Below are 278,809 nucleotides of genomic sequence, written 5' to 3' on the forward strand. Positions count from 1 at the left end.
CCTTGGTCTTTCCTATTTAATATGTTATAAAGTGTGGTTGATGTCTTAGCTATCTGAAATATTTGTAATTGTTCTGTTAACCTGCAGGTTGGGATCTCACCTGAGTCCCTCAAGAACTGAGTGCTACATCACCTCAGATATGTTCTATGTAGAGGTGCATTTGGATAAAGCAGGACAGCTTGTGGATGTCAAAGTAGCCCATCATGGAGAAAATCCTGCGGTGAGGGGAACATTCTTGGTTGTTTTGAGTAGTGTAGAAGAGCTGTCTGTTTTTTCATCTGTGAAATTTTATCTTATTTTTTTTGGAGTAGAGTTGTCCTGAGCTGATACAACATTTAAGGTAAGCAATCAATTTTAGAAAAAAAATACTAAACATGTTGCTTGATCTCCAACTATAGATATGACTTGTAGATCCTATTGATTGAAGGATTTGAATCCAATTAATTTTCACTAGAACTCAACTGGTGACACAATTCTACTCTAGGTCTTCAACCCTGCTCCTGGAGGCCCATTGTTTGCAGATTGGACCTAAACTTTATAGGACAAGGGGCCTACAGGGGCAGGGTTGAATACCTAGCCATTAGTAAGTTAACACATCTGATCAAGATGAATGGGAAGAACAGCATGAAAGAGATGAAGCGATAAAATAAGATGAATGTATTGTATAATCTGAACGCGTTTCAATGCTCAGTCATACTTGGTCCGACTAGAAACCGATTCAACGTATTTGCATGCAAAGAAACTGAGGTAATAATAGTGAATTTACACTGATGGAAGCTAGTACATCAGCAATAATCTTTAAAAGTAATCAGAAACAAACATTTATTTAGCAAACGCTTTTACCCAAAGCGATCTTCAAATGAGAGAACATTTAATATTTTGTCTAAGTACAAACACTTGAACAAAGACATAATGTTTATGAAAACACAAAACAGCAAACTGTTTTTGATGATATTGATTAATACATCTAAATATTATTAGTCAAAAACACCATACGGTAGGCAATCCATGGTAACCGCCAATTAACCGTGGTTTTGCTATCGACAATTGTAGGTTGTAGTTAAACTGTCTTTTTCAAAACCTGATAGCTTCTGCACTGCTCTGGGTCTGATTGAATGCAGTGTTACCGATGGCTGATTCTTTTTCTTGAATGTTCATATATGTTAAAAAAATGAAATTCACATTAAAATTTGCCAGCCCTACAGCACCTACACCAGGGATCTCCAACCCTGTTCCTGGCGTGCTACCATCCTGCAAACTGCAGCTCAAACCCTACTTCAGCACACCTGTCTGTCATTATCTAGCAACCCTATACATCTTGGTAAAATGATCCGGGTCTGTTTGATTTGGGTTGGAGCTGAAATCTTCTGGACAGTAGCTCACCAGGAGCAGGGTTGGAGATCCCTGACCTACACTTTAAGCATAATATAAGCATATCATGTGTTTATGGAGTTTTATTCAATTTGAGTCTTTACTACAACCTTTGGAAAGTTGAACATTACCAGTTTTTATATGTAATTGGTATATGTTAGCAGCTTATTTGATTTTGGGTAGCTGGTGACCAATCACAGCTGACTAGGTCTGCATGACCAATCAAAGCATTTTAGTAAGAGAATTTCATAGAATCAGAGAATCAACAGCCTATTTTCCTAAGAATACGGTCGTGTAGAATACAGGTGCAATAAGTGAATTAAAAAGCGTTTTTCCCCCCCTAAACCTGAGCACCTTTTGTTGAGCATCCAAAAAACATAATCAAGACCTAGAAAATAGGCAAAATAGCACAACTTCAAATCTTTTTAATAATCCAAACTTTTATTCTTACAGAGACAAAAACTTTGATGAGTTCTCCAAACATCTGAAGGGGCTGGTCAATCTTTACAAGTTACCTGGAGACAAGTGTGTATTGCTTATTTGTTTTATGTATTTATAATATCATGTAATACATCAACACATGCAGTCCACATATGATTAAGATGAATTTCTAATTTTTAGCAAATTGAAGACTAAGATGTACCTGGCTCTCCAGTCTCTGGAGTTAGACCTCACCAAGATGATGCATATGTTCAGGTACATTGATTTGTTTCTACAATGGGTACCATGGGATTACCTTTGTTTTAGGCATGGTACTATTCTAATAACATGATTTTTGGCTATGCATTGTAATAGTAACAAAATATTATTTGAATGGAGTCATTTACCCAAAATTAATTTATTGCTCTGCTTTTTCTGTGCTCTTTATTGTTTTGTTTGGTGAAAATATAAATTTAAACCATTATTTTATGTAAACCTTGACACATGCTTTTTTCTTATTTGTCTCCTGATACATAAAATTCAAAAGCACAGGTTTTGCGTTCAAATGTTTATATTTTTGTTAGCCTGAAAGTGTGACCTGGTTTCCACTGGCTGACTAGGCAACAAACGAATAGATCCTTGACAGCCTAGGCTACCCCGAGATTCATTCCCTGTCTGTAACTGCTGCATATTGTTAAATACAAATTCGAAACTTTAGCTGAATAAAAGTCTGTAATCTGCAGAAAACTGTTCCTGTCAGTGTTTTTATATTATACACTGTAATGTCCAGAAGCTTGTGTGTGTGTTTGTAAATCGTTCTTCTTCTGTCCCATATTAAGAGTTTCTGCACGAGAGCGCCCTGTGTCTTTCGGATGTTGAGGAAACACAGCATATTGCACGATATATCGTCCCACCCCTAGAGGGTACCATGAGCAACGATAACGCTTTTCAAGTCATAGCTCAGTCTCCTTCGTTACTAAGTTAGTGGAAGATAGGTTTTTGTTTACATTCTTAAAAAGATCTCTTATAAGTCCTGGGAAAACCATTTACGTACTGGCTGGCTTGAATCGGCATGGAGTGGAATGATGAAGCAACAATGGTTCGGTGAGATGATGTAAACCGCTCATTGTCAGGGCTCTGATCAGGGAGTCGGCCATTTTAAGGGCGGTCACATTCGCGAAATCCTTCCAAATGCACTGAAACATTTGTTCCCTTTTTTTTCGCAAAATTTCCGCAATACAAAAACCAGTGAGCATCGATGCTCCCTATGTTCCCTTAATGGAAATCACGTGACTTTATTTTTTTATCTGTTTAACCGAAATCGCACGGACTGACTCAATAAACATTTTTTTTGCTCAAATGTGAAAACGTTGCTAGTCAGGTGATTAAATATAATTTTTTTATGTAACATTTAAATGTAATATTCCTCCAAATTAATGCATGGTTATGTAACAGATTTATGAAGGTGTTTTTCATAATTTACTTTGATCAGTATTAAAAAATTAAGTCTGAGAGATCTCAGTTTTACCTGTTATTGATAAATACCAGCTGTGAATTATCCAACGCAGTCACATCACAGGAAAATAAGTGAACATGGTCCCAATGTTATCTGAGGTGTTCACCTCATAAACACAAAGGAAGATATTTGGCAAGCCGAATATTACTTCATGTGATGATAATTTCTTCATGCCTTAAATGTGCTTCGGGTGACCCGGGTTTAATTCCCCTCTCGTCGTCTTTCCTGATCCAACCCCCTTCTGTTTCCGAATTTGTTTCATGTTATTCCTCTGTTCTGTACAAATAAAGGCCAGAACGGCAAAAATAAATAAATAAAAAACACTACAATGACACTTAAACATCATTAAAACTTGATTTTCAACACTGGGACTCAGAAGTGTTCAAACCATTTTCCGCTGGTTATTGTTGGTCGTATTACAGATGCTTTTATACCATGGTATAGCCACATTGTTTTAAAGTAGCTTAACACCAAGACATTTTCTGCTACAGGATAGCCACGAATGCCAACACTGTGGAGACAATTCTTCATGGAGGTGTGGGTCTGTTGACAGCGAGGAGTGGTGGTCATCTAGTGTCTCTGCAGTGTTATGTTTCTCCATACGACATCTTTGAGGAAGGATCCGGAATGCCGCTTAACTTCACAGATGCCAATAGTGAGATCATTTTTCAATCCGATAGAATGCAAAAGCTCATTCACATAGTTAACCACTCTTGTTTTCCTCTGTCTTTTGTGTTCTGCAGTTCCTCGTACTTTAGGTGTGAGTGTATTGGTGACTGTCGAGGGCACCTCATCGGTTTATAAGCTACCCATTGCTCCACTTATTACAGGATCCCATCCAGTTGATATCAAAGGGTCAGACATACAGGCAATGAAATAGTTCAAAAATGAAATTTCTGTCATAATTTCATAGTTTCAAGCCCGAATAAACTTTCTATGAATAAAAAAACGATATGTCCAGCAGAACATCCAAACTTGTACACTGTTCCCATTCATGAAAACACAAGGTTATTTAGAACTACACAAAAGTTAAATGAAATCCACAAAGAAACAGACATGCAGACATCTGACATGTGACATAACAAACTTTTTAAATTCTTTCTTTTTCTGAGAAACAATTTTGACAGAAGTTTCATTTTTGAATTGTTGTTTTGTTACATTTATGTTCATTGGAATGTTTTTATTTTGTAATTTATTCTGGCAGTTTGTCATTGTTGGAGTAACAAGTCGGGTATTTGTTTACTTCTTATTGTGTTTCTAGGACTCCATCATTTTCTTCAGTAACAAACTCAAACTGTGTAGATTTACCTGCGTGCTTCTTCTTGAAGATGAACCATCCAATGCCTTTTTCTGTATCATTTGTTCAAAAGATGGGAAATATCACGGGTGAGAAAATATGCTAAATTGCTCAAATATTTTCAATTCAGATGTTTTCAGTTCTACCATGCATGCAAATAATCATAATGTGATGTGTCGTTTCCCCTGTGGACTCTAATTGTCTTCCTCTAACAATTTTTAGGAATCCCAGTATTTGAATCTGCGCCCACCTTGTCCTCACTCTATGAACTCATTATTAAAAGTCAACTGCGTGAAGAGGGTTGTGTCTCTCCTGGTCTGGACAAATTAATGCGCTTCTATGCTGTGAGTGTTTTTTGCCATTAAATGTTTTGCATTTACTAAGTCATTTCGCAGACGCTTTTATCCAAAGCTAAACCTAAAAATGAGGCCGGACAATCTTTTGATTACAGCATGGATATATTCTAGATGGTACATGTATCTGCTGTGAATTCTGAAGGTCTTGACATATTTAATAAGAGTTTTATTTATTTAATTTTTATCCCTACAGTTATCCTTTAGTTTAACATATTTTTAAACCATGGATTAGAGAGATTTCAAGTGTGATTTTTAACCCCTGGATCATTAAGACTTCAAAATGTATGTTTTCTGATTTAATACAATTAAAATGTCCCACTCTCTAAATGCCTCTATATTTATTAAGTGTTTACCAGGACAGCAGCACTGCTATTATCTAAATGGTGATGCTCCAGTCCAGGATGGAAGATCTCTGCAAGGAGCTTTGGTTCACAAGATTCCCTTTAGACATCCTGCTCAAGTGCCCACTCTCCTTGACATTATTCGACACCAGGCTGCTTACAACACACTGATTGGTAGCTGTGTCAAAAAGACCTATATTAAGGAAGGTGGGTATATCATCTTTTAAGGGGCAGTAGTTGTGGCAATTAAATATGTTTGGTTTAACTGTATAATATATATATATTAGGGCTGTCAACGTTAACGTGTTAACATAAACTATTTTTCAAATTAACATGTTAAAATATTGAACGCAATTAACGGAGCATCGGTTTATGTTGCCATTCTTTATCTAGCATTATGGTATACAATCATGCTATCATTCGTGTAAATGCCTTTTAACCATTGAAGCAGCTGCTTTGTCGCATTCGGTATAGATAGACAGCGCGGAACCCGGTCTTTGCCATCTCACAGTTTTCAACGTGCTTAATAAAATCCTAAATGACAGCAATGTTTTCTTAAAGGAGCTGTATGTAATAAGTTTACTGTATTTAATCAAAACAATACCTTAATATGTTCATAGACATTTATAAAACATGCTAAGTACATATATCAGTTCATCCAAAAAACAATGCTAGTTATTCCACTCTGAAATAAGCTTTCTGTGCCGGAATGTGTTTTTTTTGTTTTGGTCTGTGTGAACCCGCCCACTTATGATTTACCCACTAGTGTATTTGGACAGCTCGGTTGCCAGTTGTGAACAATTGCAACATATTGCAGCAAACAAACGATCTGGGTCAGAGCAGATTCCACCCTTTTCTGTACTATTACATTGCAAATTTGAAAATAATTACTATTATTTTTCAAATTACGAGGAGTAATATACAATTTTACTACGGTTATTTAAACAAGACAGCAATATGTCCCGTAAATGCGACCTCCAGAGGACCACTGAAACGAGCTACTGATTGAGTTATGTTTGCAAACAGCAAAACCACTGCAAACGTAAAAATTATCAGATAAATTTACAGTATAAGAGTTGATGCTTTTCGTTACACATGGAGTCTGAGAAGGAGGAGGGGCGGGGAAAAGAGATACCAAGCTCAACCGCTAGGTGTTACATACAGCTCCTTATTGCCATAATATATATTTATACTGTATGGATGTATATGTGTCTATATATATATCATATTTGAGCTTCCCTAATCTAGGTTCCGTAATCTTCAACTCCTTTTTAATTAACATTCTCGCTTGGACATTTTTTAAACACAACTAATTTCAAACATGCAAGTGTAAGCTATTAGGCCAAAAGGCTTTCAAATTCATGAACTTTTGTCTGGTAGTGACAACTCTGTTGTATACCGTCTATCTATGTTGCTTCTGTTTTGGTGTGTGGAGAAAAGTTATAAAAGTATTTACTGTTTGTAGCAGATACCCCAGGACTTCTGCAGTTTGAGGTGTGCCCGCTAACAGACTCAAGCTTTAGTGTGTCCTTCCAACACCCAGTCAATGAATCACTTGTCTGTGGTAAGACACAAATTATTCTCACTTTAAAAATGTCTCAAGAATTTTGCTTTCTTCAAACTCTTTGACTCTGTCTTTATTACTTGTATTACAGTGGTGATGGAGGTGATTGACTCAAGGCAGGTAGCCTGTAAACTGTATAAGGGATTATCTGATGCTTTGATCTGCACTGATGACTTTATTACCAAAGTTGTCCAGCGGTATGAAGAACTTTTTTATTCTGTAGCTCAAGTGGTAGCATCACCTTGGTTTGTAATTCTGTTCCCAGGGAATTAACATTCTCATAAAGTATATAGATGGTTTCAAAGCAACAATATAAACGAACGTTACTGCGCATGCACACTTTTCATAAATAATTAACGAGCAAATTACAAAAATTTACGAGCAAATTAAAAAAAAATAGCAAATTAAACGTTTGTCTGCTCTCCACCTATTGCTGGTGTGTTATGAGCGCAATGGCGTCATTGTACTGTGGCTGCCGTCGCATCATCCAGGTAGATGCTGCACACTGGTGGTGGTTGAAGAGAGACCCCTCATACTATGGTGAATGCTTTGAGTGACAGTAATACACATTAAAACGCCTATATAAAATGCCTCATTCATTCATTATTTTGGGTTACTAGTAGAAAAAACTTGTCTAAAGGCTAAACTTAAATGCAACAAAGTTACATAACCCATTCATCAAATGGTTTATTAAGAAAATATATCATATAATACAATATTAATTTAAATTTAAATAAAATATAAATCATTTTTATAAACCACTAGCCAGGCCGATCAACAAACATAGACTGAAAGTAAGGTTTTGGCCAGGCGTGTCCATCAGAAGAAACCGTAGATAGCTCTAATGCACTATACATTGCTTTGGATCATATACGAAATCGACTACAAAATTTATAAATGTAAATGATCTGGCATCTGTGCCATTTTGACATGCTTGCAATATAAATGCAATAATTTATACTGCCTATAAAATATACAAACGTATATACAATGTGATCACTGATATAAAAAAAAACTACGATAAACTACTGAATAGCAATTTAAGCCCACATAACTTGGTGATTACTATTTATTTGAGTATTTGGAATAAATGTATTCCTGTCTAAAGTTGAGGTGGTAGGACCCTTATTAAAATGTTTGGTAACTGACAGAGGTTGTAGTGTTGCATCCTACAAAGGGGTCATCAGTAAGCTGTCATAAGTTGGATAAAAACTACAGCTAAATGACTACATACTAGAAACCATGAATATGATTATTGACATAATACGGTGGTTTTTAAAGTTTATGAACTGGAATTCCAATTATGTATTTTTTTCTAGATGTATGTCTATTCCTGTGACTATGCGTGCCATCCGATGCAAGGCGGAAACTATTCAGGCAGATACCCCAGCATTATCCCTTATTGCTGAGACTGTGGAGATAATGGTGAAGAGGAACCTGCCCCCAACAAGTAGCCCAGGTTACTTGGGAATTGGTACAGGGGCTGATGGAAGCAACCCAATAGGCCTTCCTGGTGTAAGTGGTGGGACCACAGGAAACAACAGTGTTGTGGGTGTAGGGGGGAGTGGGTCTTTCCAAGGACCAATCACCTCATTTAACATCAGTCGAACAGGTCAGGGAGGCTCAAGTATGGATAGTGTTGGACATGTAGGAGGCCAGCAGCAATCAATGCAACAACAACCTCAGTTGCAGAGCCACAGTTCAGATGACTTTAACAAAGTCACTCAGAATCCAATCTTAACAAGCCTTCTGAAAATCACAGGCAGTGTTGGGTCCAGTCCTCCTCCTCAGCCTCACCAGACTTCACCATCGACCACTTCACCAGCAAGCAACACCAAAAACCACCCCATGCTAATGAACCTACTAAAAGATAACCCTGCACAAGAATTTGGGTTGTATGGAGGTAGCCCTTTAGACAGACAGAACTCATCTGGGTCTCCACGGACTGATAGCCAAGTGCAGTCCTGCTCTGGCTCCAAAGGTAAGAAAAAACGTCCAAGAGGCTCTGAAAAGGGACTAATGGGATCAGGTGGAGGAATTGGCATGAAGCAGCAATCTCAACAGCAGGTGGGAGTCATGACGCAACAGCATCATCACACACACAACTCTGAAGATGATTTCCACCGTGAGCTTTTCTCCATGGATGTTGATACCTCCCAGAACCCAATCTTTGATGTCAGTCTTGCAGGGGATGGACTTGACACCCCTCACAGCATCACTCCAGCCCCAAGTCAGTGTGGTACTCCCCCTTCAGGTCCTGCAATGGCATATCACTCACAATCTCATGTACAAAATCAGCCACAAGTTCAACCACAAGGATCCATACCCCGTATGGTCCGTCTCTCTAGCTCTGAAAGTATTGGGCCTGATATTAATGACATTCTATCTGATGTTCCTGATCAGGCCAACAAAGGAAGCAGCCATCATCTCATGTCTGGGGAAGAAGGAGGTTCCTTGGGAACTCCACTTCGGGATTCCTCCAGTTCAGGCCAAGGTAGCACTGTGTTTGAGGCAGACCTTTTTAATGCAAACAGCAATGAAAATCCCTTTACTGATGCAGCAGACCTGATTGCAGAGGCTGCTTCTGCAGCAACACCCAACAGCGATTCTTCCTCAACAAATTTCTTTCCAGATACAGACTTCAACCCAGAACTTCTCTCTGGACAGGGAGGTTTTCCTCAGAATTACTTTGTAGACAGTTCCCCCAGCCCTGACCAAGATAATGACCTTGTCAAAGGTTTTAGTGGAGGTAGTCAGCAGAACACCCCTACAGGCACACCTCAGAATCCCACTCCACATGGGCAAAATACTCCAGAGGGCTTGTTAAAAGACCATTATGACATTGGACTCTTTAGTGGGAACAGTAGTGGAGGAAAGCCAATGCTGGGCCCATCGTCAGATATGGGGGACTCACACCCTTCTCATGTTAGTGGAGGTCAAAGCCCACTCATGATGGGCATTGGGGCAGCAAGTAGTGATTTTAAAAGCAGTGATACAAAAAATAAGCAGCAGCAAATAAGAGCAAAGGAGGATAGTGGAGGAAGTTCTGGAATTGGAATAAGTGGTGCATGCTCTTCTGAGATGAAACAGGTGAAGCGCAGTCGAACTCCTTCAAGTGAGAGCAAATCAAAAGACAAACCTCCTAAGCGCAAGAAGCTGGATCCAGATGGCAAGTCCCCTTCACACAGCTCAGGGGGTCGACCTTATACTCCTCCATGTGGGAGTGGCAGTTCTGGAGGAACAGGTAGTGCAGGTGGATCTAAGTCACCTGGCAGTTCAGGTAGATCTCAGACCCCACCAGGAGGTGCTACTCCACCAATCCCTAAGATCACTATACAAATTCCTAGGACTGGAGGAAAAACAACTTCTCATGGAGGCTACACATCAAGTAGCTCAACAAGTGGAGGTACTGGTAGTGCAGGTAGCACAAGCAGTAGCAAAAGTCATCATTCCCACTCCTCTTCTTCCTCGGGGAAGTTAAAGAGTAGCAAACTTGAACTCACTGGGCAAGGCAACAACTCCAAACCATCAAATACTGGAGGTGTTGGGAGTGGTATGGCTCCTCAATCCAAAGGGTCATCCTTAGGGATGAGCACTGGCAAGCTTTCCTCTTCTCCCATTACAAAGCATGGGATATCAGGCTCAGGCAGTGGTGGCAGTAGTGGAACAGGAAGTGGAAGCAAAATTAAGCCACAAGGTGGTAAACCCTCTGGCTCACTCATGAACCCTAACATCAAGCCCAACATTTCTCCTTCACACTCTCGTTCTGGCACATCAGACAAACTCTCCTCTCCAATGAAACTTCAGCAAGGGCAGGTTCCTGGGACTCCACCCTCTTCAAAAGCAAAATCTCCTATTGGTTCAGGTAGTGTGGGATCGGGAGGGTCCAAGCCCTCCTCAGGTGGTGGAATGGGGACCCAAAAACAGTTAGGCAATAGCTCATCCTCAAGCTCATCTGCATCATCTTCGTCTGGATACATGTCATTTTCTTCAGGGGGCCAGTCACAGTACGGGAGCAGTGGGGGTGGAGGTAGTGGGGGTGGGAACAACCCTAATGCAAAGGGTAAATCGCCAAGCCGAAACAAAAAGCCATCTCTTACAGCAGTTATAGACAAACTTAAGAGCGTGGGTAGTGGTGGTACTGGTGGGGAAGAGGGTGAATGTACTGGTGGGAGTGCAGGTGGAGGAGTGCCTTCAAATGTTGGTACCTCATCCTCCAAGCATGGAATGTCCTCCCAGGGAGGAGACTTTGTAAACAAACGAGACAAGATAGACAAAGATAGCAAGTCCAGAGTTTCAGGATTAGGGGGTAACTCTGGCGATAAGAAATTAATTGATTCCAAAAGTGGTGCGGCGAGTGGCACAGGTGTGGCAAAGATTATTATCAGCAAACCAGATGGGGGCTCTCCAAGCATTAAGTCAAAAGTAAGTCTACAGAAACCTGGAGAAGGTTCTGGAGATGGCTCCATGCGATCCCAGCACACAGGTCTCAAAGCATCACCTCTTTTCAGTGGCTCAACACCAAAACATGATCGGAGCTCGCCAAGCCATAGCCGTTCCCCTGGTTACACTCCTCTCAACCCAGACAGTGAGAGTGAGTCTGGAAGCAGTTCAGTCGCTGAAAAGTCTCATCAGAACAGCCCTAGCTCAGATGATGACCAAGCTATTAGACCGCACCAACCCCCCCAAGAATACATGAGTTCCATATCAATTAGCCAAGGTGAAAAACACAAGAAGCATAAAAAAGAAAAGAAAAAGCAGAAAGATCGAGAAAGGGATAGGGACAGGGACAGAGACAGAGAAAAAGAAAAAAAGAAATCGTCTTGTGGGCCATCATCTCATTCAATAAAGACAGATAGTTGGTCCAGATCACCTATATCTTCAGAATCTTCAATGTCAATGCTTAGTTCTGACCGCAACTCACGACCAAGTCCTGTGTATATGCATACAGAAGATGACGACCTCATGGACTCAGCCTTAACAGGCAATTTAGAACCATTCAAATAATTCAATCGTATGACTGTACTTTGTAGTGGGACATGATTGCAGCATATCGCGGTTTTCCTTCTGAAACCTTGTACTTCCATATTTTATGATTTTAAATTTTTGCCATAAATTATTATTTTTAGTCACCCTTCATGTTTGTTAATGGGGTTAGCCAAAATCTAACCAGTAAAAACTAGTAGAAATTGCTTGTCAACTTTGACAAGGCAGTATTAAATAATTTAAAAAGTACAGTGTTTTTTTCCATTTCCTAAAAAACAAAATGTTTTATTGTAATTAGATTCCTTTACATTAGAAAAACTATTTTATAATGATTGTTTATATTTTTTAAATGTCACACCTTTTCTAACTTTGCCCTCATTTATGCAAATCATGTTTTCCAAGTATCTGGTAATTTTTTTAACGGTATACAAAAGATTCTGGTGTAAGATTTTAAATATTCATAGTATGCTATTTGTATTATTATTGGATTCCTTGCTCCGTTTTGCATATGCCTTAATACAATATACAATGTGACATTTTAAAGTATTGTTGTCATGCGTGTCATTTAACCCACACGTTACTTGAGCGATCCATATTTTACTTTTTACGTTTTTTACCTGAAAATAGATAGTCTAATGTTGATTCTAATTTGAGTGTTTAAACAAATATGAAGCATAAAATGGCCTAATGGTTGTTCAAAGTATTTCAGGTCTATTTATTTAGTTAATATGCTGCAATGGGGATTAAGCATGTATTTTTCAACAATAGGTGTAGTAAAATAAATATTTTAGTAGTACCAAGCTTTTATGATCTGGAATGGTTTGCCCATGAACTCACAATAACTGGAAGAGCGTCACAAAACATAGGTAACACCACATATTGAACACAGTAACTATAAGAGCCAAGGTAACTACAGATCTTTAATGTTTATAACTTGAACTCATTGGTTATCACAATTTGCTTGTTATAGGTACATAATAAAAAAGAATTAGGACATATGATTGAATAAGCTGTGCTACTTTGTACTTAAGTTAGTTTATTAAGAAGTAATCTAGAAAAGTACTTTAATGACATGTGTGTTATAGAAATATACATTGGTGCCGTATCAACTTGCTCATATCGCTGTGGTGAGTGGAAGTCTTGGGTGTGTACTGGATACAAAGTAGAATGTAGTTGGACAGACAACTGTATGACTATACAAACTTAAACTAAAGTATGCAGTGCAGACAAACAGTGCAAAGTATAAATAGACAGACTGTACAAAAAAGACAATATACATTATACACATACGGACAGTATATACACATTATAAGTTGTATATGCAAATTAAACACGCAGGTGTACACATGAACATGAATGGATAATGGATCAACCCTACAGTGCACATAGTACAGATATGGGAATGCTAATTTGGTGATGAATGTTCATTTGGATCGAACCCATGACTTTTGAGTTGGTAGCGAAGTGCTCTACAGGAACATGAGAATATGACTGATTCCCTCCCCAACCCTCTTTTAACTGTTTTTCATAAAAATGTGTCAACTTACATTACAAGAAACATCACTTATTATAACACTGCTCAACCTACAGTAGATTTGAGCAAGATTCTAAGTCATTAGAGATGACCTGAAGCTTGTATAGTTTGGTTAGTTTGCACATTTGAGAAGGTTGTAGCCAGTAACGGTGTGAAATAAATGCTGTAAAATGCAGTCCTCAACTATATATGGACCATCCGCATATGAGATTAAGGCAGATATTGCGTGATTTACATGTTTATGCTTTGTTGGTAATACGTAATAAATTCTGTTGCTTGTTCATAAAGTAATTTGTAAGGTTAAGTCAATGACCGTTTTAAATAATTTGTTAAATGTGAAATTAGTAATTGTTTATTATATTTTATAAAAAGAGGAATATATAAGCTGTGTGTTTGTTTTTACGCGTGTATTGACATTTTTTGTGCCCCCTTAACGTAATAGGTCAACCCTATGAATAAATTTCTGCAGGGGTATAGGCTATAAACATCTTTTACAAAACCATATTTTTTAAATGTGTTTAGCTGTGCTGATAATTCTGCTTTAAAAATCAAATAAAAACTTATTTTGCATGGCGTGCACAGCTACTGGTCAGAAAATAAATTTATGGCAAAATCGGGGAAACAGGAAGTACCTCATATCTACTGCCTAAATCGAGTGATTTTGATCAAACTTTCAACCTTTCTGTATGTTTTGTCATGATGTCTGATCACATTGATGTGACTATGGTGTCTCCTGGTCATAATGCCATCAACTGGCAACAGGAACTGTGTCACTCACTGAAGTAGATTGTTTTGCTGACAAAAAGTTTTTAAAAGCTTTTTATTGATCAAACAATTCTCGTTTACAGAGTCAACTAATTTTAACTCGAGCACGTCAAAGGGTCATATGGCTGTATCTTTGTGGACACTTGTGTGTATTGACACAAAACATGGTATGTATCTTGTCTGCCTCTCACCACCTTGTGGTCAAAAGTTATAAGCAATTTTATTGTATTCCATGTGCATCTCCCCTGTGTTTTTAAACTTGGTTTTCAATATCTGATCATCTGACATGTCCAATATATTTCCGTTTGGGCAATTGTTGGGCTTGAACCCATAATTGCAGCTTGCAGCTATATTTCTTCTTCCTTTTGTTATTATTCTTCAATCATTCAGGGCTTTAGGGGGCGTTTATCATGCTCAAACCTCTTAAAATTGAGACACACACAGGACGCTGCAGAGGCTGGGACCCTGGCGTTGCACAGGGGCTCTACAGCACCCCCTGGAATCTGGTGGTCCATATCTTATGCATACTTGCACATAGAAATACGAAACTCAGTACACATTCAGATCCCATTGAGCCAAACCCAACTGCCTCCAAACTTGGTCCATCTCGCAACAAACAAGGAGAAGAAGAACTTAGTTTTGCGGGCAGCCTGGGATTTAACAACAGTGGAAAAAAAACTGACAGAACACGTTTTCAAACACTTGTCCTAGCACCTTCGCTAACACAAAAAGAGAACAAACACTTACCTTCACATTCCCAAAAATGTTGTGCATCATTTAGCTGAATTTGTGGCAGCTGTGCAAGGGACTTGGTAAACTTCACGGGCTGAGAATGGACTCCTGATATCTTAAATACTTTTGCTATGGCAACGTGTCAAATTTGAATATACTTTCAGGTGTTTTTTAAGCACTTAACAGGTTTATAATTGCATGAAAATTCGACACAAACATTAGTATTAATGTTAGTTAGACACTGGCAAAAAAGGCGTAGAGCAGGGGCTCTATGACTCCACCTTTGACAAAAGTTTGGGGTTCGTGATACAGTGACTAAACTTGGTCCATATATTGTTCTCATGAAGCCAGACAACTTTTTCATTTACAGTCATTAGCTACGATCAAGTCAGCAATTTTGGTTTGAATGTGTATTTTTGTATTTAATGCTCACTTCTCCTAGGAGACTTGTGCTGGTTACACCAAACTCCGTCAACCTGAAGCAAAGATCCTGAAGATGCTTAGTTGCAAATGGATTTTAGATATCTTATAGTGTTGCCATGTTGATTTTGTGATGTAACATTAAAAAGGCTGTAATACTATAGCACAAACACGGCATGTTGCCCTATTGGTAGGCTAAAATGTGTCCTTGTGCAACAACTTGCAGAAATAAAATAGAAAGAGTGACAACGATTAATCCATCCAGAGATGAGGATTCAACGCTCAAAATATGGCCATTCAATTTTTTTTATCATAATCCGCTGCTTTTTTTTTTCATTTTCGACAAGTTGCAGTGTTTGATTTCCCTTATCTGAAAAATGTTAATATTGATCATTACATGATAGTCCTAAAGACTATATAAATAGCCCTTTTTTATTATTATTACACACCTTAAAAAGCGTAATCTCTTATTTTGGGGGTGTTAATTCTATTTCCCCACACACAACTCTTTGCTTGGTGATTGACACATGACTGCCCCTCTTCCTGTCAAAGTTGCCTTGGTTTGATTATTTGTTGAATTTATTCCATAGCTACATCTCTTGACACCAGCCTTTTGTGTTTTAAAACGCTTCAATAATTTTTTTGTTCTGTTCTTTAGCATTTGAGTCTGTCCAACAGAACACAAAAAGGGTCTTGAAACAGACGTAATACAATGAATCAATACAAAGACAATATTTATTTGTAAGTAGGGCACACAGTTAAGGTTAAGCAATGGCATGCATAAGCTAATTCGGCTTAATGACAATACACTGTATATGGATGAAATGATTGCATCTAATTTGAGGGTTATATGAGTACATTTCAATTTATACATTTTGGAAGATATGACATTATTATTCGATCATAAATGAGCTAAATAATAAATGGCCACAACGTCCTGCGATTCCATTTAAGGACTTTGTTGCGTGGTGTTTGGTGACCTCTTGTGGACGTTAGGTACAAATGCAACTACAACTTGTCCCAAAATATGTAAAAAATAAATTGCAATCCGTTACACTTCCACGTGAAAAAATACTGTAGCATGTAATAGCATTTAAGTAAAATGTAGTACACTTATTGGACATAATACTTGTAAAGTGAAAATAATCTTTAGTATTTCATAAAACAATCCAAAAAGCCACACGGGTGTAAAATAAGCTAATCGTTACGTTTATGACGAATGTCTGCGACAGTCCGAAACAGTCTATATACGTCATTCCCTTCTTCCCCAAAAAGTGGACTCAAATGTCATTCACTATATAGGGAATAGTGGACGAGGCAGCGGATTCAGACGCATCATGCGTGTCGACGTCACGTCGTAGACCACAATGCCCCTTTTTCTTGGAAAATACCATTTTGATTTTTCGGGCTCTCATGTTTCCAGCTAACGTCACCCTTAACAAACAGTCACACTGGCTTACACAAGAATAGTTTTAAGTAATATAATATTTAAATAGTACATTATAAGACGTTTTCATAATTGCTTGTTAAAACAAATATGAAAGCTAATGATCTGTCAAATGTACCCATCCCTTATAATGGTATAACCCAGCGCTCAAAGCGCACGCTCCTTTTTCTCAGCGAGTCGGCGCGATGAGGTGAGAGTAGGATGTTGCTCCTTCAAAAATGATTAAAGTTGTGGTAAATATTGTGTAAATCTTTATTGTTTTGACAAAGTGTTTAACGCAATTACGTTGTTTTATAGAACTTATCCTTGACGATGTTATCTGGCTTTGTTAATGAGTTTTACAACTCGGAAGCGGTCACATCACCCTCCACGTTGTTTCGTAGTCGGCCCCAAAACAGCAAAACTTAAATGACATTTGTGTGCCCTGTGATTATTTTGTATAACACAGTTGTCTTTGACACAGCCGGTTTGACGCGTAAAACTGTAATATTTTAAGTAAGCTTAACTTTCCAAGAGACTACAATGTGATGAAGGCCGTAACGTTACCATTTTGTTTTGACACGTCCGACTGTGTAATGTTTTAAGTCTGTGAAGTACATTGTGATTACGTTTAGATGCCATAGTCCGCTTTGAGTTTAAGTGCTGATTTTAACTGATGGCGTTATTTTTTATTTTGTTAAGAATTGTTATGCATTTTATTTTCCAGCATGCTCCGGCTGCAGAAGCGCTTGGCGTCCAGCGTCTTGCACTGTGGCAAGAAGAAGGTCTGGCTGGACCCCAATGAAACCAATGAGATTGCCAATGCAAATTCTCGTAAGCAATTTACTAAACATTTTCAGTCTTTGTGTTCAGAATCAAAAGTTAGATGACATTCATTTGGCATTTTAAGACTCTTAAAAGAATGCTCCAACCAGAATTTACAATGAGAATGGTTAATTATTATTAGGGTTGGGTATCGTTTGGGTATTTCCCGATACCGATGCCAAAGCGATACTTTTAAGAACGTACCGGTGCCTGAAACGATACTTAAAAAAAGAAAACGGCCACAAAACACTGGTGGATGACATTAAAGAACAAAATGTTCAATTAAAAATATTTATCAAGTAATTAAAAATACACAATTAAAGTTTTAAGGGAATGTGAAATGAGCATGGACGATACAGTTGCTTGAAAGATGTTGTAGTATAGATGTCATTTAGCTACAAATAAATGCTCACCATAGTTGTATTAAATATGGGCTACTGTGTACATTCGAACGCTATTGGCTCAGCACCTGTGCACATACAATAATGTCTCTCTCGAGGAGTGGGATTCTTTCAAAAAGACATCTCATAAACTGTAGTACATTTCTTTAATCATGAAAGCATCTTGCATACAAGGTTCATTCTTTTATTGTGCAAACAAACTCGCTTTATTACATCTCTAATCTGTACAGGGCAGAGCTTGTTTGTCTCATATCCACCAGCTCATGTTAGCAGATATATTAACGTAGGGTATTAAAACGTTTGTGCTTGAGTTTCGAAGTAACTCGCTTGCGATTGTGCCTCAGGCTAGTTTTGTTTAACCAGCGATTGCGAAGGAAAATAAGACGCTTGATAAACCACGTGATGACAACTTGAGGGTAGTTTCACTTTGGTTTCCGCTTCCAGTCATGTTTTCCTCCTCATGTCGAGTTATCTTTGCCAAAAGCTGCGCGATGACTGACTGTTGTTATGTTTATTTCTGCAGTCTGTTAGACTTTAAGATTAATCCATATCGAGTCAAAATGGCAATAGCTTATCATCGTTATCGAAATAAATTCTATAGCGATTCGATATGATATTGTTTATCGTCCCAGCCCTAGTATATATATATATATATATATACACATGTATGGATGAATGCATTTAAGTTAAATTACTGGAAGTTCATTTAAAAGAAGACTGGGGGATGCCATGCTTTCAAAATGTTGGGGAATCGCTGATTCAACTTGACATACTGCTCATTTTTAATACTGTTCCAAATATTTTGTTGCTTAAAACTCAAATCTATTTTATTAATGCGACATTTTAAATAACAGATTTCAACGTTGCAACCGCCATACCGAAAAACCGTGATCGCCTGGTTTAAGGTTACCATACCGTCAAAATATTATACCGGCCCATGCCTACGACTGACTGCCTGGTGCAGTGCCAAAAAGTTGCAGTGTGGTGTTCTGCATCTCTAAGTTAACAGACGAACAAACTAAGTATGGAGAGCCCTGCATCTGTAGCGTGACCTTAATCATGATTGTCCCTGCTGGCCTGCTCTTACAGTGTACATTACCATCCGCACCTGAGCACTCTTTCATCATACATTGTGACATATACAAAGCGATCAATCTCCGCACAATAGAATCCATCGTAGTGTTCGGTTTGATGTTGATTAGGTGTGTAAAACTTCATGTGTGCGGTGCGCAGACCAATCCGCTTATGATATCATAGTCATACGAAAGTGATAGGAGATTAACCGGGTCGTATGCTTTTAAATCAGCCCTGTGTACTTCATTATGGTAAAACCATATCATAATATATATTTTATATACATGTATATAAAATGTTGATCATATCCATAGTGTAAATGTGCATCAGTCTCCTGCTTCGCTGTTCACTGTTTCAAACTGCACATTGATGGCCTCTCTCACCTCTTTCAATCGACTACTGTAATGCATTTGTCACTAATAACTGAGTTTCGGGACTTCATGAGATGATTTTATTCATTTGTGGACAGAAAACACAAAGCGCCTTAACAAAGTTTTATCTTCGCTTTGGGTGAGGTAAAAATCTCTCGCTCTAACGTCCCTGCTCTCACACCGCGTTTTGGCTCTCACACCACTGATGCGTTTTGGCACATATTGATTTAAAAATGCAGACTCATTGTAGGTCATGCACAGTGCAATTTTAGGCTACGCGCAAAAGCTTGATATTTACAAAGTAGGCAAATGTCCACTTTGGAAGCATTAGAAATTACGTCTAAATCATCTTAAGAAACAGATAGATCATATAAGTATGTTTGTCTTTCAGACTGTAATTTCAGAGTAAGCACAAGTCTCTCCCGATGAGTTTGTGTGCGTGAAGGGAGTGACGTGTATACAAAAAAGTGCCTTTTCATATATTTCTGAACTTGTACGGCTTGGTCTCCATAAAATCAAACAGGAAAGTGTTTTATACAGTGTTGCAGTGATTGTAACAAATGATTAATCCATGCACACATTTTTATTTATTCATTTGTACTTAAAACATTAAGCTCCTGTCCCCCTCTTAACAAAAACTCTTCACCACATGTCAGCAACATATTTTAAACTATTTAAACACAGCACAGGATTTGTACAGTTGATAAGTGTCTGCAGAATAATGTTCATCTGGTAACATGCTTTATACATTTTTGTCTTGATGTAAAAACATGACTCTTTTATTTGTAGGCCAGCAAATTCGCAAACTGGTGAAGGATGGACTGATCATTAAGAAACCTGTCGCTGTTCACTCTCGTGCCCGATGCCGCAAGAACACATTGGCACGTCGCAAGGGGCGCCACACGGGTGTCGGTATGTTGAGCCAATATGCATTTTGTTTTTTTCCTAGAAATAACAAAATCATGTCAATCGTTTGAGTTGTAAGTTTCCCAAAACATGTGATATGACTCTTTCCTCTTTGGAACAAAAGATATTTTGATCTCAATGTCTCAATGGGTTTGTTTCCATACAGTTAATGGGGCCCCAATGTTGTTTGATTACCAACGTTCTTCAAAATATCTTTTGTGTCCTGCAGAAGAAAGTTATACAGTTTTGAATTGACATGACTGTGAAATGATGAATAAAATGTCATAGTTCGTCAACAAATGAAAATTCTGTAAAGCCAATGCAAGTCAGTTGGTACAGCTGTGCTCCAGTTACCAACATCCATCAAATTATCTTTTGTTTTCTGCTGAATAAAAGGGAAGGCATACAGGTTAAAGTGACAACGGTGAGTAAATGATTTCAGAATTTTCATTTTTAGGCGAACTATCCCTTTAATGGTGTTTTTTTTAACTGTCCATTCTGGTTGTATCTAGTTGACGGTTATAAGTCAAGTAGCGGTCGACCTGTCGCTGATTATGTCATTATTAAAAACAAAAGTAATGGTAATGCTTTGCTACAATTGGGTGGTAAGACTTGTTTGTGCAGGTTGCGAGAGAATAAAATGATTAGTTTGACTAATCAAAATAGTTTGACCCCTGCAAAGTAGACGAAGCCTAAATAAATATAAAAATATAAGAAAAGATACATCTATTGCACAAAATGAAAATAAAACTTAAGTGTAAGGTCTGAGTAGTGTGTACAGTTTTTGAAGACCTAAGTTCCCCTTATATTTGACGAGTCAGATAAAATGTTAAGTGAAACGACTGAAAAGGGCATTTACCACATCTACCAACCTTAGAACATTGGCTCTTGTTTTGTTTTTTTTACTTAAATGCTGCACCTTGTTTACACAGCAGCCAAAATGGAAAATAGTTTGATCTATTCAGTTTTATAGTCATATTTTATTCAATGGTGAAAAAGTAGAAAAAAAATCATCAGTTCAAGATGACCGTGCAGAAGCAGAGAGTACTGAAAACTGTGTCCGCTGTATATTTACCTGCAGGCGTTTGCAGCGGGAGCAGGACAAAATGTTACAGATGACAACACAGGGTTTCTACGGAGCATTGAAAACCATTAAAAGTCATTAAGTTGATTTTGGGAAAATGAAGGCCTTCTTTTGTCCGCCACAATTATTTAATGTTCCCCCTCATCTGTGGCAACCTTGTGACTTTGGCCACTGTGCTGTATTAGGAAACAAGATTGTAGTCATAGAAAAGATGCCAGAAGGTACCTAGATTTCTAAATCAGTACCAGCTTCTCTAAATCATGTATGTGTTCAAGATGAGTACAACATAGTGAACAATGATTAAAAACATTATGAAATTCCTTCATAGTGTTCACATATAAGATAATGTGTTCAAATTTTAAAGACCCAGTGCAGCACAACTGGAGTGCAGCCTTCTTCCTAATGTTGGAATACAATATCTTCCTTTCCATAACCGCCGGAATCAAGTCATTCGCCAAGAATCCCGGATAGGTCAAAACGTAGATAAAAAAAACTTTATCCGAAGAAAACTTCTAAAAGGTTTCTCTTGTCAGAACCCACTATCTGTTAAATGCCAGGGTTTATTTCTGTTTGATGTAGTGATACACAATACTTGCCGAAATGCTGATATTTTTCAAGTCATTTTAGTTAATATCGATATACTGTAGGCTTCAAACTTTTCTGAGGATGAAAGCACAAGGTGTGTCCCCTATCCAAAAATGGCCACTAGGCCATTTCACATTCGCATAGACACAAATGTTACTACTAATAGCTTTCCATTCTCTCATGAATTTTCCCAGTCTGAAATATTTTCCTGACTATTCTTGCACTACATGAATAACTAGGGATCATTTGAAATGCCAAAATTTGTGTTCTGATTTTGTCCGGTTCATACCAGTCTTGGTCTTTGTAGCTAACCCTTAATGATCGGTGAATAGTCAACGTCAAGCCTGCAGCGTCATGGCAGACCAATAAAGTCGACTGGTTTGTGCAAGCTCTCTTGTGTATATATTTTACTCATTTTTTTTCCTTCATTTGTTAATCTCTGTCAGGTAAGAGGAAGGGTACAGCTAATGCCCGAATGCCAGAGAAGGTTATCTGGATGAGTCGCATGAGAATCCTGCGCCGTCTCCTGCGTCGTTACAGGGAGGCCAAGAAGATTGACAGGCACATGTAGGCTACGTTTTTTTGTCTTCATAATTTGATCGTTCTTTTGTTTGTGTTTTTTTGTTTGTGTTCAATCATTTTTTATGGTTTCCTTTTTAGGTACCACAGCCTGTACCTCAGAGCTAAGGGAAATGTTTTCAAAAACAAGCGGATCCTCATGGAACACATCCACAAACTGAAGGCTGACAAGGCTCGCAAGAAGCTCCTGTCGTAAGTCAAAATGGCAGGATTTGAAAATGCTTACACTGGTATCCGGTTTTGTTGGAATACAATTGCAAATTAGGGATTGCAATGTCTGCAGTGTGGGATGGGTTTGCTCCAGTCCAGAGCTGAGAATTGCTGCTTTAGTTTAATATTTATGAAATATTCAGTAAAGCAGTTCAGCAATCAATAGGGGTGTGATGAGACGCGTATCCCAGGAGACGAGACAAGTTACATGACTCGCAAGACCAATCAGATCTCGTGAGATCTCGTCACACCCCTTGTTATCAAAGAGGGACGGCTGTTAGAAAATGTAAAGTAGCCAGTTTGAAAATGTGCAAGTGATGACTGACTATTTTCTATCTCCTTTTGTCATAGTGACCAGGCTGAGGCTCGTCGTTCTAAGACCAGGGAGGCCCGTAAGCGCCGCGAAGAGCGTCTGCTGGCCAAAAAAGAGGAGGTCATCAAGACCCTGTCAGAGGAGGAGAGCAAAAAATAAATGTTCATCTAATGAAAACCTAGGTTCGGTTGTAATAAAAATCAACAAAACATCAGTTTGTTTCATTGTATTTATTTGTAATTGGATTATTTTATCAAACTGACTTCAAATGTGGCATAAATTGAGAAACCAGTTTAGACTGTGCTTGTAAAACTTTGTAGATTTCCGATCCTTAAAATAATGCCTCTAAAATTATTTTAGTGGTAGAACAACTCCTAACCGGACAAATTATACTGCATTGTTGGGTCTGGTGTCTGTCATCTTTCCTCTTGAAAATACCCGATAGACTCTCCATGGGGTTCAAGTCAGGCGTGTTTGCTGGCCAATTAAGCACAGTACCAACATGGTCATTGAACCAGCTTTTGGTACCTTTGGCAGTGTGGGAAGGTGCCAAGTCCTGCTGAAAAATGAAACGGCATCTCCATGAAGCTGGTCAGCAGAAGGAATGGGTATGACTGTCAAGAAAACCGCTGGCAATAAGTGCGTGTGATTATTAACACAGTGTGATCAAGTCTTTAGGCCCCCAAAACATAAAAAAACTTTATTTCTATATGCTGCTTCACCATGGCAACATAATTCAAGATATAATATATCCTCTTCCCCTCCTGTGTACGCTGTTGTCTATGCCTATTGAATTATTGTAAGTAGAGAGTAAATACATTATTGAAAGAGGTACATGGTTAAATACAAGTGCACAATTTTAAAGCATGTTGTGAGTGATGTACAGTACTTCCTCTCTAAATCACCCAATGTCTGCAGCAGAGCAGATATGAGTACTTCCTTTTTCTATGAGTTCGCCATAAATGTATTACAGATATAAAAATACATTTGCAATTTAGCCTCTCCATGAGTATTATTTAAAAGTTCACGACATGCACTTTTTGCTAAACTCAAGATTGCCAACTTAATGGTTCAGGTCAGACAAGTTGGCTGGCCAATCGAGCACAGTAATATCATGGTCAACAAACGTGGGCAGCTGCTAAGTTCGGCTGCAAAATAAAATTGTAGCTTGTTAGCAGACGGAGGTGGAAAGTCCTCTAAAATCTCCCGGTAGATGGCTCCATTCACTTCTGACTTGATAAAACACAGTGGCCCAACTCCAGCAGATGACATGGTACCCCAAATCATCACAGACTGTGGACAGTTTACACTGGACACTGGAGCAACGGGGATTCTCTCCACTTATCCTCCAGACGCTGGCACCTTGATTCGCGAATGAAATGCAAAATTTATTTTAATCTAAATTTGAGAACTTTAGACCCCTGAGCAAGTCCAGTCCAGTTATTTTTCTTCTTAGACCAGGTGAGACGCTTCCAATGTTCTTTCTGGTTTAGGAGTGGCTTGTTTCTGTGAATGTGACAGCTGTAGCCCTTTTCCTTAAAATGGATAGTTCACCCAAAAACGAAAATTCTGTCATCTTTACTAACCTTCAGATTGTTCCAAACCCTCATAAATGTCTTTGTTCTGCTAAACAAGAAAAAATGCATTTGGATTTTTTTTTTCTTGTTTGAGAATGCATGGGTCTATGGTTTATTTTGGAACGTGCTTGTGATGTGTGGTTGTTGTTCCGTTTACTATGTTAAAGAATAAAAAAACAAGTTCATTGAGAAATACCAGGGGCTCACATATAAAATGTTGCCTAGAACCTTCTTTAATTTGTTTTTATGATAATTTCTCTCAAAAAATGTAAGACTCTCTATCAGATGTGAAATCTATAAATCGCAAATGCTTGTGAAATGGTCCGATTAGTAAAGCAAGAAGTTGTAATTTCATTAACTCTTCTGGTATTGTTTAGTGTAGAGACTGACTGAATATTTCTATCTTAGAATCACTTAGAAATAATTTTTGTTAGGATCTTTTTTGATCCTTTGATATTTTGCATACTACTGAATACAACCAAACTTAAAGGAAAGCCTAAAATTTTTTATTAAACGATATTTGTTAAAATAAACAAAAATAAGTTAAACAAATCAAATGAAACAAGAATGAAAAACCTCATGCATTTAAATGTCCTCTTAAAATAAAGTTGTCCCTGATTTATGGTTAAAATTGTATAAGCAGCAATATATACAATTAGAAGTCCCTACTGAAAAAAAGCCTTTCAAAAAACGTTAAGATAAATGTGTTTATTTGATATTAACTTATAATTACAAGTTTGTTCATTTTGTGGAGTATTTGACAGTAATTTTGCCTCTGCTCAATGCATTGTACAGTGGATGCAAATAAGATTACAAACATGTTACTAAATCATTGAAGTATAAAAAAAAATACTGTTTGCTGAATTTGAAATTCCTATTTGTATTGGACAACGCTCCCCCATAATCCCCAAAATATAACATCAAAAAAGTCTAAAGCACTGTAAACACCTTTAAATGACTCAAAATAAAGCAAAAGCACATTTATAGCACAAAAACATCTAAAAAAACACTCAAACAAGGCAGCTAATTCTGAAATGACACCATCTGTCCGTATGAGAGATACACTGAGAAATCATGGCTCACTATCTAGGCCGACCTCATCAAAAAAAGTGAGCAAGTTTTTTGGCTCAAAGTTGCTTTTATTGGACAGTTCAGGGTTGATCCAGCTTCTGTTTCTGCTGTTTGGCGAGTCTGATAGATGGTGATGAATAGGGCTCAGACTGCTCCTCGAGTGGATACTGGAGGGAGTGTGTGTTTGCAGGCAGTGTGTTGGTGTGTGTGTAGTACTTGTGTCAGTTTTTGGCAGTGGTGTAGAGGTGCTTCCTGCGGACAACCTCGCCTGGACTCTGTACAAGTAGAAAAAACAACAGCTAATAACAGAGATCAAAATCATACGGAGCATGTTGACTTGAAAATCCAAACATGGGTGGTGTTTGCCGCAAGGTTAGAGAGCTGTACAGTAATATCAACTCATTTAATATCAAAGTTATTTATCTTTCCATGTTGAACAAAAATGGGGAGAGCTGACAAAAAATATAACAAAAATATTTGAAGGTCATGAATTATATATGAATCTTCGATCACAGACTTTTTGTGCTTTAAAGCCTCAGTCTCCTCTATCACTGCATGGAAAAGTATGACCGGAGCATTCGTAAAGAGATAATCATTTAATCCCCCTCCTGTCGTTCAAAACTGTTCACTATTGCATATGAGTACCCTAGTGAAAAATAAATATACTAAAATGTATTTGAAATACATTTATTTCATGCTATGTATACTGCAAATCTATTTACATATGTATGAAAATCACTGCGATTGTATTTGTGGGATACTAAATTGGTATACTAAGTCTGATAAATTGGAATAGCAAATTTATACTTAATATACTTTAGAAGTCCAACTAAATATAAATTTAAGTGTATTTGATTGTGTTAAAGTGGAATTATTGCAAGTATGCTTCATTAAAAAAAAAATCATAAAATCCTTATCAAAGGATACATAAAAAAAAGAAACACAGGCTTAATATGAAGAAAAGTGCATTGTGTTTAAATAGTTCTCCAAATGACGTTAAATTTAAGGGTCTCCCGATATGTGTTTTTTCAGGGACGATGTCGATATCGATTATCACAGATCAAATAGAACGATGACTGGTATTTTGAACCGATATATATGTCTGGTGAAAAAAGGAAAAATAGGAATTCAAAATTACGAATAACAAGATTATTAATATGAACGATGTAATTAATCATAAAATTGCCTAATATCGACATTGATAATCGGCCAGGGTGATAATCGGTCGACCCCTAGTTTAATTATAATTTTATATCAGTAAGTCATGTCAGTAAACATGTTAATACATTTAAACTATATTTAGCATGAAATAAATGCATTTTAAATGAACAGTTTTTTTACTAGGGTATTCCTTCATCAACAACTGTAATAAATCTTCAATAGCACATTTTGCACAGTGAGTTGTACCTGTGTGAGAAGATAGGAGAGTCAAAGGGTTCATCTGGTGGAAACACACAGTCATGAATGAGAGGGCTGTCTGAATCTGAGTAAACGTTGCTCAGATCTGTTTCTCTCTCCCAACTGTTTTTGGGAGGAGTACTGGGTGGTGAGGATGCAAAAGGAAGACTGAAGGAAAATGGACGACTGAGGGATGAAATAAAACGCCAACTTGCTGCAAGAAGGGACTGTAGAGGAAAAAAAGAACAAGCATTAATGTTAACGCTCACAGTCACAGATTTGTCTCATGGATAGTGAAAAACAAATCATTCCTGGTAAGCAAGAAACATTTAGTGTGAATGCAGTCACATTTGCAGTTTTTGCACTTGACCACGTGTTCTCAAATGTTCTAGTGGGCATGAAGATCCCAAGTGAACATGTAATTAATGTGCATTAAAGTTAAAATATTTATTGATCTGTTTGGCTGTCGCGGCGGGAAAAATACTTGCAAAATGTGACCATTTGGTCACAGTCTAGAGCCCAGCTTAGATTTTACAAACTGAGGGCCGATTAAATTCTCTTGCTGTTATCGCCAGGGGATATCTGTAAGCTTACTTAATAATATTCCATGAAAGCACATAAATGAAATAAATCTTTTTCTGGATTGAATAGAATTAAAAACTCAATACACACAGAACTGACGCCACACTTACTTGACAGCTATGGAGTAGGAATAGGAAGCTTTCGATGATGTAGAGGGACAGCTGTCGTCGCCATTTGTATCTGCACACAGAGGGTAGAGATAGCAGCTGCGATGCTGTAGCTCGGTCACAGGGCTCTGGTGTCAACATGAGCCATAGTACATACTGAAGCTCTGCTGACAGCGCTGAAAAAGACACACTTTTTTAATCTAAAATATTTTCTACAGCAACTACATAAATATCGACTGCGTTCCTGGTGATCATGCGTACTTTAAATACCTGTGCCATTAAAACACTATTTTTTTTTCAATATCAATCTATAAACATATTGATCACATGGATGGGTATGAACATCTGAGTACTCAAAAAGTAACACGTGAGACGTGAGATCTAATTCTGTTTGACAATTTTTTTTGACAATTCAACACAGTAGTTCTTCCTGCCAAAGGAGATCTTCCTGTCAAACTATCAAATAAATGTGCCATGATCCACCACAGATGGTGCAAGCACATCAGAGCGAAAAACAGTTGGGTAAATCATTTACATTATCCACATATGTCTAATATACCTTGAAACGGACAAACATTTTGACATTTTGAAATTCTCTTGTAATGCCCTTTTACGTTTCCAAATAAAAACAAAATACCTGCTAACTAATGCCATGAACCCACTTGACGTATTTTTTGACAAGAAAAAGTGGACAAAAGCGCATTTTTAGTTTACAAGTGCTGGCAGTGTTTGGTTACAAACAGCAGCCGAACGCCATGACTTTGTCATCAACGTCTGTGCACGAACGCAGCCCATAGAAACAGATAGGCAGCGTAACGGAAGTCTTTTTGAATTACAAACAGAGAGCGTCTTTGCAAAAACTAATCACATATTTAAAAACTATAATACTAATTTCTCAATAGAACTGCAGTCAAAAGTTATTGAAAGTGAAAGTTCAACTTATATTTAAACAAAATAATGCTCCAACCTGAGTTTCGGCAGCCATTAAATTTTTTCAAGCTTGATCCTGCTCGACCAATCACCTCCCTCGCATGTTGTTATGGAAACGACACACTACTCGCATGGCATTGGCTAGCTGTGAAAAGGAGCTTGACGTAGGGCGTTTTTTCAGAAAAGTTGAACATTTTCAACTTAAAAAAAGTATTTTGAAAACACGGTTTACTCCATAGGATTACAATGTAAAACAGACGCTAGCAGCTTCAAAAAAGAAGTCAAGTCTGAACACGGCCTAAGGCACTTCCAAGGCACTTCAGTGGGCCTTTATGGATTTAGGCTGCCTTTGTTTTAATTTCTACATTATATTGTACAAATTACATTGCTGCTACTAAAGATATTCAGCAAAGTGAAGTCAAGTAAGTGTTTGTCTTAAATATTCAATTTTTGTTTATGTGATTAATATTAATTACGCAATGGAAAATGAAAAAGAAGATGCTTGATAGTAATGTACCATTAGTGAATTCAGCAGGCAAGTGACCCTGTCTGAGCTGTTGCCAGTCATCTCCACCTTTAGGAACCTCAATGTTACAGGCCAATTCCAGAATAGACACTCCTAAACTAACAGAAAAGACAAGACATTTTTATTCATATAACACAACTTGTTTAGAGCCACATCTATAAATACAATTTGCAATAGAAACACAAAACGGGCAGACACAACAGAATAATAGAAATATTAGAATTATCAAGACGTAACAGAACTCTCAGATTAGGGTGTTTTACAGCAGACGGACATGGACCATTATGCCATGATGTGGCACTGTTTTTCAATAAAAGTGTTAAGGTAGGCATGGTAACTGTGTTTTCCCACAAAACGCGAGTGAATCGCAAGTGATTAACACGTTAAGTCAATGCAAGACACAATAGGTCATCCTGTGGCGTGATTCGCACCAATTGAGCATTTCGGGCGTTTGACGCACGTAATGTGTGATTTTTTTCGCAAGTTGAAAAATCTGAACTTTGGCGAAAATTTTCGCCTTGTTAACAAATCAGGTAGTAGTGACATGATTATGACGTAGCAAACGGAGGCAACAATGGAGGACAAAATCATCGTTGCTGTATGGTGATAACTGGGGGCTCATTTATCAACAGTGTGTAGAAAAGGTTTATATTTTGTCCTATGAATGAAATTAAGAATGTGTCTAAGAACAAAAAAATCTGTATTTATCAATCGTGGGTAAATGATTCTTACACACACCAGTGAGCAATCATTGTTGATAAATCCCACATTTTCTTAAGCACCATGCTCGTTCACGTTCATTTCCATTCGGAAACGCCCCCAATGAACCAAATATGGTGATGAAACCTTCCTTTATAAATCATGTGAATGTACTCTGTGCTCTGAACACAGCGATGTTTGAAAACGCATTCTTTGCGCAATGGATGATTTTCTCACTATGGATTTATAAATATTTATAGGAGATTTATTTAGCATAAATTAAAATGTTTAGAACAACAATTCCACAGAAAATTTGTAGTTATCAAGCATGTCACTATAGGAGTTTGTGTGTCACACTCAAAATGAGGTGGAAGTGGTGCCATCCTTATCTTGTAAACACACGCATATGTAGGCCTACTGTACCTTTAAGTGGTCTAAACCAATCCCTTTACACAAAAAAAGGATCCACAGCTGGAAGCCCACTGTGGCATGAGTTAAACACTAAACAGCGAAATAAGAAATAATCCGCAAAGCAATCAAGAATAACATATACTAACCTAAATATGTCTGCAGCAGTCCCATACCTCCCTCTTAGCAGCTCAGGGGCCATGTATCTGGGGTCCCCTTCCTGTAAATCATCCTGGTCTCTTCCTTGTTTTTGAGCATCACTATACAGCTTTATCAACAAGCCGAAGTCTCCAAGTTTGAGGCGTCCAGACTTTGTGATAAAAACATTTGCTGGTTTGATGTCCAGGTGGGCAAACCCTTGAGCATGAAGATGCTCGAGTGCTAAGAGAATGTCACACAGGTATGTCCAGGCCCATGCCTCACCTGACACAAAACACACACAAACACTTAAATACTGCAAAGAAAACACTTTCTTTAGAAATGATAAAAACGATACAAGCCTGTAATCATCAACAGGATTTTTTCATAGTGTGCAATATACCAGTATGGGATGGCATTTCTTCAGTTTGAACCAGCAGGTTGTTGCAACAGAGCTCAGTCTGTATGTAGAGACGACCACCCTCCTCCCAGGCTGCGATGAATTCAAGCACATGAGGGTGTGGATACAGTCCCTCATGACTACCAGCCTCCTTTATGCTTCTCGTTCGCTCCCCCTCACTGCGGAAGCGCTGTGCTGAGCGCTTGACGGCATACTGACAGCCATCCAAAAGACTCACAACCTAATAAAGAACAAAGAACAGTATTATTTATTATTATTTACAAACACTGCTGTAGAGAAAATCTCTCATTTAATATTCTATTTAAAACTTGATATGTGTTGTGCATTTTACATAATGGATTGCAGTTTGGTTGTTCCATTTTAGACGCAACGATTTTTGCAAAAGATGGAAGCAACTTAGACAATAATGCATACTGCAGAAATAGCACGAGTGGAAATACTTTTCCGAACTCATCCTAGGATTACGGCCACCGAGTGTTTCTCACCTTAAACACTTCACCGAAAGAGCCTTGTCCAATCAAGCCCAGATTGACGAAGCACTGGTCGAAGAACGACTGTGGTCCAGACGGATCATAAAGTGAGCGAGGAGGTGGTGACTCTGTAAGGGAGCGTGACAAGGGCGTCCACGGGATGGGGCGGTGGGGGAATACTCGACTGAGTGGGAGGCAACCTTTAGACGGGGGTCGTGGTGGTAAAGAATGAGAAAGCGGACGAGGGGACAGGGAGGAAGATGATATTGATGAAGATAAGGGAAGTCTGCGTTTCCTCAGGGAGAAAGACTGCTCGGCATGAGAGAAATGAGTAGGCTGTGGAATGGGAGTGCTGATCGCTGTTGTGTGATGGGAAACCGACATGAGAAATACAGACAATCGGCTTCACTAATGAAATCAAAACAAATCAGATGCTCCTCAATATCCAATAACCTGTAATAGAACACAAGATGCCTCGATGAACATTTAATTTCAAACATAAGAATACAACAAAGCTGGTCGACCAAATGATTTGTAAGAATATTATGGTATTACACGGGTAGTGTCCAAAACTACCTGGCACTGCACAGTCTTACTTTCTGTCTTAGAACCTGGTGCTCATGAACGGCACCTGGTAATACCCTCATAAAAGGGCACTAAATACCTTTCTGGCTCTTTCTCCGACATTACTTCCTTGCTGGTGGAACGATCTTCCAAATGTAACGTTATTCCGGTCAACCACATCTCTCTCAACATTCAAAAACAAATTAAACCAGATGTGACCCTGGAAAACGAAGCCAGTCTTAAGGGTCAATTTTTCGAAATTGAGATTTTACTAGTGGTGGGCCGTTAACGGCGTTAACGCCATTAACGCAGTGAGACTCTTATCGCGCGATAAAAAAAATGTCGCCGTTAATCTATTCTCAAAGTTGGGTTGGGAGCTGGGTCTATACTACGCAAGCTATGATGACTTTCACCTTGATATTTTAGCGCGGATGTATACCAGCTTAACTGCACTGTACGGGGCGAGAACGAGATTTTTCAACTCGCGTGATTCGTGTCATTCGCGGAAGCAGAAGCCGCCTAATCATCTCATAACCAGGGCTTCATTCGCGCGATTCGCGCAGCAAGTAGGTCTATTGGCTCTTTGCATTAACATATAAATCACTCGCGCTTGACACGCCATTCGCGTTTGGTCTGAACACAACATAACGTTACTGTGAAATTACCGCATCAAACGTGACGTGCTAACATGGATGCAGCTATGAAGCCGCCGGGTTTGCTTCAGGGAATATTAATTTTTAAGAAGCTTCCCAATAGAAACATCGACAAGACTAAGGTTGTTTGCACCTTGAGCAATCCGGAATTGGTTTAAAAAAAAAACTTTCTCTCAACAGGTTCTGGTCTAGCTTTAGTTGAAACCAGTAACTTTGTATTGAGATCTAATGTATTATGGCTCCTGTATGACATATCGCTTGTTGCTCCCTCACTCTTTGTAAGTCGCTTTGGATAAAAGCGTCTGCTAAATGACTAAATGTAAATGTACTGTAGGAGCTCTTCCAGTCTCAAGTACCACCTAAACGCAAATCATCCCTTAGCTAATGCGGAAGTAAACACAAGTTCATCTTATTGAACATAATTTAATTTTCATCACCAATTATCATAGTAGAACAGCTTTCTCAAGCAGTTTGTGATGCATTTTGGAAACAGGAGATGAGCCCCTGGTCTAATGCGCCACCTGGCTTGAGAAACCCGTTCTCAAAGACTTACTTTTAGTCATTATTTGGGTAGCACACATATTCTGAATGCCTTCGGCAGAATTCAAATGAGCCATTTTAATCTAGATTAAAAAAATTAATCTATGCCCACCACTAGATTTTACATAATCTGAAAGCAGAATAAATAAGCTTTCTATTGATGTATGAGTTTGTAGAATAGGACAATATCCTGCTGAGATAGAACTCAGGAATCTGAGAGTGCAAAAATATCTAAATATTGAGAAATTCGCCTTTGAAGTTGTTAATCAGGGACACTGTAGCAGGCCATCCACTCACAAAAATAAAGTTTATATATTTAAGGAATTAAAATTTCTAAATATCTTCATGGAACGATTTTTACTTAATATCTTAATGATTTTGGGCATAAAAGAAAAATATAATATATTATAATTCTGACTCATACAATGTATTTTTGTCTTTTACTAAAAATGCTCCCGTGCTACTTACTTTAGACTGGTTTTGTGATCCAGGGTCAATGCTTGACTGGTAAATGTTGACTTATTTCCTCCTATTGACACATCGCTTTATATAAAGTAAATTGTCAATGTCCAAACACAGCAACGTCGTCAAACGTCTTTGTAAACACGTAATACCATAGTACCTTCTGTTAGTGTAGTGCTGTAGAAAACAGCTCACAAAAGTGTAAATGAAACCATTTATCGCTCATCTGTCGCTTTACTCACTTATAATACTTCGCTTCTGGCTGTTGTTAAATTTCGTCGTGTAATTCATCACTTACGTGGAGCATGTTTACTTCTCAAAATCATGATGTCTCGCGCCACGGTCAGATTACGCGCCAGAAGCACATAATGACGTATGCGCAAGGACAGAGTGCATTGTGGTCTAGGGGCGTGCTGTGTAGAGCTGAATGGTGACTGCAACCCCAAAATGGTGAGTAAAACTTTTTTAACGGGGTGAAATGCGCGTCGTTTATTATTTAATGTTCCTGTTTCGGTCACTTTGTTATGCTGTTATAAGTCACTGGTCTGAGAACAGCTGATAGAGGCGTCGCTTTTCCACTAGTTTCTTTTGTTTATTGCATTGAGCCTTGTGTCCGTGGCTGCGTCCCAATTCGCCTACGTTACTTATATCATGGACTAAAAGTATGTACTCTATGTGTAATGGAAGAGTATATGCATTTTAGAGTGTATCAAAACAATGTGCACGCACTGGGACTACTAGGCTGCTAACAGGAAGCGGAAGTGGCCGTTGTTGCCTGGACAACATTGTGGCCATTAAAGGGACAGTTCACCAAAAAATTTAAATGATGTCATCATTTACTCACCCTCAGGTTGTTATAAGCCTCAATAAATTTATTTGTTCTGTTATTTTTAATGTAATTTTAACATTAATGTAATGTTTACTGTAAACTTGCATTTAGTTTATTGCATCTATTGTTTACTTAATGTAATTTAGTGATGTATCAGTTATATAATTTATGAATGCAGTGGAGCGTCACTAAAATCTGCCTACTTGGTGAGTTGTGGGTAATATTAGCCATTAGAGTGTGCATCGTTCTACACTTCGAATTTCTACCATCCTGGAATCTTTGGAATACTCTTTTTCAACATACTACGATATGGGACATACTTATACTACTTTCGAATATGCGGATTGGGACGCAGCAAATATTTATTTTTGAAGTAGTTCCATAAATTATTTCTGGGTTGAAGTGGGAATAGAGGGTATGCATTGATGTCACTTTCCCACGTGAACATGCAATTATTCGCCGAAATTACAAGCAGCTGGACTCGACGGTGATCCCTACGACTAATAAAGGAATCAGGGGCATGTTCAAGCTCAAACCGGTGCTTAAAGTTTCGCTACGTTTTCCGGGTTGAACGAGATGTTTGCTGGAAACGGTTTGCAACGCTGTGCAGAGGGGTTTGAGATACGTTTTCTCTTTTTTGTTGGGTGTGTAAAGAATGTCAGCCCAATCGGCAGCATCATGTATATAACCCACGCTGTATTAAAGAGATCACTCGCACAATGGGTCCAAGGAGAGTCATTCAAATGTGTCTGCTGCAGCTATTGAACTATTGAGATATTAGAAAAGAGGTTATTTTGCAGTATGCAACACGTTTTTGTACCAATTTCATCAGCCTTCGAAAATTCTTCAAAAAGAACACAAAGAATGACCATTTCAGCTGCCATAGTTCAACTCTTGCGTCATCACAACAGGGTGTTCAACCGCACCACCTTTTAAAAAACGTCTTGCAACGTTTTGTCGGGGCTGAATGCAGCCCAGGTGTTCCTGGACACAGAAATATTTTTTTACCACATACGGGGCCACGTACCGGCGTGCTCACGTGGTGTTCATGTGGTAGTGACGACACGTCCATACCCTCAATTGTCGAATTTGTACGACAATTCTCACCTCAACCCGTAAATATTTATGGAATGGAGCTCTATTAATGTTAGCAGATACTTTAAATTTTTCACCCTTGTAATGTTTCACCCTAGAATTCAAATTTGCTTATTTACTCACCCCCCCGCCATCCTTGGTGTAGGTAATTCAAAATGCACATATTGTCCTCTTATAATTATAAGGTGCAATCTGACATTTTGGTCAAAATTGAGGTAATCACATATTCTTTTTCTTTTTTTAGGGATGCACCGATATGTAAATTTTGGCCGATAACTTTATTTAGTATTGGAAGCTGATATCTGATATACAGTCTCTAAATATATTATAAAATTCCCCAAGACTGAAACATACGTCAAAAAGTGGACAACTGCTTTTATTTGAAAAACTTCACTGCAGAAAACAAGATAGCCATTAGTTCTCTTTATTTCCCTGAAAATTATGTACCAAGCCTACTGTACACTAGTTAATGATTCTTTAACTTTCAAACTTTTCTGCTATATTTAATAAACAACTTATAGATGTTTTTTCCAGAAAAAATTCGCAATATCCACATGTCTGAGGCGCGACCTTACATTTCGCATAATCGTTAAAATATAGACACGCATGCCCAAATAAGGAGCGACACAGTTGCGATGTGCATGCACTTTTTTTTCAGGTGCTTCGGCGCCGCATCAAGATGAAAATGTATCAACTTTTTAGAAATCTTCAAGCGCATCGCAGGTCATGTGACAAGAAACAACGAATGGCTTCAGCCTTTTCGCATATAAACATTGTATCAGCAATATTTTGAGAATAGCAGTAAGTGATCACGACAGAAAGACAGTACTGTTCTGCATTTTAACTGTGAGCAGGGTGCAGATGAAGTAGTTCAACCAGAGGAAATGATTTAAGATTCATCGGCTATAATATATCGGCCTAAGTTTTATTATTATTTATTTATTAAATGAACATGAAATTATGTTTCGTAACAAATTTTCTTATGGAGAATTCTCCCAGAAAAGCATGCCCACGCGGCAATCAGCATGAGCGAGATGAAAGAGCACGCCAAAGCGTCAACCATGGAGAGTCTGAGAAAGTCAAAGTCAAAGTCTGCTTTATTGTTAAGTACATACATAGAGGATTGAAATTGCGTTAATCTCAAACCCATGGTGCATACAAATAACACTAACTAATAAATTAAAAATATATAAAAAAATACAGATTAAACATATATGATAAATACAACTATTACAAGTAGGGATATTTAAAAAAAGAAGATAGGTAATGGCAGATAGAGTGCAAACCAGTGAAATATACAATAATGCAGACGTAAGGAGGTGCAAAGAGCTTATTAGTCTGTTTAAAGTTAAAAAAGAGAGCAGGCTTTGTGTAACCTGTCAGAAGAGGTAGTTGAAGAGGGGCAGACAGATGCTGAATGAGGTAGTGAGCAGTCCAAGACTGCATAAGTAACTTGTGCGGGTCAGTGTATGTTGTGGGTGGAGGGGTATGTGGGGAGTCGCAGGGCTTTGCGGTTGAGAGGGGTTCCATAAATGTCCTGGAGAGGGGGGACACACATGATCTTCTCACCTGCTCTCACTATGCGTTGGAGGGTCTTGCGGCAGGACGCATTACAGGCTGCATACCACACAGTGATAAAGCCAGTCATAAGGCTCCCGATGGTGCCTCTGTAGAAGGTGCATATGATGGGGGCTCGAGCTCTGGCTCTTCTCAGTTTGCGGAGGAAGTAGAGACGAGGCTGTGTTTTCTAGGCCAGCGCCGCGGTGTCCAGGAGAGATCCTCAGTGATGTGCACCTCCGGGAACTTGATGCTGCTCACTCTCTCCACAGTCCACCATTGACAGTCAGAAGTCAACAACAATCTCCTTCATCTTCTCCACATTCAGAGAGAGATTGTTGTCACTGCACCACCTGGCCATGTGGCTCACCTTGCTCCTGTAGTTTGTCTCATCTCTGTTGCTAATGTCCGCAAACTTGATGAAGAGGTTTGAGTCGTGTGTTGGTGTGCAGTCGTGAGTCAGCAGGGTGTAGTGGAGAGGGCTGAGCACACATCCTTGAGGGGCCCCCGTGTTCATCGTACAGGATGTGTTGGCATCCTGTGGGTCGGCATCATCGGTCGAGCGCTTGGACTGATATGCAAATTGGAAGGGATCCAGGGAGGGGGGAGGACAACCTTGATATTGTGCCTGACTAGTCGTTCAAAGAACTTCATGAGAATAGGAGTAAGTGCAACTGGACGGTAGTCATTGAAGCAGGATGGAGATTACTTTTTTGGAACTGGAATGAGGGTGCTAGCTTTGAAGCATGTGGGGACAACAGCCTGACTCAGCGAGATGAAAGAGCATGCCTATCAATGCCAGTAGTGATCGCTGTACCCGGAGAACTGCAGGTGGGAGGAGTTAACACCACAAACTGCAAGTGGGAGGAGCTTAGGAAGAAAGTAGGCTGGATTTTCACACGGTAATTAAGGATGGCAGGAGGTAGAGAAAGTAATGAAGGCACTATTAAAATTAAACGTTCACCGTAGTTTCACCGAAGTTACGGCCAGCATGGAATGATTGAAAGTTTCAACAATTAAACACTCAGCAATGTAAATGTCTTAACATTTTATATAAAATGAATAATTATGCCTATTCTTGTATTTTAATTTCAGAAACCACAATTTCTCTAAACCAGTGCGAGGACTGCAGTTTCTATTTATGTTACCAATTATTAAACTGATCATTCACTGCTGTTCTGACATTTTGTGCTACCATGAGATTGTGCTGCCCTTTCATGCGAGTTCGTTTTAGGGCTTGAGTTGGGAGAGGAGCTAGTCTTGTATTTTTTTTCAGGCAGACCATCCATGCCCCATCACGGTCGCGTACCCTGTCTCCGATGGGTGGTAGTAGACCGCCCCATAGTGAATCTACGCATCAGCGTACAGAGTATGAGGTGTCAGTCTAGGCATCGGATGGCGACTTCCTGGTATCAGACGCTAAGGATTCACTGTAGCTCCCAGGACGAGTCTCACGTGCAGATGACAGGCATGCTTACCCGAGCCACCGCGAGCCTCAGGTTGCAGTGCACCGCACTGCCTTAGCCACAGTGCTCGTGGCTGGATTCATGGTACCTGGATACGGAGCGCGGTGGCAAGCCGCATGAAGGTGCATGAAGAGCTAACGAAGACCAGCGCAGAGAACCTCTTATTTCGGTATGGAACTGGACTCTGTTACTATTACAGCGCACCTCACTACCCAGTGCGCCCAGTTAAAGCTGCACTGGCTGATCCACGTCCGGCAGCACTCGCCGGTCCCACTGAAACTTTTCAGAGGATCCTGAGGCATTTGGTGTCCTCGACGACAGTCGTGCTGCTCAGGTTGATGCATACGAGACCGCTTCACCATTGGAGTCGTGTTCCTAGGAGAGTGTGGCACAACAGCACAAGGGCATATTTACATCACCTCCCACTGCCGTCGCACCCCAGCCCCTTAGACAGACATGTCATTCCACCGGGCTGGAGTCCCTAATGGGCAGGTCTCGAGGTGCGTCGTGGTGACGACATATGCCTCCCTCCTCCTAGGTTGCTGTGTGCAACGGGCATGCAGTGTCGGGAAACCCCATTCTGTCAGAAAGGGAACAGAAAGGGAACGTCCTGGTTACGTATGTAACCTGAGTTTCCTGATGGAGGGAATGAGATGATGTGTCCTTAATGCCACAACGCTTCGCTGTCTGCTGCAGCAACCTGGAATGCCTCTCAGGTTCCTCAGCCCAAAGGTGAATGAATGGGCACGCCATCTTCCTTTTTACACCTGTATGTACGGGGCGGAGGCTGGCATGCTAAGTTCATTGGCCTTTTAAAAGAACAATCAGAGATGATAGGTTCTCAAGATCAAACCCCATTCTGTTGGTTCGACACAACGTCTCGTTTCCTCCTCATCAGGGAACTGAGGTAACATTCATACTTGAATTTTGAGCCATGTTAGAGGGGTTAAAAAATGTAGAGAAATATGCCAGCATCATAATTTTATTTTGACATAGAGATTGGTATATCTGTTTGTAAATGCGGTTGTCCTTAGCAATCTTTGATGGGTACACCCAAATATTGTCTTGCTTGTCAATATAATACTACTGCACTTAAAACAAAAAATGAAGCAAACCAAGTTAATAAAAATACCCTTATTCATATATATCCCTAATTCAATGGACTTGGTGTCAGCAGAAATAATGTAATGTAATCCTGTAACAAAGTAGTACATTAAAAAGTGTTATTCCACATATGCCAACATCCATACAAGCTGAGCCTGACTGAAAACCTTTTCAGTTAACGTCTCTCTAAACTCCGCCCACAAAAGCTGACTGTTCTCTCAGAAGGTATACTAGGAATGCACAGACATAGCTTGACATTACAAGTTGTTTAGGATAGCGAACTGTGTGCACCCCTCCACTGTGCAATGTCAAAGGATGTCGGGAGTGGCTGGGATTTCGACCGCCTGCTCCCGTCTAAAGTAAAGACGCTTGCGTCCAGAAATTGACTCCCACGCCGCAGATCAGATGTTCTGTCTTTCTCTGACACTTTAAAATGCTTCAAAACACTGCAAACATGTTTGCTGCATTAATAAAGCGTTTGTGTCTCTCTCTCCTTGTGTATGTATTGTAAATGTACTCGGCCATATTTTACTTTTCATTTCGGTTGCCGAACATTCAGTGGATCTCTGTTCATGTTTGACAGACACCGATAGCAAAGATATATCATTTAATGAGTGATGAATTGGTTATTCTAAAAATGTATTCAACATTAAATCAATGTTATCTGGGATACTTATAGAGAGTGGAAATAAGGCCAGAAACTCATGTGCTTCTTTTTTAATTAAACCTCATTCTAAAACTTATAATCAAACTCCACACCGTTTTTACAGGATGTGTTCTTAATGATCCGACATCACAAGACCACAATCTTGACAGATGCCAAAGAATCCACGACTGTCTATGAGCTGAAGCGCATTGTCGAGGGCATCCTGAAGAGATCACCTGAAGAACAAAAACTCTACAAGGTATAAGCTTATCAATGTCTTTCCAGTGTTGATATTTCAGATTTGTCCTGTGTATTTTATCACTGCAAATGTTTTTTTTTTTCAACTTTAATAGCCTATTAGAGCAACATTTATAATTACATTATAAATGTTTTGGGAGACCGTTGTGTGAAATTTGGCATGATTTTTATGTTATATGTGTTTTAGGATGAGCAGCCGTTAGAAGACAGTAAGAAGCTAGGAGACTGTGGCTTCACGAATCAGACAGCTAGACCAGAAGCCCCTGCAACTGTAGGACTGGCCTTTCGTGTCAGCGGTATGTGTCTTACAGAAACATCGAAAATGCTCATAATGAGGCCCACATGAAAGAAGCAAGAAGTAGAAGGTTACAGTGCATTTTATAACAGCTAAAGGGGTTTTAATCATTCTGCTTTGTGTTGTGCCTTACAACACCCCTTAGCTCAGCTTGGGGGGGAGCTAGGTGGGGCATTTAGGTACTGCGGAGGGGATGCAGGTGATCAGCAGAACAAGCGAAAGTGTAATACACTGGCAAACTAAGAGAAGCAATAACAAGCCTGGAACACGATATCCAATGGATTGAACAGCATTTCTGCTATATTCATTTAGCTGTGGCATGCTGCCAATCGCTACTTTAGCCTTTCTGACTGACGCACTGTTTCCCATTCATTCCTAATATATCCTGCCAGTGTTGCTAAGTTAGCAACTCCTTTGCATGAGGTCTTGCTCTTCTGGCAGAGGGATCACCTCTCTCTGCGTCCATTCTGTGAGATGAGCGTCAGGGAGAAACAGCACATTCAGTTCACCGTACTCCGGCCAGCTCGTGAATAAAAGAGTACAAAACAACATTTCCAAATTTAACATTTCCTGTTACTGACTGCTTAAATATAGACACACCTGTTAATAAGCATACTACTTCCACCTGGAATGCCTTCACGGACGAACAGTCAACGAACACATTAGACCTTTAAATATATAAAAGAAATATGAAAGCAAATGTAGTCCAAATATTCTGAACATATTGAGTGACAAAATACCAGATCTGGAAACATCACAGACAACACATCAGTGAAGTTGTGCAGAGGACCTTGAGCTTTACTCCCACACTCCATGATTTCAATGTCTTGCCGTGAACAAACTGCTGAGTTTTTTCAACGACCCAAGGTTTCTACTGATCAAAAATCCTCAAAAGCCTGTGTAGATGCAAGATATTTTCTCTTTTTCCAACTGAAGGAAAATGCACTTACACAGGGGTCGCCAATGCAAGAATTTTACTCGCATTTGTGACTAAAAATAAATGCTTGCGAATTGAAATATGTATTTAGAAGCACATCTGTCATCTTGTCAGAGAGACTACAGAAAAGATGATGCACCATTCATCTTTTTTCTGCCATTAAAATCATCTTACATGTTGTGGATTTATTTGTTTTTTTAGACTGATATAGTTACCATCTGTCATTGTATGGGAAGGTGCTTTGCTAAAATAATACGTTTTCCCTTCTCAGATGAATCATTTGAGCCCCTGCAGGTGGAGCCATTCTCTTGCCCTCCTGAACTTCCTGATGTTATGAAGCCACAGGACTTGAGCACCAACGTGATGAGTAGAGTTGGGGGGACTGACACCACCACGCATCATGACTAAGCAAATACAAATTTGAGGGATTAAAGAAAAAAATTATACCAGTCCTTGACTGCTGTTGAAATAAGTCCATTACAAAAGGTAACATTATTATTGTTTATGTATGCTCTCTCTATTATCTTGACATACATTTCTGTCTCAAGCGACCGACCTCGTTTTGTGTACCAAAGTTTCAAATTTTCTGCTAAATAATATTTTAGGGACACTTTTTATTTAGGAGACTGATTTCATCATTTAAACAAAGAATTGAGATTTAAGGACACAATGAAGCAAGTGTAATGCATATGGTAATATATATTAAAATGCAGTTTATCAGTTTCAGTGTATAAACCTACCTTAGCCTAACATCTTTTGATGAAGAAAGGTTTTTATTCATTCATCTTGTCTGAATACCCTGATCTTTTGTGCATAATTTGTCTTACATTTTTATGAAGATTTTGGTAACCCCTTATTTAAACAGTCCAACAGATTATTAAATGACAGTTTTGCATCAACTGTGTCTGTTCCCTTTTTGTCCTCCTGATTTGTTTATGTATTTCTTCTTGCGCTCTAGTATTTTCCCCCTCAAGTTTTGAAATTATTACGTTTTTGCTTTTCCCCTCTCATTTCGTATACTTACAAATATCCGTGTTTTGTAAATGTATTAAATTTATGTCGTTGCACTCGCAGCTTCGACTCGTTTCTTCTGCCTTGTAGTGGTGATGCAGTGAGAATGTAACGGTACCGAGCCATGAAAACAGGGTGTTGTCATGATACGATTGGATTCGTTTAAATTCAAAACATTTATTCGTTCGGTGAAACTATCCCGTTTTTTGACATCTCGAAGTGACTCGCAGCTTTATAAACACTGGCGTTAGCCACGAATTCACAATCCCAAATATGGGCTGGGAATGTCACCCGACCCGCCTCCGCAGGGCCGTCACATCCTCTGAAAAGAAAACGGTGCCGTTCAAGGAAAACTCGGAGCCTGAAAACTTATTCCGGATGAGCGGGAATAATTTATTCCATCTCTTCAAAAAAGGAAAATCATCACATTTGTATTTCGCGAATACATCCTTCTTTTTTATTTGACCCGAAGTCACTCATTTGATTGTTTACTGATGGACGATTTGGGTAGGTGGTTTTACATTGTTTATGTTTTATAGATTTTCCTTTCGCTATTATCACTAAATCGATGCAACAGAAAGAAGAAATAGAGAAAGGGTGGGGACAAATGTTGACGTCGTTTTATTTTAATTTATTTATCAGTTTTTTTCTTTTGCGGCGATTAATTTATTTTAAAACATTCTATGACACGTGAAATCGTTTCGATGAATTTAAGGCGAAGTAAATGTTAGATACAAATACCATAAATATATTTACAATGTCGTACATGTGGTTGTGTCTCCACATGTGTGTGTGCCACACATCTGCCCACATCTGGTAACGTTTGAGGGGTAGGAAGAGAGAATGGATGGATCGTATAGAGAAACGTACGCCCTTTTACTAAAAATGGCTGTTGTTTTCTGGTTTGTGTTAGTCATTTATTGTATATGTTTTAATCATGCATTTGAGCAAAAGTTGCTGTTCATCTCTTGTGTGTTTGGCGGTGTTTGCAGAGGTATTTGTTGCATCAACCCTCATGAATTTAGAGTGGGCTGGTCTGTGGCAGAATTAAGCCAAGCCAAACAGACAGGCAACTCTAAATATGGTTTGAATTCCCAAAGAGACACATTTCAGCTCCTTATATGAACACAGTGCTTTGTCTGCATGCTTGTAACTATTTTTTAAAGACTTTTATGCCATGTGTGTTTGAATTATGTTTTGCACTTTATAACTGCATGACGGAATAACTAACGATATACTTTATTCTTTGTTCTGGTATAGAAACTTTTTTGTTAGTTTGTTTATTAAACTGTATTGTCCTTGCACAGGATCCAAATACTATAAAACAGTTAAGTACATGAATTGGCACAAGCTGGTGAAACACTTAGCTCTCATTGCCAGCTTATCTACAAATATGACTATGATCTGATTTTGTATGAAAGCATTGGTGACAGACGGAATGTACATCCAACATTTTCCACATATCTCAAAAGTCAATTGTTCATACAAACTAAGCATGTTATTAAACATGTTGGTAAATTTCTTCAAATGGTCTGCCATTGATTGATCAAACACTATTGTCACCCTGTCTCTCAACATTCCTGTTGCACAAAGTGAGATGAACAAACTCTGAGTTTCATAGAAAGTTTAAAAGGGATAGTTACGGAAGCCGCTAGGTGTCACCGCGCTGCAACGGTAGAAAACACATGGAAATTGAAAAACACAAGCACATTCAGATAGCATCTTCATTAGTTTGGCGACACATGCCCTACAAATACAAGCAACACAAACAAACACAGAAACGCGCTGCAAATTCTTGCAATACAAATACAGAAATGCGATACAAGTGTCACTGACGACAAAGGAAGGGTTCTAGTGTACTCCAAAACTGATGCATCAGGGCTGGGACGCGCTTCATTTCAGTAAGATTCCAATCCAAAGTGTGAAGACATGTTCAGTATGAAGGGCACTGTGAACGGCGGAACTGTTAGAGAAGAAACATTTACATCTCATCTCTAGTCTTCTCTGACGTCGCCTTTAGGCTGAGGAACAGACTTTCCAGAGTAAAATAGGCTTTTACACTTGTTTTCTTATCAACAAATTGTAAACAAAATACATAAGATAACCATATACCACAGACTGTAAATAAACATTCTGTTTTGACCACTTTTGTACGTTTTATTTTATGCGTTTGCTCCACGTGGATTTAAACTATTTTTAACCAATTTTTTTCTTTTTTGTCTATTCTAGCTGGCAGATTTAAACCATTTAACAAAAGAATCTATGAAACGTAGTGTTAGCTGCCCGACATTCTTTCACAAGTGTCAATAGCGTGGAAGAAAGGAAAAGTTTAATATTATTTAATCAATCGAAACAAAATCCAACTCATTGTCATGTTCAAGAAACCAATTTGAAATGATTCGAGCTTTGTGACATGTTGCATTATCCTGCTGGAACTAGCCATCAGAGGATGGCTACATGGTGGTCATAAAGGGATGGACATGGTCAGAAACAATGCTCAGGTAGGCCGTGTCATTTAAACGATGCCTAATTGGCACAAAGGGGCCTAAAGTGTGCCAAGAAAACATCCCCCACACCATTACACCACCACCATAAATGCATTAATGAGAAATTGAACAGGTGTTCCTAATAATCCTTTAGGTGAGTGTTTATGGCAGCAACAGGGTGCAAAAACAGGAAAAGTTCACAATACTGTAAATAACAGACTGCTTGTTGCACTTCATAGTCAATGAAAGTTTTTAATCTTTACGTTTTAATTGATGAGGCAATACTGACAAAACTAAGGGAGTTGCCGTAATGGAGTGAAATATCAGGGGTGTGACGTGGGCTCTTTTAGGCTTATTGAAGACTTGCTGCTGTCTTTGTAGGGCATGATGCAAAGCCATCTAAGTTGTTATAAAAATGCACTTGTAACCCAATGCTTCTCCGGACAAATTGCCTTTATAAAACGGTTGATACGTGTTTATTAAGCCCAATCAAAACGCTGCTCAACCAATTAGAATCAAGGACCAGACCTGACCGTTTTATAATGACATTGCTATATCAAACAAATGGGTTTGGAAAAGCATTCTGTGGAAAGTGAACTGTCCCTTGAAAATACACTTGTGCTCTGTTCTTTAATACATAAATAAGAGGTTGAATAAACACACAAGCTATCAACAGAACAACACACTTCCTCTCTGCATAGCTGTTAATGTTACAGCCTGCTGTTTCCCCTCTGTGGTTTAGACTTTGTTGGAATTTTGTTGTGGCTTAAGCAAAATTTTGCATGCCATCTTTGGAGCGTTGCAGAAGCTCAACCCTGCCTTACTACACAAGTGTTCACTCTCGCTGAACAAATGCATTTTCTGTTTGCCTAATGTAAAAACGTTGGAATGGTTGCCATTTTTGCTGTGCTCGCTAATACCGTCCGTCTCTCTGTCTGTGGTTTCTTAGCATGTCTGTCTTTCCTCAGGTGTTCCTGATGCATTTAACTACCCTCTCAGTCCTCGTATTGTTATGTTTGGTATGTAATTTTCAGTGTCTATGTTTTCTTTCTTGTTAATGTTTTATAATTGACAGCCTATGAGCACAAAACCTCGTTTAACTGAGCAAACTGGAAGTAGGATGTATAAAAGGAAAAACAGAAACGACAAAACTACAATCTAAAACTGGAGGAAAAGAGAGTAAACGTGACACAGCTGTTGCATTAAGAGGAAACAACCAATGGTTATTCTGAATATATACATAATATATGAAAGTATAGATAAGAAATAAGGCACATAACTAACACCAACAAGCACCAACATTGAAAAAGATCAAGAAACGCCAACGCGGTTTTCACACTGACTGATCCAACCAATGGCAAGTCTCACAGAAAGACATTTTTGTAACTTAAGTTAAATTTAAGATAAATGTTGTAATGTATTTTATATTCAATTTGACTCTGCAGCACTACAATGAGAATGAACTGACTAAAGATACTGTTAGAAAAATAGATGACTATGATAAACAATAAACGGACATTGATTTATATACAGGATGACCCTAGAAGTTATATTTCTTGATAACTTTGTTTGATTTTGTAGATGCTCTGCTTGCTGATCTTGAGAACTCAGCATTCCCTCTTGCTCGCTCTCCCGTCCTGCTGACGTCTGACCCTCCACTGACCTCTGACCCCCCATCCAATCCTCAGGATTCGGTTCAAATCCGACCACCCCCTCCGTCATACACACCGCAACAAGTATGTTGTTAGACTTCACTGTAAACAGTCATATATCTTGGAGTTTTCTATTTGAAATATATTTATTTCTATGTGTTTTCTCTTTGAAAGACCGTTTCTGCTGCAATGAAATCAGGATCTCAGAACTCTGACCCAAACAAACTTTACAGGTACAATAGCTACTAACAACATGATTTTCATTTAGTCAAGACATTTTTTTCAGCATGTTTCCTCGGTGCCACATGCCGTGTCAATTTTATAGATTTTCAACTTTTGAGAAACAGCCTAGCTTAAATGCACAGGGACACGCAGGGTTAATGATCCAAATAAAGTATATTTATTAAGGCAATCCAAACATGTAATCCAAACAGCAGGAAAGAGGTCAGACACAAACAAGCTGTCCAAAACACTAGTGATGTGACATTTGAACCTCGATTCGAAGCTCGTGTTGTAAACGTCGAGATCACGTGACCAATGACAAACGAAGCTTCACTTTCTCTGAGTTAATGTTTAATGAATAGCCTCGGGTTCGGGTCAGTTTTGTAAAAAAAAAAGGATATATACATAGTCTGTGTTCTGTGGCCTGTGTTTGCGTCTTTGTTGTGTTGCAACAGCCAAGTCAGTACCATCTGTGCTATTTCTTACATTTTCTTGTGTGACTGCTGAGAGCCTTGTTAAAAGAAACAGCATATGCTGGTTAGGTATTTTTTGATGCTGGTCTGCTGGTCCTTACCTGGTCATGTGCTTGTTCAACCAGCATCTAAACATACCTAACCCAGCAAATTGTTTTTTTCAACAGGGGGGGGCGCCATGGCTTGATGAAACTGTGTTTGCTTAACATGTAGCTAACGGTATTTGTTTAATTATCATCGCAAGCAACCATAAAATGCAGCATATTTCAATTTCAGAGCACTTCGGGGGGGGTCTAAAATGTATCTACGCGTATCTACCCGCTAAACAATCCCGGGTAGTGACCGGGTTTGGGCATTCGTTTAAAGCCTGTGCAAATGAATATGATCTCATACTGGAATTTACTGCCACACTTGAATTGGTAAATTCATTTATTATATCGACCATTCACACACACGTGTACCTCTAATCTTTATTTGTACACATAACATTAAAAACTCTGAACAACTGCTGGTTGCTCTGATTGGTGGGGCACTTTTTCAAAAGCGACTGCTATATGTTTCATTGACCAACAGATGCCGGTGTTTTCGACACTCTCTGAGCTTTTAATCGTTTTTCGAAACAGTCAGGGGAAAATCTCATCTATAACGCATAAGGTACAAGACTTAGCAATGAATGATTGGATGGACAGAGTTAATCAGACACAGGTGAGGGTGATGAACACCAAGTCTGGGCAAAGAGTTATGGGAAATGTTGTCCAGGTAGTCTGTAGTCCAAGAGGGAGTGCCCACGAGGGCACTGCCTGAAGGGTGTAAAAAAAGTTGTCAAGTTGCCAAGAGTTGTCTTGTGCTTTGAAATACAAGAATGCGTTCTGTGTGAATGGCTCTAATATGGTGATGTCTATAACTCTAATAATTAAATTAATTTTGAAGAAGGATGTGCTACTCATTTCCATTTAAATCCCAATAATTATCTTGACATTATTACGACAGTAGTCCATGTGATTTATGAGCTTTAGGCCAAGTCTTTAAAAAACAATAGTTACATCTTTTAAAGGGGTGATATGGCACAAAGAGTGTTTTTCGGTGTCTTTGTTGCATCATAAGTTGCCCATGCATGAATTAGAGTTATACAATTGCAAAAATTAAAGTGTCGGAACAATAGATGCATTCAATCTAAAAGCGAATGCTCACCCAGACCTGCCTGAAAGATCTTGTGTAATCACACCCCCACAAATCTACGTCAGTTCGTGGTATGAGATGACTAAATCCGCCAAAATGTACACGCAAGTAAGGTGGGCGTACCTGTTAGTACAATTGCTTTGGAACCTGATTTTCCAAATATGGTAAGAGACGATACTTTTCCGTCACACGCTTGCAGTATTCAACCAATCACTATGCACTGGTTAACTGGCCAATCATAGCACACCTCGCTTTTCAGAGCCATGAGCTTCGTAAAAAACCTCTGCGTTTCAGAGAGGCGGGGCAAAGAAGAGATACAAACATGCACAGTACATGGAAAATACAGCGTTTTTAGACCTTAAATCATGTATACTCATTGCATTACATCTAAAACAAACGAAAATATACGTTTTCGCCATGTCATATGACCCCTTTACCATGAGTTGATGCACAATAAACAAGAATGAAAAATTGTATTACTGCTTACTAATACTAAGTACCTTTGTCAACCTTTTTCTTTTCATCAGTACGGTATGTAAGCCACACTCTCCCCGCACAGCCGGCTCTTCTCCAGCTTTCTCCTCCTCATCAGTATTGGGTGGAGGTCTGAGTGAGCTCGATCATTTACTACAGGAGCTCAATGCTACACAATTCAACATAACAGGTGTGTGCTGTTATAAGTCAGGGGTTCCCAAATTTTTCAGCTTGCGACAACTAAAATAACAGTCCCAGTGACTCGAGACCCCCACTACACTCGGAGGTGGTTAAAGTATTCGAACATTGTGCGCAATTGCGCACATGCACTTATTAGGTCTATCCAAACACGCGCATAACGACAATACAAAAGAACAAGGTCTAACATAATATTATTTTATAGTTATTTAAAGAAAATTCCAAAGGCTGATGCCTTTTTATTTGCATGGTTTTATTTTAAACTTAAACTAATGTTTTTTATATTTTGTTGCACTAATTGATTAAATACGCTATTTCGAATAATAAAAAAAAGATTTCTGAAAATCATCTTGCGACCTTGCCCTCGTGGCCCTGCGACCCCTCTAATTTGGGACCCTCTGTTATAAGCAAACCAACTAATATATTGTCCTGAAATCCCTAATCCTTGTTGTTAAAAAAAGTTTAATAACATCTGTTCCTCACTGACAAATAGTATTTGGTGATTAATAGTTCAAAAGTATAGAAGCTATTGGTGAAGTATACACTATATTATGAATGTATGTGTATGATTTATGTACATCGGGCCTCATTCATGAAACATGTCTAAATATATAAGTAAATTCTCGTAAAACAGACCTTACCGAAAATTTTCCTCCGGATTCACAAATACTTCGGAAATGTCAGATAGTAAAATCTGTGTATAATGAATCATTCGTATAACAATTAGCATAATCCCGCCTATGATTTACGCGTTGTTCTGGAGATGCATTGGTTGCTGTGAAAATAGAAAATCCGCAAAAGCTAGCCTACTTGTTACTAGTTTCTTATTTTGAAGGATATTACTTAATATGAAAATGCAGTAACCATTAATATTAACTTCTCCATTATTGTGTTTGATGGTTGGTCAATGTAGTGTTTGTCCGGCCTATTTTCTCCACTGTGATTGGACGGCTGTGTAAAAAAGGACAGTGACGAGCTCTGCTTTTAGTTAAAAGTTAAAAAATTATAAAAGACAGGGCAAAAAGTTTGTCTAAACGAATACAGAAAGTTACGTGTGGTGTTTCGCACTTTACAGCAGGAGCAGGTGTACATTTCTTTCGTACCAACTAACATTTTGAAAATACGAACATTTTCATGTATCCTAAAATTCATGTTAGAATTACTAGAACTATTTACACACAAAAATACCGCTCGTGTTTTTTGAATGAGACCCATTATGTGTACCTGTAAATATGCAATCAAATATTTACATGTAGTATATAATACATAGATACTCAACGTTTTAATTTAATGTGATATTTTGGTAAACTAAAACTAATATCATTTTGATGTGAGTTTAGATGAGATTTTGGCCCAATTCCCCACCACGAAAAAAGATGACAAATCTCCAAAGTGTGATTCATCTTCTACTGGGTTAGTACACCAGAGTATTTTCCATGAATGTCTTTTTTCCATTTACCCATTTACCATTCTCTCACAGTAAATATCAGATATCTATTTACAGACCATTTGTTGTTAATTAAATTTTATGAAAGACCCCTAATGACTATATACATGTTTTCAAAAAAAAACTCCATAATAAAAATATTTTAATTTGTAGAAAAGTCTACTTAATAGAAAAAAGTCTAATTCATAAAAATAATATAATTCATATAGTTTTATAGAATATGTTATGTGTACATTTTGTCAATGATTCTAGAGCGGCGAAACCCTCGGCTACATCTGCAACTCTAGAGCTGGACAAACTAATGGCATCTCTGTCAGACTTTAGAGTGCAAAGCACGGTACGTCTCACAGCATTTTTTATATAAATGCAGTATGTTGGGATTATCCTCTGTTGTTTATTTTGTGATAATATTGTATGGCTGTGTAAACTCACACACACACGTTTCCAAGATTGTTTACTCAAACTTTAAAGCATCTGAATTATAACATACTTCTGAAATTATAACTGCATTCTATGCTTTAGCTGTTAATGATTGTTTTTGAGTTTTGAAAAAAAGAAATCAAAACATAAATTCTTTAAATATAAAATGTTATTTAGGTTGATTTTGGTTCATTTTAATATGAAAAGCGACAGCACAAACGCCTCTTTTGGCGTAAAAAAAATATTGGTATTTACTCTTCAGACACAAATCTTTTCATTTAAAATGGCTGCGATTGTTTCTGCTAGAAGGAGGCACCACAGATCAGAGACCGCACGGTGGAAGGGAGAGGATTTTTTTCCACACTTATGTGACCCCAGGCAAACAAACCAGTCTAGGTCAATTTATCGAAATTGAGATTTTTACATCCGCTTAAAGCAGAATAATTTACCTTTTTATTGGTGTATGGGTTGTTAGGATAGGACAAAACCTGGTGGAGATACAACCTTTAAAATCTCTGGAATCTGAGGGTCCAAAAAAAATATATATAGAGAAAATTGCCTTTAATTAAGTAATTAATCAGAGGCACTGTAGCAGGCCACCCACTCAAAAAAAATAAAGTTTTTATATATTTATGGTATCAAATTTAAAAAATATATATCTTTACTTAATTTCCAAATGATTTTCAGCATAAAAGAAAATCGATAATTTTGACCCATCCATGTATTTTGGCTTTTACTTTAAATGTTCCCATGCTACTAAAGACTGGTTTTGTGATCCAGGGTCACATATGAATTCTATTTGAAATGCCAGAGCACAACATTATCCCTACATAAATCTGTCCCTTTACCTTTAATGAAACATTCTATTTATTATTTAATATTAATATTCCTTATTCCTCAAGTTTGGGTGTAATTTTGACCCACATTTTCTATACCAGCCTACAGCCTCTACAACTCCCGTGAGTCCGTTGACCCCTTCAATACAGCAGACTGGATCTGCGCTAGCTGCCACCACTGGAGGCTCCTTGGACAGTATGCTTGGTCTCCTTCAATCAGATCTGAGCAGACAGGGAGTGTCCACCTCCTCTAAAGGAAACTGTTCTGCCTGTCAAAAACCAGTTGTAGGACAGGTGAAATCCTCTTCTTTGACAAGTGGGATGGGGCTTTGAAAACTTATTAGGGAAGGCATGATGATTGATAAATACATCAAATAACGATAAGCAAGCATGTTAATAAGCTCATGAATCATTTTCTCAAATGTATGGTTATATCTCTCTCACTGTAGGTTGTGACAGCTCTTGGACGGGTTTGGCATCCAGAGCATTTTGTTTGCTCTGAGTGTGAATGTGAGCTTGGCAATCGTAATTTCTTTGAGAAAGACGGTCGACCATACTGTGAGACAGATTACTTTACCCTGTACTCGCCTCACTGCGCACAATGCAACAAGCCCATACTCAACGTAAGCATATGTTTGTGTGTTCTTACTTCTTGTTATTTTGAAATGGGACTGTGTGTTTAGTAGATTTTTAATAGACAATGGGATTTTTTTGTGAAACCCGTTTGGAGAAAACTCATTATTGTCATTAATTTTGGCCAGTTTGTTTAACAATGTTTATGTAGAGATTATGCAGATAGTGATTAAACCGGACAACATGGATGCAGGAACTCATCTACAGTAGGAAATAAGGACATTATAAACGCTGGTCTCATTATTTGCTCTTATCGCCTGTGCGATTTTCCTCTTCAGAAAATGGTGACTGCGCTGGATAAAACCTGGCATCCTGAATGCTTCAACTGTGTGAAATGCAGCCGATCATTTGGAGATGAAGGTATGTGCGAATGGGGTTTCAGGGAAATATTCTTTTATGTAATAAAATAGCACATACAGTATGTCGGTCTCAGTCTGTAGGTCAAGAATATCAAACAGCAAGCTTATCTTAAAACACTATTGTTGTGCAATAGATTTGTGTCAAGAATATTTAGAAACCTTAAAATGAAGTCAATGATAATCTTCTCCTCCAGCAAAGTTGCCAAACCTCATGTAGGCTTGCATTCAATTTTTCAATTCAATGTAATTTATATAGCACTTTTCACAAATTATATTGTTGCAAATCAGCTCTACATGCAGTATAAAGAGTATTATTAGTAATAATAGATGGATGTATGAATAAATAAATAAAGCAATGACAAAACAATGTATTAAAATACATAGTATTATGGCAAGTTTTTCTCTATGACATGTAGATTTATGAAACTTAACTGAAATAAATACTATATTTCATTGTCAGAAATGGTCAATTGTTTAACTGTACTGCAGTAGTTAATCACAGTTAACGCCACAGATAGTGGCCACAGATAGATATAATATTGTAATGTGGAGATTGTTGATGCCTTATCATCTTTATCCACATTATCTGTGTTTTTTTATATTTTTGTTGACTGCTTTATTGATTTGACCATTGTCTGGCGCAACCAAAGTATTCTGTTGTACCACCAGCACATTTCATTAATGTAAAATTTCAGCATTCTGTAACCTTACATATAGTTTGAAGATCTTCAGGTTAACAAGTATTTATGCTGCTTCACAGGTTTTCATGACCGTGAGGGGCTGCAATACTGCCAGCAGTGTTTTCTGGCCCTCTTTGCCTCCCGCTGTCAAGCTTGTTCCCAACCCATCATTGAGAATTACATCTCGGCTCTAAATGCTCTGTGGCATCCACAATGCTTTGTTTGTAGGGTGAGTGAGACCGAGGAAGTTTGTGCGGAATTCTAAAGTACAAGGTTCCTTGAATCCAATGAGTTAAAACTTGTTTACTGTCGGAGCCCTTTTTGAGCCTACAAATGAAAAAGCATGATGGAACTAAAATGGCGGTAACTCATGAATTCTTTGGAATACAGAATACAGGGTTGGTTTCATTTGAAAAAAGAAAAGTAGCAGATTATTGCTAAAAAAAATCACACACGCACAAAAAAGTTAAAGGTATGTTGTTAGGTTTTTCTTTGATTAAAAAATACATTTAATAAATACGGGTTGCAAAAGGATAACAAAAATCAAAGCACACTCTTTATAAAAAAGAATCAATTACTCTCCCTACATAAATTATTAAAAAAAACACAGAAATCTATATTCTAGTGTCTTAGACCTTTCCATCGATAAAGAGTTTGTCATGATTCGATTAGAAAATTAGAAATAACATGCACAATATTGACGAGTGTCCTGTATACGGAACGGTTGACAGTTAACAGTCTACATTGTATTTATATAGCACTTCTGAATGAATGAAATGAACATTATGCAACATCATGGGCTATTTCAGGCTACGTTTAAAAGTAGTGTTAATTCCATAGAAACATTTTTTTTTCTAATTTTATGTCATTACGATTAAGATACCCTTTCCACATACTGTAGGTGTATATAAAAAAAAACAGAAAAGAAACTTTGAAGTTGAACACCCCAAACTCATTACATACATTGATGTATCTTATACAGTAGATCTTCAGCCATTTCATTGGGTGCTTGAGTCTCCAAGCGCACCTGGGATTGAAGCCTATAGTTTTGAGATGAATGTTATAGCTGTGCTTAGATTTATAGAGGATATGCATTGACGTCACTTTCCCACGTGAACATGGCAGAACACGCCCCCTTGAGTGGCAAAACACTCAGCAAAATAGCTTTCAACAGAAGTGAAGAAACTGGGACTAGAACACGCAATTATTTGCTGAAATTAAAACAGTTGGACTCAACGGTGATCCTTATGACTTACATAGGAACCAGGTGTCTTTGGACACCGAAATGTTGTGCAGAATTGCATTTCCTGATATTTATATTGTACACAGTACAGATAACAGTAAACACTACAACATTCAATCTTTCTGCCACTCAGTGTGTATGACTCACCTGATTTTCATATGTGGTGATGTCACGTGCATACCCTCTATACTTAGTGCAACTGTGCTGGAAGTCTATTAAGAATGGAAAGTCGGCAACACCAAAGCTCCTAAAAAGATCAAAAGATTTTTATTTTTAAAAAACTATCACATAGCCTGTGACGTTTCGAGCATGCAGGCTCTTCATCAGACAAATGAACAACATTGATATGCCACTTTTTATACACCCATGCAGGTGATCAAAGGTCACATGAGCTGACAATCCTATCATAATAATAATAATAATACCCAAACAAATAAACCATAACAATAACAGAAAATACAAAAGAAACAGAACATAAAGCTATGCAAAATACAAAACTCAATATATAATTTAACAGCATTGAATAATAATACCTACGTACATAAATTCAACCAGTACCATCAAAACCTTAATTAAAGCTGTATAAATAAATAGATATTTTATTAATTAAAGAAATGGACTGATATCAAAGACTTCATTCAATCCTCTAGGGGACAACGTGTCTAATGTGAAAATCCAAAAGGCCTCACGTAATTTAATTCACCGCTTTTACAACGTAAGGCCTTTTGGATTTTCACATTACATTTCTTTTGTATTTTCTGTTATTGTTATGGTTTATTTGTTGGGTATTATTATTATTATGATAGGATTGTCAGGCCATGTGACCTTTGATCACCTGCATGGGGGTATAAAAAGTGGCATATCAGTGTTGTTCATTTGTCTGATGAAGAGCCTGCGTGCTCGACAGTTTTTTAACAATAAAAATCTTTTGATATTTTTTGGAGCTTTGGTGTTGCCGACTTTGCATTCCTAATAGACTTCTACTTGTTTTTTAGTCGAGCAACCATTTGAGATCGATGTGTGTGCTTTTGCTTGCTAATTGTGCTTGAAGTGAAAATATTTGGGGTTTGAAATATATATATATATATATATAATATTTATGTTGTTAATTCTTCATATATTTCTTTGCAGGAATGCTATTGCCCATTTGTGAATGGAAGTTTCTTTGAGTTTGAAGGGCAGCCCTTGTGTGAAGCCCACTACCACCAGTCCCGAGGCAGCATGTGCCAAGCATGCCAGCAGCCCATCCTGGGGCGTTGTGTCAGTGCGATGGGTGCCAAGTTTCATCCCCACCATCTGGTGTGCCACTTCTGCCTAAAACCACTTAGCAAGGGCTGTTTCAAAGAGCAGGAAAGCAAACCTTACTGCCATCCCTGCTTTATCAAACTCTTTGGCTAAGGATAATGAGAGGAAAATAAGAAATTCTCAACTACCATACAATAAAAATGTATAAAAATGCAAATGTTGATAGGACAAAGAGATGCCAAATGCTTATGGTGAATACAATAAATTAACGCATGAATGAAGGGGATGGAAATCCAAAGCTTTAGTAAGCAAAACATTTTATTTAGTAAGCAATACAAATACATGACTTGAGGTTACCGTCAGCGTGAACATACTTTAACATGCTCGGTGTAGTAAGAGCAGTTTCGTATGGGGATTGGTTGGACATGTTTCAGTTACTCATTGAGTTCTTAAGGGGGGGGTGTTGTACTTGGAAGTTTTAAGGGGAGTCTTCAAGGTAAGAAATTGATTCCAAAATGATATCTCAATCTACTTTCTCTTATGCCTTCCCACAAGTATATGACATTTTTTGTTAAAAACAAATGAATAATGTTCACACCTAGAGATCACTACAATGGACCGCTATTCAGAAAGCCATCTTTTTCTTATGCATGGGTCTTGATGGCATAGTTGCAATGAAAACATAAAGGAAAACATCCTGACTGTGCTTGTCGTAATTCATGCACAAAAGGGTTAAAATTGTATTATTTTATCTTACCTTAGTATGGCTTCTTAATGGTAAAGCTGCAAATAGAACGTCAATTTATCATTAAAGTAATTCAAATGACTCCAGCAGGTTAATTTCTTTGGAAATGAAATGTTTGCTAGAGAAAGCAATATTTTGAGCTAATTTACTAAATATGCCAAATAAACAATTTAGCACTCGACTGTGCTTGTTTTCATTTTAATATCACTAAATAAGCTCAAAATTGTATTTAGTTAAATCCATATAGGGCTTAGCTTGTAGAAAGTCCTACACATTTGGGATGGCACAAGGGTGAGTAAATTCTGAGATAATGTTCATATTTGACTGAAATATTTTTTTACAAATCAAATATTTCGTTTTACACTTTAGCTTTGTGCTGCAACTTATGTTCATTGCTAAAGCATTTCTTTTATATTCTCAATTTCCATTATTAATGTATTTGTTTTTGTAATGCAAACTATATGCAAAAATCTGTGTTTGCATCATTTATGATCAGTGCTTTATCCTTAATCAGCATCCAATAAATAAATTTGTTTTTTTTAGACTACATTATATTTGTACAACGTTACACAAAACAAAATAAAAGTCAATTGTAAATTGTTCTGATTGTATAGTAAATATCTCAAAATAATGTAGCTCTGTAAAAAGGTTATTATTGAATGATGAATCAGCACAGACTGTATAAAAGATGGAAAACGTGACGCCGCTTCAGTCAATTGTAACGAATTGATAGTAAAACGTCCGAAGATGTGTGCTGACGTTTTACGCAAAAACGTCAGTACGGAGCCTGGGCATGCGCAGAAGGAATCGTCAGTGAAGACAACGCAGTAGTGAGCACGAAGTGCAGCGCGGTATCAATGTCCTGTCATATTCCCTGATGACATCTTATAACTAACTAAAACCAAACGTATTCAAAAATCAACATTTGAACATACATCAACCTGATAAAACCGACTAAATATCAGTAAACATCTTTGGAAAAAAAAGTATTTGAAGTGTAATTGGATTTTACAGCGTGGCAGCTGTCCCCTTTGTGTCCCTCAACCAGTAGATGGCGCAATGGGGTACAAGCTGAAGTTGAAACCAGGCATTCAACTAGAGAAACGTTTTATTTTCTATAATACTTTTTAGTTCTACTTTGTCTTTTCGAAGATTAGCCCATTCCCCGTTCAATTTTAAGTATTATTACGTTCTTGAAAATAACAAGTTGCCTACGGACACCAAGTAAGAAAACTTCCACCGGCTTTTGCAGAACATCCTCATACAGCAGATGACATTGAACAGACTGAGGTCCAGCCGTCTACTGCATATTCCTTTCGTTCACAGAGGGGCACCGGTGCACAAGTCCTGACTGACGAGGGGCTCGCCAGTCAAGATGCCCTCATCATTGCCATCAAGGACTTGGCATCTGACACCTTGAATAAATTGTTAGCATTGATAAGCAATCAAATAAATGCATAAATGTCAATAATTGTATTGAAGCAAATAATTTAGATTGCTTTGAAGTATTTAAATATCCTCTAAAATTTACACAAATTTCACCCTTCTTAATCACTGTAGCAAAACTATAATGGATATATTTTATACCATTATAAACGTAAACAGATGAATGCCTGCCTGAAGCGCTGCTTGGATGGGAACGTTTATCTACATTTGTCTAAAAGGGATAGATAGCCTACATCCTGTGCCGTCGCGATGATATGCAATACACAGCAGGCTAAAATAATCTGACAGATTTACTATGGTCTGTATAAGAACATTCCACCAGCTATATCCAAGCACATCCAACGAGATTTGAGTAAACCAAATGTCCTTTATCGTTGAGCACACACGGGCATTTTTCAGGCTGTAGCGCACTTCCTTGGGGGTCGTTGGGTTGGCAAGGGGTGTCATGAACCATGTTTTTAGACCATAACACCTATCACCTACAATAAGCATATCATGGTGAACCTGTATTTAAATGAATCAATGAATTCTGTCTGCTTCTACTCACCCAGAAGCAACCCTTTTCCAACCGCTCCAGCATCAAAGTGTTATAAAATTTGTTTTGTAAAATATAGTAATCGTGTGTTCCTCCAGGTCAGCGAGAAACAACATTTATTATGTTGCAGCTATCACCGCAGACTGAACGTTGATGGAGTGGTCATTTTTTTATGTTCAAATAGTTTATTGCGTTTGCGGATGGTGCTTTGATGTGCACATGAGTACACTCAAAAAAAGTTGTTGAACGAATTTATTAAATTAAGGAAAACTTTTCCAAGAATTGCAATTACACTTCTCCAACAAAATATAATTTCAATTCAATTCAAGTTTATTTATATAGCGCTTTTCACAATGTGCATTGCTCATAAGCAGCTTTACAGGAGCAAACAGGAAATCCTGAAAATCACAAAGGTAAAGACACAGCACAGTGCATGGTGTTTATAGAACAATCAAGATCATTCTGATAAATAATATCTAATTATTAAATATATAAATGCAATCTCCCGGTGAGCAAGCCAACACTGCGGCGAGGAACCCAAACTCCAACGATTGATTAATGGAGAAAAAAAACATCTGGAGAAACCAGGCTCAGGCGGGAGGGCCAGATCCCCTCTGACTTTTTATAGCTGCACCCAGCGACCAAAAGCAACCGAGCAAATATCCACGAGGAAGAGGGAGAGACCACTATCCGCGACCCAGAAAGTCCCACTCGGCGAAAACCGTGCAGGTCCAATCCGGTCCCAGTCCACTGTCGACATCAGAAAACAGAGGAACAACCAGGGGAAATAGTAATGGCATGTTGTAACTTTATTCCTCTGTTGTCCGACATCGACCAAAAAACAAGACCAAAGCAGACCCAGACAGCCGAAACAAATAAAATTCCCCAACCACAACCAACGAGCCCCCCCACTCCCCACAAACACCCACCCAGCGACCTCCAATCAGGACCACTGAATGCAGCTATATCTTCAAACTGCTGACATTAAAGACCACGTGTTGTAACTTCAGCATTAATGTGACAAGTAGTCCGTCTTTGCTCCTGGTTGGGGATGTAGTGGTCTGAGCTGGGATGGTCAGATGGTCGTATTTCTCTTGGGTGGTGGTGGAATTGCCTTAGATGGAGCTGGGAAGGACAGTCAGTCCACAGCTGTAGCTGGCATAATCTCTAGTTGGGGATGGGCATATGTCGATCATCTGGACCTGGTGGAATTTCTCCCTCTCTTCTGCGGAGGCAGAAAGAGAATAATCAGCGTACCTGCTGTTCATTAACTATGCATTAAGTGAAAGCTTGGCTGAAAAGATGTGTCTTTAATCTAGATTTAAATTGGGAGAGTGTATCTGACCCTCGAATAGTATCAGGAAGGCTTTTCCAGAGTTTAGGTGCTACGTATGAGAAAGCTCAATCCCCTTTGGTGGATTTAGTTATTCTAGGTGTCATCAAAAGTCCTGAGTTTTGAGATCTAAGAGAGCGTGATGGGTTGTAATGTGATAGAAGCTATGTTAAGTAGGTACGGGCTAAACCATTTAAGGCTTTATAAGTAATTAAAAGAATTTTAAAATCAAAACGATACTTAATTTGTAGCCAGTGAAGCGATGATAAAACTGGGGTTGTGTGATCGTATTTTCTTGACCTGGTTAGAGCTCTGGCAGCTGCATTCTGAACTAAGTATAGTTTTTTTATTGATGATACAGGACAACCACTAAGTAGAGCATTACAATAGTCAAGCCGTGAGGTCACAAATGCATGAATCAGGCTTTTCTGCGTCAGGAACACATAAAATATAACTCTTAAACTACAGTTATACGCAAAGCTCCTTTATGTTGTCCCAACATGAATGGATTCTGTTATATGACTAAACATAAAAAATCATGTTCTGACCACATTTTTCAAAAGTTGTGTTGATTTAACTTAAGCAATTTAAGTAAATTGAACAAGCAGCAAAAATATTTTTGGAAGTGTACAATCTATTGCACCAATGTGTTATGTATGACACTCATCTCATAGAACCCCCTCTTAACTACCATCTGGTGTTCCGCGTATAAGGACATTTTACATACGTAGGCATACGCCTTACACTAGCTTCTCCCACTTTGTGAATGGCACGGCTCAGGTTGTAGATGAGGAGCTATTGGGTGAGAGCGGTTTGTGGTATGGCTTATGTGCCGTTCAAAAGAGTTGCATAAATCAATAAGGACTTCTCTCTGCAATCTAAAGTGACTGAACAGCCATTCAACACCCTCAGTAAACATATCTTTGCAGGATGCGCACTCTCCTGAGAGCACTCGCTGCATATCCTCGAGGAGTGCCAAGTACGCCATGCCTTCTAAATAATACAGCTATTACCTATATATCAGCTTTATTTAGGTCTACATCAGGTGATTGTTGTTTGGACCTCTTATTAGTAATTACATGTAATATGTATTATAATATTATATGTGTTATATACCTACATGCATGTAGGCCCAACATACATAAACTATTGAATATATATATATATATATATATATATTCATTTTTTCAGTTTTCAATGTTCAAACCTCTTGTGATTAGTGCGTACGTGTGGTTTCTGCAGTTCTTAAATTTTTACGTACATTTAGAATTCATTTCAATATGAACTTTTTGGTGAATCATGATTTTTTGTAAAATCGTTCCTACGCACATTTCACGTGCTTAGTGAATGAGACCCAATCTCTTTTGATTATTATGATTATTTTATTGAAAATAATCTCACATGCTCCATGTGACTTGCATTAAGACAACTCAAATGCCATCCGTCCTTCAGTTGAGAAAAAACATTCCTTTCAGAGGAAAACTGGACCATAGAAAGAGTTTGCAAGCTTGTAATGACATTAGTGGATGCAGCAATGAGACAGTTATTCTTTATTCTTCCTCTTTATCCTCTCCATGAGTAATGACGTAACAGATGTTCTTGTAGTCTACATTGCCAGCTACATCTGGAGGGAAAGCTGCCCAGAGGTTCTTGATCTAAGAGAAAGAACACCGTCAGAAGTCTTTAAAACATCGGTCAACAAAAAATAATACAAACAAAACCTAATAAAGAACCACTTACCTCTTCTGCAGTGAACCGGTCACACTGTGTGGTTAGGAGTTCCTGAAGGCTATAAAAATAAATACAAATTTATTTTATGTTCCTCAAAATTTTTAAGACTTTGATTGCAGACACGTGGACTAATAATAACATTATTAATATTAACATAATAATTTTATTTTGCTTTCAAATCTTAGCAAACTGAGGAAACGAGTAAGCAGGATCTATATACAGATATTGGGGAATAAGGTAACATCCCCATTATTGACAATACAGAGATCGGAAGAGTCATGATATCATTTAATCTAACTCTCCATTTAGGGTTGCACCCAAATATGTTTAACAGATTTATACCAACACATTTTTTATATAAAAACCTTTAAAAGGTTGTTTTTGTACCCAGAAAGCTTTCCAAGGGAAGATCTATAGTGTAGTTTAAAAAAACAGCAATTGGTCAAAACGCTTACAATTCTGTCTTGATGATGCCAGTAGCCTCAGGGTCCAGAACTTTAAAAGCGCTCACGATAACATCCTCAGGGTCAGCACCTGGGAGAAGAGTTTTAAAAAAAAATTAAATGTGGAATCAAAGATATCTATTTTTACAGCAAGAAATGTCAAAAAAGACAACTTACCCTTTAGCTTCTCACCAAACATGGTAAGGAAAACAGTGAAGTTGATTGGGCCACTGGCCTCCTTGATCATGGCGTCCAACTCTTCGTTCTTCACGTTCAGCTGTCCCATAGAGGCCAGCACATCTCTCAAATCATCCTTGCTGATGATACCGTCCCTATTCTGGTCAATGATTGTGAAGGCCTGTTTGTTTTGGAGACAGTTTATAGACATTAAATGCCCATTCATATTGCATTCTTCTCATAAGCAGACAAGACGCACAAAAAATCACATTTCCGATAAGCATTAATTTAATGGGTTATTCTACATTAAAGATAATGTAAGTTGTATAGAAAAGCTTTGTTGTAAATGACTGTCCCCAGAGATGTGTCTGCTCAAATAAAGCAAAGCCTTAAGAGTTTTACCGTGACTTTCGTTCTATGAGATCTTTGTGCTTCCACCCTTGAAATTCGAGACGACATCTGAGACCAAGAAGTCTCTTGGCAGGTGCTGACCACTTGTCTTTCTAAGTTGTTAAAATGGTCACAGAATGTACGAAGAATTCTCAGGGGATATTTATGGAGAGGGGATAAGTTACTTTTGCAACCCTCATGAGTTAATCTTTCTCTCCCTGCTTCTTACAAGCCTTTCGTTCTTCTTGCAATAGCTATGTTACATCATTTTGACATGACATATGTGTGATCATTTTGGAGTGAATATGTTTTAATGAACTTAGTGTTTTCATTTTGAATCCCTTCATTTCGCATTTTGCACGTAGACTCTTTTGTTAATATGCGATTTTAACCCATTCTCTTTTGGGTTCTACAAAGCCTGAAGTTGTTAAACAACATGTTAAGGTATGCCTTAAACAACATGTTAAGGTATGCCTTAACAAGTGGGCAACAACTCACTGCTCTAATCAATATTGTAACCATACATTTTCAGGTATAACACATACGTGAATTCTGTAACCTATTATTAAAATATATATCTGCAAGCTGGGCATTTTTTGGAGTTTTGGGTAAAAGTTATCTTGTTACTAGGTTACTCGGTACTCGTTGTAATTTAACGTTTATGAACACTTTAGCATGGGATAATGCTGAACAGGCTCCAGTCTTTTGATGTTATACGTACTGTATATATTAAGAGATTATCAAAAAGAAATACACGTGTGTAGCTTGTGCATATATGGGTGTAAAGTAGGAATTTCGTAAAAACGCGTTAAAAGATTTGTATAGCACTTCTCATATTATTACGTCCTTAAAATGAATCGTTTTATTGCTATTCTCACTATTCTTAGCTGCTTTTTTGTGTAAAAGTAAAAGCAAACTGTAAAAATGTGAAAGCACTGCACCTCCTTGTATTCCTGGATCTGGCTCTGTTCAAACATAGAGAAGACGTTAGAGCTGCCTCCTTCTGCCTGCTGCCTTCTCTTGGCCTTCTTGGGTGCCTAGAAAGAAAACCATGGAATAAACACGTCAGTCGTTTAGCAACATTTTTCGAAAAATTAAGCGGACTCTGTCAAATAGAGTGTCTGAAAGAAAAACAATAATATTTTGCTTCTTAATAGTTTATTATTTTAAAAGAAAATGGGTTGTTATTGCTGCAGACATTCATATATATTTTCAGTTATCACGGAAATACAAGCAAAAACATCAGTGGTTTCTGAAATTGTGGTTAGGACAGAGGTTGAGGAAGTGATACCCTGTATAGTCAGCATTCGAGGATGTCTAGTAAACCTGTTAAGTTCTTTGGCACCTCAACGTCACTTCTCTGCCAAATATATGTCTAAGAACACAGACTACCACTGAACTTACAAAATATCTGGTTTTGTTTATGATTCTTTAGTAAAAAATGCAATGCATTACCAGAAATATTAGTATCTTATTTGCAACAGAACATCATCCTTAAATTCTCCTGTAAAAAATTGTAAAAGTTTGCTAGGAAACACTCACCATCTTTAAAAGTTTTGTGTTCGGTCAAAAAAGAACTCTACACAACAGCGATGCCACTGACATGACATGTTGTGCTTTTCACATGTGGTCTTATATACAACCCCCTGTGTGCTAACTTTAGCCCAGCCATCAGGTTTGGCATGGAGAGATGGTGCTGGTGAATGTAAAAGACGGGAGTATAGAGTGCTTTGGGTGTCATCTTTCGTTTCTGGTCCAAAATAGGATTTGCAAGCATTGGAATGAGGTGAATTCAGTCCAGTAATTTTGGCAACAGTTTGGTTCACCTCGTAGACAAATATGGAAAGTCAAAGTTGCTGGCTTTACTGTAGGACTCTGTTTAATCCCATGTCGGATTAATTAACAATATCACCATATTTACTCTCTGTTCACACAAATAATTTGTAGATCTATAAATCACACAACTTTCTGATATTTTCAGAACTTTTACGGCAGTCACAAAAATGAGTTTTCCTGTCATGTACAGTATAACTTGAGGTCAACCTGTACTTCTTTTTATGATCAGTCGTTTCTCTGTTCTGCAGTGTTTCCTTAACATCACTTCTATTTTGATTTCTTCTATTTTCTAAGTTTTTGAAAAGCTGCCTTGCATGTAACTTATGACAAGCGCAGTATCAATACACATTAATTAAATTCTCTAGAAACAGCCACAAACGCATTTATGAAGTTATCCTGAGTCTCTCGAATAATAGCCTCCTGAATTAACACAAATATAAACTCATAATCTATCATTATCTAATATAAATATGTAGCCTGCTTTATGTTTCTATTAACAACAAAGTTTACATTAGATCGTAGTATAAGCATTTGCTTAATTCCATTGGTATATTAGTTTTTATATTGTATTATCATTTACTTATTTCTAGTTTTATATTAGTTTTTAAATAAATGGTGTTTATTTCCTCAAGATTGAATAGATTTTATGTACTTTATGCAAAGCATCTTTATACAATCCACAACTGGTCATTTATCACAAGCAAATCCCAATGTCTCCAATTAAAAGTCCTTAAATTGAATATTAACTCCAGATCATGACGTCTGCTATCAACATGTATTTAATAGTTGTATTCCCTTACCGAACATTACGTGCTTGGTTGCATGAAAACCCTTAAGTTAAGACAACCCTGAGATGTAGGGTTAAGGGAACCTTTAATGACAAAAAGTGTTGTAAGAAAAATCCTATTAAAGTCAGAGTAAAGTGACATTGTGTGTTTGAGTTTGTCACATAACAGAAAAGTATGTTATTAACCACCCAGCCAAATTTGAATCGAGAAAAAACATCGAAGTAAAAAGAATAACTTATCAAAATCTTCGAATAATAAGGAGGACACTCTGCTCTCAAACGCTGGGGGCGTTTCCACTGTTGGCCCTGAAGCCAACCCCACTCGAATCGCTCAACCTGAGTCCCCAGCCCAGGCAATATGTGAATTATGTGAATAAGTTTTATGGGAGCATTTGAATTCAATCATGGACGAGTCAATGCATGCGATATTCATCAATAGACAATTCAAGAGCAGGTTAAAGGTATGCATATTTAGCGTACTTTCCGGGAAGCCTGGTAGTTTCTTCCTCTCCCCATGTCAGGGGTGAAGGTTCCGGACCCCGTATTTGCCCTAACCCAGAGCACGTTGTGGTTACAAATAGCAGCCGGCAATGTTCAAAGATAGCATTTGTGCAGGGAGGCAGCTTAGACAGACAGGCTTTATACATATGTAGCGTAACAGAATTCTATTTGAATTATAAACAGAGATGTCTTATATAATCAATCACATATTTAAACACTACAATATCTTGAAAGAAATAAAATCAAAAGTTATTAAAAGTGAAAATTAAACTTACATTTATACAAAACTATGTTTGGCCGCCATTATTTTTTTTGAGCATGAGCCTTCTCGACCAATCAAGTTCCTCGCATGTTTTATGGAAACGACAGGTCTCCATCAATGTGCTTGACAGGACGTTTTTTCAGAAAACTTTTTTCGACCTCAAAAGACACACTGAGCTGCAGAAAAAGACGCTGGGGTTTTAAAAGCGCTCAGGACTCCAGGCTAGCATCTTTAAAACAGATGCCAGCAGCTTCAAAAAAGAAGTCAAGTGTGAACACAGACAGCTTTATCTATTTGTAGTGGTTCTCTCTTGAGCTGATATGGTAGATGCTGAGATTGCTGATAGTGAACCAGCTGGGTGGATCATCTGCTCGTGCTCGTCTGAAAATTTGTTAATTAAAAATCATTCACTGAAGCATGTCACAATAATGCGCAGTGATTTGCCTTCTATTTGCATTATTCTCCTCTGTTAATTCGCGTCTGTGTTACCATTTGCTTGATGTTTGGCGTGAGATTTGTTTAGTTGGGCAGAGTGAGAGTCTGAAAGCATGTGCGAAAAGCTTACAACCATGAGTTTTGGATTGAGCAGATGAGCAGATAACTGATGCCCAAAAAAATCTAAACCGAGAATTGGTGAAAAAACTGTTTAACAGTTTAACTCCACAATTTTGTACTATATACTTCTGAGTCTTTGTTATGCGTTTCAGCAATACATTTCTAACATCTATAATGTGTTTTGAAACAATTCTCAGAATTCTCTTTACCTGGACTTTAAGGCTGTCAATAAATATTAACCTTTAACTGCTAAAGTGTTCTCTTAAAAAATTTAGGGACCAATATAGCTCCCTTAAGTCGTATTCGCGATGAATGTAATCTTGTTCATTAGAGTGGAGGAAAAAATGAAGCTCATTTTTATTAATAAAATAAGATTTACAATACGTAATTATTGATAAAATATAAGTATAAAGCATTATTGCGGATTTAGAGGGTAAATTGTTTTTCCTTCTTGCGTTTTTATCTAAAACACTGTCCTCTTTAATGTCTACTTTTTCCCCCTGCATTATTACTTGTAATGATAAATTTGTGGTCTATTAAAGTCAATGGTAAGTATGTTTGGTAGCGTGGGTTTTCATGCAACAGGGCACTGATATATTTTAGTTTTTTCACAGGACTGTTTCTATAACTGAAAATGTGAAATCACAGAAGGGAAAAGAAAAACAAAATTGGAGGGCCACAACAAGAACAAGGCAGCTGTGGCCAGAAATAACCCAGCATCCCCTATTTTCACATCCCCTGATTTGAACAAATAAATAGTGGTCTCAAGTAAAATGCTCCTGTTTCTCCATGGTACAATGTTTTTGACTTATACAGCACACTCTCTATTCTGGCTTTACAGAATCAACTTTTTATAATAAAATAGAATATAATATCTTATCATTGCACAGAAGAACAGTATACACAATTTGAGCTTCCTCTTCAGTAGTACAAATGCATTAATGCACTACAGCAGGGGTCTTCAATTTTTTTGGGGGCATGAACCGCTCAGATGAGAGACGCATGGACCCCTTATACTAAATGTGTGAACAAAGCTATTTAAATGTGGTTGTTAAACATTTGCTTAAGAAACGGGGCTTGGATGAAGTTTGCCTCGTTGCCTCGTGAACTGGCCTTGTTTATTGTTTTATACTGTTGTGACGTTCACGTGATTTTTACATTAAAAACTTCAAAATCAAGAAGTAATAGGCTATTTTCTACAATGGTTTTGAGGCCACCGCTACAAACAAAGGGTTTTAATGGGCGTGCCGTATTGAAGACTTTATAAGTAAACGCTCACTGCTTTGATTGGATTGCAGTTTCGTAGTTGGAGCCTTCTATGAATTTGGTTCGAGACGTAACGCTATGTTACACATTAGCAACATTCACAGTTTTCGCACGGTACTAGTATTATCTTGAGACCTCCTGTGATTTATATATTACCTCCCTAAATCAGTATTTCATGTGACGCATTCACAAGATTTACTCAAATTTACTGACTTATTTCCTGGATGTGATGGCAAGGCTTTGCGTATAGTTTGTATAGACTAGTTGTATGGTGTTTAATGATATATGGCCGTTCCTGTCAGCATTTGAGACCAGTGATTGTGAAACAGACAAAAGATTACCGCGATCGTGGGTCTCAAATGTTACGAGAGTTTCCATGATAAATTAACAAACAGGATACCTCCCAGTCCCCGAAATAATACCAAAACATTTCCAAACAGCCTCCATTATTCGCAAACGGTGGATAAAACCTTAAAAATGATATATGAGCCCGCCAAATCACAGAAATGCCGATTCGCACGGACTTAAGATCACAGACAACCTCTGCAAGTATTACAAATGACTAGAGGTCCCTAGGTATACTAATATTGTGCGATTAAAAGGTAGCCTCCAGGTGGCTTTTACCGTCTCCTCACTAATCACTGGAACGAAAAACAGGTGTTCATAATGTGCACTTGACCTACTTACCTCTGTCTCCTGCTGCAGACCTCGCTGAACCACGCCCCCCTCGTCTCATTCCCATTGGCGTCTCGAACCTCCCACCGGTCGGCGACCAGGCTGTTCTCCCCCTGTGGGTCAAAATCTCCCCTGTGGGCCAATATCTTACTTTGTGGGTCAACTGCTCTCCCCATGTGGGTTGAGATCTTCCATGTGGGTCAATTGCTCTCCCCTGTGGATCAAGATTTCCCTTTATGGGTCAACTGCTCTCCTTGCGAGTCTATGACAGGTCGAGTCCTCTGCCTGCAGATCTCAGCTGCCTGTGGAGCCTAAAGGATTGAGCATTTGAGTTTCCGCCTCCTTGTGTGTCATGAAAATAATGCTGTATAAAAAAACTTTTCATGCCGTAGTTTACACAGGACTGCCGGGAAATGTGCGATACACCTTCGACATGGAAAACAAACACACAATATGTTTTTATTTTTGTCACAACTTCAACAACAAAATATTAATAACATGTCCCTCTGCCGCACTCAGCATACAGGGCTTTTGTATGATGCCAGAAGCCACCATGACCAATATTGTACAGGATGAATCTACAGGACCGAGTGGTGCTGGCAACCTGATCTCTGAAGTTTAGCTGATCAGCGATCTCCACTCACAAACTTGTGCAGTAATAATTTCTTCTTTGAGACTATTGTGAACTATCTTCTAATAGTTTAGAGGAACCATGTGTTTACAGGTTTTCAGGCTGTTACAAAACTTATATATTACACATATATTACACATCATATTTTCCAACAACTGCAGAGGGCAATACTTAAAAGAAACTGAATGCATGAGAAATGTAATTGATTAGCTCTTCACTTTATCGTTTGATAATGAACACACTTTGTGCTTATTATTAATAAAGTGCTGGTAATGTATGTGTACAATAAACATTTTGTCTGCAGCTAGAACGCTAGATAATACATACGCCCTAATAAAAACTTGACTTGATATTGCCACTTCCACAGCACCCAAATATGTAATAAAATGTGTTTCAACAAAGACATACAGCATTTTTGTTACTTTTGATTTTTACATTTGCATTTTCCCTAGAGTGTGCTGAATGCATTGCACAATTACAGTAGATGAGCACATCGGATCAAAATAATAAGCCTAAACATTTAGAAAAAAAGCACGTCCTACAAAAACAAGCCACTGTAATAGGTGACATTTCAGAACATGAAAAATGGATAGCGACTCGTTAGTAGCACTTGAAGCACTGTTACGTACAGTTGCGTTAAATGCATTTTTGGGAAACGTACATGAAATGATGTTGAACGATCGCAAAGTTATAAGGAAACGCAGCCCTGGTGTGACGCTGAGTAATCCAGGCAGAGAAGCGGATCAAAGTGCAGTGTAGATTTATTGAAAATAATATAAGATAAAACAAACCAAGGTTATCCACAGAGCCTATGAGGCACAAAAACAAAGCATGAAACAAAGACCAACCCCAAACAAAGGGAACACTAGGGCTTAAATACACTGGGATAACAAGGAAAGGTTATGTCTTGGTTACGGATGTAACCTCAGTTCCCCAATGGAGGGAAAGAGACGTTGTGTCGAACCGACAGATGGGGTTTGTCTCGAGAACCTATCAACTTCGACTAGACTTAGAAAAGGCCAATAAAATTTGCATGCCGGACTCCGTCCCCGGATATCCGGGTATAAAAGGGAGACAGCCTGCTGCATTCATTCACCTTTGGGCTGAGAACCCTGCAGTGGGCGGCACGTGTTGCGGCATGAGGGACACAATGTCTCGTTCCCTCCATTGGGGAACTGAGGTTACATCCGTAACCAAGACATTACCTTTCTGTCGGTTTCTCGACCTTGTGTCGGGCCGACAGACGGGGTTCCTATGGAAAACGTTATGACGCTGAGCCGCATCACAATATCTGGCGAAGCGACGCTGACTGGCCTGTGCGCGTCAGACGTGGGCGCTGAAGCGAAATTGTAACCTTCCAGTGGATAGGTAGGGGGTCCCAGAGCTTTTGGAAACGTGGGAAGCCCCCGCCTTTGGCCTTCAAGGTACTGTAAGTCCTCAATGGGGGAAAGCACAACACAGATCATTTCCTACCATTGGGAGGTTTATTTAGTGAAGAAACCAACATGGTTTTGCCGTTTAGGGGGAACTCATGGAAGGAATGTGCGGACTGAAGGAGTTTACCGCAAGGTGGATGTCCACCTAGGGAAGGTCATTGGTTGTCATGGTGGGAACCAATCATGAGGATACATCAGACGGAACCACCCTGCTGTGGGGTTACTACGTCTGGAGCACTATGACTCGTTAGAGCTATGCGTAGATAACTCAGCTGGTACCTGGCCTAAGAGGCCAGGGCTGCTCTGCTCAGCCCGCCACCAGGAGGTGCTTGGTGATGGATGTAATGCCTATTCTTCAACCAGTGGGGGAAGAAGGGTGGCGAAAATAGCACACTGACCCACCTAGGAGGGGCGAAGGTGCTTTTGCAGCCATACGCCCTACCGGCGGCCGGTCTTACCCGATGACCTGCAAAACTCGAGCTGACACCGGTTTGACGCGTGGCTGTTGAAACACGCAAAGGTGTTGGGCGTAGCCAAACCCGCAGCTCTGCAGATGTCTGCCAGAGATGCGCCCTGAGCCAGTGCCCACGAGGATGCTATACTCCGGGTGGAGTGAGCTCTCACTGCCAGCGGGCGATCTTGGGACCGGTACGTCCTCTTGAAGCTCTGTGTGCCATCCAAGTAGAGGCGCAATGTGCATACTTGACACAACACGGATAGGGTTGGGTCTTCCATCCCGGTGGGGAGCACCTGTAAGTTCAACACCTGGAACTTAGGGCACGTAGCCGGGCCGGGGACTCAGGATAACTTGAGAATTGCTGGGCCCGAGTTCTAGGCAATCTGTGTACTCTGAGAATCCTTGTAGGTATCCTACCCTCTTTATGGAGGTGAGCACCATCAGGAGAACCATCATCATCGTGAGGTGAGAAAGAGCAGCATCTCCGAGGGGCTCGAAAAGTGGCCTCTTGAAGTCCGCCAGGACCACATCAAGGTTGCAAGATAGTTCGGAGTGTGGACGAGGCGGTAGCCTTCTTGCACCCCTAAGGAACCTAATGATCAGGTTGTGCTGTCCTAGAGACTTACCAGCAACCGGGTCGTGATGAGCAGCAATGGCGGCTAAATACACCTTCAGTGTGGAAGGGGAGAGATTACTCTCGAGTCTCTGGAAGAACTCTGTAGCCAGTTTTGGAGCAGTTTCATGTGCAACCTGAGGGGTATCACCCCCGCCGAGGACGCCATGTGTCCTAGGACTCTCTGAATTGTTTCAGGGGGTCCTCTGGCTGCTTGAAAAGGTTAAAGGGTAGTGACTGGGTAGTCAGTCGCGCTTTAATCGAGCTCCATACTGAGAAAAAAGATGCTCTGCCCAAGGGGGAGCTTTCTCTTTTCACTGTTGACCTGTAGTCCCAAGCGATCTGGGTGCTGGAGCACCAGGTCCCTGTGTGTACTCAACAGATACTGATCTGCCTGCCCCTCGAAAGCAAACCGTAGGATTGGGCGATGATGAGGGAGAAACCAGACATGAAAGTACGTATCCTTCAGGACGCTTGCCATGAACCAATCCTGACATCTGATAGACGTCAGGATGCGGTTCTAAATGAGCATCCTGAATGGCAGCTTGTGTAGGTGCCTGTTCAGAATACGCAGATGTCGAATGGGGCGCAATCCTCCGTTTTTCGGGACGATGAAGTACGGGCTGTAAGGCCCGTTGAACATCTCGGCTAGAGGGACGAGCACGATCACTTCCTTCACCAGAAGGGTGGGGAACCTCGGCCCGAAGCTCTGGAGCATCCTTGGCTCTGACTGAGGTTGAGAGGATGTCCCGAAACTTGGGCGGGCGTCTGGTGAGTTGGATCGTGTAGACGGATCGTATCCCTTAGCCACCGTGACGGTTTGGGAAGCTCCTGTCAGGCTCCCGGGGACCGAAACAGGGGGTACTGCTCCCGCCCAAAAATTGTTTAGAGAGATCGTTCACCTCCTCGCCAACGGTGAGTGCATGGACACTCGACACGCCAATGCATAGTCCATGAATTTCTCGAGGACCATAACTGGTGAGGTGATCTTTTAGTGGTTGATTGAGTCCGTAACAGAAAAAATGTCCAGTATATGATTATGTCACAGGTCGGGATGGGTCAAGCCGGACTACGCCCACCCCTGAACCAGGACCACCTCGAGGAGCGTATCAGAGGGAGAAATCGGAGACAGAATAAAATTTCAACAAGTTTTATTTAGAAGTAAAAGCAATTTGAAAATCCTAGTCTAAAATCTTCTTCCTTCTTGCCCTCAGGAATCGAAGGTGAACAGTACAACAACCAGGGTCTCTCCCGCTCTCTTCCTCAGTGCGGGCCCTGTAGTGAATGGGGCGGTGGACAGGTAAATTGTCAGGTAGGTCTTTCCCAGGTGGAGATGCAGTAAACAGGCGAACGGCCCGGTAAGTCTCTCTGGTAAGTAAATATTTCCAACCTCCCTTCCTTCACAGGTACGAGATCCGGAGCAGATGGCCGTCAGTCAGGTACGTATACAGCAGATTCACACTCTGATGATGGGGTGGCGAGGGAATCTTTACAGGGTAAGCGAATAATTTCAACCTCCCTCTCTCCACAGGCACAGAAACTGGAACAGAGGAATACTCCAGACAAAGTGTACCAACCCCGTTCGTAACAGAAGGACAGCCACTTCTCTCAGCACAGGTGACTATAAGGATACAGTAGACTCGAAGTCAACCGGTTGCACAGGGCTCCTACTGAAACAGACAGAAGGGATACTTCAAGTAAGCATACGGTTCACATGAGTTGGAAGGGGACGAACACTTCTCACGATACAGATGAATTGCGGGAATTCCCTAGACTCAAGTCGACAGGCTGAGCAAGACCTCTTCTGGCCTAGATGAAGTGGATATTCCAGACAGAACGGACCGGCTTTACGTTCACAGCAGAGGGACAGTCACTTCTCCCCACACAGGTGGGCTCCCAGGTTGCAGCAGGCTCAAAGTCGATGGGCTGAACGGGACCTCTACCGGAGCAGACAGAAAGGGTGCTTCACACAAGGTATACAGTTCATGTGCATAGAAGGGAGTGAGCACTTCTCACAATACGGCTGCGTTGCAGGAATACAGCAGACTCAACGTCAGCGGGATGAATGGGACTTCTACGGAGACAGACCACGAACAATTCAACAAGGCATCTCGTCTCTTATTCACTCAAACAGAGGGGTTAATTCAGAGTCCAGATGATAATTCCTCAACATCCACTCAGTTAGAACAGAGCAATGACACAGAACTCTCACTATTGACAGTAGACCAGCGTAGCACAGGGAGAGTGCACGGCAAAGGGAATGTATCTTCCACACACACAGCAATTCCACTTCTAGCATATAAGGTGGGGGAAACGTCAATCTTAGGCACTGAAATCTCACTTCACGACGTGCAATTTAAAGCCCGCACTCACCCTTGGGTCTCTGTCCGAGGGGGCCGCGTTCATCAATGCTGCAAAGGGTATTTCGGGATGTTTTTCTTCACAAACACAGGCAGAGTTCACATCACCATTTATGATGGAGAAAGAGACAGGAGGTCGGCAATGAATCAGTACAATCCACTCGGTGACATTTATGATCGTGATCCACACACTCCAAACCACATCCAATTCAGTGTCGAATACATGCAATTACGAGACTCAGTTCTCGACTACCTAGCTCCTCTCCAATGCAAACAGGATATTTCACTTTCCCTCTGTTGCCCTCGAGTCCCTCATCAAGTCCACACTCTCCTCTTCATTCACCCGCACTCCAATAACTGCAACCACTCGATAAAACGACTTCTCACGGGAGAGAACCACCCCGACAGTCTCTTTCTCTTGCTTTTTATACTCTCTCAAGTGCTGACAGGACCTCACTCAAACCCCTAAGGTAAATTCCCCACACCTGTTTCCAATCGGTCATTTGGGGTTGTCATGGCAACAGACGCACACACAGGCCTGGGACCGGTGTTACACTCAAAGTGTCCCAGCGGAAACACGGCTTCAACGGGAATAAGTTCCATATACCATTTGTCACACCGTGACAATTATATAAAAAATAAAGCAACAAGGAACTAAAGCAATCCATGAAAACATCAAATAACTGGGACACTGAAACAACAACTGACAAACGAAACACAAGGGCTATATTTACACTTGGAATAACAAGCGGGCAATCAAGGAACACCTGACAATAATAAACACTAAACCAATTTCCGATTTACTTCAGAGAGTGATTTTTTTTGTTTGTTGGAGTTCCTTTAAAAACTATAGTTCTCGTAGTTTCATCTTTATTGAAAGACATTAGACATAATACATTTTTAGCTGGGGTAGAAGAGTGAAGCACCCGAGTAAGCAAATCAAACATTTTGACCACCACACAAAGTATAGAACATGCACAAATCATGTTTGTCTCATAAGAAGGTTACAACAAGAATAATAGGCAACAACAAAGCAGTTAAGCCAGAAAAAAACAGGAGCACTTTATTTTAATGTGTCCTTTGTTACATGTTACAAGTATTTAATATAGTAATAACGGAAAATTGTGCTTCGTTGCAAACCAACCCTAAACCAAACAATGAGTAGAACAATAAGTTGTTACAACCATGGTTGTTTTGTGTGGTGTTTCTCAAATTCACAAATTACTGCATTGAACACAAATATATTACATTACACTATAGTTTCAGATAATACAAATGAACAACTACACAACATTTCTTAAATAACTCCATATAAAGCATGAGTCTAAAATAAATAAACAGCTCAGGCCCTTTAGGTAAATGTTTCTTACAAATGTTGATAGAGAAGTTGTTATGTTGACTTAATTAACACAATCCAATGGTAAAATGTAAACGAATGAAGGTGACAGATAAAGTCTTACTTAAGATAAACCTTGGTTCTGTTAAATTGTTGATCCTGGCAGATCATTGGTCAGTGTGTGCCAACGCTCAACCTTCTGGCCTTTATTTTTGAGACAGTCTATCCAGTGCTGAAGAGCGTCACCCTGTGAGTTACATCCTAGCAACACGCCACCTGTCAGATCAAAACATAATAAAGCTGATTAACATCATGTATTGTAGTCCTCAAGAATTGATTTGATGATGATTTGTAATTTGCTATCAGCTAAGGCAGGTTGTATTAAGTCAAGGACACTGTCATCAAAAGAGCATTTCATTGGAGATTACAGGGGCGGCGCTAGGGGTGGGCTAAGGGGGCTGAAGCCCCGAAAGTTTTCAGTACAGCCCCGAATGTTTTATTACCATGCCATGTACAACTGAGGGCCATTTACATTTTGCGTCTTTTGCGCATCTACCCAAGGGTAAATGTGTGTGGGTCCTTCTTCGTAAATGTAAAAACAACGCAGATTCTGTGGCGTAGTAAGTAAAAGGCATGATGAGTAGATCTGACACTACATAAGACTGCAAGATTGATTTCACCTTTTGTTTAATTAAATTCACATCACATATCAGATCATACAGGCATTTGTTTTCAAAAATATTTAAAAATGGCTAACAACACACGCTAGTCTTGTGGACCTCCTCAGAATGGTGACTTAAGGAAGTGCAGACATAAAGGGCACTAGACACGAGTCTGCAAGGGTACATAGGAGTGCATTTTTGGGACAGACTTGAGATCATCACGACGGAAAGAGGAAGCAGTGCTTTCTAATGGCTCTCGCGGTACTTTGATGTCATAGGCTAAGGTTCCACGCAGAGCCGCATGTAGGCGACCACACTGCTGTCTCATTGTTGTCATGTATGAATGGAGCTGCCGGTTTTTAAAGTTCTAAAAAAATGTATCAAATCATTCATTTAAAAAAAATCTGTAATGTTTATGTATATTTGACATCCACGACACTTCTCCCATCTGTTCTGTGATTGGTCGTTCACAAGGATTCCTGGGTAGGTGACTTTAGCGCAGTCTCCGAAGATGAAGGGTTCACTAAAGACCGCATCGAGGGCACATAGACGGTGCTCGTGAGCATACTTCTGAGCCATAAAAAGACGAAGGGGCACCCTACGGACTCGTAGGCTTGGTGAGCACGCGCAATTGAAGTCCACGAGAACACAAGTCCACATGTAGAGTGCCACTAAGAGCTAAGCTAACGCTAACACCACACCGGCTCTCTTTACCCAGCATTTTCCTTGCTAATGTACGATCATTAGTGAACAAAATGGATGAGATTCGACTCCGCATCATCAACAACAAAAGACTTTTGAACTGCAATGTCATAATCTTCACGGAAACATGGCTACACAGCGGCATACCGGACAACGCTATTGAGTTAGCGGGCTACAACACACACCGCGCGGATAGAACGGCAGAGGAATCCGGTAAGACAAGAGGAGGTGGACTGTGCATTTATGTCAATAAAGCTTGGTGCACGAACTCTGTTATTGTCGGGAGACACTGCTCGGCTAACCTTGAGTTTCTCATGGTTAAATGTAGACCGTTTTATCTGCCACGGGAATTCACTTCCACCATTATAACGGCAGCTTATATTCCACCGGATGCTGATGCCAAGCTTGCTATGAAAGAACTTCATGCAGCCATCAGTAAACAACAGACTGCTCACCCGGAGGCTGCATTTATTGTTGCGGGAGATTTTAATCACTCAAACTTAAAGACAGTGCTCCCTAAATTTCATCAGCATGTTTCCTGCCACACAAGAGGAAACAAAACTTTAGACCATGTCTATACAAACATGGCTGAAGCTTACACCGCAACCCCCCTCCCCCACCTGGGTCAATCTGATCACCTTTCTTTGTTCCTCACCCCCAAGTATTCACCTCTCATTAATCGTGTGAAGCCATCAATGAAGACCATCAAGGTGTGGCCTGCGGGGGCAGACTTCACACTCCAGGAAAGGTTTCTACACACAGACTGGAGTATGTTTGCTTCTCAGGCCACCAGTGGCTCTCACACGGACATTGACAGCTACACCTCCTCTGTATTGGACTACATCAATACCACCATTGATAGTGTCACAACTCAAAAGCAGATCACCATATACCCTAATCAGAAGCCATGGATGAACAAGGAAGTGCGCCTCCTGTTGAAAGCACGCAACACCGCCTTCAGATCAGGTGATGCACAGGCCTATAGTACTTCCAGGGCAAATCTGAAGAGGGGCATCAAAAAGGCCAAGCACTGCTACAAGTTGAAGCTAGAGGAGCATTTTACCAATTCTGACCCTCGACGCATGTGGCAGGGCATCCAGGCCATTAGTGACTATAAACCCAACCACTCCATCCCCATAACCACAGATGCTGCCTTTCTGAACGAGCTTAATGACTTTTATGCACGCTTTGAGAGAGACAATAAGGAACCCGCCACCAGGCTCACACCTTCCACCGACCACCCAATCATCACAGTAAATTCCACAGATGTTTTCACTGCACTAAGCCGGATAAATGCGCGCAAGGCTGCTGGCCCTGACGGCATCCCTGGTCGCGTACTCCGGGCATGTGCGGAGCAGCTCGCTGGGGTCTTCACGGACATCTTCAACCTGTCCCTCGCCCAACCAGTGGTTCCAGCATGTTTCAAATCCACCTCCATTGTGCCCATTCCAAAACATTCCAGCCCGACATGCCTGAACGACTACCGCCCTGTAGCACTCACACCCATTGTTATGAAGTGCTTTGAGCGGCTGGTCCTGTCACACCTAAAAGACTCTTTACCATCCACACTGGACCCATACCAATTTGCCTACCGTAGCAATAGGAGCACAGATGATGCAGTGTCCATGGCGCTGCACTCCGTGCTCACACACCTGGACAATAAGGACACTTATGCACGCATGCTGTTTGTAGACTTCAGCTCTGCATTCAATACCGTAATCCCTTCCAAGCTAATCATCAAACTTGGAAACCTAGGCATTAACAATACAACCTGCAACTGGATTATGGATTTCCTGACGAACAGGCCTCAGCTTGTTAGGCTAGGCAACATCTGCTCCACCACAACCACCCTCAACACTGGTGTACCACAGGGCTGCGTACTGAGCCCCTTTCTCTACTCCCTTTTCACACTCGACTGCAGGCCTGTGAATGGATCTAACTCCCTCATCAAGTTTGCAGACGATACAACAGTGATTGGTCTCATCAGCAACAACGATGAGACTGCTTACAGGGAGGAGGTACGGCACCTGGCCACATGGTGCTCAAACAACAACCTGCTCCTTAACACTTCAAAGACAAAGGAGATCATCGTGGACTTAAGGAAGGCGAAAGGAGGCACACACGACCCCATCCACATTAACGGGACGGCTGTTGAACGTGTTTCCAGTTTTAAGTTCCTGGGGACCCACATTTCGGAGGACCTGTCCTGGACCACCAACACCTCATGCCTGGTCAAGAAGGCTCACCAGCGTCTCTTCTTTCTGAGGACACTGAAGAAGAACCAACTGTCTTCAACTATCCTGGTGAACTTCTATCGCTGCACGATAGAGAGCATCCTGACCAACTGTGTCACAGTCTGGTACGGGAACTGTTCTGTTGCTGAGCGCAAGGCACTGCAGCGGGTGGTGAAAACAGCCCAGCGCATCACAGGAACTACACTCCCTTCCATTGAGGACATCCAGAAGAAACGCTGTCTGCGTCGAGCTCGCAGCATTCTCAAGGACTCCTCTCACCCCGCTCATAGACTGTTTACTCTCCTGCCTTCCGGTAGGCGCTTCAGGTGCCTCCGGGCAAGAACCAGCAGACTAGGAAACAGCTTTTTTCCGGGAGCTGTTTCATTATTGAACTCTGCTCCCCACTGATTTCACTACCTCTCATAACTTTAACTTAATGCTGCTATTACAATGTTTACATTGCACTACAGGGCTGCCATGCATGACGGAACTGTACACACCAGTACTTCATGTATCTGCTCTACCGGACTGTTTACACGCATCATTTGCACTCTATACTGCTCACTTGCACACCAGGAACATTACACTGAATGCTCATTTGCACTAATGGACTACTCTCATAACTGCATTAACTCATCTACTGCACTGTAACTTTCATAACTGCATTAACTCATCTACTTCACTGTAACCTTAATAACTGCATTAACTCATCTACTGCACTGTAACTTTAATTACTGCACTAACTCACCTACTGCACTGTAACTCATCTATTGCATTATTGCATCTATCGCATAACTAACTGCATCTACTCATCTATTGCACTATAACTTCAATAACTGCATTAACTCATCTACTGCACTGTGACTGTATATCTGCATCTACTCATGTATTGCACCGTACCTTTAATAACCACATTAACTCATCTACTGCACTGTAACTTTAATAACTGCATTAACTCATCTACTGCACTGTAACTGTATATCTGCATCTACTCATGTATTGCACCGTACCTTTAATAACCACATTAACTCATCTACTGCACTGTAACTTTAATAGCTAATGTCTGTAACTAATGCACACTCAAATCACTTGCACTATTGTATAGTCTATATTGTTATCTGTTCATAACCTCCTGTACATTAATGTTCACAGTATATAGCCTTCTGTATATATTGTTCATAGTACATACCGATTGTCATATTTTCATAGTACATGCCCAACGTAAATTATTTTCCTAATATTGTATTCTGTATTTATTCACACTGTATATCTGCACTTGCTAATTGCACTTCTGGTTAGACCTAAACTACATTTCGTTACACTGTACCTGTATATGTGTAATGACAATAAAGTTGAATCTAATCTAATCTAAAATTAAGGACAGGGCCTATGTCGGTACACTAACCACAGGGCATTCAGTACCTGGTATAAGAGATTACGTATTTTTGTAAGCTTACCCGGAAGTAACAACAACGCTGGTTTCCTCGACAGGAAGCCTATGCATTTTTTCCATACGCTTTTGGAACATCGCAAAAGACAAGCCTTGTGATTAACAACGGTTTATGATGTTTACATGTTTTGTCAATCAAAATAATCTTTACAAATGAACACCACATTTGCTACTTTTGAAGCCGAAGTCCAATCGGCTGAAGTAAAAAGCTAACACAAGATGCTAAAACAGACTGAACTTAAGATCGCTCGATATCAACTTTGTTAAAAATGTGTTCCCTGGAAATTTTACTCCGTGAATGAATCCACATCTATGTTTAATAGATTGGTGCCCATGTTGAATTATTTTTGAGCTTGATATGCGCGATGAGGTAGTCACTTTTAGCAACTTGTTAGCAACCAACGTTTTTAAACCAAAATAAGGCTTTACAAATTCACAAGCGGGTTATAATTGGTTTGTTTTATGTCACAGAATAAAACGCAAATATATTTAAAGGTTTGTTTACAACAGATCTTATTTCAGACGATTTACCAAAAACCCATTCAAAAAAACATATGCTGCGTCCCAATTCGCCAACTTTCACTATGCACTAAAAGTATGTACTGTTTTGTAATGGAAAGTATATACATTTTAGTGTGTAGCAAAACAATATGCACACACTGGGACATACTAACAGAGGTCGCGTTAACCAAAAATACTTATTAATTTTATGTTTGACAAGAGAAATATCATATATGTAAACAACTTCAACTTTAATGAGTCTTCAGTTGTATTAAAACACAATTAATTTAGTTCAGAGAGCAAACGCATGTACATAGGCTAGCGATGATGTCACATTTGGAGCGATAGAACCGAAAATCCTAAAATGCTTACTCGCTTCCGGGTTTTGCACATAAAAATATGTCATCTCTGAGCCTCCCTACTGGCTCCGACACTATTCCCCTCTATCTTGCGCTTGGGAGTTTAAGCTCCCTTGGGGTCTACCGTTACTATTTTGAATGTGATTGGCGCCTGTTAACACTTAAATAACAAACCTGAGTAAACAACCAATGTCCAGTAATGTGCAATGCGGTCACGAACAGACGAAGGTGGCCCGTTAATTTTTTTTCATATGGGCACGGACCTGACTTGCAACACCACTGTATTCGAACACATTTGTGGAGGTCTCTGGGCTAAGCCCCGGATATCCACTCAGCCTAGAACCGCCCCTGTTCGAGAACATATAATGCTTTGGTTCTTGGAAAAGAAAATACTAATACAAGTATTTATTTTGAACATCACACAAAACAGTTGTTGCTTGATCTCAATTTAAGGTCGGTTTGGACATTAAAAACCAATTTAGTTGTTTATAAGGAATTGACAACCATAATAATAATAAATTAAACATGCATCTCAATACTGCATGCAATCAACAAAACCTATGTGATGCTTTATTTGGAGATATAATAGTGAATAGTATGCATCTCAGATTTAAAACAGTGACGAATTACTGCTTACCAATGAAATCATTGGACCTCCCCAAATCATAGTCCCAGACCGAAACTTCTAATGTCTTGGCGGATAACTCATTAAATGTGATCTCATAAAAAAACTCCTGAAACAAGATGAATAGACAACAGCAGAATAGACAAATTAGTTTATTTAATATAGCGATTATCACAAGTAATTTTACAATACAATATATTCTTGATTTTGTTTTAGAAAAAAAAAATGTTTATTCAGTAAAAGTCCAGCTTCAGACCATGAACAGGAGTGCGTTTCCCAGATGATGACTTGCTGGTTAACCACCAACTAGATCAGTGTTTCCCAACCAAGTCCTACGTGGCACCCCTGCTGATGAGTTAAATCAGGTGTTTCATATTGGGAGAGATCAAAAACATTCTGTCAGGGGTCATGGACTGGGTTGGGAAACACTCAGGGCTTGACATTCATTTTTTTGCTAACCGCCCACAATGGCTAGTGGTTTTCTAAAGTTACTACCCACTCAGCATTTTCACAGGCCACAATTCTATTGTTGGGAATATACATTATGATTTTATGAAGTTATGAAGTTGAAATTGAATGAATTGATGAGAGTACAATTACTTGATTTAACTACATTGAAAAGCCTTACAAATATCGATTGACCACCCAAATATATCAGCTGGTATTCAACACAATACTCACTTGCATTCACACGTAGTCTGTGAAGCATCTACATTTCTTCCAAATAGCGTGTAGGTTCTGAAACGGTAGTTCAATTCGAAGGTCTTTCGGAGGTCTCATTTGCCGACCGCGTAAGTCATCAAGGTTGTCTCATTGCAGTTAACAAAAGATGATAAAATCCCATTTATTTCTCTTAAGACGTAATCGTTGTAGTTCTTTCTTACCTTGAAATGTAACGGTTGCCTTTAAAAAAAAAACCTGAATAATAAACCTTGATGCACCTGACAAATGCGACCTCCAGAGGGAGGAGCCTTCGAACCGAGACGCATCTAGTATCTTCGTCTTTTTGAGCTCAATGGACTAGGGGTAAAGGACTTCACCATCACACTATCTTGTAGCGATGCTGTCTTAACCTGCTTAAATGACATGCTGGTGGTATGTCCAACAGACTTTTCCATTCACAAGCTGGGCGCAGGGAGTGCATATTGTTCGTTATTTCACATGACTTCAAAAATACTAAAAAAGAAAACAACAATCAAAAAATTATATTCAACCAGCCAAAATGGCTGTGGCTGTCTTGCTGGCGACAGCTGAAATCTACCCGCATTTGGCGGCTGTTAATGTCAAGCCCTGCTCAACACTGTTTTCCAAAAGTGACTATTCGCACATTCGACTATTCGTTCAAGTCATGTTTGTTCAACAGTATATATAATAATTAACATTATTTAATCCATTCCGATCAAATCAATGTTAAAATGATTGTTGTAAATAACAAACATGACATCTTAATTCTCTTATTTTTGTTCTCTGTTGTTTTATCATAACATTTATTGAGCATTACGGGTGTAGGCTAGAGTGCACTGTGTATGCAAACAATTTGCTTAAAAACATGATCTATGTAATAGACATAAAATATACATTCTAATATACCTCATTAAACTCAGGGTTCAGAGTCTTTTTGATGACTGCAGTCTTATGCTTGGATTTCTTCTTAAGGTCAGGTTTGAGATATCTGTTGAAAACATTGAAAGCAAACAACTGTTTTTTTAAGTTAATATAAAGCCTCTTCAGAATACACTTAGTCTTCAGTGGGCATTTTCCTACCAGAAATGAGCATCCCTATGCCCTGTTTCCTTAGATGGGCTAAGCACTTTAGGTGAGCTTTTTGGAGGGTGTAGGGCGCACAGAATTCAGCACACAGTTGTTCCATTTAAATGCTCATTTGGTCTAATAATGTCTACAATAATTGTGTCTTATTTTATTTTTTATTTATTATTCTTTATAAATACAGGAGAAACCTGTAAATATTTGAGCTTTATAAATCATATTTTACACAAACAAAACATGTACCAATGCGATCAATGAACACTTAAAGTTTGTTTCTAGAACCTAACGTTACCATATGATAACAGCAAAAGTGACAGAGATAACTTTACAACTAACCCCATGGGTGTTGTTCATAGTCAGAAGGTTAATTAAAATCTAATCAATTTATTAATTAGTCAAGAATTCTGTTTGAACATAGATAACTCAATAAAATTCTGTCTAAAAACGTATTTTGTTTTAAGTTTGTACATCTGTCTATAATAGAAAGATATCTAGACATCTATCATGCAGCCATCCCTCATTTAACCATCCTTCTATTATAGATCAATACATAAGGATATATTAATTAGAAAATGCTGCACAATTAAAACAAAACCATAATTGCCAATTACTCTCCCTGATCTTTTCATTTCATTCATGATTTTGATTGATGTCATTTACATTATTTCATCTCATTGTCACTGTGTGAAATGTGTCCATATTTTTCAAAGCCTTTGTTCAACAGTTGCTGAGATGTCTCAATATGTTTTAGGCGACTGGATTTGGTGACTCTCACAACCAACTGAGAAATAAGAAAAAAAAACATTTGAACAAAAATGTACTTTCATGCCGCCAAAACACTCTTTGTCCTATATCTCCATGAATACACATAAAAACATTTCAAAAGGTCACAGAAGACTACCTTTGACAACGAGAGAAAAATTCCAAACGCACAAATTGCTCGACCCCACATGATCAGACACTGGAATATGGAATAAGTTTATTCTTGGCGGATATTGTAAAAGCACTGCTGTAAACATGCTTTTGCTTGTTTTCTTCTCAGCTGTAATTATTTTCAGGGGTAATCATGTCATAGATGCCTTTCATATAGCTTAACTTGTATCAAACCTGCATTAAATAGATATAAGAGGCACTGAGGCAAATAGAAAAATAGAAACATCTTCCATTAACCTCTATCTAATATCTGTCAGGATAAATTATATTCACAAACGCTTGATCAACAGCATCATTGCATCTGAAGAAAAGGTCTTTAAACAGCACATAAAACCAAAATTTGTAAGAATCAATACAATTATTTTTAAGAACAATAAACTAATAGTTGAATTAGAGAAAACACTTATTGCCTCCCAAATATCAGCCCTAATAAACCAACGATGATTCATAAAATCACCGACAGTGGAATTATAATTAATATGGTTAAAATGGACACAGTTAATGTGATTTTGCAAAGACAAATTTTGAATGAGTTGATTCTTAGCTGTCATCACAATAATGTGGAAAAATGTTGTTACCAGCAGTGCAAATATTTATAGGTTTACATATGCATCAAGCTGTAGTTTTATACTCACATTTTCACATATGGGTCAGAGAAGCCATTAACGTCCATAGCTGCTAAGTGGGCACAGCGGCGAACCCCCACACATAGCCCACCTTTGGCATGCTCTTTAGCTTCTGTCTGTCCTAACCTTTCCGCATACTGGGATGCCGACAGAAATTGCAGACATAGTAGCAGACGACCTCGCTCTTCCAAATTGCGCTGCTGCTCACTATCCCACTGTACACAAGCACAAAATTGGTTTCACACATCTAAAATGGATTGTTATGTTACCGTAGGTACTGTTGTTTAATCATAATCATATTCATGTGACTTGAAATTTTAAATGTTCATACTATTAAAACTTCACTCTCATTTCCACAACTTGGGGATAGGCCTTAAGACATGGTTATTATGGTAATGGAAATGTACATATTGCATGAGCTTTGGCTTAAAGAGAAGTTGCCAGGTGACACATATGCCGCTTAATGAAAAACAGAAATACCCCGGTACACAAGGTGGAGCTTTTTGCAACTTTATGCTTCTTAAACTTGCTTGCCACACAGAAAAATAATTTATCCTGCTCCCTATTTGTCAATGTGTGCTCTCCAAAACCGTTTCAGCAGCTCCAGGTCCTTGAATAACGACAAGTTTCTAACACGACACGTCAAACCAATAAAATGAGCCTGAGGCGCAAAAAAATGACGCATTTACGCCTGCCGTTTTGCGCGTCGGTGTGCACTCGAGGCGTTAAACGTGGATGATAAACACGTGCGATTATCCTCCCGGTGTGGACAGGCCATTAGAATGTTACTGCTTGTTGCTTAGCAACAGACAAAGAGAAACTGAACTCATGTGCCTCATATCACAAGCTTTATACAGTCACCAAAACCTTGTTGTTTCATCATTATAATTAAGTCAAAAAGTGACAAAAGCATGAGTATAATGATTTAAACAACAACATCAGTAAGGTCAGCAACGTTTGTATTTGTCTTGGACTGCTTTTGTCCCCTAGATCTGACATCAGTAGCCTACATTTAATCCATTTACAAGTGAGCAAAGAAAATAAAAAAATAATGTGTCAAGTAAAATAAAAGTGTTTTTTTTGCTTTGCTCTTTCACATAAGACTAATGTTACATAGTACCGATATAGCACAACTGCTGGTGCATTTATCAGATAACACAATACTTAATACAAATGTGGGAAAATGGATGTCAATAGTGTTTGGCATCAGAAATATTTGCCTTGAATAGGTCATCAGAGGAAACGACAAAGCAATTTATTGTTATCACAATCTATTCAATGTTAAGAAGCTCCTCTGAATATGAGGCAGCAGGGAGTCAATTGTGAAAAGGAAAAGCAAAAAGCATTAAGGAAGTCAAGTGAGAAAACTATTAGGGAAGCAGAAAACATGGAGCCGGAGGCTCCATGAGGAGCAGAAAGGACATAAACATTGAGTGTGTCATTTGTGTCCCTAGGCACTGCTATATATTGTTAGTGATTTATGTTATTTTCAGCTGTATGTGAGTCACAATTTATCCCTGTGTCAAGGCTAAGACACAGACGAATAGATTCTGATCATGTGCTCAATTTAAAGTTTTTTAAATTCTGAAAATGTGGTTGATTTTATTTCATCATTAGGGTGTGATTGTATCTATTTAAATCTAATTATAACCGCCTCTAAACTAATTATTAGTCTGCAGTCCACTAAACAAGCATCTCTGTGCGTCAGTACATCTGGTAATTAGATGTTACACTGCAAGATATAAAAAGCATTCCTATAAGATAATTTTACAGATGACCGAATGATATAGCTGAATGTTTCGAGAACAAAGCTTGAATTGCCAATGTGGGATTGATGAACCTACATTTAGCCTTGGAGAACATGTCAGAAAAATAAACAACTGTTATCTTTACCTCTCTCAGATAGCAGGAGATTCCTCTCATAGCTGAACTCATTGCTGTTGGAGATGACAACTGATAGACAGAGAGAAATATACACATATATTACATCCACAGTGACTATTGAAGAACCAACAAAACACTAACCTTAAATTGATAGTTTACCCAAACAAATTATTTGATCATTTAGTCATTCTCATGTCATTCCAAACATTTATGACAGCATTTTTCTTTTGTGTTTCACAGGGTCATACATGTCATTAGTGTTAATAAACAATTAAGATTTTTGGGGGGTGGACAACTATTCTTTTGACTACAACTGGCATAAAGGTTTAGGGATAGTTCACCCTAAATCACAAATTTGTTATTATTTACTCAGCCTTATATCATATAAGCACCCAATGAATTTTTATATATTTTGAATCATAACATAGGGAGTGGATTACTGATGGTTTTGGTGAAAGAAAGTATAATATAATATCATAGAATCCCTTATTTGATGACGTTTCCATTTCTTATCACCAAATATGCCTTCATGACACTTGAATCCGTTTCTCATATCTGCAGGTGGGCCAGTGCCCCACCAAAATATTCATCCACTTGTTTACACGTGAATGTGTCAAGCATTATTTAACAAATATTTTTTGTAATATAACTTTAGTATTTTAATTCATAAAATAGAATGAATATATATAGGAATTTAGCACTTGGGTACATGACAGTTTACTAACCCACTGCATTTAGGTCTGTCTTGAGATAGAAAATAGAAGTTGACAATAGTAGCATAACTGCCACTATAAAAATATGCAGCCCCAAAACGCAGAGAAATGTCAACATATATCAATAATGCAAAGTCATCCCATAAGGTTTTTTCATGGTAATATTTTCTCAGGCAATACAGTTGCAGTAAGCTGCATAACCAAGATAACTGCAAACAATCATACAATCGTGACCTTTGCACTTGAGTATAAAGGTGGTTTACACTTTTTTGATTGGCTGGTCCGAACGCTAGTTAGATTGCCTCCCCTGCCCCCACTGGACTGCATTCATATTATTTTATTTGGATCCGACCGCCCAGCAGCTGAATCAAATCTTGCCTTAACATCTGACTCAAATCCTCAGCTCATTAAGGGAGAGATCCATGAACTGAAGTAAGCATGCCAGTAAAAGGAAGACATAGAAAATATGCAGAGCAGTGGCTTTCCAGGAACGGGTTTGGGAACCAGAGATTTAGAAAGAAAGACATAGAATGCACTGCATGTCGCTTGCTTATTTTGCTCAAAAGCATGATGTATCCAAGTCTACATGTCATAATGAATTAGGTACAATGCTTATAACCACATCTCCAGACCTGTAGTTCCAACCATGCAACTTTGTGATGCTGTTTATGAAAGTTAGTTGTCACAATGGTTTCTGGAAATACGTTAAAATGAATCGTTAAACTATGTAGATACAACGGAACTTGCAACCATAGTTAGCTAATGGTGCTGTGGTGAATATACAGCCCCCGTGGACACCAGTCTTAAAGACCAACACCTACACCTACATTCATCAGAATGTATTGAGTTCCATTTATTGAGTTCTGCCAGAAAGAAATGAATAAAACACCTTAATACAATTTGGATTGACAGCCATACTGTTTAGTTTGGAAAGCACAAGGTAAGATTTGAGAACCGTGCTCTAGATGGTTCAGCACAGTAACCACACAGTCATCAGTGCCGCTGTGATTTTGATTGGAAAACTGATGAGGATTATGATGGTTCTTAACCTTTTTCTCAAGCTTCCACACCACAAGCCTGCAGGTTAAGGCAACTGGATGATAGCCTTTATACTCTTGAGGACTAGGTCTTGATAATTAATCTACAAAGGTTTTCAAAACAATAGCAGAAAGACCATCCAGCCCAATGCCTCTTTGGTGTCAAGACATAAGCTACAACAATATCATCCCCTTTTATTTGTGGTTAAGGTACAGAGTCATCAATATTGATATCCTTCTGTACATTACTGTACATTACTGCAATCAGAAGATTTAACATCAAACCTCCAAATAAATCTCTCTGAAAAGTGAGGTGTACTATGATTGTCCAGTTAACCAGTGCGTAGTGATTGGTTGAATACCGCAAGCCTCTGATGGATATGTAACGCCTCTTACCACATTTGGAACACCAGGTTCCAAGGCAATTGTACTGACAGGTACGCCTACCTTTCTTGTGAATACATTAGGGTGGTCTTAGTCAAATCATATCTCAAACTGACGTAGATTTGTGGTGGTGTGCTTACACGAGGCGATTCAGGCAGGGCTGGGTGAGCATTCACTTTTAGATAGAATGCATCTTTTCTTCCAACATTGCAATATTTGCAATTTTACGTGTTTAATACATGCATGGGCAACTTATAACACACCAAAGACACAGAGAAACACATATTCGCGCCGTATGAACCCTTTGAAATATATACACTCGCCTAAAGGATTATTAGGAACACCATACTAATACTGTGTTTGACCCCCTTTCGCCTTCAGAACTGCCTTAATTCTACCTGGCATTGATTCAACAAGGTGCTGAAAGCATTCTTTAGAAATGTTGGCCCATATTAATAGGATAGCATCTTGCAGTTGATGGAGATTTGTGGGATGCATGAAGCTCCCGTTCCACCACATCTCAAAGATGCTCTATTGGGTTGAGATCTGGAGACTGTGGGGTCCATTTTAGTACAGTGAACTCATTGTCATGTTCAAGAAACCAATTTAAAATGATTCGAGCTTTGTGACATGGTGCATTATACTGCTGGAAGCAGCCATCAGAGGATGGCTACATGGTGGTCATAGAGGGATGGACATGGTCAGAAACAATGCTCAGGTAGGCCGTGGCATTTAATCGATGCCCAATTGGCACTAAGGGGCCTAAAGTGTGCCAAGAAAACATCCCCCACACCATTACACCACCACCATAATTGCATTGAGAAATTTAACAGGTGTTCCTAATAATCCTTTAGGTGAGTGTAAGTGGCTTTGTTTTGTCTCAAGATGCACACCTGTAATGTATTCTTCTAAGGCATTTTTATAAAAGCGACATAAATGTCTTAATTCAACTAAGGCAAAGTCCTGGCTTAAGATAAGACACGTCTGTGAAACCAGACCTATAAATCTTATTTTAAGTTTAAGCGTATTAAACTGGTCCAATTTTACAAGTATCGGGTCCCTATTTTTAAAAACCAAGTGTTTCTGATTTATACGTGCTTTGACATCCTTGGTGATGTAAGGCTAGTAATTAGAGGACAACAAAGGTTCCCTTCCAAAGCTTGTAAACTCTCCTTGGCACTCGTGTCTAAGGCTAACAATGCTGCAGGTCAGGTTGCATCTGCCCTGTATGCCATGCATCTCGAGAAGTGGACTAGTCAGTGACATCATCTAAGCTTTTTGTGAGGCAGTTTTTTGTGGTGAAAAAGGAGAGAGAGGCTTTCAACAAGATTTTGCCTTGATGATATATATATACCATTGAGATCCTGTTCTGCATTTGGTGGCAGCCCAGGCACTCAGACTTGCACATCTCTCTCTCTCTTTCTTTCTGCCTCGTTCAGATGAGTGTGTGCGTGCAGGGGAGCCTCTATTCAAGCAGGACTGATTTCTGAACCAGAAGTGGCAGCCCTCCTCATGTGAAGACCGATGAGATAAAGACCTGTTACTCTATCTCCATCGAGCAAAGGACACCGGCAAGACACTGCAACCCACACTAAGTTTTTCTACTGCTATTCTTCTTTCCCCTACTTTCTATTGTGTTTTCAGTACATTCAGACTATCCACCATAGATGCACATACACACTTACACAGCGGAGACCTCATCAAAATCTTTGTTCCTTCTGCACAGGTCATCCACAGTCAGCTTGTCTCGTTGTAGGGCTCTGGAACTGTCAGTCATCTGTCAACAAGGCAGACTTCACCACTCAGTCTAACCTCAATAGTATGGCACTGACTGGAACATGGATCTGCAAATAGAACACTGCTACTCCATCAGCCCTCTCCACCAACTTCACCCACACCTGTCCCCTCAACCTGAACCCTTCTCATCTCCTGAAGGCTATCTTTCCGCAACTACTGACTCAACTCACACACATTATAAACACATCCACCACCACTGGTATTTTCCACAACTCATTTAAAAAGAAACCAACACTTGAACCCTCAGTGTTCATCAACTACAGACCAATCTCACTCCTGTCCTTCCTCTTCAGGGCCCTCTAAAGGGTAGCATATAACTACTTATCTGCTAATATCTCACAGAATGACATCCTGGACAGTCAACAATCCGGCTTCAAGAAAGGACATTCTACAGAGACTGCTCTCCTGTCTGTCATTGAAAGCCTACAGGCAAGAGCTAAGTCCTTGTCAGGTGTTCTTATTCTGCTTGACCTCTCTGACCCATTTTACGCAGTGAACCACAGATCCTGCTGTACACTCTCTCCAAAATGGGCATCTCTGGAATTGCACTTACTTGGTTTGACTCGTTTCTCACAGGCAGATCCTTTAAGGTTTCTTGGAGAGACAAGACATCCAGATCTCACCAGGTGACAACTGGAGTTCATCAGGGATCAGTTCTTGCCCCTCTCCTCTTTTTTTATACATACCACCTCCCTTGGTCCAATTATTAAGGGATATAGGTTATCATAATATTTTTATGCAGACAATATGCAGCTTTCCCTCTATTTTCTGCCAGATGACCCCAGCATCTCTGCCCGTTTTGACAGCCATGTTTGATGGCCAGCTGAAATTCACCTCTCACATCGCAGCAACATGAACATGCACATGAACAATATCAGAATATCAGGAAAATCAGACACTTCCTGTCTGCAATTCTTTATTGGCTGTCCTTCCATCCAATGCAGTCAAGCCCTTTCAAATGATCCAGAATGCATCAGCACGTCTGGTGTTCAATCAGCCTATATGTAACAGCAAAATCTCCCTATTACCTTAACACACTGCTGTAGTTCTAAATCCCCTCCTGCCATCTTCAGTCTGAAAGTGAGCAATGCCTGGTTGTTCCATCACCACAAGGCACCAAATCGTTTGCAAAAACCTTAACTAATTTGGTTCCTCTGTGGTGGAATGAACTGCCAGCCTCTACCAAGCTGCAGCATCCATAACAACTTTCAAAAAAAAAATAACTGCATTTATCTGACTAACCAATAACTGTTTCTTTTTTATGTCTAATCAGGAAAATGTATTTATATTGTTCATTCACACCCTTGCTTACTTCAGCTTTAATATTCCTCAACTCAACTCAACTTTATTTATATAGCGCTTTTTACAATTTTCATTGATTATTATTCCTAGTAGTATGGCCTCTTAAACTATTGTTTAAGACACATTCTAAAAGTATATTATATATTAACCCATGAAATTATGCAGGCCCTACCCTCTCTGGAGTTATTTTTTAATGCTTTGTACTTTAAGTCTTAAAAAGAGGGTCACATCCACTCCCATAGCAACCAGAAACACCATATTTTAACATTTCTTTTGAAGATCAAAGAAAACCACTAGGGGACTGATTGACACAATGGTGTATAAATAATGGAAAAATTATGATTTTATTTAAAGGAATAATTCACCTTCGAAATGAAAATTCTGTCATTATTTACACACCCTCTTGTCATTTCAAACCTGTATGAATTTCTTTCTTCTGCAGAACACAAAAAAAATTTGAAAATTGAAAACGTCTTGGTTACGTATGTAACCTCAGTTCCCTGATGGAGGGAACGAGACGTTGTGTCGAGAACGACAGATGGGGTTCGCCCTTGAGAACCAATCAACTCTGACTACTATAGAAAAGGCCAATGAAATTTGGCGAATGCAATTTGCATGCCGGGCTCCGCCCCCGGAAATCCGGTATAAAAGGAGGCCGGCGTGCAGCATTCACTTACCTTTGTTCTGAAGAGCCTGAGACCTCTCAAACTGCAGCAGAATACGATACGTGTTCGTGGCATAAGGGACACAACGTCTCGTTCCCTCCATCAGGGAACTGAGGTTACATACGTAACCAAGACGTTCCCTTTCTGTCGGTCTCTCGACGTTGTGTCGAGAACGACAGATGGGGTTGCCTATGGAAAACGCCACAACGCTGTATCGCGTCACAATCTCTAGCGAAGCGACGGTAACAAGCCTGGGCGTGTCATCTCGAAGCTTTCGTGAGACTGTAACCTTCCAGTGTGGTGGTCGGGGGGTTCCAGAGCTTTCTTGGAGAAAGATGGGTACAGCCCTGACCGGTAACTTTCACGGACGGGGCCTTAGCTCTCTATAGGCGAGAGGCCATCCAGATCAGTTTACACCGGGTAAGCGCGACTCTTAATCAGAGAAGCGCTACAGAGGCCACCTCCTACCCGTGGGGAGGAATATGGTGGATATAGGTATGGTCTCGTCCTTGGAGGAGAACGCATGGAACGTGCGGACTGAGTAGTTAACCGCGAGGTGGAGGCCCACCTGGGGAAGCTCATGGGTTACCAGGAGTGGGAACCATTCTCATGAGGATACATCAGACGGAACAGCCCACGGAGGGGGTGTTACAGACGTCCGGTAGCACTAGGTCCGGTTAGAGCTATCTGTGATAGCTCACATGGTATCCCGGCCTAAGGGGGAAGGCTGCTCTGCCCAGCCAGCCCCCAGGGGGTGCTTGTTTGGTGATGGATGGAATGCCTATTCTTAACCAGTGTCTGGGTAAGAAGGGAGGCTGGTGAGGTACCAGTTTCTTAGCGATGTGTTCGGGTAAGAAGAAAAGGTAAATAGCACACTGACCCAACCTGTTAGAGGGTGGAAAGGTGCTTTCGCAGGCATACGCCCCCCCGGATGCCAGTCCTACATGTCGCCACGCAGGACGTGGGCTGACACCGGGTTTACGCAAAGGTTGTTAACCCTTGCGAAGGTGTTTGGGCATAGCCCAACCCGCAGCTCTACAGATGTCTGCTAGAGAGGCGCTTCTGCCAGTGTCCAGGAGGTGGCTAAACTCCGTGTGGAGTGAGCCCTCACTGCCAATGGGCATGGGAGATTCTGAGATCGGAATGCCGTCGTAACGGCGTCCACGACCCAGTGCGCCAGCCTCTGTTTGGAGACAGCCTTCCCCTTCTGCTGTCCTCCAACAGACACGGAGCTGGTCAGAGCTTCAGAGCTCTGCGTGCGGTCCAGTACGTACTGGACACAACACTAATCGGGTTGGGTCTTCCTCCCCTATGGGGAGCGCCTGCAAGTTCACCACTTGGCCCCGGAGGGAGTAGTGGGAACTTCTTGGGCACGCATCCGGGCCTGGGTCTCAAGATAACGTGAGAGTTTCCAGGGCCGAGTTTAAGGCAATCCAGGGACACGGAGGATGCTCGGTGGTCCCCTACCCTCTTGAAAGAAGTGAGCGCCGTCAGGAGGGCCGTCTTACTCTATGAGGAAGATCGGAACCTCCGAGGGGCTCTTTGGGGGGCCCTGAGGCTCCCCAGGACCACTTAGGGTCCCAAGAGGGTATGGAGCGGAGATGAGGCGGATTCCGCCCTCTCGCTGCTTAGGAACCTGGTGACCAGGTCGTGTTGCCCTAGAAACTTTCCACCGACTGAGTCGTGATGAGTGGCAATAGCGACTACATACACTTTCAGTGTGGAAGGGAGATGTTAGTCTCCAGTCTCGTGAGGAGGGGAACACAATCCTGATCAAGCACCTCAGTGGGTCTTTCTCGTTGAGAAAGACACCAGGACGAGAAGAGGCACCGTCTAGAGGCGTGTAACCGCCTAGTAGATGGGGCCCTAGCCTGGGTGATGGTCTCAGCAGTATAGGGGGAGTAGCCATCTTAGGATCTTCTCGTCCCGTCTAGAGACCAGACATGGGTGTTCCAGAGGTCTGATCTGGGATGCCAGAACGTGTCCTTCCCCTGAGAGAGCAGGTCCTCTGTCAGGGGAATGGTTCAGGGGGAGTCGCTGTCCAGAGCATCGGCTCTGAGGCCAAGTGCGGTTAGACCGGTGTGGTGTAACCAATAACACTTGGTGCTCCTGCTCCCTGACCTTGCACAGAGTCTGTACAAGAAGGCTCCTGGGGGGGGGAAGGTGTGCTTCCGCCCATCCCGCGGCCAGCTGTGCGCAAGGATATCCGTGCCGAGGGCAGGGACTATCAAGCGGGCAAATGGTGGTGTTACGGGAGGTGAACAGGTTTTACCTGGGCCTACCCGAACAGCCTCCAAATGAGCTGGACTGCACGGGGGTGGAGTCGCCACTCTCCACGAGGCATAAACTGGCGAGAAAGCACGTCGGCTGTCTAGTTCAGTTTGCCCGGGGTGTGTGGCCTGCAGGGAACGAGTCACCTGTTGACTCCACCGGAGGAGGCGTCGAGCAAGTTGTGTTTAGCTGCTGTGTGCGAACGCCACCCTGACGATCTGTATTCGCTACAGCTATAGTGCTGTCCTCGGAACAGCACGTGCATGTCTCGCACGAGAGGCCGTAGCCTGCTCAGTGCAAGTAGCATAGCCCACAACTCTTGGCAATTGATATGCCAGCGCAGGCGGGGGTTCGTCCAACACCCCACCTGCGTGCCCGTTGCACACTACACCGCACCCCTGCAGGGAGACTTCAGTCGTCACCACGACCTGCCTCATAACCTGCTCAGAGGGACCTGAGTCCGTCGAAAAAGTCATAAAGACTAGGGGTTATGGTGCGTCGGCAGCAGGGCAGCATCACCATGCGCCTGCTGCCGGTGTGCCACGCTCTCCTCGGAACTCGACTCTGAAACCAGTGTTGGAGCGGTGTCATGTGCATCAACTCGAGGGGTATTAGCCCGCGAGGACGCCATGTGTCCCAGGAGCCTCTGAATTGTTTCAGGGGGACCGCTGTCTGCCTAAAATGTTCATTTCAGAAAGTTCAACACTGGTTGGGCACAACTGCGGACAGGTGTGCCGACATGGTGACAGAGCTGAGTTCCATACCGAGAAAGAGGATGCTCTGCACTGGGGAGAGCTTGCCCCTCTCTTGGTTGACCTGGAGTCCCAATCGACCTAGGTGCCGGAGCACCAGGTCCCTTTGTGTACATAACAGATCTCGCGAGTGTGCCAAGATAGGCCAGTCGCTGAGATAGTTTAGTACCCGCTCGCCTTCCTCCTCTCAGGGAGAAAGGGCGGTCAGGGACAGACCGAAAGGGAGGACTCTGTACTGATATGCCCGCCTCTCGCACGCGAACCGTGGGAACGGTCGGTGTCGAGGAGGATCGAGACATGAAAGTAAGCGTCCTTCAGGTCGATTGCCACGAACCAATCCTGACACCTCATAGATGTCAGGACGCGCCTCTGTGTGAGCACCCTGAATGGCAGCTTGTAAAGGTGCTCTGTTCAGGGTACGCAGCCTTTGGGGGCAACCCGCCGTCTTTCTTGGGAACGATGAAGTGCGGGTGGTGACCCACTGAACATCTTGGTTTTGAGGGACGAACTCGATGCCTGTTTTGCCAGAAGGGTGGTGACCTCTACCCGAAGTACGGAGGCGTCCCTGCCTCTGACAGAGGGAGAGATGATGCCCCGAAACTTGGGTGAGTCTCTGGCGAACTGGATCGAGTAACCAAGACGGACCGCCCTCATTAGCCAGCGAGACAGTGTGGGCAGCTCTCGAGCTCCCAGGGACTGTGACAGGGTGACCAAGGGGACGGTCTGCTTCATCATTCCCACGGGGGGTGGTTCGTCGGCTGGCGGAGCTAACCATGTCGCGGGGAGTCCCCGGAGGGAAGGTTTTTGCTCCGCCTGCTTACCTGCCTGGCGGGACAACGGCACGCACTGTCGGTTTGAGAGTGGTGACGGCTGTCGTATATGTGTACGACCTCACGCCTCGCCAGGGTGTGAGGTCGGTTCGCCGAGCACAGTCCAGTGGAGTGTGCGATCGGCTGCAAGTAAACCCGGGGAGAACAGAAAACTCAGTGAGTAAGTGGGCGCCAAGCCCTAACAAGGGCCCGGCTTTGGTGACGAGGCAGGAGTCGTCCCGTACCGACCGATCAGAGCCGTGGCTGTGAAGGTTCGGGCCCGATGTTGTTCTCCCTGGGGTCTTCCCGTCAGTGTCCCTTCTCGCGAGGAGGTTGCTGACGGGGTGGAGGTTTTCCCCTCGACCTCTGCTTCCGGGGTGCCGCCTGTGGGGGCACAGGAACCGGAGCCGATGTCGAAAGGGTCCTGGGTTGCAGGGAAGCAGACGTCACGTGAGATCTCGGAGGCCTGTAGGCGGCCGAGTCGCGGCGTGAAAAAAATGTGGTTAATTGCCACTGTCTGCTTCGCCGTCAAAAAACTGCTGAGCGCAGTCCTCGACGGTGTTACCAACAACCCACCCTGCGAGATGAGTGCATCAAGAAAGCGGACTTCCTTGCTGTCACTCTTCTGCACAAGGTATAGCCGGGGGTGTCTCTCCTGGACCACTACCGTGGACATCGTCCGACCCAGGGCCCGTGCCGCCGCCTTAGTCGCCCGTAGAGCGCTGTCAGCGGCGGCACGGAGATCCTGCATTATACCCGGGTCGGCCTTACCCTCGTGGAGCCCTCTCAACGCCCTGGCCTGGCGGACCTGCAGGATGGCCAAGGCATAGAGAGAGGAGGCAGCCTGGCCCGCAACATCGCAAGCCTTCGACACCAGTGATGCCAAAGTCTTACGTGCTTTGGACGGTAGGAGTGGTCGATCCCCCCCCAGGTGGTAGCCGTCCGCGGCACAGGTGCACCGCAGGCGGACGTTCCACCCGGGGGATCTCGACGCAGTCCTTGGCTGCCTCACCATCGAGGGAAGTAAGGGAGCCGGAGCTGGTTTCACTGGAACGGTCCGTGAGAGGAGCGTTCCAAGTTTTACACAGCTCCTCATGCACCTCCGGGAAAAACATGGCACCCGGGGTGGGCGCGGTTTGCACCGCGCACCGACCTCGGGAACCACGCATCCCCGGGTTAGCACGGATGACATCACTTCTGCTTCCTCCTGAACTCGACCGCTGGGGGTGGAGTTTGGATTCGGCAGAGTCGGATGCCAGTCTCCCTCCGATGCTGCGAGCGACATCTCATCTACGTCACACATCGTTTCCGAGTGTGTGCGTGAGGATCCGGACGGTATGCCACCGCCGGTTGGGGAACGTTCAGAAGAGCGAATCGGGGTGCGATCGGCCCGTGAGCACTTGGCTGGCGGGTTTACGTTCGCAGAGTTCCCCGTATCACTAACGCTGCTAACGTGGGTGGTCATCGGGGCCGTAGCCACAGATGTCACAGCCCGGGTAGCAGACGAAATGGTGGCTGGTTCCCGTAGGAAGACAGCCACCCGTGACCGCAACTTCTGAATGACAATCTGCCCGCAGTGCAGGCAGATGTGTCAACGAACGCTGCTTCAGTGTGCTGGACGCCCAGACACCTAATGCAGCGATCGTGTCCATCCCCCTCCTCGATGAGGGTGCCGCACCCAAGAGAACAGCGGGACATGCCGCGCTGGAGAATGCTCAGTCAGTCCTGAAAAGGACTTTTAGAAAAAATCTCTAACACCTCCGGAACCGCCGAGACGCCCAGGGGAAGGTCGCTGCAGAAAGGGACGATCCGCTGTAACACGTCGTAGCACCAGCGTGTAGTTGTAGAGGATTGAATCCTGAGTTGTACTCATGAGCGATGGCTCTGAAGAACAAAAGGTAAGTGAATGCTGCACGCCGGCCTCCTTTTATACCGGATTTCCGGGGGCGGAGCCCGGCATGCAAATTGCATTCGCCAAATTTCATTGGCCTTTTCTATAGTAGTCAGAGTTGATTGGTTCTCAAGGGCGAACCCCATCTGTCGTTCTCGACACAACGTCGAGAGACCGACAGAAAGGGAACCATTGGTCCTCCATTGGAGTAAATGATAACAGAATTTCATTTTGAAGGTAAACCATTCCTTTAATTTTTATTTAATGATTTATGGCATTTTACTAGCCACATTTATGGGTTTTATACGGAAGCTTTTAAATATCTGCCCTTGTCTGAAGAAGGTCACATTAATTTGGAACAGCATGAGAGGGGGTAAATGATAAAAAAATCATATATTTATTTACATACAGCTATTACTACTTTGCTATCACAGGCACTCACGGGAGGTGGATGCTCTAAGCAGATGTTATAGTGTTTGGGTTGGTCAGGCTTCACTTTGCGTAATGCCACCCGTGACTCTCCAATGAACTCATTATGAGTCAGCTTGTCCTCATCACACACAGACACCCTAAGAGAGACAGACAATATCTTTACTCACACCATTAGGGAAGTGCGACGTGAAATAAAATGGACACTTCAGACACTAGCAGTCTCCTTGCATTTGCCAAAAATGCTTCCGATCAATCTGCGTGTTGAACTGATAAGGAGAAATTGATGCCATTGTTACTTTTACACCTTAGGAAAAACACATAAAACACTGAATAAAACATATTTAATTGTGATACATATGAGTGCCATACTAGGGTTTGACAAATCACCAAATGGGTGTAGTTCGTTTTTAGGGTAATTACTGTATTAAAATTGAATAAGCAGTTGTAGATACTGCATAGATATTCTGTTCAACTTTTTCTTTATCTTTAAAAAAAACTTGGAAAAGTATCCTTAAAGAATGTGCTAGGATATAAAACATGCAGATTGCATGAAAGCTATTACTTACATACACATTAAATACATACAGTATAGTGTAAGCTTCTGTAAAGAACTTCTATAAACCTTCATGTGTCCTTGTTGTTATAAGTAGTTACATTTGCTTGACCTGTCTGATTCAATCTAGTTTAACCCCCAGACTTACAGTTTCCAGCCTATGGGTGTCATAAAACACAAACAATCTCTCATATGCAGAAACTTTAGCCTCATGCAGACGATTCCCAGATTTTTCAGGGGTCAGTGAAATCAAACGCCCCAGATACAACAATGACCTCAATCTGTCACTACAGCTGAGAAAGACACGCCAAGAGTGAGGACGGACAAAGAGTGAGAATGGGAGTGAGATGAGAGGTGGAAGCAAAAGTAACTGCGAAATTAAATGAATATTCTGGGAAACCAAATTATTGCATGTGGAAAGCATGTTTGATGCTCTTCCAAAAAAGTCTCTTTCAAAACAAATATGGTTCAAACGCTTCTTGACCGTTTTATGAAAAGTGAAGAAACCATTCTTTATTCCAGCGTCTTTCAGTTTATCAGTTTTAGAAACCATTTTTTCATGAGATATTTCATTATATACATTGTGGGAATTTTGCTTTATTATTTGTATTAATAATGTGTGATAAATATGAATATGTATATGTTTATAATTCCATTCCATTTTCTACCGCTTATCCGAACTACCTCGGGTCACGGGGAGCCTGCGCCTATCTCAGGAGTCATCGGGCATCAAGGCAGGATACACCCTGGATGGAGTGCCAACCCATCGCAGGGCACACACACTCACTCATTCACTCACGCACTCACTACGGACAATTTTTTCCAGAGATGCCAATCAACCTACCATGCATGTCTTTGGACCAGGGGAGGAAACCGGAGTACCCGGAGGAAACCCCCGAGGCACGGGGAGAACATGCAAACTCCACACACACAAATCGGAAGCGGGAATCGAACCCCCAACCCTGGAGGTGTGAGGCGAACGTGCTAACCACTAAGCCACCGTGCCCCCCCCATGTTTATAATGTATTTAAATATTTTCATATATAATTCTCATTGTTACATTCAGCTCAACTGTATTTAAACGTTTATGTTATTTTTAAATGCTTGATTGGCATCTGTACGCCATAATAAGCCTGTTTTGTCTCCATGTCTCATACTGGGAACCTGCAAATGTGCTCCCACTGATCTTGCAAGCACTTGCTTCTAGCTGGCCATAAGCTAAACCTCACACATACAAAAAAAACTGTATGCAGTATCCGCTACTTTACCCTGCAAAAACTTCCACAAATAGTATAGGCAAAATAGAAATCTCTTTACCTTTATTTCTTAAATACTGGTTAAAGTAGATTATTTAAACCAACATTTGGGGCATTGGCGGAGGTATTCTCCTCACCGAGTTCCCACTCTATGAGGTTGACGAAAATGTGTGAGTGCAAGATGGGCTCCGGATAAACAGGGGATTTGTCAGGAGCCTGGCGTCTGGACGGGCTATAGGATATGGACAACCGGAATCTCATAAAAAATATAGCCCATCTTGTCTAACGAGGGGTGAGACGTTTGATCGATTGAGATAATTAAGGTTTTATGGTCGATGAGTACTTTAAATGGGTATTGAGCTCCCTACAGCCAATGGCTCCACCCCTGCAGGGCCAGCTTGATGGCCAAGAGCTCCCGGGCTCTGATGTTGTACTTTGATTGAAAGCACCGCTCTTATCCTGGACAAAGAAGTATCAACCTCCACAAGGAAGAGCTATGAGGAATCAGGATGGCTGAGGAGTGGTGCGGTGATGAATCTCAGCTTCAGGAGTTCGAATGCCTGTGTGGCCAAGGAAGACCAGGACAGAGACTTGGGCTTGCCTTTGAGCAGACTGGTTAGGGGATGTATGAAAGAGCTAAAGTCCTGGATGAAATGGAGTCTTTGAAGTTCGTTTATAGTAGTGGGAATGGGCCAGTTGCGGATGGTATTCACTTTCCCCTTTTCCATCTTAATACAGTGTTGGTTGATGTTGTAACTCATACACTGAAATGAGGTCGGGTCAAAGCTGCATTTTTCAACTTTGAGGAAGAGCTTGTTTTTCCGGAGGTGGAGCAGGACCTCTACATCTTGATGGGGATGTTCAACCATGCTTCGGGAGTAGACGAGGATGTCGTCGATGTGCCTCAGGATAAACTTGTGCAGAAACTCACGGATCACCTCGTGTATGAAATCTTGGAACATGGTCAGATGCCGGTAAACTGGGAGATGCTTAGTTACATGGGCTCATCGACTGGTTCTGGAGCAAAAATCACCCAACTCTGGTTGGTGGAACGGGGAGAACTGAGCATTCAGGGTTCATAGCTGTATATGGTGTGCAACTTGAATGGACATTAGATCCCGCTTGAGCTTGGTGGCATTCAGCCCATTGCAGTGCTGATCCTGTTAACAGATTTAGCAATTTAGCTCTTTCAGAGGAAGCTTATGCGGCTGCATCTCGAGGACGAGAGAACACTGGAGAATAAACTGTTGCAATCCTCCGCCAAACCAGAGTAGGGAGCAGGATTTGCCATGTGACTGCAGATGACCACAAGAGAGATAGAGTTGTTGACAGAAGAAGGGGTGCTCTGCGTGGTGGTGGCTGTTAGAGTCCGCTAGAATGTTCATGATCTCTTCAAAGTTATCCATCTTCTCATCTTAACATTGTTGGTCTGGTCTTCTATAACAGAACGACTCAGAGACTGATGGTAAGGACAAGGCATCTGTTTATTTAACAGATCCAGAGCAGCAAAATGGCAGGTAAGTCAATGTTCAGCAGTATATTTTCGTACAGTATAATGAATATGGTAGTGACACAGTTCTTATGTTTAGAGATGGTCATGATGGAGATCGTGGACACAGGGCTAGCCGGATGACAGCACATGCCTTGTGAGGATGAATAAAGTGAGATGACATTGGAGCTGACTTAGGGAACTGAAGAATGAAGGAGCAAAATAGGAGATGACTTGGGAAGATCAGATAACGTGGAGATAGATAAGTAGGTAAACACTCTAGACGTGTGAGTCTGTATGCATACAATGACCAGACAATGAATGCAAGTGAGGTGTGTTGATGAGGAGGTGATGATGTGCAGGTAATCGGGTGATCAGCAATTTGGAGAGAGGGAGCTTGAGGGTTGCGTTGTGAGAGAGCCTGGCAGATCCGCTACAACATGAAACCTTCAATGCAAAGCATGTCCAATTTCAAATAATATTCACTACAAACTCAAGTGCTTAAAGTGTTCAGCACTAAAAAGGCCATCTCGACAGGTAGAGGAGACCTACTATTTTGAACTATTTTAATGCATAAGTGTGCAATATTTAACTAGTTTGGCTTAACCTTCTGAAAAAAGTGGAATTTGAACTGATACCCAATTGGAACAAGGAATATAGTGCGTACAGTGCATATGTTTTCATTAGAAACAAGTGTGATAATTTTATATTTTAAACATCCACAGTACCATACATTTGTTATGTATACTTTAAGCATTACTCCACATTCTTTTTTAGAGTATTAAACTAGCTGAAATGATTTTCTCTGGTAACTGACAGCATCTGTGGCATAAGGTTTAGTTGTATTCATTGTTGGTGAGATGACTGGTCATACCTGAGGGTTCTTCTGTACATATCCTCCATTGTGATGCCACAATATGTAAGCGTTTCATTCCACACTGGGTTTAGGGTGTTTTTCACAATCTTCGTCTTTAGCTTATTGGCCTTGGACACGTTATTAAAACAATAAAAACATAAATTTCCATTACAACAATGTTAAAGTGCAAAATTCACAAAGCATAGCTTTACCAAATGACGTAAAAAATAATTAACTTTTGAAAACATTTTCATGAATCATACAGTAATAAAAATACAATATTAACACAAAAAAATGGTGGTAATTGTATTGATAAAATGACAAAATATTTGGACAGTTACTACTAGTTTGACATTACCAGCATTGTATTTATGTAAACCCAAATCTATGCCAGTAAATCTGCAGAAGGGAATTTATGAAGATATGATATATGAAATAATACTTAATGTATTTTTTAAACTAAATTTAAAAATTTGTTGAATGTTGTGATGAAGTTGGTATTTTTAAGCAAACTGAATTTTTTATTAAAAAAGTAGTTGAAAAATAGGTTAAATTAAATTGAACAGCCTAAAAATGCAACATGCTGTGAGAAAATACGAACAGAGATAGACCAGACCTTGCAGGCACCAGGAAGCAGATGTAGTTTCACATATGGGTCAGCCAAACCATTAAAGTCCATGGGCTTCAAACCCTGTATGCATGTAGGAAGAAATTAAGGATTTGTGTAGAATGTAGGCAATTACAGAAAGGAATAAATACAATCATTTTAAATGATTAAACAGCCAATTAACTCTGCTTTAATAGTTAATACCCCACCACACACACACATTTGCTCGCACACACAAACTTTTAGAATTGACTACATTTGTTAAGCTCATCTTTAAATTGCTATATTTAAGGAACTGCAAGAGTCATATATCCATACGAGTTTGTAAACATCAAACAGGAGTTCAGATTATACAGTTACCTTTGCTCTAATGACAGTGCAGTGCAGAGCACTTGTCGCAGTTTCATAGAGCAGTTTGAACTCCAGGGTTCCTAAGGATGCTGCCACATATGAAACATCAAAATATGTTTATTAAAAACCGCATTCAATTAAAGATATAAGTCCATGACTATAAGGTGTGGTAAACATGTATCATTATGCTTGTCTATATTAATTAACTTAGCATAAATACGTATTTAAGTACATCAAGTCCTGGAGACCCAGAGAACAAGACATTATATATGACTCTTTTATCTAACACATCTGACATACCTTAACCATGCAGCTTATTATTAATGAGACAAAGAACATGAAATAAAAGAAGTGTGGAAAGACACCTAACAGAGAACCATAAGAAGATACCGAATAGCTGGCGAATTCACATGCAGTTAAAGTTTAATAAATAATCCACAGGGCTAAACAACACCAAAAGCAACACGTTCGGCTGTACGCCTACCTGTAAAAAAAGCATACCACAGGCTTTAAACAACAGATACATTCAGGTAGTGACACAATCAATGACTGATAAAGAACAAAAACACTAATGTACATGGGATAACAACAGACACCTGAGACAAATTAAACACTATGGAGACTAAAATGGACAAGTTAAATAGGACTTCACAAGAGGGGGAGATAAAGACAGGGGCTGTGACAGTGGCTGCATCCGAAAGCTCAAAAATGCTGCTTCCGTGGCAGCATTGCAAGGTAGGAATGCATCTAGGCACTTCTGAATCCAGTGTTTGCTATATTACCTGTCTCCTGAGATACCTCCATCAGGTCAATTTTTGAAGGCAGCATAGATATCCTTAGTATCCTTCCCGGCCTTCAGTCTCCGACAATTCTATGTGTGTGCTCACGGCGGAGGATGTGATTGATCGAGCAAGGTCAAGTTAAAAAAACTAACTTTTCTTTTTACAATTTTTGATTACATTAATGATCGAGAAATTAGTATTAATTTAGTTTTAAAGTATTGGGTTAGTTATCACAAAGGCGCCCTCTGCTTATATTTCAAACAGAATTCCGTTACGTTGCCTCTGAAGGCTGTCCGAATGTATTTCTCGGAGCTGCCTTTGTACCTAAATGCTGCCTCCGAACGCATTGCCTCGTGAGACAACGAGGCATCAAGTCAGCTGCCTTAGCTTTCGGATGCAGCTACCGTGTCATGAAAGTATGCAGTGTTATGGCTCTTCAGGACCAAAGTTAAAGAGGAAGTTGACCCTAAATGAAAATCCAATGGTTATTTACACACATTCTTGTCTTTTCATACCTGTGGGGCTTTCTTTTTTCTGCAGACACACAAATGTCATATAGACATTTAGAAGATGTCTGTAAGATGTTCATGATTAAGCATGTATTTAAAACTTCCTTTTCTAAGACGTTCATCATATGTTTTTTACACATGAGATTTTTTCCAGATGTTTTTTAGCAGATATCTCACAGAAGTAACTGTGCTATCTGGGAACCTAATCTTGAGGCCTACCTATCAAAGCTGGTTTAAGGTGTAAAACAGATTTACTCCAGTGTTATTCTTAAAATCACAATGGATCTGGTCAAAATAGTGAGGTTTGTAAAACAACAGGAAAGGATGTTTTTGTCAAATATGCAGCTCTGAATTTTTCTTTGAACTTACTTTGGGACATAGGCCTACAGATGAATTAAAGAGTCATTTAAGATGCATTAAAACACATACACTTCTTTGTTTGTTGTTATAAATATGGTCACACGGCTGATCTTTGGACTCACTGTTGTCATCACTGTCACAACTGTCAATCTCTATGGACGTGTCCATGCTACTCATTGCTGAAAGTGTGCCTCCACCTCCAGTGGCTCCTGCTGAGTGAGGAGACAACAGAACTCCAACTGCTTTGGCTCCAACTGCATCTGAGGAACAGCTGGTCAGGTTTGGCGACAAGGGATCAGAGAAGGAGGATGTCGGGGAGTGTCTGGGAAAGTATGCTGATATTTGACGGATGGGTTGAATTGGGCCAGGACAGACGTTTATCGCCATGTTTTCCTGAATTGAGATCCCCATCCGCTTTCCTTTTCGTACTGTCATTTAGCTGAAGAGCACAAACAAAAAAGAAGTATTTTCTTTGTGTATTGGCTGATTCCAATCCTGCTGTAGTGTGGTTGGTTATGTTCAAATAAGACTGAGGTATATTAAATAAAACAATTAAAAAAATATTTATTTATAGAACATATTAAAAAATATATTGTCACCAAATACAACTTATATTTTAAATAAACTGAAAATGTCTACAAAAACAAAACAGGATTTCCAGTTCATTCTGCATGATTCCAAAACTCACTCCAGTCGACAGGTTGGCGGGAAGTGTAACTATTAATCTATACCACTGGATTAAATTAAAGTAAGTACCACTAAACATTTAAGAGGTAAGAGATGGCAGATCGGGTGCTACATGGCCAATCAAAACTATTAAATTAGCTAAATGAAACATATCGGCACAAACTACAAATCATCTGTCCTAGTTTTGCTAGACTTATCTGCAGACTTTGATACCGTTAATCATTAGATCCTGCAAGCTACGGTATCATTGCTAGGGATTACATGTACCCCTCTTCGCTGGTTTAAATCCTACCTCTCGAATAGATCTTTCAGGGTGTCATTGAGGGGCGCATTGTCCACAGCTCACCACATGCTCACCGGGGTCTCTTAAGGATCAGTGTATGGACCACTAATTTTTCCATCTACCCAACATAGGACCCATCATAAAGGCACAAGGGTTATCCTTCCACTGCTATGCATGCATTGCAGCCTATCTGGAATAGCCTCCAGCTGAACCTTGCCAAAATGGAGCTTGTATTCCTGGTGCCCCATGATACGATATGATCCCACCATACAAATGAGCAATACAACAATTTCTTGTTCCAAAATAGCCAGGAACTTCGGAGTTATCTTCAATGACCAGCTGTCCTTCAGTGATCACACTGCAAAAACAACATGGTCATGCCGATTTGCATTATACAACATTAGGAAGAGTAGTCCCCACCATACTGACTATGCCGCAAAACTCCTTGTCCAGGCCCTGAATTGTGCTCGTGCACGTTGCTTAGTATGAGTACACCCTTACACCCTGTCCAGAGCCTTTCGCTCAGTGAATGGACAGCGTCTGGTAACACCCTCACAAAAGGGCACTAAACACTTTCTTGCTCATTCTCCTGCACTTTCTTGGTGGAACAATCTTCCAAATGCAGTCCAGTCAACCACATCTCTCTCAAAATTCAAAGAACAACTTAAAAAAGATATCTTCTGTTAAGAGTTGGCTGGTAATTGTTGACTAACACACCCTCTCTCTCTCTTTCAATGGGTGTTGTTCCGGCTTTGTGAAAACAAGTATCTTGGTATTAGCACTTTTGCCTCCTATCGACAAATTGCTTTATTGTTTCCTTTATCTTCCCTGTCAGTTGCTTGGATAGAAGCATTTGCTTAGTGCCAACATGTTAATGTCAAAAAACCCTCCTATGCCTAAAATACACCTAATTATGTCACTGTTTTGAATTAGGCCCAGGTTTGACTTGAAAATTACTGCATAGTATTAGTAATAATAAAGATAGTCTGTCTTAAAGAATTATTACTGTTCTTAACCTAGAAATAAATGGATACTCCATCAATAAATGAAAATTCTGTCATGAATTAATCAACCTCAAATAAGATCTTTAGAATGTTTTAGAATGCTGGCTGTCATGATTCTGCATTTCCTAGTCATGGTTTTCTCAGTCTGGTGGCAGAATCATGTTTTGTGGGAGAAAGACATGGCATTGTTTGTATTGGCATGTCATGCGCATCCTCTCGTTCCCTCATTATTGATAATTGATTAGTTCATGTCCTACACCTGTTCCCTCTTGATTTAGCTCCCTGTGCCCTTGTGTCTGCTGTTCTGTGCTCGTTAATTTTGAGTGCTTTCATGTTCGCACTGCATATTGTTTGTTTGTTTGTTGTTTGTTTGTTTGTTTGCCTTGCCCTTTTTGTAAAATGTTGTGTTGTTATTTGTATTTAGTTTATCTTTTTTTTTGTTTCCGTGTTCCTAGTTCGTGTTGTGTTGGTATTATCCCCATTATGGGTCTTTTATTTGTTATAGTTAAAGTCTCGTTTTCGTTAGCCCCTTCACTGCTGCTTGGGTTCTGTCTGCACCTTGACAGTTGGCAACTGAGATTTCTGGGGTAGTCAAAAATGGTAGTCAAATGTGCCCTAGAACAGTTTGTTTTTCTAAATTCTTCAAAATAGAACAATAAAAAAATTCTACTTTGGTAGTCAATGGTGACCCAGAAATATCAGTTGCATTTAACAATAAAGCTTACCAATAAACTTCTCCTTACTGACCAACATAATTGCAAATATATAATGTAAAGTACAATGTAAAATTGTACCATACCTGTATATTAAACAAAGTAGCTGAATGTAAGTGTAATATACATCAGTTTCAACAATATTAACTCATCACCAGTGTTAAATTAACACTTTCATTTACTGCTAAGCCCAACTGTGGATGACTCATTGCATTAAAGTGGAAAGAGCACTGCAACCGTAACATGTAAGATGCATCATAATCGCAACATTGGCCAATCCTTTAATTCAGACATCAATGTCAAATTCATTTATTTAAAAAAGCATATATTTTATTAACTATATATTTTTTTCTCATTTAACATTTCTCCCCCAAAATTCGCATTACTTTAATATAAACTGTAGAACACCTACACTCTCAAAAAGGTGCCTCAAAAGGTTCTTCACAGTGATGGCAAAGAAGAACCATTTTTGGTTCTAGAAGAATCATGTACCAAAAGGTTCTTATGACTTCTTCTTCCACTAGAAAGTACATTTTGTGAAGCATCTTGTTATTTTTGTAATTTCTATGAATATTACTATAGGACAGGATTTTTTTCAATGTAAATTTAAAAGATGTATAAATAATGTTTAATTGTAAATTATACAAATAATATTTATTACTTACTAAGTACTGATATAAATTTTCTATATAGAAAAAAGGATGAAAGAAAAAGATCCAGACAGACTTTAAGAGCCTAAAAGAACAGTTTTATATAATACTTCTTCCAGAAAAAGCAGGCAAAAACATGTTGATCACAAAACAGCAACATATGACAAATAACCCTCCCCCTACATAAACCCCTGCTTTCCTTTCTAATTACACCCATCACTCATAGACACTCTTATAACCCCTCTATCATTTCCAGTCATCCTGTGATGTTATTATTTATCTATGATTTTTCTTCCATGACAGGGACCATAGATTCGAAATTTAGGGATTTTAAAAAGATTTAATTTATACTCAGGAAATATCAATTGAAAAAACAACAGTAACCTGATAATGTGTGTATTTGTTTTGGATGATTCCCCTTCTTTTGAAGTCAGTGTGATGGTCATTAAAAACAGGTTGACCAAGAAGAGAATAAAAAAGAATAAAAAACTGGCTAATATACCATGAACATTAGCACGCTAGCATGAAAATATGTACACATGTGAAAATAAAGAACTAAAACTAAAAACAAACAGTAAAAAATAACAAGCAACATAATAAGTCACGTGTAAAAATACAAGCCTTAAGAATAAATAATATTACATAAAATGTATAAAGCATTATAGATAAAAAATTATGAAAAAGATGAAGAAAAGGCAATATGAGTGATCCTGTATAATATAAAACATCTTACCTCAATGATATGCGTTGACAAAAGAAAAACAGAAATTCACAGGAGAGACGTCACACAACGCTGTGGAGAAAAGACCACCAGAGAGAGAGAGAGAAATAGATAAAGAATGAGAAACAGTGAAGGGAATAAAGAGAGAGAGAGTGTGTGTCTGTGTGTGAGGAAGAGCAGATAGGGAGAGGGAGACCTCTAGTCTTTATCCATTTCTAAACAGAGAGATATAGAAGTCATGAGCATGTTCAAGTGGACGGAGACAAAAGCCATTTATATTCTTTATAAAATGTGAGCCTTTATAGGATGGAGCTGAAGATAGTTTAGAACATTTGTTCATGATTTTAAAATTGACACCACGTGCATGCAAAAAAGCTCTCTCTCACTCTCTCTCTCTCACTCTCTCTCTCTCTCAGCCTCTCTAATTATAGGTGACTTGTCAGTCCCTAACAGACAACAGTGTGCTATTCCTAGCATTTGTTCGACAGCTCAATTCAGCTGTTTGCCCCTTTATTGTTTTCTGTTGTATAGGCATATTCAGCGTGTCAGTAGGTGTGTCTTTAACAATTGCTTTTGTGTCTTCTGTCATTCTGTCATACATTCTACTAAAATATTCAGAAACACATTTTGAATAAGAAGTTAGGGCTGTAATTTTTTTCAGTTTCTTGATGGCAATTTTTGGGACATCTAGAAAAGCTTTTGCCAACAATAGCTCAAGTCAATTTGATTTTATAATAAGTTTTACAATTTGCAGTGCGTCAAAGCAGCTGTACAAGAAAATCCAAAACCAAAAAGAGAATACATTTGAACACACACAGAATACCTTTAAAAGCAGTATGAAATTGAGAAGGCACATACACATAAGTATCTATATACATACCATCAGGGGAAGTGATGGGAATTTGCACAATTAGCATTCAGAGAAAAATGGTTGTTGTTACGATTGTACTCTGACTAATACATTAAAATCAAAATTTAAGTGTAGGGCCCTAAGCCTGATATCAGCAAAAAAATAAGTTATATTTACAAACTTGAATTATAGTTTGGTTCTATAAGGTTCAATCTGCAAGTCAAACAGTACTTTGAATGCACACAAGAGGACCAATCAGGATCAGCTTTTTTTCTCCATCAAGCCCATTGTTCCCAGTTCCAAGACTATAGCTCCCATTAAGTGAGGGTGAGGATTAAATCTGAGGGATACTGTTAGGCTAGCTTAAGCCCAAGAACCCAATCTAGGAGGAGGGTTTATCAACCATCTGTTTGTCCCCAAAGCTGTCCGCTCCCAGGTACTGCAGTGGGGACACTCTTCACGACTCACCTGTCACCCTGGTGCGGTTTTAGTGGCCGACCATTAAGGAGGATGTCCCGACATTCATTAATACCTGCCCCACATTTAATCAAAGCAAGGTCCCTCAGCACTTATACCTCAAGGAATATTGCACCCCCTTTCTATACACCATGGGCCCTGATCCCACCTCTCCATTGATTTTATCACTTGTATACTCATATCCCACTGTAGCTCATAGTCATTGTGGATAGATTGAGACTGCCAAATTAATTATGGACCATGTCTTCCAGTCTTTGGCATCCCTTGATAATTTCAGATAATGGCACCCGGTTTCTTTTGTATTATATTATATTGTTGCACATTATATGAGTTGTATTTCTTATATTGACGTTACTTATTACGGATATATCCAGCCCTTACTGGCGCACAATGAATCACGGGATAGCCAAGCCTGTGAAGGGTCCAATTATTCTATCCTCCTCAACCTGGGAAAAAAGAAGCCTTCGAATTTGGACAGCCTTCAGCCTTTTATCCAAAGCGACTTACTCACCCTGCGTTCCATTTCAAAGGGCTCATCCCTATTCCTTAAGCCCTTCAAATGGTTTACCCTCCGGAGTGAAAGCTTTGAAGGGATAAAGGGTGTAGGGGACCAAACAACTGTTTGTTGAAGTGCCGTTCTGCATCATCATCCTGCGCCCATAAGAAGGCGGCGTCCCCACGCAAAAAATCATGGGAACCACAAAGTGACGATCAGTTGTACCCTTCATTCTGAAGGGTCCTTGGAAGTTGCCAGTTATGAGCACTTCGGTTTGGAACGACCCTTCAGTATGGCGGCCAAGATTGTTTTCAATCCGAAGGGCCCTTTAGAGGGCGATATATCCCCGTTGGAACACAGTGAGAGAATGCAGGGAGCGATAAGCGATATGTCATACAGGAGCAATAATAAAATAGGTGCTAATAAAAAGTTGCCATTGGGAGGTGACGGTCCGAGCGGCCAGTCCGGCTGCAGATTCCTTCCAGCAAACGGCACCAAGCCCGGTCCAGCAACCGGAAAACAAAGCCCGGTCCAGCAACCGGCACCAAGCCCAGTCCAGCAACCGGCACCAAGCCCGGTCCAGCAACCGGCACCACGCCCGGTCCAGCAACCGGCACCACACCCGGTCCAGCAACCAGCACCAAGCCCGGTCCAGCAACCGGCACCTAGCGCTGCTCGGCAGCCATCAGAGAGCGCTGCCAGGCCGCCCCTCCAGCTCTTGTTTAGCCCGGCATTCCAGCCGGCCGTCCATCCTGCGCTGAGCCCAGAAGGTCCCTATGTAGGTTGGTTGGAACGTAGACCTTACCCTCTGGGCCTCCTGGCAGAGCGGGTTCGGCAACTGTGGCGGCCTGTATTTGGTCATCCAGGTCCCATTGGATAGGGCTGACAAGTATGGCTGGAGGGAGGATGGGTTCTGGTGTGGCGGATTCCTCGGGAGCGTGGATTCTGGGGAGGGAATCTGCTTTTATGTTCTTGTCTCCGGGCCTATAGGTGATGGTGAAGTGGAAACGGGTGAAGAAGACCAGCGGGCTTGGCGAGGGTTCAGTCTTTTGGCGGTACGGTATTCCAGGTTCTTATGGTCGGTGATGACAGAGAACGGGTGATTAGCTCCCTCCAGCCAATTCCTCCACTCTTCCAGTGCCAACTTTATCGCCAGTAGCTCCCGGTTGCCGATGTCATAATTCCGCTCTGCCGGGGACAGCTTCTTGGAGAAGAAGGCACAAGGATGGAGTTGAGGAGGATCTCCGTGGCGTTGGGATAGCACCGCTCCTGCGCCGGTAGTGGAGGTATCCACTTCCACCAGGAAGGGGAGATCTGGGTTTGGATGGGTGAGCACGGGAGCAGTGCCGAAGGATCTCTTTAACTCTTCGAACACAGCTCGAGCTTCGGGGTTCCAAGACAGTGACTTGGGTTTACGACGGAGCAGGGAGGTGAGAGGAGAGGACATGAAACTGAAGCCCTTAATGAATCTGCGATAGAAGTTTGAAAACCCTAGGAAACATTGAAGTTCCTTTACTGTTTGAGGAAGTAGCCAGTTCTGGATGGCTTGGATCTTCCCCTGGTCCATATGAATGCCCTCTGCGCTGACGATGTACCCGAGGAACTGGGGTAGCGGGAAGCGGGTGAGGTAGAAGATTGAATGAAGTTCTGGCATAGAGCCTCTTCGATGTAATCCTCCATTGCCTTGCGCTCCGGGATGGACAGATGATGCACACGTCCTTTAGGCGGCGTAGGCCCAGGCAGCAGGTCAATGGCACAGTCCCATGACCGATGTGGGTGTAAGAGGGTGGCTGCCTGTTTGCTGAAAACATCCTGGAACTCCACATAGTCAGATGGGATGTCGAGATCTGACGGTGGATCAGGACTCTCCACAGGGGTGGAATGTACCTGGACTAGGGAGTGACTAACCAGAGGTTTGGGAACCGAGGAAATACACTGTCGAAGGCAGGCTGGACTCCACCGCAGAATCTCGCTGGACTCCCATCTGACTTCCGGAGAGTGTTGAGCGAGCCATGGGCATTACAGGATGACGTCTACAGTGGGTTACTCCAGTACCAGGAAGGAGATCTGTTCTCTGTGCAAACAACCGACACGTAGGGTGATGGGTGGTGATTGATATTTCACTCTACCTCGTCCAAGCGGTTTTCCCTGGATGGTTTCTACCTTTAATTCCGCATGAGGTAGAAACGGTAACTCTAGTCATTTTAATAACGACGGGGAGATGAAGTTGCCTGAGGAGCCCGAGTCGAGGAGGGCCGTCCTGCAACAACCGAATGGGGAATGGTTATTGAATTTCTAGAAGGGTTAATTTAGAAATGGCAGGAGAACGGGGAATGGTACTCACTACAGGATGTGGAGGACGGATTGGGCATGCCCTGATCTGGTGCCCCGCAATACAGGCACCGGCCCTGGGTCAGACGGAGTGCTCGTTCCTGGGGAGAGAGCCTGTGGGTATTAACCTGCATGGGCTCTGGTACTGATGGACAGGCTTCGGGTGAGAGCGGTGAACGAGCGGTTTCTTCCGGTTGGCATGCAGTGAGTAACTGAGCGATTTTCACAGTTTTCTGCATGAAGTTCTCAAGACCAAAGCTGTTAAAGTAGATGACTAATTTTTTACGGAGTTGGGAATTCAAACCTTGGTGATAAGCTGTCATCAGTGCAGCCTCATTCCATCCGCTAGTAGCCGCTAGCGTGCGGAACTGTAGAGTGTAGTCACTCGCCGAAGAATTTCCTTGACATAGGCGGAAGAACTGGTCGGAGACAGCCAGGTCCCCGGTAGTGAGACCGAACACTTCCTGGAAGTGGGACGAGAAGTTGGAAAAAGAGTTAATCAGGGGGGATTGTTCGATCCAAAGGGTTTGAGCCCAGAGAAACTCTTCCGGAGAGGAGGGAAATGAGAAATGCCACTTTAGCTCGTTCGGTGGTGAATTTTTGAGAGTGCATCTCGATGTATAGGGAAACTTGAAGCAGAAAACCGCTACATCCTACCGCCTCACCCGAATAGCTGGGGGGAAGGGCCATGGGACTGGCAGAGGCAGATTGTTGGTGAGGATCCGGAGACAAAGCTGCACGAAGGGCGCTGACCAACCCCTCGTATGGATTATCCGTCGGGGAAGCGGAGCGCTCCATCTCCAAATGGTTTTAAAGTGTCTGGTCTTCTGTCAGCAGGCAGACACGGGATATGAATATGGGTAAAGCAAATACAGTGGAGACGAGGGCTTGAGCTAGGAAAGTCTATGAGTCTTATCTGATTATGAGTAGTTTGTTCAGTCCACTGGAGTAGACGGGAAACAGGAGAGCCAGGAGTCGAAGACACACACAAAGGTTAAGTGGAGTCCAAAGTTCTTGGTGAATCTTCAGGAGATACTGCGGTAGGGTTGAATCTCATTGTAAGTTTGAGACCAGACAGTGAGTGAACCGGGGGAGTGTGATTTTATAGTGTGGGGTAGGTGATTCGTGGCAGGTGTGTGATCAGTACTCAGGTGAGCGAGATCTGTTGATTGCTGTGGGTGAAGCTGGTGGTGTCTGTGTTGGCTCTCTGACAGAGATAGAGGGTGCACTTCCCAATAAAGTTTAGTAATGAGATGGCTGAAGAGGTTATTTAGTTTTTTGAGGGATGGTGGGTATCATTAATAATGTAACTAGTAATGAAACCAATTACTTTAGAAATAAAGTAATCAGACCAAAAATTTGATTACTTTTAAAAGGAGTAATCAGTAATCAGTAATTTAATTACATTTCCAGAGTAACTTGCCCAACACTGGTTGTCCGTTATTAAAACAACCGTATCTTAAGCAGTAAATGCATTATAACATTATAAATGCAGTAAAAGAAAACAATAAAAATCTCTTTAAGACAGTGATATTAAAATACCAATATTCCTACATACCTTGTAAAACATACTAAAGTAAGCACAGGTAAAGAGATGAGGCCAGAATATAAACGCAACAAATAAAGTTTTGTATTCTGTGTGCGTTTGCTTATTATAACCAATAAAAAAGAAAGTGCGGTACATGAGACTTTACACATCAAAACACAAAAATTAAAAGACAAAATCCAGTGCAAACTGTAATAAAGCACACTCCATACAGGCGAGCAAATAAGACCAGAATATAAACGCAACAATTAATGTTTAACCATATTTTCCCACAGTAAAGCAGTATAGGTGAAGTGCATCAGTCTATAAATGTAATGGGTAGGACGCTCTTCTCTGCTGCACAAATACACAAAACTCCTCAAATACAATAGACTGAATAGGGTGAATTCGGGTTATCTGAGACATTTTCTGCAATTTTGACTTCTGCCATTTATTTCGATATCTATCCATCACATTAGATCAGCACATTAGATTTTTCTGAAATCCCTAAGATTTTTTCTAACCACACCAGAAAATGAATGTAGATATTATACCCAGAGGAGACATGCCACACCTAATATGTTTTTTTGTCAAAAATAAATCTTCCTGACACTGATCTTCTGAGACAATTCACTTTGTAATCTGGGACACAAGTATGTATTACGCCTAAAAAGCCTGTTTAACATTTTGAAAAAAAAAACAAGTACAGAAATCTCAATAAGGCAATGTATATTCCAATATCAGGAAAAAAATATAGATATTTACACAGGATTGTGATAAAATTTATAAAGTCTTCCTATGTGTTCATCAGAACAAAGAAATGTATACAGATTTGGAACAACTTGAAGATGACTAAATGATGACAGAAATTGTATTTCTTGGAGAGCCATCCCTTTATATAAATTATCAATTGTTTATTAGGTTGAATTTCCAGTGCTTTTGCCTTTATAACAGTATATTTTCATGATTTATAATATAGTTATAACCTGCTTGCATTATTACATTGCATTACTTTCTCGCAGTCACGGCTGCACAAATACTGATTTAATTATTAACTTCATGCTCCGTAGATTTTTATCAAACAGACTAGCTAAGGGAAGCAAAGCTTAGTAAGCCTTTTTCCGTTTGGGAGAAAATGTTTTTTGCTCACCTCACTGACCCCTGTTCAATATTTAACAGTAAATTAATAATAATTTTTTTTGTGATTTAAACAGCAATTCATGTCAGCAAATCTGTGCAAAAACAGCTTGTGTAGTCTATGATGAACTCAAGCAACAATATTTACTGTGTTTTGGAAAATGAATGCAGCTAAACAGTCATCTTCAGTGACAAAAATATGCTCTGACAGCACAGCTGGAGGCAGTTTTACACCATCTTACTTTAATGCACTTGACACACATTGAATAAACACATAAAATGTTACCAACCACAATATTGCTCAAGGGTTCACACACATGTCACACACACACAAACACACAAACTCTCACCTATGTTGGGTTTCAATGTTTTATGGGGACATTCCATAGATGCAATGGTTTTTATACTGTACAGACTGTATATCGTATTGCCTACCCTTAACCCTACGCCTAAACCTAACAATCACACAAAACTTTCTGCTATTGTAGATTTTCGTCAAAAGTTATTTTGTATGTTTAGAAGCTTGTATCCTCTTGGGGACCAAAAAATGTCCCCACAAGGACTTTGGATCTTGCCATCTTTATGGGGATATTTTGTCCCCATACAGTAGGGTTTACCCTACCCACACACACAACATGACAGTCTTCTGCAAAGTGACATACAAATAATATACAATTTCTCAAGAGGACACAGTTTTTTACTTTCAATTCATTAGAGCTGTAAATGTAACATTGTAATATTTTTATGCAATTAATTGTATAAAACATTGTAAAGTGTTCATTTTGAGAAACTATGAAAATGAACTAAGTAATAATTAACTTTGAAAATTGTAAAATAATTTTAAAATAATTCAAAGTCTTGGATTAGATCGTCTCCCTAATTTAAGTAATGCATAAAGTAAATGTTTTAATGCTCGCAGTGAGCAAGCTGAATGCAACTTAAGCAGGAAATCCATAAGATGTCAGCAGTGAATTTAAATTTCAGTCATATCACAATTAAAATATTTAGAAATAATTTTACCATTACAATTAATTTTGCATTATATCTCAAAAGTGCTGTCAGTGCTGTAAGACATCCTGAGTGTGAGAAACTGCGCCATCTACAGGTCTACATTGCAATTACTAAGGGTTTCTGTTAGTCAATATCAGTATTTGTCAAGTTTCTAAACATTTTTGTCTTGATTACTTTGAATTTATAGATTTTGAATATAAAATATCTAACCATTTAAGACAAAGGACATTGTTTGTGTGTAATATTTCTTTACAGGCCCATGTCTCTTTCTCTTAGTCACATTTTACTTTTGCTTCAGCTTATATAAGATATTATAATGTTAATCTTTAGTGCTTGTTTACTTATTGACGTTATTATGTATAGAGCCGTAGTCTCGTTGTATCATTAAAGCATAAACATCAAGAGAGAAATAAACCTTTTTGACCCGTGTGCAATGACAAAAATACTGATTATGACCTCAAACATTTTTTTATATAGGCCTATTGCATTACATAATGAGTTTTGTAATTTAAAATAAAGCAAAGATAGAAATAAGGATAGATAGATAGATAGATAGATAGATAGATAGATAGATAGATAGATAGATAGATAGATAGATAGATAGATAGATAGAAATTAAGAAAGAATGAAAGTTCTGATGTAGAAAGAAAGAGAATACCGTTTTCTGTCCAATGACAATTCACACTCAGTGTTCCGCCCCATTGGTGTCATGGTTCTCTCATGGTGATTTACTATAACAGCCTACCCCCAACCCTATTAGGAAAGGAATACATAAACTCCTTTCCAGCTCTTTAAGTTAAGTTACGTTAATTCAATTCAAGAACTATCTTAGACTCGTAAATTAAGCGTCAGAGGTTTAAATGTTTTTATCCGCGGCGTTTGACAGCATTGTCCGCCAATAACGAGTCACTGAACTCGGTGTGAGATCCGCTTATGGACCGGTGAGTTATTACTGTCACATGCGCTGCCGACTGCTGTTATTCCTCAACTTTCAACATAATATCAAGTATTGAGAACTAAACGTTGGGTGCAGTATGCAAATGCATGCACTAAGTACTTTAAAAAGTGAATATTTTGTGATGTTTAGCGCACGACAAGTCCATAGACATTGTGCACTTAGCAGCCAATAGAAGCAAACTCATATAACCACTAACAAAATGTTCATTTACGGGAATATTGCCAGCAGGTCACAACTACAACATTGCCTAATCAAAGATGTTTCCTTGCTACATAATTAAAAAATTGCTACAATCACCACTGAGAAATTTGGGTATAAAACAACATCTGTACTTTAGCCTATATACTCAACTGCTGAAATATTTAGAATGTGCCCATATGAATGTTGTTAATACGCATACATATTTTTTTCTTGCAGTCTTGCATCTGTTGAGCATTACAAAGCAGGCATGCTGCTCAGTGGGGTAGGAGATGCGATTGGTTACAGAAATCAGTTGTGGGAATACAACCAATCTGGTCCTGCCATTCATCAGGTATAACAGATATCTATTACAGCATCAAACATATTTCTCTTTAACCAAGGTTTTTTTGACACTTGTTATGAATGTACTGTCGTGCTTGGGCTAAATGTTTAAAGTCCCAATGCAGTCAATAATTGTATCCCTTAAAACTATTCTTTGATCATCAAAATTACATATTTACATTTTTTTCCAAGTGAAAATATTTTGTTGCTTCCTTAAAAAGTTTGAATGTAACTCTACATCTAAGCTTCAGGAGCCTGTTAACTGTCTAACTAAGTTTTCGTCAATATTGTGGATCTAATTTCTAATCGAATCGTGACAAACTATATATCATGGGAAAGGTCTAAGAATACCGATTTCTTTGGTGTTTTTTAATATAATTTATGTAGGGAGAGTAATTGATTCTTTTTTATAAAGAGTGTGCTGAGTTTTTTGTTATCCTTTTGCGACCTGTATTTTTTTAATGTATTTTTTAATCAAAGAAAAACAAAAACTTTTATTTTTTACAATAAACCTAACAACATACCTTTAAAAATAAACAATGATCAGCTACTTTTTTCAAACGAGACCAACCGTAAGTCTGTATTCCAAAGAATTCATGAGTTACCGCCATTTTAGTTCCAATATGCGTTTTCATGTATAGGCTCAAAACGGGGCTCCGATAGTTAAAAGGTTTTAAAGTTACAATTACAATTTTTTCATGAAATATTGCAGCGTTTATTGTAAAATGTTTACTAGGGAATGTGAGTGTGTTATAACTTGTTCAAGTTAACCGTTTTTTTTTGTTTGACTACAGCAAATGGTGTTTGTTTATTTGTTTGTGTCCTCTGAGCTGAAAGCTCCACAAGCGTCACGCGTCCAGTACACGCAATTACTCTTTCACACACAGTCATCAAAAGAAAGCAGAATACATATTCAAACAGGATCTGAATATTTCGTTTGCCCTTACGTTTAAAGTTAGCTGTTAGCTCTTAAGCGCTAATTTCTTGTTAGGAAATAATACATCAGTAAGATTCCGTGCCATTCCTTGTCATACAGCGCATTCTGTTTTTATGTCTGGTTTGCTTGATTCCATCTGCGTTTCCCGCAATCATAGGGCTGTATGAGATATCGGTCTTTGGTATCGGTGTGACTCACTACGAGTACGAAAACATGAGCTTCACATCGGGCCTGATACCGATACTGGTATCGGTGCATCCCTAAGCTTACCAATGCGATAATATTGTGATATAATAAACAAGTTTTTCACAACATCAAAGGCAGGATTTAAAGGAGGGGGCTGCGCGGACCGATCAGCACATCAAAGCACAGCAAGAGCGTCAACGGGCTTGTGCTCTCTGTGTGTCTGCCATTGCTAAAAAGACCAGATTTTCAGCACTGACAATCCCTTGCAGTAACTCTGCTACTATATAACTTTACTTTGCGAAAACCCGCCCCTGACTGAAGCAGTCTGCAGAGAAAGCATCAACTTGGCATGCTACACTACTACGGCACGAGGCTGGTGAGCACCACTGCTGGTTTTTTAAGAAAACATTTTTAGACTTTTAGAACTTTTAGAAATACAGAGGTTCCCAACAAAATCAGTGAGTGCCTTATATTAGATGTAAATATGTGAGTCTATGTAAGATATCACGAAGCCTTTTTAACTCATCATTTTTAACTTTTTTCATCAATTTTGTTTGCATTGTATGCATTTTAATACGTAATATTGGTCAGAATAATGTATTCTCATTTCACAAACCTAATGGTGCTGGTAATGATGATTACCAATCAGTGCAGTGTTTTTACGTGTCACATTTTTGTATCGTTATGGCTGGCTTGATACCTTAGCCGAGGTGGACCTAAAATAAAATATCAGGCACTAGCAGGGATTTAATTGGGATTTGTTATGTGGCAGAGCTCTCTGGGGGGTTTTGAGGTGTGCTGTATACAAAGTTTATTAATTTGACAAACTGTCAAATATAAATTGAGATTGCCCTCTACATGTGATAAGAATATAATCTTAAAACTGCTCATTATGTTGTGAAACTTGCAGACAACAGTGCACACCGGATGATCAGCAGTGCCGCGCGTCATCACAAATAGGCAGTGCACGGCTGGGCGCTGCAAAAGGAAACACAAGCATGTAGGGGTGTAACTATATTCGAACCGAACCGAATGATCATAAACCTCCCTCGATACGAACGCAAAACACCCATGGTGTAGCGTGAAACCCTGCCTCTATGCGTCAGCTTTTCCATGCGCAGATTAGAGCATATCACTGACAAGTTTAAGTGAACATTAGTGTCATTTATTTCATTTTTTTTACTGAGGCTTGCTGGTCTCAAAAATATATAAAACTATAGTCAGTTCAAGGAAATAAGTTAAATTGTTGTTGTTGTTGCTGTTATTATTAAGTAAAAACAATTCTAGTGTTCTGTAGCATTGCTTGTGCCATGGCATGAACCCTGCCCTCACATCTAACCGAACCGAACAATAAATACCTTACCATGTGAACATGTAATATGTAAATATGTCTTGTTTGTTTTAAAACTCTAACATGTTACTTCAGGAATTGACAGAGGATGAATTAATTACAGCTGACTTCATATTAAACCTTAATGCTGGTTAACCTCAGCAGTCATCCATTCATCCAGGAACTGCAAGAGCTCGGAGGGCTAGAAAACATCTATGCTCAACTTCCTGAATGGCCTGTGAGTGATGACACAGTACTTCACTTAGCAACTGCTGAGGCTCTAGCAACAGGTTGGTCCATCAACATGGAGGGGTCTAAGGGCCTCAGAATAATTATGATTTTAAATATTTTGAAATTACTTATTTCAGGAAAAGAAGGTGAGGAGCTACTGCACGAGGTTGCCTTTGGTTATGTAGAGGGAATGAAGGACATGGAAGGAAGAAAGCCTGGACCATCTAGCATTCTGGGTAAAAGACCTCACATTGTGGTTATTTATTGATCATAATTATTTTAAGTTCACACCTTTTTAAGGTTAAAGTATTTTTACCTTGAGTCAGTATTTTTTTGTAAAGCATAAATACCATAGTTATCTTTTGATCTGAACCTTGACGTGTCATTAACTCTTTCTCTGCCAACATTTTTTTTTAAACTTGCCAACCATGCCAGCATTTTTGATCATTCTTACAAACTTTGAGGCTAATAGAAAATTGGTTCTATTAATAAATGATCAAAACGATAACAATAATTATTGCTATATAATTATTGTCGCTATAAAACTTTAACAAAAGTTTAATAAATGTTCAAAATGATGTATGCTCATGTACAAGTAATGCTGTGCATGAATGCACACTGGGCTTCTGGAAGGCTTAGCGTCCAGGCTAATTAAAGTCAGTGGCTGACAGGCGTAGAGTGGAGTAGAGAAAATGAGCATAACAGTTATAAGGATTCTTCCAAATATGTTAATCAGAACAAAGAAATTTATAAAGATTTGTGTTTGTCATGTTCTGAAAATAAACGGTTGTTTTATAACAGTTAACTGTCTGGTTTTCAGAACTTTTGCTCACAAGCAAAAATCTGCATTGAAATTAAGAAAAGATGTAAATTGTATTGTGATATCAGATGAAAGAATTGAGATTTTGCTTTTAAAGTGACGGTAATGCAAAAAACCTCCTATCGATATTGTAAAAGAAACAACAAAAACTAGGTGAAAATCAATCACTTGATCGAAGTTTAAGGTTTGCCCCTACAGTATATTTTCTGCTTGCCCCCCCCAATATTTTTAGTGAGGTACAGCTAAAGTACAAAAGTTAGTCTGGAGCCTGGTCTTGAGTCCTAGAACACTATCCCATATCATCCTGAAATCACCTTTATCATATCATGACATCATAAAAAATACATAAATTGCATAAAATACAGATTTTCCGGATTTTTTATAGCGTCACAGATAATTATTAAAATATAAAAGGGCATTGGTCTCTAAAAAATGCATTCTGTTTCATCTGCTTTTTCTCCTTGAAGGTATTTCTCAGTTGCGGCCAGGCATTGAAGGAGGTTACAGGATTCTCTACAATCCAGAAGGCACTGGTTGTGGGGCAGCGATGAGGTCCATGTGCATCGGCCTTAGGTGAAGGTCACACTTGTGATTTTTGTATTATTAAAGATATTGGTGGTAGTATTGCAGCTAAGTGTATTTACTGCACAGATATCCTCGTCCTGAGCAACTGTCCTCACTGGTTGCAGTTGCTGTGGAGACTGGAAGAATGACGCATCCTCATCCAACCGGATTTCTCGGCGCTGTGGCTTCAGCCTTGTTTGTCGCCTACGCGGTCCAGCGGAGACCAGTCGTGACATGGGGTTTGGGTTTGCTGGAAGAGGCTTGTCCTATAGCAAAGACATTTGTGCAGTCTACAGGTTATGCTGTTACTGAGACTCAGAGAGACTGGGACTACTTTATTGAGAAATGGAAATGGTGAGAAACCAAACTAAGGCAGTGTTTGACTATTACTAATGTAATAGAACCATTTAGGGGGCTAGATGCCTTTCTTTCTAGATTTGAACTAAATTGGATGTTTAATCCGAAATGGTCATGACCAGTTTTGGCTCAAATGATCTTACTTATTACTCATCAGTAACCTGCCTATTTATGTGATGTCCTTCCCTTGTGTCTTTTTTTATATTTTAAACCTGTCCTACAGCTTTTAAGACATTAAACGTTTGTAGCACCAGTGCTATGTGCATAAAAATTCACATGTAGCCCTGACTCCTTTAGCTTCAGCTTGTAGGTCAATACACTGAAAGTGAAAGTTGGACAAAATTGTTGATCATCAATATTTTAAGCATAAAATGAATACAAAACACATATTACAGCAGTACAGTACATAAAATAAAACACTTGTATCTTCTCTAACTATATAAAAAAATGATATGCCTATGAAAAACTAATGTAAAAATAATTATTTTTTCTTATCCATTAAGGTACTTAGATCTCAGGGGACTGTCTTCTGGAATTGGGCCAGTTAACTTGCCGGACCAGTATGGGCCAGCTGAACGAGATGATGCTTACAAAAGCTTTAGCCTATCAGGGTGGGCCGGTCGGAGCGGCCATGACGCTCCAATGATAGCTCTGGATGCCCTTTTGGGGGCTGGGTCAAACTGGGAGGAACTCATGAGTCGAGCAGGATTACATGGAGGTCAGTTGGCAATCAGTTCATTTTTCTTGAATCTTTACCTGCAGTTAAAAGGTTTCCAGATAGAAGACTGTATTTGTGACCAAGGTCTCACAAACGTTTTGTTGCAATTGTATGTTAACTATGTGACCCTGGATAACAAAACCAGTCTTACGGACTTTAGATGTTTTCTGAAAGCTGAATAAAGAAGCGTTCCATTGATGTATGCGTTGTTAGGACTGGATAATATCTGGAGGAGATACACCCGTTTAAAACATTGGAATCTGAGGGTAAAAAAATAATCAAAATACAGAGAAGATTGCGTTCGAAGTTGTTCATCAGAGGCGCTGTAGCAGCCATCCACTCACAAAAATTAAGTTTTGATTTGTTTACGGTAGAAAATTATTATTGAAAATATCTTTACTTAATATCTTAATGATCTTTGCCATTAAATAAAAATCTATAATTTTGACCCAAACATTGTAATTTTGGCTATTACTAAAAAATTTAAGACTTTTTTATCCAGGGACACATACTGTACATAATAATACACTTTAAAAATCTTTTGAGACCTCACTACTGTATGTTAGATTTTGCTACAGGCAAATTATTTTTAATCCGTATATTCTGAAACCTTTTTTATGCCTTTTGACACAAGAAATAGCTTCTAACGAATAAATCAAGTTGCATATCCTCTTTTGGATTAGTTATCTCATACAGACAATTTTGCTATCAATTTCAAATGCTTACATTGCTAATTTTTGTATAATGTTGGAAAGAATATATTTCCATACAATGAAAGGTGAATGGGGGACAGGCATTGTCAAGTTCCAAAATAAAAAAAAGGACAATATCATAAATATTTCAATAGTTCTCCCGAAAGCACATAAAAGCTAATATGAAGAACAAAAATGTATTACGTAAATTATGTATGTGCGTGAACCAGAGGTGGAAAGTAACAAATTACATTTACTTGCGTTACTGTGTTGAGTAGTTTTTTGTGTACTTGTACTTCTTTAAGTAGCTTTTAAAATGTGTGATTTGACTTGTTCTTAAGCATGATTTGTGTGATGTATTGTACTTCGTTATATTTAAAATCACATCCGTTATTGAGTAAAAAATGAAAACATTGCAAGGGAAAAAACGTGACCGTGAAGTACTCCAGTGAATGATATGCAAGAGAGTTTTTATGTCGAAGTTAGACTTCGGTGGAGCACTTGTCCTAAAGTTGAAACCCCATCGAACTCTGTGACTGCTAAAGACTATGAAGTAAAACCCTATTGAAGCAACCATTTCAGCTTCAAGACAGGATTATGGACACTGTGCAAACTAGCATTTTATAGAAATCCTTATTTTTAAGGCCCTCCTGGACTGACTTTGTACACCCCTGCTATAAGAGAACCAAGCAGCTGTTTAGGTCAACGCCGTCACTAGGGGGCCCCCAAGAGCACATGAAATTACAGCTTTTTTTAATATATTCACCACACGCATCCATTTTCTCATGTAGGACTGTACCCACAATATTTTCTGTGTTGTTTGTCAAAATAATCTAAATTAAAAAAGATGAAATCACCCTCAAGGGCTGTATGCGCAAAAATGTAGAGGTAAAGATAAATAACATTTGTGTAAATAATGCTCGTACACTTGTTTAATTGGTAACTCATAAGAAGTTTGGTCAGTTTAGTAAAAGTCAAAATAACATTGGTGCATAATGCTTTATTTTAAGTGTTAAATCTCCTTTTTTTAGACTCACGGTTCACTAATGTGTCTGCACCACATATACGCAAGTGTGTATAGAACCGAACAGAACAACTTCTGCTCAAATTACATATTTAAACATGCATCATATGTCTCTCATCTGTAAGCCCGTGGCAACAAAGTCAAATGAATATACTTGCTATTTCATGCGTTTTGAAAACCCTCACCAGCCCTGCCGTAAAAAGAACCGTTCTGCCAGATCATATTGTTGAAAAGAACAGCAAACAATGACAAGCCTAAAATAAACCTACACATCGACACATTTAATAAGGCAAAAAAACTATGCACAACTGTTCACTTTATTAACTATATAATGTTTATGCTTCATAAGCAATGCTATCGAGGCTCTTAAAAGTAAGTAAACATGGCCACACACCGCAAGAGCGCTCTGTGAAGCTCTGAACATAAACAAAACACAGCGTCTCTGTCTGTGTTTTAGTTCAAATTGCTGCAATTAACCAGTCTTTAACCAAAAATCCCTTATAAGTGTTCCCCTATTTTTAGCCCCAGTTTTCACTGTGCCGTGCAGGTTCTTTTTGTGACTTTGAGTGTGTCAGTCCCTGTGAGTATTTCCCAGAGTCTAGTTTCCATATTCATGTCTTGCCTGCTGTGTTTTTTGACTATTTATTCTATTTAGTCTATCTATTTAGTCATTTTGGACTTTCTTTGTTTTGCCCCTCGTGGGAAGTGTTTTTGTTTTGAGATTTGATTTAGTTAGTTTTTTGCACCAACGTGGGTTTTTGTTTTGTGTTTTATATAATATAAATGTTTTTGTTAATCCTTTAACTGCTGTCTGTGTCTGGGTTCAGTCTGCAAATTCCTGACATGCAAGGCCATGTAGAGAAGGGGGCCGAAATTCTTTGTCATGTTGTTTGTAAGGTTATAAACAGACCCTACACATTTTGTTCCATACAGTTTCTATGCCTTATTTGGTGAGAACAGGTGTCTTATTGTGCACTATATAAAGATGTGTCTTCCGTATAGTTTCTATACCTTATTTGGTTATAACAGGTGTCTTATTGTGCACTATAAAGACGTTTCTTCCCTAGAATAAATGAGCACAAAGCTCTGTGTCTTGTCTTTGTGCACCCAGATCTGCAGAAGAATTCTTTCACAACAACCAACCTATTATGATTCGATTTAAATGGTGATCCAAAACACAGAAAGAAACTTAGTGTTCGAAAGCAACCTGAAGTTTAACAGAAACCAAGGCTTAAAATCTTTTTTAAGGCTCTATTTTGCTTCTGAAGAAAATGTATATTGATTAAATAATCGTTTAGTTAATATTTCTGCTATATGATTTTCTGACATTCTGCAAAACAAGATAAACAATTCTTTATTTGTTGCAGTGCACTTGTAAATGGTTTTAACATATAAAATTAGGCACTTTGATGACCTTTATTGGTGTTGCAAAAAAAGGAGAGGTCCCCACTCGCTTTTAAAAAGTAACTAAGTAACTTAAACTTTGAGTAAATTTCACTTTTTACTTTTACTTGAGTAGATTTTTCGTTGTACTCAAGTACAATTTCATCAAAGTAGTACTATTTGTATTTGAGTATATTTTTTTTACTTTTTCCACCTCTGGTACAAACACTGCATTGTTCTGAAATCAATATTTTGCCTGTTGATTTTTGCTTATAGGAGACAGTGACAGTACTGCAGTGATCGCCTGCTGCTGTTGGGGTCTGCTGTATGGGACAGAGGGAGTGCCCGAGTGTAACTATAAAAACCTGGAGTACAGAGGCCGCCTGGAAAGCACAGCTGAAAAACTTTATGCTCTTTCTCACTGATACAGAGGCAAACTCACAAAGGAAAACACATGAGAATATGAGAGAAACAAGCCAAAAAGTACAATAATCACTTTCACCAACTGATTCCCAGATATTGTTATCTTTTGAAAGAATACGCTTTGCTTAAAAGACTCATAATGAAGAACATTTACATTAGACTCGTATGCAGATATACAGTATGTATGACTCAACTAATGACAAATTAATATTAGTATGTATGACATTATTTTATGGCCTTACTTTGGATAGCCCTGAAATGAAATATGCTGGCATACCTTCAAATAATGATTTCTTTTTAGCTTTAATGTGTTTGTTTTGGTTTCGATTCTGCTAATTCAGTAGAAAATATAGGTGTCGCCGTATACTAGTATTCTGCATAAACCCTTCTTTACATCTAATTTGTCAAAGTTTACTGTAAAACTTTATCTTAAAATACATGTTAGATGGATTTCAATGATTGCCCAGTTATAATTCAAATTAACAAATCTTAAACATGCTACAATTGTTGGAAGTTCTTTTTCTCTTTGTGTGTTTACTGCATTATTATAAAGTTAATGGTAGGCATGTAGTTTGGGAATGGCAGATTGCCACAGGAATAAATATTCATCATGCTTGTTCCTGAGCCTAATGTTTAGCTAAAATGTTTAAAATGTCATATATTATATATGAAGCAGATTATATATAATGTAAAAGGGCTAGTCACAGTGCCAGCAAACTTGAGGCCAGTAAAAAAGTGTCATTGTTACCAGTAAAATGTTTCTGTATAAGATGAATATTTTAATTTAGTACGTACACATAAATGGCTGACATGAATGTATTATTCCTACCTCTATATTACTACATTTTATGTTCCCTACCTTTGCATTTGATATTTTTTTAATTTTGACTCACCTTTTCTTTAAAAGTTTTTGAGTAATGTTTTGTGTTTGCACATGTGGCAAAATTAATACATAAACAAATTTTGCAGAGATGTGCAAACGGTCCTATCTAAACCTGCTCTGAGCGGGAATAGAAATAGTGATAAATCCAGTATGGGAAGCAGGCACTCTAAAAAGAAGGCCACTACATCACTAGAGAACCTCTTGAAGTCAGAGAATGAGGTTTACCTGCACAGCTTACACTAGCTGGTCTCCATAACACATGCATAATTGCTGTGTTTGATGATGAATTACACTGCCCGTCCAAAAAAAGTCACCACCTGGGCAGTGCTATGATCTGAGGTTGCTGCAGTAACTCAGACGGTCTAGGTTCAGCAGCTTTATGTGCCAAAAGAATGAGGTCTGCTGACTACCTGAATATACTGAATGACCAGGTTATTCCATTAATGGATTTTGTCTTCCCTGGCACGGCAGACTAAAGGAAGTCCAACAAAATATTAGATTGTGTGACTTTTTTGGACGGGCATATATAATCATGATGCAAGAAGCTGCTCATTAGTCAACTTCAGATGGATCGCCAAATCTGGATATAATAGAGTATTTGACGTTGTAACACTATTATCAGGTGACCATCGGCCAGCCCAACACTGTTAAAAAATGCTGTGTTGCAGTTTGCTCCATTATCATCCCAGTTCCATAAGCACTACACTAAAACTATGAACAATTCCCGACACGTATTATGTTGTAATATGCATTATTATACTCCCTCCCCCATATACACTGAACTCAACACAGTCTCACTTTCCCTTTTGAAACTGTCACCATCCAAACAATAGAATAATTCATTAACTGTGTGTGTGTGAGAGAGAGAGAGAGCGAGAGAGAGACTTTAAAAGTAAAGTCACTCAGAGAAAGACATATTTTATTTGACACACAGGATATGGACAAATGTCTGATGAGGTCATAAGCTAAAAAAAATGTTTGTCTGCTGTTTCTTGCATGACAGCTAGGTGTCACTAGCGAGCAATGCTGAATGAACCTTTTGGTGAAGCTATACCCTGCAGTCTCGTTTTGCCATCACTTTCACTATAAATTACAAAAATATATATTTACTATCACATCAGAAAGGTTTAAGAAAGGAAAGAATATTAATAAACCGATCAAGTAATATGTCAGTCAATATTTCAAACGGTGGTCTCGGCTCCAACCCCAAGAGCACATGAAATTACAGCTTCTTTGTGATATATTCACAACATGCATCCATTTTCTCACGTAGGGCTGTACCCACGATTTTTTCTGTGTTGTTTGTCAAAATAATCTAAATTAACACCTGAAATCACCCTCAAGGGCTGTGTGGCTTTGCAAGGGTGTTTATATGGTGTGGTTAAAATAAAAAAAAAATATTTTAAAATGTTATCTTTGAATGAAATCATCATATGTCTTGACGATCACAATAGACGTAATGCAAGGTTTTTGCGTTCTTGTTCTTATGACATTCCTACACCCCAAACACATCTACAACTAAAAGAATTTGGTGTGTTAGGTTTAAAGTGTGCGTGCAAATAATCAAACATTGATAATAGTCGACGGTATTGGGACACAGGGGACCCCCAAAATAAATTCTGCTTAGGGCCCCGTAAAGTCTTGGGCCGGCCCTGTGTCTCCATACAGTGCTTAAAGTCTGCACACCCCTTGCAGAATCTGGAAAAAGCTGAAAATTTGAGAAAAAGAAGAGGAGTTTTGAATATTAATGTTTCTTTTTTATTTATTCCTTCCATCGTCAAGTTATTTCAAGAAAAAAATGTTAACATAAAGTTCACACCAAAGAGTAATAATAGAATTTCTAAATATAGCCGAGGGAAGTGTACAGCCCCTGGTTCTTAATGATGATACCTGAAGAATCAATGACAGTCTTTATGTTTTGTCATTTATTTAAGGGTGTCTTGTTTGTCCTGTGTCATTAAACTGTCAACTGATCTTCAGAAAAATGATCCAAGTCCTTCGGAATCTTTGCTTTTTCACCATTTCTGTATATTTGATTCATGTCCAGCAGTAACTGCATGTTGTTAAGATTCACCTTTTACATTGAGGACAATCAAGAGACTTATACACAAATATTACAATGGATATTCAGTGATTCAGGTTGTGTGTGAACGAATTTTCTATAAATTAATTGCAAAGAGCTCATGAAACGAATATTTAAATATTCCTATATATAATTTTTTCGTCTGTGCAAATGCTGTAGGGACACATTGTCGGACAAATACAGTTATCATGCTGTGATCTCCCCATAACTCATAAAAGAGATAAATATAACAGTGTTAGTTTTTATGAAATGTTTAAATGTACGGTACACTATTTGCCTGAGAAAAATAAAAATGATTACGACAGCCTGGCTGTTACTATCTTACGGTACAAAAGTGACGACTATTAGAGTTCTTACGGTAATATTTTGCTGAAAAATGGCAGCGCTGTGTTCGGAAGAGTGCTTAGTGTGACCTCAATGAAATAACTTATTTAAACAGGATAGATCGTAACTGTGAGTATGAGTTCTTTAAAATGTCTTAAAATTACAGTATAAAGTGCCTCATGAGGTGTCATGATAACAAATGACCACTATAGCGTACATATTGACTTCCTTGTTATGCAATATTTACCTGCATTTTGAATCACTTCGTTGGTACAAACTACAAACTATTGTATTTATGTTATCTATAATTAGTTCCGAGAAGAAGTATATTCAGCATTAAGCAATTAATTTCAAAGATATTCAATGCATCTAGCCTACTATATGTATGATGTCTACCTTTATACAAGTTTCCTAGAAAAGTAACCACAGGCGACGTTTCTTTTGGGTTAAATTGATAGAAAGTCTCGATTAAGATCGTTTTAAATCAGCATGGTGAAACACATACTTACTATTTTTAACCTCCATCCCTCTGTTTATCAGTCAACACGCATGTTGGTCAGGAGACTGCGCGTTCTCCACAAGGCTTTAGGCACCTGCTCCATTCAGGTTGCTGACGTCCACACTCAACATTATGACGTCATTGTGGTGGGTGGAGGTCATGCCGGGACCGAAGCGGCTGCTGCAGCCAGCAGGACTGGGGCAAACACATTGCTTATCACGCAGAAAATCCAAACTATAGGTTAGTCCAAACAAAGTAACCAAACCATATTGAGATATTCGTCATGCTACCTCTAAATGCAATTGTCTTGTGACATGCAGGGGCGCTTTCATGTAACCCATCTCTGGGAGGTGTGGGAAAAGGTCATCTGGTCAAGGAGATTGATGCTCTGGATGGTTTGATGGGACGGGCGGGTGACTGGGCTGGGATTCATTTCTCTATTCTAAACCGCAGTAAGGGGCCCGCTGTGTGGGGCCCCAGAGCCCAGCTGGACCGTGGACACTATAGAGACTTCATACAGGTGCATTCTATCTGTATTCCTAATTTAAAGCCGGACTAAGCCACTCAAGGGTGTCCATTACCACTTTTTATTAAAACGCTCGCAGTACAACTGTGATTGCTTTTCACATTCAGCTCTTAAAATGTGTTTTAGAGCCACAGAGTGTAACATCAAACCTTTTGTCTTACAGTCCGAGCTTTTATCTACAGAGAGACTGACCATCTTAGAGGGGTCAGTGGAGGATCTCCTAGTGTCTGCAGCGGACCCAGATAAACCAGGAAGACATAAAGTATATGGAATACGCTTGGGTGAGAAACAAGTTGAAGTATTACGCAGCTATTAAATAATCTGCCGTTGATGACCGACTCATGTGATTGTAAGTTTACTCTTACAGCTCATGGAGGAGGTGAAATCCATTCCCGCTCAATGGTTTTGACCACTGGTACCTTCCTGTCTGGTTCACTCTTCATGGGTCCCCATTCATCTCCAGGGGGCCGAATGGGTGACCCGCCTTCCTGTGTGGGCCTGTCTTATAGTCTGAAAGAGATTTTAGGGTTGAAGGTTGGTCGGCTAAGGACTGGTACTCCTCCCAGAATCATCAAGGATACAATTGACTTCTCCTGTACTGAAATTCGCTTACCTGATGAAAAGCCCATTCCGTTCAGCTTCATTAACGCACACATCCACTGTAAGGTAAGGATTGAAATCATTTACAATACTAAATGATTAATGACATACTATATTCAGGATTTCTGCCGTTATTCACTCCGTCTTTGAATTATGTGTGATTCACATTGATCAGTCATTCTTAAATATTAAAACCATCGATATGTCATATAACAAGAAGAAACTGCATACAGTAGGGTTTTACACGTCTAGTGACACTGCAGAATGCAGAATGACATTCGAGAGCTGTGATGAGAAAGACCCCTTATGATTCAGTTTTGTCAAATTACAAAATAGAATGTCAACAATATAGACTAGTTAACTCAATGCCAAGATTTACCAGCAGGGGATACCGTTAGATAACAAAAAAACATTTTTCTTGTAGCCTGAGGAACAACTTCCATGTTTTCTAACGCACACGACCCCTGGAGTAGAGAGAGTGGTGAATGAAAGCCTACATGTCAACTCCCACATCCATCAAGACACTAAAGGACCCAGGTAATGTTAGATCAATGCTAGCATACAAACATCATCTTAAAGGGATAGTTCACCCAAAATTGATAATTCTGTCATAAATTACTCGCCCTCAAGTCGTTCCAAACCTGTATAAATGTCTTTGTTTGGTTGAATATGAAGCTTAGGAACTGTTTCGTTGAACAGAACAAATATTTTGTAGAATTTAGGAAAACAAACAGTTCTGGGTCACCTTTGACTACCATTTTAATGGTAGTCAATAGTGTCCCAGAAATCTCAGTTGCTATCATTCTTCCAAATATCTTTCTTCGTGTATAACAAAGAAAAACATTTAAACAGGTTTGGAACAACTTGAGGTTGAGTAATTAATTACAGAATTATCATTTTTGGAGTATCTATCCGTTTAACTGTTAAGTGGCCCTTCACACAAGATGTGTTATTACAATCAGATGCAGTTGTTAAGATAACTGTGATGAATTTAAAGGGATTCTTCACCCAAAAATAAAACTTCTGTCATCCAAGATATTTGGAAGAATACTTAAAACCAGACAGATTTTGCCCCCCCATTGACTCCCATTTTCTGTTGAACACAAAAGAAGACATTTTGAAGAATGTTGGACAGCAAACAGTTCTGGCGCACTTTTGACACAAAGATTTGCGGCCGTGTTATGTTTGTTCTAGAATGTACAGTAAATGGCTCATTAAGTTGTTATCTTGTAATCTATGCAGACTCTAGTACGAAATGTTCAGTTGGTATCAAACATTGGATGTGTCCTGTAGGTACTGCCCATCCATTGAGTCAAAAGTGTTACGGTTTCCCGGAAGACGGCACCAGGTATGGCTTGAACCAGAAGGCTGGACTTCTGACCTCATGTACCCTCAGGGTTTGTCCATGACGATGCCCCCTGATACGCAGCTCTGCCTCATCAGAGAGATCCCCGGTCTACATAAAGCCCAGATACACACTCCAGGTACTGTATATTTTAATATTGCATAGCCTATCTTTTTATTGTGCACGAAACTATATAGACATCATTTAGCATTTATGTGCTATAATATGAGCCAGCACTGTTTCTGGATTAATCTAGTGGAACTTCACATTCCAAATTGGGTGAAGCCGTCAAGTCGGACTTGAGCTTGCTGCTTTGGGAAAGCATATTTTTGTGTTCACACACATCATGCGTTTTCCATCTAATGCGAAATGATATCAGCCACTTGCAGAAGAATGTGTATTTGTGAACGTTCTGGTAAAACTGTTGTTTGGCTTTAGGTTATGGGGTGCAGTATGATTTTGTATGTCCGACACAACTCTATCCGTGGCTGCAGGTAAAGAGCACTCAAGGTCTCTTCCTGGCTGGACAGATTAATGGCACGACAGGCTATGAGGAGGCAGCAGCACAGGTAAAGCACACTGCACCCATCCACAAGGCAAGATGTGCAACCATGTACAGTCATGTGAAAAAGAAAGGACGTCTTATTTAATTTCATGGTTTTCGGTATCCGGAAAATAATCTGATCAAATTCAGTAGGGTGTCCTTTCTTTTTCTGTTGAGAAGTTATTCTCAAAAGCATGGTCCTTAAATAATGATTCATTTGGAATTGTATGTGTCTAATACATGCTTGGGCAACTTATAACACACCAAACATGTATTTGCGCACATATGACCCCTTTAAATTGAGTTAACATGACGCCATTACTGTTTCTGTTCTGCTTTCTGCTATAGGGTCTATGGGCTGGGGTAAACGCAGGCAGGACTTCTCTTTCCAAAGTTCCACTGTCTCTGTCACGCACTCAGAGCTATATCGGGGTACTGATCGATGATCTGGTTGGTCGTGGAGTTAATGAACCATACCGTATGTTCACGAGCAGGTCAGAGTTCAGAACATCACTTAGACCAGACAACGCTGACATGCGACTTACACCCAGAGGTACTAAAACGTGCATGGAATGTAAATCATTTACATACATAATTGTGTCACATACCCTCATTTCAGTACATACATAAGTGCATATCATGTTGAATTTAACAAACACTTATTTTTTGACAGGCTTTGAGGAGATAGGGTGCGTTTCTCAGCAACGCTACAATGAAGCTCTTCGGGTTAAGAAAAGTCTGAACGAGGCCTTGTCTGCACTGCGGTCTGTCTCACTGTCTGCTACTCGCTGGAAAAATATACTGCAACATGTCAACATTAGCGAGACTAAGAGCACCATTCTCAGGTATGGTTTCATCAAAATTATAAATGCCACTGTATATATTACATCTATTTTAGAGAAACTTTTTTAAAGAACATAGTACTAAAGCTAATAAAAATACTGCGATTTCTTTTTTTGTTCAGTGGAGAGGAGTTGTTGCAATATAAAGACGTTTCCTTCCAGATGTTAGCCTCTGCCTTTCCAGAGCTTCTTGCACCATATCTAGAGTTTTCAGAGAGAATTAAAGTTGAAGGTAATGTATTCCAAAACATTACTCCATTGAAGCTCTTAACATTATTTTACGTCATTTGGATAAGTGCTAAGATACAAAGTTAGAGCCAAAACATTGTGTTTTTGTTTCTTTTTATATGAATACAGTACTATTCATCAAACATTTTCATCCTTATGGCAAAATGTGTGATGATCATGTGGTTGTGTGCAGCTTTGTACCATCCTCACTGTGAGAAACAGAGGAGAGACATTGAGAGAATGCAGGAAGAGGAGAGTTTATATTTGCCTCAGGACATTGATTATCTGAATCTCCCTGTGTCTCTGTCCAAGGAGGTCCGAGAGATTCTGGATAGTGCTCGACCACATACAGTAAGACATTCAATCCTTTATATGTTCGAAGTGTTATATTTATTTTTTTCATTCAGACAAATTAAACTACGAAATTGGGGTGTCTACAGTAAGCACACCCAAGCTGGCCGACTGTAATTACACAGACAACTGACCCAATGCAAAATATTTCTGAATGTACAGTATCTCACAGAAGTGAGTACACCCCTCAGATTTTAGTAAATATTTTATTACATCTTTTCATGTGACAACACTGAAGAAATGTCATTTTTCTTCAATGTAAAGTAGCGAGTGTACAGCTTGTATAACAGTGTAAATTTGATGTCCCCTCAAAATAACTCGACACAGAGCCATTAATCTCTAAACCGCTGACAACAAAAGTTAAAATGTCCATCATTTCTTTATCAACTGTGTGTTTTAGCCAGTGTAATCAGCTTTTTTGAAGGGTTTATCTAAGGAATGGTATAGTTCATTTTCAATAAAAATAAGTAGCAAGAGGTGAAATAGTAAAATAGAGTGATTACAATTCAGTTTATTTTTTTTGCTTTACCCAGGTTTTTGTGAAAAAATATACCGTTACAATAATACAAAAACAAAAAATTACAAATAACGACAACACATTTTGCAAGTCATTACTACTAAAATCTTTTCTCAGTTACATGAGCGATCATATTTAAATTTACTTAAAAATGGTCTGCCACCTAGAGTAGTTTTAGGATTAATAGTTAAACCATTCAACAGTTTGTTTGGCCGTTTTTTTTTGCAACTTTTTCTTCAAAACTGGCAATTGTTTAACAAACACTCAAGACACCAGAAACATTCAAAATAATGCATCAACGCTTGTAACTTGGCCCTCCAGCAATCCAATGGGTAGTCGTATAATTTTGGATATTGTTGTTAATCATTTCTCTATTCTTGTTTTCTAGTCCAGCTGTTTTATTTAGGCTTGTCGCTCTTAACACTACATTGGAGGCTAAAATAATTGTAACTTGTGTCACTTATTTACTGTGGTATATATACATTAAGATCTTTGCCTACCTTTCCTCTAAACCTTTAAGACAGATACACGCCTATCAATAAGAGTCTTATTTTTTATATTATTGCTCTCTGAAAATTAGAGGTAAACCTTATGCCATCCTGTTAGTTTGTGTGGAGTTGCCGTTCTCTTTGAACATAAAAGAGAAAAGAGGCGCGTAAACTACCACCAGGTCCATGGCAATAACCAAATAATGTTTGCATAAACATTAACATGGCAGTGTTACCTTAAGTACATATCACATAAAAAAAAATGTTCTTTAGACCCAGTAGTGAATTATTATGTGAATTGCTATGCTTTGGTTATTTTTTTAGCTGGGAGCGGCTTCCCGTCTTCCAGGCATCACCCCAGCAGCCATTGTTCATCTACTAAACTATGTGCAAAGAGAAAAAAAAAGGAATCATGGGACCGGAAAAGATGTCAGCTGTTTCGGATAAAACTTTGATGAAAAGAACAGGTTTCCTCAGCATGAGCCAAAGTCTGCTGATATGCTGTTAAAGTGTCATTTCTGAGATTTGAGCCGCACAAAGCGGAATTGTGAAATAATGACACTTTTAAATAGTGTCTGACATGATTTCATCATTGTCTGATTGTAAGTTTTATTCTTGATCAAATTCTCCAGCTCCTCTGGAGAAAAAAGAAAATGGAAACTTCCATTCAGGCTTGGGTTGCCCTCGCGGGGCTTCTGGGTAAATGGTGGTATCTGTGAATACGACCTCAGCAGTCACAGTTATAGAAGAAAGAAGAGGACACTGTGGACAAGAGGAATATGTAACAATATCAGTTTTGTGAATGAGTAACGGGTGAACCTCAAATAGTTTATTTAAACATGTCTGTGTTTGATTTTGTATATTAAAACATTTATATAAATTGTAAGTCTTTTACCTTTAGTCTCTGACATCTAAAGATGAATTTAGCCCCTAGAATGTGATTCTGTGGCATGGCCTTGAGTCCCCTCTGAGCCCAGAGCACCCGCGTTGATAGAGCGACGGGCAGTGAACAGCCAGAATCACACACCTCCTATATAAACATGAAACATATAGAATACACCACAATACAGATGAGTAGAGTAGTATTAGTCTGAAATAGTTGTTTTCTCAAAAAATTGAAATTGTTTAAAAACTGTGTGTACAAACATAAGACCTATTGCACACGCATTCTTTTTTAAAGCAAAGATTTTAAAGAAACAACGGTTTTATCACCAAAAGTTTTCACACATGGTAGAAATTGAAAATACTTTTTAAAGGGTCAGTTCACCCAAAAAGGAAAGTTCTGTCATCATTTACTCATCCCCTCATGTAATTTAATACTTGTATAAATGACTTTGTTCTGATGAACACAATGAAAGATATTTGTAAGTATGTTAGTAATTTTCACTTCTGAAACGTCATTGAGAACCATATTAAGCAAAAATTAATGGTAGTTAAAGGAGCTCCAGTTTGTTTTCCTACAGTCTTCGAAATATCTTCTTTTGTGTTCAACAGAACTAAATATATAAAATTGTTTCTACAATGGTAGTGGATTATGTCCCAAAACTAAAATCATTAAACAACATTATTCCAAATATCTTTTTGTGTTCAATGAACAAAGACATCTCCTTCAATGGCTCCAATTTTTACAAAATTTGGAACACCTGTTCAGTCTAAGGTGCCTACTTTAATAATGGTGGACTATTCATATTTCCCATTATAAGTGGATGAAATTTGGGTACCCATTGGCATCAATGTTTTTTTTATGTATTCACATCAGGCTTAGTTATGACAAAGGATTTGTCCTCATGTCTTTGGCAAGAATTGTTAAGCTTGGACTTAACTAATTAGTGAAAGTGGGCATATCCATAGATTTGATTGGCTTTTCTATTACACAAAAGTTTGATTGACAACTGTGTCCCAAAGGCATCTCTAGAAGATGCATCCTCCAAGATGCATGAACACAGTAGCCTGACTACGTTAGACTTCGTACTTCTCCTCAATTTAATTTAGCTTCTCTACTTAGTCTGATATTCCAAACCATCTCCCCGTTTATCTCCGGCTCCCAACCAGCAGACCAACTAGTGATCAGAGGGCGGGCTGAGAGGCGTGATGTAGACGCTAAGTTCCGAATTTAAGATTGTAGTAAGGGGAAATCTAAAACAACAGCGGACATGGGGACACCGGATGCACGTGCTCTGTTGTGGAGAATGTTTGCCAGCCGAAGCCCGAACAAGAAGAGTGTTTGGTTCACATTTTGAATGGAATTGATGTTATGGACCTACTCCCGACAGGTTTCAGGTTAAATGCGTTACATTTAGGGGACAACACTATGGTCAGGAAAAATTAAGAGTAAATAAACTCACTGAAGCTGTTGTCGGGCAATCCTCGAAGATGACTTTACTCTTCTCGGTCTCATCGCCTGTGGTCATACTGATCAGCTCTGGCACTGCGTTTGCTGTTAAAACCTCTATCAGTTCAGCCCGCAACACACCACACTCACTGGCAAAAGACCTGTGATTCAGCAGTTAACATACAGCAATAATTATGATGTTGCTTTTCTCACATATATTTAAAAGGTCCAGTGTATAAAATTTAGCGGCTTACACCACCCCTCCCTTTCGAAGCACTATGTCGGCTGACACAGGACTATGATCTTTTCACGTTTTCCCTCTACCGAAGGAGTTAACGTATTTACAAAACACGCTCTGTAGAGCAGTTTGCCCGTTTAGGGTTACTATAGAAACAACATGGAGAATTCCATGTAAAGGGACCTGCGGTGTATGTAGAAATAAATTGCTCATTCATAAAATCTTAACACTTCATTACGTAAGGTCTTTACACCTCTGAAGATATAAGTTATCTATATTATATTGCATTTCTGTCAATAGATCCCCCAAAAAACTACACAGCGGACCTTAGTACAATTTTGTTCAAGAGTGGTAAAAAGCTTAAAATCCTTGTGCAGAAACCAGTAGTTCTTGGTTTTGTAGAAACAATACCTGAAGGTGCATCCAGTGATGATGTTTTGTGTGAAAAGAACAGGGGGTCGATTAAGAAGCCTTGCTGTACACCCTCCATTCTCAGATGACCCCAACACTGTCAACTTCCACAGACGTCAAAGAATTGATGCAGTGATCACAGAAATGTGCTATGAGCTAAATAAACGTTTAGACTGAAGCATTCCGCAGCCCTGTCATATAAATCGTATTAAAGATCTCCATTATCAGAGTAATTGCCGAGTGTAATCTGAAGGATACAGGTTTCGCCTTTTCACCAAACCAACCAATCACGGGAGAACCAGGTTTCAGTCCCTCTGAACCTGACAGAGGTGTGGGTGTAGCCATGAGGGGAGTGGACGTGACCAACTGCAATATAAAAAACACACTACTATAACTGCTTCAAGGAAGCTGCTGTTCACCCAATAACAGTTAAAGAGGAAATTACCTTAAATGTAATGGCATGATTTTGCTCTAACTGTGTGTTTATACTTGTGTTAATTGTTTTTGCATCCAATGTAATCTTGACAATCTCTCCTTTGCCAGTGTACTCAATCCCATATTCCACCTGTGGGTTCAAATAAAATCCATTATTGTGCTTATATACGTGCTGATTACATGAAGAGTTTGGTTAATAACTCTGTTTTTTATTATGTTATTATGATAACATTATTTTATTGTGTTAGTTAGCTGTATTTTTTAGTTATTATGTCTTATATCAAAACCAATCGACTGCAGTTCAATTGTTATTAATTGGAATGCGAAATAAAAAACAGTTTTAAACTGAGTTCTCTCATTTTGGAACCAAACTCTTCATATATCCAGAAGTGCATCCTAACAAATTGCTGTACTTACCTCTGACACCACATTTAAACACGAGCTATTGTGTACACGAGGCTCTGGCCAGTCACGGACAGTGAAAACTGAAATCTTAAGACAGTGGGAAGAACATTTGTAATAACAGGTTTTCAATCAATAGCTAAAATACATGTAATATCACACTATTATGTTCCAATAGTTTGGATGAATCGCAAAGAAGCAAGAAAAGCCAACTACCTTTTTTAAAAGGATACTTATGAATTGATCATACGGTTCTGGTTATGTACAGTATATGAGATGCATTGATGGTTGTTTCTTAAACAATGACATGGTCTCTGTATATGATTGCATATTTTTTATGTACTGTAACTTACTAAGAGCTCTGGCCTGTCCTCCACTTGGGCCACGGGAACCTAAAGTACAACACCAAAAACAGCACTTAATGCTTTAAAATAAACATTACATTGCAGTGGCATGCACAATTTGGGGTTTTTTCCCTTAAGACCAAATAAAACCGAAGTAGCTAACTATCTTGATTACTAGTAAATTGCAATTGCATTAACAAGCTATTCTCAATCCAATCCAAGCCTCTTTGCCTACTGTATATACAGTCTTACCCTCAGTAGGCTAAATCCTGTGTAGTAAGTGTGAGCACTTAAAGCGCCGTCCTCCACGCAGGAACGTGCTGTCACCGTGCGAGAGCAGGACAAAGAACTTGAACGCAAGAACCCTAACAGAGGCTGTTATCAATACATGATAATTTTACAATTTTCATGTTAATAAAACGGACACAATGCCTTAACCATACTTGCTGGATTGCGGTTGATACAAGCAGAAGAAGCTGGGCCTGGGGATGGCTGTCTAAAAGTGCTCACTATGGACGTGCTGTCGAAATATGTCAGAATGATGTCATCAACCTGCAATGAAGACGGAAGTTATGATGCTGACCTAAAAATACGTGTTTATGGATTAGACCACAATAACAGTGCAAATAAAGGTATATACAAAAAAATGTAAAAAAAAGCAGGTCATTGTCACATTTATTCGGTCGATTCGGCATGTTAATGAACCATAGGTCGGATCATCAGATTTAAAGAGTAAAGCATTTCTATCAAGCCAACCTTTGAGTATCAGTGTCAACAAACCTCTTAGAATTAGAATTAGTAGTTTTATGCCACATGAACACAGTTTACCTTGTAAAAATTGGTTTTCTGACTGTTGAAGGCTGTAGGCTCTCTCAGTAAAAGTGGATAATTGTAACCGGACTGAAAGAAAGCAGGGGAAGTCTGAACATCAGACTGGTTTTCTAAATCTATAGAAACAAAGACAATGCATATGTAAACAACATTATTCATGCATTTAAGTAAAACTTTCCAATAAAAGTGCACTGTATAGGAAATTTATAGATTTATAGAATTATTACTACAAATGTGTACGTAAAAAATTGTTAGATCAACATAATTATTGCTTTTAACGTTTAAAAAAAGTAATTGGATTGTATAATAAAAAATCTGGACCATGGCAAACAAAGGAACCAGGATATAGATATATAAATAAAGCTTAAGTAAGGCTAATTTCAACTTCATGTTCACATGCAGTCCATATAGAAAATTCACAAACTGCAAAAAAAAAAACGCTTTTGAACACTGCAAGTGTTGTCCTGAACATAGCCATGAGGTGTTAGAATAGTGTTGCATCATAATTTACCGTCTTCTTTCTGAACACAAAAGCGGTCTCCGGAGAGTGTAACCAGCATTGGATTGATATTGGCCTTAAACATCATCCAGCTTTCAAGACAAATCCCAGACCTTTGTGTGAAAAATCATTATGAGTATACAATCACGTTTGACAACACACTTGATGGTATGGAGGTCATCATGATTACCCTGTGCTCTGCTGGCAGCCAATGAACACAGAGTCGGGGTTTAGGAGGCCACAGTCCATAAGATCACAACAGCACCCGATATCGCAAAAATCAGGTGTGACATCACATGGGCAATCTGTAGAGGAGAAAGCACACAAATAACATTAACGATTCATCTAACCAGTGATGAAAAGGATTAGTTAGGGTGGTTGTTTAAAAAACATGTTCATTTTAAGATAGATTTTAAAACTTGGAAATGCACTTTAAGACCAAACATATGCGGACGCCTTCTGATTATCACAAAAACTTTCTCATGACTCAAGATATTTTGACTCACCGGATGGGTTTGTTATGGATTCGGCAGTAATGACATCAGTGAATGTGGCGTTGGGATTTGCAGTTGCAGATGTAACTGATGAGTTGAATTGTTTCCATGAATTTGATTCACTGGTCACCGCTGCTGTTAATGATGACTGGTTAGTAGTTATAGGTGGGATGTCAGTTAAAGGGTATGTGATCGGATCTGTACTCTGGGTACTCTGATCAGTAAAATTCTGTGTTGTTTTCTTGATAAATTGAGTCACTGTAGAAAAGGAAATACAACGGATCAAAACCCCTTTTTATAAGAAATTGCATTGAAGATGTGGGCAGATAATGGAAGGTTGCAGATTTGAACCTTGGCCATATTAAAGCAATGAGACTTTTGTTGTATAGTTCTTGTTGTGTCTTTAATATCACAATAAAAAATATTTAGAAGTTATATTATAATATTTAGATATGTTTAGAACTCCTCATTCAGGAGTGAGACACCGTCTACTAACCTGTTGGATTAGTGGTCTGCTTTGTGATGGAATCGGTGTTCTGAGCCGCATTAGCATCTGTGAATGTGGCGTTTGCATCAGCGCGTGCACGTGAAACCGGCGAAATTGAGTCCCCCCAAAAATGACTAGTTGTTGCTGCTAACGGTGACTGGTTAGTGGTTGCAGGTGGGTTATCCGTGACATTAAACGGGTTTTCGCTCAAATCGGTGCTCAGAGAAGTCTGGGTGGTGAAATTCGGCGTGCTTTGAGAATAAGTTACTTGGGGGAAAGTAAACGTGTAAAGAATTAGAATGCAAAAGAATACACGAGTCGTCATTTCGTTTCGACATTAATCGTTTTCGGGTATTAATGACGATGCTCTCGTCATCAGAAATACTCTTCAAAGATGGTATCATGTTGCATGAATTTAAACTTCATAATGAATCGATTTATCTATATAACCACGACCACCAAAGACTTGACAAATTATTGTGAGCGTCCCTGTCCGTCGTTAAGGAAATACTAACATGAGCACTTCCGGTTTTCTCCGCCAATGTGTGAGTGGCTCTCCTACCGTAATAAGCGAAGATATTGCGACACTTGTTTTAGATTTTGATTTTGCGAGGAAATGTTTTCAAATATTTATGCTACACAATTTAAATTAATGACATATAATACAGTAAAACCTGATTATGTTAATAGCTTTTGTTGCCATGCTGCATATTTCGCAAGAAAAGAAAAGTACAGGAAAGAAACCAGCCAAAAATAGGACTTTGTAGAATTAAAATCCACAATAAATATGATATATTTAATCGAACTGGTCTGTGTCTTTACAAAGTTAGAGGTGCAAACCATTCATTCAAATACATATATTTATTTTGTAGACATCATTTTCTGAATTTGCGTATCTAAAATGATCACGATTTTAATACAAACTGTGTCTTATGCAGTGTTGGGTAAGTTATTCTGAAAAAGTAATTAATTGCTAGTTACTCATTACATATTCAATAGTGTAATTAGATTACTGTCCAAATTACTCTGTCCAAAAAGTATTTAGTTACTCATTACTAATTACTTTCTATATCCTACATCGACCTTGATTAGTTAAGTGATTCAAGGATAGACATATAACGGCTTATTTAATTCATTCAAATAAATAATATTATTAACTGACCAAAGTATTACAAATGTGAGCACAGATTTTAAAGTAAGACTTTGAATTTTGATGTCAATTACGCTATTGCACACGCATATATTTCACAAAGTATTTAGTTTAAGTACATCAAAAGTAACTGTAATTAAATTACAGAAAACAAACTTGACATCATATGACTCATATGTAATCCCTTACTTTACTTTTTCAAGGGAAAAGTAATTAAAATACAGTAACTAATTACTTAGTAACTAGTTACACCCAACACTGGTCTTATGTATGATGTCTACCCGTTTAGATTCAACGTGAAAACCGTATACCTCCCAGCTTGACTCCAACACAAGCACGCGACATGAACACACTATGCAGAAGCAACAAATGCTTTAAAGGGATATTTCACACAAAAAATAAAACACTTGTCACCTTTACTCACCCTCAGATTGTTCCAAACACTTAGGCCTATACATTTCTTTGTTTTGCTGAACACATAAAACGTTAGCCTACTTGTGCTATCTGGGTTATCAAACTGACCTAAAAGGCGTTCAACTGTAGCATTAAAAACAATTGTAGAATACTAAATACTTTTTAAACATACGTTAGAACTATTGTAACTATTCTCCAGCATGAATTTAGTAAATTACATATCAAACGTGTCACATCATGACATGGGAACTTGCCCTGTTTTTTATATAAACTATATGATAATTAAATATTTTTTTATATTTTGAATAGGTTATGTGCTTCAAATATATGAAACTGACACAGGCAGCTAATTATTATTAGTATCAACAGTGATGATAGTATTGCCTTGGGTTAGAAAGAAACAAAAAACAAAAAATTGCAACAAACACATTCATTCTAAATTAGAATGTTGGATCGGTTGGATCGGCCCTATTTAAACCTATGTGTCCTCCAAAAACTTCATTTTAGTAATTTTCTCTCGGATTGACAAGGGTTAAACATGACTTTAGGGGGTTCCATAATTACCCCCTAATGCCCCCTTCCCAAGCCCAATTTGAGATAACACAAAGTCATGTGAAACATTTAAATCCACTTTTTTTCCAACTATAGATACCATTCATGCTTTTTATACATACGGACTCTGGAACCAAACAATGAAAAACATTTCAGGGAGTGTTCAAATGAATATGTGTTGTAAAAAATCGGTCTGTACATTTACCAACTGTTCATGTTTAAAAAGCAGACAAAAGAAATCAAGGTGTGAATTTCTTATTTTCGCTAAACAATTCTCCTTAAGTTACATCATTAACCACTTGACAAAATGACTTGAAATATGCTAATTCAGGGGTTTCAGTGTTTTTAAATACATAACTACAATGTTTTATTGATTTATTGACTCATTTTTCTAGTCTTAAAAGACCAGCCCGTTCTGAGACACAAATGTCACATGGATTCTTATGGGGATAATTACTGTGAAGTTTGAATTGTTGTGATATTTTCTGAGACCAATTTCTGCTTATCTTATACAGCTCCAGTAAAAAGTGAACCTATGCCTGACAAGGGAGTGTTTGTAAGGTGGCACTCTTTTTTTGTTTATTTGTGGGTTAATATTAAACAGAAATGACAACTTATTTTAGGCTTATTTCACAGTAGCGCCATTTATAACATTACAGCAGTGCATGAGGCCACATGGAAATGATGCTTGCAATACTATAGCAACTATTTAAAAATGAGTAATATGTAAAAACAGAAAAAGCAAATGTTTACTTGTAAATGCTGAACGATAAGTAAACATAATTCATTTCAATTCCACGGGTGGTCCCTAGACAGTTTTATCTATAACACCATTTTTATGAGATGTGAGTGGCTTAGTTTTGCTTTTTGCGCAAAGAATGAAATGTATTATCCTTGTGTTGCAAGCATAATTTTACATAAATGTATATTATATGCTAATATACTGTTTTATATTGATAGTTTTACTGTTGTGGTTTAATCTTCTGCTCGAACTCTTTTCCAATGATTATTCTCACTGTTTTTAAAAGGAAATTCCATGAATTTTACTGTTTAAAGAACCCTCCCTTGCACCCAGAAGTTAAGATAATATTGCATAAAGTTTGGAATGTTGCCATGGCTGTCCGTGAGTTATATAAGCTTGCACGTGAACCCGCTGACCAGAATAACGCAGAAAGATAACAGATAGAAAGAAAAAATATAGTAGTAATAAGAGCTCTACGTTACAACGGTTTACAGTGGCTGGCAAAACTCTAGCTTTCTTTAGGAGTAGCTGAAGACAGATAATTGCAAAAGAGTTAAAGTGTAGTTTAAAGGGTGCTACGTTGCTACTGAAAAAAACTACTGGAGGAGGAGGAAAACCTGGAATAAATACACGCTCTACAGAACCAGCAGTAGGGCTGCCAGAGGATAGTAGGATATTCCAGAAGACGTTTGTGTGGACATGGAAGAGAAACCACTGAGCTATGAAGAATCCATAAGGAGGGCTGGTGATGCTCTTAAACGCTTTCCTCTGATAGACGTTCAGGGTGTACCTCTCATGAGCACGATTGCTGCAAACTGGAAAGCAGTTTCTGAATTCTCTCCCGACCCATCGGACCTGCTTATTGCTACCTACCCTAAAGCAGGTACAATACAGAAATCTAACGCTGCACTTTTCACTTCCAATTTTTCCTGATATCTGGTGGTATCAGATATTCTTGATTGTGTAGCAGGCATACTTTTTGCTTCACGTTGATTTAAAACTTTTAAATTGTTTCCAACTGGTGTACTGCCTATCTTTGGAAGGAATCCACCATGTATTTTTTGGGGTCTTCATTCAGGGTATTCATTATATTCTTGTGTGTAGACACTCTGTCCACCTTAACTTCGGAGAGACTCTGATTTCCCCAAAAAAATCTTTATATGAAGATCTAAACGTAGGTTTGGGAGGAGCCTAAACATTCAGTTAGGGATGCAATGATAATAGATTTTGTTGGTACGCTTAGCCTGGAATAATACTGGCCCTGCCCGGCCAGAAAGACAGAAAGTAACCCAACTATCATTGTGTGGCATGTCACCAGTCAGAAAAACAAGAAGTTGGTGATGCATGCATTTGATACAAAGTTTATTTAAAGATTTGATTTATTAAATTCTAAATTAAAAAGATGTTTAAAATGATAACACTCGAGAAGACAAATATAGGGTTGAGAAACAGAAGGGTATAAGGGACATTTAATCAACTTTACAGAAGAGCCAAGACAAAAAATATATTGTTTCATCTGACTTTGTGTATTGATTTCAATCTTTAGTAAGAATTATTTTAAACACATGACGGACAGTATCGTTATTGAACAGTATTTAAACATTTGTTCAGAAGAAAACCAAAATCACAAAAAAAACGAATAATGTCACATGCGCATTTTTGCCACCAATGTTTCAGCCATTTTGAACCATTTGCTATCCAAAGGCTTCTCTCCACAACTGGCTTAGTATGTTCGGTAAGTCTTTTGGCTTCTAATGAATAACTCCAAATTTATTAAAATTTAAACGGCGTAATTTTTGGCAGTAGAAAGAGCTTATAGGGGGCTTTCATTTGATATATATAAAAAAATGAATGTGCTTGTAACGCTGAGGTCTGGGGTTGGATCCAGATGAAACAATACAGGACAATGACTGGAAACACTGGAGTATAAATGCACAGACGAATCAGGGTTAACAAGCAAACAAGACACACCTGGGGAACCAATGAACAAAAGAACTACGACACCACAACAACACAAGACAGGACACAGAAACTCAAAAGTACAAACAAAAAGTGCACTGTAAGATAAACATAAACATTAAATAATAACAATAAAACATAAAAACATATGAATGTCCCATAAAGCAAGTCAATAGGTTCAATTCAATTTAATTCTATATACAGTATATAACGCTTTTAACAATGTGCATTGCTACAAAGCAGCTTTACAGGAGAAAAACTGAGAAAAGGTAAAACACAGTTCAGTGCATGGTGTTTGTAAAACAAGTAGGATCATTCTAATAAAGCAATGTTCATGTAATTTTCCGAACCTTTAGGCTTATCTTATATCAGCAGTCTCCCCATGAGCAAGTCAACATGACCCTGTGGTGAGGAACGCAAACCCCATTGATAAATTAGCTTTCCTGTAGTTTTCCTGTAGCTCAGTGGTAGGAGCATGGCGCTAACAACGCCAAGGTCGTGATTGCACATACTTAGAACAAAAATATATAGGATAATAATAAGTCCGTCTGCCAAATGCATTAATGCATAAATGTTAATGTAAATAAATGGAGAAAAACACCTCGGGAGTCTCAGTCGGTGGGCAAGGTCCCCTATGACGTGTCGGAACTGCACTCATTGACTTTAGTTACTGTATAAATGTTTTGGTCTGAACAATAAACAAGATTATTGTCGGTAATGTACCTCATCTGAAACTTGAGACGAACATTAATCGCACACGTTTCCTGTTCACTGAATGGCACAGCTCTCGAAGTTGGAATTTAGAAGGGAGTCTTTAGCGGTGCCTTACAACTGCACAAAAACGCGGTTAGGAACACATTGCTGACATATGTGCAGACCGATTGCCTAAATTTTTTACATAACAAATCACAAAAAAGCGACTAGTTCGATTACAAAGGGGTTGAGCTCAGAGACTGTGCCGAGCCTCAGGTTTGAGCCCTCTTTGAGGACAGCACTTCAAGTTTGTTTACCATTAACTATCAAGACTGAATGATCAGTCAAACTCGTCAAACCTAGTCACTAATTAGTTGCTAGATGTTCCTCTAGCTGTTTGTTTTTAGTAACACTTTTCCAGCCTTTTGTTGTCCTGCACATATTAAAATGTATCTTATTTTTTGTGATATTTTGGGTCGTACATTTAGGCTACTTGAGCTTAAACATTATGTTCCCTGTGAATAAAACATGGGTTCATGAGATTGGCAAATCATTGCATTGTGTTTTTCTTTTCATTTTAGACAGCGTCTCAACTTTTAGTGATATTTTTGCGTGTTCAGGTACAACCTGGGCTCAGGAGATAGTGGATCTTCTCCTGCACAATGGGGATGCTGAGATGTGCAAGAGAGCACCCACAGCTGTCCGTATCCCATTCTTAGAAATATTCTCTCCTCCACCTATACCATCAGGTACAGGGCACAAACACACATTCACATTAGTCATAGTATCCTAACACTTTATTATATCCTTATGACCATTCTAAAATATAACTTCTGTTATGTGTGTTATCTCTAAATGAATCTGTGTGTGTATATAATTTACATCTTGAGGTTTATGTTAATTTATGCTGCATTAAGGGCTTGATTTACTTAAGCAAATGAAGCCTCCAAGAGTCATCAAGACTCACCTGCCCTTTCAACTTGTGCCAAAAGGTTTCTGGGAAAATAAATGCAAGGTAAGAGATCAATTAGGATAACAAAGTACAGTGCGGATCAGTTCAACGTAAAGCTTATCGAGGTTATTGATATTTATACACATTAGTAAATAAAACATACTAATGTGTATGTATATGTTATGTATGTATATGTTTATAAAATCGGTTAAAAACACACAAACTGCCTCTGGACACGGAGTGGTGCAGGGATGACATATTTTTGTAGGGCAACCCAGAAGTAAGCGCAACACTGGTTCCCTCGACTGAAAGCATGTCCCATGGACTTTTGGAAGATCGCAAAAAATAAGCTCTATGATTAACAAATATTTAAGATGTTCACACGTTTTGTCTATCAAGATAATATTTACAAATGAATACAACATTTGTTACCTTTGAAGCCTAAATACAATTGGCATCAGTAAAAAGCTAACATGAGGCTAGACAGATACGGTTGCAACTTTTTCAAATTTCTTCAACTTTATCTAAAAATCTACGTTTTTAGAGATCTGTTTAAGTGTTGGAATATTTGTGAGATTTATATGCGCGGTGACATCTTACGTCCCGCCAAAGGATGTAGTCTCTTTAAGCAACTTGTTAGCAACTGCCATTTTAAGACACAAAAAAGCTTGAAAATAACACGAGGGGATTCTTACTGGTGTGCTTTGTGCCACATGAAAATATTTAGAGGTTTTATTAACCACAGACCCATTTTAGGTTATTTATCAAAAACCCACTAAAAAAAACATGACTTTGGGGCAATGAAACCGGAAGTGCTAAAATGCTAACTCGCTTCAGGGGTTTACATACATAAATACGTCATCTCTGAAGTAATCTATAGAGGTCTTCAAATCACATCATGTGGCATAACCACACTGACCTTTTCAGGTTATCTATGTGGCCCGAAACGCTAAGGACAATGCTGTAAGCTACTTTCACTTTGATCGTATGAACTTAACCCAGCCAGAGCCAGGACCTTGGGATGGATATGTAGACAAGTTCATGAAGGGGCAATGTAAGATAAAGCTACATATTAATTTGCTTTCTATATAAATTGTATTATTTAAATGATGTGCATAATGCTGTATTCATAAGTGAAAAGGTTGTTTTGTAACATATTCCTGGTGAATAAACAAAAAGAAACCCAATATAAACCTTCACAGAAATTTGAGCGGTTTCCATTAATATTCCATTATAAACCATGAGCTTTTTCCAATAATTAAAATCATTTCAAAATTATATTTCATATACAAAATTAAATTTTGAGTGTGTTTTGACCATTATTCCAATATGATTAATCTGCCTGATAACACCTCACCAATAGAATCTATCACATACATGTAGTTTCCATTAAAACTAATACAATTCTCTTTATAACCATTAAAACCGTAAGATTGAGATTTTCCCCTGTGTTTTATGCATGGTTCTGTTGTATTTGAGCAGGTATGTGAAATTAAATCATTTACCAAGAATCTTAACTTGCTGTGTTTTTGTGTTCCAATGTTGTTATAGTGAGCTGGGGCTCTTGGTATGATCATGTAAAAGGTTACTGGAAGGAACGAAAAGAAATGAACATCCTCTACATCTTCTATGAGGACATGAAAGAGGTGGTTTTGTCATGCTAATGTATCACACTTTGTTAAAGTCATTTTAATTTTCCCAACATGAGGATTCATTTCTTTTTCACGTTTCACCAAGAATCCTCATAAGGAAATCGAAAGAATCATGCGCTATATGGAGCTCTCAGTTCCTGATGATGTCATAGAGAGGATTGCACAGCTGACATCTTTCAATGTCATGAAGGACAATCCAATGGCCAACTACTCATATATCCCAAAGCCAGTGTTTGATCAATCCATATCTGTCTTCATGAGAAAAGGTTTAGTACATTTTTTAGTACTCTTCATTCTATACTTTTTTAAAGGCTGAGGCACACATAATGTGATGCTCATAATACGTAAATGCTTCTGATGCTCCAACTTGTAAAAGCAATTCACATCTTATTCAGTGTTAAGCACTGATAGGCCTGAAGAACTGGATTGCTCACAAAAACATAACATTGAAAGCCACCATGTTGGTATGCCCAAACATTTTATGTTAAAGGAAAAATGAAGCAGGAATTCAAGTTATTTCGTATTTAATTATTTAGTAAAGAGCACATTAAGCAGTTAATGTGTGTGACATGGTCTTATTGGATGGTCAAGGGAATTGTATGGAAATTAAATAAATATCAACTGCTCCTCCAAAGATTGCGTTAAGACGGGGTGAACAGGGAGCACTATAGTCATCGTTTTTATTTTCTTTGTATCACCAGTTTATGCAAGAAAAAGAAGAAATAAAAAGTAAATTTGACCTAAATTATATTTTGCATCACAAATACAAAACTCTCTAAATGAGACTGTCGGTGGACTTTTTTAATGATCACAGCCTTGGGTTGTTCGTGGGTGTCTAATGTGAAGTACAATTCAAGTCTGAAATGAGCTTTGTTTGATTTAAATGTGAGCCAAAGTCTCAAATTTTTGTCTGCTCATATTATATAAACTACAGGTTTTAAATATAGAAATAATAACGTCTTATCAAATGAAATGACTGTTTGTGTACACAGGGGAAGTCGGTGACTGGGTCCACCATTTCACTCCAGATCAATCCCAGGTGTTTGAGAAAGACTATGCAAAACAAATGAAAGATGTGAATATTCCATTCCGCTTTAACATTTGACTCTTTGTTTAATGCATTTATAATCTGTCTGTAAGATAATCGTTGTAGCTAGTCGCATGTCAGTGTTTCAAAGTTTACAATATGCAATCGATAACAGAGTATGAAACAGTCTACCATGTTAGGCCTATGTGTGAGAGAGAGTAATCAACCAAAACACCTTAAAACGCATCTAAAATCACAAGTTTCTGTATGTGGCTTATAAATGATCTATGCTTTTTTATAACAGGAAATTATTTCTGTTTAAAGCATTTAAAATAAATGTCTGATTACAAACAATAAATAAGGTTTTAAATTGCTTTGTCAAGTTTTCTGTTTTTTTCCCCAGTACTTTTATTTTGAAATTATGGCCAACGTCTTAGTTTTTCTTTCTTTCCTTCTTCCTTTATCTAATTTGTTTCCATATATACCCATCACCGCCAACAATATTTTTTATAGCTGCTTTTTTTCTTTCTAGATTTTTTTAAAACTAGCTTATGTTTGTTTTAATGTTTTTATAGTTTGTTACGGTGTAGTTTTGGGATGTCAGCTAGTGCTGCTCTACTAGCTGGGGTGTTTTTAAGGTTAATTTACTTCACAAGCAGCAGGTGATAGCAAGATATCCATTTATCATACTGTTTTAGTGATTGTGACAGCATGTAGGTTATGGTGAATAATTCAGGGTGCTTAGTTACGAGCAGCATCATAAATAAATGTTTTTAAGGCAAAAACTGACACAAAATGTGTAATCCGGCATTCACAAAAGTACGCTGACAGACACAAATGTATAGGCCTAGTACATATTCTTAAATTCAGATTTGAAGTGCAACCACAAATAGACATATGCACAACCTCTCAAATCCTATAACTGCAGCTTTAAATCATAGCGCCTTGACTTTTGCATCTTACTACTACGCAATAAACCTGTTGCCAAACAAATGAGCGAACTTGAAACTCAGAGGTGAGAAAGACCGGCGTCTGATGATGTCACGCAGCGGAGCCACACCCCCCCCTAATGGTCATTTTTTACAGAGCATGACTGAGGGGAAGATCTCCCTGCATGGGGACCATGCCCACAGGCCCCCTAGATTTTGCCTAATCGAGCCCCCCAATGTTCACACCATCTCGCTCTGCCCCGTGTCTTCCAATAAACAGCATTTCTTTAGGATGATATGCTTTATGCAAGTCCTGTTCTCCCTGTATTAGGATATTGAGATCTATCTATATAGGTGTAGGAGGGTGTGAAAGTATGCCGGTGCAGATCCAGTGATAGTCCTGTAGGTAAGCATTAGTGACTTGAATCTGATACGTGCTTCAACCGGTAGCCAGTGGAGATTGATGAAAAGGGGTGTCACATGAGCCCTTTTGGGCTGTTGGAAGACGAGGTATGCTGCTGCCTTCTGAACCAGCTGGAGAGGTTTGATAGCCTTTACAGGAAGACCAGCAAGGAGAGCATTGTAGTAGTCCAACATTGAGATTACCAGGGCCTGGACGAGGAGTTGTGCCGCATGCTCAGTGAAATAAGGTCTAACCTTTCTAACGTTGAATAAGGCATATCGGCATGACCACGTTGTCTTTGCAATGTGATCATTGAAGGACAGCTGTTCATCAAATATGATTCTGAGGTTCCTTGCTGTTTAGGAAGGAGTGATTGTGTTATTGCCAACTTGGATGGTGAGAACGTGTTGCACCGTTGGGTGTGCCGGAAACACAAATAGTTCTTTCTTGGGAGGGTTCAGCTGGAGGTGATGCTCTTTCATCCAATCTTAGATGTCTTCTAGGCAGGCTGTAATGCTAGCTGCTACAGTGGTATCGTATGGTTGAAACAAGATGAGGATCTGGGTGTCGTCAGCATAACAGTCATACGAGAAGCCATGTGCCCGTATAATGAGTCCCAAGGATGTCGTGTGACAGGACACACTGAGACAGTGACAAAAACCAGGAGAACATGGCAACTAAACACAAAGGCAAACAAGCATACATAATAAGGGGATTGGGGTGGAACAATAAAAACAATAAACAATAATCATCCTGCAGACCGCTGGTAGGCGGTATTTTTGTGGCTTGTTTGGTTACTGCTGATACAGAGTTTCTTTGCCTTTGTGCGGCACTGTTCAACTGACCAATTCCTATTTATATTAAGCGCTCCCTAAACACTTATTTTATAAATAAATAAGATATTTTATAAATTTAGTTTTTTTGTGAGTTCTGGAGAGCTGCTCTGCAATGTGTTTCTTATGACCAAATTTTAATCAAACACTTCACGACTTCCCTGCTCCAAGTGAGCCCATGGTTCATTTTGGGAGTGTGACAATCAGAGCGGGACAAGGGCCATGAGGGAATGGCGTTAGTGATAATGATCATCAGCTGCGCATTGAACCAGTCTCGCATCTCTTGCGGCGGAGCTCAAGAAGCATAAAAGGAGGAGAAGGATGAGAGAGAACCAGGCCTGGATTTCATGTTACGTTTTATTATGTTTGTGTGGCCGTTTGTGCAGCACTTTACTTTTGTTTTGTTGTTTGTTTATTTTATTAAAAGTTTGGTTTAACATTCTCCGGTTCCCGCCTCCTTCCTTCCTTACTTTGATCATTGTGTCATGATTCCACTATCATGCCATGTTTATTCTCGTAGCGGAGAATATGGCTCATGGCATAGCCTTAAGTTGTGTGGAGGGAGAGATAGTTTCCCTAGGGCCTTCTATACTCTCTCTCCGGTCTGCGTCTGTGTATCCCACCCTTTTCGTCTCGTTAGCTTTCCCATCAGTGTTTCATCCCCTACACCTGGTCCTTATCAATTATCCTGTGTTTGTTCCCCTTTAAATGATCCTCGTGTCTATTGTCCTGTGCTCGTTCATTGTACATTGTTCTCTGTAAGAGCTGTGACTGTTGTAACTGAGTGTGGATGCCTTGTCTTGCCCAGTTCCTAGTAAGTGTAGTTTAGTGTTTAAGTGTTTGTTTTCTTAGTTTAGTCAGTCTGTGTCCTTGAATTAGTAGATAGTTTTTCCAGTCCTGTTTTACCCCTCGTGGATTTTGCTTTGTCCTTTTGTAGTGTCTGTTTGTATATTAAATATCTGTTTAACCCCATATCTGTCGCCTCTTCTGTCTGCAATTGGGTTCTCCTGCCTTGTCTCCCTCAAGTTTCATGACACTTTGTTACATGGAGCCATTAGCCAAACAATCCCTTTTGTGTCACGCAACTTTGCGTAATAATTCATCATACAGACCGCTTTCGGTCTAAGGATCACCTTGCTGTCATTAGGACAGAGTTCTCAACAAGTTTACCGGAAAGCATGTACAACATGAACAACATGTCGGCACAGTCTATTGTACCACTGGTGCCGACTGTGAGATATATGTGAGGGGAATTTCCTGGCAAGATTGTTCTCATGCAGTTGTGTCTCAGTTCAGCTGTCATCAGTTGTCCCGACCCTTAATGCTTTTGACAGATTTCTTCATAGCACGCAGAACCAGGTCTGATGGGCTGTGTAGCTCTTTGAAGCATGGAGCTTCCCTGATACACCTAAAGCACCATTGTGTGAAAGGTAGAAGCTGCTTGGCCACTGTCGGCGTACAACTTCAACGCCAAGGCAGACATCATACGGCATGAATTGGACAGGTGATATCCCTCGGACTTTGATCGGCTGGGTGAGGATGGGGGCAACAGATTCCTCCTTAATGAGGAACTTCATGTAGCCACAATCTTCGTGTGAAGGTTGTGTAGATGACGGAGCTGTCGACGTGAGTCGAACGGGGCGAGGGAAATGTTCCCTGTCAGCAGGCTAGCTTCTTCGTCTGAGGCAGCCCAGTCATCGCACTCCGAGGCAGGTGACATCATCATGTACAGATATTCCGGATGGAACATGGCGGTCCCCGATATCCCAACTCGAGGAACTCTATCGCAAATCACGAACTCAAGGGGCATTCAAAAATCATACAGCGAGTTTCAGAATCCCATCCAGGATCAGCCTAGTCAGTGGATAGGGCAGGAGAGACAAGACTACAGATTTAGAACTGCAGCATGCAGGCCCCTGTCAGATCCAGATAGGAATAGAACATATTAAGTGGAAAATTTTACCCTGTCTATGAAAACAAGGCTAAATCTAATTATGATGTGTTTGATTCCAACCATTAATTTCACTATGATTTCAAATATTGACATGGTTATATTTTCATGGAATGTTCTTTAAACTATGATGATTATTTGTAGAAAACATTAGCTCAGAAAAGCTTTAGGGTTAATCATGAACTTAATTTGAGTTGATGTAAAAGATTTATAGCAAGCTTTTTAAGAGCAAGTTCAATTTGTTTGGTTTTGTGAACTCTGAAACGCAGAGTTTGTTCTGATAGCTTGGTTCAATAGGTCTCTGGACTTGATTGCTTTTGCATTTGTCTTCATACTCTCTTAGTACGGTGAGTCTACACTCCGTCTTTATATGGCCTTACATTCTTACTTGCAATTAATTTGTTGGTATGTGTTTAATAATGTTGTTGTAACATTGTTGGTAACTTTTTCAGACATGTCTTTGTTCATCTGTTTCCACCACTAATTCTCTCTGTTCATTTCATCATCTTAATTTGTATCTTGAATTTGAAACTCCTTTGTAGATTACTACTAAAATAACAATCACTAATAATCACTTATCACTAATAAGATATAAAAAATCACCCTGTTCAAACATTTACATAACCCTGATATCTTAATGTGTGATGTTGCCTTCTTGAGCACAAGTGAATGTTTTAACCTTTTGTTATAGTTATTGATAAGCCCCTTAACTATTGTCAGTGTAAAAAGATGAATCCCAACCTCATATAGAGAGTGATGGAATTGGGACAAAGAACCATTAGAAGCTGGAAAAGTCTATCATTTAACAAAAAAATCTATGCCACTTTTGAAAAGACTTTTGAAGTCTTTTACAAATTGATCTTACAGTTTACGTTTTAGGTTAAAGGGGTAGTTTACCCAAAAATAAAACTTGTCATCATTTTCTGTACAAAACCTGTATAAATGTCTTTGTTCTCATGAACACAAAGATATTTGGCATAATGTTAGCAATTTTCAGTTCTTAGACATCATCCAAAAATATATAATAAAAAATGTTTTGTTCTGTTGAACACAAAATAAGATATTTTGAAGAATTTAGAAAAAAAAACTGTTCTGGGGCACCTTTGACTACCAATCAAATGTTTCTACTATGTAAGTCAGTGATGTTTCATAAGTGAAAACTGCTAACATTCTTCCAAAATAATTTTCTTTGTTAATCAGAACAATTTATACACATTTACATTTAGTCATTTAGCTGACACTTTTATCCAAAGCGACTTACAAGTTGGGTAAACAATGGAAGCAATTGAGTCAAATATTAGGACAACAAAAAGTATAAGAGCAATAAAAACATGTCTCACAATGCCTACTACAGTGTACAGAGCCAAGTTTAGTTTATCATAGCTTAAATAAGCATGCCTTTTTTTATAGAGTAGAAAAGATATAGAAATCAGAAATGATTTGTCAGGTGCAGACGGAAGAGATGCGTTTTCAGCCGATTCTTAAAGATGGCGACAGAATGTGCTGATCTTGCAGTATAACCGGAACGCTCAGCAACGCTCTAAGCGGGTCTAGAACTGGGTCGGTCCAGCATAAGAGTCGTTCGTATGAGGCGCGGAAGTTGACAAAAGTGAAGCGAATGCAGAGAGAGGGGTTGAGTGTGCGCGAGAGGGGTTGAATGTGCGCGAGAGGGGTTGAGTGTGCGCGAGATGATGTGAATACGCGCGAGAGGGTGCAAACCATAAATGTGCGCAAGAGTATGAGGTGTGATTTGTGCATCTGCATTGCAAACAAAGCAATCAGTCGTGTCGATCGTCGCGCACTTTGCCGTGTCAAAAAGCCGTGACCAATGACGTGTGATAATGAGCGTTTGACTATCGTCGCCTCGCCTAAGGCTTGAGAAGTAACGCGATGTCTGCGATGTGTGGTCTGAAGTAACTTTCTGCCTGTTACCACAAAAAAATAACCAATAATAATGCTTGTATATTAGGACTCGAATACTGGAATGCAGAAACACAGTTATATAACTCAACGCAGATGGTTAGGAAAAGGTAAAATAAATCTTGCAGCAAGCAGATGATTGTGAATAGAAATCGTGTAATACAATCAGTTAGTAAGCGCAGTTAAATGTACGGTGTGTCTGTTTACACTCAATACACATAGCCCGCTTTGTTGGAAAAACAAAGACAGTCAGAACCGTTCAGCATTAAGCAGTTACTCAAGTGGTGTAAGACATTAAGTCTTATAAGCCACTCAGATTACCTATTTTAAGATATTACAAAATGACTAACGGCTGAATGTAATATCAAAAAATATCCACGTAAATGGAAGAAATTCATACCTAAATGAAATAAAACATGTAATGACATGGTTCATGATTCAGAAGAAATATAATTTTGTCTATAGTCCTTGTGGTTCAAGGGTCATTACAGACATACAAAGACTTATAGTGTATGCCCGGTTTCACAGACAAGTGATAGTTCAACCAAAATTTAAAACTCTGTCATTGTAACACTCCTGTTGGTCCCTAGTCTTGTTCTCCCCAATGCTTAGTCCCCAAGTTTCCCCAGTGCCCAGTCCCAAAGCATGCCAAGAGCCCATGGACTCGCACCAAATATTTTTTGGAGGGGCAGTATAGGGACAAGATAGCCGGTACGGACATGAGGCTTCCGGTGCGGCCGGCAACTTCCTGGCCTCCCGAGCTACCGGCACCACCATGGATTCCCGGTGTCTCCAGGACATCATAGTACTACCTAGTACTGTGTCACTCCCGTTAGTCCCTAGTCTTGTTTTCCCTTTATTTCTCAGGACGTTCCTTTTCACACAATCAGTCCTCATTGACTGTTCTCTTCTGTCCCTTAATAATTAAGTAATTGTAAACTTGTTTCCCTTGGACTCTGGCAATAAATATATGTTACCCTGCAATTCTGTTTTTGTGGACGTATTCCAATTCTGTTCCATTGGATGTTTATTGTTTGCACTATTGAATACCATAAACTGGATTTGCACTAATCAAGGTTGTCATCTTGTCTGTCCTCAGTGTGTACCGTTATAGTAAATATTTACTCACCCTCATGTAATTTCATACCTGTATAAATACTTTTGTTCTGGTGAACGCAGAGAAAGATATTTTGAAGAATGTTGTAAACTGGCCTCTATTCCATTGCATCGGTTTTGTGTCCATAAAATTGAATTGAAATGGGGTCCAGTGCTGTTCAGTAACCAACTGTCTTCAAAATATCTTCTTTTGGTTTCTGCAGAAGAAAGTCATTAAGGTTTGACATGACAAGAAGGTGAGTAAATGATGGCAGAATTTTCATGCAAAATCATACACAAACATTTCACACATACACTGCACCTTCAGAAGGCCAACACACTCAGCCATGGAGAGTGTTTTAACATACTGCCCTACGATGTTGTATGGTGAGTGCTCAGGAGCTGACAAAAAGCTCTAGAGAGAGTCATAAACACTGCACAGAACCTCACTGGTCGCCCTCTACCCTCACTAAAGGACATTTCAAACACTCTGTACCTCTAGAGCAATATACATTGATAAGGACTCTTCTCATCCCGTTCATAATCTGTTTTCCCTCCTACCCTCAGCAAGACTATACAGGTCAATCAAAACACTATTCATTCATGTTAATCCTTATGGACTGGGCAATCATTTTTGTTCTTCGAACCTAAACTTTAATGTCTTAACTGCATCATTCATGTTCCTACATGGATTGTGATGAGTTTATGTGTCTTATGTGTATGTGGTTATCATATTGTAGTGCCTCTGTGTCGTATTGTAACAACTCTGTGTGTGTTCTCTGAAATTGTATTTCATTCCTATGCAATGACTGATGATGATTGATTGATTGACCAAAGGTAGTTTACTTGATGTAAGATGAGAGGAATTTTACATACAGTAAACTCACTTTGCGCTTTAAATCATGATTGTATTCCTTATTTGTACACATTTTCAGTTTCTGTATTTTACCAATAAAAAGGCAACGTCAATATTTCTTAGAGCTGTTCTTGAAGGCACACCAAACACTACAAAACATCTTTATAAATCCGTCACCTTTTCAAGACATAAAGCAACCATATGAGGGAGATATCAAAAACGTGAGTGTTGTTGTGCCTACAGAAACGGGTTAGGACACACTGGACTACATGACAAGACAGAGACAATGTTTCTTGTTTGTTTTTAGGACATTACACATTCACACCACAGTTTAAAACAATGTGTAACATTGCCCTGCATTTTTATTCCAGACAATATGTTTCTTGTGCTGCTACGGTAGGCCTATAAAACAGGGGTTTAAGTCCCTATTAATAATAATCCCCATTAATGAGCTGGTCAGCATCAGATGATTTGGGGAGACATGTAAAAGAAACAGAACAAACGGGAAGCAGCGTTAAGAAAACCATAGAACAGTACATTTAACATGCAAGTTAAAAATCAGGCTACGACTAGTTTAAACGTATCTATTATCAATTATCAGCAATTAGCGATCACCTTAACACACTCATAAAAGTTCACCAAGTAACACCTGGAACACTTATATACACAAATACATGTATTTATGCACTTACTACAAATAGTGTGTACACTGTTCTACAATCCACAAAATATGTAAACAGAACTTTTCAAATAGTATTTCGTTATCCATAAATGATTTAAAAACAACCTGCTTTTTTTAATTACCACATTTGTCCACACGTACGTTTATCCACACGTACGTCTGACCAGACGTTTGTCATACGTACGTTTGTCCAGACGTTTGTCACACGCATTGAAAAAAAAAGCTTTCAAAGCTACGTCAATATGGCGCTCCTTTTGTATCATTCCTTTACTGACCAAGCTCACATACGTGTCGACGTGCGTGTAGACATGCGTGTGGAGAACGCGCGACGTGTTGACGTGCGTGTACACATGCGTGTGGAGAACGTACGTGCGTCTTTACGTCTAAACTAGCTATGCTTACAGACTCGCCAATGTGTGGACAACATTCATTCGTCTTAACGTGTTTTTGACTATAATCAGAGTGAAGGCTATTATGCTACTGTCACACTAGAAAGCAAAAATTGGAGAAATGCATGTTTAACCAAAGTCTGTGAATCAAAAGCAAGGCTTTACTACAGTAACCATATTAGGCTATATGTTTTATTCATTAAATAATTTTGACCAACTTTTGATTTCTGGATAAAAATCGGTCATTCTTTATTTTGGAATATTTTCTAATCATTCCCTAGATGTTACACAACCTATCTGTGGAAATTTGAGGTTATATCCCGTTCCTCTTCCTACGAATAGATGGTTCAGTGTGAACATTTTCTGACTTGTAATTGGAGCCATTCATAGTTTCCTTCTAACTGTGACATATTTGTTTCCGTTTTTCTTTTTTTATGTATCCCCATTACCATAACCAACGAGGATACAGTAGAGAACCAGAGGCGAACCTTGGGTGCTTTTTAGGATATCAGCCACTAGGAGGCGCTTATGTAGCGACATTTTGGGTTGAGATGCCAACTGGAAAATGTTTTTACAGAATAGTGCAAAATAAAATGATCAAATTAAGTCATCAGCAAATTTTATGATACATACAGCTCATTTTGGATGGTCAAGTTTTATTCTATCACTTTTGAAATCCAACCATTAAGTAGCCTACACATTTGAGGTATAGTTCTAGCTTACATGCTACTTTATTGAGTTTTTCCATTTTATGCATCTTTACCTTTACTATTATTAGTTACTATTACTATACTAGGTCGGAAATATATATATTGTACATTTTATTACTTTTATATAAGACCAGGCCTACTGAAAAAAAGGAATAGAACCCTGCTCAAAAAACAATAGAAAATAATGGAATTAATGGTTGTGATGTCAACTCCAAATGCTGTTAAATCCTATTGGAATAATACTCAAAAAACTCAGGAGTTAATTAATTAAATAAATTAATTTAAGTAACAAAGTAATTTTGTTAAGTAATTTTGGAGACAAGACATTTTTTATACGTGCAGAGTTTTTAAGTGTATATAGTGTTATTTCCTCTGTTTTAATATCTAATCAACCATCAAAAACTAAGCATAATTTGAAAGTTAAAACACTTAACATTCAATTTAGGAGCATGTTCTTGCAATCAATACAATACTCAGATATGGAGGGTTTATAAGTGTTTATCATGATAATAACTGATAACTGACATTTTGGGCTTTTGTCATCATGTATTATAATCATTCAGGGTGAATTTCAGTTTGAATATTTTTTAAGGTAGCTGATATTGCCATGACAGCAGCAACAAGTTATATGGGACTACCAAATCACTTTCACCGCAAAAAAGGAGGAAGGACTGGGCTGCTGTTGGGCACTGGTGTTACAGAAAAATGTTCTATTGAGTCTTGCCGTTTGGTATCTAAATTCTAAGAATATCTGGCTTTATTGTTTATAATGTTTAAATAAATACTATTTAAATAAATACTATTTAAACTAGCTTGCGATCTGAGAGAACAAAGATTTGGGAACACATAGCCTACAAGTGATTTTTAAAATTTCTGTATATCACAAAGTCATTAGAGATGAAGTGGAGAACCGTTAAATTACACAATTTCAATGAGGTCTTCTGTAGCTGTAACTTTTTATTCTTTTGAAAAATTGTAAAAATCGTTATTTTATTGTTGAATAATTATTAAAATTCAGGGAGTGTAACAATTACTAGTTTTAAAACTTTAGATTAAACCAAAAATCATAATTACTTTACTCTTACTCTAAAAAAACATGTTTAATTGTCACAAGATATAGGTTGTCCAGGCGTTTAGGCAGACGCACGTTCTCCAGGCGTTTTGGCAGACGCACGTTCTCTGTGCATATATCTCAAAGACGTAATCTACACGTTAATTTCTTACGTGACGTCTGTATAGACGTAAACTACACGTTGATTTCTTACGTGACGTCTGTATAGATCAACAGCCACACGTTACTAACGTGTCTACGTGACGTGATATATGCGTGTACGTCTCCATATAAAACAAATGGAGACGTACACGCACGCTTACACGTGTGTTATAAGTCGTGCTTGTGAGTCTCGTTTGCTAATGATACAATCCGAGCGCCATATGCTAATGATACAATCCGAGCGCCATACTACGTCCGCCTCGACGTCCGCGCGATTTCGCGCGCAGCACCAACACGTGACCGTTACGTCTGACGTCTCATATATTACGTCTGACGCCTGAATACAATGGGATTTTAGCCAGACGGTATGCGAGCGTATACACGTTTGTTCTCACGTCAGTTTGCTAGCGAGTAACCAAATTTGCACAAATCACACCTCATACTAGAGGGAGTCGAGGGTGCACGAGGAGCAAATGCGCGTGAGAGGGAGAGTCAAATGAGTGAGAGTGTACGCGCGCGCAAATGAGCAAATTATAGAAACGTAAATTACTCTTAAAAAGTAATTAATTACTAGTTACTCATTACATATTCAATAGTGTAATTAGATTACTGTCCAAATTACTCTGTCCAAAAAGTATTTAGTTACTCATTACTAATTACTTTCTATATCCTACATCAACCTTGATAAGTTAAGTGATTCAAGGATAGACATATAACGGCTTATTGAATTCATTCAAAATAATAATATTATTAACTGATCAAAGTATAATTAATGTGAGCACAGATTTTAAAGTAAGACTTTGAATTTTGATGTCAATTACACCATTGCACATGCATATATTTCACAATGTATTTAGTTTAATTACATCAAGTAACTGTAATTAAATTGCAGAAAACATGTGAGTAATCCCTTACTTTACTTTTTCAAGGGGAAAGTAATTAAATTACAGTAACTAATTACTTAGTAACTAATTACACCCAACACTGTATACGACAGTGTTCCTCCATTAACCTATGACAATGCTCCATGCTGTTCAAATTTCTGGAGAGCATATTTTCATCATTTATTGTCACACAAGTGTTTAGTTCTGTAAAATATCTTTGAACATCATTGCACTGACAACAAGTGCACTGTAAAAGAATAGAAATAGAATTATAAAACGTGTCTTAAACATATTTAGAATTGCAGGATACCTCCGTTGACCAATACCGTATGAGTTAGAATGGTTCAATGTGTGCAAGCTCAATAATAAAACTATTTTTTTCTCGGGTGCATTCGCACTCTCTCGCGCACACTCAACCCCTCTCGCGCACTGTCAATCCTTCTCGCGCACATTCAACCCCTCTCGCGAACATTCAACCCCTCTCGCGCCCACTCAACCCCTCTCTCTGCATTCGCTTTACCTTTGTCAACTTCCGTGCCTCATACCCCTCATAGAGTCGGGCGCTCTATCGAGGAGGCTAAAGACCGCAGTCGTGTCCTTGAGGCCGGGGAGTGAGGTTTACGTACTGCAGAGCACTTCACTAGCTTGCCTCCGTTACAGCAGCAGCAGGTGGATCATCCCACAAATGTGAAACCGATCCAGAAAAGGTTTGTGAGAGCGATTTTTTTACCTTTTGGGGATGGCACCACACGACGTCGTTCATTTGCAGAGGGTTAGGTTCTGGCAGGTACATAAATCAGCATAAGTGAATGAAGATAAGGGGGTGCCGAACCAGTGGTGGTCCCGTAGGCCAGGAGCAGAGTCTTGAATTTGATCCGAGCGACTACAGGAGTATTAGTACTTATAGGGAAAAAAAATAACCAACGTTGTGGGAAAGTTCCATTATGATCAAAGTAAAAATGTGTTAAATGGCTGAATGAATGTTATTAAAATATTTAACTGGAGTTTAAATAAAATTCTTTGTGCAGGTCGGACTTGAGCTCGCTTCTCTCCAGCACATGCTTTCTCTTCTCTGCAAAGAGCCACAAAGTTTAGGCTGGTTCTCATACATATCAAAGACAATTCAACAGACAAGACTATAAAAACATCATCAAACATGAAGACATTAAAACATTATAATAAGCCAATTGTTTACATTTACAAAAAGAAGTGCTCAAATGTTTACTCATTTAAACTGTTGTAGTTTTAGTCTTTAACATAATTTACTTTACTATCTTATTAACACCTCCGATGCGGTACAGTCACAGTGCATTTCATTAGTCATTCGAATAAAACATTTAAATAATATAACATTTGAAACATTAAATCATAAAAAATATTTGAATCCTCCAAATTGTATGTTCCACTATTTGGTATTTCGCTAGACTTTAGCCAGACCGATCAAAAACACAAACCGGACACACTTCAGGCTTGCCATGTGTGTCCAAATAAACCGTCTATATGTACACAATTCAGCTGCTAAAATCTTCACAGGCCCTCTGCTCATATAACTTCTCTCTGCTTCAGATTCACTGACTGCATGTAGCTTCGTACATTTTTCTTAGTTTAACCATTTAAGGGCTGTAAATGATCCCGTTCCCGTTTGTTTTGTGTGCTATTATTCTTTTCTGTGTACAATTTGACCTAATCTTATTGATTCTAGTTTCCCTCTGTTGCTGAATTAAATGTATTTTTGCATATTATTAATAATATATATTATTATAGTTATACCAGTTTGAGCTTGAGAGCAGTGCTATATAAATAAATTATGTTGTGTTTCTTTTAACCAGCAGGAAGCAGAACCCAGTGCAGATAGAAAAAATAGATATTTTTTGAAGTTGTTTTTGTGACAATGGAAGGCGGACCATCGAGCTATAAGGAAGCCTTTAAGAAGTCTGAGAAAACTGTTTGTCGCCTTTCTCTTATCGATATTCAAGGTGTACCTCTCAAGAGTCAGATTGTAAACAACTTGGATTCAATTTTACAATTCTGCCCTGACCCATCTGACCTGCTTATTTCTACCTACCCTAAAGCAGGTAACCATACAGATAAGGATAATACATATAGCCTATTAAAGACACAGAGTTTACTGACTAAGTGTGTGGAGTACACTTAGTACGCTGTTCTAAGTGTATGATATGACAACAAATAAAATGTAATGCTGGTTTACACTTGAAACATTTTGAAGGGAAATCATTTGTATGACATTTTTTAAACTGCATGATTTTTTTTTAATCTTTGATTTTAGGCACAACCTGGGTTCAGGAAATTGTTGATCTTCTTCTGAACAATGGAGATGCTGAAGCATGCAAGAGAGCACCCATAATTTCTCGTAATCCTTTCCTGGACAGCTGCCTTCCTCCACCCTTACCATCAGGTACTATAAGAAGCTTTTCATAACATCATTTGAAGCTGATATAAAACAAAACAGTCTACTCTTGAAGGTATAGTTCACACAAAAATTCTGTCCTCATTTACTTACCCTCTTTTCATTTGAAACCTTTAGGATTTTTTTTCAAAGAACATTTTTTTAAGGTTGATGGTACCGAACAATGGTCGTAAACATTTATTTTGATCGTCTGGACACAAAACCAAGCAAGTCAATGGGTTGTGCCATTGTCCGGTTACTAATATTCTGTTAAATATTTTATTTTGTGTTATTCAGAAGAAAGGAGGCAATTCAGGTTAGAAATGATAAGAGGGTGAGGAAATGATGACAACATTTTTATTATTGATGAACCGTCTCTTTAAACACACAGTATATTTTATTGGTTGAATAAACATCAATAAATTGAAATCAATGCAGAGAATATTACGTACACACATCGTCAATGTGGCCCACATCCACAAACTAATATTTGAATGAGCCTACAGTATAACAGAGGATTTTCCAGAAATTTTGTTTAATAACAAATCAGCTACTCATGTGTCAGGAATTGTGGAGAAGAACTCAAGTGCAGACAGGCGGTGATGGGGGTCAACAAGATTTATTAACAAAGAAAACAAAAGCCATTTTTTGAAAACTGTAGGCAACCCTCTTGTGCATGCATATTTCTCTACAAAGTAACATCCCCAACTACTGGCCTGACATGCATAATACTGCATCTTTTTAGTTGTTTTCATCAATTCATGTGAATAGAAATCATATTGAAAAGTTATCGTCTGTATGTGAAATTCACTTTTCGGTGCTTAGTACCTTGTTGTCATGTAAACATATCCATTGAACTCAGGCGATTGTGGCAAATAAACCTTGTGACTCATGTACGCCAAGAGAAAAGACACAAAACACAGATTTTAGATCCTGACAGAAGAATCAATGTTAGAACAAGCCTCCCTTACACTCAAAAGAGAACACAGGACTATAACAATCCCACTAAAACAAACTTACTATTAAGTATGATATTTATCTGAAATATTCTTTTATGTGCTTACAGACTTCAGTCTGCACATTACATGGGAAATATGAATAAAACTATTAGATTATTAATAGGTTCTACCACATATCTATTTATTTATGTTTTAACATTTTGCACTTTCTCTTCAATACTAGATTTTAATGCATCTATTTGTATTTTTACAATGCCAAGGTAATGAGTTTGATCCGAGGGGATTGCAAATAGTCAAAAACAAATGTATAGAACAATTCAATGTAAGTCGGTTTGGATCAAAGCATCTGTCAAATGCATAAATGGAAATGGACCATACACATAACTTTTCTGTTGTGTCTTAATGTCATATTTAGGGCTTGACTTACTCAAAGAAATGAAACCCCCAAGAGTCATAAAGACTCATATGCCCATTCAACTAGTGCCTAAAGGATTCTGGGACAATAAATGCAAGGTATGGTATATTAAGATAAGCCTATACACAAGTCACATGTTTTTGGACAATGTCTGTAGTGCATAAAGGAAAATTTGAAAGTCAATATGGCTATATCTGTTACATTTTGATTTTTACATGGAAATCAACTAATAAAATAATTTGTTTAATTTGTTTTATGGAAGCCTTCAACACAGTCCTCCTGTTGCTTGCATGATTTATTCATTTATTGAGGCTGACAATACAGATTTGCTACTGGCAACCAGATCATCTTTCCATCCTTTTGTCCAGGTCATCTATGTGGCTCGAAATGCTAAAGACAATGTTGTAAGCTACTTCTATTTTGATCAGATGAATTTAACCCACCCAGAACCAGGCCCTTGGGATGGATACATTCAGAAGTTCATGAAGGGACAATGTGAGGGGAAACTACTCATTCAGTCAATCTCTACAACTTTAAGTTATAGAGAGTTTAACTAGTTTTAATGATTTATCTAACAAATGGAGTACAACATGATAGAATCTTTACTACATTTTAAAACCTTGTCTTGTAGGAAATATTCGTACCTCTGTACACTTTTTGCCTCGTCACAAAATATTGGGGGTGCTTAAGAGAAGAACTGTATTGGTCCACTATAGAATGCGTGCCAGTGTAGTGATTTGCCTCTGAAACTATTTTATAAATACCTATTACTTGTAATTGAATAGATATTTTAGATCACCTAACCCCACTCCCACCCTAAACCTAAAACTACCGACTTTTTAACCACATAAACATGCTACATGGGTACAGACTGCTATTTCGATGGCGGCCCCCACCCTTTTCAAAACTCCAAGGACCCACTAGTGAAGTCCATAGTGGTAGAAGAGATAGAAAAATCTCTTATAAAAAGGAGCAATTTCAAAAGTGCCTTTTGACGTACAGCAGACTGGATTTTATTAAATTTATCTCATATTGCCTAAAAAATGTCGGTCACCGTCCCATCCTTCTGCTCAAATGATCCTTATGAGAATTGTAATGCAGTCCATAAGTCCAGGAGAATGTTTCACGTATCTGGATTTAAAAGATGCGTATTTTCATGTTCCAATCTGCCCAGAAGACAGTCCCTTACTCCGCTTTGCTTTTCAAGGCCAAGCCTATAAGTTTAGGGTTCTGCCATTCGGCCTGTCATTAGCACCAAGAATCTTTCCTCAGGTGGTTGCAGCCACCCAAGCTCCCCTTCAGTTATGTGGGATCGGGATCCTGCCATATCTGGTCGATTGGCTAATTTGTGCTCCTTCCTGAGAGCAGGTAATCTGGAACACAGAAGTTCTAGCCCATATTCAGTTACTGGGCTTGTCTCCAGCCCAAACAGCAGGTGAATTTTCTGGGTCTGCATTTCAATTCCATGACAGTTTAGGTTTCCATGAAATCTCTGGCACCAAATATTTCACAATACCGTCTGCAAATTTGAATTCTGTAACTGTGCGCAGTCGGTCCGGATTTCTTTGGCTTCGGATCGCTGGGAATAATTGCACTTTTTTAATAAACAGCATATGTTGCGGTATCTTTCTGTTACGTGTTTTATATTGTATAATATACAAACTTTTAGGTTTAGTGGCGGGGCGGGTTACATGCTCAAATAAGACTAAATTCTTCGTTCAAAATAATAAACTGAATTAATGAATTAAATTCAAAATTATTCATTATACGCCAATATAATATGATATTGTGTTGTTAAAATTACTGTTGCAACAGTACTATTTTACTGATGGCATGTATTTTGTGGCGCTGCAAAAAGAGTACAGAGTAAGCCTACGTTTTTCCTATGAGACAATGTTGACGTTTTGTGTTCTACAGTGTCTTGGGGCTCTTGGTATGATCATGTTAAAAGTTACTGGAGGGAACGAAAGGAAAGAAATATCCTTTACCTTCTCTATGAGGACTTGAAAGAGGTAGTTTTAATGCGTTGTGTTTGTGCTTTTCTCATCTAAAATATATATCTATTTTTTTTCATCCTTGTTGGATCAATATCAATTATTTGTGTACAAACAACAAGCATTACAAAACATCATTGTAATAGAAATTCAGACAAGGGGCCTGTTACAGAAAGGAGGCTCAGTGAAAACTCTGAGTATATTCACCCTGAAATGAGGGAAACCGGGTTTTCAGTTTCAGAATGTGAGGTATGTCAAACCCTAGAATTCGGGGTATCTCAAGCTATACTAGAGCACTCATGCCGAGTCAGAACATATGATTTTTTATATTATTTCTGTCTTATTTCTGTTGTTTCATTCATTTAATGATTCATTTATTTGTTTATCGCTACATTTATCTGTAGCTTTTTTTGGTGCTGTTGCCATGGTGAATCCTAATATAGGAGCTCCATTGATGGCTTTTTATAGTCGTGTTGCACGCGCTTAACCCAGGGTAAGCCTACCCAGAGTAAATTGAACTCACTCAACTAAGCTGTTCTGAAACCAAAACTCAAAGTTTCTAATTTCTAAGTCAACCAACTCTGAGTTCAAGGTTTATCCTAGAGTTATTTGAACCTCCTTATTGAAACGGGCACCATATGCATAAAATAATTACTATTGTAATTAACAAAATAACATAAAAACAAAAATGAATAAACATCAAACAAAATAAATAAACAAATAATAATTAAGGTTACACTTTTGTAAAGGGACCAATTCTCAATATTAACTAGTTGCATATTAGATGCCTATTTTAAGCATATTGGCTGTTTATTAGTACTTAAAAAGCACATATTCAACATGACCATATTCTACTTCCCTAATCCTACATAATACGTCAACCTAACAAACTACCTCACTAACTATTAATAAGCAACGAATTTGTAGTTTACTGAAGCAAAAGTCATAGTTAATGGTTTATTAATACCGTGAATTGGACCTTAAAATAAAGTGTGGCCATAATTAATTATAGAAAGGGGCTATGGTTTTTCTTGTAAGTCATATTGTAGAATAACGGGAAAAGGGCTTTTGTATACAAAACAATTTCTCAGAAATGCACAAAATGTTGTTTTGATTTTTAAATCCGTAAAATTTCCAAGCATCAGGATGCTGTTAACCAGGAAGTCATCTTTACTATTATTTAATAAAAGTCCTTAAATAATCTATTTTGCAGTGATCGTATGTTTTTTCTTTTTTTTTCACCGAGAATCCTGTTCGGGAAATCAAGAAGATTAGGCAGTATCTTGGTGTTTTGGTTTCTGATGATGTCATCGAGAGGATTGTGCAGTTGACATCTTTCAAAACCATGAAGGATAATCCTATGGCCAACTATTCCTTTATTCCAAAGTTATTGTTTGATCAGTCTGTTTCTCCCTTCATGAGAAAAGGTTCACACATATTTAACTCATTATTTACTATCCTATATAAGTAAATTGCTTTGTTTATAACTTTTTTTGCAGTGAAAAAATCAGTTAACTATTTGTCATGTAGCATATAAAACAGTACCTTGTGATATGATTCCTAATCTAGTTTGAAAAGCCTACCCTTTAGTTGTCAAGTAGTAACATAACATAGGTCTGTACAATCCGTACAATGAGTGGCCTGTGTTTGTTTTTGATTCCACAGGAGAGGTCGGTGACTGGGTCAACCATTTCACTCCAGCTCAATCCCAGGTGTTTGATGAAGACTATGCAAAACAAATGAAGGATGTGGATATTCCGTTCCGTTTCAGAATTTGATTACTTATTGTTTTGTGCAACTTTAAAGATGCAGAAAAAGTAATTAATTTACATTTGTGGCTTTCAGGCTTGCACAGTTATCATGAAACATTGAAAACTATCAGAACAATTCTTAAAAAGTTAATTTGTTAATTATTAACGCTATTTGACACATTATGGGGCAGATTCCAAGATACTTAAGTCTAGTCTAGACCCATTTTTTTTTACTGCTCTCTAAACTGGAAACAACTTGCACTGTCATATCTTAAAACCAAGATCACATACGACTTTGTGACATTGTCACGAACGGCAATCTATTAATTCATGTTCATGGACACAAATTTCCCCCTTTTTTCATGTCACCTGGCACAACTTTCAATGTAACGTACTTTAATACACTGTATTTCATGTGTATAAATATATATAAATTAATCTGATGGGAATTCATACCATTTCTGTGAATTCCTATTTCCTACGATCTCATTAGTATGTTTTGTAATGATTTGACTTTGCTATATGGTTTGGGGTGAGGTTAGGTTTTGGTTGGCCACCTCCTAAAATATGAATTCTTTTGATTTCAGTTTATAAATATATAAATGTAAATATTTATATACACACACGTATGTGTATGGAAGTCTTGCTGACTGACATGAAAAAAATGGAAATTCATGTCCATGAACACAAATATATAGATTCCAAATTTCATGCCAATGCCACAAACTGACTTGAGACTAGGTCGATTAAAATTCATCAATGCCATTGTGTACTCTTTAAAATGCACACAAATTATTAGTGTAATATAATATAATGTAGTATAATAATTGTGTTAGTTTTGTGTCAAAGATATACACGTGTTCAGTTAAGGACAATGCGTTTTGTAATTCATAAATGAGCTGGCATGTTTCATTTATGAACCAGAGCTCTTGTTCAACAGAAACTAATGCAATGCAAAGACCTGTATGATTTTTTTGCATACTGATTTCAGTTAATACAAGTTTTTTTACTATGAATATCATTCTTAAACAATAGTTACTGTTTTAAAAATTTGTTACTGTTCTACAAACACCATAATTAAACTGGTTTGTAGTAAAACCAGTTAACTTTCCTAATAAACATTTCCACTGTAAGTGATATGCAGATATGCAGATATTTGTATAATTGTATTTAAAAGAATTCAAGACTTATGAATGTATACTAATGTGTACCAAATACTTAAAATAATTTACGAGCGAAAATTATGTGTTTACGTTTTCCTTCCATTATGTAAGACAAATCAGTCATGTCATGCACTCTTTAATCTGTGATCGCTTTTGTTCTGCATGCTGTTAAAGACAGTAGTATAGTACATTTGAAAGAATATTATTGGTTAAAGCTACAGAACGAACACACCCCTCACTGAACGAACACACCCCTCACTGAACTAGACCTCCATCTGAGTCTGATTGAGGCAAGACCAAGGGCTTTTTGCCTCTTTAAGCCGAGACTCGTAGGAAATTTGAAACCTCTGCTGTCTTTCAAGGCCTGTAAAAAATGTGTTTTAAAAATAAATAAACAAACAAACTTAGCAGCATGATCTGGGCTGTATGTTAAGGTTTTTGGCACGGAGTAAAGAGGATAAAAGTTTTGTAGCACAGGCCAAACAGTTGAAGCACAAGTGTACATCTGTTATCATCTTTGAAAAAAGATGCAGGTCATCACATAAATAGACAGTTAACTGAAAGGATATTAATGTAATATAAATGGATATATAAGGGCCTTAGTTGTTTTTCCCAATTTCTTCCGAAAGAGTTCTGTATTTTCGATGCTCTACTACAAAGTAGTAAATAAATTTGTCCATAACAATATTGTAGTAAACTTTAGTATTTACTACAGTAAAATGCAAAAAACTCTTTGGTACTACAGTATATTTTAACCTTACTATAGTAAATATTTAAGTATATTATACTGTTTACTACAGTTTATAAATTCACTACAAGTTCATTATTTTATCATCATCTTTATCTCAAAATCAACTTATAACAACTTTGTTGAAAAAGTTAATGTGATCATGTTTTCGTATAGTATACAGACAAATCCACAAGTGTCACGCGTTTAACATGTTAAAGTGTGCAGATCATTCACTCATAGACACGCAGAACTAGCAGAGGAGATATTTAAATAGCAGAATTCCACTTTTGTTATTCCTTCCATGTTTTCTTACATTCTGTAGATCATAGGGCTCTAGATCAATGGACTTGATGCAGCCAGAAAACAAGGTTTAAATGCAAAAACGAAATAAACATGAAAATAAATACTACGAGATTATTTAACCTCACACACAAACAAATATAACGAAAAAACACACATCACATCTGTCCAATGCACCTGCCAAACTGTATTGCCCAAGTGCTACACTATTCAATTTATTCTTAGCACAGACCACATTTTTCGAAGCATGTGCGACATGTCACGCTGTATACCCCTGAGCATGATTGGTGAAAATCTACACAAATCTGTCAGTAATGAATGCGGCTGTTGTAAACTATGAAAAAGTAAGCCTCACTTTGTATATTCACAGTTCTAGCTCTTCCAGTTTTCCTGTTTGAATGCCAAATACAGTTCCCAGTTAGCCTTCGGCTGTAGTCTTTCTGGTATGTTCAAGTGTAACTTTTGTTTCCTGACGCAGGTGACTCCAGGTAATGCCACAGTCTGCATTGTTCAGCGCTTAATTGTTCTTAGGCCTCTGTTTGGTGTGTCCCTACACTTAACCTAATGTCAGCAGACTCAAAGTGAGCAAGCCAAAAACTCAACTGGAAGGGTCTGTTCTCCTCTGGCACATTAACATAAATCTGCTATTACTTTGGAGGGTTAGTGTTTGTACAAGCTAACTGAGGAAGATCCAGATTCAACCTTTTTGTATTAAATTAATTATTGTACGTTGTATTTTCTTTTTTTTTCAAGGGGTGGGAGACTGGCAAACCTGAATAGATTCCAGTCTTGTTTCTCTGAATCGGATAACAGCACGATAAAATCATCACCCTCGACAACATTTCTATAGTCAATGTGTCTAAGCTAATGAAAATAAAACCATTCAAAGTGAACTTGTGCCATGAGGGATCCCAATGCTCAATCTTGCTATGTTGTCATTTGTATTAATTTTGAAATGTTACGTCAAAAAGGGATTGTTTAAATATTAACTGAGATAAAACTAAGAGATCCCACCATATGTCCTCATATTTACTGCATGTCTTGCTGTTGGACAGGTAAATAAAAATAAGATGATTGTCTTTTCCAAAACACATTAAACGCCAAATTTAAAAACAATGAGTTTGTCATGCCATTTTGCTGTGTACTAAACCTATTCACTGCTCCATCAATGTTTCATGCCAAATCGCTATATTTCCTTGTTTAAAATGTTTAAATGTTAAAAGATGCAGTTCCTTTCCAAAACACTATAAGTGCCAACCTGTTTTTAGCCTAATTGCGATATGTCCTCTCGACCAATCAGAATTCACTCGTTAGTGGTATTTGTATGCTGTTAATTTTACATTTTTTGTATGTGGTGGAAACATGAATGTGTATTGAAACATGAAATTGAAAATATTTATTTTATTTTACTATTAAGTTTGTTACTATTTATTTTATTTGGCTGTTAGTTATTTCATGCAATTGCATTTATTTGATTTATATTAATTTATCGTAAGAGTCCCTGATGTCATATGTTGCATGTTCTCTTGTTTAATTGTTTTTAAAAAGAAATAAACCAAATTTTTTTTGAAAAAAGGATGGATTTGTAGCGTTTTGAAAAAAATAAAACAATATTGTTGTTTCATTTAAAAATCATTGTTTAACATGTTCAGACTGAGCCAGTAGACCATTTTAACAGGATAAATTGAATATTAACAAAATGTATGGGTCTAGGTAAAAAATGTAATTTTCATGAATACTATTAAAATGGATTTATAGCGTTTAGGAAAAGAGCTCTTCATGTGAATATATGTTTAAATTATTGCAAAATATAGTCTACTAGTAATAATATAAAAATAAGTTTGTGATTTCAGCAACTACCTTTTTCCTGAACAGAATCGTTGTCTCACTTTAAAGCTAAATAAAATACTTTTAATTGAACTTCATGAACTTCCAAGTCAATTACTTAGTAGTAAAAATTTGTAGATATTTTGTTTTTTCATGGCATGACTTGTGATTGGAAAAATAGAATGTGTAAATAGAGTTAAAGACAAAAAAGTAAGACAAAGACGGACAAACTCAATATGTACCATTTAAACAAAAAAGTGTTTTAATGCCTTTCTTGGTAATTTTAAGAATAAAATACTTCATAATTCAAACACTAATTTGGAAAGGGTTGTCCTATATATTAATATCTGTCCTAAATATAGCAGTTTTGTTTTTTGGATCCTTTTCTGATGATTTCTTTCTCTCTGTGTTGGGAACAGGCTCACTGAAGCTCCTCTGGATGTTATACATTCTTCCTTTTAATCCTCCTCCTTTCTGTCGTCTTCTCCTTATTTTTTCCCATTTCTTTCACTCCCACTTTTCATCTATACATTTCAATTTTGAGCTGGAAAGTGATTAAAAAAAAGTTAATTACAGTTTAATACCAATCACATAGCAAAGGTGTAAAACTCAGTTCCTTGAGGGCCAGTGTTTAGCTCCAACCACACCTGACTTGATGTTTCAAGTAATGCATCGGCCATACCTGTCTTTTTGCTCCATTAACTTTCATTTATATGCATAAGAAATGCGACAAACCAGAAACGCAAGCTTCTGCTGTAAAATTGCACATGTTGTGTCCCAAACTTCAAATGCTTTTATACACAGTGTCACAATAAATAGCAAAAGATTGAAAGCCATGCTTCAATTTGCAGTTTAAATATTAACATTCAAGAACACCATAAACACAAAGTAGATGTTCCTGGAACAACAATTTTAAGATGATAAGGTTAGGTAAAAACACAAAAATGTATTAACTCCCTTACGAAATTTAAACATGTTTTTTTTTAGGTACAAGTATAGTCACCAGTTTTTTGGAGCATTTATTACTTTGGGCAAAACCATGATTTTACACCAGTTACAATCGTTTATTTTGTGATAACCATTGTTTTGCTGCCGTAAACATGTTTTTTGGTTTTAACTGTAGTAAAACCATGGTACATTTTCGTAAGGGCTATGTTATTCTATGTGTCATTTTAATTCTTTATTCGAAACTTGTGTTACACAGAACTCATTCTTACTTTTTCAGTGCCAAAACCTACTAGTTAAGTTACTAAACAAGCTTAATGCACTTGCAAAAGCCTTATACATGGAGTTGGTTTGGTAATGCAAACATCAATATATGAAGACATATATATATATATATATATATATATATATATATATGTATGTTATCCTTTCATGCCAAAAATCATTAGGATATTAAGTAAAGATTATGTTCCATCAAGATATTTTATACATTTCCAAGCGTAAATATATCAAAACTTTACTCTTGTGAGTAGATGCAGCCAAACCGCTAACAAAAATGAAACAAAACCTGTTTCTTCTTAGCAACAGCCTACAACTGAGCCTCTGATAAACAACTTTAAAGCCGATTTTCTCAATACTTCACTTTTTTTGTACCGTCAAATTCCAGAGTTTCTTGGTTGATAAACCAATCAGGCATTTACTTGAAAAGGAACCAAGTCATCTAAACATCCCGAAAATATATATGGATTGTTGCCTTGACATTATGTATAACTGTCCCTTTATTTAAAAAAATATGTAAAAAATATATAAGTACATGACATACAATCACCTAAAGGATTATTAGGAACACCATACTAATACTGTGTTTGACCCCCTTTCGCCTTCAGAACTGCCTTAATTCTATGTGGCATTGATTCAACAAGGTGCTGAAAGCATTCTTTAGAAATGTTGACCCATATTGATAGGATATCATTTTGCAGTTGATGGAGATTTGTGGGATGCACGAAGCTCGCGTTCCCCCACATCCCAAAGATGCTCTATTGGGTTGAGATCTGGTGACTGTGGGGGCCATTTTATTACAGAGAACTCATTGTCATGTTCAAGAAACCAATTTGAAATGATTGGAGCTTTGTGACTTGGTGCATTATCCTGCTGGAAGTAGCCATCAGAGGATGGGTACATGGTGGTCGTAAAGGGATGGACATGGTCAGAAACAATGCTCAGGTAGGCCGTGGCATTTAAACGATGCCAAATTGGCACTAAGAGAAATTGAGAAATTGAACAGGTGTTCCTAATAATCCTTTAGGTGAGTGTCCTTACATACGTTTAAAATCACTTGTTTTCTGAAAGCAAAACCATTCCACCAAAACGAACACAAGTACAGATCCACACAAACATTTAAACAAACACATACTGTTTAAAGACAGGAATTACACATGTGTTGTAAGAGGTGAGTGTTCTATACCTTGCTTTTGTTACTTGAAAACTGAGGGAGGGGGCACTGGTTTAGGCTGGAAGTGAATACAGCAGGTTAGTGTGAAATAGATTACATGAGTATGAGAGTTAAAAAATGAAGAGAGTGAATGGGGATTCATGATAGATAGAGTTAAAAGTTAGTAGTTAAATGTAAATCAGTAGTACAATGGGTAGTATTGACCCGAGTAGTATGAAAGAACCAGGAACAAAATATGTAAAGCCTTTTTGTAATTCTTACAAAAGTTGTTAATACTGATATAAGACAGATTTTATTTTTATAAATACGTTTTAGAACTTACGTTCCAGGTGGTTGCGGGCAACAAATTTCAAAATCTCATCAAGGAGAATGACAGGGAAAGAGAGCTTCAGTACCACCATCCACTGTTCAATGCTCAGGGCAGTTAACTTGAAGATCATCTAGAAAAGGAAAAGGAAGATCATGGTTGGTGGACAGTCACAGTCAATGGATAGGTATCAAATGTTAAAAACAAGATAAAGCTTCATACAGGCAGGGGGTCCACATGGAGGATCATGAAGTGGAGGGACATGGAGAGGGTCATGGCGGCGAGCAGCCAGCCATTACTCCATGGAGGCATACGTAAGAGAGACTGGTTCTCAGACAAACTACAGATAAAGACAGGGAAAAGCTTTAAAGAATATATATTTTATACATTATGTTGTACGTATATAATTTCATTTTTTGTGCTCCTATGTAAACAGCAGGTTTTGGAACAGAGCCATAGTATTGATTTAGAGAAGCCACAACAGTGTGTAACAGTATAACAGAATCAGATGAAATGTGTAACCTGTTAAGGGCATTGAACATCTCAATTGTCACCAAGACAGACAGAGCCATGGTCATAGGTGGAGCAGCCTCAAACACCTCACATTCAACGCCAACGAACTCCTCATTATCTTCATGACACTGCATAAAGTGAGACTACAAAAAAAAGTAGCAAACCGGAAGATAAATCACCAGAAATGAACAGAAAAACATATCTTTATTAAACATAATATTGATTTTTACCAGCTGGTAGAATGTGATAGAAGGACCCTCATGATCATACAGGAACCAGTGTGCAGCAGCAGCCACAGTGGCAGCACCCACATAACCTGAAGACAATGAGTTTTTTGAGAATACAACCAAAGTTTACACATAGAACATAAGCTATTTCAAAAAGTTGATAAGGATACCAACCTCCAATGACCATGTATCTAAAGAACAACCAGCCAGAGATGAGAGGCTCTTTGGCAGAGCGGGGTGGCTTGCCCATGATATCAAGATCAGGAGGGTTGAAGCCCAAAGCAGTGGCGGGCAGTCCGTCAGTTACCAAGTTCACCCACAGCAGCTGAACTGGGATCAGAGCCTCAGGCATACCAAGAGCAGCAGTCAAGAAAATACTGGAAGAGAAGAGTGTCACAAATATGAGAACATTAAACATAATATGAAACAAGGGCATCGGGTGTTCAATGTGAGTCATGGATTCTCACCAGACGACCTCTCCAACATTTGAAGAAATCAGATAACGAATGAACTGCTTCATATTGTTGTAAATGGCTCTGCCTTCCTCAACAGCAGCCACAATGGAGGAAAAGTTGTCGTCGGCCAGGACCATCTCAGAGGCTGACTTGGCAACGGCAGTGCCAGAGCCCATGGCAATGCCAATCTCTGCCTTTTTCAAGGCAGGGGCATCATTGACACCATCACCAGTCTAGAAGAAACAAAACAATCTCAAAGTTCTCTTGAGGTCAATCATATCACAAGGTGTCCATGATATTGTCTGAATTAGCCTGTGTTTAGTGAGTGTAGATTCTTATGTCTTACCATGGCAGTAATCTCATCAAAGCCCTGCAGGAACTCAACAATCTTAGACTTGTGGGAAGGCTCAACACGAGCAAAGCAACAGGCCCTGCGTACAGCTTCACTCTGCTCAGAGCGGGGCAGGTCATCAAACTCACGGCCAGTGTAAGCCCTGCCGGTCACATCCTGATCCTCAGAAAAGATGCCAATACGACGGCAGATGGCCACAGCAGTACCCTTGTTGTCACCTGAACATTTCCATTACAATAATAAGGCTCCTTAGTCATTTGATAGACAGGTCTTAGGTATTGCAAAAGTACAATATAAAAGTGATGAAAAAGACTAATAAAACAATGGAAAAGGAGTGAACTGGAGTGAAAATTCGCACCAGTGATCATAATAACACGAATGCCAGCAGCCCTGCACAGTTCAATGGCACCAGTAACCTCTTTACGGGGAGGGTCCAACATACCAACACAGCCAACGAAGGTAAGGTCAGTCTGAGAAAAAACAAATAAGACAGAAAAAGAATGTCAAACTTTCCTATTCCTGGCATTAAGATGCATATTGGTTGATCGGATCACAAACGGACAAAAGAGACACCTTTTACACCTGGTGTTTTGATCCATCTCTTGTGTCCACTTTCGACCACATCTGTCCACTTCTATAATTTTTTTGAGGAGAGGGTTTATTGGCGGCTAAGTAACAGGGCTTTTCAAGGGCCTTTTAGACCAAATGGACTAAATAAGCGCATGCAATGTACATACGAACCTGACCGGAGAAGGCAAAAAAAATAAAAACAGGTGTTCGTTTTTAAACCAAACGTTTAGGTTCAGCCGGTAAAGTTTAAATCCTGTCGGCGCAATTAAGCATTTTTACATATTATGTCCGTATGCAGAAAGTAGGCGGTCTCATGTGGCTGTTCGAATGCATTCAACCACATGAGCGTCTACACCACGAAGACAATTTGGTAAAATGAGTTTTTGACTACCTCTGGAAGTGGTTGAAAGTGGACCAGCTCAAAACGTTTCAGACCCGTTCAGACCTGTATTTATCGTCGTCCTCTTGTGATCCGATAGACCAAAACGGATCTTAATATCAGATGTAAACTATCACAACAGGAGCCGAACTGTTCTTTGAAGTTGGGATGTTATTTGGTATAAATCTATCAAAGTGTACTCTTTTTATGTTCACCTCATAGTCAGCAAATTTAGTAGAGTCCTCAAGTATCATTTCCTCAACCTTCAAGGGATGGTCACGGGTGGCCAGGGCCAAGCAACGAAGGGTATCACGGCCGGTACCCCACTCCTTGATAGTGGCCAGGATCTTATCCTTCACAACACCAGTTAAGGGCAAACGTGTGGCACCAACACGCACATAGGCACACCTGTCGATCACACCCTCTGGAGCTCCCTATTACCCAAGAAAGGAAAGTGTGATACGTACATCAATTAATTACACAAAGTAAAACAAGCTGTAAAACAGAATGCTTAAACAAAATGATTGTAATAATGTGTTGCTTAAACTAGCATGGGAACCATGGTGCAGTAATGGTATTAAACATAACGAAGGCTATGGTACTTTGATATACAGTGTGGTAAAAGAAACAAAAACACACCTTCACAAACATTTTGCAGCCTGCATCACCTTTTACAGGGCTACAATAAACAGACATGGATTTCCTATCACGGGAGAACTCCAGAGTGAAGTTTTTCTTCATTAGCTGCTTCACAACCTACAAAAGGTGACAGGGGATTCACGTAGGAGTCATAATGTTATATTTGCATCTCCTATTAGCTCTATATTATGAGCCTATCTAGTAAGGTTTAATCCCATACGTACACTGCAGCAGGCATTGGCTCTCTCGACCGGAGACAGGTTGTTAACATTGCTCTTGAACACATTCATCTTTTCAACTAAGCAGCTCAGGGCAGTCTCAGTGGCCTCGCCAACCTTCTCAAAGATCTTCTTGGACTGCAACACACAATTCAAATATTTTAATCTTGAAATTATATTACAGCTTGCTCTAGTATGTCTGAAAGAATGCACACCTACCTCGTTGTAGTCGAGGGAGGAGTCATTGCACAGGGCGCAGATTGTGGCAAGCTCAACCAAACTGTCATACTGACTACAGTCAACGCGAGCACCCGACTTTGTTCTAAAGGGGTTACATTCACGACTCTGATTAGGATTGCCTTACATACCGTATAGTCTGTTAAGAAGGAAAATTTGATTGTATACTTACACCTCACCCTCAGGGGTGTACTTGGAGCCAGAGATATCAAAGCAATCAAGGTCAACGTGATCTCCCTCAACTTTGTCAATGATGAACATCTGTAAAAACATTTTCTTTTTAGTCTCTGAGGGAATAGGTGTATAAAAATGTATATATCAACATCAATGAGCGCTTTTCCACCATCGAACCGAACCATTCTAAGCACGGTCTGAAACGATTACGGTTATATTTCCACTTGAATTGGCTCAGCATAAAACGATTGAATCGTGCAAATACACTGCGTGTAGTGACATTAGGATTGGTCACTCGCCTGTTACCTGGATACCAGATCTCTTTGTAGCCAAAAAAGCAAGTTATTAAAAAAGGTAACTTAGTTGGTTAATAGCTGGAGCTGGGGGTACCAAGAGAAATGAAAATGTTTTCAAGTCATTGCTCAGATTCTTGCGTTACCGAGGCAGAGAGGGACGCATTTGTGTTTACATTCTAAAAAGTTTTGTTATAAGCCCTGCAGTGGAAAATGAAACTATTTACGTACCGGATCAGTACATTACATTATACCAGTATTAGCCCTAGCCTCGTTATTAAATAATGGATGTCCGTATGGGCATGTGAATACATACTTTGGTCACACACATCTGGTTGGTGGTCAAAGTGCCAGTCTTATCAGAGCAGATGACAGAGGTGCAGCCCAGGGTTTCCACGGAGGGCAGAGAGCGGACAATGGCATTTTTCTTGGCCATACGTCTAGTACCAAGTGCCAGGCAGGTAGTGATGACAGCAGGCAAACCTGAGAGGTGAGGAGAAAAAAGTTATGGTTGCCTACCTGACTATAGGTAAGGGTAATCCTTAATGTAACAAACTTTTAAGACTGAAAGATTTGTTCCAACAACCTTCATTTGATCAGATGTAGAAAACATTGAAGAAAGACCACAAATTCAGACATTTTTATGGGTGCAGATTGGTAAACGGTGCAAAAGTCATGAGTTTTGCCAATAAAAGCATGCCTTGATAAAAAAATGTCTTCTAGGCACTTGAGATCAAAGTTTTGCCAAATTCAAAAAATGTAATGTGAAATGTTGACAAAAGGTGATTGCTATCTGAATGGTGGGAAATCAGAATCTCATTAGAGAGATGTATTGAGTGAATTGTTATACTCACCCTCTGGGATAGCAGCCACAGCAAGAGCGACAGCAATCTTAAAGTAATAAACGGCACCACGGATCCAGGATCCACCATGGACAGGGTCATTGAAGTGGCCAATGTTGATCATCCAGACAGCAATACAGATCAGAGTGATAACCTTTGAGAGCTGTTCACCAAACTCATCCAGTTTCTGCTGTAGGGGGGTCTTCTCCTGCTCGGTGGCAGCCATCTGGTCACGGATCTTACCGATCTCAGTTGACACACCAGTAGCAATAGCAACGCCAATAGCTTTTCCAGAAGCAATGTTTGTGCCCTAAATGTGGGAGAATCAAACAAATGGTAAGTAAATGTGATTTACCTAAATACTGTAGGTCCTGTTCTTGAATTAACAACTTCTGTTGGTGCTGAAGGACATAGCTTTAACCATCAAACCAATTGAATTATAGATAGGGTTTAATGTAGAATTGGGGTTAGAAATGTGAAAAACTTTCTATAAAGCAACTCTAATTTCATGGGCCAGTTTAGGAATGGGGGCTTACTGAACTTTTAGAAAGTAGGTCATGCACAATTTCCTATCAACCCAATAAAATGTTAGAATAACGTGTATGGCTAGATCAAGAAAAAATATTGGACACAAAATGAAAGATTCTTCTTTTGTCTTCACTCACAGAGAAAAGCATGTTCTTCTTGTCCTGATTGACAGCTCTGAGGTCTGGGACAGGATCGGTGTGCTTGATCACACTGACGGATTCACCTACACAGAGTTATTCTTGTTTATATAACATTAAAATTAAAAGTCAGATAAGAAGATGCATGATAGTAGGGATCATCTGTTTGATGATATTTAGGTTACAGTACAATCCTAGAGGTACTAACCAGTCAGGATGGACTGGTCAACACGAATAGTGGTGGAACGAATAGCAGTAAGTCTGATGTCAGCAGGGACTTTATCACCAACTGAGTAAGAGAAAAGAGGGTTTAGAGTATGGCTACCTAATCGAGGCAAACAGATATACCGTAGTTCTTTATGCAAAAAAAAGCAGTTTTTACTACAGCACATTTTTATCAACCACTTGCTACCCAGGATAAACTGACAACAATGCACTAAGTGGCATTAGGCCACACATACTTATCCCCCTGTAACTTCTGTCAGGTCTATCTACATTTTTTTCTTCAATCCCAACACTCACAAAAGACAATAAGTGAAGAGCTTTTTAGAAGAAACCTTACCAGACACCTCCACAATGTCACCAGGGACAATCTCTCTGGCCTTGATCATCTGGACGCTCTTTCTGTCAGAGCGGTAGACCTTACCCATCTCAGGCTCATACTCCTTCAGAGCCTCAATGGCGCTCTCGGCATTACGCTCCTGTACGGCAAACAGATATTTGTATTTGTATGCAAGCGAACTATGCATTCACATATTCTTTACTGTTTTGAGGTAACTGTGTATAATTTCTGCATTACCTGCCAGACACCGACAACAGCATTGGCAATAAGAATGAGCAAGATGACAAAAGGCTCGACGAAGGCAGTGACTGTGTCCTCACCTTCCTCAAACCAAGCCAGCACCTAAAACAAAGAAAAATAAGGGAGCACCACAAGATATATATTAGTCCTAATTCCAGTCGTTGTGTCATATAGTCCACACACAACCTTATAAAAGTTGAAACACTAAGCACACTGTATACAACGTTGTCCTGTGCATATCTTCAACACAGTCTAACGGCAATTCAGGACATTGTGACAAAATGTAATCTTTTGATTTGTGTTAATAGACACCAATTTCCCCTTTCTTTTGTGTCACTCAGCATGACTCTTTTCGTGTCACCCACATAGACTGTTTAAAATATGGACGTAGTGTCCGTGACATCACCTGAAGGTTTGTTAACAGTAAAAACGACTTGTCACACAAGTGACCACGCACTTAATTTGCAGACTTTTAACGTGGGGCTCATCGAGATTCTGCTCTGTTTTGGAGCCAGCCTCTAGCGGCCAGTCGATGAATTGCGTTCAACCAACCTTGTTGGTTTCACAAGAGAGACCGGATGATTGCCCCTTGGTCTCCCAGCACGACTTTCAATCTAACACGTTTTAATAGTTAGTACCTTTCATATGTATAAATATATATCAATGCAATCTGATGGGAATTCATTCCTATTTCACAAGGTGGCTCATTTGTGTGTATTACTACGATCTCATTCATACGTTTTATTATGATTTGATTTTGTCCCTGTGACAGGTTTAGGGCTGGGGTAAGGGGGGGTAGCCACCTTAAATATGTACGATTTGTGTCCACAAGAATCAATAGATTCTACATTTTGTGCCTATGCCTGGAACCGCCTTGAGACTGGATTAATATCTTGTAAGAAATAATTCATAATTCCAAAACAAAAATGTATATATTAAATTAACTCCTCATAACGTGTTGAAATATGAAATATATGCATATAGGCATGTGTTGTAAACATTTGTTGAGCATGTTTATCAATGCAAAGAAATAATACTGCATTTGTATAAACTTTTGATTTGTTAACCAGTTGAAGGCTTATTGGCTGACTGGACCCACATAAAATGTTTATTTATGAGGTGAAGAAATGCTATATTCTTATAACATGGTTTATTTACCTCTTGTGCAACAGACATAAGGCATATAAATGTGTCACCCAAAACTGTATTGCACAATATTGTTGCACAACAGACTTTGATATATTTACGCTACCTTCACATTTTCTGCCCTAGCCCTACATCTCCCCTGACCTTTACCGAAGGATAGAGTTTCTGTCTTTGACTCGACTCCTTCTTAAAATAAACCTCTTCCCACTCACCCTCCTTTAGTACTCCTCAATATTTCCCTTCTAAGGACATTGAAACAACTGGCCAAGACGCAGAGAGGTGGGAGTCAGAAATGAATACCCCCCTCATTCACCTCTAACCTCCCAACACACTTCTAACCCCCAAGCCTCCACCATACTGATACTTCGCAACTTGACACTTAAAAAATGACACTAACAGTGCGGCTTCTAACTAGTAGTTAGAAAACTTTTAAGCAACAAAGTTCTCAGTTGCATTAGAATGACAGTGCATATGTGACCCTGGACAAGAAAACAAGTCTTATGGGTACATTTTTCGAAATTGAGATTTTCCATCATCTGAAAGCTGAACAATTAAACTTTCTATGGATGTATGAGTTGTTATGATAGGACAATATCTGGCGGAGATACAACAGTTTACAACTCTGAATCTGAGGGATCAAAAAAATTGAGAAAATTGCCTTTGAATTGTAAATTAGGGGCACTGTAGCAGGCAATCCGCTCACAAAAATAAAGTTTTTATATATTTGGGTGGGAAATTTACAAAACATCTTCATGGAACATGATCTTTACTTAATGTTCCAATGATTTGTGGCATAAAAGAAAAATCGATCAATTTGACCCATACAATGTATTTTTGTCTTTTACTAAAAATGTTCCGGTGCTACTTGAGACTGGTTTTGTGGTCCAGGGTCACACATGTGCCTTGTTGCACAACACGACATATGCTTGGGTTTGTGCTTATGGCAACTTACACTGTACTACAACAGCTGGTTAAAAGATGCACCCATACGTTTAAAGGGCATGTTTAAAAGTGAATGTCAAAGATCACAGCATCTATAAATGACAGCACCTTTCACATTCTATCGACCTAGTTTTCTTAAAAAAAGAATTCTTAATAATAACCAGTATATTTAGTTTACCATTGGGTTTGTGATGCACCTGGTGTCTTTAATTAGCCACATATAATTGCTGACTTACGAAAGAGATGCAGGCGGCAAGCAGCAAAATTCTGACCAACAGATCCTCAAACTGCTCAACAATCAACTCCCAGACGGACTTTCCTGCAAGGGAATGGACCAAAGTTGAGTATTTCCTTTTTTCAAGATACATGATTAAAAACTAATTTTTATCACTTATGACATAACAGTAACTAGTATATATAATAAATGTTTGTTACTTTATCATCAAAATGTTCATACGTACCCTCTTCAGCTGGCAGCTCTGGGAATCAAAGTATATGGAGCAGACAGAAGAAAAAGAAAAGATAAACTGATTAAGAATCATTAATTCATTACGACATTTGGCTGACAGTATGTGTAAATCAAAGTAGAGTATTTTTTGTTGAATAAAGATGAATGAATTATGACCTTAATATACGTCACCCTAGACACATATACAATATTTAGGAATGCAATTAAAAAAGTGGATTTAAACATTAAGATAATGGATTAAGAAGACGATTAAAAACATTTATATAAGACCAGTCATACAGTCAAACATTGAAATATATTTAAATATCTTCAGACAGTCATCCAAAACACATATTTTTGCTAAATGAAATGCTTGCTATTACACATGATTTGGCCTTTCACACAAGTGTTTTCAAGTCTTTCCTGTTTCCAACACTTCAGGAAAACGTATTGGAAGTAAAAAGAGCTTGTGCATGCTAAAGCCTCTCTTTATAAGAAGATCTGTTGTGCGACTTTGCAATGACAGTAACAAATGTGATCTCCCAGGCCAACTTCCTGCAGCATCTAAGAATCTGCCTACCCCCATAAGCCTAAATACTGTTCCTTTAGTTAGACGTCTCAAATAACCAAGCAAGACCCCTGTGCCATCACATGTGTCTCTTCCCTTCTCCCCCTCTGCCACAGGCTATTTTCAAAGCCTGCTTCTCAGCTTCTGCGCCACAACCTGTCGATGTCACTTCAAATGTCACAGAGTAGGCTGAACATTTCAGAATATCCTTAAACATCTATCATGTATTTCTAACAAAGGGAATCACGTAGCCTCAGAGTGGCATATAGTCTATGTAGTTGTGTTTACCATTATCACTATTCCAAAGCTGTTAACCCAAAAGCTGTGGCTTTGAAATAAGAGATGTTTCCAGCTTTCAGATTTTCTAAGCAATCGCTGCATGCATTTTATTGATCTCACCATTATGGCCGTACTTGGCCAGGTTCTTCTTGACTTGATCAGGGGACAAGCCAGTGTTCTCATTAACCCCAAAGTAGGCCAGGGTCTCAACCGAGGTCTTGGCGTAGGAGTCCTCCATCCTGTCAGGAGTGAAGGAACTTCAGTAGTAGCAAAAGCTTAGTTAAACGGGTCTATCCGTGCTTCTTATTGATTGTATCTATTGCTCTTGGTGTTCTCTGCACTGGAAAATCTGACCCCTTACTTGGACCCCCTCCTCACTGGAGCGATGGATTGACAGAAAGAGCGAATAAATTCTCAATTGTGTGCCCTTTTATACGGCTCCCTGCTGCCCCATTGGCCAACGTTGTCGATCATCACACCCCAGAATTCCAGTCTCCTGCATATGGCTTTGCAGGGCAGGGTCATGGTTAAGGGGTTGGACGACTTGACTTGATAATCTAGGGGTAACAGGGTGGGCAAGGAGCATGTGGGTAGATACCTAAGGGCTGAATGAAAAGTTGATCTGTTTTTGGAACATGCGTGGTCAGTGGAATAAGGAGAGAGGAGAAGGTGAGAGAGCGAGAGACAGAAGAAAGTGAGTGACGGGCCAAATGGCCTCTGATGTGGGGAGGGGGTGTATAGAAGCGCTGGTAGGTTAATTTGGTACAAGCATTAAAGGAGTGTTGTTACAACAAGTGAATGCCACCCTGAGATCCGTGCTTTTGGCATGAGAAAGTTTTTGTAAAGGATAATATCATCACTTATGATCAAATCCAGACCTCATTTGATTTTACATTGATCCAATTAGATTTATACAAATATGTCATGCTGCTTTAAAAGTGTTTGAGAGCTTGTCAGCAATTCGGTCTGCAGACCCCCTTTCAAGATCAGCTTTCACAGGTTGGGACATTAGGTTATCTAGTTCCAACCTGACTTCTAACAGCGAACACCTATACTTGCTTTGTCCTTATTGGCTAGCACTAATACTGTAAATCATTTTAATGTCACAATAACCATACTGTATATGTAGATAACATGGTGTACACATTTATAGATTTTTTGTTAACTGATAGAACTATGCTAACAAAAATCCTGCAGGCATAGGCCTAAGTTTTAGATTAAACGTAAACCTAAAAATGGACTTTGTCTGTGACCCAAAGATGGTCGGTTTCTTTTTTAGCACTTGTTAAGGCGAAACAGAGATGGAGGGGAATAATGTCAGGCTGAAGAATATCCATCAACTCTCAGACTCTACACATACTCAGATTCATTTTAAGAAACTCTGATCCCACGAGCTAATACACAGTAGATCAGGAACATTATTAAATATCAATACAACACCAAATATTCAAATACAGTATTTGTTAAATTGTTATCAAAATCGTAGCCTTTAAAAAGCTTCTGATATCACATCAAATACAACTAACTCCAGCTAACCATAGTGAGATATATATATATATATATATATATATATTTATGTATATATGATTTAAAGAGAGTAATTTCAATTATAGAATATTGCCTCAAATGACATAAAAATTACATAACATTCATGTATAATGAAGAAATTGTGGAAAGAATAGGTGTCCATGCCTGATTTCATCCTCCTATTATCTAAACTGAGCCTTGGATTGTCATCTGTATATGAATGTTACAAACTTCGATAAATACCACAATGAAGTATCATAATTTCACTAAAGACAACATTGACTAAATCTCTTATAATCAACTCAGGAGACAAATTACATTCATTTAATACATCAAAATAGAAACAAGGGAGAACTCAGGGTTTAAATACAAGGACCAAACAATGAGAAAAACGAATGAGATAATTAATACGACACATATGAAGACTTATCAACTGAACTAGCATGCAATGGTAGAAAAAACATTCTATAAAGGGCTATGAATAGTGTAAATATAAAATAGACCAGAAATTAAATAACTTATCACATTTTTTCTGACCTAATGATTTTCTTGGTAACTACAACAAATATTTTTGAGGTTGTCCAAGAACCAACTTCAAACAACTTTATTAACAGCGTTCATATCTGCAGAACTCATGAATAAAATATTTACGACATCACTTGAAGGCAGCATGAATTGCCATATTCAAGTTTACAAAATTGTGATCTGAAGTACAGAAGAGAGAGCTGAGAGGCAAGCTAAAACAGACATTAAATGGCCTGTCTTCACTTTTGAAATCTGTAGGACAGCTGCATTGACATATTTCACACTTCTGACACACCCATACACTGAACAGTTTAATAGAATATTATCATTCATTCAAATGGCATGCTGGGGAAAGTACATAAACTTGACATTACCACTTATTTTATTGAAAGCTCTTTGTACATGCATCTGTGCTTTCTATCTTGTTGTTCATTCAACACACTGTGATTATAGCAATGCAGACGGGTGTGTCGTTTTCCTCTGACCACCCAATGACATTTAACTCAATATCTCACAGGACAGACTATCCTCGGATTCACAGCTCAGGGGCTTAGCTGAAACCAATTCGTCAATCTTACTTTACTGTTTCATATATACACCGCGATAACATAGAGCAGCTGTAATCTATATCTTTTCCAGTATTTTTGGTTTTGCAACGAACCAAACTTTAAAGCTGCCTAAATATATCATTGATAAAATGATTCTTATTATTAAAAATGTACTGCTATAATCCATTAACATGCCTGTATACTATAGCTAGTGTTTGTGATAAATGTCTGCATTCTGTCCTTTATTGTTAGGTGAAACTTGTGGTCATGGAATGAAAATTACAGTCGTTAGGCAACAGTGCACACATGCAAGATACCATTTTAGTGGATTGTTTGTAGGTTTTGAGGACAATTAAGGGGAAGTTCACCCAAAACTAAAAGTTATGTCATCCTATATTCACCCTGAAGGTGTTCCAAAGCCATACATTTATTTGTTCTGTTGAACACAAAACAAGATATTTTTAAGAATGTGGGAAAACAATCAGTTCTCGATGACCATAGTAGTTTAACTTCCTACTATGGTGGTCAAATGTGCCCCAGAACTGTTTGGTTTCAACATTCTTCCATATCTTTTTATGTGTACAGCACAATACCATAAGTTTGGAACAACTTCTGGGTGAGGAAATGATGACAGATTTTTGGGTGAACTATTCCATTAAGCAGATGTCTATTTTTAACGATAGTGGACACAAAATATGAATATTTAGTGCATCTAAGAATACTATTAAAATGTCATGAATGGTTCTAAAAATATGCTTGATTTTTATGTTTGCTTATTACTTTCTTTCTGTGAGACTGAGGTATAAGATGGACATGTTCTTGCCAGGCTAATGATGTCATGGCAATGTCATCAATTCACATTAGAGTGAAGACAACATGAACTTTTCTTATTCCCCTGTCATTGCTTTAGTGCATGAACACCCCAACACACAGTTGGCACAGATACGTTTAGAGTTACTCAACCTGGTGTTCATGGTTTCTGCTGACATGAAAGGAGATACTGCTGAGCTTAGAGTTCATGCCACTGTCAAAGTAAAGAGCTGTGCTTTAGCATGTGCTATTGATCATTCTTTAGTCCAAACTCTTTCAAACATGGTACACTGACATTCGTAGACATGGTAGTGATGTGCAATCTTGTTCTTTTGCACTGCAGTATTATAAACATAGAGGTGTAAGTGTTAAGAATTGAGCTAGTAGCAACATTTGTGTTAACTTGAATTGGTATCAGAACTAAAAATATTCCAAGACACATGTCACTGCACGGTGCAGACATTTTACAACACACTTTTAATATTTGGCTCGGTTTACAAAAGCATACTACTACTGATAACTAAACATAGTAATTCTTAAATTCACATTATGAAACAATTGTAAGATTAAACATTCCAAACAGTTAGTCCAGTCCACATTACAAAAAATGACACCCTTTTTATTTAACTGATATTATTTTCATACTGGTCAAATGCACTGCATTGTTTTGAATACTATGCATTGTGGTCATGAATACAGAAAAGTATTGTGCGTCGCATACATGCTGCTATTTCAAAAATATGATAACGATATTGGACTAAGAATTTCTTAACACAGACTTAAGTTAGACATACAAGCCATGAAACACAGATGCAATTGATTGATGGGTGCGGTCTTGCTGTACACGTGCATAGCTACTGCATAGCTGTAACAAACCTCAGTACTTAAGGGGGCGATAGAGATACGGTACCGGAATTACATTTTTTGATAGCTAGCTAGACAGTTAAACAAACCTTCATCCTACTCAGCAAGATTCAAAGAGAATCTTTGACATGGCAAATACTCACTGTAAGCTTGCATAACTAGAAGTCTATACCAGCAAGTTAAAAACGCTGTTCTATGCACCAGTATGCAATTTCCCACAAAAGATTTTAATTTAATTTATAAAGTTATACCACACACACAAGATACAAAACCATAGATCTGTTATTTGTAGAGGACTGTTCCTTTCAAAGGTTGTAACATGTAGTTGGGATGAGGCAAGTGCAGACGAAGTCGACACAAAATAATTATTTATTTAAATAAAACACAAAACAAAACCCCGAAACCCACGAGGGGGTAAAACAACAATGAGAAAGGGAATATAATAATAGACTGCACAGGAGCGTAAACGAACTAAACTGGACTAAGACAATACTTAACAAAAACTCACAATGACTGGTTGTATGAGGTCTACTTATGACATTCGCGTGACTTTTACATTCAAAAACATCAAAATCTAGGTATAAAGTATAGGCTATTTTCTGATTTGATTGGACAGCAGTTTGCGTAGTTGGAGCCTTCTGTGAATTTGATAAGAGACTTAACGTCAGGTTACACATTAGCACCATTCACAGTTTTCACATGACATCAGAATTATCTGGAGACCTCCTGTGATTTATAAATGACCTCCCCACATCAGTATTTCATATGACGCATTTGCACAGGATGATTTTACTCAAATTTACTGACTTATTTACTGACTTAGTTGTGTGATGGGAAGGCTTTGCGTATAGTTTGTATAGCCTATAGTTGTATTACATTTAATGATATATGACCGTACCTGTCAGCATTTGAGACCCGTGATCCCGAACCGGACAAAAGATCTCCACGATCGCGGGTCTCAAATGTTAAAGAGTTTCTATGATAAATAAACAAACGGGAGACTCCCGGTAACTTATGGATATCACACACACAAAATAGTACCAAAACACTTCAAAACAGCCTCCATTATTCGCAACGCTGGATATGAGCCCGCCAAATCACAGAGATTCCGGAGATTTGAACGGATTACGATCAAAGACAACCTTTGCAAGTATTACAAATGACTAGAGGTCCCCAGGTAATACTAATCTCGTGCGAATAGTGCTCAGGGCACATCAAGCGATCTCTAACAAAGCAATAGTGACGCATAGTACAATAGGGTGTCACAATATTTAGCTAATATTGAGCGAACCAGTGGGTGGGGCTACAGATGAAGTCGATGATATTTTTCTGTGGAGACGGTGTTCAACCTATCAATGTCGTCAAAGATAGGTGCATTCCAAAACGTGGGGTTCATTGGGCCTGGTGTCAATTTCAGATGTTATTTCAGCTACAAGGCTGTTTTAAGTTCTGACACTTACATTATATTTCTTTTGTTATCCTCTTATATAACAAAAGCCTCGGGTTAAAATTCTGTTTTTAATTCATGCCTCCTTTAAGTCATTTCAGGACATCTATAAATCCACTGTATGCAGAGCGGAAAGTGTGCCTCACACTCAAGTGCTTTCTGTCGCCATGTTGCTTTCTTTGGTGCTGTTGCCATGGTGAATCGTAACATTAGAGCTCCATTGATGATGGCTTTTTATAGTCATGGTGCACGTGCTTAACCCTGGGTAAGCCTACCAAGGGTAAATTGAACTATCTTAAATCAGCTGTTCTGAAACCAAAAACTCAAAGTTTCTAATTTCTAAGTCAACCAACTCTGAGTTCAAGGTTTATCCTAGAGTTGTTTGAACCTCCTTATTGAAACGGGCCCCTGGTCTATATAAAGACAAAACAATAATTTGAGCAGCATGAATGCTTTTGAATGGCTATTTGCATGTCATGTAAACCCCAGAAACAAGGGAGTGTTGGATTGTTCGAAAACATTATACCTTCTCTCTACGTTTTCAAGCTTTGTTTTACCCCAAAACACAGAACGAAAGCGCAACTCCCTTGGTCTACGCCGAGCCCTCTATTGTGGCATGTGTTGTTCTCCATAATATTGCCATAATTAGAGGGGAGCAGGATGTCAATTTCCAGATCTGTCTTTTCAATCAGGTGGTCCAAGTATATCATTTCATATATATATCAGTATATCAGTTGAATCTAATCTAATCTAATCTAATCTAATTTCTTTGTTCTTTTTTTCCATAATTTTAATCAGATATGGTGTTTATAACTCCTTAAATGATAACTGAAAATACAATAGATTACAGTTACATAATGTAGTTCTACAGATTTAATCTCTGGTATATTTTGAACATCACTGAACTGTGTTCATCAGTGCAGCAGAATTTGATGGGCCCTCGTCTTGCTGTTCTTCCACACTCTGGTGGACGAGGAGAGATAAGGCAGTCAGTTATACTTCGTTATAAACATAAATTCTATAGGCACATTTTTTCACATAAATGTGTGTAGATTGTTGAAATGTGGACACTTTATTAATATTACTTCTGTAGGCGTTTCTGTGGCAGAAGTTGTCTCATCATCCTCATCGTCCTGTGAGAATGAGTATTATGTTGTATGCAGTTTATAATGCTTTATATAGGCAAAACTTACCATCAGAATCTGTTGATAACAAACAAAAATCTAAATATCAAAAATGGCCTATATAAAAAATATATAGTATAATTTGGTTCTATCAGGCTCTATCTGCGAGCCAATCAGCACTTTGAATGCACACAAGAGGACCAATCAGGATCAGCTTTCTTTGTCATGTGGCCGGGCTCCTCAGTGACAGTGCGAAATATTTGAGGAAACAGTAGCTGTGTCCCAATTCGGGGGCTGCAATCTTCAAAGGTCCCGGACTTAAAAACGAGGACTTGTTCTTCAAAGCACGCAGCCTCAAAAGTTCAAGAACCGAACTGAAAGGAGACGCCTCGAAGAAGCCTTCAAAGAACGCTGAACCCCCCATGCTTTTTCATACAGAATATGAAAATTTTAACTGTAAACAACAACATATTATACATTTGTTTATTTGATTAGGAAAATTCCATATGTATAAGAAAAAGTGGGCTCAATGTTAACCAATTTTTTCAGATGTTATTAATGACTTCAAATTGTACGTAGATCTCTTTGAACAAACAAAAAGCAATGAATACATGTAATGCTCTGAAAACATTGAAATTTATGTAATTCTATTTCTTTTTTTTTAAGAGATTGATAAATCTTAGGCAGACCTTTTTTTATCCGAAGCAGAAGGATTATCCAGATTTGTGTACCCTTCCCTGTCTTTAGCTGTTGATAATCACATCTCCAAAAATATAGACAAGACTTTTCTTGATTTTATTTGGGATTATAAACCTCATATATTGAAGAAAGATGTTTTAGCAAACAAAAGGAGTGATGGGGATCTTGAAGTCCTGCATTTTGATGACACTAACAATACATTTAAAATTAATTGGTTAAAATGGTTGATAAACTTTTCGCCCCACAAATCAATTTTATGGAATAATTGGGGTATTAAAAAAAGAAATAGATCAGTTTTTTTAGAAATGGTTTAATAAAAACATATTTTTTGTTGCTGATCTATTGAACTCCAATAGTGATTTGTTATGTTATGAATGTTTTTTGAATATCCATCAATGTCCCGTTCTGTTTAACTCCATTATAAAGGCAATTCCTGATGGATTCAAATGTTTGATGAGAGCTTCCCTTACCCATGAGTCATGCTCCAAACAACTTTCACAGTTATGTTTGGAGGTGTTTCGCTTTTAAATAAAGAACGTAATAATACATTTATTCATCAAATATCTCAATCTCGTCAAACTCAATTTCTCCAAGAGGGAATTTTTGGGGGGCTTTCAAAATAGATGACATTCAATGGAGGGAAACATGGCTATTACCATATAAATGCTGAGGAGATACAACATTTTGTGATGTAGCTGATAAATGCACCTTCTGTAAAAAAGAAAGGGAAGATATTTGTCATTTATTTTTCTCATGTAATATTTCATCACTTTTCTGGAAAGGGTTGAGTTTCTATTGTTTTTCTAACGTTAATATGGACTGTAAATAACACATTAAGGATATTATTTCCTTTTTTGAAAACCAGAACAAATCTTTAGAATTTACAGTTTACTTTCTTATCCTTGTGGCAAAATTCTAATTACACAAACAAAGGTTTGTTAAGAAAATATCTACCTTTATAGACTTCTTATGTGAAGAAGAACATTTAAACAAATCACTAAGAGTAATTAATAACAAAAAAGCGTTTATTTTTTAAAGAGATATGATCTTTCATGTACTATGATTAATACGTGTTTTTTTATTTTTTATCTTTCTTCTATATGTTCAGATTACTTTGAATGTATTTTTGGTATATTTTATGTAGTGTATGAAAAAGTTGTGTTTCATAATTGTTATCTCTGAATTGATTAAATAATAAAAAATAATAATAAAAAAAAGAACGCAGCCCTTGAATCCCATTATGCGATCGGACGCAGCCATTGTTTTTGGCGTTGTAGCCTACTGGCTGCGTCCGATCGCATAATGGGACAGTGGCTACATACTGAATTTGAATAAGTTCCTACCCATTAACTAACGTCTATATAGTAGCCTATGAGTGGGAGCAGTATGAATAAATATCTGCTCTTTGACCTATGACGTATTAACAACAACCTACACGTGAGAGTTGATAAAAACATAATTTAGTCACGAAAATCAATTTATTGGCACTTACATTAAAAACGGACGTCCGCCTAAAAGTTTACCGCTATATTTGTTTTATTTACTTTGGAAATTTGAGCGTTGCTCAGCTCCCGTGGCATCATGGGATAGAGAAGTGTCCATCTGATCCACACTCATAAATCTCGGAGGAAGTGGCAAACCATTACTATTCATGACTCAATACTTATTTTCGGATGCAGACAATTTATTGACACGCTTGTCAATGAGAGAAGCGCAAACTCCAGTATTTTTGATATGATTTTTTATATTTATAAACACTAGCCAGCAGCGATAGCTTCCTAATTCTTTTGCTAATCTTGAACAAGAAAAAAGTCGTCCTTTAATATTAAATAAATGTAGCTTATCTACACATTATTAAAACACCAATTTCATGTTTTAACAAAGATGATAAAAAAAGATGTGAGTTGCTTGAAATGTATTGCTATAATGAATGTTCTGAAGATAGAACCTTATAACTCCAAGGAGAAAGTGATTTTTTAGCATTAGAAGGTTCTATCTCCGTTAGGGGTCCAACAAATCCCCATTTCCAAATTTCAGAAAAGTGGGGTCGCGGCTTGACGACCATGTGAAAATGTGGGTCCATGTCCAAACCAGTTGAGAACCACTGCCATATCAAACACAAGTAACCTTAACAAAATAATGGAATTATAGGATATTTCAGCAGAGAGGTATTGTGAGCACAAGATTTAATTCTTACTGACGGCCGATAGCGACATCTTGTGGTCAGTGTTGGTACTGTATGCTAATTGTTAGCTAGCAAACGTTTTTTCTTATGTGTGGTCTCAACAAGAGAAAAAATAAACAAGATAGTTTTAAGCTACAGGAGGGAACGTAATGAAAAAAACATACTTCAAGTTTTTTTACATTGTGGTTCAGGGCTTCCATACAGAAAGTTCTCTGATTTGCTTTTGTGCATGGTTATCTGTTAAACACATTATACGTTGACTAATGTCTCTGTGGTTTTGTGCACATACAATCGAAATGAATGGTGCTTATGTAGTTTGGCTCCCAACTTTGTCGGAAATCAGATGGGGGTGAGTAAATGAGTGTAAATTTTTGGGTATCACTATCCCTTGCATAACCTCGTTCTTATGATAAAGCTGGACCAGAAAAATAAACCTTCTTAAAAACATTGAATACACTAAATCTTATACATTTGTTTTATATCAGCGATTTAAAATTACTCTCCAAACTCTTGCAGTAGATTCTCACTTTATTGGCCTGAATTCATAAGACTACAAAAAGAAAGAAAATGTCCTTTTAATTGGTTAAAGTTAATTTTCAAAAAAAGAAAGAGTAGCACAGTAGTTTTCTGTGCAAAATGCAACTGTGATGGCACCCATGTCACTTGCAGGCTTTCACACGGTTTTATTCACATATGCATCATGATCTAAAAAAGGGAAAAGCCAAATATTTTAACAGGTCAAGCTATTACAACATTGGGAAGTTTGCTGAAGAATGTGCCAAAATAGGCGATTTCAGAAAATGTGCAGAATGCCGTCAATAACTACAGTCAAGAAACACACTTAACGTTTCACATTTAAGAGAGTGGCAGTGATGTACACACATTTAAGGACACAATCACCTCTGTTTAGATTGCTTTAGAGCTAGTGGGGAATAAAGCAGCCCGTTTCCACTATGGGGATGAGCAACCAGACCCTGAGGCTTTGTTTTTAAAGAAACGTGTCACTTAGGTCCAATAAACATCCCAAGTTATGGCTAAAGATGCATTACAAAGAAATGAACCAACATGGCTAAAAATGCAGTAAAATAATCAATTACTAGAAAAGAAACATCTCATTCGCACACACAGACACACCACAAACAAAAGTTTCTACAAATAGATACTTTAGATGTTTTACATACACACCAACAGACTCCAAGAGGGCATTTCTGTTCAGTACTCGCAAATATCACTCAGATTCACAGCAATCTCATCTTGATGGAGACAGCTAAAAAAGGCCCTGCACTGATTTTGGTGTTTGGAGTAAAGGAGGAAGGAGAGGTAGAGTGAAGGAAAAGATGGATGTGTGTGTTGCAGGAGTTGGTGTTATTTCTTGGGTTTGCCACCCTTGGCTGCATTTCGTGGAGGAGTTATGGGCCTACCAGCTCCAAATGCGCCAGCCCCACCATATGAGAGCATTTTCTTCTCAGCCGGTTTCAGAATCTGAAAAAAAAGTATGAGTATGTGATCTAATGAACAGACATTTAACTTGTTGTTGGTGATTTTAATTTTGTACTTGCCAAAACTTTAGTTTAATTATAAAAAAGTACAAACCTGAAACGAGCACATGAGGGTTTCATCAACGCTCATCATAGCACCTGCGTTGTCAAACTCTCCACAGTAGTTGGGAGCTGAGAAAAGTGTGACTAACTGCCTCTTTGCAAAGAATTCATAGCCATCCTCCACCACCTGTTTACAAAGAGTTACAATTACAGTGTGCTGATATAAGACTAACACACCATGATGTGAGTGCAATACTGCTTTAATACAACAGTTTAAAGGTCAAAAGAAAATCTGTAAGCAAAAACCATGAAAAAACAATATGGGTTACAAAAACTTTTTGATTTTTTTATATCATTTTTGATTTCAGTGTTACTTTAACATAAAAATCAGAAACCTCCCTCCAAACGAAGGTGGGGCTATATTGATTGCTCAATGGCAAGGCTTCCTATATTCAACAAAGAAAACATATTCAAATAATTTTTGGAAGAACCAAACAGATCTTTACTGCCACAGTATTTATTTCCCCTAATCTGGCAGTAAATGGGGGATGAGATCTGTTATGTTACAAGCATTCTTCAAAATATTTTTGTGTTCAGCAGAACAAAGAAATGTATACACGATTGGAACAATCTGAGGGTGAGTAAATGATGACATAATTTTCATTTTTGGATGAACTGTCCCACAGACTTTGCGCACAGTATGGGTCTTATCAACGATACCTTTCTCTTTGGCTTCACAAAATCCAAAGTGTTGCCACACAGCTGATTTCAAATTTGATGTAGCAGGTTGTAGTTTGTCCATCTTGGTCTAAACAAAGCGACTTTGCCAGCACATTTATGTTCATTTGTCAACGAATAATTCTATTCCGCGCCTGCGCATAGTGACAATTTGAGCATTGTTACTGTCAGAATCAACTTTGGTGAAGTGTAACCAAACTTTCAAACGTTCTCTCAGCCATCGTCCCGAATTAAGAGTGTCTTCTTCTGTGCGGCTGTTTGTGTGTGTGTGTACGCGCGCTAAGTAGACACAAGCAGAAAACAACCAGACACAAGAACTGCACTGTATGCCATCGTAGGGCTGGGTGATATATCGTGCGAATGCTTATGCTCGCAGTTTCTCTATGAATTACGGTTAAATGCCGCCACATCTGAAAACCAGAAGGAGCTCTAGCACAGAAACTCAGAATATGGGAAACAGCAGAAGAAGGATTAGTTCCAGGAAATGCCAAATGGTCATATTCTATCTGTTCTTCAAACCTTTTCATGATAATAAAGTATATTTTTAGTGATGATGTTTGCAAAGTGTTGCTTTTTTCAAATGCACGTTATAAAAGACTCAATCTCGTAGCGATTTTAAATCAAGCAGTACTTCTTATTGATCGAAGAGCTGTAGTTCACGGAAGAAAACACAGAATCGATTTAGGCATGTATAATTAGGGTGAATCATGATATTTATCGTCCAGCCCTATGCCATCAGCAACCTGTTACACAGCGTACAGTCAGACACAGCGCAGACTGTTTTGTAGTTGCAAAACTATTTTGCAACTAACACACTTTCTGTATCAAGAACGGGTTGAACTTTTAGTTCAAAAATGTCTTTTGGAAGAACGAAAAGAGCTCCTTCGTCCTTCTCCGGTTGTTTATGTTTTTTTTAAATACCACACTCTGTAGGCTTACATCACTTCAGAAGGTCTAATGCCAGTGTAAATACAATTAGAAAACGGCCCAAAGGAAAACAAAGACTGCAAATGACCTTGTTACTAGTTACCTAACTTTGTTTCTGAAATTACCAGATGTGAAAGCTGAATTCAAAACATTTACCAACAAAAAGGTTAAAAGTCAAAAACTGTAATATGTTTTCAACAGCAAAAACAATTTGGATAAAGATAAAGAAAAAAATTCTCACCTGGTGTGCCCTGCATATGAGGTCCATATCATGTTTGTGAAGGAACTTGGCAACTACATCAGACCCAAAGGTAAAGGAGACGCCACGATCATTCTCTCCCCAGCCCATGACATCTTTATCAGGGTCAGCCCATAGCAGATCACAAAGCAAACCCTGGTCGGGAACATCTGTAGGCCTCATCACACGTCTGATCTGCTCCATAGACTGCAGGTCTGGAGAAAGCCCTGAAAAAAAAAGAGAAGATGTCAGACACTAATATGATCTGACCCCCACACTGCCAACTGCCATGTCAATATATATGATTTGCTGTCTGGATTGCCTTTCTAGGATAAGTATTCGTCAAATAATCTTAGATCTGGACTAAATTTCAATTCGTCAGCACTTAATGATATATAATTGATAGAAGCACGTTTTTTTGTTTTTGATGTTGTTTACAGCTCACAAGGCCACCACACAAAGTTGCTTTAAGAATTTGCAGACATTGACAAGGTAGTTAATGGAGACAGAGAATTCGTTTTTGGTTACATTAGTATGCACACTTCATTGGAAAAAAGCATTGGGACTAGCTTGTTTTTGTTCTTCTCAATCCTGTGTGGGTCAGACAAAAATTCAGCGGACACACATAAATGTAACTACAAAACATGACTTGATGTTGATAACACAGAGATATTCAAATATATTGGTATAAACGCCATATATTTTATATAAATACATTGATTAAATAAACATTTTCCATGTTTCACAGCCAATAAATGTCTTTCAAGACTAAGAAGAGAAAAACACATTATTGCCAGTTGCTTTCTCTGCCCAAACCATTTAAACATTTTTAAATGATATATGCATTTCGGGAAAAGTGCTATAGAATAATATGCTAGAGTAAAACTTCATAAGCTTCTGCTTCAGTAAAAACAACGCAGAGAATTTTTTTAAAAGGTACAGTACATAAAGGCTACTGGAAAGAGTCTATGAAGTAAAGATTCAATACAGTGTTACACAGTCAAAGGAAAGGTTTTGAGGTGATCTAAAGTATGCAAATCTTAAACATATATTAAATGCACATACATACCTCCATGACAACAAAATATCTTTTCATCCACAATAGCAGCTACAGGCAAGCAGTTGAAACAGTCTGTGAATGTTTTCCAAAGCTTGATGTTATACCGCCTTTTGCCTGCCAAAAGACAACCAAATGTTCAGAGATGCGCCATCACGTACAGCAAAACATTATCAGTGTGTGACATATCTTTCTGTTGTGCAGCAATACGTTGCGACTGCAAGTATGTGCAAAACAACTTGGCCAGACAGTTTCTTTTCATACTTACATTCATCATAGAATCCATATATCCTATTGATGGAGGCACATTCATGGTTTCCTCTGAGAAGAAAGAAGTTCTCTGGATATTTGATTTTGTAGGAAAGCAGCAAGCAGATGGTCTCCAATGACTGCTTGCCTCGGTCTACATAGTCTCCCAGAAACAGGTAATTGCTCTCTGGAGGATATCCTCCATACTCAAAGAGCCTGAGCAGGTCGTAGTACTGACCATGAACATCCCCTGTAGAAAAAAAGAAGACGACTGCTTCAATCTATTCAAAACCAAGACTGAGAGCAAGGTTATTTCCAAGTGGATGGGGATTTTACCGCAGATTTTAAGTGGTGCTTCCAGCTCCAGCAGTATTGGCTGACTGAGGAAGATTTCCCGAGATTTTAGACACAATCCACGGATTTCATTCTCTGTTAACTGGACATTTTTACCAGGTCTGGAGCCCTTAACTGAAAATACATGAGGCACTTAAAATCACTTTTAAACATACTTTAAACACAACACAGGACTGAAACCACATACAGCGTCCGCATTAGTTCCGTCTTCGCTGATCGTATTGAGAACATAGTTTGTCGCATCGTTTGTGAGCTTTGGTGAAGACATTACGTGTGTTTAGCAAGACAAATATTTACATTAAACACAAAACAACATGACAAAAACAATCTAATTTCAGATTTGGATATAACAGAACAGAGAAGATTTCACACTATTTCAGACACCAAATGAACACACTGGGATGATAATTATTTTATAAACACAACTCGTTGATCGGTCATTCATGTTAATAGTACCCAAAACCACACAGTAGTTATGAAAATAAAGATTTATTACCCTCCAAAAGACGCTGAATGATCGAGTCGATGTTTAATTTGTCCGATTCAGCCATTTTGTTGCTCGCTGGAGATTAGCCGGCTAACCGAGAGCCAGGAAATAGGACGAACCGGGAAACCGCCCAATACAAATACACAACAATAATCTATAAAACGACCGATATAAAAACTTCCCACTGATGTTAGTATTCCTGAGTTTGGATTATGATAATAGTGCTGCGAATAAACCTTTTTGCAGGTCCCTATTTGAGGTAACTAGCAAGGCGACCGCAGACGGTTGCAGGAAGCGCTAAAAGGGCGGGACGGATGTTGAAACGCGTCTGAGATTGGCTGCTCTCGCTTCACGACGACGCCTCAAATCACACATAACGAAAAACGATTGGATATTCAGTGCGTCACTCTTTTTTGAATTTCCGGATTTATTATAGTCCAGTTTATAGGCATATTAAACTACATGTGCTGTCGTATAATCTTAGTTTTGCTAAACCCAAACACTGTATTCACATATCGTGTCACTATATGTGGTGTTTAAATATTCTTGCGCTTGATATTTAATGTATTGTATAAAATCTGGTTTACACAGGTTTCCATTTATCTATATATCAGCGGTCTATTAAATTAATGGAACATGCAAAACAACTACAATAAACGTATCATTTATTCATTAAGATACAACATTTTTATTCAACAAGGAAGTAAAAAATTGCTAGTAGTATGACGCATTGTATGACGCAATTGTATCGGCCATTGACGCAATCAGAAGGCGACAGTTCCTGTGGTGTGATTGTTCTCAAGCAAGAGTATGCCAGTGCTGACGGCGCAAAACCAATAAAAAATCAGTCAGAATAAATAAAGATGCTTTTAGTTTTTGAATAGTTAACCTGCTTTACCATGAAGTTGGTTCATAAGGACATCGAGAAGGACAATGCGGGGTAAGTGCTTGTGAACACATGGGCTGGGTGTCAAAACAAAGTGAGTTGTCAATCTTTTTGGGTTTGGTTTCCGAGACAGCTGATACTCGTGTAAAGAGTTTGTTGTGGTACCAGAAAATCAAGGTGTCTGGTATTTTTGCTGCTAAACGATATGCGTTGATAAGCAGAGAAGTTATTTGTAACTTTCTTGGGAAGTCAAGTAATGATAGACCATAATATCATCTGTTATTTGGCCACTTTGAGGTTATCTGCATTGGAAAGTATTATTTATTTATTTTAATATGAGCTTTAAAGAGTAATTCAAACTTAAAACGCTGCTTATAGTATGCTGTTTTAAACTAATATGTACTTTCCTAATAAAACAAAACAAGCACACCCTTTTGTGGAATTCTATAAGTAGTCAAATTGGGGTGCAACATCTAAAACTTAGTATGTGTACACAGTACAAACTAATGATTTCTTTAAATTGTTTGTTATATGATCTCAATGTTTTCTCTTTCAGTCAGGTGACCCTCATACCTGAGGAGGCAGAAGACATGTGGCACACCTACAATCTGCTGCAGGTGGGTGACAGCCTCAGAGCCTCAACCATAAGGTGAGACACACAGATACTTGTTAATTGTCTCAAATCGACAGTATACCTGATGTCAGGATTTGGCTCAATGAAGATGAACTGATATCCCTAACAGGAAGGTGCAGACAGAGTCCTCTACTGGCAGTGTGGGCAGCTCACGTGTAAGAACCACACTGACTTTATGTGTGGAGACAATAGACTTTGATTCACAGGCCTGTCAACTAAGAGTGAAAGGAACCAATATCCAGGAGAACCAGTATGTCAAGGTCAGTGGTCATGTGTTTTTATATATATTTTTGTTATAAAGTATAGCTCACTCAGTAAATAGCCTAACTTTAATATTTCACTTCTTTCAGCATGCTTTAAATTAAAGAAAAATCTCTGTCCACTCATGTTAACATTTAGCCAACTTATTAGTATTTTTTCTATGCACATGCAGATGGGCGCCTATCACACCATTGAGCTGGAGCTAAACAGAAATTTCACCCTTGCAAAGAAAGTCTGGGACAGTGTAGTGCTGGACCGAATTGGTAATGTGTTGTTTTATTTTATGTTTTTTTATTTTCAGTTGTGTCCAGTAACAATTTTGCCGAATATATAAAGCTGCAATCCCAAACTTTTGCCTCTCTATTAGCATCCTTGTTTAAAACATTGGACAACAGTGTGACCGTAAGAACTACACCATTTAAAACAATTATCCAAAAAAATCTCAACAAAGTATATTTGCTGCTTTTGTTCTGACAAAATAAAAACGGAATGGAAACTAAATAGTATACATTATTTGTATAAAACATGGTACACTAATCTTCACTATTTTAATGTTGCTGTGGGTCAATGTGAAAGACACCTATTAACTTCAAATATTTTATATAAAAATATTGTTATTGGAAATATTATCATTACTATACTGGAACAAATAAAACACAATAGAAAAGTTCAGAACTTGTACTATTTATAGCACAGACCACAACTGGTCAACAAATAAGTCTGTAAATTATACTTCTAATGACATGTACCAACTTCACAACTGCTGGACATACTGTACTGTACCCCTTAGCCTATGTTTTTTAGTAAACGGTTTAATAACAAGAATTGCTCTTAATGTTTTGACTGCTTTCCAGTGTGATAGCGAAATGTAAGGTCGTGCATACTTGAGATTGTGTGCTTTTCTGGGAAAATTCTCCAACAAGGGAAATTCATGTATGAAAAAAAATTACGACACCCATACAAACACTGGCGGAGTGTATCGAGCACAGAAATACTACGTCATACGTCCTATTAGTTTTTTGACCAGTTGACCATGTTAATCATGAGGAGCCAGCATCTTTAAAAGTGTGAATAAGTCAGAATGCATGAAATAGCATTTTACCTCCCCCTTAAATTAATAAATAAAAAACAAATAGTATAAAACGCTAAATTAAGGATGACCAAGATTATTACAGATTCATGATAAAAGTTTATGCTTTATTAGACCATTTTGAGTGGGCTAAATGAACAAGACATTCTGTAAAAGTAATTTGTTTTATTGTTCAGCCTCATACACTTTTAATTACAATAAGTTGAAAGGACATTTGCTAAAAAATAGAAAATAGACTTGTGATGTCCACTTTAACTCCTGTAGAATCAACATCAAAGACTTGAGACACGAGTTGGACCTCAGAGACTTGTGAACATGTCTGATAATGACAGATTTTCAAACTTTCTGTTATTACTGATGATTTATTTTACAGAACAAGCATGTGATCCTGCTCAGAAAGCGGATGTGGCTGCTGTGGTGATGCAGGAAGGTCTAGCCAACCTGGTTCTTGTGACCCCTGCTATGACCTTGATGAGGGCTAAAGTTGAAGTCACCATTCCACGTAAAAGGAAAGGTAGCTGCACCCAACATGACAAGGTGAAAAGGAATTTTGATATTATTACATACATCTGTATCTAGAGACAATATATCACAAATGTATAGTTGCTGTTTTCAAATGGCACACCAGTTTACTAGTTTGCAGTTTGTGGTACTTTAATGTTATAAAGAAATCATTTGGCAATACAACAAAGAAAAGCAATTGGCAAATAGAGAGAGAAAAGCATTTGGCAAATGCTTTTTAAAAAAAGCGATATAAAATGTTCATTTAAAATATGCATAATAAAACATTTAATTATTTATAAACAGTTTTCAATGTATCTATTTAATTATACATTATATTATTACTTTTATTGTTTAATTAAACTGCATTTTATAACACAAGTTAAATAAACGATTTTAAATAAGTCTATTCATTTCTCAAATTTGAAAGGTTATTTATTTGTTTACATTTTTATGTTTTAATTATTAATTTGATCAATTGATTCTTCATTTTATTTCTAATCGACACTCCCGGTGTCCAGGGATTGAATATTGAGGGGGGGACAGAGTTCCACCTCAAAATATAGAGGATTTCCCTATTTAATTGTTGAAATTGCCTCCAAACGCCATGCAAATTTTATATGTGGATATAGTAGTTTTTCTTTCACTTATATTTTAGATAGGTAAAATGTTGGCTTGAATTGTCCCTACAGTACAATGTTTATACCAGAACATGAGTAGGAATGCTCTTTTGAATATTCTCATGTCTGCTTGTTTTCGATTGTAATACAATGTTGAACTGACAGATATTACATCAATATGTGAAATGTATCTATACAATGGATCTGTCTGCTCTATTTCAGGCATTAGAGCGATTTTATGAAGCTGTTATGCAGGGGATTCTGAGACATTTCAATTTTGACGGTGAAGTTTCAATGTTTTTCTGTTTTCATTTCAACTAATAGGAAGGGTGGCAAAAAATAGATTTATTTTTGTATTATGTGCTTTTTAGTGATAAAGTGTATTCTGGTGGCCAGTCCAGGCTTTGTGAAAGATCAGTTCATCACTTACCTCTTCAAAGAAGCTGTGAGACAAGACTGCAAGATTCTGCTGGAGAACAGATCTAAATTCATGCTGGTGCACTCCTCATCCGGACACAAGTACTCACTAAAAGGTCAGAGTTCCTTAATTTCCTCTGTTACAGCGGCGTTACCATTATTGACAATAAAGTTCAGCATTACTATAATTGAGCTCACTGAAGCAGTTTTCATCCGAGTAGGCTCTCTCTCATCCAAAGGACCTGGAAAGCTATCTTCCTCTGGTTTGTGTGTTGGGGGTGGGACTGGGACACATAACAGATTTTGATTGGTGTGTGTGAGTGGGGTGGGAGATAACCGCATAATTGATGATGATTGGCTTAGGTAAAGTAAATTTGAATATTTGGCCAACCAGACGCAGAGTAGGGCAGGTTTTCACACACTAACACAGTCGCACAGAGTACACCAATGCCTACATGGAGTCAGAGAGCGATGGCAAGAGCAACAAGTTCAAATGTAGCTTTCGCAAACTGAAAAAGATGCGAAAGAAACCAGCTGACTGAGTGCGACATCACGAGCAGGTCTCATTTGTGAAGCAGCTTTCCCCAATGCTCATAATGTCTCAAAATGCAACAAGCCTTTATTTGGTCTTTAATAAGGATGTAAACAACTAATAATCATCTTGTTTATGTTGAATTGAATGTTGTGTTCAGTTTTTTTTGTCTTGAGTACTTGAAACATTTATAAAAAGTCGCTTAATTTTACTAACGTAACTCTTTACTGACTGAAAGGGTATAATATAGAATTGGGATTGGGCCTTAGAAGCACAATCCATAAACGCTTCCAGTTCGTCTTCTCCTTTAGTTGTAAGCTTCATTGGCAGAACTGCCAGACTTTCTTCGTGTATAGGCCCTTTTCACATGACGTCACGCATCTTCCGTTTTGCCGCGAAGCAGTGTATCGTTACTTCCGCCAGCGCCTGCATATCTGTCTGACCTGCTTTACTCCTACTCTCCTGCCCGGTCCCTCAGATCAACTGAGCTTGGACCTTTGTGCATTCCTCGTTTTCGGCTGTCCACTTTAGGTGGTAGGTCATTTTGTGTTAATGCTCCCTACTTATGGAATTTGCTATCCCTTACACTTCGTAAGATATCATCTTTGCCTACCTTCAAGACTCAGCTAAAAATGTATCTTTTCAAAATGTATTTTGGATAATGTGGCTATGCATGGCCTTATGTGTCTGTATTGTTGATGTGCAAATAAATTGTATAGCACTTAGTGAAGCGACCTTGAGCTTTGAAAAGGTGGAAAGTTCTTCTTCTTCTTATGTGTATGACATTTAAGATGTTTGGTATTTCCACAGAAGTTCTGTGTGATCCAGCAGTAACAGCTCGGCTGTCTGACACGAAGGTGACTACGTTTGGCTTACCACATACACACAGTTTTAGCAATCGGTATACTGCTATTCAGATTTTCTGATCTTTTTTGTTTTAGGCAGCTGGAGAGGTGAAAGCCCTGGAGGACTTTTACAAGATGCTCCAACAAGAACCAGATAGAGCCTTTTATGGGTAATAGAACTTGTTTAATAACTTCTGACATTTTAACTTTTTAATGAATTCATGCTGTAAAATCACTTCACAAGTGCTGTAACACTTGTATACATTTTTGTTCTGTACAGGCTGGCCCATGTGGAAAGAGCAAGTGAAGCTTTAGCCGTTGACATCTTACTGATCAGTGACAAACTATTCAGGTATTTTTAAAAATGAAACTAAGTCATTACACAGTGTATTTATACTGAAAGAACAGTTTAAATGTTACGCAAATCACATAAACCAAACTTTTTAAAATGGGTGTAAAGGTTGGAATGTCTTAAAAAAACAAAAGCATAACATACTTTCATTACAAGTGTATTGTGATTGTTATTATTTTAAATAGTATGTTTTATTATGTTAATTTTTTTGTTGACAATTTCATGGAATTTCTATTTCAGAACCATATAAAGCAGATTAATAAAAAAAAATTGTGACCTGTGATAGCATAGCGAGTCGGAACATGTACGTCTAATTTCAAGCTACAGGCAAAAGAAGTGAAAACGCTGATGTTGGTCAATTTGAGGTTTTCATAAAAATAAGTACATTAAGCCCTCTAGCGATCCCCATGCTTCAAATAGAAATGAAACATCTAATATGATCTTTATTTATACATTTTCTGAGAGATGTACCTTCCTTAACCCTTCGTAATACAAATGATGCGTGTCCATTGGAAGAAAAGCTGATTTATCTCCTGGCGAACTCGTAGTTTGTAAAGTTTAAGTGCAGTTCCATACCTCCACAGCTGACAACATTAAACTACTGGGGATGTCACGTTAATTTTCAAAACTTCTTTAAAAATAGGAACATGCGCAAAATTAATGATATTACCTGAACAACCATGAAATAAAGCTTGTACAGGTCATAGCCCTTAGAAATACATTCGTTGAAAATGGGGTATTTGCCACAGGACTGACGCTTCCGCTAAAATCTCAGCCAGCTAAGCCACATTCGCTCATATAGCGCTGAGGTAATTTCCCCCAAGGGATAACATTATGTTTAAGTTCTGACAAAAATGTTAAAATTTCAGCAAACCGACAGCACTACTGCTAAGCAATGTTAAGTGCCTCTGTAAACGAGCCTCAAGTAGTATTTTTTCATATTTGTTGATGTAGCTTGAAAAGTATAGCTTGAAGACTTTCTCCTTTTTAGTTGTAGATCTGTGATGTAGTGTTTGGATAATTACACTCGGTTCATTTACCGTAATGCTAGGTTCACTGAAGCGACTTAAAACGCCATTGTTCGTTATGTGCGGAGGATTTGACAAAGTAGGCTGAGTGAGTATGTCATTGCCTGGTGTGAATATATACAACTTTCCAGCTCTTCTCTCTCTAAGTTGTTTCAGTGCCTCACTTTTAAACTTTTAGTTCCTTTCGAACACTAAGTTTCTTTCTATGTTTTGGATTACACTTAAAATCAAATCAGAAATACGTTTGATGTTGTGAGAGAATTCTTCTGCAGATCTGGGAGCACAAGAACTAGACACAAAGGCATCAAGCTTTTGAACTCATTTATTTCAGGGAAGACAAATCCTTATATACTGCACAATATGACACCTGTTAAACCAAATAAGGTATAGAAACTATGTGGAAGAAACATCTTTATATAGTGTGCCATAAGACACTGGTTATTCCAAATAAGGTATAGCTAACATAGCATGTCAGACAAAGAATGTTTAGCTTTAAGTAGATCCTCTACCTCCACTTTTAGCCAGCTGTCTGCTGAGCTAGCAGCTTTCCTCTCTGTGAGCCTTAAAACCACACATAGGCTACACTTATTCATGCATATATGTGGGCTTATTTATCTATGGGGAAAATAATATCTAACACTCACTTTGCTGATAATGCAACCAAAAAAATACTAGAAATAGTAATTTGAGCATTGGAGAGCACTTCTTGATCTTTTTTATTTTTAGTTCAACATGTGTTATCGTTTACAGCATATATGATGTGCAAGTTAGAGTTGTCTCAGTACTAGCATTAGCCACCACTAAGCCCGTTTTTTTGTTTTGCGTTGGACCGCCTTTTATACTTCTACTTTGTTGTCAGCGTCGACAGGCAATGACCACAAGGCGACAGTGTCAACACGCGTGTTGCAGGTGTAACCATGACAAGAGCCGAGGAAGAAGCAGCTCATTTGAGAAGCATTAGCATTGATAGCGGCAAGTAAACGTTCACTTTTGTTGCAGATTTGAGATGTTTAATACAGAAGCACAAATATTTTACTCTGATAATTCATTCGGAAATATGTTGAGTAAACATGACTCTATGGCTGAGTTTTTTTACCTTAGGGAGGGGATCAAACAGAATGATCCCTGTGTTGAGTTGACGCGTTGTTACATTTTTGGAGAGGAGCACCTCAGGCTACAGCGTAGGGTACGCGGCTCTGCTCTACTATAAACTGAACATTAATGTTCACTGAGCGAAAAAAAACATCATGAGCTCTCCCATAACCTTAGCACAAGCGCCACTCTTCGGAACGATGGTAACCATGAAACTGAAAAAATCACTTCTAAATCCTAAAATGAACTGAACAGTGAATACTATCAAATCTTTAATTTTATTGTAAAGCACATAATAGCACTTTTTTCTAAACAATGACACTCCTAATGCTGTCGCATGCAAAGCATGCTGGGAACTCTAAATTCACTGCTCAGTTAGGGAAATTAACTCAAAGACTTCATGCAGTACAAAATAATTAAGTAAAGATCCTTTATACAAGTTAAAGTGGGTTGAACATGATAAAATTAAGTTGAATTCACTCAATAATTTGTGCATTTAGAATTCCAAGATAATATAATTTAAACTGAAATTTTGAAACAAGGACACACAATTGTATTAAGTAAAGTTTACTCAATTAATTTCATAAAACCTACTACGATACAATCATTTTTTACAGTGTTGCAGTATCCACTTCAAATTGTTGATGCAACATTTGCTTTATGGATCTCTCTTGTTTGCTTGCTTACATGTAATAAATTGATAAACAATTTTTTGGATCATTGCAGACATCAGGATATAGCCACACGAAGCCGATATGTTCGTCTGGTTGATAACGTGAGAGAGAACGGCGGAACTGTCAGGTATCTACAAGAGCAGAGCATTACATTGATATAATGCTACCTGTGTTTTACTTATTTGACACTAAGTAAGTCATCTCTTCCATTTCGGTTTAAGGATGTTCTCAAGTCTGCATGTGTCTGGAGAACGTAAGTTTGTTTCTTAAATTGCTTATGGAAAAACAATACTATGCTAGTTTAGACTTTGAAACAATGTGATTTATCTCTGCAGAGTTGAATCAGTTGAGTGGAGTGGCAGCCATCTTAAGGTTTCCCATCGCTGAAGTGTCTGACGCAGAGGAGGACAGCAGCTCAGATGAAGACTAACATTATGAGACTCTTTGCTATGATGGAAACATATTTTGCATTTAAAGACTTATCTGAGCTTCCTTGAAAAAAGTCGCAAAAACTTGAATTTAATTCCAAAATTTAAGAAGATAGAATTCTAAAAATGAAATGAAAATACTAAAGAATGCATCAGTATCGTGTTAACATTTACAACTTCATTAACAAATGTTCAAATTATTTGAATTATACCATTCTTCATAAAAACAGAAATTTGTGTTTTTGTTGTTGTTGATGCATTTGAATTTACTGAAGCAAGTGAATACATTTTTCATTGATCAAATAGAGGACCTTTTCAATACGGAGGTTTTACCAACTTAAATTCTGAGTTTTGTTTACAGAACAGCTGAAATTAGTCAGTTTAGTCAACTCTGAGTAAGTTAAGCATGTGCCATGACTATGAAAAGTCTTGATCAATGATATTCAGCCCCAATTTTAAAATTCACCATGGCAACATCTGAGAGGCACACTTTCCTTATTGTTCTGGATTTACTAATGCGCTCTACATCCGTGGTGTTCTATAGAAACCTGTGGAGTTTACACAGTCCGTTAGTTTTGAAAACTGGGTGGCAACATCCAGTTTTTAGGAAATTTTATGTTAAAGTTAGGTGTAAAGTTAGCTGATTTTACCGGATTGAGCTGTGGCTTTTTTATAAGGGGCCTGATTACTGCTAGCTATAAAGCTTCTGTGACATATCCTAATGCAAGTGATGAGTTTATAATATTGAGCAGAGGTTCAGTTACACCAGGAAAAACCTCTTTCAGTAGGTTAGAGGGAATAGGGTCTAACATGCACGATGATAGTTTATCTGCTTTTATCACTGTTGTGAGCTCTTCCTGACCGATTGGAGTGAATAACTGAAGCTGTTCACATGGGGTTTTATTACTATGTGTATAAGTGAATTTTTCATTGGCCGGCCTCAGAGCTGAAGTATTTACGCTAATGATCTAAATTTTATTAACGAAGAAGTTCATAATATCATTGCTACAGTGCAATAATTAAACATCTAAATCTGTTGAGGATCTACTTATTGTCAGTTTCACAACTGTGTTGAATAGGTATCTAGAATTATTATGATTTTCCTTTATAGGTTTGCTAAAATATGCAGTCCTAGCAGTTTTAATAGACTTTCCATCATGTATCGCAAAATATTTATAATTTTATAGTTTTCCATCAACGTTCCGTGGTCATACCACGGTGCCAGTGTTTTTTATCTTTTTCAACCGAAGGGGAGCGACAGTTTTTAAGGTGTTAGACAAGACCCAGTGGTCTGTAAATAGTAGCCAGAATAAATGAGAGAGACACATTTCTTGAATCTGACCGCATCATGTTAAGAACCATTACTTCAAAATATTTAAAATGAACACCAGATTTATAATTGCCTTCAAATATTTTGTTATGTATAGTGGTATTTATACCTCCTCCTCTACCTTTCAGCAGAGGCTCATGCTTGCAGAGATAACCGTGGCGGGTAGATTAATTCAAACTAGTATAGTCATCCAAGTTTGAGCAAGGTTTCTGTTTAAACAAAGTGTATCCAGATTATCAGTAATAACATCGCTTACAATAAGTTCCTTTGCAGAAAGGATCTGATGTTAAACAGCCAAAATTTTAGCTTGTAAATCTTCTCCGTTAAAGATACAATATGTCATTTTGACAGGCGTCTCAACCGATGGTTGTTGAGGGAGGAGAACGTGTTCAATTGATAACAGGAGCGGGAACGTGGTGCCGCGTCTCCTTATGGCCGTGCCGCCTGAAAGTCACCTGCCCTGGCACATCGGGTCTAATGGGTCAAAGGCCATGGTTCGTTGTTGTTTATGTATGATTTCAAATAAGAATCCTCCAATGGCTTTTTAGTGCAAACTATTAGCCCAATTTATGCAAAGTAACTACTTGAGCACTAGTTAAAGCCCAAATTAAGCAAAATAACTAACTGAATTAAAATAATTTGCTGACACATTGGTCTCCTCAGTTCAAAAATCCCATCTGCGCCCCTGTCTTTGACGGAAGAAGCTAAACTATACATGTGACATGAGAACAGGACACAATAAGGAGAGAAACCTATGACTTACCGCAGTTATTATGTTGCGTTGGGAGGTGTGAGGCGGTTCTCAGACGCACAGTCTCAGTCAGATTGTAAGAAAAAGTATTAAACAAAGACAATCGCAGAAAAAGTGGAGTGCGGTGAGTAAAAGATTCTATTATATCTATATAGTATATAGATATTAGCTACAAACAAACGCTACAAGCTGGACAGTAAACCAACTAGTACAGTTCACTTATCAACTACAGTCTGTGCACCCTTATGTATTTGCTCAGTGATATATGACTAATATGCCTATTCACCTTTTCTGTGTAAAATAGAACATCTTTAATAAAAGTATTTCTTCATAATTCATCATTTCACCTCTCAGGTAAAGGCTGTAGTTCCCTATATTGTCCACTAGACTAAAAAATAACAGGACATGAAAATGTTTAAGTGTAACACTGTCATCAATGTTTAAATGCATAGAAATACATGGAAACATGGTACACGGAGTACACATGGTGTATGTTACATCATGTTCTATTTATGTTATATACAGTATGTAGACAAAACACATGTTATATGTCGGAAATGTTACTACAAAGTTTGTCTCGTTTAAATTGTAAGCAAGACAGCAACCCCATTTGCAATATTAGTGGGTATAGCGAAACCAATTGAAGTGATATCTGATTCAGTTTGAAGGTTATTGACTATAGTCTAAAATAAAAGACAAGCCAATTATCTTGTTTCCATGTCTGGCCTGAAGGTGAGACTGTATTTGAATGTCCATTGTTATTGAATGTCCATTGGAAAGGCTTCCGACTTTCAACAATCCAATTCATTTCCAAAGGATGTAATTAAATTCCAAAAGAAGCCATTACGCTCAGAATAAAACATGATTGCAAATTTCAACTTTGTCGACTTGAAAAATTAACCTGCTGTTCTTAATTTTACCACATACCGCAACATAAAACAATATGATGCCCAAAATACTCTCCATGTAGGTGTCTCAATCTGGCTTATTCTGTGCATTTGATTACATAGGCCTAATGGTTCCTATGTAAAAGGGCACTAACAAAAAAAACTTAAGTTGGACCATTGCATTTAAAGTCCTTTGCCATACCCCATATATCCAATGGTAAATCTCACCATGGCACTTGTTTCATGGTTTACGGGCACAATTCTCTGTAATATTGCAACATATATTGTTAACATTATATAAATATAGGATCCAGGTATATTATTATGGACAATGAAATCCCTTTAACCAGGTTAAATCCTCAAGCATGCCCCAGTGTAAGTGCACAATAGAGAGGATGACCATGATGTGCATTATTTGATGACTGTTACACCAGTAGTCAAAGCGTCCAGGGCTGAAGCACTCGGGCAAGCGAGAAATGTTGACGAGCCCTCCAAGCAAGGCAAGCATATCCATACTGAGGTAGAGTCGTAGAGAGGCGGGGCTTCCTCTCCCTGCACCAATTAGACGCAGCATGAAGAGAACAAAACGAAAAAGCGCCTGCCAGGCAAAGGAGCGCAGACGGTGCACATTACTTCGTGCCCTGAGCGCACAGTACACACCGTATCCAGATAAAAGTAGATAGGCTAACATCGCCACGCGACGACAGAACGGGTAACACAGCAAAGTGATGTAGATGATTGGCAGAGCTCCTGCAAAGAAAGAAGCAGGAGACAAGGTCATTCAGAAACTTTGAAATTGCCACTCTTATGCCATTCCAAATGTATTTGACTTACAGTGTCGTGAAAAAGTATTTTCCCCTATTATATTACATAACTGTCACACTAAAAATAAATCAAACAATGAATTTTAATATCAGACAAAGATAACCTGAAATACAAAATGCAGTTTTAGTCTGACAAAGCAACACAAAAAATCTAAATCTAAGCGAAATCTAAAAAGATTCAAGAAACAATGAATAAAGTAAATTAATGCCTGTAAGAATGTTGTATGTTATGTTTATTTAGCAATATTAAAACCAAACTATGCATGCTGCATGTAAAAGCAGCAGACTCTAAATGCTGCAAGGTCAACAATTGACCCTTCATGTGGAGTTTGATTGACATGCGACCGGACCAATCATAACGCAGATATAATGCCATTTTGCCATTTTGTCCGACAATCAAACCATAGAGTTTAACCGGGCTGCGCATTAAGAGGTTTTAAAAGTCCTTTGTGATTGTTGCTGGCCGACACACTGTATGAACATGATTCCAATTCATGTCACTGTGGAATCTTAGTTGTCATAATGTCCAGCAATAAAGACTTCTTAAAACAGACTCATACAAGAAGACTTGTCCAGAGTTTTACCTCATAGACTGTCATATGAACCACGCTGAAGAACTGCATCTCATCTCAACACTGCCAGAAATTTATCGGAGCTATAATTTGATCTTTATGGGAATAAAAACAGTTTCACCCGTTGTGTAAACGTGTCAGAAACCAATGGGGCTATCCAGATGTTATGTTGTTACAGCAAGCGCATTATGTTAGGACAGAGCTTAGATCTTTATTTCACATCCTCAATATACTTCAAATGCATATCGCAGACGGATATTCTTTAGTGCAGTGGGAGCGCTTTGGCTGATGTTGGATATAGCAAAAGAGAGCGGGCTTTCAATTGAGCCACAATTATGGGGCAGCCAACACAGTCTCACTAGAATATTTTTGGTTACGATTTGCCCCTGTGAGAAAGTAGTAAAGTAGTCCTAAATAACACATAGTAGGAAAAATAACAATTGTAATCAAAAGTGCCCCAGAACTGTTTGCTTTCCTACATTCTTCAAAATATCTCCTTTTGTGTACAATAAAACAGAGAGATTTATACAGATTTGGAACAACTTGAGGAGGCGCATTTACATTTTTTAAACTGTGAGAACCCCATCTGGCACAAAAAACGTTCATGTTTTTTCTCTAAATGTTTTTCTTTTATGATGAAAATCTACAGTGACTATGACGGAAACAAATATTGATACTTGGCTTTTCTGTCTAATGAAGCAAACGCATATGTGCTGTCTGACTTCCACTAGCTCAGGAGTGAAAAAGTAAGGACACCCTTATTGCTTCCATGGGAATTAAGAGGGTAAGTAATGGTCAGGCACTACCTATCAAATGCATTTGATTAACTGATCATCAGCAAGTGTGTGCACCTTTATTAGCAGAAGTTTACATACGACTGCATATACATCATATCAGGAATTGTCCTCTAAAGTCGTCAATCTAAACTGAAAGTTGCTCACCAAAAGTGTTGACTAGACAGATACCAAACATGTCGAAGCACAGCAGTGTGTCGTAAGTTGGTGCTCCACTCTCATGGTTCATAAAGAGATGATAGAAGACTGAGCAGAGGGTCGGAGAAAGACAAGCCAGATAATGCACCACACCTATCCACCATTCATCTACCTCAGCCCATGGAATACTCAAAGGCAAAAACAGCAAAAAACAGAAGAAGGGAATACCTTGTGAAAACAAAAAGGAAAGGATTAGGACATGTTATGATATTGGTTTGTATGGTGAAATAAAAAAAAGTTTATTTGAGACGTGGTTCACCAAAATCATTATTAGCACTTATGTTCATAACATAAAACAACTGTAGGCTATATCACAGACAATTTAAGGTCAAGTTTATTAGAGACATGCAAATTATAGAATAATTAGAATACTTCAATATTCCATTCCATTCCATTTTCTACCGCTTATCCGAACTACCTCGGGTCACGGGGAGCCTGTGCCTATCTCAGGAGTCATCGGGCATCAAGGCAGGATACACCCTGGATGGAGTGCCAACCCATCGCAGGGCACACACACTCACTCATTCACTCACGCACTCACTCACACCCTACGGACAATTTTTTTCAGAGATGCCAATCAACCTACCATGCATGTCTTTGGACCAGGGAGGAAACCGGAGTACCCGGAGGAAACCCCCGAGGCACGGGGAGAAATACTTCAATATAATAATGGCAAATACAATGTAAAACATTTTTTAAAAATACAGACCAAATTATTTTTGTAAAAATAAATACAATATATCTTAACCTTATAAAATAAAGGCCTACAGCATATAACTTTTACTCAAGGTGTTGGAACATTGATAACCATTTTTACACCATCATTTCCAGGACGGTGATCCCTTACAAGGATTAGATGTAATCCCATTTAATGCTATTTATGTGCACTCGTGAAGTGTGTTACAGGATGACCAGCAGAGAAAGTCGTCCTAAATTACAAGTTTGTGAGATTCAGCTTTTGGATTTCCCCCCTCATCTCAGGAATTGTTCCAAGAGTAGAAAAACGCACTGAATTATTTAAAACCAATGATTCTTTGCTTATTTTAAGCCTCAGTTGGGGGTTATGCATGTTAAAATTGGCTAGACATAAGAAATTAAGCAGTTAGTTGTTTTCATACCATGTGTATAGATGTTTCCCAATTCATTGTGCAGATAGAACAAACTTCGTAGACAATCTCTGTAAGTGGATAAAGGCCGGTATCCTGTTAGGACATACTTGTTGAACTGAAGATGTGGCGGTGAATTCTTAAAATCCAGAAGTTTTGGCCCATCAAAATAAGACATTGTGAGAGGAAGAAATAAAATGATCAATTGTCCTAGACCTTGGAAGACCTATTCTATAATCTTAATCCGGCTGCAAAGACATCATTTAAATCAGGGTTTTACATAGCATTAAAAAGTTCTAACTCAGGCACCAGAGACCCATCATCTTAAAAGTGCCAGCAGGTAGGTAGAATAGCAGTACTTGTGTCTTGCAGAAAGGCTGTGGACCGAGTTACTAGTACTTAGTGTTGTAGCCAATCAGCAGCCAGCAGTTGGGCTGAGCAGGAGTCAGCTCATGGGAGATTAGAGCTCTTTAAATCCAACTACTGATAGACTAAAAGACTTGGACACATGATGGTTCACTGTAATGTTAGGATGTTGTAATTCCAATGATAACAATGCCCCCCAAAAGGTATTTTAGACCCCTTAATGTGTCAGTTCCATGGCATTAGATAAAATAACTGAAATGATCATGATAGTGCCGGCAAAAATGAAACTATGCTGCAAGAACCAGTTGCACCTTTCTGTGCTATTTTTGTAACCAGGCAACCAATTTGTACATTTGTTGCAAATACAATGTACGTACAGGTAATGTTACAAAAATGAATTGATGGACCAAACTACATTGTTAATACCAAATACAATATTAAATAGACTGTATGTATATATCTATATATCTATATATCTATATATATATATATTGTAAGACTTTGCAGCAGGTTTGCCAGTAATTTACTGTATAGATTTAATTTACAATTTTGTTTTAAACATAAACTAACCTATTTCTTCTATTTTCTTCCTGAATCAAAGACTAGGTCTCTTTTCTAGTAATGTAATGCATCCTAATATAAGAAGTTTTAAATATGTTTTACTTTACTACAAAAATGCTTAGGAAGACTGTAACTTTTTCTCTTCTTGCTCATTTTGAATCTCGAAAGTCAAAGTGCTTGAATTTTTTGTTAAATTGAACTCAAATTGAAAACCGTTCTAATAGGAAAGTTATTACAGTAAATCTACAGTAAGTTACTGGCAAACCTTCTGAAAAAAGTTTTACAAATATACATACATTCATATTTGTTTGTTTTTTAATATTTGGTGTTCATTTAAGCCTACCATGTTGTGAAAAATGTTTGTGTTATATTTAAACATGTGGTCAATACAATACTGTCTTATAATTCAATACAGTTGGAATGATGTGAACACAAAGACTGGGTTTAAGATTTATTTTACGTATTTGAAACTGTAAAAATCATACAAAGTCATGAAAGAGATATACAGAAATAAATAGTTCCGGTTGTAGCAAAAAAACTAGTCAACTACAGTGAAATTATTTGAATTCAGAAATCCTGAGCAAAGATTGACATAGAAATATGTAATCTGCAGTTGTAGTCAATATAAATGTAAAATGTCATAATTTTTCATGCAACCATTTATTGATACATATTAAATATAACTCTTAATTGACTGAAACAGGTTTATTACAGAAAAAAAGGAATTAAAATGAGAAAAATATACAACAGTTCACAGAAACAACTGTAAAAAAAGTGAAGATTCAACTTTACTCAGTAAAGCCACATTTTGATCGAAATTAACTGGAAAAATTTGTCCCAGAATCTTTTCCCCAGGAACATTCCTCCTCTCAGACCCATTGCTGTCTGCGTTTCCATTGCAGTCTAAAGAACTGGTCTGAAGCTTCATTTCAAATTATCCTAAGGGGAGAAATATGAATAAGTATATGAGTATGTTAATCAGAATATCATGAATATGGTATCTTCACAGTTTATGTTTCAAAAATACCTTGGTGTTTATTTCCAAAGAGTCCTTTCAAATTATATTTGCCTTCCTTCTCTCCTAAAAAAATGTTACAAGAAAGAATTTAATTTGACAATTTACTGTAGAATTACTTTGCAAACTGAAAATGATTGATCTGGTCACACATTTAGAAATGGTGGCCGACGGGATCTCATGCAAGTACATCATTTTTAGATGTCAAACTAAATAAATGCTCTCTCGGTGTATTACCCATCTCAGGGGTGCCATGGGGGTGGAAGTTAAACTTGAGGTGCTGTTGGATGTGGATCTGCTGTGGTGGTGCTGGCTGCAGCAATAAAGTGGGAAATTCAGACTGAGTGGACACAGGTGAAGCAGACACCTCAGAAACAATGTTAGGCACCATTGAGTCCAAATGTCCTGTGACGAGTGCAAGGGGGGAACCCTCAGGTGAGTCAAATGAGGTGACAGCAGGAATGTGATGGACGGGGGTTTCAGTGGGACCAGCAGGGAATGAGACAACTGCCGGAGAGACAAAAAAAATCGCAACAAAGAACACGATGAAAACAAGGCAAGGAATAAAGAAAAATTACATTTGAATAAAGTAAAACCAGAAACAATGTTTCTATTATTAATATATGACTATACATGAGTCTAAATACAATTTTATAGTGTTAACTTTTTATTTACCCTCTGGTTGTATTCTTTCATTGGTAAAATCCTCCTTTCCTGGAACGAAGAGAGTAAAATATGAAGAATGTCATATGCACGTGTAGAATATTTTTTACATGCAAAAACACACAAACAAATTTGGTTAAGCACTGTCAAAAAATGTGTGTACCATATTTGTCAGTGAATTTTGTGGGTGTATCTCCCGCTGCCAGTATCACAGGATTATCAGGTTGGGTTGGGACCTCTCCTTCTCCTAAATTAACCATAGAAAAAACAGAACATCCAAGTTCAATAATGGACATTATACTCTAAATGCACTTAGGATAACAGTGGAAAGGATACATTCAATTATAAACGTAATGGCACCTGTAAATAAATGTCTGAAAATACTGTTGTAATGGAGAAACATGACTTACCAAAATGGTCAATGGATTTTTGTCCATCAATTACAGGGCCGTGGGGAAAAGCCTCCAGATTTCGGTTTTCTGTTTTTATATATAAAAGGGTCAGTAACAGAAATACAATGCTATATATTATATAATAATATACAAAAAAACAATGATGTTACATTTAATTTTTGTTGTGTATGGAAATGTCTTTACCGTCAACAGATTGGCCATCCGTCACTGGTCCAAGGAGCTCATATGACACGGCTGGATTACCTACAATACACAGTTAGGTATTTTATTTGAACTGAACAATGTAACCCTTTATGGAACAACATAGGTTTTAAAACCAAGTACCTTATTCTTTAGACATTTTCATTTTAAAATATCTTAATAAAACAATTATTATTGGTACAGATTAATGCCCAAAAAGCATTATGAAACAGAAGTTTAGTCTTCAGATGAATTGGTTTAATACAAAGAAAAAACACATAAAGCTGACATACTTATGAGAAATTATAATACTGTTGTCATGATTGTAAGTATATGTCTACAATTGTTGCTCTCACCATAATTTCCCAAATTTGCGTCGGTCCCATGGCCAAGGGGCTGACCACCATATGGAAAACCCCCAAATCCTGAGAGAATTAATATATATATATAATTATGTATAGCCTTATTCCCTATAACAGTTCACTAACACTTGTTTGATAAAAAGGTAGTCTTAACAAAACTTGCCAGGGGATTTTTCACCACCATAGCCAAGGGGCTGTTTATTGTAAGGTAACCCTCCATAACCTGCAGATACAAACAATCATATTATTATTTATTATACAGTGACAAGAGAAAGTATGTGAACCCCTTGGAATTAACTGGTTTATCTGTAAATCGGAGTACTGTGGACATGATTTTCATAGCGAGATAGCTTCAAAGACATTTAGTGAACAGCATCAGGACATTTCCATAGGTCAAGAGCTGGAGGCTTTTAACCAATGCCGACCATAGACGTCTGGGAGCTATAAGGAAACTTGTAACTCAATTAAGACACTGTAACGATTGATGAAAAACATTCAACTGAGGGTTGATTTTATACTATCATTTTGTAAGTATGAAATTAAATAAAAAATTTGATTGACCTAACACGTGGCTCTGGAACCATCTAGCATAAACCTATAACACGCAAACACTATGTTTGCATTTGGCAGACGCTTTTATCCAAAGCGACTTACATTGCATTTTACTAAACACCTGCCACCCACTGCATGATATCCGAGTATGTAACAGTAATTAAATAATTTCGGTATTAAAAAGGAAATTTCCAAACGATTCCTCTTAAGCTGAATCCGCAAGTTATAAAACTAGTGTCTTGTGTACAAAAGTGTTTTTGATTTGGTACTCAAGGGGGTCCCCTGGTGGTGCAGGGGCCCTACTCAACCTGCGTAGTCTGCGTATAGGAAGGATCAGATCTGCTTTTAACGTACGCACTGGGTTAAGAAAGGGATGCAAGCTGGTGCCTGTACTTTTTACCATCAGCCTCCTATGTGTCAAAAAGCTTCTGCGTGTTCAATAAGATGGAAACCACTTTAATTAATAAGGATTACAAGCTGACATCGAGGTCCCAACAATGCGGATCCTTGAGTTGCAGTATGATGATTACTGGCTACAAAACAATGTGTGTATGCATGTATATTTTTTATATACTGTATGTATACATGTGTGTGTGTCCGTGTCTACATTTATACAGTGCATGTATATATGACGTAATTAAAAATATACCACATTTCATACCTCCTTTAACATTGAAGGGTTTGGTTCCATATTGCTGACCATCATAACCTAAGAGAAAAACACTGAAATGTCACATACACTTGTGCATCCAGAGTAACCTTAACCTCCTAACCTCCTAACAAAACAAACACACCCATGCTATAGACTATTTTTCAAATTTAATTGAGCAAGACAAGCCATACCATATTTTTCAAAGGGGTTACGTTGGTATCCATGGGGGGAGCTAGAAAATGCTCGTCCCCCTATGCCTGTTAAGCCACAGAAGGGACAGGTTGAAAATGGGATAAAAACTGAAAAGAGTTTAGTATCATGCACATGTAAAACACATTTACCATATTTTTTTTGGGATTTTCCTTTGGATCCCAATCCTTTTGTAAGGCCGCCTTGAAGACCAGCTGTCAGAGCCACAGACATAAATTTATTAATGTACTGTAATTAGTTTTAGATGACTGTTCAACATTGGGGGACCGTTTCACACATTGCACACAAAAGTTTATGGGTCATCTCAGTCATGAAAACACTTGACTCCATGAAGTTAAAAAAAATGTTTTACTTTTACTGAATTTGGTCAATCCCGGGTAACATTAATAAATTATGATACACCCACATGTAAAAACTTCAGTATACTATATTATTTTCTTTATTTACAGTTTTATATACATAAACTGTAATAAATGCAGAAGTGAGAGCGCCATTTCACCCCTCCTTTTCCACATTTGGTGGCTGCACAGTACTAAGATGTTGTCACGTCTTCGATTCTTTGCCGAAGGCGATAACATACAGTATTTACAAAACGCGCTCTGCTCTGAAGAGCATTTTGTCTGTTTAGGGCTACTTTAGAAACTAGCAAACTAGTATACTAAAGTATTAAGTGTACTGCTGTATTTGGTTTATTTCTTATTTTATCCCTATATCTTATCTATTGGAGATCTTAAAAACTGAGGTACTAGCGAACCGTAAATTTTGTGTACTGTTACACATGTAGTATATATACGTAATATTTAACTATAACATAGACATGATCGATTATTATCAGTATTAGGGCTCTCAATATCACTGCCTCACCATATCCGTTGCCGAATTCTGCACCTGGGAAGGATCCATGGCCACCACCAAATGCTAGACAGAGAGAAAAATGCAACAGTAATTGTTAAATAAATGCAAATGTACAAAGATTATATTATGTGAGGTAAAAGAGAAAGTTTTTTTAGATATTCACCATTGTGTCCATTGTTCACGCCAGGGACAGAATAGCCACTCACTCCTGTTCCAAAGGCTAGTTACAGAACAAATAACAAAATATAATATAAACTTCCATTATCGTAATATTGACTACTATTATATAATGTTTTCTCCACAAAAGTACAATTTTTTCCCTAAAGTATCCAAATTTTACACAACAAGATTATTCTAGTTTTATCAGTGTCAGTGTTGTTTAAACTAAGAGTTGTCAAATAAATAAAAACTTTATAGTAATTTATACCTGGTTTGGATGGTTTTACCCCATTTTGTGTGGGGTACATCGACCCTGCAGACAAATTATACTAATGTTTTAGACTGGTTTTAGCAACAAAAAAATTACAAACAATTATTTTTTTTACCAGGACTTGGTAGTTTCATCCATTGTCCATTAGGTCTTCCATCAGGTCCACAATCTAAAAATAATTCAATAGGTCCATTAAAACATTTTGTAATCATCTGAATAAACAACTGAGCAGACATTGGAAACAAAACACAAAACTTAATTATCGTTGACTAATTTCAGTTATTGAATTAAATGTGATTATTTAACATGATTATAACTCTGGATTAACAGTTATAAATTACCAGGCTTTGACGGTTTAGCTGCCTGATGCTGTCCATCAATTTGTCCCAGTCCAAGGAGTTCTTAAGAACCCACACACACATAAACAAGTTTGAAATCTGAATGTATTTCACACGTACATAAACACATGGGGGTAAATGATGCAAACATAATTTTGAGTTAGATGTACAGCTGTTTGAGGATAAACAACAAATGCCAAGTCAAAACACTCAAAGTTCACAAAAAATGAAGATAATTATTTAACAGAAATAACTTTTTTCAAAGACTACAATCAATGGCTCGTGGGGATTACAACCAGCTACTTCCTGCAGTAGTTATATCATCACCGACAAATTTTACACAAACCCTGCCCCCGAAACACGGTAGAGGGCTGGACATCTCAACACACTAAGCGGTCGACCAATCAAAAAAGACTGGCTCAGGTTGACCAATCAGAACGTTTTGGAGGAGGGACTTCATTGAACGAGGAACTCAACAGCCTGTTTTCTGAGAATCGAGATGACGACGTAAACGCCAGTTGAAATATGTAATATATAAAGCATTTTTGAAAATCAAAACATGAACACCTACTTTATTGTTTAACACAAAATAAACATAATACAGACCCCTTCATGGATAACATATACTTAGTATATACTAATTATACAATATACCTAGACATGTGTAAAACCATAGATACGTACCAGTATTTGTTGTTGAAGGATTCCTCGGTTGAGTTAAAGCCTGGTTGGGTTGAAACGCTGCTTTTTCTGGTTTTGAAGCTTTTGACTGTGGACCTTGTACAAGAGAGGTGGTTGAAGAAATATCCTTTTGTGGAATAATTTGCTGTGATATCAATTGTCGTGTGTTTTTTTCTTGTAAAGCGAGTTGTTCTGGTGTTAGTGCAATTGTCTGTGGAACCTGATGAAATGGTTTTGGAGCTTTTCCTTGAGGAATGTGGGCAGACTCTGATGGATAAAAAGCTTCTGCATCTGGTTTGTAAGCTTTACCTGGTTTATAAGAGGAAGGTAGTCCTTGTGGTACAACAGGCTGAGGTGCCAAAGGTTTTGGGGCTTTGCCCTGCGGAAAAAATGGTCTCGGCCCTTTTGTTTGTTGCATAATTGATGAAAAGTCTGATGGGAATCTTGTGCTTGTCTCATGTTCAGTTTGTGGTAAAAGGCCTTTTGTGTTGGCTGATACAGGGAGAGTTTCTCCTTTAGGTCCCTTTCCACTGGAAACACCACCTTTTCCATTTTTTGCAGGGCTATACCCTAGACACCAAAGCAGCTTTATTAAAAAATTTTCATTAAACTAATCGCCAAAATAAGATGATGAAAATATCCATCACATTGAAAAGACAAATGCAAAACATGTTGAAACACAAAAAATGCTGGGTTAGTCTGAAGCCAGCATTGGGTCAAAAAGGGAAAAACCCAGCTGTTGTGTTGTAACCTATCCTGGGATGTTTCAACCCAAAATGCAGGATTGTTCTAATCCAATAATTGGATCAAATAAAAAAAAAATTTCCGGAATAATTTAACCCAGCAGTTGGGTTTGTCACTTTTTGACATAACGGTGGTTTGAAAATAACCCGCAATTTTTAAGAGTGCATGTATAACATTGCAGATATGTTTCTTGTATATAAAAGAAACATCAATAAACTATATAAAATCATATTTTACCTGAATTAATACCCTTGCTATACGGTCCTTTGGACAGACCACCAGGGACACTATGACCTAAAGATCCCAGGGGATGAAATTGACATAACAGAGCGTAATGTAAAGATCATTCTTTTACAATTTAGTTTATCATCTTTTTATTTTTTAACTTTTAGTGCTGTAGAAATATCCCAGGAAGAAATTCACACTCAGACCTCAGGTGTCTGCCTTCACAAAAAAGCGAAATACTGGGACTATATTTCTTTTCATTTCAACTTGGTGCCTTAAATTTTTAAGCTAAATCAAATTGTAATTTGAATTTAAGTGATATTAAACTGATTTGAAAAATCAAGTTTGACTAACTTAATCAAGTCATGTGAATGTAAATTTCATGTAACTTAAAAAATTTAAGGCAGCGTTTGTGCTGAACTTGTAAGTTTTTACGATGTGTTTCGGGTTTTCGATCCTTGGACTGGTTGGCAGCCCTGCCTGCAGAATGAGCTCTAGCATGTAGAATGGTCACCTAAATGATTTTGTGGACATCATTCTGACCGCTTATTTTTGCTGCCTTTATTTACATAGTACAGTGGGAAAGAGGACCGGTACAAGCAAAGTGACAGTACAGCAATTTCAGCACTTGGCAAGTATTAAGGGGCAATAACTCAGTTGGTGCATTAATAAAGAATTTAAGTGATATCTACTCATAGGTATTCATTTTATAATAGTAATGATTACATGTCATTTACCCTGAGGCTTGGCCGTACATCTGATTAAATCAAGGCAGAGCACTTCAATATTTGTCACACACAAATAAAAAGTTCACCTGGTTTAGGTCCATTGATTCCACTACTGGGATAGCCCTGATTTCCTAGGAAAGAACCTAAGTAGACAAAAAATATGTTATATTAACTAAATAATTTCTAAAAACCTTTAGGTGGTGCAAAGCGGCTATAAAGAAAATCATAGGAAAAAGATTCTACACCTGTGCGTACACCTGTGTACAACTGGCGCATAAAGATTTGAACTGAGATCCACTCATAGGTGTGCGATCATCAGCTTTTTCCAATAGTTTTTAACATGTGTCATCCAATCAGGTTCATCCAATAAGAACTTTTCATTTTATAATAGTAATGATTACTTGTAAATTACCCTGGGGCTTGGCTGCTTGACCATTGTAGGGTCCGGCCTTTGCACCATACCCTGTGGATCAGACCCAACACACATAAGATTCACATGATATCCTTATTAAAGTCCTTATTAAATAATCCTTATTAAATCTTATTAAAGCAAACCATTACGACAGAACAATTAAGTTCTTTATCGCACACAATTAAAAGGTTTACCTGGTTTTAGTCCATTGAGTCCACTGTTGGGATAGGCCATATTTCCTTGATAGGAACCTAATTAAAAAAACAAAATCTTCATATTAACTTAATAACTCCTAACAACATTTTACCAAATGGTTTAAAGGGATTACACAGATTGATCGGAAACAGATACTACACCTGTGGTGTATAGCAAGAGTTCAAGTTAAATAACTTTACTGAGATCCACACATAGGTGTGAATACATCAGTTTATAAAATATACTTTAAACATGTGTCATCCATTTAGGTTCATCCAATAAGAACTTTTCATTTTATAATAGTAATGATTACTGTGGCTGGCAGCTATATCACCCTGTAGCCCCAGACTGGTTAACCCCTGGAGCTAAGCAGGGTTGAGCCTAATCAGTACCTGGAAGGGATGACCTCCTGGGAAAAATATAGGTTGCTGCTGGAAGAGGTGTTGGTGAGGCCAGCAGGTGGTGCTCAACCTGTGGTCTGTGTGGGTCCTAATACCCCAGTATAGTGACGGGGACACTATACTGTAAAAAAGTACTGTGTACAGCTATTGCTAAACACTCTGGTCTTTCTCTTTTTGTACTTACTGAAACCTGGATCAAGCCAGAGGCCATACCGGCTGCTCTCTCAAATAACTACACCTTCTCTCACAACCCATGCATATCAGGGAGGCTTTTCCCCAATGACTGGGAATTCAAACAGCTGGCACCCTCGTGTGACAACATCTCCTACGAGTCACACGTTGTTACTATCATACAGTCTGTTAAATCGTATGTTGTGTTTATCTATCGTCCCCCAGTTCAGCATGGACATTTCTTGGAGGAGTTGGATAGCCTTCTGTCATCCTTCCCCGAGGATGGTACTCCTCTGGTGTTACTTGAAGACTTCAACATCCACCTTGAAAAACCACAGGCTTCCAACTTCCTGACTACTTCGTTTGACCTCAAGGGAGTTCCCACTTCAGTAACCCATAAGTCTGGTAATCAACTAGATCTTATTTACACACGACACTGCTGCACTCATCACTCCCAGGTCACCCCGCTGCAAACGTCAGATGATTTCATCATCACTCTTGATCTCGACATAACATCTCCAGACACTACACACGCTTCCCCACTGGTCTCATTCCAGAGCAACCTACGAACACTCTCTCCCTCCCACTTATCCTCTGTGGTCTCCGCCACACTCCCTCACTCTGAACACCTCTCTCTCTTGGATACTAAGAGTGCCACAGACACTCTTTGTTCCACACTAACCGCCTGCTTAGACAGCTTATGCCCTCTAACATCTATGTCATCTCGTGCATCCCCTTCTGCCCCCTGCTTATTTGATGTTCTCTGTGAGCATCGTGCCACGCTCATGTCTGCTGAGTGAAAGTGCCGCAAATCTAAAGAACCTACTGAACTCAGTCTCTCCTGTCTCTGCAAAAACCTACTACTACTACTACGCTAAAATCAACAACTCTCCTGACTCTCCTACTCTCTTTAAAACCTTCTCTGCTCTTCTTTGCCTGCCTGCCCCGTCACCTCCGTCCGACTTAACAGCTGATGATTTTGCGTCATCCTTTGTGAAGAAAACGACCACCATCCGCAGTCAGTTCTCTATGCCGCCGCCTCTTGATCACACCCAAACCCCCACACATGCTTGTGCCAGTCTTACTCTCTTGTATCTCAAAATGATGTTGCAGTGGAGTAGGCGGGGCGAGACCGTTAGTCGAGGCCGGTAAATGATTGTTAATGAGCGTCAGTTCTGCGCACACCGATCTCGTATCACGGAGGAGATTGGGAGCATAAGAGAAAGAGCGACCGGACCATTGAGGAGAGAGGATCAGGCCTGGATTTTAGTTGTGGTTTGTTTTATTTTGCCGGCAGTCGTCCGTGAGGGGGTGCCGTCTGTTTATGTTCTGTGTTATTATTTAATTAAATGTTTTCCGGTTCCCGCCTCCTTCCTTCCTTTATAGTGAACTTTATTACAGATGTCTCCAAGATCATGTCTTCTAACCACCCAACTACCTGCCCACAAGATCCCATCCCTACTCATCTCCTCCAGGCCGTCTCTCCATCGGTTGTTCCCACTCTGACCCACATCCACTCGTCTCTCACCATTGGTACATTTCCCACAGTCTTCAAAGAGGCCCGTATTACCCCGCTACTGAAGAAACCCACTCTTAATCCTGCACTGTTAGAGAACTACAGACCAGTATCACTCCTCTCCTTCATTGCTAAAACTCTTGAGCGTGTGTTATGTAACCAGCTCTTATCTTTTCTCACCCAGAACCTCCTGGATAGCAACCAGTCTGGTTTCAAGAGCAGTCATTCCACTGAGTCTGCGCTGCTCTCTGTCATTGAAGCCCTGAGACTGGCAAGAGTCTCCTCCAAATCATCTGTACTTATCTTAATAGATCTATTTGCTGCCTTTGACACCGTCAACCACCACATACTGCTGTCGACCCTCAAGGCTATGGGTGTCTCTGGAGTGGTGCAACAATGGTTCAGGTCTTACCTCACAAGTAGGTCATCTAAAGTATCCTGGAGAGGTGATGTCTCTGAGTCCCAACATCTCGACACATGGGTACCTCAGGGCTCAGTGCTTAGTCCGTTGCTATTTTCAATATACATGACATCCTTAGGCTCTGTCATTCAGAAACATGACCTTTCAGGTTGCCATCACTACCCTGTCCGGTAGATTTAACCTCTACAATATTAGGAAACTTAGACCTTTCCTACTCGAGCATGCTACGCAAGTCCTAGTCTAGGCTCTTTTTCTGTCCAGACTGGACTACAGCAATACGCTACTGGCTGGAATTTCCAGCTTGCACAACCAAACCTCAACAGATGATCAAAAATGCAGCAACAAAAGTGGTCTTAAATGAACCGAAGAGAGCGCACATCACTCCTCTATTCATTATGTTACATTTGCTCCCCATAGTCGCTCGAATCAAATTCAAGAGTCTGCTCCTGGCCTCCTTATCTTCACTCGCCACTGCAGACTTATTTAGCCGCCAGATCCCTATGCACTGCAAACGAACAGCGTCTTGTGGTGCCATCCCAAAAAGGTAAAAAAACTCTCTTAAGCACCTTCTCTGGATTGATTCCACATTTATGGAATGTTCCGCCTGCTGCTACTAGATCAGCAGATTCTGTAGCCATCTTTAAGAATCGTCTAAAAACACATCTCTTCTGTCAAGACCTGACTGATCAGTTCTGACTTCTATCTATTTTTTTACACACAAAAAACTTGCTATGTTTTACATAGCTATGTATACCTTGGTAGGCTATATGAGACCAGTTTTCTTTTATTGTACTTATGCTTTTAGTTTTCCTTATGTTGTTCCAATTGCTTCCATTGTTTCCCTCATCTGTAAGTCACTTTAGATAAAATCGTCTGCTTATAAATGACTAAATGATAATTTGAAATTTACCCTGGGGCTTGGCTGCTTGTCCATTGTAGGGACTGGCCTTTGCACCATACCCTGTGGATCAGACCCAATACACATGAAATTCAAATGGTCTCCAAAAATATGATTAAATCAAGGCAGAACCATTAAATATTTGTCACACACAAATAAAAAGTTCACCTGGATGAGGTCCATTGTTTCCACTATTGGGATATCCCATATTCCCTAGAGAAGAACCTTATTGGAGAAAAAGTATATACTTTATTTTATATTAACTAAATTATTTCTAAAGACTTTTACCATGTGGTGTAAAGAGGATTAAAAAAACAAATTCATAGGAAACTGCAGCCCATTCGCACCAATTGCGTATAATAACACGCGCTGTGCATTATCGTATAATACGGACGCCAAATTGCGATTTTGCGTGCATAAATACGCCTATTTTTGCGTTTATATGATACGCCAATTAACGTTTTTGCATATTTTAGCAATTTGTCTCATTACCCTGTCTCCTAACCCAAACCCTAAACCTAATGTTAGCGTCCTTGCATATTGTAACCTCTACCCTAACCCAAACCCTAAACCTAACAGTATTATTTTAATTATTTCGGTGTTCCCTCTTCATGTACGTTTTAAAATGGCTGCTCTCCACCCAGGTACAAGCAAACATTGGCGTACGTATTAGATGATAATGCAACAGCGTGTTTTTTATACGCAATCAGTGCGACCAGGTTGGAAACCGATACTACACCTTTGGTGCATAGCAAGTATATTCAATAACTCAATTGGAGCATTAAGAGTTGAACATATCTGTGTAATTTACCCTGGGGCTTGGCTGCTTGTTCATTGTAGGGACTGGCCTTTGCACCATAACCTGTGGATCAGACCCAACACACATGAGATTCAAATGGTATCTAAAAATATGATTAAATCAATGCAAGACCATTAAATATTCTACACACAAAAAAATCACCTGCTATAGGTCCATTGATTCCACTATTGGGATAGCCCATATTTCCTAGAGAGGAAAATAATAGGGGAAATATATACTTTAAAAACTACATGAGTTCTAAACGTTAACTATGTGGTGTGAAGCAGTTAAAAATATATTAATGGGTATCAGATACTACACCTGTGGTGAATAGCAAGTAGTACTGGTAAATAACTAAACTGGCACATGTAAGAGTTGAGCTAAGATCCACTCATAGGTGTGCATACATCAACTGTTTTACAGTAGCTATGAGCATGTGTGATCCAATACGAACCAGAACGTTTCAATTTACAATGGTAATGATACATGTAATTTACCCTGGGGCTTTGCTACTTGTCCATTGTAGGGTCCAGACTTTGCACCATACCCTGTGGATCAGACCCAAAGCATATGAGTTTCAGATGGCATCAAAAAATATGATTAAATCAAACAATTAAGGCAGAACGATTGAGTCCTTTATCAAACACAATCAAAACATTTACCTGGTTTAGGTCCCTTGCCCCCATTATTGGGATAGCCCATATTTCCTTGAGAGGAACCTAATTAAATAAACAAAATCTTTTTATTAACATAGCAACTCCTGACAACATTTTACCATGTGGGTTAAAGGGGTTACACAGATCAACAGGAAACAGATACAAAACCTGCATTGCATAGCAAGTGATGATGTTCAATAAATCAACTGGCACATAAAGATTTGAACTGAGATCCACTTAAATTAAGTGCCTATATCAACTGTTTTACAGTAGCTATGAAGAAATGTCATCCAATATTTCGGGGCAGTCGTGGCCTAATGGTTAGAAGGTTGGACTCGTGACCAGAAGGTTTCCGGTTCGTTCCTCAGGTCAGGCGGGTAACGATTGAGGTGTCCTTGAGCAAGGCACCTAACCCCTACTTGCTCCCCGGGCGCTGCAGCGATAGCTGCCCACTGCTCTGGGTGTATGTGTGTTCACCACTTGCTGTGCGTGTGTTCACTACTCTCTGGATGGGTTAAAAGCAGAGGTATATCTCGGATATGGGTCACCATAACTGACAAATTAGTCACTTTCACTTCCCTCTTTTTTTCAATAAGCACCAGAATGTTTCATTTTACAATAGTAATGATTACATGTCATTTACCCTGGGGCTCGGCTGCTTGTCCATTGTAGGGTCCGGCCTTTGCACCATACCCTTGCGGATCAGACCCAACGCATATTAGATTCAGATGGCATCCAAAAATATGATTAAATAAAACCATTAAGGCAGAACAATTAAGTCCTTTATCACACACAAGTAAAACGTTTACCTGGTTTAGGTCCCTTGCCCCCATTATTTGGATAGCCCATATTTCCTTGAGAGGAACCTATTTAAAGAAACAAAATCTTTATATTAACATAATAACTCCTATAAACATTTTACAATGTGGTTTAAAGGGGTAACACAGATTGACAGAAAACCGATACAACTCCTCCATTGCATAGCAAATGTTCAAGTTCAATAACTCAACTGGCTCATAAAGAATTGAACTGAGATCCACTCAAACGAATTGCATACATCTGCTGTTTTACATGTGACATCCAAGAAACGGAATGTTTCATTTTACAATAGTAATGATTACATGTCATTTACCCTTAGGCTCGGCTGCTTGTCCATTGTAGGGTCCGGCCTTTGCACCATACCCTTGGATCAGACCCAACAAACATAAGAATCAGATGGCATACAAAAATATTATTAAATCAAACAATTGAGGCAGAACGATTGAGTCCTTTATCACACACAATTAAAAGTTTACCTGGTTTAGGTCCTTTGCCCCCATTATTGGGATAGCCCAAATTTCCTTGAGAGGAACCTGATTAAAGAAACAAAATCTTCATATTAACTTAATAACTCCTAACAATATTTTACCATTTGGTTTAAAGGGGTCACACAGATCGACAGGAAACAGATACAACACCTGCATTACATAGCAAGTGATAATGTTCAATAACTAAACTGGCGCATAAAGAATTGAACTAGATCCACTCAAGTGATGTGCATCCATCTGCTGTTCCCTTTCGAGGGAACTCGCACTGCGTTGCCATGGCAACGCTTTGGGGAACGCCTCAGCGTGACCAGCTCTGAGCACGTGTGTCAACATCGTCCAGTAGTGAAACGATACATCATTGATGACGTATGGACCAGGAGATATAAAACGACATCCGAAACAGTCAACGTCAGCTCTTTTTTTCTCAGGAACGGCTCTGTGTGTAGTGTGTGTGTCTTGTTAAAAGAAGCGTGAGTGTGTTTTGTAAAAGAAGCGTGTTTGGATAGCCAGTTTGCTAACATGTCAGGGAAAAATTTCAGACCTTGTGCTCCTCCTTGTTCGCGTTTTATCACGAACAAGGATACGCATGATCTCTGTGTAGTCTGTCTGGGAGCGGAGCATGCACTGTCCGTGTTTGAGGGAGCTTATTGTGTGCCCTGTGGACTTTTAACTCCGTTCCCACATGGAACTATTTTCTAAGCACGGCCAGGAGCGAGCTCCAAGCGTTGATGGTCCCGCTTCTGCTGAGGGAGAGCGAAGCTTCGCTTGTGGGGCTCGCAGATGGACATCACGGAGGTTGAAGAGACATGCTCCGGCTTCTCTCTGCCCTCCGTGGCTTCCATCTCTCCCGTGTCACGCACTGCGATTTCTCCCGCTCAGAGAGGGAGTCCGGTTCGGCAATGTTCTGCATCTGAGGATGTAGATATAACTAGTTTCGAAGCAGGAGGGTTAGAATATGTCGCCCCTCTTGCTGCTTCGGTACTTAAAGCCCCTACCTTGCCATCAAAGCCATGCAGGGTGACATCGACTTTGGTCGGCAAGGCATAAGCGGCAGCGGGGCAGTCCGGGGCATGTTTACTCTCTGTGGCACTACTTCAGGCGTATCAGGCTGAAGTGAATTGGTCGACACGGGGCTGGTGGCGGCGGATGTTTTACAACCCGTCCGTCATGCTATAGATGTTTCTCTCCGTGCTACTCGTGAGGCAGCCCGTTCTTTGGCCCGCTCAATGGGCGCTATGGTAACCACTCAGAGGCATTTATGGTTGAACCTGTCAGACATGAAACCATCTGACAAGTAATTTCTTCTGGAAGCCCCATTATCCCCTATGGGCCTTTCGGCAATGCTGTAGACACCGTTGTTGAGAGGTTCGAGGAGGCTAAGAAACAGGCTGCGGCATTTAAACTTTATCTCCCCCGCCGCGGAGAAACTCCCGTGGCGGATGGGCGGGAACAGCCACAGGCGTCAACTAGCTATCGTGAGCGTCAGAGGCAGAGTGTTGCTTCTCGAGCCCCATCCCAAAAGGATGGGGGTTCGGGAAGACATTATCATCCACAGCCTTACAAACCTAGGACTGACCTGAGGGCAGTCATTCAGGCAAGGAAAGGGGAAAACAAGAAAAAGTCCTGACAGCAGGTCAGCATTTCCACCCCTGGAGTGTGTACTCGCACCTCATTATACGGTGCCCGTTCCTCCTCGGTGCCCCAGAAGGGTTCAGCCGGCTCTGCCAATAGAGGTTTGCCGAGCCGCAGCGGATCCCGCAGACTTTGGTGATGGAACAAGAAGTTCTAGCAAAATCGATGTTGTTCTCGCACATATGGAGGAGCTAGGGCTGAGGCTGAATACCAAGAAAAGTGTGCTTTCTCCAGAACAGAGAACCACTTTTTTTGGAGTAATATAGGATTCCATCACGATGCAGGCGCAACTCGCGCCTGCTCGTATTTTTGCAATCTTGTCAGCCGTTTGCAGCCCAGTGCTGGGAAGCAGTTGTCGGCGCGTTGCACTGACAACCGTTGCTTCACTCACAGGTTGCGGAGTTGTTATGGAAGGCCAATTGGGCCAAAACCGATGGGGGAGCCACTTTCGATCTTGGCACATAAATTGCCTAGAGATGATGGCAGTGTTCCTGGCGTTGGAACACTTTCTCCCTCAGAGGCCAGCATATGCTTGTGCTTGGCAGACAACACAGCTGAGGTCTCATATATAAATCGCCAGGGGGATCTACGGTCACGGCAACTATACAAGTTGGCACGTCAGATCCTCCTGTGGTTTCAGGGGGAGCTGCTCTCCTTGAGGGCAGTTTTCCCCCGTCACCTGAACCGAGGAGCAGACATCCTGTCGAGACAGGGGCTGAGGCCGGGGGAATGGAGACTCCACCCACAGAAGGTGGAGCAGATCTGGATGAGGTTCGGCCAGGCAGAGTTACACCTCTTTGCAACTCAGAAAAAAACGCGCTGTTGGCTCTGGTTTTCCCTGACACATCCAGCCCCTCTATGCCGAGGCTTCACCTGTACGTTTTCCCCCTGATCGATCTACTCCCGGGAGTTCTGGAAAGGTTGCACACGGACGGAGTTCGCCTACTTTTGGTAACCTCGTTCTGGCCGGCCCGAGTGTGGTTCTCGGATATCATAGACCTGATGGAGAACCCTCCATGGGGGATTCCTTTGAGAAGGGACCTTCTTTCTCAAGCGGACGGTCAGATACATCACCCACCCCCGGAGTTATGGAAACTATGGGTTTGGCCTCTGAGATGGCTAGCCTTTTAAACACTGGTCTCTCAGCTGAGGCTGTGGAGACCATACTTAATTCCAGAGCTCCTTCTACAAGGAAGCTTTACGCTTTGAAGTGGGGAGTCTTCACTACTTGGTGTTCAGCTCACCGCAGAGACCCTGTCAACTGCCCAGTTTCAACAGTGCTCGAGTTCCTACAAAATCGCTTTGCTGCGGACTTATCCGCATCCACTTTAAAGGTGTATATGGCAGCCATTTCTACCTTTCACATTGTGCTAGGGGGCATACCTGTTGGTAGAGACCCCTTAGTCCTACAGTTTCTTTGTGGTGCTCGCAGATTGAGGCCTGTGAGCCACACTAGGGTACCGACCTGGGATTTGGTTCACCGAAGAAAGGTCTTTCGGCAACCAAGCACTCCATTAGCAGATGAATAGTTGAGACTATCTCTCTGGCCTATGAGGCCTCTGGCAGACCATCGCCCTTGGAAGTCAGAGCCCATGCTACTAGGGGTATGGCGGCCACCATAGCCTTAAGGTCGGGGCGTCTATGTGGGACGTGTGTGATGCGGCAGGCTGGTCCTCTCTGCTCACATTCGTGAGATTCTATAGCTTGGAAATGAATCTCACCCCGGGAGCCCAGGTGCTTGTGTCTTCTACGTGACATTTTGTACACACAGACAGGCATTTGGGCATATGGCGGTTTGGGTATTTCGTTACCAAAGCGTTGCCATGGCGACGCAGTGCGATTTCCCTCGAAAGGGAACGTCTCGGGTAACGTCTGTAGCCCTTGTTCCCTGAGAAGGGAGCGAGACACTGCGTCAACTTGCCCTACTCCCCACATACCTGTTAGCCTCTTGCCTCGAAGTTTTTAAAGCAGAAGTTGACTGTTTCGGATGTCGTTTTAAACCTCCTGGTCCATACGTCATCCATGACGTATCATTTCACTACTGGACGATGTTGACACACGTGCTCAGAGCTGGTCACGCTTTCTCAGGGAACAAGGGTCACAGACGTAACCTGAGATGTTTTACATGTGTCATCTAATAAGAACCGTAACGTTTCATTTTACAATATAAATTATTACATGTAATGTACCTTGGGGCTCAGCTGCTTGTACATTGCTTGTACTAATTAAAGGAAAATAATCTTCGTATTAACTTAATAACTCCTAACAATATTTTATCATGTGGCTTAAAGGGGTTAAAAAGATCGACAGGAAACAGATACAACACCTGCATTGTATAGCAAGTGATAAAGTACAATAACTCAACAGGCGCATTAAGAATTGAACTGAGATCCACTCAAATGATGTGCATACATCAATCGTTTTACAGTAGCTATGAAGATATGTCATCCAATAAGCACCAGAACGTTTCATTTTACAATTGTAATGATTACATGTCATTTACCCTGGGGCTCGGCTGCTTGTCCATTGTAGGGTCCGGCCTTTGCACCATACCCTGTGGATCAGACCCAAAGCATATGAGATTCGGATGGCATCCAAAAATATGATTAAATAAGACCATTAAGGCAGAACGATTGAGTCCTTTATCACACACAATTAAAATGTTTAACTGGTTTAGGTCCCTTGCCCCCATTATTGGGATAGCCCATATTTCCTTGAAAGGAACCTAATTAAAGGAAAATAATCTTCGTATTAACTTAATAACTCCTAACAATATTTTATCATGTGGCTTAAAGGGGTTAAAAAGATCGACAGGAAACAGATACAACACCTGCATTGCATAGCAAATGGTAGAGTTCAATAACTCAACTGGCGCATGAAGAATTTAACTGAGATCTACTCAAGTGAAGTGCATACATCAACTTTTTTACAGTAGCTATGAAGATATGTCATCCAATAAGCAACATAACGTTTCATTTTACAATAGTAATGATTACATGTCATTTACCCTGGGGCTCGGCTGCTTGTCCATTGTAGGGTCCGGCCTTTGCACCATACCCTGTGGATCAGACCCAAAGCATATGAGATTCGGATGGCATCCAAAAATATGATTAAATAAGACCATTAAGGCAGAACGATTGAGTCCTTTATCAGACACAATTAAAACGTTTACCTGGTTTAGGTCCCTTGCCCCCATTATTGGGATAGCCCATATTTCCTTGAGAGGAACCTAATTAAAGAAACAAAATCTTTGTATTAACTTAATGACTCCTAACAGTATTTTACCATGTGGTTTAAATGGGTTACACAGATCGACAGGAAACAGATACAACACCTGCATTGCAAAGCAAGTGATGAAGTTCAATAACTCAACTGGCGCATAAAGAATTGAACTGAGATCCACTCAAATGATGTGCATAAATCAGCTGTTTTATATTAGCTATAAACATGTGTCATCCAATAAGCACCAGAACGTTTCATTGTACAATAGTCATGAATACATGTAATTTACCCTGGGGCTCGGCTGCTTGTCCATTGTAGGGTCCGGCCTTTGCACCATACCCTGTGGATCAGACCCAAAGCATATGAGATTCGGATGGCATCCAAAAATATGATTAAATAAGACCATTAAGGCAGAACGATTGAGTCCTTTATCAGACACAATTAAAACGTTTACCTGGTTTAGGTCCCTTGCCCCCATTATTGGGATAGCCCATATTTCCTTGAGAGGAACCTAATTAAAGAAACAAAATCTTTGTATTAACTTAATGACTCCTAACAGTATTTTACCATGTGGTTTAAATGGGTTATACAGAGCGACAGGAAACAGATACAACACCTGCATTGCAAAGCAAGTGATGAAGTTCAATAACTCAACTGGCGCATAAAGAATTGAACTGAGATCCACTCAAATGATGTGCATAAATCAGCTGTTTTATATTAGCTATAAACATGTGTCATCCAATAAGCACCAGAACGTTTCATTGTACAATAGTCATGAATACATGTAATTTACCCTGGGGCTCGGCTGCTTGTCCATTGTAGGGTCCGGCCTTTGCACCATACCCTTGGATCAGACCCAACACACGTAAGAATCAGATGGCATACCAAAATATGATTAAATCAAACCATTAAGGCAGAACGATTGAGTCCTTTATTACACAAAATTAAAACGTTTACCTGGTTTAGGTCCCTTGCCCCCATTATTGGGATAGCCCATATTTCCTTGAGAGGAACCTAATTAAAGAAACAAAATCTTCGTATTAACTTAACAACTCCTAACAGTATTTTACCATGTGGTTTAAATGGGTTACACAGATCGTCAGGAAACAGATACAAAACCTGCATTGCATAGCAAATGGTAGAGTTCAATAACTCAACTGGCGCATGAAGAATTGAACTGAGATCTACTCAAGTGAAGTGCATAAATCAACTTTTTTACAGTAGCTATGAAGATATGTCATCCAATAAGCAACATAACGTTTCATTTTACAATAGTAATGATTACATGTCATTTACCCTGGGGCTCGGCTGCTTGTCCATTGTAGGGTCCGGCCTTTGCACCATACCCTGTGGATCAGACCCAAAGCATATGAGATTCGGATGGCATCCAAAAATATTATTAAATAAGACCATTAAGGCAGAACGATTGAGTCCTTTATCAGACACAATTAAAACTTTTACCTGGTTTAGGTCCCTTGCCCCCATTATTGGGATAGCCCATATTTCCTTGAGAGGAACCTAATTAAAGAAACAAAATCTTTGTATTAACTTAATGACTCCTAACAGTATTTTACCATGTGGTTTAAATGGGTTACACAGATCGACAGGAAACAGATACAACACCTGCATTGCAAAGCAAGTGATGAAGTTCAATAACTCAACTGGCGCATAAAGAATTGAACTGAGATCCACTCAAATGATGTGCATAAATCAGCTGTTTTATATTAGCTATAAACATGTGTCATCCAATAAGCACCAGAACGTTTCATTGTACAATAGTCATGAATACATGTAATTTACCCTGGGGCTCGGCTGCTTGTCCATTGTAGGGTCCGGCCTTTGCACCATACCCTTGGATCAGACCCAACACACGTAAGAATCAGATGGCATACCAAAATATGATTAAATCAAACCATTAAGGTGGAACGATTAAGTCCTTAATCACACAAAATTAAAATGTTTACCTGGTTTAGGTCCCTTGCCCCCATTATTGGGATAGCCCATATTTCCCTGAAAGGAACCTAATTAAAGAAACAAAATCTTTGTATTAACTTAATGACTCCTAACAGTATTTTACTATGTGGTTTAAATGGGTTACACAGATCGACAGGAAACAGATACAACACCTGCATTGCATCGCAAGTGATAAACTTCAATAACTCAACTGGCGCATAAAGAATTGAACTGAGATCCACTCAATTGAAGTCCATATATCAACTGTTTTACAGTAGCTATGAAGATATGTCCTCCAATAAGAACCAGAACGTTTTATTTTACAATAGAAATGATCACATGTCATTTACCCTGGGGCTCGGCTGCTTGTCCATTGTAGGGTCCGGCCTTTGCACCATACCCTGTGGATCAGACCCAAGGCATATGAGATTTGGATGGCATCAAAAAATATGATTAAATAAAATCATTAAGGCGGAATGATTAAGTCCTTTATCACACACAATTAAAACATTTACCTGGTTTAGGTCCCTTGCCCCCATTATTGGGATAGCCCATATTTCCTTGAAAGGAACCTAATTAAAGATATAAAATCTTCATGTTAACTTAATATCTCTTAACAACATTTTACCATGTGGTTTAAAGGGATTACACAGATCGACCGGAAACAGATACAACACCTGCATTGCAAAGCAAGTGATGAAGTTCAATAACTCAACTGGCGCATAAAGAATTGAACTGAGATCCACTCAAATGATGTGAATACATCAATCGTTTTAAAGTAGCTATGAAGATATGTCATCCAATAAGAACCAGAACGTTTCATTTTACAATAGTAATGATTACATGTCATTTACCCTGTGGCTCGGCTGCTTGTCCATTGTAGGGTCCGGCCTTTGCACCATACCCTGTGGATCAGACCCAAATCATATGAGATTCGGATGGCATCCAAAAATATGATTAAATAAAACCATTAAGGCGGAATGATTAATTTCTTTATCACACACAATTAAAACGTTTACCTGGTTTAGGTCCCTTGCCCCCATTATTGGGATAGCCCATATTTCCTTGAAAGGAACCTAATTAAAGAAATAAAATCTTCATGTTAACTTAATAACTCTTAACAACATTTTACCATGTGGTTTAAAGGGATTACACAGATCGACAGGAAACAGATGTGGCGGGGGAAATATGCCACCGCCTTGTGAGGGAAATGTTCTGCACTATACTAAGGAAGACTGAGTGAGCAACAGGATCCTAGTCCCCCCACCCAATGCTTTTAGTCTACGTACAACTAATTAAACTAGTTGTGTGGTTTCTATCGTGTTGCAATGTGTAATGCTCAAGAGTCGGCGATGTGGGCTTCAGGATTTACTCAATGCACGGAGGCCACCTGAAGTGTGTGTGTAGAAAACTCAGGGGTTAAACCTAGCGTACTACAAAACCCACCCTCCCCGGATCTAACAGGATAGGTAAGACGCCCCCACTCCTTAGTATAAGTGACTCACAAATAAACAAACAGTTTTAGCTTAACTAACAAAAAAAATTACATTTATTTTTTACTGCATTAAATAAAATGCTTCTCTTTTCTTTGTCTTCACAGGAAGTATGAAACAATTTTAAATGCAGATGAATCAAAATTAAATAAAAATGTGGAAAATAATAAAAGGAGAAGAAAACTGATTTGTTTCAGTTTCAATTCAATTTGAACACATTCAGAATCAGGATCACTTTTGAAAGATTCACAATTGTAAATAGATTGAAACAGTTCACTTGAAAGTTCAACAGTTCACTCCAATTTAACTCAAAGATTCAAATTCGATTCAAAACTCCAGGAAAAAGGAATGAAAAAGTTATACTCTGTCCGTTTGAGTTCACGAGCACAAAAAAGAAAGTTTATGAATCCACTTTTCAGGAAAAATTCACTTATAACGGCTCCATCAAAATGACTGTACGATTGAACTGTTTAGTTTAGATGACTCACTGACAGAAAATGGCAATGTTATTCTGCTTAGCAGTATTCAGTAGGAAAACAGGAAAAACAATGTACATCACCACTCTTGGTTTGTGGATGAGGAGCTGAATGATGTCCAATGGATGGCAGGTTGTCTCTTCACTCACTTAACTCTCAGCGATTGTGCTCGCGATACTGACGTCAGCAGCTTGATTCAACGAGGCTGCAATCCCAGCTGATGGAGTCTCAAATGAGAAGACTAACAACACACGCCCGCACGGCCCTATCAGACGACTCAATCAGTATCAGCATTCACTGTCTCATATTCGTTTTAGAAAAATGAAAAAAAACTGTTTTAAACAAAGAAAACGTGAGAGTATTCACTCCTACACGAGACTGAAACTTTATGAAACTAACAGGCCTTTCTGCCCAGCTTCACACGCAAAAGAAACGGCAGAAAACTCTTTTTTAAAACTCACTTCAACAAACTTCTTCACATAAACAAAGACTCCGCGGCAACGTTATACATCTCTGGTTGATGTCACGGGTCTAAAAATAACTTTTCACGAACTCAACAATCCGCTCTCAGCTCACAGCTGCTTCACTCACTCCACGTGCTAACTCTCCATCTCTCCTCGCTCAATACGTCAAAACCAAAATTGGCGGCGCCCGTCAAGCGTCAAAATAGAAGTCTTCACAATTTGTCAAAATAAAAGTCTTCATAATCATTCACAAATTTGTAGATCCCCTACATTCCCCCCTGCTAAACCCTGCCATACCATCGGACTTCCATTCAGCAACTCAGTCCCTGAAAAATATACAACAGAGGATAGCAGGTTAAAATTCTTCACAGTGCAAAATCTCAGTATAACAATGAAAAGGTTCAAAGTTACTCAACTAGGAAGTTTGATAAACATTCACATTAAAAGAAACTTCCCAAACCTTCAGGTTTTGAATTATTTTAAGACATAGTCAGTCTTAAATCTAACAGGTAATGTACCTCTGTTACTACGTTGAGAACGTCTAGGTTCAGAAATACATTCATTCTCACTTTCAGCATCAGATTCACCTGAATTTACTGACCCAAGTACTGACTGACCTACAGTACCCTCAGCTGACACCTCATTGTCATGTTCTCTAACACCATTGTCTAACCCATCCCCATCTTCCCCTCGACACCCCGTGTCTGTGTGGATGTCGGGTGCAAATGTAACAGGGACTGCAAGAACATAAGGATCTTCTGAGTCAGTGTGTTCCTGTTCTGTATATTCTCTAGATTTGCGTCTAGATGTACAGGGTTGTGGTGATGACTGAAAAGTGCAATGCTTAAGTTGATCCCTATGTACAACTTTACATGGGCCCCCTCTCTCTGGACGGATTGTATAGACTGGGGTATCTGCGTGATTCTGTTTCACCACAATGTAAGGTAGGGATTCCCAGTGATCTTGTATTTTCTTCCTTCCCTTATGTGAATGGTTACGTAACAGAACACGGTCACCAGGTCTCATGAGTGCTCCATGTGATCTGCGATCATAGGCTCTTTTCCTTTTTCTCGAAGTCTCTTGTGCTGCATGATTGGCTACTTCAACAGCAGTCTTTAATCTGTGGTGATGGTCTCTCACCCAGTCATCAAGATTATCAACTTCACTGTCCTCCAAGTCTCTCCAGCCCAGAATGTCCAGCGGCAATCGAGCATCCCTGCCGAACATCAAGTAGAATGGCGAATAGCCGGTTGAGGTGTGAGTCCGGCTATTGTATGCCATGACTAACTCAGGGAGATACTGCTTCCAATTCCTTTTCTTTTCTGGGGGTAATGTCCTAAGCATGTCATGCATAGTTCTGTTAAATCTTTCGCACTGGGAATTACCCTGAGGGTGATACGGCGTTGTGCGACTCTTTCCGATTCCATAGACTTTACACAGCTCTTTGATGACATTGGCTTCGAAACATCGACCTTGGTCGGAATGCAGTCGTGCGGGGCAGCCATAGTGGACAAACCAATGCTGCACCAGTGCTTTGGCTGTGGTGCGAGCAGTCTGATTTTTGGTTGGCACTGCCACCGTGAAACGAGTGAACATGTCAGTTAAGACAAGAACATTCTCATATCCTCCTACAGATTCCTCCAAGAGAGTATAATCCATAGCGAGAACTTCCAGTGGGGCTGAAACATTAGTACATGTCATTGGGGCTCGAATTTTAGGGAAGACATCTTTTGCGAGATTACATCTCTTGCACTCATTAATCCAGCTTTGAACATCCTTAGCCATTGATGGCCAGTAATAGCTTCTCCTCGTACGTTCCAGCGTGCTTCTCTCTCCAAAATGGCCACAATGATCATGCTGACTCTCATACACTTTGAAACGCAGGGATTCCGGAACCACTAATTGACAAATCTCTTCTCCGTCTCGAGGGTCAAGGATGGTTCGGAACAGCAATCCTTTCTTAAGCTTGAGTCGTATGAACTGTCTAGCAAGTCTTTTTGATTCTACGTTCATGTTTCGCTGTTCAACCGGACTCAGATTCTTTTTGGTCAGTACAGCGTGGTAGATGGGTGCTATACTAGAGTCAGCCTTTTGTTCCTCTTCTATCTCACTCCAACTATGTCCAGGAACTTTCCTCGTCCCTGACACCTGTACCGATGCTTGTACTTTCTGCCGATTTTTAGAGATTGGCCACAAGCATGTGCGTACTTCCTCTGAGTTCATCTTGATGAAGTCTTTAGCAGAGTCCTCCTGCTCTGGCTCTTCAACTGATGGGATCCTTGACAATGCATCCGCGTTTGCGTTTTGTCGTCCTGGCTTGTAGAAGACTTCAAAATCAAACTCTGCTAACTGAGCACTCCACCTTTGTTCTACAGCACCTAGATTTGCTGTCTCAAGGTAGCGCAAAGGGTTATGATCGGTGACCACAGAGAATTTTGAGTAGATCAAATATTCTTTAAACTTTTCGGTCACTGCCCATTTCAGGGCAAGCATCTCGAGCTTGAAAGCACTGTAATTTTTATCGTTCTTTTCTGATCCACGAAGGCCTCGACTCGCATATGCGATCACACGCTCCACCTCTCCTTGTCGTTGACTCAATACAGCCCCAAGACCATGCAAACTCCCGTCAGTTGTGAGTATGAAAGGCTGGCTGAAATCTGGATATGCAAGGACTGGTGGACACATTAAGCACTGTTTGAGTTGGTCAAGGGCAGTCTGACACTCAGTTGTCCAGTTAAAAGATTCCATCATTTTCCCTTTTACTCCTTTACCAACCAGAACATGAAGTGGTCGGGCCAGCTGAGCAAAGCCAGGAACAAATCTCCTGTAGTAACTCATGAATCCTAGGACTTGTCTCAACTCTCTGACACTCTTAGGTACAGGCCATGTTTGCAATGCACAAGTTTTCTCTCCATCAACCTGTATTCCCTCGGAGGAAATTAAGTGACCTAGGAATTTCACTTCGGGTTTCAACAGGAAGCACTTGCTGGGTTTTAACTTCAATCCATGCTGTCTCAAGCGATTGAACACGATTTCCAGTCTTTCACAGTGACTATCAAAGTCCTTCGAAAAGACAATAATGTCATCAAGGTAGATAAGTAATGTGTCGAACGTCAGATCACCGAGCACCACTCCCATCAGCCGTTGAAAAGTCGCAGGAGCGTTGCAAAGTCCGAACGGCATCCTGGACCATTCAAACAGACCAAAAGGAGTGGTTACAGCAGTCTTTGCTCTGTCTTCCTCACTCATTGCTACCTGGAAATAGCCTGAAGTTAAATCAAGTGTTGAGAACAGCTGCGCATTTCCTAAGGCATCAAGTGACTCCTCAACACGTGGAAGGGGATAAGCGTCCTTGCAGGTCACTTTATTCAGCCTTCTGTAATCACAGCAAAACCTCACGCTTCCATCCTTTTTGATCACTATTACAGCTGGAGACGCCCATGGACTGCAGCTTTCTCGGAGTACACCTTGAGATACTAAATCTCGAACATGCTTTTTCACTTCTTGAAATACTTGGGGAGGAATTCTACGATGTCTTTGCTTAAGGGGAGGAGCATCTCCTGTAGGGATGTTGTGTGTGACAGCTGTCGTATACCCAAAGTCACATTCGTTCTTAGAAAACACGTCACTGTGCTTCACCAGGAGGTCTCTGAGTTTTTCACGCTGAGTTTCTGTGAGGTCTTCAAGATTTGTTTGAACTGCAACAGGTAACGGCTCTGTGGTGCTTTTCTCTGCTCTTACCTCACTTTGCTTCACAGCCTTGACATGCAAAGCACCCTCTTCCTCCTCAAACTCGACAACCACTTTTGGTACAACCTCCTGTGGCTTACACAGTACTGCTATCCTACAGCGTGGCATGAGTGTTACAGCTCTCTCGCTAGAATTCAACACTCTTACTGGGACTTTACCATCTGCTGCCTTGGCGAGCACATTAGCGATCAAAACACTCTTGGGTAAGCTAACTTCTGATGAGGCTTCAACCAGCACTTGACAGCTTACTTTTGGTGGTATTCTACAACGACCTTCCAGAACACGCTCACTGAAAGGAGGGATAGTGATTGCTTGCTTTCCTGCAACTTTCACGAAACCAATCTGGTCTCCACAGTTCAAAGCCTCAGTCTGCATTTGAAGATTAGCTAACACTCGCTGTACTTTTGCCTCCCCAGCACCATGGCTGTGTCGGTCCATCTTCCTCATATCTCCAGTGGTTATGAACAGATCTTTGAGGTCACTCAACACATTCATCCCAACAATTCCAGGTAGTCCTTTCAACTCTGTTCCATTGGAGTTGTTCTCTTTGATCACAAACACACACTTTCCAGGCAATGTCTTTCCCATGCACTCAATGTCTGCTTCCAGACATCCTATAATGGGAATGTCTAGTCCATTTGCCGCTGTGAGTTGGACCCAATTGGCAGATGACAGCACAACTTCTCCGAAGTGAGCTTTAAAATGAGACTCAGTAATCGTAGTCACCTCGGATCCTGTATCCAAGAGGCAAGCAGTTCTAATACCTGCAATTATCAGGTCGATGGTAAGACAGTCACCAAAAGCACTTTCACAGAGGGCCTTAGAAACATTCTCTGCATCACAGTCTGCTGTGTGACTTCTGATAACGGATGGACCTGGACTCTCTAGCACTGAGGTAACTTGATCAGCTGCATTTACCATCTCCCCTCTGTGTTTCTGAGGTTGCACTCCACTTGAGTTCTCTCTGTTCTGAGTACAGCGTCGGCTAGTATGCCCTGGTTTACCACAAGTATAGCATATGTATCTTCCTTCGCTGTCTTTTAGAGGTTCACTTTTAGTTTTGCTCTCCTTTTCTACAGGTTTTACTTTCTCTTTGTTATTCACCATCTGAAAGAGTTGTTCTTGTCTGGCAGCTATCTGTTGAATAGCTTCATGAAGCTTCTCCAAAGTGAGAGGGACTGAAGAGTTATCTGTCGCAGCAGTAGCCTGGACGACACCCCGTGAACGAGTACTGCTTCTCAAATTGCATGGGATTTGCACTTCTTCTTCTTCTGACCAGGTAATCGCTTCCTGCATAAGCTGAATAAATGTCAGGTCCCTCTCAGCTTTGACTCTCCTCTTCATCTCACGTCGTAGGGAGTCATCCTTGAGACCCAACACCAGCTGTTCTTTCAGTACACTGTCAGCATCAGGAACTCTAGACGGATCCCGGTTCTGGATGATGCTCAGCTTCTCCTGCAAGTCATAAGCGTAAGAGCGGATGGTTTCTCCAGGCATTTGTTTGCGGTCATAAAACTCTTTCAATCTGCTACCAATGGGAAGTTTGTCTCCATAAGTCTGATCCAAAGCATCAAAAATCTCATCAACTGCTTTCTCTTTTCCATTAAGCATAAACTTAACTGTCATTTTAGCTTCGTCTTTGAGATACTGCTTAACAAACTCAATTTTGTCTTCTTCAGGAATTCTCATTACTTTAAAAGCGGACTTCATTGAGTTTATCCAATCCTCTATACTCGGTTCACCAGGTTTGGAACGGCATCCGCTGAAGTCTGGAAGTTTACGATCTCTTGGAATGTAGACAGTAGATGGCACTCTCTGAGCAACTGCCTGTTGATCGATAACAGCTTTAGCAAGCGAAAGTGTTTCTCTCTGTTCGGCTCTGGCCTGTACCAGCATATCTGACTGTTCACCGAACCTCTTTTCCATCTCTTCAAACTGTCGTTTTAATTCTCCCAGTTCAGCCATTGTGTTGACTCAAAGACCACGAACTTGCACAATTAGAATACTCGCTAGTTTATCCTGTTCGTGACGCCAGTATGTGGCGGGGGAAATATGCCACCGCCTTGTGAGGGAAATGTTCTGCACTATACTAAGGAAGACTGAGTGAGCAACAGGATCCTAGTCCCCCCACCCAATGCTTTTAGTCTACGTACAACTAATTAAACTAGTTGTGTGGTTTCTATCGTGTTGCAATGTGTAATGCTCAAGAGTCGGCGATGTGGGCTTCAGGATTTACTCAATGCACGGAGGCCACCTGAAGTGTGTTTGTAGAAAACTCAGGGGTTAAACCTAGCGTACTACAAAACCCACCCTCCCCGGATCTAAAAGGAAAGGTAAGACGCCCCCACTCCTTAGTATAAGTGACTCACAAATAAACAAACAGTTTTAGCTTAACTAACAAAAAAAATTACATTTATTTTTTACTGCATTAAATAAAATGCTTCTCTTTTCTTTGTCTTCACAGGAAGTATGAAACAATTTTAAATGCAGATGAATCAAAATTAAATAAAAATGTGGAAAATAATAAAAGGAGAAGAAAACTGATTTGTTTCAGTTTCAATTCAATTTGAACACATTCAGAATCAGGATCACTTTTGAAAGATTCACAATTGTAAATAGATTGAAACAGTTCACTTGAAAGTTCAACAGTTCACTCCAATTTAACTCAAAGATTCAAATTCGATTCAAAACTCCAGGAAAAAGGAATGAAAAAGTTATACTCTGTCCGTTTGAGTTCACGAGCACAAAAAAGAAAGTTTATGAATCCACTTTTCAGGAAAAATTCACTTATAACGGCTCCATCAAAATGACTGTACGATTGAACTGTTTAGTTTAGATGACTCACTGACAGAAAATGGCAATGTTATTCTGCTTAGCAGTATTCAGTAGGAAAACAGGAAAAACAATGTACATCACCACTCTTGGTTTGTGGATGAGGAGCTGAATGATGTCCAATGGATGGCAGGTTGTCTCTTCACTCACTTAACTCTCAGCGATTGTGCTCGCGATACTGACGTCAGCAGCTTGATTCAACGAGGCTGCAATCCCAGCTGATGGAGTCTCAAATGAGAAGACTAACAACACACGCCCGCACGGCCCTATCAGACGACTCAATCAGTATCAGCATTCACTGTCTCATATTCGTTTTAGAAAAATGAAAAAAAACTGTTTTAAACAAAGAAAACGTGAGAGTATTCACTCCTACACGAGACTGAAACTTTATGAAACTAACAGGCCTTTCTGCCCAGCTTCACACGCAAAAGAAACGGCAGAAAACTCTTTTTTAAAACTCACTTCAACAAACTTCTTCACATAAACAAAGACTCCGCGGCAACGTTATACATCTCTGGTTGATGTCACGGGTCTAAAAATAACTTTTCACGAACTCAACAATCCGCTCTCAGCTCACAGCTGCTTCACTCACTCCACGTGCTAACTCTCCATCTCTCCTCGCGCAATACGTCAAAACCAAAATTGGCGGCGCCCGTCAAGCGTCAAAATAGAAGTCTTCACAATTTGTCAAAATAAAAGTCTTCATAATCATTCACAAATTTGTAGATCCCCTACACAGATACAACGCCTGCATTGCAAAGCAAGTGATGAAGTTCAATAACTCAACTGGCGCATAAAGAACTGAACTTAGATCCACTCAAATGATGTGCATACATCAATCGGTTTACAGTAGCTTTGAAGATATGTCATCCAATAAGCAACATAACGTTTCATTTTACAATAGTAATGATTACATGTCATTTACGCTGTGGCTCGGCTGCTTGTCCATTGTAGGGTCCGGCCTTTGCACGATACCCTGCAGATCAGACCCAACGCATTTGAGTGTCAGATGGCATCCAAAAATATGATCAAATAAATAATTAAGGCAGAACGAATGAGTCCTTTGTCACACACAATTAAAACGTTTGCCTGGTTTAGGTAGGGTGACCATACGTCCTCTTTTTCCCGGACATGTCCTCTTTTTGAGACAAAAAAACTGCGTCCGGACGGGATTTCTAAATTTCCTAAAATATCCGGGATTCGGGTTTAACGTTCTAAAGTCGTCATTCATTGCATGCGTCTTATATTTTTTGCAAAGCAACACCTTCTTGTTCGCCACCATTGGTCGGTAATGTACGCACGTACGTAAACAAAGTGCATCTCATTCCCTCAGAACCACGGCAACAACCAATAGCGAGAGAAGCAGCTTGCTTTTCATTGGGTGGCACATGGCATCTGAATAGCGTTAACGATGCCCATTTTTTTTAATGGCAAGTGATTTTTTATTTAACCTATGGCCTTGAAAAGACAGTGTTTTTTTATTATTTAAATGCTAAACTTTTTTATTTGTTTGTTATTTTTCTATTCCTGAAGACCAAAAGTTGAATGGAATGGATGTATTACTTTATGTATTAAAGTTCAGTAACAGTTTCATGGTTGTTAACGCATTTGTCAAGTATTTACACCCATCCCGATCTTTCCACCCGCTGTGGGTGTCCATCTGCCTCCTGCCCCCACTGACTGTCCTCATTTTTGAAAGCTGAAATATGGTCACCCTAGGTTTAGGTCCCTTGCCCCCATTATTGGGATAGCCCATATTTCCTAGAGAAGAACCTAATTAAAGGAAAATAATCTTTATTTTAATTAAATAACTCTTAACAAAATTTTACTATGTGGCTTTAAAGGCAAGCAACAGATACAACACCTGCGTTGCTTAGCAAGTGGCAAAGTTCAATAACTCAACTGGTGCATAAAGAATTGAACTGAGATCCACTCACAGGTGTGCATAGTAAATCAACTCTTTTACCAACACATTCTCACTACCAGCTCATCACATATTGAGGCTTGAAGCACAGGGCACCCTTAAGCATCTGTTTTCGACATTTGGGGAATACTTTGCTGTCAATGACAAACCTTTGCCGACAGTATGCAGACGAGAAGGGCACGAGTTATTTTACCATTAATAAGAAATGATATAGTTTTAATTTTACAATGACATGCATTGTTGTATGATTTTCAATTTAAACAGCCAGAATAATTGTTTTTGCATTACACTGTTCAGTCATTTTGAGGGAAGTAACGCAACACGTGTATTTATTATATAATATAATAAAAAGATACAAAACCTTTTCAAAAACTACAAATATTCCACGCATACTGAGGTCAAAGGATCGATTTGTATGAATATCAGATGCAAAAGCGATCACCACTGGCCGTAAATCCAGAAGCTAGCATAGCATTGGCTCTAGTGTGTCTCATGACTGATCGCATGTGGTCATTGCGTTCACGGAGTTCGTCATATAAAGTTGTATATGGCTTCAGTTCACAAGGTTTGCAATGCAAGTTGTTTTGAAATACTTTTAAACTGTTTTTTTAACAATTTATACAATAAATTCCTGTGACTGTACTTTCACTCGTGTGTTGCATTTTGTGTGCTTGAGAAGTGGTTAGGTTTAGGGCAGGGTAAGGGACTCTAAATTATCTTTAAATTCCAAAATATTTATGAAAACAAATATATCTTTACAAATGCTAATTAAATGTGCCTTAAACTGAGGCAAACAATCTAAAAGCAGCACATCGAAAACTTAAACTAAGGGGGGTGTTGAAAAGTGTGTTGAAAAGTGAGGCAAAAGGGCGCTGACCAATCTTAAAAATTTGAGGGACTGTTGGGAGTTAGAATGGGTTGGTTTTACAATTGGTGCGAACATGTGTCATCCAATCGGGTTCATCAATTTTCATTTTATAAAAGAAATGATCACTTGTAAATTACCCTGAGGTTTTGCTCCTTGTCCATTGTAGTAGGGTCCGGCCTTTGTACCATAGCCTGTGGATCATACAGAACACACAACATTCAGATGCTATCCAAAAATCTGATGACCACATTAAGGCAGAAGCATTCAATATTTGTCACACACAAATAAAAATTTCACCTGGTTTTGGTCCATTGATTCCACTATTGGGATAGCCCATATTTCCTAAAGAAGAACCTAATTAGAGAAAGAAAATCTTCATATTAACTTAATAACTCCTAACAACATTTTACCAAGGGGTTTAAAGACAGATACCACACCTACATTTCCTAGCAAGTGGTAAAGTTCAATAACTCAAACAGTGCATAAAGAATTGAACTGAGAACCAATCATAGGTGTGTGTTTACATCAGGCCTGTGTCTATAAAACTTCTCAAAATTGCTCTTAAGAGTAGTCTTAAACTTTGGCTTAAGTGTAAAAAATTTAAGTTCTGACTTAAGAGTTCTAAATTAAGGACCACAATTATTAAAACAAAATGGCTTCCCTTGACCTCTGAATCAGCCAATAGGGCGCCTGCAAGGGTGAAGTCATAGCAGCATGGTACCCTTTATTCATGAATTATTTTATTCATTTATATATGGGCAATTCTGAATACAGAATTTGTGCAAAGTGTTGTCCCACATCACAAAAGCATTCAATTATTCAATTTTTCAAATCTAAGTTGTTTATAAGATCCTTCTATCATCTACATAAACCCACAATAATATTTATATTATCAGTCAGCTTAGTAGATATAATCATTTATCATTTATTGGGTACTTTCAATTGGGACATGGGTGTCTCGATCCCAAACATCTAAATTTCAACCTATGAAAAATGTTAAATATATATTTGATGATTTTTGAAAAGTGAAGCTCAAAATAATACTTATTTTATATTTTATGTTTGTACTATGTTTTAAACTTTATGTAAAAAAATGTGTCTTGGATTTTCATGTCACTACCGAAACAGTGTATGTTTAGTCCATTGGCTGAAACTGATTTTGGTCACACCCCTATATTTTTGATCAATATTTATTACTTCGTCCCTGTTGAAGCATTCTGTTGAAAGATGTTTCAATGTGGATAATTGTCTACAGAGTTTGCCATCTGCCCCAGAAGTCTGTAAGACAAAATTTGTAAACTGCTAGCATGCAGAGGGTTTGATATTCGTCAGTGGGAGAGTAACAAGCAAATTTGTTCTGTTAATGCTTAACTCTACACAACCCTGGGATCAGAAACAGTGAAAGATGTGCTTGTCTTCATGTCCTCGTGAACTCCAAACCTCTTGGGTATGTTTCAGCAGATATGGCTGATTTAGATCCCGTTACTCCCAACTGCCTGCTTATTGGGTGGCCAGATGGATCCCTGCCTCAAGTAATATATCTAGTGTCTGAGCTCCTGGGAAGATGAAGATGGAGGCATTCACAGGTGTTGTCCGACAGTTTCTGGATGGTCTTTATAAGGCACTACTTACCTGAACTTCAGGCCAGGAACATTTTATTTAAATAGCAAAAAATTGATTTAAAAATTAATTTTAAACAAAATCTTAATATGTAAATGTATGTTAACATTTACATTTAGTCATTTTGCAGACGCTTTTATCTAAAGCGACCTACAGAGAGTTCAGGGAGCAATAAGCGGTATGTCATACAGGAGCAATAATACAATAGCTAATACAAAGTTACTAGTTTCAACAAAAGCCAGACCAATACCTGTTGAGAGAAAGAGAGAGGGTTAGTTTTAGATGTTTTTTTTCTTCTCACTTGTCTGTCAAGTAGTCACACAAGAGATGGGTTTTAGGTAGTTTTTTGAATGTTGTGAGAGATGTGATTGACCGGACTGAGTTAGGAAGAATGCTCTACCAGGAAGGAGTTGTGAAGTAAAATGAGTGGGAAAGCGAATAACTGCCCTTTTGAGAAGGCAATATAAGATGCCGCTCATTTGCTGAATGCAATGTTCTCGATGGAGTGTAGGAGGGAGTGAAAGTATGCTGGTGCAGATCCAGTTATACACCTCTACGCAAGCATTAGAGACTTGAATCTGATACGGGCTTAAACCGGTAGCCTGTGGAGAGAGATGAAAAGGGGTGTCACATGAGCCCTTTTGGGCTGTTGGAAGGCGAGGCATCCTACTACATTCTGAACCAGCTGGAGCGGTTTGATTGCCTTTGCAGGAAGACCAGCAAGGAGAGCATTGCATTACTCCAACCTTGAGATTACCAGGACCTGCCTGGATAAGGAGTTGTGCCGCATGCTCAGTGAGATAGGGTCTAACCTTTCTAATGTTGAATAAGGCATATCATCATTACCGCGTTGTCTTTGCAATGTGATCATTGAAGGACAGCTGTTCATCAAATAAGACTCCGAGGTTCCTGGATGTTTTTGGAGGAGTGACTGTGGTATTGCCAAGTTGGATGGTGAGATCGTGTTGCACCGTGCGGTGTGCCGGAAATAGGAGTAGTTCTGTCTTGGCAGGGTTCAGCAGGAGGTTATGCTCTTTCATCAAATCTGAGATGTCTTCTATGTAGGCTGTAATGCGAGCTGCTACAGTGGTATCCTAAAAGTGAAATGAGATGTATATCTGGGTCTAGTGATAGGCGAAGCCGTGTGCCCATATGAGGGGTCCATAGGATGTCGTGTAGATGGAAAAAAGCAGCAGTCCAAGCACCGATCCCTGAGGGACCAAAGTGATCATCTGGTGATCAGCGGACAGCGAGGCCCTCCACGACACCCTGAAGGATCTGGCGGAGATTTAGGATGTGAATCAGTGGAGAGGAGTGCCAGAAATTCCAGAGATGACACGGTTGCTAGCAGTATCTGGTGATTGACAGTATTGAACGCTGGAGATAAGTCTAGCAGAATCCTTCTTTCTAAATTATAGATCATTGTGTTTGACAAAATTTGGGGAGAAGAGGAAGAATATTTCAAATATTTCTGAAATTACAATATGAAAATTAACTGCACAATTACTAGAAATGTGTATCATTGATACAATTTGGATTCATCATTTTTTTTTTCAAGATGTTTCCAACTCTGATTTTGCACCAATTCTGTAGAATGGCCCATATACAGCTGCAATCCATGACTTAATTGGGTAAAATAAACCAAAATTTTGTTATTGGGCAAGTGTATAAAAATCCAACCCAATATCACCACAAAGCGTGTGAGAGACAGTGACACGCTTTGACTCCTCTAGGCCTGAACACGTATGTATGAAGGCGGAGTAACTTTTTTTATTTAATTAAAATTTTTAATACATTTTTCTAATGTTTTTATCATTCATGAGATGTACTGGGTATACATGGTATTTTGTGTACGTTATTACTTTGAGCGCAGACTTTAGAAGCAGTTTAGCACGTAACCAGGCCCCACCACTAAACCTAACATAATATAAAAACACATAACAGTAATCTAATACAACATTTTCAAGTTGCAGTTTCTAAATTTTATTTTGCATTATGCGCAAAGATATTACAAATACGTATCCATTTTGGAGTTTTAAGAGTTAATTTAAATAATTAAGCTGCTGAATCACATCATATTACACTCACAGCTGTAGGCTTCCTAATGAAAAGTTTAAAAAATTAAAAAATTGGATTCAACATTATTTTATATATTGTTATATTATTTCATTAACTCACTTTCATCATATCATTCCAACACTCTGTTTCTTTGTTGTTAAGTCCATGGTATCTGCCTCTGTACTGCCATCTTGTTGCTCTTAACTAGGTAAGGAGGCCTCTTCACCTCTCTTAAAAAACTTTGGACCGGAGACCTAGTCTTAACACTTATCAAACTTTATGAGTTACTAAGTTTAAGAGTAAGAGTAAAATTATGTCAATTTTAGAATCTTGACACACTTAAAAGTAAAATTTACATGAGTGGCTTTATACATATGGGCCTAGTTGTTTTACAATAGCTTTAAAAATGCGCAATCCAATAAGAACTAGAAATTTTCATTATATAATAGAACATGATTACATGTAACTTACCCTGGGGTTTGGCAGCTTGTCCATTGTTAAGTCCGGCCTTTACCCCATACCCTGTGGATCAGACAGAACACACATGAGATTGGCATGGTATCTTAAAAATGGATAAATCTAAACCATTAAGGCGAAGGCGATTAACGGAGTGTCTATTTACACTGAGTATTATTTGCACCTGCTCTGCCCACTAATATGTGATTGGAATAGAGAAAGTGTGAGAAAGACGCAATTTCAAACCGCGACTCCAGTGGTGTATGGTGTAAAGACTGTATACTGTAGCTTTGGCACTGGAGACTGGGGTTCTAATCCACCTCTCAATTTTTTACATCACCTGAAAGCTGAATAATTAAGCTTTCTATTAACGTTCCATAACTCAACTGATGCATACTTTTTTTTAAATCTGAGATCCACTCATAGGTATGTATACATCAGCTGTTTTACATGAATAAAAGTTTCTATTGATGTCTGGTTTGTTAGGATAGGACATTATCTGGCTGAGATACAGCTGTTTAAAACTCTGGAATTTGAGGGTGCAAAATATCTTCATGGAACATGATCTTTACTTAATATTCTAATGATTTTTTGGCATAAAAGAAAAAAATATAATTTTGACCCATACAATGTATTTTTGGCTTTTACTAAAAATGTTCCCGTGCTACTTAAGACTTTTTGTCTATTTGTGATCCAGGGTCACATAATAAAACATACTATATAAATATACCTATTACAGGCAGGGGTGCAACTCCCACTGAAAATTTGGCAAATAGCCAAGACAACTGACAATATAAAAGTTTATACCACTGTGTGTCTTTCTGGTTAATGTGTATTCAACAAACCTTATTTTTTCCTGGGCAATGATAGTGGAAATGTAAAATAGATTATCTTGTGGCTATGACTTTGTTCGGGAATTTGGGGCTGTGGGTTTTTGTTCAGCTTCTGTTCCTTATGTTAGGACATGGACACTCATGCTCTGTCTTAAGTAGCACATGCTTTCAGTCTTCTGATGATGCACTATTCTTTTTGTCTTATTGCTGACTTGTTGTGGATAGTGGTGTAGATTTCACCACTTCTGTTTTGGCATTGTTTTGTCCTGTGATTAAATCCTGGAACATCCTTCTGCCCCTTTACTGTTAGCTCACAGGCCATTGACCTATTTGTCCTTAGGGTTAGGGTTAATTTAAAAATCTAAATTTACAATGCTTTACACGTGTTTACAGTAGATAATGTATGTTATCGTTGATTGGCTATTTGTTGGTTTATCATTCCCATGCCCCTTCCAATTCCAACCTTTTAAATATAAAATACAACCAGCAAAAATATTCTTTAACCATCAAACAGAATTATATTTACCTTTGAATGCTCCATTTCCATTGGCTGCTGCAGGAAAGAAACTTTGACCTGCAGAAGAGTAGAAAAAACAAATAAACAATCCGATTTAATGAATTTGCAAAGCTTTGCATTATGCAATTGGCTATACAGAATTCAAATACAGAACACAAATAATTGGCTGGAAACATTGTTATTAATTACTTGTTATTCCTGATGTGTGTGTGTGTGTGAGTGTGTGTGCGTGCGTGCGTGCGTGTGTGTGTGTGTGCGTGTTATTGTACATTTCTTTGTCACTGCCTCCCATTAAAGCAATTTTCAGTGTAGATTTGATATACCTGGGATTTGTAAAACCATACTGTATTTTATTCAATAAGAAAGATAAATTATATAGAAAGAAATCAACACTATTGTGGAAATACTTTGCGTCACCATTTGCTTTCATTGAATATGAATATTAGATTATTTGTACCTTTGACTGTAGCTCCATTTCCATTGGTTGTTGGAAGAGAGGCACTGTGACCTGCCAAAGAACAAACAATCATATTTAATGAATGTACAAAGTTTATTTTAGCCACTGGGCTCAACATTATGTCCAAGAGCTAAAGTAGGTGGACTACCAAATTCTACAACATCATAACTATAAGTTATACATGTCTTTGGTTTGCAAATTATCTTTGATTACCATTGGGTAGCGCTCCATATCCATTTTGTGTGGCTGCAGCTGATGCTCCATAACCTTATGAAAGAAACATATAATATTATCGGCATCTGCCACAGGTTGACAAAGTGCTTTACAATGAAATAAAGAAAACAAAAAGGAATTAACAGACAGAGCTACAATACGAACTAAAAATCAAGGAGAAAGATCAGTTTTAAGACAGGATTTGAACTCAGATAAAGTGGAAGCTGATCAAATGTGACTAGACAGGTTATTTGAAAGGATAGGGCCGGTCGGGTAAAAGGCTTCGTATCACCTTGTCTTTAGGCAAGTTCAAGGGATCTGAAGGAGGAAATTGCCCTATGATATTAGACTTCTTGCGGAAGTGTAGGAGTGGAGTCCGTTTGTCAGGTAAGAGGGTGCTAGATTATGTAATGATTTCTAGAAAAGAAGCAAAATTTAAAATTCTATAATGTTTCGGCAGCCATCGTAGGGATCTCAAAAGGGGCGTAGCCGGATAATTTTTTATGGCTCGTCAGAAATGTAATTGCTGCATTTCAAACTACATGTAGGCAGGAGATTTGGGTCTTAGATATGCCATAGTAGAGGGTGTTGCAATAATCTAACCGAACTGAAATAAAAGCATAGATTGCTAACTTTAGAGAGGGCTCGGATAAAAAATAAAAACATTCGAAAGGGAACGAACAGAGAAACCCAGGGAAAGTAAGTAGAGAGAAAAGAGAGCAGGTGCTAAAACAGAGCCTTGGGGCACACTACAGGTTAGATTGCCTAAAGAGGAGGTGAAACTTCATATCACAGAATCTTGTCATCTATAGGCTGGGGACTGGTCCATCGTAGCTTAAAAGACAGAGTTGCCTCAAATAATAAGGGCGTATAATATCATAAGGACATAACGAAGGATTAAGTTTTGCTTCCCATAAAAGACCCTAAAGGATTTTTAAGTATCAACATTTCATAATCTGTTAACTATGTCTGGGCCCTCAGATTTTAGAATGTGTCAAGTATTTCAAGAAATCTTCACAAAGTGCAAAGGTAGGATTGTGAAAGGAATTAACAGGAGTATTTGACATTGAATTTATTACAACAACAAAAAACGAAAATAAAAAACTTGTGGGTATAGTGATGTTTCAGATTTGCAAAACAGGAAGCTTTGGCTGTCTTAACAATGTCCTGATAAGAACAAAAAAATCTTCAAGATATCAGAGGAGATGTGAGGTTTAGCTTTTTCTCCATGTGTACCTATGTAAGAAGTATGTGTTGTAGTTAACCTTGCGTTAGGCTGTGCCCCACTCACCCCTGCTCTCTAAGCGTTAAACATAATATTCTTTACCTTTCAACATAGCCCCATTTCCATTGGCTGCTGGAAGAGAGACACTTTGACCTGCACAGGAGTCAAAAGGGGGGAACAAGCAATCATATTTAATAAGCATGTAAATGCTGAATAATGCCTCTACAGTTAGAAAAGAATGGCTGGTTAATATTGGTTAATATATACACAATTTACAATTCAGATTTTAAAATGAACACAAGTATTGTTCAAATTACTTTTAATGTAAATGTGAATTGTCATGTCCTAACTTGTTAATCGTATATGTTCAAAGTATACTTCAAATACTTAAAGGACATGAGATGAAGAAATGATACAGACAGAATCAGAGTGTGGAATTATTCTGCTTACCATTTCCTTTAATATTAGCTGATCCGCTATTTGGCCCCAAACTATAACCTAAAACAACAGATTTCAGAAAACAAGATTGTTTTATATACTTGCAAATACATATAATGTGATCTTTTCTCAATTAAATTGAGTCTTAGTCAGTATCTCCTTTAACAGTTAATTTTTGTATAAAAACTTGAATAAAACGGGAAGGTAATTGCATGTCTAATTTTCATATACACATGGCATAATAATGGAGGAAAATTCATCAACAGACTGACTGTGTACAAGTAATAAAATTCCATTCTCACGACAACATGTTGAATTCAGATAGGCAGTGCCAGAAAAACCTCATTCTCTTTGATTGAGTTTAGTCAGAAGCTTTTGGCAGAGGAAAGATGTTTCACAAAATGCTGTGAGGATTTTCAGGGAATAAGCAATAAGCAGTTGCCCTTCTCATAGCTCCCTTGTATATTGTATATGGCCCATAAAACAATATAACTTTTGTATAGTATTGATTACTAAAACGCCCAAAACTAATTACTAATACGCTGCCTGTCCAAAAGTCACCACCTGGGCAGTGCTATGATCTGGCGTTGCTGCAGTTAGTCATGTGGTCTAGCTTCAGCAACGTTATGTGCACTGTAAACCAAGATTTTTACAAGAACGAGAAGTTGGTAACACCCAAACATTTTGAGTTTTAGCGGTCCTTGGTATAAGTAAGCAGAACTTTCAAATTTTGATTACTGTTAAGTTAAAGTTCTTAACAAATCTAATTTAAGTGCAACTTAAAAATTTAATTTATCCTTTTTATGAAATTTAGTAGACAGAACTTAAATAACTACACCAAAGTTGCATTTTTAAGTTAATTAAACTAAAATCTTTGAGTTGTTTTTATTTTTGTCTTAATATGCACAAATCAAATACTTTGACTTATGTAACACATGTTACAGGTCAAATGCAGCTTCGCAGAGCCTAAGCACATGCACCACTCTTCTAAACAATGGTAACCACAAAACTGAAAAATATGTCAAACTCTTCTAAATATCTAAGAGAAGTGAACATTAATGACAAACAAGTCTTTGACTTTACTGAAAACATGTAAATAAATCAGATTTTTTTTATTTACTCTCCTAATGCAGTCTGACGCAAAGCATGCTGGGAATTGGAAATTCTTCTTGACCTATAGTGTTCAATTAACTTTACAGTGTGTCCAAAGAATGAGGTCAGCTGACGACCTGAATTTTCTGAATGACCAGGTTATTCCATCAATGGATTTTTTCTTCACAATGCCAGGATTCATCGGGCTGAAATTATGAAAGGGTGGTTCAGGAAGCATGAGACCAGTGGCGGTTCTACATTGAATCACTCCCCGGGCGAGATCCCCTCTGGGTGCCCCCCCCACCTATCCCACCCATCCGAGAAAAAAACAAAAACAAAATTTTGCACAAACAGCCATGTTTTACCATAACAATATAATTGTAAGACAAGCTTATATTTCTCAATTGCACAAATCCTTCAACAGAACATTTTAAAAACACAATTCTGCACAAAACATTATAAGTTATCAGAATCTGAACACAACATAACGTTACTGTGAAATGACCAGATCAAACGTGACGTGCTAACATGGATGCACCTATGAAGCCGCGGGGTTTGCTTCAGGGAAAATTTATTTTTAAGAAGCTACCCAATGGAAACCTCGACAAGACTAAGGTTGTTTGCACCTTGTTCAATGTGGAATTTGTTTTCTGTATGGAATTGGTTTACATACACTTGGTTTAAAAAAAATTCTCTCAACAGGAAGTGGTCTAGCTTAAGTTATAACCAGTAACTTTGTATTGGCACCTAATGTATTATGGCTCCTGTATGACATATAGCTTTTTGCTCCCTAACTCTCTGTAAATCGCTGTAATTTAGCGTCTGCTAAATGACTAAATGTGAATGTACTGTAGGAGCTCTTCCAGTCTCATGTACCACCTAAACGCAAAGCATCCCTTAGCTAATGCGGAAGTAAACACAAGTACATCTTATTGAACATAATTTAATTTTCATCACAAATTATCATACTAGAACAGTTTTCTCAAGCAGTTTGTGATGCATTTTGGAAACAGGAGATGAGCCCCTGGTCTAATGCGCCACCTGGCTTGAGAAAACCGTTCTCAAAGACTTACTTCTAGTCATTATTTTAGCACACATACTGAATAACTTCGGCAGAATTGAAATGAGCCATTTTAATCTAGATTAAAAAAATGAATCTATGCCCACCACTAAGTATAACTCTTAAGAATTGCAAATTTAAATAAACATGCCCTTACATGGCAAATGTCTGTCACGACTCGTTAGACGCTATATTAATCTAATCTAAGGGAGGAACAATTAGCTCCTTGGTTACTGCCTCGAATTATATTCTTTGTCACGCAACAGAGTTATAGCAAATGTTCGTCTTTGAAACTTCCTACACATATGTTAATTTTGTTGGCTAATTACAGGGCCCAAAATTAACCCCAATGATGGAAATAAATAATAACTTTCCTTGAAACAGTTTTGTTGCAAAGCACAATCTTATGGTGAAATTAGATCTCGTGTTTGTTGAGTTAAGACCGAATTATTGTTTTATAAGCATAGCAAGCATCATATAGCAAGAAGGCTAACAAACGTAAGAGTTGACGTTACCACCAATTAACATTAGCCCTTCATTGATGACATGGATAACGTCACCGTAATCATACAGAGAGAACGTAGCTGCATACCTTGATCTTTTGCTCTTTTCTCCTATTCTACTTTTATTTGTTCTTATATTGGGCACCTGACGGCTTTTTTTCTCTCAATCACTGTCGCTGTGTTTATCTGGCACTCGACAATCAAGACTAAACCACTTCACCTCCACATAATCGTCTTGGATTACCTTTTTTTTATTAGCCATTTCACACACACAATTCAGAAAAAAAATGCTAATTATAGGCATGTGCTTTAATATTATGAATGAAATGTGCGTTATTTGGAAAAGAGTCAAGGTGTGACTGACTTTAGCACACTAAGCGGATCCCTCTCCTTGTCCGCTCCATTTGGGAGAGGTGACCTGTCCATCGCGGGCGCGGCCCCTCCCCTTTACACTTTTTTCACAGCTTCTGCTTTCTCAGCAAGCAGGGGCGGCAATTTGCCAATTCCCCACACAGAACAGTTATATTATAGATAATAGAAACCCGCTTAGCGGCGCACATTATTTTTCTTTTTCAAGTGATTTTGCCGCCCCCCACTAGTCGTGAAAATTTGGCGCCCCGGGCGGCTGCCCGGTTCGCCCGTGCCTAAAACCGCCACTGCATGAGACATCATTTTCACACCTTAACCCCATTGAGAATCTTTGGGATGTGCTGGAGAAGCAGCCGTCCATCAAAGCAATCAAAGCTAAAGGCGGTACAATGAAATATTACAGTGTGTGACTTTTTTTGGATGGGCAATGTATATAATATAAAATCATATAAAAACAGTCTAGTAGTTATTGGTCCAACAAATATATCAAAACAGGCTTTATGGTCTTTATGTAAATTAAGATATTTGTTTACTTTTAAGTCAAAAGAAAGTATGCCTTCAAGTCCTCCCGAACATCACTTTGTAGTTACCAAGAGCAATAATCACTCTTTGTTGCTTTTAGCCACAGTCTCTGTCTAGTGACGCTATAGTTTGCACAAACACACACAAATACTACTAACACTTTATACATAAGATGCTTTGATGAGATTCATTATTTCTTGCTCTCGTATCTTCCAGGTAAAAGTCAAAGTGGATTTAAGACAAACTAGAACATACAACATGGATTCCACATAACATATATTTGTATTGTCATTATTTCTCTATTCTTACCTGTGCCGCCTGTAAGTGTCGCTCTTGTCATCCAGAGCAATAACATCATCGATAAAAGTGTCCATCCCAACATTGTGGAGAAAACTAAAGAAAAGAACCTAGAAAAGAAGCAGGCGACAAGAAAATAGCCCAAAATTCAAAGAAGATGGTTGCATAGACAAAAGACATGCCGTTCTCTCTTGAGCTTTATAAACCATCTGTGTGTAGTGGCACCTCCTCTTAGGGGCCATCCAATAGTGAGATGTGCTTTCATTTCACTCCTCTTTATGCCCAAAAAACTTGATGTACCCCTATATCACTTTATTTTGAACCTGTTGTGTTACTTGTAAAAATAAAAATCATATCTTACAGAAATGTACATTTTATCATCTTGGTGGCTAAAACCACCTAAGGAAACTTGTTCCATTATTACATTTCATTTAAATAAGTGAAACAAAAGCAGATCCAAATGAAATATTTCCACCAGAAAATGTTATGTGCATGTTAAACTGAAGAGATGTTTAAACAGGAGCTCACTGTTTGCTCATTAAATGAACCATTACGTCTGTGCTAGCTACTGACTTTCGCGCTATGCCTGATTTTGAAGGCACAATCTTGAATTCTAGACGTTGTAAAACCAACACACAGTCAGACACTGTGTAAACCATGAGAGTTGTCACTCAAACACTACCACACCGGAAACAATGGGCAAACACTCAGAAAAGGTTCGCAAACGAACAGAAAAGGTCCTTATATAAGATCAGGGTGCTAGGCCCAAAGATTTTGAGTGTGAATTAAACAGTCATTTTAAAATCTGGCATTTTTTTGTTCTCATGATTTTAATGATAAGATCAACTACATTGACAACAGCTAAAACTGTTGCTTTAACAAAGCTAAATACTTAATGTGGCATACATGAAGTATATTTCCCAGAGTAATTACAAGCATTTTGTTCCTCAGTGTTGTTTTATAAATGTTTAATTTCTAGTCTCTATTATTATTATGTATTTATACAGCATAAACTGTATTATTTATATACTATTTTAAATATTTGCATTATGTCCTGTAGGAATTTAAATCTAAATAAATGTATTATTTCAACTCATGAAAAAGTAAAACAATGTGGCTAAAGTAAAACAGCAGAAGAATACCAAAGGGTCTCACCTCCCACCAACATTCCACACACTGTACCTAAATCCTCATATCAAGGGTTCAAGGGGAGTTGAGAAGCTGACCTTTAACCCATCATACTTCTCTTTTCTGACCTCTCATACGTTTAACTGATGCATAGAATTACATCATCCTGACCCACCCCAACACACACACAAAGAAGGTCTTTCTGTTAGTTAGATTGAGGATGTGATGGGATAGATTCTGTTTAAACCGAAGGACACTTCCTTCATACATCTGCCTCAATAGCTTGAAACGGACACACAACCAATTTTAATAACTAGTTCAGTTGTAAATAAGTCTGCACTGTTTTTTCAGTCATTTTTTCAACGTTTATTTTAAATAGCGCTTTTTATTATTTGCATTTTATCAAAGCAAATGTACTGGAAAAAACACATGTTAATCAAATATAGAATAAATAAGAATATAGCCCTGAAAGTAATATGAAAAAGAAAAGTAAAAAATCAAACACATATTTAAACACACACATACAGTTGAAAGAAAAAGTTGGTGAACCCTTTGGGCTTACTTGGATTTCTTCACAAATTGGTCATAAAATGTGTTCTGATCTTCATCTAAGTCACAACAATAGAGAAACACAGTCTGCTTAAACTAATACCGCACAAACATTATATGTTTTCATGTTTTTATTGAACACAACATGTAAACATTCATAGTGCAGGGTGGAAAAAGTATGTGAAACCCTAGGCTAATGACTTCTCCAAGAGCTAATTGGAGCCAGGAGTCAGCCAACCTGGGGTCCAATCAATGTGATGCCATTGGATGTGTTGATTAAAGCTTGCCTGTCCAATAAAAAACACACACCAGTTTTGAGTTTGCTGTTCTGAAGAAGTGTTGTCTGATGTGAACCATGCCTCGCACAAAAGAGCTCTCAGAAGACCTACGATCAAGAATTGTTGACTTACATAAAGCTGGAAAGGGCTACAAAAGTATATCTAAAAGCCTTGATGTCCATGTGTCCACGGTAAGACAGATTGTCTACAAATGGAGAAAGTTCAGCACTGTTGCTACACTCCCTAGGCGTGGTCGTCCTGTAAAGATGACTGCAAGAGCACAGCGCAGAATGCTCAATGAGGTGAAGAAGAATCCTAGAGTGTCAGCTAAACACTTACAGAAATCTCTGGCACATGCTAACATTTTTGTTGACAAATCTACAATAAGGAAAACATTAAACAAGAATGGACTTCATGGGAGGACACCACGGAGGAAGCCACTGTTGTCCAAAAAAAACATTGCAGCACGTTTGAAGTTTGCAAAAGAGCACCTGGATGTTCCACAGCACTACTGGCAAAACATTCTGTGGACAGATGAAACCAAAATTGAGTTGTTTAGAAAGAACACACAACGCTATGTGTGGAGAACAAAAGGCACACCAACATCAAAACCTCATCCCAACTGTGAAATATGGTGGAGGGGGCATCATGGTTTGGGGCTGCTTTGCTGCCTCAGGCCCTGGACGGATTACTGTCATCGATGGAAAAATGAATTCCAAAGTTTATCAAGACATTTTGCAGGAAAACTTAAGATCATCTGTCCGCCAACTGAAGCTTAACAGAGGATGGACGATGCAACAGGACAACGACCCAAAGCATAGAAGTAAATCAACAACAGAATGACTTCAACAGAAGAAAATACGCCTTCTGGAGTGGCCCAGTCAGAGTCCTGACCTCAACCCGATTGAGATGCTGTGGCATGACCTCAAGAGAGCGTTTCACACCAGACATCCCAAGAATATTGCTGAACTGAAACACTTTTGTAAAGAGGAATGGTCCAAAATTTCTCCTGACCGTTGTGCAGGTCTGATCTGCAACTATAGGAAACGTTTGGATGAGGTTATTGCTGCCAAAGGAGGGTCAACCAGTTATTAAACCCAAAGGTTCACATACTTTTTCCACCCTGCACTATGAATGTTTACATGTTGTGTTCTATAAAAACATGAAAACGTATAATGTTTGTGCGGTATTAGTTTAAGCAGACTGTGTTTCTCTATTGTTGTGACTTAGATGAAGATCAGAACACATTTTATGACCAATTTATGAAGAAATCCAAGTAAGCCCAAAGGGTTCACATACTTTTTCTTTCAACTGTATATGGTCATTATATACTATGTTACTGAGTACAAAACAAAAGGCATTGTTGCAAGTCTTTCAAAAGATAAATGATATAATGGATTAGAATTACATGGGTAAAAAATAATTTGGTAGTTGTAAGATTTTAGTCAGACTATTTTATTAAAAGCAATATTAATATAGTGTCATAAACATGTCAACAGTTTCCTAGTGAGCAAGCCCAATGTACCAAAGGAACCAAAACTCTTTTTTTTAATGTTTCAAAAAATGTATTGCGCATTTCAATTCATATCAATTTAACTGTAGTTGTTTTTTGTTTTTAAACCAAAAAATACACCTAACAAACAAACAAAAAAGTTATCTCTTCTTGGAAATAAACCCTTCAAATATAAATCTGAGAAAGCAGACTCAACAGTTCTCTGCTGTCATGTTATCATGACAGAATTGCAAACACATTTACATTACATTACATTTACATTTAGACATTTAGCAGACGCTTTTATCCAAAGCGACTTACAAAGAGTTTAGGAGCAATAAGCGAAAGTTCATACAAGAGCCATAATACATTAGGTGCCAATACAAAGTTACTGGTTTCAACAAAAGCTAGACCACTACCTGGTGAGAGAAAGGGTTAGTGTATTTTTTTTTTCTTTTTTTTTCTCATTTGTTTGTCAAGTATTCACAGAAGAGATGGGTTTTAAGTAGTTTTTTAAATGTTGTGAGAGATGTGGTTGAACGGACAGAGATAGGAAGAATGTTCCACCAGGAAGGAGTTGTGAATGAGAAAGAGCGGGAGAGCAATTTACTGCCCTTATGGGAAGGCAATACAAGCCGCCGCTGGTCTGCTGAATGCAGGGATCTTGATGGGGTGTAGGAGTGCAGGAGAGAGTGGAAGTAAGCCGGTGCAGATCCAGTGATAGTCCTGTAAGCAAGGATTAGTGACTTGAATCTGATACGGGCTCCAACCGGTAGCCAGTGAAGAGAGATGAAAAGGGGAGTCACGTGAGCCCTTTTGGGCTGTTGGAAGACGAGGCGTGCTGCTGCATTCTGAACCAGCTGAAGTGGTTTGATAGCCTTTGCAGGAAGACCAGCCAGGAGAGCATTGCAGTAGTCCAACCTTGAGATTACCAGGGTCTGGACAAGGAGTTGTGCCGCATGCTCCGTGAGATATGGTCTGATCTTTCTAATGTTGAATAAGGCATATCGGCATGACCGTGTTGTCTTTGCAATGTGATCATTGAAGGACAGCTGTTCATCAAATATGACACCGAGGTTCCTGGCTGTTTTGGAATGGGTGATTGTGGTATTGCCAAGATGGATGTTTAAATCGTGTTGGACCGTAGGGTGTGCCGGAAACACGAGTAGTTCGGTCTTGGCAGGGTTCAGCTGGAGGTGATGGTCTTTCATCCAAGCTGAGATGTCCTCGAGGCAGGCTGTAATGCGAGCTGCTACAGTGGTATCGTCTGGGTGAAACGAGATGTAGATCTGGGTGTCGTCGGCATAACAGTGATATGAGAAGCCATGTGCATGTATGAGTGGTCCCAGTGATGTCGTGTAGATGGAAAAAAGCAGCGGTCCAAGCACCGACCCCTGAGGGACCCCAGTGATCATGTGGTGAGCCGTGGACAGCGAGCCCCTCCATGACACCCTGAAGGATCTGTCGGAGAGGTAGGATTTGAACCAGCAGACGGTAGAGCCTGTGATTCCTAGTGATGACAGGGTTGCTAGCAGTATCTGGTGATTGACAGTGTCAAACGCTGCAGATAGGTCTAGCAGAATCAGGACCGAGAATTTAAATTCCGCCTTGGCTAGCCGCAGTGCTTCTGTGACCGATAGCAATGCCGTCTCAGTGGAGTGGTTTGTTTTGAAGCCAGACTGCTTGTCATCCAGTAGTTTATTCTGGAACAGGTAGGAAGACACCTGGTTGAAAGCTGCCCTTTCAAGTGTTTTTGCTATAAGTGGGAGGAGAGAGACAGGTCTGTAACTGTCCGGAGTAGAAGATTAGATTAGATTAGATTCAACTTTATTGTCATTACACATATACAAGTACAGTGTAACGAAATGTAGTTTAGGTCTAACCAGAAGTGCAATTAGCAAGTGCAGATATACAGTGTGAATAAATACAGAATACAATATTAGGAAAATAATTTACGATGGGCATGTACTATGAAAATATGACAATCGGTATGTACCATGAACAATATAGACAGAAGGCTATATATTGTGAACATTAATGTACAGGAGGTTATGAACAGATAACAATATAGACTATACAATAGTGCAAGTGACTTGAGTGTGCATTAGTTACAGACATTAGCTATTAAAGTTACAGTGCAGTAGATGAGTTAATGTGGTTATTAAAGGTACGGTGCAATACATGAGTAGATGCAGATATACAGTTACAGTGCAGTAGATAAGTTAGTGCAGTTATTGAAGCTATAGTGCAATAGATGAGTAGATGCAGTTAGTTATGCGATAGATGCAATAATGTAATAGATGAGTTACAGTGCAGGAGGTGAGTTAGTGCAGTTATTGAAGTTACAGTGCAGTAGATGAGTCAATGCAGTTATTAAGGTTACAGTGCAGTAGATGAGTTAATGCAGTTAGTAGTCCATTAGTGCAAGTAGCATTCAGTGTAATATTCTGGTGTGCAAGTGATTAGTATAGAGTGCAAATGATGCTGTGTGTGTGTAAACAGTCCGGTAGAGCAGATACATGAAGTACTGGTGGGTACAGTTCAGTCATGCATGGCAGCCCTGTAGTGCAATGTAAACATTGTAATAGCAGCATTAACTTAAAGTTATGAGAGGTAGTGAAATCAGTGGGGGGGCAGAGTTCAATAATGGAACAGCTCTGGGAAAAAAGCTGTTTCCTAGTCTGCTGGTTCTTGTCCGGAGGCACCTGAAGCGCCTACCGGAAGGCAGGAGAGTAAACAGTCTATGAGCGGGGTGAGAGGAGTCCTTGAGAATGCTGCGAGCTCGACGCAGACAGCGTTTCTTCTGGATATCCTCAATGGAAGGGAGTGTAGTTCCTGTGATGCGCTGGGCTGTTTTCACCACCCGCTGCAGTGCCTTGCGCTCAGCAACAGAACAGTTCCCGTACCAGACTGTGACACAGTTGGTCAGGATGCTCTCTATCGTGCAGCGATAGAAGTTCACCAGGATAGTTGAAGACAGTTGGTTCTTCTTCAGTGTCCTCAGAAAGAAGACACGCTGGTGAGCCTTCTTGACCAGGCATGAGGTGTTGGTGGTCCAGGATAGGTCCTCCGAAATGTGGGTCCCCAGGAACTTAAAACTGGAAACACGTTCAACAGCCGTCCCGTTAATGTGGATGGGGTCGTGTGTGCCTCCTTTCGCCTACCTGAAGTCCACGATGATCTCCTTTGTCTTTGAGGTGTTAAGGAGCAGGTTGTTGTTTGAGCACCATGTGGCCAGGTGCCGTATCTCCTCCCTGTAAGCAGTCTCATCGTTGTTGCTGATGAGACCAATCACTGTTGTATCGTCTGCAAACTTGATGAGGGAGTTAGATCCATTCACAGGCCTGCAGTCGAGTGTGAAAAGGGAGTAGAGAAAGGGGCTCAGTACGCAGCCCTGTGGTACACCAGTGTTGAGGGTGGTTGTGGTGGAGCAGATGTTGCCTAACCTAACAAGCTGAGGCCTGTTCGTCAGGAAATCCATAATCCAGTTGCAGATTGAATTGTTAATGCCTAGGTTTCCAAGTTTGATGATTAGCTTGGAAGGGATTACGGTATTGAATGCAGAGCTGAAGTCTACAAACAGCATGCGTGCATAAGTGTCCTTATTGTCCAGATGTGTGAGCACGGACTGCAGCGCCATGGACACTGCATCATCTGTGCTCCTATTGCTACGGTAGGCAAATTGGTATGGATCCAGTGTGGATGGTAAAGAGTCTTTTAGGTGTGACAGGACCAGCCGCTCAAAGCACTTCATAACAATGGGTGTGAGTGCTACAGGGCGGTAGTCGTTCAGGCATGTCGGGCTGGAATGTTTTGGAATGGGCACAATGGAGGTGGATTTGAAACATGCTGGAACCACTGCTTGGGCGAGGGACAGGTTGAAGATGTCCGTGAAGACCCCAGCGAGCTGCTCCGCACATGCCCTGAGTACGCGACCAGGGATGCCATCAGGGCCAGCAGCCTTGCGCGCGTTTATCCGGCTTAGTGCAGTGTAAACATCTGTGGAGTTTAGTGTGATGATTGGGTGGTCGGTGGAAGGTGTGAGCCTGGTGGCGGGTTCCTTATTGTCTCTCTCAAAGCGTGCATAAAAGTCATTAAGCTCGTTCAGAAAGGCAGCATCTGTGGTTATGGGGATGGAGTGGTTGGGTTTGTAGTCACTTATGGCCTGGATGCCCTGCCACATGCGTCGAGGGTCAGAATTGGTAAAATGCTCCTCTAGCTTTAACTTGTAGCAGTGCTTGGCCTTTTTGATGCCCCTCTTGAGATTTGCCCTGGAAGTACTGTAGGCCTGTGCATCACCTGATCTGAAGGCGGTGTTGCGTGCTTTCAACAGGAGGCGCACTTCCTTGTTCATCCATGGCTTCTGATTAGGGTATATGGTGATCTGCTTTTGAGTTGTGACACTATCAATGGTGGTATTGATGTAGTCCAATACAGAGGAGGTGTAGCTGTCTATATCCGTGTGAGAGCCACTGGTGGCCTGAGAAGCAAACATACTCCAGTCTGTGTGTAGAAACCTTTCCTGGAGTGTGAAGTCTGCACCCGCAGGCCACACCTTGATGGTCTTCACTGATGGCTTCACACGATTAATGAGAGGTGAATACTTGGGGTTGAGGAACAAAGAAAGGTGATCAGATTGACCCATGTGGGGGAGGGGTGTCGCGGCGTAAGCTTCAGCCATGTTTGTATAGACATGGTCTAAAGTTTTGTTTCCTCTTGTGTGGCAGGAAACATGCTGATGAAATTTAGGGAGCACTGTCTTTAAATTAGAGTGATTAAAATCTCCCGCAACAATAAATGCAGCCTCCGGCTGAGCAGTCTGTTGTTTACTGATGGCTGCATGAAGTTCTTTCATAGCAAGCTTGGCATCAGCATCCGGTGGAATATAAGCTGCCGTTATAATGGTGGAAGTGAATTCCCGTGGCAGATAAAACGGTCTACATTTAACCATGAGAAACTCAAGGTTAGCCGAGCAGTGTCTCCCGACAGTAACAGAGTTCGTGCACCAAGCTTTATTGACATAAATGCACAATCCACCTCCTCTTGTCTTACCGGTTTCCTCTGCCGTTCTATCCGCGCGGTGTGTGTTGTAGCCCGCTAACTCAATAGCGTTGTCCGGTATGCCGCTGTGTAGCCATGTTTCCGTGAAGATTATGACATTGCAGTTCAAAAGTTTTTTGTTGTTGATGATGCGGAGTCGAATCTCATCCATTTTGTTCACTAATGATCGTACATTAGCAAGGAAAATGCTGGGTAAAGAGAGCCGGTGTGGTGTTAGCTGTAGCTTAGCTCTTAGCCCTCCGCGTTTTCCCCGCCTCTGTTTACGATCTCGACGCCGCCGGCGAGCACTTCCGCCCGGCCGTGTTGGGTGTGTAGCATCGGGTGTTTTGGCGATCTCAGGGACGAGTTGAATGTTGTTGATATAACTTCCGGGAATGCGCAAACCGATATCCAAAAGCTCATGCCGGGTGTACGTTGTAAATGCACAACTGTTCTTAACGAACAGGCCCGAGATGAGCAAGAAAAACACTATATAATTGCTAAAACTGGAGAGACGCTGAGCCTCGCGATGTTCACGCGCCGCCATCTTGGTCTAAAACAAGGGTCCAATGGTCTAAAACAAGGGTCCAATGGGTTTCTTGAGTAGGGGCGTGACCTGGGCCTGTTTGAATGTGGATGGAAAAGTGCCGGTGAGCAGGGAGGTGTTGATGATGTGTGTGAGTGCAGGTGTGAGCGAGCTGGATATATGTCCTGAAGGAGATCGGAGGGGATAGGGTCAAGGGGACAGGTGGTGGGGTGGCTGGAGAGAAGCCTGGTGACTTCAGTGTCCTTAAGTGGGGTGAAAGAGGAGAGTTCGATGGTTGAAGTGTGGGAGGTGTTTCCCAAGGTCTGAGGTACCGAGAATTGTTTGCTGATGGATGATGTTTTGTCAGTGAAAAATACAGCAAAGTCTTCCGCAGTCAATGATGAAGTGGGCGGGGGAGGATTGGGGCAAAGAAGAGAGTTAAATGTCTTGAAAAGCTGTCGAGTGTTAGATGCATTGCTTACCTTGGTGGTATAGAAAGACATTTTTGCTGTGGTAACACTAGCAGAGAAAGAGGAGAGTAGTGACTGGTAGTCCCCTAGGTCAGCAGGGTTCTTGGTCTTGCGCCATTTCCTTTCAGCAGCCCTGAGTGTAATACGTTTTTCACGGATAATGTCAGACAGCCAGGGGCAGCGTGGAGTGGCACTAGCCGGTCTGGAGGACAGAGGACAAAGGTTATCTAGACAGGATGTAAGTGTTGAGCATAAGGTGTCTGTGTCAGTGTCAGCATCTAGAGAAGCAGAGTTGGAGGGAAGAGAGGATGTCACTCTGGCAGAGAGTGTGCTAGGGGAGAGAGAGCGGAGGTTCCGTCTAAAGTGAACGGGTGGTGGTGTTGGTGTAGTGCATGTAGGAAGGAGCATGTTGAAAGTGATGAAGAAGTGGTCCGAGATGTGAAGAGGTGTGACTTGAATGTTATCTGTGGTGCAGTTACGGATGTAGATGAGATCCAGCTGGTTACCAGATCTATGAGTACTGGCTGTGACGAGGCGCGTGAGGTTGAACGAGGCGGTGAGGGTGTGGAAGTCAGCAGCATAGGGTTTCTCCAGGTGGATGTTGAAGTCCCCAAGGACTACAAGAGGGCCGCTATCCTCCGGAAATGATGAGAGCAGCAAATCTAACTCTTCAATGAAGTCGTGAAGAGGACCTGGGGGACGGTAAACTACAACAACGCTGAGCTGAGTGGGAAAAGTGATATTAACAGCATGGTATTCAAATGAATAGTTGTTGCATAGGGAAGATAGTGTGGAATATTCCCAATCATTGGTGATAAGCAAACCTGTGCCTCCTCCTCTTCCAGTTTGGCGGGGAGTGTGAAAGAAGGAGTAGTTTGTGGAGAGAGCAGCGGGTGTGGCTGAGTAGCCACACCCAAGTATATACCAAGCCAAACACAAGTATATAATTGGTCACTCTTAATTAATGGCAAACGAAATGTAATCACGATATATTAGACTTCTAACAGTAAACATCAAGTATATACTGCAAACAATATGGCCTGAAAACAACCATAATGATGGAGTGAGTTTCATTGTCCGTATGCTCCACACTCCAATGCGCTCGAGTGAGAATGGAGTGTATATACTATATAATCTGCATATACAATTAAGAATAACTCTTCCTCTTGACAAATAATGAAAACGATTTATAACTATCCACATCAATGTACAAACAATGTACAAATAAAATACTGCTTCTCGATCTATCGAGCTTGTGAATATTACAGATATTTAATATTTCTTACAGAAACAAGTAATCAACATCCCTTAAACTAAAGGGTCTAGTTTTATTGGTGTACACTCACAATTACAATAACACTTTGTATTTTTTATTAAATAAGTTATATACCTGCAGATGCTTCCTTTGGGTATAAAGAATTTCAATAACTGTCAAACATATTTTGCAGTGGACTGTGATATTTCCGTCTTAATCAGATTTCTGTGTTATTTTTTCCCTCTCCATAGTGGCAACTCGGCAGTGTGAATATTATTGCTTTAATAAACGGCTGAAGCAGGATAGACACCTATGCAAACAGTCAAAGCAACATATTAATATTATTCAACATATCAAAATATTCTTTGTAATCATTAACATTTTTATAAGTAACTAACTTTATTACAAACCTTTTCCTCAGTAACTGTAATGAATTACAGTTACTTTTACTTATGTAAGGCAGTGACATGTAACTAGTTACTCCCCAACACTCATAGCATAGCTTGAGAACATCTTTGGCAAGTTCAAAAAAACTTGTGCAAATTCAACTTGCAATACTCACTAACAACAATATCATTAATATATGTATATATTGTTATGGTAATCAGAAATATAACAATTATTCAGTAACACACACAGATTGGGTTGGACGCTCTCAGTGTGGTGTATAGGCATTTGGTAATCATCACATGGTGTGTTGATATGAGCATCTGAAACACATGCGCACTCTAGTGACTTAATATGGAAATGCAATTTAATGTGTTTAACTTTCCTAAACTCACTATTCTTCTGTCTTTTTGTCCTCCCCCTTTCAGGAGTATGTGCAATAGCACAAATAAATGAAACAAACAGTGCTTTCAGGTGTTGCGGTTGGTATAACAGAAGTTATCATGTACAGAAGTTAAATAATCAAATGTGAAATAACATTTATAGTCTTCACTGTACAGTGAAACCAAAATGTATTCATACACCTTAAACATTTCTCACACTATCACAATTAATTCGCTGTGGTTTAGAAAATGGTAATAAAATATAACAAGAAGTCATGAGTTAAACTGTGTCAGAAAAAAATAAGCCCGATCATGTCAGATAACTTTGATAGAAAGGTATGTAATGGATTAGGTTGAATAGGTGTCAGCTGTTAAAATTAATGTACACAATTAGATAATACCGGTACTCCACTGTATGAATAATTTTTGAGTTTAATATCACAGTTTACTTTATCTTATCACTTCTATAAATTAACTGGTATCCTGCAACCACTAGTAAAAAAATATAAATAAATCTGCTGCCCCATTTTTATAATAAATATTTTTTTACAAAAAAACATGTGTTAATTATGCTGCTGCCCCTTTAAGACACGAACAGATCTGCTGTACTGTTATGTATTCATTTTGTTTCCAAACGGTTCCATTTACACATGTTAACCTTCCTCTTTCACTTTACTCCATTTCAACTTTTCTCCAGCACCTTTCTCCTTAAAATCTCATTGATACAATGTATATATTAAAATAAAAAAAGATAGGGCCTTTAGTATAACTGCTGGATTTTGACAGGTTCCCTTGGCACCACCTTTCACCCCACCAGCGAAGGCCCTGACCATGATTACCACTGAAGTATCAATAAAGCTGCCTTTTCACTGCACACTGGAATGGTTTGTTTCCACCGTGTGGTATGGTTTGGCATGGCAAACATTAATCTAGCTTCCCTTTGCACTGCAAAGT

At 39.0% G+C, this 278,809-nt stretch overlaps 18 protein-coding genes and 1 long non-coding RNA gene across 34 annotated transcripts in view; 9 read left to right on the forward strand and 10 right to left on the reverse strand.

Moving 5' to 3' along the window:
* Positions 1-12,394, forward strand: part of med1 (mediator complex subunit 1) — a 14,868-nt gene extending 2,474 nt beyond the window's left edge. Inside the window, exons 5-16 of one of the 2 annotated variants that reach the window (XM_056771488.1) lie at positions 88-220; positions 312-340; positions 1,825-1,896; positions 1,993-2,067; positions 3,799-3,962; positions 4,051-4,162; positions 4,569-4,693; positions 4,827-4,948; positions 5,307-5,508; positions 6,767-6,865; positions 6,957-7,062; positions 8,185-12,394. In XM_056771488.1, coding sequence (XP_056627466.1) covers positions 88-220; positions 312-340; positions 1,825-1,896; positions 1,993-2,067; positions 3,799-3,962; positions 4,051-4,162; positions 4,569-4,693; positions 4,827-4,948; positions 5,307-5,508; positions 6,767-6,865; positions 6,957-7,062; positions 8,185-11,872 — 4,927 coding nt within the window. In that variant the 3' untranslated portion in view covers positions 11,873-12,394. The remainder of the gene's footprint in view (positions 1-87; positions 221-311; positions 341-1,824; positions 1,897-1,992; positions 2,068-3,798; positions 3,963-4,050; positions 4,163-4,568; positions 4,694-4,826; positions 4,949-5,306; positions 5,509-6,766; positions 6,866-6,956; positions 7,063-8,184) is intronic. The other variant, XM_056771489.1, reaches the window with a different exon arrangement.
* A 4,409-nt stretch (positions 12,395-16,803) lies between these two features.
* On the forward strand, positions 16,804-23,290 carry LOC130439487 (60S ribosomal protein L19-like). Of its 2 annotated transcripts, none has more exons than XM_056772116.1 (6): positions 16,804-16,939; positions 17,456-17,562; positions 20,189-20,311; positions 22,421-22,541; positions 22,635-22,745; positions 23,115-23,290. In XM_056772116.1, exons 1-6 carry the CDS (start codon positions 16,935-16,937, stop codon positions 23,233-23,235), a joined length of 588 nt encoding a protein of 195 aa, XP_056628094.1. In that variant the 5' UTR covers positions 16,804-16,934; the 3' UTR covers positions 23,236-23,290. The 2 variants fall into 2 exon arrangements, with proteins under 2 accessions (XP_056628094.1, XP_056628095.1); XM_056772117.1 differs by lacking the exon at positions 16,804-16,939 and adding an exon at positions 16,958-16,982.
* A 2,056-nt stretch (positions 23,291-25,346) lies between these two features.
* pkmyt1 (protein kinase, membrane associated tyrosine/threonine 1) lies at positions 25,347-34,050 on the reverse strand. Of its 3 annotated transcripts, none has more exons than XM_056770722.1 (8): positions 33,921-34,050; positions 31,419-31,856; positions 30,916-31,153; positions 30,524-30,797; positions 29,259-29,365; positions 27,815-27,987; positions 27,132-27,349; positions 25,347-25,999 (listed from the first exon to the last, which is right to left on the reverse strand). In XM_056770722.1, the coding sequence occupies exons 2-8, from the start codon at positions 31,785-31,787 to the stop codon at positions 25,726-25,728; spliced, it is 1,653 nt and encodes a 550-aa protein (XP_056626700.1). In that variant the 5' UTR covers positions 31,788-31,856; positions 33,921-34,050; the 3' UTR covers positions 25,347-25,725. The 3 variants fall into 3 exon arrangements, with proteins under 3 accessions (XP_056626700.1, XP_056626699.1, XP_056626698.1); XM_056770721.1 differs by having other exon boundaries at positions 33,865-34,000; XM_056770720.1 differs by having other exon boundaries at positions 33,629-33,937.
* LOC130438672 (elongin-B-like) lies at positions 33,957-42,708 on the forward strand. Its single transcript, XM_056770727.1, has 4 exons — positions 33,957-34,072; positions 40,444-40,578; positions 40,765-40,873; positions 42,081-42,708. The coding sequence occupies exons 1-4, from the start codon at positions 33,998-34,000 to the stop codon at positions 42,215-42,217; spliced, it is 456 nt and encodes a 151-aa protein (XP_056626705.1). The 5' UTR covers positions 33,957-33,997; the 3' UTR covers positions 42,218-42,708.
* LOC130438673 (uncharacterized) lies at positions 40,892-42,978 on the reverse strand. The gene is made up of 3 exons (XR_008909362.1): positions 42,834-42,978; positions 41,473-41,540; positions 40,892-41,339 (listed from the first exon to the last, which is right to left on the reverse strand). It is a non-coding gene; the product is annotated as an uncharacterized LOC130438673 (long non-coding RNA).
* A 174-nt stretch (positions 42,979-43,152) lies between these two features.
* On the forward strand, positions 43,153-57,712 carry LOC130438671 (transforming growth factor beta-1-induced transcript 1 protein-like). Of its 2 annotated transcripts, XM_056770723.1 has the most exons (12): positions 43,153-43,327; positions 46,275-46,325; positions 46,888-47,042; positions 47,133-47,191; positions 49,360-49,496; positions 50,845-50,917; positions 51,204-51,288; positions 52,310-52,501; positions 52,657-52,830; positions 53,119-53,200; positions 53,960-54,108; positions 56,254-57,712. In XM_056770723.1, the coding sequence occupies exons 1-12, from the start codon at positions 43,315-43,317 to the stop codon at positions 56,518-56,520; spliced, it is 1,437 nt and encodes a 478-aa protein (XP_056626701.1). In that variant the 5' UTR covers positions 43,153-43,314; the 3' UTR covers positions 56,521-57,712. The 2 variants fall into 2 exon arrangements, with proteins under 2 accessions (XP_056626701.1, XP_056626702.1); XM_056770724.1 differs by lacking the exon at positions 46,275-46,325.
* A 4,235-nt stretch (positions 57,713-61,947) lies between these two features.
* On the reverse strand, positions 61,948-69,133 carry mylpfb (myosin light chain, phosphorylatable, fast skeletal muscle b). 2 transcript variants are annotated; one of them, XM_056771228.1, is made up of 6 exons: positions 69,062-69,133; positions 64,109-64,204; positions 62,778-62,958; positions 62,613-62,691; positions 62,167-62,215; positions 61,948-62,081 (listed from the first exon to the last, which is right to left on the reverse strand). In XM_056771228.1, the coding sequence occupies exons 2-6, from the start codon at positions 64,142-64,144 to the stop codon at positions 61,977-61,979; spliced, it is 450 nt and encodes a 149-aa protein (XP_056627206.1). In that variant the 5' UTR covers positions 64,145-64,204; positions 69,062-69,133; the 3' UTR covers positions 61,948-61,976. The 2 variants fall into 2 exon arrangements, with proteins under 2 accessions (XP_056627206.1, XP_056627204.1); XM_056771226.1 differs by lacking the exon at positions 69,062-69,133 and adding an exon at positions 64,710-64,761.
* A 6,557-nt stretch (positions 69,134-75,690) lies between these two features.
* LOC130438705 (double C2-like domain-containing protein alpha) lies at positions 75,691-132,345 on the reverse strand. Of its 2 annotated transcripts, none has more exons than XM_056770791.1 (11): positions 132,271-132,345; positions 106,564-106,880; positions 104,800-104,879; positions 104,449-104,523; positions 103,851-103,960; positions 99,689-99,815; positions 87,635-87,694; positions 85,751-85,956; positions 84,006-84,087; positions 82,428-82,524; positions 75,691-76,158 (listed from the first exon to the last, which is right to left on the reverse strand). In XM_056770791.1, exons 2-11 carry the CDS (start codon positions 106,874-106,876, stop codon positions 76,028-76,030), a joined length of 1,281 nt encoding a protein of 426 aa, XP_056626769.1. In that variant the 5' UTR covers positions 106,877-106,880; positions 132,271-132,345; the 3' UTR covers positions 75,691-76,027. The 2 variants fall into 2 exon arrangements, with proteins under 2 accessions (XP_056626769.1, XP_056626768.1); XM_056770790.1 differs by lacking the exon at positions 132,271-132,345 and adding an exon at positions 110,512-110,579.
* adprh (ADP-ribosylarginine hydrolase) lies at positions 119,054-129,228 on the forward strand. 3 transcript variants are annotated; one of them, XM_056770793.1, is made up of 8 exons: positions 119,054-119,267; positions 119,702-119,816; positions 122,422-122,549; positions 122,628-122,726; positions 123,778-123,883; positions 123,962-124,228; positions 124,735-124,949; positions 128,325-129,228. In XM_056770793.1, the coding sequence occupies exons 2-8, from the start codon at positions 119,755-119,757 to the stop codon at positions 128,471-128,473; spliced, it is 1,026 nt and encodes a 341-aa protein (XP_056626771.1). In that variant the 5' UTR covers positions 119,054-119,267; positions 119,702-119,754; the 3' UTR covers positions 128,474-129,228. The 3 variants fall into 3 exon arrangements, with proteins under 3 accessions (XP_056626771.1, XP_056626770.1, XP_056626772.1); XM_056770792.1 differs by having other exon boundaries at positions 122,441-122,549; XM_056770794.1 differs by lacking the exon at positions 119,054-119,267 and having other exon boundaries at positions 119,758-119,816; positions 122,356-122,549.
* Positions 131,608-138,166, forward strand: mto1 (mitochondrial tRNA translation optimization 1). Its single transcript, XM_056770787.1, has 13 exons — positions 131,608-131,890; positions 132,302-132,500; positions 132,581-132,780; positions 132,950-133,067; positions 133,154-133,452; positions 133,811-133,923; positions 134,680-134,870; positions 135,170-135,300; positions 135,624-135,828; positions 135,949-136,120; positions 136,240-136,349; positions 136,539-136,696; positions 138,026-138,166. Exons 2-13 carry the CDS (start codon positions 132,311-132,313, stop codon positions 138,146-138,148), a joined length of 2,010 nt encoding a protein of 669 aa, XP_056626765.1. The 5' UTR covers positions 131,608-131,890; positions 132,302-132,310; the 3' UTR covers positions 138,149-138,166.
* LOC130438704 (tectonic-3-like) lies at positions 137,188-144,673 on the reverse strand. Of its 2 annotated transcripts, none has more exons than XM_056770789.1 (15): positions 144,184-144,673; positions 143,700-143,819; positions 143,384-143,498; positions 143,206-143,306; positions 142,692-142,810; positions 142,307-142,415; positions 142,116-142,228; positions 141,873-141,911; positions 141,535-141,609; positions 141,128-141,247; positions 140,941-141,048; positions 140,683-140,786; positions 140,047-140,194; positions 138,597-138,731; positions 137,188-138,463 (listed from the first exon to the last, which is right to left on the reverse strand). In XM_056770789.1, the coding sequence occupies exons 1-15, from the start codon at positions 144,497-144,499 to the stop codon at positions 138,311-138,313; spliced, it is 1,875 nt and encodes a 624-aa protein (XP_056626767.1). In that variant the 5' UTR covers positions 144,500-144,673; the 3' UTR covers positions 137,188-138,310. The 2 variants fall into 2 exon arrangements, with proteins under 2 accessions (XP_056626767.1, XP_056626766.1); XM_056770788.1 differs by having other exon boundaries at positions 143,700-143,945.
* A 2,772-nt stretch (positions 144,674-147,445) lies between these two features.
* On the forward strand, positions 147,446-153,688 carry sult1st6 (sulfotransferase family 1, cytosolic sulfotransferase 6). The gene is made up of 7 exons (XM_056770831.1): positions 147,446-147,915; positions 150,305-150,433; positions 150,602-150,699; positions 151,564-151,690; positions 152,188-152,282; positions 152,374-152,554; positions 153,281-153,688. The coding sequence occupies exons 1-7, from the start codon at positions 147,732-147,734 to the stop codon at positions 153,391-153,393; spliced, it is 927 nt and encodes a 308-aa protein (XP_056626809.1). The 5' UTR covers positions 147,446-147,731; the 3' UTR covers positions 153,394-153,688.
* Positions 153,689-157,659: 3,971 nt separating this feature from the next.
* Positions 157,660-174,554, forward strand: LOC130438720 (sulfotransferase 1 family member D1-like). 5 transcript variants are annotated; one of them, XM_056770833.1, is made up of 8 exons: positions 157,660-157,778; positions 167,013-167,255; positions 167,468-167,596; positions 168,962-169,059; positions 169,330-169,456; positions 170,879-170,973; positions 172,202-172,382; positions 172,621-174,554. In XM_056770833.1, the coding sequence occupies exons 2-8, from the start codon at positions 167,072-167,074 to the stop codon at positions 172,731-172,733; spliced, it is 927 nt and encodes a 308-aa protein (XP_056626811.1). In that variant the 5' UTR covers positions 157,660-157,778; positions 167,013-167,071; the 3' UTR covers positions 172,734-174,554. The 5 variants fall into 5 exon arrangements, with proteins under 5 accessions (XP_056626811.1, XP_056626812.1, XP_056626815.1 ...); XM_056770834.1 differs by having other exon boundaries at positions 157,680-157,778; positions 167,010-167,255; XM_056770837.1 differs by lacking the exon at positions 157,660-157,778 and adding an exon at positions 164,809-165,887 and having other exon boundaries at positions 167,010-167,255; positions 169,390-169,456.
* A 2,411-nt stretch (positions 174,555-176,965) lies between these two features.
* atp2a1l (ATPase sarcoplasmic/endoplasmic reticulum Ca2+ transporting 1, like) lies at positions 176,966-189,589 on the reverse strand. Of its 2 annotated transcripts, XM_056771808.1 has the most exons (24): positions 189,301-189,589; positions 188,347-188,364; positions 188,122-188,204; positions 185,795-185,899; positions 185,558-185,696; positions 185,204-185,284; positions 184,996-185,081; positions 184,343-184,640; positions 183,805-183,971; positions 183,194-183,282; positions 183,004-183,106; positions 182,791-182,922; positions 182,567-182,683; positions 182,143-182,361; positions 181,337-181,448; positions 180,973-181,196; positions 180,639-180,859; positions 180,346-180,548; positions 180,175-180,260; positions 179,954-180,087; positions 179,654-179,771; positions 179,447-179,564; positions 179,137-179,182; positions 176,966-177,270 (listed from the first exon to the last, which is right to left on the reverse strand). In XM_056771808.1, the coding sequence occupies exons 1-23, from the start codon at positions 189,416-189,418 to the stop codon at positions 179,178-179,180; spliced, it is 2,976 nt and encodes a 991-aa protein (XP_056627786.1). In that variant the 5' UTR covers positions 189,419-189,589; the 3' UTR covers positions 176,966-177,270; positions 179,137-179,177. The 2 variants fall into 2 exon arrangements, with proteins under 2 accessions (XP_056627786.1, XP_056627785.1); XM_056771807.1 differs by lacking the exon at positions 179,137-179,182.
* Positions 189,590-199,419: 9,830 nt separating this feature from the next.
* ppp1cab (protein phosphatase 1, catalytic subunit, alpha isozyme b) lies at positions 199,420-204,813 on the reverse strand. The gene is made up of 7 exons (XM_056771667.1): positions 204,510-204,813; positions 203,996-204,127; positions 203,679-203,909; positions 203,423-203,527; positions 202,357-202,580; positions 200,503-200,637; positions 199,420-200,391 (listed from the first exon to the last, which is right to left on the reverse strand). Exons 1-7 carry the CDS (start codon positions 204,562-204,564, stop codon positions 200,275-200,277), a joined length of 999 nt encoding a protein of 332 aa, XP_056627645.1. The 5' UTR covers positions 204,565-204,813; the 3' UTR covers positions 199,420-200,274.
* A 439-nt stretch (positions 204,814-205,252) lies between these two features.
* On the forward strand, positions 205,253-214,103 carry pelo (pelota mRNA surveillance and ribosome rescue factor). Its single transcript, XM_056771995.1, has 13 exons — positions 205,253-205,440; positions 205,943-206,035; positions 206,130-206,280; positions 206,454-206,544; positions 207,745-207,908; positions 208,715-208,775; positions 208,864-209,025; positions 210,252-210,298; positions 210,383-210,456; positions 210,567-210,638; positions 213,485-213,559; positions 213,654-213,685; positions 213,768-214,103. The coding sequence occupies exons 1-13, from the start codon at positions 205,400-205,402 to the stop codon at positions 213,860-213,862; spliced, it is 1,158 nt and encodes a 385-aa protein (XP_056627973.1). The 5' UTR covers positions 205,253-205,399; the 3' UTR covers positions 213,863-214,103.
* A 3,047-nt stretch (positions 214,104-217,150) lies between these two features.
* paqr4b (progestin and adipoQ receptor family member IVb) lies at positions 217,151-220,518 on the reverse strand. Its single transcript, XM_056771896.1, has 3 exons — positions 220,335-220,518; positions 219,166-219,384; positions 217,151-217,578 (listed from the first exon to the last, which is right to left on the reverse strand). The coding sequence occupies exons 1-3, from the start codon at positions 220,498-220,500 to the stop codon at positions 217,151-217,153; spliced, it is 813 nt and encodes a 270-aa protein (XP_056627874.1). The 5' UTR covers positions 220,501-220,518.
* A 1,221-nt stretch (positions 220,519-221,739) lies between these two features.
* cmn (calymmin) lies at positions 221,740-266,492 on the reverse strand. Its single transcript, XM_056772065.1, has 57 exons — positions 266,360-266,492; positions 262,517-262,564; positions 262,169-262,219; positions 260,842-260,895; positions 260,629-260,679; positions 260,181-260,228; positions 258,837-258,887; positions 254,985-255,041; positions 254,825-254,878; positions 243,900-243,956; positions 243,735-243,785; positions 243,396-243,452; positions 243,231-243,281; positions 242,892-242,948; positions 242,728-242,778; positions 242,389-242,445; positions 242,224-242,274; positions 241,885-241,941; positions 241,721-241,771; positions 241,382-241,438; positions 241,217-241,267; positions 240,878-240,934; positions 240,713-240,763; positions 240,209-240,259; positions 236,062-236,118; positions 235,899-235,949; positions 235,576-235,632; positions 235,410-235,460; positions 234,773-234,829; positions 234,608-234,658; positions 234,273-234,317; positions 234,123-234,173; positions 233,480-233,536; positions 233,324-233,374; positions 229,904-229,960; positions 229,710-229,760; positions 229,384-229,440; positions 228,582-228,638; positions 227,910-228,170; positions 227,604-227,696; positions 226,923-226,982; positions 226,697-226,750; positions 226,579-226,623; positions 226,315-226,371; positions 226,161-226,214; positions 225,428-225,490; positions 225,278-225,343; positions 225,096-225,143; positions 224,046-224,105; positions 223,877-223,945; positions 223,524-223,583; positions 223,338-223,406; positions 223,091-223,174; positions 222,940-222,978; positions 222,502-222,771; positions 222,277-222,330; positions 221,740-222,188 (listed from the first exon to the last, which is right to left on the reverse strand). Exons 1-57 carry the CDS (start codon positions 266,430-266,432, stop codon positions 222,184-222,186), a joined length of 3,555 nt encoding a protein of 1,184 aa, XP_056628043.1. The 5' UTR covers positions 266,433-266,492; the 3' UTR covers positions 221,740-222,183.
* On the reverse strand, positions 243,995-251,310 carry cuzd1.1 (CUB and zona pellucida-like domains 1, tandem duplicate 1). The gene is made up of 2 exons (XM_056771970.1): positions 245,311-251,310; positions 243,995-245,114 (listed from the first exon to the last, which is right to left on the reverse strand). Exon 1 carries the CDS (start codon positions 251,026-251,028, stop codon positions 245,788-245,790), a length of 5,241 nt encoding a protein of 1,746 aa, XP_056627948.1. The 5' UTR covers positions 251,029-251,310; the 3' UTR covers positions 243,995-245,114; positions 245,311-245,787.
* Positions 266,493-278,809: the final 12,317 nt, after the last annotated feature.

Source organism: Triplophysa dalaica, chromosome 17 (assembly GCF_015846415.1).
Source record: "Triplophysa dalaica isolate WHDGS20190420 chromosome 17, ASM1584641v1, whole genome shotgun sequence".
NCBI lineage: Eukaryota > Metazoa > Chordata > Actinopteri > Cypriniformes > Nemacheilidae > Triplophysa > Triplophysa dalaica.

Excerpts from the sequence above, each read along its gene's own strand:
- mto1 (XM_056770787.1), top strand. The coding sequence starts at position 132,311 with ATGTTGGTCAGGAGACTGCGCGTTCTCCACAAGGCTTTAGGCACCTGC. Across the intron at positions 135,301-135,623 it reads ATGAGGAGGCAGCAGCACAG|GGTCTATGGGCTGGGGTAAA; the intron begins GTAAAGCACACT and ends TTTCTGCTATAG. Across the intron at positions 136,350-136,538 it reads AGAGAGAATTAAAGTTGAAG|CTTTGTACCATCCTCACTGT; the intron begins GTAATGTATTCC and ends GGTTGTGTGCAG.
- paqr4b (XM_056771896.1), bottom strand. The coding sequence starts at position 220,500 with ATGTCTTATTTTGATGGGCCAAAACTTCTGGATTTTAAGAATTCACCG. Across the intron at positions 219,385-220,334 it reads GGGAAACATCTATACACATG|GTATTCCCTTCTTCTGTTTT; the intron begins GTATGAAAACAA and ends TGTTTTCACAAG. Across the intron at positions 217,579-219,165 it reads CTGTCTAGTCAACACTTTTG|GAGCTCTGCCAATCATCTAC; the intron begins GTGAGCAACTTT and ends CTTTCTTTGCAG.
- atp2a1l (XM_056771807.1), bottom strand. The coding sequence starts at position 189,418 with ATGGAGGACTCCTACGCCAAGACCTCGGTTGAGACCCTGGCCTACTTT. Across the intron at positions 181,449-182,142 it reads CTAAATTTGCTGACTATGAG|ACTGACCTTACCTTCGTTGG; the intron begins GTGAACATAAAA and ends GTTTTTTCTCAG. Across the intron at positions 180,261-180,345 it reads TAGATACATGGTCATTGGAG|GTTATGTGGGTGCTGCCACT; the intron begins GTTGGTATCCTT and ends CATTGTCTTCAG.
- LOC130438720 (XM_056770833.1), top strand. The coding sequence starts at position 167,072 with ATGGAAGGCGGACCATCGAGCTATAAGGAAGCCTTTAAGAAGTCTGAG. Across the intron at positions 167,597-168,961 it reads TCCTCCACCCTTACCATCAG|GGCTTGACTTACTCAAAGAA; the intron begins GTACTATAAGAA and ends TGTCATATTTAG. Across the intron at positions 169,060-169,329 it reads TCTGGGACAATAAATGCAAG|GTCATCTATGTGGCTCGAAA; the intron begins GTATGGTATATT and ends CCTTTTGTCCAG.
- LOC130438705 (XM_056770791.1), bottom strand. The coding sequence starts at position 106,876 with ATGACAGTACGAAAAGGAAAGCGGATGGGGATCTCAATTCAGGAAAAC. Across the intron at positions 104,524-104,799 it reads GCACTGTCATTAGAGCAAAG|GGTTTGAAGCCCATGGACTT; the intron begins GTAACTGTATAA and ends ACATGCATACAG. Across the intron at positions 87,695-99,688 it reads GCTTAGAGCATCCACCTCCC|TTGTCATCTCCAACAGCAAT; the intron begins GTGAGTGCCTGT and ends TCTGTCTATCAG.
- LOC130438704 (XM_056770788.1), bottom strand. The coding sequence starts at position 144,499 with ATGACGACTCGTGTATTCTTTTGCATTCTAATTCTTTACACGTTTACT. Across the intron at positions 141,912-142,115 it reads CAGGATTTAGCCTACTGAGG|GTTCCCGTGGCCCAAGTGGA; the intron begins GTAAGACTGTAT and ends GTTGTACTTTAG. Across the intron at positions 140,195-140,682 it reads ATCACTGGATGCACCTTCAG|GTCTTTTGCCAGTGAGTGTG; the intron begins GTATTGTTTCTA and ends GCTGAATCACAG.
- cmn (XM_056772065.1), bottom strand. The coding sequence starts at position 266,432 with ATGTTGGGATGGACACTTTTATCGATGATGTTATTGCTCTGGATGACA. Across the intron at positions 226,624-226,696 it reads GATGAAACTACCAAGTCCTG|GGTCGATGTACCCCACACAA; the intron begins GTAAAAAAAATA and ends ATTTGTCTGCAG. Across the intron at positions 223,175-223,337 it reads AAAATCCATTGACCATTTTG|GAGAAGGAGAGGTCCCAACC; the intron begins GTAAGTCATGTT and ends TGGTTAATTTAG.
- mylpfb (XM_056771226.1), bottom strand. Across the intron at positions 62,216-62,612 it reads GGCATCATCAAGACAGAATT|CCTTCAGGAACTCCTAACCA; the intron begins GTAAGCGTTTTG and ends TTATTTTTATAG. Across the intron at positions 62,082-62,166 it reads ACCGGTTCACTGCAGAAGAG|ATCAAGAACCTCTGGGCAGC; the intron begins GTAAGTGGTTCT and ends TCTTTCTCTTAG.
- LOC130439487 (XM_056772116.1), top strand. Across the intron at positions 17,563-20,188 it reads GATTGCCAATGCAAATTCTC|GCCAGCAAATTCGCAAACTG; the intron begins GTAAGCAATTTA and ends TTTTATTTGTAG. Across the intron at positions 22,746-23,114 it reads GCTCGCAAGAAGCTCCTGTC|TGACCAGGCTGAGGCTCGTC; the intron begins GTAAGTCAAAAT and ends CTTTTGTCATAG.
- LOC130438672 (XM_056770727.1), top strand. The coding sequence starts at position 33,998 with ATGCGCAAGGACAGAGTGCATTGTGGTCTAGGGGCGTGCTGTGTAGAG. Across the intron at positions 34,073-40,443 it reads GTGACTGCAACCCCAAAATG|GATGTGTTCTTAATGATCCG; the intron begins GTGAGTAAAACT and ends CCGTTTTTACAG. Across the intron at positions 40,579-40,764 it reads AAGAACAAAAACTCTACAAG|GATGAGCAGCCGTTAGAAGA; the intron begins GTATAAGCTTAT and ends TATGTGTTTTAG.
- pelo (XM_056771995.1), top strand. The coding sequence starts at position 205,400 with ATGAAGTTGGTTCATAAGGACATCGAGAAGGACAATGCGGG. Across the intron at positions 208,776-208,863 it reads GAGACATTTCAATTTTGACG|TGATAAAGTGTATTCTGGTG; the intron begins GTGAAGTTTCAA and ends TGTGCTTTTTAG. Across the intron at positions 209,026-210,251 it reads ACACAAGTACTCACTAAAAG|AAGTTCTGTGTGATCCAGCA; the intron begins GTCAGAGTTCCT and ends GTATTTCCACAG.
- sult1st6 (XM_056770831.1), top strand. The coding sequence starts at position 147,732 with ATGGAAGAGAAACCACTGAGCTATGAAGAATCCATAAGGAGGGCTGGT. Across the intron at positions 151,691-152,187 it reads CAAGTTCATGAAGGGGCAAT|TGAGCTGGGGCTCTTGGTAT; the intron begins GTAAGATAAAGC and ends ATGTTGTTATAG. Across the intron at positions 152,283-152,373 it reads TCTATGAGGACATGAAAGAG|AATCCTCATAAGGAAATCGA; the intron begins GTGGTTTTGTCA and ends CGTTTCACCAAG.
- cuzd1.1 (XM_056771970.1), bottom strand. The coding sequence starts at position 251,028 with ATGGCTGAACTGGGAGAATTAAAACGACAGTTTGAAGAGATGGAAAAG.
- pkmyt1 (XM_056770722.1), bottom strand. The coding sequence starts at position 31,787 with ATGTCGGTTTCCCATCACACAACAGCGATCAGCACTCCCATTCCACAG. Across the intron at positions 29,366-30,523 it reads ACTGCTGCAGACATATTTAG|TTTAGGAGTGTCTATTCTGG; the intron begins GTTAGTATATGT and ends CTTTTCTGTTAG. Across the intron at positions 26,000-27,131 it reads TCTCCTATCTTCTCACACAG|AGTCCAGGCGAGGTTGTCCG; the intron begins GTACAACTCACT and ends CTACTTGTACAG.
- ppp1cab (XM_056771667.1), bottom strand. The coding sequence starts at position 204,564 with ATGGCTGAATCGGACAAATTAAACATCGACTCGATCATTCAGCGTCTT. Across the intron at positions 203,528-203,678 it reads ATATGGATTCTATGATGAAT|GCAAAAGGCGGTATAACATC; the intron begins GTAAGTATGAAA and ends GTCTTTTGGCAG. Across the intron at positions 202,581-203,422 it reads GATATTTTGTTGTCATGGAG|GGCTTTCTCCAGACCTGCAG; the intron begins GTATGTATGTGC and ends TTTTTTTTTCAG.
- adprh (XM_056770792.1), top strand. Across the intron at positions 123,884-123,961 it reads TCCATGTGCATCGGCCTTAG|ATATCCTCGTCCTGAGCAAC; the intron begins GTGAAGGTCACA and ends TTTACTGCACAG. Across the intron at positions 124,950-128,324 it reads TCGAGCAGGATTACATGGAG|GAGACAGTGACAGTACTGCA; the intron begins GTCAGTTGGCAA and ends TTTTGCTTATAG.
- LOC130438671 (XM_056770723.1), top strand. Across the intron at positions 47,192-49,359 it reads GACCCAAACAAACTTTACAG|TACGGTATGTAAGCCACACT; the intron begins GTACAATAGCTA and ends TCTTTTCATCAG. Across the intron at positions 52,502-52,656 it reads AAAAACCAGTTGTAGGACAG|GTTGTGACAGCTCTTGGACG; the intron begins GTGAAATCCTCT and ends CTCTCACTGTAG.